At 37.9% G+C, this 280,161-nt stretch overlaps 15 protein-coding genes and 1 long non-coding RNA gene across 20 annotated transcripts; 8 read left to right on the forward strand and 8 right to left on the reverse strand.

The window, feature by feature from the left end:
- Nucleotides 1-1,440: 1,440 nt before the first annotated feature.
- On the reverse strand, nucleotides 1,441-45,175 carry deptor (DEP domain containing MTOR-interacting protein). Of its 2 annotated transcripts, XM_059567545.1 has the most exons (10): nucleotides 44,862-45,175; nucleotides 44,432-44,531; nucleotides 31,037-31,215; nucleotides 30,205-30,328; nucleotides 19,863-20,050; nucleotides 14,896-15,078; nucleotides 12,467-12,604; nucleotides 7,844-7,914; nucleotides 7,188-7,292; nucleotides 1,441-3,676 (listed from the first exon to the last, which is right to left on the reverse strand). In XM_059567545.1, exons 2-10 carry the CDS (start codon nucleotides 44,515-44,517, stop codon nucleotides 3,548-3,550), a joined length of 1,203 nt encoding a protein of 400 aa, XP_059423528.1. In that variant the 5' UTR covers nucleotides 44,518-44,531; nucleotides 44,862-45,175; the 3' UTR covers nucleotides 1,441-3,547. The 2 variants fall into 2 exon arrangements, with proteins under 2 accessions (XP_059423528.1, XP_059423529.1); XM_059567546.1 differs by lacking the exon at nucleotides 44,862-45,175 and having other exon boundaries at nucleotides 44,432-44,607.
- A 1,010-nt stretch (nucleotides 45,176-46,185) lies between these two features.
- dscc1 (DNA replication and sister chromatid cohesion 1) lies at nucleotides 46,186-53,792 on the forward strand. Its single transcript, XM_059567021.1, has 9 exons — nucleotides 46,186-46,468; nucleotides 46,621-46,789; nucleotides 46,892-47,026; nucleotides 47,240-47,330; nucleotides 48,020-48,158; nucleotides 48,250-48,302; nucleotides 52,565-52,722; nucleotides 53,312-53,460; nucleotides 53,593-53,792. The coding sequence occupies exons 1-9, from the start codon at nucleotides 46,299-46,301 to the stop codon at nucleotides 53,702-53,704; spliced, it is 1,176 nt and encodes a 391-aa protein (XP_059423004.1). The 5' UTR covers nucleotides 46,186-46,298; the 3' UTR covers nucleotides 53,705-53,792.
- Nucleotides 53,793-59,457: 5,665 nt separating this feature from the next.
- On the reverse strand, nucleotides 59,458-63,425 carry LOC132158221 (uncharacterized). The gene is made up of 3 exons (XR_009437675.1): nucleotides 62,090-63,425; nucleotides 60,403-60,541; nucleotides 59,458-60,192 (listed from the first exon to the last, which is right to left on the reverse strand). It is a non-coding gene; the product is annotated as an uncharacterized LOC132158221 (long non-coding RNA).
- Nucleotides 63,426-65,456: 2,031 nt separating this feature from the next.
- LOC132158219 (uncharacterized) lies at nucleotides 65,457-66,584 on the forward strand. The gene is made up of 2 exons (XM_059567547.1): nucleotides 65,457-65,662; nucleotides 65,882-66,584. Exons 1-2 carry the CDS (start codon nucleotides 65,657-65,659, stop codon nucleotides 66,470-66,472), a joined length of 597 nt encoding a protein of 198 aa, XP_059423530.1. The 5' UTR covers nucleotides 65,457-65,656; the 3' UTR covers nucleotides 66,473-66,584.
- A 9,392-nt stretch (nucleotides 66,585-75,976) lies between these two features.
- Nucleotides 75,977-81,777, forward strand: crabp2a (cellular retinoic acid binding protein 2, a). Its single transcript, XM_059567548.1, has 4 exons — nucleotides 75,977-76,381; nucleotides 79,406-79,584; nucleotides 79,902-80,018; nucleotides 80,125-81,777. The coding sequence occupies exons 1-4, from the start codon at nucleotides 76,300-76,302 to the stop codon at nucleotides 80,173-80,175; spliced, it is 429 nt and encodes a 142-aa protein (XP_059423531.1). The 5' UTR covers nucleotides 75,977-76,299; the 3' UTR covers nucleotides 80,176-81,777.
- A 6,837-nt stretch (nucleotides 81,778-88,614) lies between these two features.
- On the forward strand, nucleotides 88,615-130,600 carry itga10 (integrin, alpha 10). The gene is made up of 31 exons (XM_059567549.1): nucleotides 88,615-88,994; nucleotides 89,579-89,784; nucleotides 102,560-102,671; nucleotides 102,912-103,021; nucleotides 103,122-103,210; nucleotides 105,786-105,900; nucleotides 105,983-106,110; nucleotides 107,954-108,102; nucleotides 113,295-113,445; nucleotides 119,105-119,270; nucleotides 120,330-120,403; nucleotides 120,578-120,722; nucleotides 120,840-120,988; nucleotides 121,835-121,978; nucleotides 122,166-122,369; nucleotides 123,520-123,650; nucleotides 123,808-123,974; nucleotides 124,064-124,206; nucleotides 124,401-124,511; nucleotides 124,612-124,697; nucleotides 124,952-125,093; nucleotides 126,287-126,379; nucleotides 126,488-126,564; nucleotides 126,690-126,779; nucleotides 126,865-126,949; nucleotides 127,038-127,151; nucleotides 127,243-127,350; nucleotides 128,185-128,298; nucleotides 128,414-128,509; nucleotides 129,758-129,871; nucleotides 129,998-130,600. Exons 2-31 carry the CDS (start codon nucleotides 89,733-89,735, stop codon nucleotides 130,052-130,054), a joined length of 3,516 nt encoding a protein of 1,171 aa, XP_059423532.1. The 5' UTR covers nucleotides 88,615-88,994; nucleotides 89,579-89,732; the 3' UTR covers nucleotides 130,055-130,600.
- Nucleotides 130,601-130,738: 138 nt separating this feature from the next.
- polr3c (polymerase (RNA) III (DNA directed) polypeptide C) lies at nucleotides 130,739-136,592 on the reverse strand. Its single transcript, XM_059567550.1, has 15 exons — nucleotides 136,432-136,592; nucleotides 135,433-135,579; nucleotides 135,036-135,300; nucleotides 133,738-133,941; nucleotides 133,181-133,263; nucleotides 132,986-133,087; nucleotides 132,689-132,781; nucleotides 132,418-132,498; nucleotides 132,254-132,305; nucleotides 131,896-131,956; nucleotides 131,665-131,815; nucleotides 131,463-131,564; nucleotides 131,327-131,376; nucleotides 131,096-131,245; nucleotides 130,739-131,014 (listed from the first exon to the last, which is right to left on the reverse strand). The coding sequence occupies exons 2-15, from the start codon at nucleotides 135,577-135,579 to the stop codon at nucleotides 130,933-130,935; spliced, it is 1,623 nt and encodes a 540-aa protein (XP_059423533.1). The 5' UTR covers nucleotides 136,432-136,592; the 3' UTR covers nucleotides 130,739-130,932.
- A 339-nt stretch (nucleotides 136,593-136,931) lies between these two features.
- On the forward strand, nucleotides 136,932-150,016 carry rnf115a (ring finger protein 115a). Its single transcript, XM_059567552.1, has 9 exons — nucleotides 136,932-137,082; nucleotides 138,097-138,155; nucleotides 140,411-140,465; nucleotides 140,576-140,844; nucleotides 142,506-142,574; nucleotides 146,873-146,945; nucleotides 147,023-147,116; nucleotides 147,371-147,486; nucleotides 149,131-150,016. The coding sequence occupies exons 1-9, from the start codon at nucleotides 137,005-137,007 to the stop codon at nucleotides 149,248-149,250; spliced, it is 933 nt and encodes a 310-aa protein (XP_059423535.1). The 5' UTR covers nucleotides 136,932-137,004; the 3' UTR covers nucleotides 149,251-150,016.
- A 96-nt stretch (nucleotides 150,017-150,112) lies between these two features.
- Nucleotides 150,113-154,448, reverse strand: gba1 (glucosylceramidase beta 1). The gene is made up of 10 exons (XM_059567551.1): nucleotides 154,143-154,448; nucleotides 153,857-154,045; nucleotides 152,885-153,031; nucleotides 152,665-152,798; nucleotides 152,235-152,407; nucleotides 151,876-152,113; nucleotides 151,578-151,802; nucleotides 150,953-151,116; nucleotides 150,646-150,762; nucleotides 150,113-150,566 (listed from the first exon to the last, which is right to left on the reverse strand). Exons 1-10 carry the CDS (start codon nucleotides 154,195-154,197, stop codon nucleotides 150,461-150,463), a joined length of 1,548 nt encoding a protein of 515 aa, XP_059423534.1. The 5' UTR covers nucleotides 154,198-154,448; the 3' UTR covers nucleotides 150,113-150,460.
- Nucleotides 154,449-154,580: 132 nt separating this feature from the next.
- On the reverse strand, nucleotides 154,581-160,086 carry dap3 (death associated protein 3). The gene is made up of 13 exons (XM_059567022.1): nucleotides 159,908-160,086; nucleotides 159,572-159,613; nucleotides 159,351-159,458; nucleotides 158,199-158,300; nucleotides 157,947-158,055; nucleotides 157,767-157,859; nucleotides 157,551-157,681; nucleotides 157,116-157,196; nucleotides 156,663-156,836; nucleotides 156,465-156,524; nucleotides 155,479-155,568; nucleotides 155,124-155,241; nucleotides 154,581-154,749 (listed from the first exon to the last, which is right to left on the reverse strand). Exons 2-13 carry the CDS (start codon nucleotides 159,608-159,610, stop codon nucleotides 154,664-154,666), a joined length of 1,191 nt encoding a protein of 396 aa, XP_059423005.1. The 5' UTR covers nucleotides 159,611-159,613; nucleotides 159,908-160,086; the 3' UTR covers nucleotides 154,581-154,663.
- A 2,290-nt stretch (nucleotides 160,087-162,376) lies between these two features.
- Nucleotides 162,377-183,115, forward strand: LOC132157905 (histone-lysine N-methyltransferase ASH1L-like). Its single transcript, XM_059567166.1, has 9 exons — nucleotides 162,377-162,887; nucleotides 168,099-168,771; nucleotides 169,448-172,969; nucleotides 178,209-178,605; nucleotides 179,830-180,367; nucleotides 180,488-180,582; nucleotides 181,789-181,862; nucleotides 182,321-182,366; nucleotides 182,981-183,115. The coding sequence occupies exons 2-9, from the start codon at nucleotides 168,265-168,267 to the stop codon at nucleotides 183,085-183,087; spliced, it is 5,286 nt and encodes a 1,761-aa protein (XP_059423149.1). The 5' UTR covers nucleotides 162,377-162,887; nucleotides 168,099-168,264; the 3' UTR covers nucleotides 183,088-183,115.
- A 111-nt stretch (nucleotides 183,116-183,226) lies between these two features.
- Nucleotides 183,227-189,691, forward strand: LOC132158227 (histone-lysine N-methyltransferase ASH1L-like). Of its 2 annotated transcripts, none has more exons than XM_059567553.1 (8): nucleotides 183,227-183,330; nucleotides 183,438-183,505; nucleotides 183,645-183,838; nucleotides 185,178-185,306; nucleotides 185,405-185,459; nucleotides 186,734-186,848; nucleotides 187,191-187,440; nucleotides 188,690-189,691. In XM_059567553.1, exons 2-7 carry the CDS (start codon nucleotides 183,480-183,482, stop codon nucleotides 187,296-187,298), a joined length of 627 nt encoding a protein of 208 aa, XP_059423536.1. In that variant the 5' UTR covers nucleotides 183,227-183,330; nucleotides 183,438-183,479; the 3' UTR covers nucleotides 187,299-187,440; nucleotides 188,690-189,691. The 2 variants fall into 2 exon arrangements, with proteins under 2 accessions (XP_059423536.1, XP_059423537.1); XM_059567554.1 differs by having other exon boundaries at nucleotides 183,229-183,330; nucleotides 183,645-183,811.
- A 2,792-nt stretch (nucleotides 189,692-192,483) lies between these two features.
- trim109 (tripartite motif containing 109) lies at nucleotides 192,484-197,876 on the forward strand. The gene is made up of 6 exons (XM_059567555.1): nucleotides 192,484-193,300; nucleotides 194,815-194,910; nucleotides 195,021-195,254; nucleotides 195,575-195,666; nucleotides 195,757-195,872; nucleotides 196,660-197,876. The coding sequence occupies exons 1-6, from the start codon at nucleotides 192,854-192,856 to the stop codon at nucleotides 197,163-197,165; spliced, it is 1,491 nt and encodes a 496-aa protein (XP_059423538.1). The 5' UTR covers nucleotides 192,484-192,853; the 3' UTR covers nucleotides 197,166-197,876.
- Nucleotides 197,877-202,201: 4,325 nt separating this feature from the next.
- Nucleotides 202,202-216,110, reverse strand: rusc1 (RUN and SH3 domain containing 1). Of its 3 annotated transcripts, XM_059567583.1 has the most exons (12): nucleotides 215,962-216,110; nucleotides 211,503-214,667; nucleotides 207,182-208,180; nucleotides 206,346-206,465; nucleotides 206,170-206,246; nucleotides 205,968-205,985; nucleotides 205,554-205,728; nucleotides 205,084-205,189; nucleotides 204,914-204,960; nucleotides 203,612-204,365; nucleotides 203,342-203,506; nucleotides 202,202-203,035 (listed from the first exon to the last, which is right to left on the reverse strand). In XM_059567583.1, the coding sequence occupies exons 2-12, from the start codon at nucleotides 214,573-214,575 to the stop codon at nucleotides 202,870-202,872; spliced, it is 5,700 nt and encodes a 1,899-aa protein (XP_059423566.1). In that variant the 5' UTR covers nucleotides 214,576-214,667; nucleotides 215,962-216,110; the 3' UTR covers nucleotides 202,202-202,869. The 3 variants fall into 3 exon arrangements, with proteins under 3 accessions (XP_059423566.1, XP_059423568.1, XP_059423567.1); XM_059567585.1 differs by lacking the exon at nucleotides 207,182-208,180; XM_059567584.1 differs by lacking the exon at nucleotides 205,968-205,985.
- A 338-nt stretch (nucleotides 216,111-216,448) lies between these two features.
- On the reverse strand, nucleotides 216,449-221,095 carry fdps (farnesyl diphosphate synthase (farnesyl pyrophosphate synthetase, dimethylallyltranstransferase, geranyltranstransferase)). Its single transcript, XM_059567023.1, is given in 9 exon segments — nucleotides 216,449-217,096; nucleotides 217,171-217,305; nucleotides 217,406-217,485; nucleotides 217,488-217,603; nucleotides 219,233-219,258; nucleotides 219,902-219,982; nucleotides 220,679-220,819; nucleotides 220,983-221,044; nucleotides 221,047-221,095. Coding segments are annotated over 9 exon segments (891 nt in total). The 3' UTR covers nucleotides 216,449-216,895.
- An 8,427-nt stretch (nucleotides 221,096-229,522) lies between these two features.
- Nucleotides 229,523-237,943, reverse strand: LOC132157724 (uncharacterized). The gene is made up of 2 exons (XM_059567024.1): nucleotides 237,852-237,943; nucleotides 229,523-231,900 (listed from the first exon to the last, which is right to left on the reverse strand). Exon 2 carries the CDS (start codon nucleotides 231,885-231,887, stop codon nucleotides 229,809-229,811), a length of 2,079 nt encoding a protein of 692 aa, XP_059423007.1. The 5' UTR covers nucleotides 231,888-231,900; nucleotides 237,852-237,943; the 3' UTR covers nucleotides 229,523-229,808.
- Between the last annotated feature and the right edge of the window lie 42,218 nt (nucleotides 237,944-280,161).

The following is a 280,161-nucleotide window of genomic DNA, read 5'->3' on the forward strand; positions in this document are numbered from 1 at the left end:
TGTGTGGCCTATTGAACTAAAAAAGCATCTAGACTCCCTTGCCCTCCCACTTCTGGGAATCAGCAGCAGAGCATAGCTTTAGGACATAAGCCTCTGCATGGTCACGTACATAGAAAACTGCGGCCGTTCTGAAGCACTCGATTCACTTCAGCTAAATTTCTGCAGCTTAATGATGCACTTGTTGCACTTTCGATCTGTCACATACTTTCTAGTCACCCATTAAATTAAGTTGCAATAATCACAGTTTATTTGATCGGTTCTAATCACATCTTGTAAATCTTTCAGCTCTTATCTTGTCAGATTCGATTAAAGTGGGTGAAGAAATTTTGATCCTTGACCATGAGTAGAGAAAAAACGAGCTCAGTATTACTTATTAAACCCAGGTAACAGCCTCAGTTGGGGATGGCTGCCTTAAGACAGAGGTTAAATGTCTGTTTGTCTGCTCTTATCTCATATAGTGTGAAGGGAATTACCAAAGATCCTCTTTTCGTTAAAAGACCAATTGCTATCAACACTCACAACTCTACTCCTACAGCCAGAGCACATTTAAGCTGTGCTTGGAGGGAAAGGGAGGACAAATTAATGTGGTTACATTGTGTTTCATTAAGACAACAGGTAATATGCTAAAACAGAAGAGCACTATAATATAAATTGGAATGACACTGCCTCAGTAGGAAGCATGTAGGCAGGAAATGAAAAACGTGTAACATTTATAACGCGGTGTTAACGAAATGTCATCTAGACATTGTTCCGGCTGCTGACGGTCAATATTTTCACTTTCAGTTTTAAAATAAAAGAATTAAAGTGAAGTGAATGTTGTATCAGACGAGACAAAGAGTAACACTGCCCTCTAGCGATATGACAAAGATCTAGACAATCATTTATGGATCTACTGTTACTCAGAAAAAAATATCCTTGAGGCTAAAACCACTGTGAGCCACACAAAAAAAGGACAATAAAAGAAGAAAAAGAAACGAAAATCTACCCGTAACCAGTGAAAATTTATATTTACCTAAACGTGTGGAGTTTGGAAATCAATAAAATATGCGAAGTCTCGTCAACCAACAGGTGGCACTAGTAAACCTAAATAATTCAGGACGTCAACAGCATTACGTCATCGCTGAACACAAAGTTCATGTGGGAAGATAAGTCTCAGCTTTTATTGTCTCTATGAACTGGTTATGAATATAATTTGATACAAAAATACAGTCAGAAGCCACATTGAAAATCTGGAATCAAAATTTTTATTTAAATGAGGAATATACAGAGTAATTTAAATTTTATCACTAACCTGTGGAATCCTGTGGAGACTAAAATGTCACACATTGCTAATCGTATATTAATATAAATGTAATTTGTTATAAAATTTAAGAGAGAGAGAGAGAGAGAGAGAGAGAGAGAGGGGTTGCCAATGATGTGGTTTTAAGACACAGAAGACCGTTTTTAAATGGAATTAAGAAGTTTAATAAATCATTAATCAAAACACATATTAATCATTTAATTAGAGCTGCACAAATTAATACTATGGTACCATGAGCTTACTCCTTGGGATAGTTTGCCCAAAAATCTAAATTTTGTTCTCAATTTACTCACCCTTAATTTGTTCAAAACCTGTATAAATAACATGAACAGCCATTGAATTACATAGTCACTGGCTTCTATCAACTGTCTGGTTGCCAGCATTCTTCAAAATGTCTTATTTTGTGTGCAACAGAAGAACCCATACAGGTTTGGAACAGTTTGAGGGTGAGTAAATGAGGACATCATTTTTATTTTGGAGTCAATTATCCCTTTAAACAGACACATGTGTACTGAACTCAGCTGCACTGAACTTGAGTTTTAATGAAACTTTCCTTTTTATTCTATTTCAGAACAGAAGACAGAAGAACTATACGATTATAAGATTAGCTTAGACTTCCCGGCAGTGAAGAAGATGTGGCACATATCTGGCCCAGTATTTACCCTGATGTTGATTGTCATGATCACCCCCAAAATATGTTATGTGACCAGCCGTGAGAAATTAGCAGCACAATACAGGTCATTAAGGCAGAAGATTCAGGATTACTTCAATTAAGAAAAAAAATATCATCATGTGACTGTTATTTGTCATTCTCATCAATACAAATGAGTACAATTGTACAATAAGCAACCTGCAACAATTACAAAGAAAAAAAAACTCATCCACAGAGAAGAATGTGTGGAAGATTAGCACATTATAGATATCATGTTGTGTAATGACATGTCTTCATTCTTACACAGATGCCTGCTTTGTACAATACACATGCATATAGGAGTTTTCATTTACAGCACTACTGTATATTTCCAATTTGTCTAATAAATCCTTAGATAGAATTACAAATGTATTAGTTACCTAATTTGTTGAGTGAATCAATAGACTTGTCTTATTGACTGATTTACTCTATAAACACACTACATGACTATGCTAAATTTTTCATGGCAGTAAGTTTTAAAGTTAAAAATGTAAGTCCCTAAAAATTCTCTATGCAAGTATGTGAAAGCAGACTCGTATAGACAAACAAACTCTGTTCCGAAATGTCTCTGACCGTGACTGCAATTTATAATCAGCATTTTTTATGACCACTATTCTCTTTCATATCAACCTCTGTCAAAGTGGATAATTGCTAAGCTAGCTAGCAACATTCCTGAATGAAAAAAACATCCAGAATAATAATAATGCACGTTATTATTCAATCACCTGCGTTTACAAACTTGTGTAAAAGTATGTTTCTGCCGTAACTCTTATAAAGTGATATTTTTAATATCGTCATATAATATTAGCATTTGACAGGTAACTACTTGCCTTTTTGATGGCATTTTGACAAAATACAGATACTTTAAACTACTTTCACAAGACACTTCTAAAACAAGACATGAATTACAGTACAACAGCGTCTTTCAGATGTGCGTAGCGTTGGAAACATTCACTCTCAAGTTTCACCTGAAGTCTGTAAGTGCTGTTGTTGGTTGTCCCCTGCATTCGGATGGAAATAGCAATATGGATTATTAGACTAACTCCCGGCAAGCATGACAGGAATTATAAAATAGCTATTTTAAACTAATCACACTTAGGTCATGAAATGCATGATATAATGTATACCCATATTCTACAAATCTCACAGCCTAAACTCTAAATGATGAAACAGTCGAAAAGGAGCCATGAATTATGCTCTCACCTGAATGGCACACATATATTAGTTTGGCATCGGTTTTGCAAACCTACCAAGAGTGTTTTAAATGCTACAGTTCTGCAAAAAATTATATTTGGCAGCTGCTTTTATTTTCATATAATCTGTCCAGGTACAGCCTTAGCTGACGTGGACCGGTAACAGTCAATGAGGAGCCAATGGGAAGCACGGATTCCAAAGCATGGATTAGTGTCATGCTAATGGTTTGAATCAAAATGAGGAACGGAATCAAGAGCTCACTTCTCTGAACACTCCTTTAAACAGAACGTTGACTCGCTGAAGAAAGTCCTAAGAGAAAAAGAGAAAGAGAGAAGGACAGAAACACTAAAGAGCGGCTGTCTTCAGTAATCAGCTTCCTCCATAACCTCCATGACCACTGTTCTGGGGCCAGTGAGGATGAGGCTGCTGACAGTCCTGTAGTCCAGATTCAGCACATTCATTCCATTGACCGCCACCACAAACTGACACACCTGCAGAGATAAAAAAAAATGAGGCAAAACAACATCCGTTTTATGTTTGGTTACACTTGGTACACCCTTTTTGTACTTTGATAAAGACATAAAAGTGCTGAAACACAACATAATGATTATAGAGCATATAAACCACGTGTATGACACAATAAATGGATCGTAATTTTTGTCAATACAGCAACATGGCATAATTACACCTTTCAGGAGAACAGTAAAGGAGTGCTTTTTAAAATCGGTTATATTAATCCTCAGAGAGGTTCGCAAATTAATAATGTAATGGCCTTTATGTCCTTCCTGGTAGACCCATAATGGCACTACCATCAGAAATGAGTCATACAATTACTTTATCAGCATCAAATGATAAATAAACAACATGTGAAACCATGCCATTTTGCTTAATTATCAGCAAGTGTTCAAAAAATCTGGTTTGGCAGCATTTGTACACTAGGTGGCAACTAAGAGGTACAAATGTTTGGCTCAGTTTACATCAATCTTTCTTAGTTATGACAACTTCTAATAGAACTATGTTCAACTAACAGAAACTTAATCATTTATTGCATAAACACCATTGTTATAGTCAATATAGAGACTATACCTTTATGCAACCTAACCACAAGCTGTATTTTTATTGTTCAGCACAATGGTAACCACAAAAACTTCAGACAAAATGTCAGACATAACAGGAATAAAAACTAACAGTTCTTTCCCTTTTTTAAAATCAGGAAAAAAAACTTATCCAGTTCTGTGCAAAGCATGCTGAGAACTTATCAAGAGGATTTCATTAAGTTACTACAATTTAAAGGTAATCACTATAACGCTGCGAGCAAAACCCGGCAAAATAATGTTTTAAAAGGTTTTTCTACATACACACACACACAAACACACATAGTGCCCTCCATAAGTATTGGGACAGTAATGACAAAGTTGCATTGTTTGCTGTGTAGTTAAGGCATCTGCAAATATGATTAAAAGATGGATATGAGACAAAACTACAGAATGCCACATTTTATTATTAGCATACATGCATACATTATTATTAACATACATGTTTTGCCAAATAAAAAGGACAGCACTTTTAGAGTTCATCCCACTATTTGATGTGAGCATAAGTATTGGAACAGTTGATCTTAAAGGGTTAGTTGACCCAAAAATGAAAATGCAACATTTCTGGACGTTGATCTAGGTAGTACTCTTGCTGTCTATGGAAGGGCCAGAAAGCTCTCGGGATGCATCACAAATATCTTCATTTGTGTTCCGAAGATGAACGGACGTCTTACGGGTTTGGAACGACATGAGGGTGAGTAATTAATGACAGAATTTTCATTTTTGGGTGAACTAACCCTTTAAGGCAGATGTAAAAGATTAAAAGCTATTATTTAGTTGCAGATCCCTTGAATGCCATCACATCAAGTCTGTGACCCATAGACATCAACAGACTCTTGGTCTTTTCTTTTGAAATGCTTTTCCCCAGACTTTAATGCAGCCATTTCCAACTGTTGCTTGTTCTGGGGAGTTTCTGTCTTTAGTCTCCTCTTTAGCTAGTCAAATTCATGTTCAATCAGATTTAAATCTGGAGATTGATTTGGGCAATCTAAGACTTTCCATTTCTATGCCCTGATAAACTCCTTGACTGAACTGGCAGGGTGTTTTGGGTCACTTTCCTGATGCAATATGAAGCACTTTCTGATGATTCTGTCGGCATTTTCTTGAATATTGGTTGTCAAGATGGTTTTGTACCCTTGCAATTTCATTCTGCCACTGTCATCATACATTCAGTCATCATTAACTTTGAGAGGAACTGTTCCAGAGACAGCCATGCACCATGCTTTACCACTGAGGCTGTATGCTTAAGATCATTTGCAATTCCCTTTTTCTATAAACTTTTTCTTTACTCTTTGTCTCATCTGTCCATAAATCTCTGTTCCAAAAATCTACCGGCTCACCTTTGTGCTTTTTTGCAAACTCTAATCTTGCCTTTCTAATTTTGGTGCTGAACAGAGGTTTGCATCTTGCTGTGTAGCTGTTGCTGTTCAATTCTGTGTGAAAGTCGCCTGAGGACAGTAGATTTTCAGAGCATCAACCCAGCTTTCTGGAGGTTGTTGGTGATTTTACAGACATGTATTTTAGAAATCATTTTCACAGCTTTTATGATTTATCTGTCACCAACTACTGTTTTTTTCTCTCCATTTTTTCATTACAACAAAAAGATGTTGCTGGAAGCAGGGCAGGTGCAGCATTACAGCCTCTGCTCAAAAGGTTGTCTTTAAATAGCACAGTGCCTTTACCTCAAAAACAGACTAAGTGTATTCGCTCAGTATGCAAACATGACCTTATGTAATGAGCATTCAGAAGTGACGCTGAGGGAGTAGTGTTTTTTTTAAGTTGCATAACTGTAATGGTTCATTATTGCTGTAAATTAGGGTTACTGTTTAAAAAGGACGAAAGGCATGTATTATTCCATCTGTCATTACAGTAAATTAGACACACACACACACACACATGCAGTTATTAGGTGTTTTAGACTGGATGTGCTTAAAGAAACATCTGGAATACAGACTATATTTTGAGTGCTCTTGAGGAGAATGCACCGAGATCGGCAACCAAAGTACATTATGATTGCTCCGCTCAGTGTACTGTGCTTAAGGTCAAACCTAAATGACTGTGGGTGGGTTAGTGTAGTTCAGTTTCAGTATTTCGTAATCTCTATCATCTCCATCTCTGTATCGCTTAGATCATAATCTAGCAGTACCTTAAAAGGATAGCAATGTAATATAGCAAAACTTAATAATTCACAAGCATTATTTTTGTCAAGAACACTTGCCCTCTGAAGGTGTGGTCACATTAGTGAAATTTTGGTGGAAAACAGTCTATGGTTTACTGTCAATAGTGCAGCAGTCTATGAAACAAAGCTCATACAGAAGAAAACTTCAAAACCAAGCAGCTTTCTGGTGGCCAACATGACGTATTTGCATGACCTTGTTGCAAAATCTGTGTGAAAATCACATGGATTGCTATTAAAATGACTTCTTTTTTTTCCACTTTTTTCACAAAATTTGCCAAAAACATTATTATCTGTAATCCACAGCCTCAAGCATCATATATATTGTCATATGTACAGTACCTCAGTATTGCCAGAAGCTACAGGCGTTCATTTTGTGTTATACCTAAACCTGTTTCCACGACTCTCAAAGAGACGGCACCCATTGAATTGCATATTAGGAATCAACAAGGACCGTGGGTTCACCAAACAAACCATCAATTGTGTTTTACTGAAGAAAGTCACCTACATCTTGAATGGCCTAAGGGTGAATACATTTTAATTTTTGCATGAACTATCCCTTTAAGAGCTATTACAGTGGGTTGTGTCCATTTATTGGTAATTGACCAGAAATTGAAAATAATTATTGGCTCATTGATTTGGTCAAAATTTCAATATTAGTGCATCCCTGTAGAATGAGACATACTGTTTTTTCACTATAACAAATGTCATTTTGCAGTATGACTACTGTACCTTCATTCCCACTGCTGCAGCGGGTCCGCCGGGGTCTACTGCCTGGATGTGGCAGGGTTTACTTCCTCTCACCACGAATCCCCAGCCCACTGCATCTCCCACAATCTGCAAACACATACATACATCCAACTTATTTAGTTCTAGGTCATACATTGAGAAATCCATTTCATTTTACTTTACTTTACTTCTAATGAACGTAATGCATTACACATACTTGCATAATGTCAAATATATTGATTTATTTTAGCAGATTTTTATCTTTTCACCGTGCCATATACTTGTATATTGTGTACAGTATATATATTTGGTCATTTTACAACTTCTATTCAGATGGTGGTATTGCAGTTGTGGAGCAATATGGGTCAAATGTTTGTGTTGTGCAACTGCATTCAGCATGGATTTTAAATGTCATTATTAGTGGATGCAGTTTAGTCAAAATGCATGACAAGAAACATGTAGTACATGACAAAACACAGTAAGGTGCATGGCAGCTGATGACAGAGTATCAAATTTCAGAGACTCCTAAATTGTTCTTTGAGTTAACATAATAAATTTTACAATTTGAGCTTGGAGTCTGAGCACGTTTGGCAAGAGTGTGTGTGTGTGTGTGTGTGTGTGTGTGTGTGTGTGCGCGCATGTGTGTGTTAGTGACTTACCGTGAATGTCTTCTTTATGTAAGCTCCACCAGGAGTCTGAAGTTCCTCTGGACTCACTTGTCTCTTCAGCACTGTAAATAATATACACACAATGTCCCTCAGTCACGAACTCTAGACAGTAAATCATGTGACTATTTAATACATGGTATAAAAGAATCATGTTTATCTGTTCACTGTAACAACACTGAGTTTGATTCACTACTGGTTTATTACTTTATTCCTCACATTATGTACAGTGTACTGCTGTCCATAATCCCTCATTTCAAAAGTCAACACAAAGACATCCTGAAACACAACATGTGCTTCTTCAGAGACACAGAGAGAGAGGGGGAGAAAGAGAGCAATTAAGCTGTAATGGAGCACTGAAGGTTTGTGTTTAATGAAGTAATGAGGTTGATAATGATGGTCTAATTTAGCACAAGAGGTTCAAATCAGCCTGATCTCTTCATCAGTAATGTAATGAGTGAACCAAACCCTTAGTCACAATCCAAGATCCAACTGCACTGCTATTGACTGGATCCTGATTGGCTGATCAGATCCCAATTTATAGTAGTAAGAAATACATGGCAAATAACAAATAAGGTAGTGTCTATAACAAATAGTTCTAAAAAAAAAAATTTTTTTATCATTCCAAACTTGTAAGCTTTTTGAACATTTCCTCCTGTATATGAAGACTCTTTAAACAGATCTAGCCATACGAATATTATCTGGAAAATATTTACTTTGTATTCATACATGTATTTTAGCATTTCTTTTTTTAGCCCCTATTAGATAAATAGTCATAGACGCATAAAACTGAAAAGAAATGTATTACATTTTAAACTTCATTAAAAGAGAAACAAAGTTATTTTCATCAATTGTAATAATATTTTACAGAATTACTGTATTTGTGATTTATCCCCTTTATTTCTAAAATACTGCCTTGCAATCCTCAGTAAACAAGTTAGTATAAATGGCATGGAGAAACCTGCATGTTGATCGCTGATCTTATGTACATGGCCAAATTTAAGTTTTAAGTTTTATAATATATATATATATATATATATATATATATATATATATATATATATATATAAACATACATACAAACATATATCTTTTTTTTGTTAAAAACTAAATGAAATTATCATTATTAATAATATACATTTAGAAAGCAGAATAAATAATGAAACTATAACACTATAAAAAAAAAAAATCAGTTTAAAACACTTAAAGTTAACTTTGATACAGATTAATTATTTGATGTGTATTTGTCAATTTTGAGTCTTGACAGACAAGATCACTATCAACGGCCATTGTATAAAAAGGCTTGTGTTAATATTTGTATTCTTGTGTTTACACTGAAAAAATTTAACACTGAAAAAAAATGCAAACTAGAATGATATTAAGGTGATATAAAGTGTTTGGTTTAGAGTGAACCATCCTTCATTGCTTCATAATATTATCTGTATGTGTGCATATAGGGAACACAAGGCCATGTATTTTCTTAACTATGAACTATGAGAGATAATCAGACCTCACTGTTTCTCTCTTTATTCATTTTTTCATTTTGTTCTCATCCAATTTTGGGAGGAGAGCTCAGTAATCCCAGGATTGGATGAGCAAATTGACCAATCAGAGGCATGCAACAGCCCTGCCAAACCCAGAACATTCTCGTCTCCTTACGTCTCGGTTTTTCATGTAAAACACACAAGAATTAAGCACAACATCTGGAAAAGCAGCCTATTTTCTCATAAATTCAAAATGTACAACATGTTATAACGTTAAATGCTCTGATGACAGATTGCGTTTTGGACCGCGTTGTTGTTGGACAAAAAGCAGGTCTGGTTTTAACGGTGGGCCTCACTGTACCGGAGCGGGGGCTGTGCTGTGGTAAAGTGAAAGCTGAGTCATGTGGTAGGTGTGGAATGCTTCATTGCAGGCATGCTTCAGGCTCGCCTTGAATCGCCACAGAGGCCAATGTTCTAATTTGTTGGTGGAGGAGGAGAACGCTGGGTTTGTGCATGTATAAAATGTTCTTCTGAATCTCTGCCTGCTGGCTGTGCTCCTTGCCTTTCCTGAAGGGGACGATGAGTTCTTGCCATACTCTCTCATACACACACACTACTCATGTACTACTACTTTTCAAGATCTTAGCCTGAGAGTTTTTATGAGTCAGAGAGTTTACTACTCCACACACAAACACTCACTCAGAAGGGAGCTACACCTCGATAAAACAGATCGAGATACAGTATAGTAAAATAAGGGTAAAGAGAAAATGCTTGTTACTATCCGTTCTGATTATTTTTTCTTATTTGTTATTAGACACTTGGTGGTGATGGAAAGCATCATCAAGTAATCAAGATTAATGCATTCACTCGCCCTGAGAGGAGATGAATATAATGAGAGAAAAAGGGACTGCTCCTCCAAAACTGGAAAGTCTGTCATCGTTTACTTGTTCTTAAGTTGTAAGACTTTTTATCTTGATGAGCACAAAAGGAGAAATTTTCCATTACAAATATTATAAATAGAAGCCTACTGAAGCCATACAATCGACACACTCATGTTTCGTGTCAAATGGCATTGTCATACCATAATTGAACCTCATACCACTTTGACAGTACATTTTAAAGCTTTGGTGGAGGGAAACATGATGTAAGGAGTAACTGACCATGGGCTCTTGAATTATTAGAAAATAATGCACAAAAGAGGTGGTAATGTGGCCACAACTAATAATTCAATGGACCAGGGTAAATTATTACGCTTTTAGGCTTCAGCCATTGATAGCAAACTAATGCAGCTATTAACCCTAAAAATGGCAAAACCATAAAATTAGTCCTCTTATTGGGACTCAAATAATAGAATTTCATGATTTTTTTCCCCAAAACTTGACTCTTATTTTTTATTTTAATGTTTGTATCCCCCATGAAATCACCTCTTTGGGGGTATAAATTAGCTGAAAACAGAACACTTGTTTTATCAATGCTTGTAACAACATGGTTGTGATTCCTGAATACTTTGGAATACAGAACTATGGTTGGTCAATTTTTATAAAGAAGACACATAGCAGAAAAAAGAAAGTACAAAAAGTTATAGAATTTTAAGTTTACAGTAAAAATAATGTAGTATAAATTTTTTATTTTATTTTATATTAATTAAATACTTTATAAAATATGTTGCATTCTAACATAGCTACAAAATCAAAGCCATATGTCTAATCAAGTAATGTTCCAAATTTGAAGTTGATATCACAAAATAATTTGGTTCTTGTGAGATTTTGTTTGGGCACTATGCCAAAAATAACCGCCTGGGTTACATACACCCAAACTCTATAAAATTATTTTTATGCAGTTTTCTGTCACAATATCACTTCTATTACAAAACAGTTACCAAATATGAAACCTTGACTGTCTAACATTTCCAACGATATGCGTTTTGTCAAGATTAAAAAAAGATTTGATTTTCTAAAACACAAGACACAAAATCACAGAATCTATATGTATTTATATCTTGATTCATACTCCTAAAAGGGCAACGTATCCCCTGAGATACAAACATTAAAAAAAAAAAATGAAGTAAATGTGTATATGTAAATGTAATGCTTTAATGTGTAAATTTACAGTTAAGGCATGGCCATGTTAGAGAAATTCTTGTAATATTTTGCAGGAAAAATGGTCCATTGCTGAAGAGCAGTAGTGTAGTCAGTAGTCACTTTTTAAAACAAACCAGTTTTCTATTGGTCAAAGTGTCGAATGTGCATGACTAACAAGCCAAATCTGTGTAAGGGAACCTTTTGGCCCTCACATGAAACTCCCGCAGATTTCTATTGAAATGACTGGATTTCACCCACAAAATTTCACAGAGCAATGGTAAATGTGACCACACTGTTATAATACCAATGAAATTCTAAACTCTTTATCTACCATGTGAACTACTACATTAAATATAATCTTGTTAACTCATTCTGCTGGTACAAGTTAACAAGGAGAATCTCTGTCAGAGGGGTGAGAAAGTTCATGGGAACTACACGACCGACGCCTCTTAGAATTACTGTCAACAAGCACAATTACAGTGGAAGAAGGCCAAACGGGACAGAGGGAGAACTGACTGATGTGTCTTTATGGCCCGAAAGCACACAAACACACAACCTTCTGACCCACCCACAGAGCTCTTTAGAAACATAGTAGACGTCTACTGTATCTGCTGCAGATACACAACACGCTCTACACAGCATGTTCTGTTAAAGGAACAGTAACACACCACAAGCAAATTTAGAGAAATTTATAGCAATTCATCCTTAGCAATTCGAAAACCTTAAAACCCACAAAGAGCAGCACATGGTTTACAGAATCTCAGTAAGTCGTCTGCGGCTTGAGAAATGCACAGTGTTTTGGTGCTATATAAAGTCAGGCCATTTTATCTAACCATAAAAAGAGAGCAGAGATGGTTTAAAAATAAGTGCTAAAGCTAACGCTAACTGGTTTGCTAATGTAAACGTGAAGGTTAAGAAATGTTAAGACAACAAGACGTCAAAACTGACCTGATTTGCTTACTTAAAGATGACGTGTGTCATTTTTAATGCTGAAATGATCAAATTAGTTGATGTATGTGGGATGTTTGAGCACAGAAGGGGGCTTTTCTTACCAGACTTTGGGTTGCACAGCACTGGGGGGCTGCTGCTGAGTGTGGGGCTGCTGCTATAATAACCACTGCTGCCACAGCTACTGCTCATACTGCTTCGCCGTACTGCTGACACCACCTTTATCTCTTTAGTGGGGCTCACTATGGGGAAGGATATTGAGAAAGACAGAAATAAGGTTAGATAAAGTCTATACAAGAGGAAGTGAGAGAGAGAATAGAAATCAGTTAAAATACACACGCAACACTTCTGCCAGCTCAAAACATCATTCCAATAGTGCTTGTGCAGTGGTGATAGTGTTGAGGTATGTCAACATCAGTTTTGTGTGCATTTACTAACTGAAATAACAGTTCAGAGGCCTAACATCTGTTAGTGTTCTCCTTTTAGCATAAATGTATTGCACATGCAAACAGCATCACGCACAAACACACATACATGTTTAGCTAGCTATCAAAATAGACATACATTAGACTTCTAGCTATATACACACTCAGAAAAAAAGGTTTAAAAGATGCCGCTGAGATGGTACCTATTCAAAAGATATATCTTTGTACCTGAAGGGTCCATATTGTTTTTTTACAGGGGCATATCAGTACCTAAAGTGTACATATTTATACCTAAAAAGTACAAAAATTTACTTTCTGAAAAGGTATGGCCCCAGTGACAGATTTGTAGCTTTTTTAGTGTATAGAGCAAATTATAGATAAACGCTAACCCTACCACTCTTCACATTTTTAGAATTAAAAATATTGTATTTGATTAACCTGGAATGCTACTAAACAAGACGAAAAAGTAAATGTTAATACAAATAATAATATATGAATAAAATTAAATGTCTATAAAATGTCTATTATATATATATATATATAAGTCCTTTTAAATATTAATTAAACAAATGGCTAATATCTGGTCAACTGAAAATGCATTATTTAAAATGTTATCACGTAATTAAACAGTTTTATTTCAGTATATAATTAATTAAATAAATAAATATAAATTATAAAATAAATAAATAATTCGATCATAATTTTTATTTATCATTATTTTATTTATTTTGAGTAATATCATCACTGTTGTCACTAAATAAATTATTATTAAATCAAAATATTGCCTTCAAAACATGCAACAAAAAAGAAAAAGTGTAGTGTGCTAACCTGATAGGCAGTTATAAAACTTGAATTTACACACTTGCCTATGTTTAAACAAAGGCAGACCATACATATAGTACACACAGCAAGATGAAAAATTACAGTCCATATTTTATTCAGCTCTGAGAAGAGGAACCAGAGAGGCCCAGTCCCAAGACACACTGAGCTAACTTCCTCTACTGACTCATGACGGCGTGATACTGAATCTACAGGCCAACAATGTGAAAAAACACTTGATCTGAAACTGAACCTGAGTTTACATTTACTGTAATCATTATTCAACATGATTAAGGGCTACATAATAGCTTTGTCTAGTATAATAATAGCATGAATCATACTTTTGTAAACCTTAACAAAAGTTAAGAGAACATTAGTAGTGTGAAAAACTTAGGTTACATAAATAAAACTGACTAATGCTGAGTAATATACAGATGCAATAGCTCAAATGTAATATAATTGTCCTTACATGTTTACCTTTAACATACAGCACTTATCACAAAGATATGTCAGATCCAGTGCACTAACTCTCCCAAAGTGCTCTAGAAAAATCTGTGGCAATCAGAAAATACAACCTTCCCTATTTGAACGCATTTAGTACTTTCACACAAACTCTGTGAACTCTCACCTGAAAGCTCCAACAAGCATACACAGGATGTGAGAACATCTAAACATCCAAACTGTCAATCAAAATGCTAGCCAGTAAAGCATTTAGTAATGTATATTCATTGCTGTAACTGCCTGTCACAGTAATGTATAATGTCTATGAATAATCTTCGTTTAAGGTTTTTTTTTTTTTTATTAGGAAATATTGATAAATGCAATTCACTGTAATGTATTTGCTTATATACCACGATAAATCAGTTAAATATTTGAAATAAAAAAATATGCAAATATAATTAATATTTATTATTAAGTATTGATTATTTAAATCAGCTGACAAAAGTAAATCTCATTTTAGCTTATTTTGTACACAAATATGAAACCTCAAACTAAATATGATGTTTTACACTCATTCACAACATGTGTGCTCAAGATTTATCCTTTCAGCAACTTCCTTATTATGCTGAAATGGATTTTGGTTGTCCTATCTCCATTATCTACCCGTGGACTGCATCAGCAGCAAATTAAAATGCATGAGACCACATCCAGAAGTTCACTGTCTACCTGCCACAGTTAATGACCACAACTGTGTCTGCTTAATCTAAAAATCAATATCACATATAATCGGTGTAATGAACACAGTTGTGCATGCATTCTGCAGATTTCCTTTATGATCGTGGACTAACCTGAAAGGAAGCTAGTGTTTCCCCCCTCAGAGCCCTGTTTGCGTAGACAGAAAGGGCTGTCGTGGTTCTCCGGTATGCTGCGACAACGCTCATTCAAAAGCTCCATCAGCCGCCGCCGCCGCCGGAAATTCATCCTGAATTGGTAAAGCAGTCCGCCATCCACAAAATGGTGCTTATTAGAAACTAAGGGGAAAAATGAGAAATGCATAAAGAGAGGAGGTCATATGTCAGTTTACTGTGATTAAAGACGTGACCAGTCAAGCCACAAGGGTCTAAAATCTAGAAGTGAAAGACAAAAACAATACAAAACTCAACACAATATTAATATTTTGGATTTTACCTTCAATGCTTTTTTTTTATTGAAGAAAAACCAAGTTTTACCAAGTCTTAAGTGCAGAATGCGAGATTGAGTGTGTTTGTGTAAGAGGTGCACATGCCATCTTAGAATCCCATATTCCTGTGTAGGAGTAACAGAGCAATCCTAAACGACATTCTTTGCATAATATCCTATGAGTCATCATGTTTCAAACACAATATTTAGTTTTACATGACAGCTTTAACTTTCCATTGTTATTACCATGTTTAGCACTGTGGTATTATTCCGCCATGTCAATATCTCAAAGACATGTGGCAGGAAAAATTGGTCTTTAACCAATATAAAATACTGAATAACTATGCTATCAATACTTAATAAATATTGAGATTTTAAAAAAACTGGAAAAAGGATTTAAAGGAATAGCTCACCCTCATATTGTTCCAAACCTGTAGGAGTTTCATTCTTTTGTTAAAAATACAAGAAAATATTTTGAAGAATGTTGGTAATTCCACAGCTGTTTGACTCCTATTGACTTCCATGGTATTTCTTTCCCTACTATGGAAGTCAATGGGGACTAACAAATGTTTGGTTCTTCAAAACTCTCCTAAATATTTTATTTTGTGTTCAGCATAAGAAAGAATCTTACCATACATGTTTGGAACGACATGAGGGTGAGTAAATGATGACAAAATTCTCATTTTTGGGTCAATTATTCCTTAGAAACAAGCAAAATCAATCATATATGTTGTGGGCAGCGAACCATAGTGGATGCATATGATTTGTTGTGCAGAGGAATGCAGATAAATGTGTGTGGGAGAGAGCGGAGCTAAAAGAGTTAAACACTAACTCATTGTCTGACTATCATTACATGGCTAGTCTAGCAGAACAAGTGTTTTGCCTGTATGCAAAAAGCCTGGTCCATTTTTCTGCTTTCTCATGTAACATGGCCAGTTTGCAATTTTATGGTAAATACAGAGATATAAGTATATAGTACAGTAAACTAAAAATGACATTACATATAAACTGACAAATATCAAAAGGCAAAATAAAAACGACATATACATTACTGTTCAAAAGTTTAGGTTCAGTTTTTCAAAGATTTTTAAAGAAGTCTAGGCTCAAAGCTGCATTGATTTGATTCAAAATACAGTACAAAAAAATAATAATAATAATATTGTGAAATATTATTACAATTTTAAATACAATTTTCAAACAAATTTTTATAGAATTTTTAGAAATTTTAAGGCAGCGGCTATTTGCCGGCTATACTGTAAATAGCCATAGAGACTATTGACACTAAATGCAAATAGCAATAGATGCTATTTACACTATGTTAAAATAACAAGATTTTATGCTATTTATACTACTTATTGCAAATGGTGGCAATTAACTGCATCTCAGTATTTTACATTATAAAACATTAACAATACCTTAAGTATTGAATGGAAATTATAATTTTAATTCAAATTATTAAATGGATGCCACTCTATTGAGACAATAAATCCCTCCCTACGCTTACCTAACCCTACCTGATACTTTATTTTTAACATTTTGATATGAGATTTGAAAAAAAGGGGTGGGGGTGTTCGGCAAAAGATGGATTCGAACTCATGGAACACCATTTCAATACACTTCATCAAATATAATATGTGACCCTGGACCACAAAACCAGTCATAAGGGTCATTTTTTCTGAATAAATAAGATTTCCATTAATGTATGGTATGTTAAGATATTTGGCTGAAATACAACTAGGCTATTTGAAAATCTGGAATCTGCGGGTGCCCAAAAAAATCTAAATATTTAGAAAATCGCCTTTAGAGAGTTGTCCAAATTAAGTCCTTAAGGCTGATTTATACTTCTGCATCAAAACTACGGCATAGGTTGTGCGTAGTACATGCAGGCTATGGTGTAGCCTGACATGCACCTCTCCAAAAAAAGTACCCCTCCCTCCGTATGTATTTGAGTTTTGTGTGTGTTTTGCACTTACAATATATTTTAATGTTACAAAATCAAACTAAGCAAAGAACAAGTGCCTTATAATTTATTATAAAATGTAGCATTACATCACTTTGTTGTCCACGACAAACAGTTGTTCTGCCATGGTACAAGTCCTTGTGGAGACTGAAAGAATGCCATCTATGGCTGTTCTGTTGTCATCTCTTTTTTGTGTTTTTAAATAAATGATCTGTTCTTTGATATTTATTTGCCGCCGTCATGGCTGATGCTTCTCCAACAACCTGCTTCTTCTTCAGCTTTTGCAGTGGTTTGCTGGTTACACAAGCAACATGCCCGTGGACACTAGCGGTTTGCATGTGTACCGCACGACAACACGGACAACAACACAGAAGTATAAATGAAAACCGATGCACATCTAGCACATCTGTAGCATAGAGGCTACAGCGTAGAGGCTATGTTGTTTGTCCAACGCAGAAGTATAAACCAGCCTTTAGTAATGCACATTACTAATCAAAAATTAAGTTCTGATATATTTACAGCAGGAAATTTACAAAATCTCTTCATGGAACATGACCTTTACTTAATATCCTAATGATTTTTGGCATAAAAGAAACATTTATAATTTTGACCCATACAATGTATTGCTGGCTATTGCCACAAATATACCTTTGATTCTTAAGACATATGGATGAGAAAATTATAAAACTTTCAACATTGGGTTAATCTCAAGCAGAACAAGCACTGTTGTAAAATTAAGTGAGCATTAGAAACGTTAGCATTAATGGTATTTTCACTAAACTAAACTCTCCACTCACTGTGTCCTCCTGAACAAAACTCCCACACATACAGCTGAGATCATCCTGTACATCCGAATTCAACCCACAAGCAAAAGCAGGAAAAGCAGAGAACATGATTTCTGGTTGTGGAGATCACTGTCGTCTCCAGACTAACAGAGGGGGAATGATTTAATTTGTGTAATTTTTCATGTTTATTCATCGTACAGCTGTGCAGTGCAACTTTCACTGGCTGTGAAACACTGATAAAAAAGATTTACACATGCTTCTCAACAGTGCAATGTAATTCACAATCAAGCTCAACACTTACAGTTACGCAACTTCATGTCAGGGGGCCTCTCTCTGCCGACAGCAAGAGCCTGAGAGGGGCCAGAAGTGACAAAATAGCAAAAGGCTAAAAGTCTACTTTTCTTTCCTCCTTTCATCTCTACCGTATCCTTTGCCCTACCACCCTGGGCAAAAAAAAAAAAAATAAATAAAAATCATATCTCCAAGTTTTTTTTTACTGATTTGTTGGTTTAAAATGTGTGTCAGCTAAATTCAAGTCAGGGCACAAATATTTGTTCAGTAATGGTGTGGATTTGGTAATATCTGCATGTCTATGAATATAATATAGAGAGAGACACTGATTCAGTTATGAGTTAGTAATGAAACAAGAAAATAGAACTGCTGATTCTAGGCTAGTGTGAGTTTATTTAAGCTGAGAAATAAGCATGTTGTTGAGGAGCTTAGGAATAAGGACTGATAACTAATTTGGCAGGTTTTTGTCTGTGCTTTTCTTGCTAAAACTAATTATATAAATGAGTAAACAGTGACTTATTTAAAAAATATAAATATTTAATAAAAAAAAATAATTTTTAAAATAATAATTGATGTTATGTATTAAATAAATACAATTAAAAATAGTGCATTTATTTCTTGTTGCACATCTAAAAATATGTATCAGTTGGCAAAAAAAATCATAAATAAATATATAAAGGGGTGGGGGTTATATTATACATTATATGTATTGTTGTTGTATTGTTGTTGTTGTGGTTTAAGGCTTGACTTCATTGTGTTGAAAGTTTGTATCAATTTAATTTATTGTAAAACCAAAAAAATGATGTGCTGTGAGAGAGGTCAGAGGAGGTGGCCTGTGATGCCTTTGGCAGATTTCTCAAAGTCAGCAGAAATCAGACAGGAAAGGTGCTGTCAAATAAAGTCATTGTATCAGACTCAACAGGCCTCTGATTGTGCTGCTGTGCATGTGACTCTTGATTGTGTGTGACTAAACTGAAGGGTATAGTTCTGTTGTGTTGTAGCCACTATTTGTGTGTGTGTGCGCACAGGTCTGTATTGAGTGTGTGTATACAGCTGTGTACTATGCATGTAAATCCTTTTGTGTAGATGTCTTCTAGTGTTTCACACTGTGTTTAACTGTTGCCTGGTCAGAGGTATGTCCATCTGTTGTTGACCATCAAAGAGTCTTTCATCTTGTTGAATCATGACTCCACCAGTCACCCCTTGTCATCTTTAATAAAAACAAATGATGCAATTCTGCACATTTTCTTGAATGCATATATATATATACACACACACACACACACATACACACACACACACGAAAGAAAATACATTTAAATAAACATTACCAAATAACAATAAATAGTTGTATATAACCATTTAGAAATGTTAATCATTTAAAAAAAAAAGATAAGATGTAAGATGATAATAAAATGTATCCTGTAACTTTGTTTTTTTTTTTTTTACAAATCATGTTGAACTTGACACACAATCATGAGGGTCTGCAGGGATTCAGACCACATGACTCACATAATTTTGTGTAGGTGGGGGTGGGTGCTTTTTTCAAAGAATAAGGTGTATCCTGCTGGAATCAGTTCTACGGATGTGCTTTGCTCACCATGCTGAATGATGCCATGCTCCAGCAGTCTGCGTCCCAACTGCTCAGTCTCCTCTCTGGTGAGCATTTCACCTTCCTGCAGGAGCCAGTCTATAAACTCTGAGGCCACCAGAGTCCGCTCATACGTCACTCCCTCCTCTTCACGGGTCTGCAGCAGGGTGTTTTCAGTGTTTTCAGTGTTCATCAACCTGCGAGAGAGAGAGACTGCGTATAGCATTAAGAGATCATTCACCACAACAGCGTGATTCCTGAACTGGTTTTCACATTTCATCAAAACAAGGTCAAAGTTCATAATGCTGCTGAATTTCAACAACAAAAAAAGAGCAACAGAACTTTCAAGAAATGCAACATTCTCCGCCATTCAAAGGCAGGTGCTGACGGGTCAAAACCAAACGCTTTCACAAAGGCATGCTGTTTAGCTGTCAGCACATGACCATAGCTAAATAAAGATTGCCTTGAGAGATACAAGTCTTTAGAGAAAACTGAGGAAAATAAAACTTCCGCTGGCTCTTCCACCATTTACAACTGATCATTTATAATAGAAGCATTTGCATAGTAGATATTAGAATTGCAGGCCATGGGTCAATATCTTCAAGAAAGAGAGTGTGATGCAGCTGAAACAGCTTGAGCAAACATCCCAATGGGCCAAACAAGGGCACAAATGACTCCCTATCAGTCAACATGCTGTTCCAGCAATATGAGCCTTCGTATTAAATGTTTGCTATGTACATACAGAGTCTATTCTTGTGCCTTTCAAGGTAAACTGCGATTTCAAACTGCTTGCAGTTGAGCAACCATATATTAATGACTGACTTTTGCGAGAAAAGAAATATGACATTGACCTAGTTTCAAGCCCCTTGTCGTTTTTTGTCATCATTCTTTTATATCTAGCTATTCTGTTAGCAGTTCATCATTTTAACCATATCCTGAATGCTCCACTAACACTGAAACCCACAGATCTGGTTGCAAAGTACACTTAGTATGTAACGCTGCTCTCTCTCTAAATATTGCTAAGTGCCGCAGTCTTGAGAAACAATGTCAGAGCTCAAAAATAAGGGTGGCCTGATGGCCCAGTCCCAGGGTAAGAGAGTTTTTGGCCAGCTGATGGAGCTCTCATTTGACTCATTAGGCAATATAATGTTATGAACTGTTGCTTTTGCAAATTCTGTTGAATACAATAGTAAATAGTACAATAGTACAACACTATCATTCAAAAGTTTGGGTTCTGTAAGATATTTGGTCACACTTTATATTAAGTGGCCTTAACTACTAAGTACTTGCAGTACAAAATAAATACAGTGTATTTATTTAGTATCTTCACACTTAATACAAACTGTTTTCAGCAGTGATAATAGATATTTTCCTTGAGCACCGAATCAGTATATTGAAATAATTTCTGAAGGATCATTTGACAATGAAGACTAGAGTAATTTAGCTGAAAATTCTGTTTTTCCATTACATTAATACATTTTATATATATATAGTACAGACCAAAAGTTTGGACACACCTTCTCATTCAAAGAGTTTTCTTTTATTTTCATGACTATGAAAAGTGTAGGGTCACACTGAAGGCATCAAGGGCTATTTGACCAAGAAGGAGAGTGATGGGGTGCTGCGCCAGATGACCTGGCCTCTACAGTCACCGGACCTGAACCCAATCGAGATGGTTTAGGGGTGAGCTGGACCGCAGACTGAAGGCAAAAGGGCCAACAAGTGCTAAGCATCTCTCGGGGAACTCCTTCAAGACTGTTGGAAGACCATTTCAGGTGACTACCTCTTGAAGCTCATCAAGAGAATGCCAAGAGTATGCAAAGCAGTAATCAAAGCAAAAGGTGGCTACTTTGAAGAACCTAGAATATGACATATTTTCAGTTGTTTCACACTTTTTTGTTATGTATATAATTCCATATATAATTCCACATGTGTTAATTCATAGTTTTGAGGCCTTCAGTGTGAATCTACAATTTTCATAGTCATGAAAATAAAGAAAACTCTTTGAATGAGAAGGTATGTCCAAACTTTTGTTCTGTACTGTATATTATATATAATTTTTCTTACTTTTACAATAATAACCGGATACAGATACAGGAGAATCATGACAAAATATTGTCAAAACATTAACATCTTAATGCTTAGGTTGACACACTCTAAGCAGAAGTACGGACATATCCAGAAAGAAAAATAATGAAGGGATCCCAGATCTCAGAAAATATACCAATGTTGCCCTTTTAACGTAATCCTAATTATTTCCAAATGAATGAAGCTCATGACATCTCTCATCCAGTCATCGAAATAAGGAGAATGCACTGTCTAGCTAATAATGTTAAGAAGGCAAAAGTCTTTGCAGTATTTCCAGGAAACCAGTGACAATCAAAGGGCAAGGCTCAGTCTGTTTCTTTATCACTAAAGAAAAACAATTAAAGATTGATAGCCAAAAATAAGTTACGGATGGACATAACCAAAACATATGTATTTAATCTGCAGGGGCCTGATGGCAACGATCACAGAGAGGACCAATACCAGGCTTGATTTTTGCCAACCACAATTTTGTCCAGTAAATTAGATGAATAAATTTTAATTGGATAAGACTATGACGTGCACAAATAGAGGAGGTATGAACACGGGACAGGATCTGGTTCCAAGTCTTTTCATCAAATGTGAGGCAGAGTTCCGACTCCCATCGTTGTTTAATAAAAGAGAGAGAGGAAGTGGAAATGGAGGAAATCAGCCTGTATAGCGTAGACAACACACCCATTTTATCTAAGGCTACTTCAATAATCTGATCAAGCGAAGATTTTGGCGGAAGATTCAGAAAGTCAGGGAATGAGTTAACAAAAATTTGGAGCTGCAAATATAATTGTGCACTAGAAAGAGAGATTTTGTGTTTCAATTGAGAAAAGCAGGGGAAAAACATTAATCAATGTAAATATCATTGACAACTGAAATCCCTGCTCTCTGCCAAATATTAAATGCCTTGTCATTAATTGACGGGGGGAAATAAGGGTAACGATTTATAGGTGAAACCACTGGTAAGCACTGAAGGCCAAAATGGGTTTGGTATTGGGACCAAAGTCGTTAATAATTTTAAAACACTAATACTTTAATGTTTTTAAAACCATGTCTTGTTGAGCCCAAACGTTTGAATAGAATACTACTGTAAATAAGCAACTTCTTGGTTACGTATGTAACTCTCGTTCCCTGCAGGAGGGAATGGAGATGTCACTTTAGTTACCGATGGATTGGGATCTCACTTCCAGAGACCAATCTACATTGAGTGTAAACAAATCTAGCCAATGCACATTGGCATGCGATGATTGTATCAAGCTGCCACTGATGACAGTGCGACCATAAATAGGCAGCAAGTGCAAAGAATACCATGTTTTCGCTGAGGAGCCGAGCTGGTGATCCAGCTGCCCAACGGTGATACAGCAGCCATGGCGAGGGAACGTGATGTCTCCGTTCCATCCTTCCGGGAACAGGGGTTACATACGTTATCGAGACATTCTCTTTCAGTCAGTCACTCCAAGTCATGACGGTGACCGACAAATTTGAATCCCTACCAAAGTGCCATAGCTTTTGCCCCTACCAGTGTCCAGTGCGGAAGGGGCTCACAACAAGGAGGCCAGCCACTGTTGTCGTAGCACTAGCCACTCAGTGAGATTGGATAACACTGGGAAAATGTACCCGTTCCACCTGGAACAAGAATGTTATGGAAGCCCCATCCTTCACGAAGGAGCTTTTGGAAGCACTTACACATATGGATAAGCGTTTAGGTGCATATGGAAGATTTAGAGGTGATTGCAACACACCTGTAAAATGGCAGAAGTCTGCCAGGGAAACACAGGTTCTAAGGCTATACCATGGACTTTACACATATGGGATCCACTTAGGTCACAACATACCGCCACGTCTGACTGCCGGGGGGATGGAGGAATTTGACAGGGTCTACAGTACGTACACTGGGGAGCAGTTTTAGTAAGCCAACACTAAGGCACGGACGGGAGAGAGCAAAGCTAGGGCTGGTTCTGCCTCCTCCAGGGGCAGCGCTTGCAGGTTCACTACTTGATCCCTGAAGAGGGTAGTAAGAACCTTGGGCACGTAGCCAGGCCGGTGCCTCAGGATTACCTGGGAGTCAGCCGGCCCAAACTCTAGCCAGAATTCATTGACCGGAAATGCGTGCAGGTCTCCTACCTCTTGATGGAGGCCAATGCAATCAGGAGCAGAGTTTTTATTTATAAAAGAAAAATTTAGCTCGACTGACTGCTAGGGCTCAAATGTGTTCTGCTGTAGTGCAAAAGAGACAGGTACCAAGAGGGTATAGAGGGAGGCCGTGGTGGATTTAATTTTTTAACCCCCTAAGTAACCTGGTGACCAGGTCATGCTTCCCTATCGACTTCCGCTCCACACGGAGCATTAGTTCTTGGAACCAGGTCCAAGTGGGCCAATAGTGCCACAAGCAGGACCTGCTCCTCATCCTCCCTAAGTTTGCACAGTATCTGCATGAGAAGGCAATATGGGGAAAACGCTTATAAACAGTAACTTAAATAACACTCGTACTCTTTTGCCACTGTTAAGAGATTGACAAATCCCTCAAGTCAGATTCCCAGTGAAATGCTATCAGACAGCAAATGCAATGAGTTTGCTTCCTTCTTTTCTGAGAAGATAATCAGAAAGGCGATAAGCAAATCCTCAAGTAATGCAGAGGTAAGACAGATTTGGCCACAATATCAAAAAGATACTATGTCTATTTTTGAAACAATTGATAGCAAAATTCTGGAAGACATAGTGCAGCAACTAAAATCGTCAACCTGCTGTCTTGACACACTTCCCACATTTTTTCTAAAAGTGTGCTTAACTGCTTAGAAGCAGATCTTTTAGAAGTGGTGAATGCCTCATTTCTTTCTGGGACATTTCCAAACTCCCTAAAAACTGCAGTTGTTAAGCCCCTCCTGAAAAACAGCAATCTTGATAACACCATTTTGAGCAATGTTGGACCAATATCTAATCTTCCTTTTATAGGCAAAATTATAGAAAAGGTAGTTTTAATCAGCTGAACAAATACTTAAACTCAAATGGATACCTGGACAGTTTTCAATCTGGTTTCCGACCGCATCACAGCACAGAGAAAGCCCTCTTTAGATAATAAATGATATTCGCTTAAATTGTGACTTTGGCAAAATACCAGTGCTGGTATTGCTAGATCTCAGTGCTGTGTTTGACACTGTCGATCATAACATACAACTAGAGAGACTGGAAAACTTGGTAGGGCTTTCTGGGATGGTACTCAAATGGTTCAGGTCATACTTAGAAGGGAAAGGCTACTATGTGAGTCTAGGAGAGCATAAGTCTACGTGGACGTCCATGACATGTGGAGTCCCACAAGGCTCAATTCTTGCACCGCTCTTGTTTAGCCTATATATGCTTCCACTAAGTCAAATAATGAGAAAGAACCAAATTGCCTATCACAGCTATGCTGATGCTACCCAGATTTACCTAGCCTTTTCTCCAAATGACTACAGCCCCATTGACTCCCTCTGCCAATGCATTGATGAAATTAATAGTTGGATGTGCCAGAACTTTCTTCAGTTAAATACGCAAAAAACTGAAGTCATTGCATTTGGAAACAAAGATGAAGTTTTCAAGATGAATGCATACCTTGACTCTAGGGGTGAAACAACTAAAAATCAAGTCAGGAATCTTGGTGTGATTCTGGAGACAGACCTTAGTTTCAGTAGTCATGTCAAAGCAGTAACTAAATCAGCATACTATCATTTAAAAAAACATTGCAAGAATTAGATGTTTTGTTTCCAGTCAAGACTTGGAGAAACTTGTTCATGCCTTTATCACCAGCAGGGTGGACCATTGTAATGGTCTCCTCACTGGCCTTCCCAAAAAGACAATTAGACAGCTGCAGCTTATCCAGAACGCTGCTGCCAGGATTCTGACTAGAACCAGAAAATCTGAGCATATCAAAGGGAGTCCGCCTTTAGTTACTATGCTGCCCGCAGTTGGAATCAGCTTCCAGAAGAGATCAGATGTGCTAAAACACTAGTCACATTTAAATATAGACTCAAAACCCATCTGTTTAGCTGTGCATTTATTGAATGAGCACTGTGCAATGTTCAAACTGATTGCACTATATTTTCACTGTTTTTTTTATGTAAAATCATTTTCTGACTGTTTTTAAATTCATTTTAAGTAAATGTTTTAATCATTTTAAAAGTTTTTAAATTGCTTGTTTTATTTTTTTCTATTATTTTTCTTCATGATTATTTTACTTTCTTTTATGTAAAGCACTTTGAATTACCATTGTGTACTAAATGTGCTATATAAATAAACTTGCCTTGCATACTTGCGCATATTTGCAGTGGTGGGGGGGCTAGCAGGCCGGTTTCTGGCAGTAAAAGGTGCCGTCCATGACCTGGTAAGCTCCTCATGCACCTCCAGCAAGAAAGGCACCGGAGCGGGGTGATGAGAACCAGCGCAAGCCACCCTGGGGCCAAGTAACGACCGAATAGAAAAGCGCACGGGTGTAACAGCCTCTTTAAAAAGATGATCTATCATCTTTATAAAGACACACCCTTGTAGTGCTTTAAAGGAGACATAATATGCCCCTTTTCACAATATGTAATGTAAGTCTCTGGAGTCCCCAGTTTCAGCTTAAAATACCCCACATATCAGTTATTATATAATTTTGAAAATGCCTATTTTGAGTGGAAGTAGAAACACGCTATTCGGTGGCTTTCTCTTCAAATGTACGTGAGATGCTGCTCCCTGGCCCTTTTTCCAGAAAAGAGCTGAAACATTATAGCGCATACATGCTAAAAAAAGATCTGTTTTGGTTCAGATTATCATGTTTATCGTGCTGAAATCATGCATTTTAAACCTTACTAGTTTAAACTTTTTACATACGTTTTTCTGAGTGCACACAACCGAAGCACACATACAGAAAGCGGCTGTCACAGCATATGGGAACTAAACTATGTTCTTACTCACACACAACAGTCAGTTATGTCTGTTAAGGTAAACAACTGGGAAATAAACTGCATGTATATTTTAGATCTGTGTGGCAGCAACATACAGTAAATTAATAAATCCACTGCTCTCTTGTCTCCTCTGAGGCTGGGATTCTAAATAGTTTTGCTCAAACTTTCGCCATGGCATTAGAACTGGTACACCGTTGTCGCTTGCGAAATCAAAATGACGGCGCCTTGGGTGGAAACATACAGATTAAGGGGTGGTAATATTATAATGACATACCTTTGCAATGTCACTAGAGGAGCGAAATCAGACGTGCACTTGCTGAAAAAGACTTACCAAAGCAAAGTGACTGGGTTAATCATTTTCATGTTTCCTTGGTTGGTAGATGCACAGTGGACCTGATTATAGCACTTAGAACCTGGAAAAGTCAGATTTTCATGATATGTCACCTTTAAGGAAAATAAGCTCTTTCAGGAAAATGCTCTTCGAGGTGCTGAGACACACAAGGGAGATAGCCGCTTGCAGCAAAACAGGGGGTAGTGCAGCCTGAAGTGCGCAACCCACTCGACACTGGAAAGACCACTGCTGAAGCGCCCTCCGCCAACACAAAAGCTCCCTTACAGCACGCTGAACTTGTCACACACGAAGCTGATTTTGCCGGAGCAGAACAATGTTGTTGATCGGCTCTGAAGCGAAAAGCTGGTATGCATTGCATCTGCTGCCTATTTATGCTCGCGCTGTCATCAGCAGCAGCTGATGGCATTGATGCATTGGCTCATTTAGTTTACAATCTAAGTAGATTGGTCTCTAAACAAGTTCCCAATTCGTCAGTCACCGATATGACTAAGGAGTGACCAACTGAAAGGGAAAAATATTTATCCAGATGTGAATTTTTATACAGTAACTATAAAATATAAAAAAAATGTCATAACACACTGAATAATCGTATTGTACATTTATCATATATTACATTTACCTGAAAATGTTTTATAAAATATATAAACATAATATAATAAATTATTTTATAATATATAATAACAATTAAAATAAATAATATGCATTTTTTTCATGATAGTAAGTTGTTGAAAGATATGTAAATGTATCATTTTGAAGGTTAGAGTCAGGTAAAAGATTGACACAGAAAGTTAAAATCTGAACTGCTGGTTAAAGTGGAAGTGGAAGTGAAAAAATATCCTTATAGTCTATCAGTGGATGTGCTATACAGGAGTTTCCTCAAGCACTATTAACCCTATAAAAAGAGTAAATACAGACAATCTTTGTTTTTTATTCTTCCAGCGTGCATTTCTATAGTAGGAATTCTAGGTGGACATCTAGGAGTAAAGGGATCCAGATGCTTATAGATATTTTCAACATCTATAACAAGATAAGACCTCCATTAGGACAAAAGGGAACAATCTGAATAAACATCGAATCAGGAAGTTCTTGAAGCTATTTAAAGGACCATATGCCTCTTTTTACATTTGGCTTTAGTAACCCAAGCCCACAGTATAGATATACTAAGAACACTGGCAAACAATCCTTTTAAAACACCAGGAAGGCATAAAAAATACTAAGGTAGTTGACAAAGGCTAATCACGGTTGCTTAGAAACAGATCGCAAAACATTCCTGGCCATTTTCCTATGTGTTTCCTGACCCGTAATTAGTCAGAGTACTCCATATACTCTGAAAAACATTTTATATTTATGCTCCATCAACAGCCTAAGCTCTTCAGCAATAATGAGAAGTGAACCAAACAAGCTTCCCTAAGAGCAAAGTCTGCAAATACTGACCGCAAGCACAAATGTGTCTATGGTGATTATATAAAAGCACACTGGTGGTTTGTGTGGCAGATGTCTCCCGCTGGACTTCATCTTCCTGTTACGCAAGAGCAGGACAGCCTGCAGAGGAACGTCTACAGTGCAGCAGGACAGAGAGACCACATGCTGCTACCTCGACCTCATCCTGGTCATAATCGCAGAGCAAACACAAGCTGCTGTTGCAAGATGGTTAAACCATTCATTGCTCAGATTAACCTTGCTTCAACAGTTCACTACTTTAATATTTCACTACATGATGCAACCAAAAAACACTTGCCTTTTGTTTGATCCATTGTAAAGTGAAATTAAGACCTGAAATGAAATGATAGTATAATCATCTTTCAAAGAAACCTTCAATAGTGGTTAAACAGAAGTTATTTTACATGCCTAAAAAATTTCATTTTAAAACATAATGACTTTTTTAAAATGTCAGGACTCCCACGATCAGTTTTATTAAAATCTAGGTAACATTTCAAAATCCAATCATGACAATGCAGAACCAAAATAATGTTCTATAGGACTGAGATCCTCAACCAGTTTTTTTAAGATCCGACCCAAAAAAAAATCAAAAATAAAACTATGAAATGCAGCTTCTATATTTACAAAATAAATGTTATGAAGTTCCTCCTTATCTTTGAGGAATTACTTATTACTTACATATGTTATTAATGACTAAATTACTAGAAATTAATTTAATTAACAGTTAAACAAATAACTGTTTAACTGTTGAGTCATGTACAGTGGATAACAGTACATCGTAAACAAAATGATGTTGTAAATATAACAAAGATTATTGGAGTATGTGTTACAATTAAATTCTATTTAATTTTTTCCACCTTAAAATGTCATGTTTAATTCAATGTGTTATTATACTTGTTATTTTTTTTTTACTATTTATAAAATTTAAAGCAATTTTTGAATGAAAACTGTTTTATTTTCAATTATTTTGAGTGTACATAACATGCAAATTCTTTTTACAATATATAAAAAATAATAATATTACTTAGCTCAAGACAACACTAGTTCAAGACAAAAACAAGACTGGAAAACTAATCGAATAAAATGAATATTAAATCAACTTAAAAAAAAAAGTTCAGTAAACAATAAACCAAAAGGAAGTATTCTCTCTCTACAGTAAACATAGAGAGTGTGGTTTTGTGCTGAGCTACATCAGCAAAGCAACAACTTGCAGGTTAAGCAGCTACTTCTAAATGTAACCAGCTGGAACACTGCATGCTCGATCTGCTTGAAACCTGTGTTTCTATGGACACTGTTCATTTACCGGACAGACTCCAAATGCTCAAAATCAATCTGTACAGACTTGTGTCACACATGAACAACAACACCAGTCACATCCTAGAGAGGAAGAGTAGAAAGGAAACTTCCTTGCCTGGTCTTTAACAACCTCTACCTCAATAATGAATAAGAAGCAGAGGAAAAACATGATAATGTTAATGTTTAACAAATGGACATCAGAACAAATAGTAAACTATTACTAATTCAATAACCTCTCAGAATTGGAATCACGCATGAAAGCGCTTACTTCTCATATATCCGCTGGCCTCTCATAAAGACTTTGGCTTCACTGTCCAGTGGAAAGGTTCCGTCGTCCTTCCTGAAACGGTAGAACAGCTTCATATCTTTGAACTCCTTGTGCTCATCACAAACTGTGAGGACAAACAGATTCAAAACAGGTTTGTTGTAAGTTCAGTGCGGCTGAAAAGTTAACAATACACACTGCTACAAGCAATGGTTTAAAGATCAAACTGGCTTAATCGACACTGTAACAGAGATGACATACTTTTGCACATAAAATTAACTCAAAAATGCCGTTTCTGTCATTTATCCTTGCTGATCTTTTCCATATAATGAAAGTGAATGGGGACCTGGCCTGTATAGGCTCAGAAATGAGAACAACACATACCCTAAAAATATCCTAAAAACAGTCAATATGACTTTAAACTCTGATACTGATGGAAATTTAAGCTGTTACTCATTGACCTTCCCCCTTTGCCAAAGATCAAAAATGGACTGGTACATTGTAGCCAAATGATGTGAAGAATGACTTAAATTTCAAAATCTGTTCATCAACTTAGCTATTAAACAGCTTCAGAACACTTATAATGCAGTGCACAATTCTAATGGACCACTTTTATGATACTTCTACAGACTTTATTTTTAATTTTTTGGAGCTTAATAGCCTTAGTCCTCATTCACTTTGATTGCATGGAAAACAGCAGCCAGGATAATCTTTATACAGGTATGTATTAACATGAGTAAATAATGATATAATGTTCATTTTCCGGTGAACATTCCCTATAATATAGTGAAATAAATCTAGGAATACAAATACAGTATGTGGTGGACAAACCCACCATGATGAATGATGCTCTGGTCAAGAAGTTTCTGCATGATCTTGATGGACGTATCTCTGTCAGATGCTTCTTTGTGCTCAATTAGCCAATCAACAATCTCCTTGGCCACAAAGCAATTTGGATAGGTGCGGAGATGATGCCTCCTGTCTTTAATCACCTTAGCCTCATGGAGCCGTAGCCTGGAAAACAGGAAATAAATCAGATCAACCACCATCTTCGCACATTTTGGTGTGAAATCTCCAATCAGCAACCAGCATTAAATAACCAGCAACAGAAAACTTCCTGACACCATTTTTAAAACTGACCTCCATACCTACATTTACAGAGCTTTATCTTTCCTGGGTCAATCCATCTAGCCTAAAATAACTTACTGATTTGTCTCAAAAAGTAGAAAAGTTCAGGATAGGAAAACCTACAACTGATATAGAATGAGCCAAATATAAAATGGATATTCATATTTCAGTTCACCTCACCTCAAATGTGTAATGTGTTCAGACTAACCTTGAGTTTGTCTAAATTCAAGATCCAACATGCGGCTTTATTATTGGTTATTATCATAACTGGTTTGGATTTGCCTAATTGTATTTATCTTTATTATGTCATCTAAAATTATGCAATAGTTTTACTGCACCTTTCACTTAATCCTCTGTCTTAGATTAAGGAATTTATGACAACCCAGCCAAACCTTGGCCACTTTGCTTTCTTCTCTTCATAGAACAGCACACCTCCACTTAAAACCTGCAAGAGTTTTTATTTGTTCATTTCGATCAAAAAAAAAGATATATATTTTTCAACCTCATGTCACTTCAAACAAAGACTTACTTTCTTCTGTGAATCACATACAAAATAACAGTTTTTGTCCATACAATGAATGTCAAAGGGCTTTGAAATGTATTCAGCCGTCCTGGCTTTTCATTATACAGACAAAAACAGTTCAAATTATCTTCTTTTTTTGTTCTGAACAAGAAAGAAAGTCATACAGCTTTGGAACAACATGAGGATAAGCAGACAATGGGAGATCGTTCATTTGTGGTGAACTGTCTCTTTAAGAGTTGTAGAAACAATTCGTTCAAAACCACAAGAACAGAAACTACAGTAAACCATAAAAAGTGCTCAAAGTGTGCAGGCAAAGCTTATGCTCCCCATAACTGTGTCCATCATATCTTGTCCTAACACTGATAGCTACATATTCCGGATTATAGTATCAGTTACAAGCAGTCATGCAGCAGTTGACACAACAGCACGGGGCTGACGAGCGACTGAAGACTCACATGACTGTAGCAGTGTGCAGCCAGTAGTTCATACCATTAAAGTGCACTTTGGCACTTTTTGACACCAAACAATAGAGCAATGGGAGACATGTGGTACAACATTACCATATAATTGCCTGAGTGAAATGTCAGCTACGCCTGGTGTATTCCAGTGGCATGTGGGGGACGACTAAAATGAGGAAGCAAATTAATGTTTATGTGGTTTGCAGTCATGTGGAACTAATGGACTAACTGGTTCAAATTAATTATCGTTTCATGTTTTATATGAAGTCATATCCATGTAATTTGATTGGGATACAGCGTTATTATCATGAATGAAAATAAAAATAAAGACTAACATAACTTAGAATTTAAACTAAAATAGATTTTCATGATAAAATAAAACAAAAACAGTCCCAAAATAAATTTTTTGACACATGATATACTATAAAAATGTATCAATTTAAGGCTAGTTCACACCAAGGCCGATAACTATAAGAATAAATATATAGTTTTCAGAATTGTTCTAAATGAAAAAGAATAGCAGAGTCCACACTGACTAACCATGATGACTCAGAGGAACAATATGGTTATAAAAATTGATGGGAGGTAGGTGACAAAACTGCAGCATGCGCTCATAGTAAACCGAAAAATATTGTGTGTTGGCATGGATACTGATATAAATGCTATCCTCATATTTATCGATCTTAATGCGAAGCTGCCTTTACACCTTACCTGCATTAATAATGAAAATGCCATAAAAAAAATTTATTATACCATTACACTTATTTTAAATTAATTAAGAATAAATTTGTAATTAGCCATTTTAAATTAGTATCTTGGTAGCCCTAAAATACTAAAACATAATTAGACTAAACCAAACAGCATTACAGTGAGAAAATAAAATAAAAATAAAACTATCTTAAAAATATAAAACTACAATAATAACTAAGGGAGTGATAAACTTTATATGCTGTTGGACAATCAATGTTTTTTCACTATTCTATCTTATTGTACAATAGATTTCTTTTTTTGTAATGCTTCTGATTATTATGTCACTGCCTCTCCAGATAAAAACCCTCTAATGTATTCTCATTTAAACCTGTTTGCAAACTGAACTCAATTCTGTTTTGACTACGAACAACAAACCTAGATAGGGCAGAGCTAACCTGACGGCTGAATCCAGCACACCTGAGCTGGGAACAGCTGCTGTCACTGCCTGATTACTGATTATACAAACCTGAGTCAGCTTTACATAGCAAGATGGAAGCGATACCAGCAATCGAGAGACAAAACTGGTTCACTGTGACCTACGACAACAGAACCAGTCCTGCGATACTGATATTCCCACACAACTAGGAAATAAAATCTTTCTAAAATCTTTACCTCCAGGAGGTCTGTTAGAGATCCCTTAACATTATTATTATTATTACTATTATTATTACGGTATTATTATTATTATTATACGCACCTGAAACTAAAGCACATTCAGGGCATTGAATGTGAAATCCTGTACAAGACACAATAAAACAGCTCATAAATAAGGCTCAAATATTAAGTGTTAATGTGAAATACTGAAAAAAAAAAAACTACTGCATCTTGTCCTGTACTGGGATTCAGCAATCATTAATCAGATGTATTGACTTTCTGCTTCAATGACACCTTTCTGCTTCATTCACTATCACTGTCACAGTTCACTGCGAACAGAGAAGCTGTCTGGAAAAGGACAGAGGCACAAGCATTTTCACCAATCAGTCACATAATGCATAAAAAGTCACCATGATTGTGATCAACTGCAAACAAAAATAAAAATTTTCAATGGTATATAAGACTCTTCCCAGCAGATTTCTAGAGTTCATTCTCACAACCAATACTTTAACAAATAAAAACATATTGACTATCCCCATCCATATATTTTCCAAACTGTTTGTCCTATGTCACAGAAATACTCTCAGGCTGGATGGCCAGTACTTTTGCTCTGTATTCTTCTTAAAGGTATAGTTGACCCACAAAGCCATCATTTACTTAATCTCATGTAGTTCCAGATCTGTATGAATTTCTTTCTTCTGTTGAAAACAAAATATACATTTTTAAACATTTTTAACATTTTAAAATACAAATTTTGACCTCACACAAGAGTCTAGCCGCAGCATTCTGAACCAGCTGCAAGCGGGATAAAGCTGTCTGGCTAATCCCAAAGTAAAGTGAGTTACAATAGTCCAGCCTTGATGAAATAAAAACGTGAATTACTTTTTCAAAATCTTTAAAAGAAAGAAAAGGCTTAGCTTTAGAAAGCAGACGCAGCTGAAAAAAGAAAGATTTGACAACTTAATTTATTTGTCGGTCAAACTTTAAGCCATCATCAAAAATGAAGCCAAGGTTTTTTACCCATGATTTTAAACACAGAGTCATCCCTCCCAAATCCAATTTTGGGGAATTTGAAAATTCAGATGGACCAAAAAATATAATTTCAGTTTTCTTTTCATTGAAAATAAAAAAATTTAAGGAAAGCCAAGTCTTTACATCTGCCAAACATGTCATAAGAGACTCAAGACCCATAGAGTTTCGTTTGACAGGCAAAAAGAGTTCGTTTGACAGAGTGTCATCCGCATAATAGTGAAATGACAAACCATGTTTTCTAAAAATTGAGCCAAGTGGGAGCATATAGAGGGAAAAAAGCAAAGGAGCCAAAATAGAACCCTGAGGAACCCCACAGGGCAAAAAAACTTTACTCGAGTAATGTTCACCCATCTTGACTGAAAAACTCCTATTTGCAAAATATGATTTAAACCAATCTAGAGTAGGGCTGGGCGATATACAAAAAAAAATTATATCTCGATATTGTCAAATTTTCTACGATATTCAATATATATCTCGATATGTTTGCATTTGCATTTAAATAATGAAAAATAAAACATGATTTTCTTTTGCCCATAAAAAAAAAAAAAACATTTAGATTAAACAGCTAATTTAAGCAGTTAAAAAAATCTAGACCAAGAGATCACTTACTGCTTTTTATTAAATGAATACATGTAGGCCTATATGTAACTGAAGCAGTGCAAATTAAGTAACAGTTACAGAAAGTGCATTCTGTCAACTTTTTAGTGCATGCAATTCACAATTTAAACTATGCAACTGGGATAAGTATTTTATTTTAATTTTTTTAACAAGTTTTTAAGCTAAGAACACAATTCTGTCAACTGTCTGTGGTTTTAAGAGAAGCTCTGTGGCATGAAACTGTTCCTACTGACACTAAAAACCCTCTTAGATGGGGAGCTAGTTGCTGAAGCACATAGCTATTTCTTATATATAAATATATATAAATGAATACCAAAGACTTTTGCACTTTCTCTATCGAAACTGGTAAACATATCAGTGAAATTCCCCAATAGTAATTCCAAATGGCCATAGCCTATGTTTCTCTATTCAAACATCAGCGGTCGAGTAAGTGCATTTATTTTGTGATCACAAATGCAAACAATACAGTTGAGATCTCACGACAGAACACAGACCGGCTGAACGACGCTTTCATTAGATCGCCCAATTCCAGCTTGTTAGTGTTCTCTTACGAGAGCTCTCTCGTACAGCGTCTTAGCTAAGACGCTACGGGAAAAGTCTCTTTTCACGAAATACTGAAGCAAAAAATTATCCTTAATTTTGTATTTTTGTAAAGTGCATTTGCAGCAGTACACAGCCATAGGCGAGACGGCTCGTTCGCTCATTGGCTTGTTCTGCGGCAACTGCACAGCCTATCGAGCGCAGGCTGATGCAACATCAGACGCTTCGCGCCCTTCTTGCCACTTCCCGCCGAAACGGGTGTGGCCCAACCTATAAAAGGAGCTCGAAAAGGCTGACTCACCTGATTTTTCATCTCTTCAGCGAAGCTCACGCATCGCTGGATCACGAGGAAGTAAGCGCCGTCTGGAAGAGCATATCAGCAGGACGAGCCATCCTGAAGCCGCTGGCATCGCCGCCTTCCACTGCCGTTCCTGCTGCGCTATCCGGCGCCCATATCCTTTACATCCTTGTTCTGTTATATCCTGTGTGTGTGTTCGCCCTGCGACGCACATTCACAAAAGAACTGCGTCTTTTTAAAGATGCCCTCATGCGGCTCGTGCAGAGCCCCGCTCAGCGAAGGAGATCGTCACGTCATCTGCGTCTCCTGTCTGGGTGAGGAACATGCAGCGCTCGCACTCGCTGACGGTGGATGCCCTCATTGCGAGTTGATGCCTATGGTGACTCTGAGGACTCGCCTGGCATCCTTCTCGAAGCCTGCATCATCCGCTGCGCCGCAGCGCCGTAAGAAGCGCCGCTCGCAGCGACTACCAGAACCGCCTCCAGCTCGGCCGAGCTCGCCGGTTCCCTCCGCTTCGCCGGTCTCCCCTGCATCGCTTCCCGATGCTCAGCGTCCGCTGCTTGCCGACGCGTCATCTGAGGAAGTGGATCTCAGGCCCGCGTCGGAGGAAGAAGACACGTGCTCTCTGCTTGCTTCGGGCAGTGAGGGTTGGGCGAGCTCCGTGGATCTCGCGCCCGCTGCTCAGAGGCTCAGCAGACGGGGGGATATCGATAAGGAGCTAATGCGTGTACTCTCGTTGGCCGCGGCGAGCCTCGGCCTCGAGTGGTCTGCACCAGCGCCCCCTTCACATTCCCGGCTGGATGGTAGCTATCTTCCGGATGAGCGCTCTTCCTCAAGCTCAAAGCACGCCCCTTTTCTTCCTGAGCTTCACGAAGAAGTGGCGAAGGCTTGGGACGCTCCATTCTCGGCGAGAATCCGCTCATCTGTTTCGCCAGCATTCTCCACACTGGACGGTGCTAAGAACGGAGGCTACCTGTCACTTCCGCCGGTGGAACAGGCTATAGCAGCGCACCTTTGCCCGCCCTCTGCTGGACGGTGGACTAAGGCGGCGTTACCATCCAAAGCCTGCCGCATGACATCATCGCTGCTCGCACGGATATTCTCTGCTGCTGGGCAGGCTGCGTCTGCGTTACACACTATGGCCACGCTACAGATCTTCCAGGGCGATCTTCTCCGCAAGCTGGATGAGATGGGACCTGAAGCGATCTGTCTCGCGGATCTGAGGAGTGCTTCAGATCTCTCCCTCCGCGCTACTAAGTCCGCTGCACAGGCCATGGGACGGGTTATGGCTTCCGCTACGGTGGCTGAGAGGCATTTGTGGCTGACGCTTTCTGACATCAAGGAGTCTGAGCGCGCTGCGTTCCTTGACGCGCCGCTAACTCCTGCCGGCCTCTTCGGATCTTCCGTCAACGAGTTTGTGGAGAGATTCGCCGAGGACCAGAAAGCTTCGCAGGCGTTCAAGCACTTCTTGCCGAAGTGCTCCAGTTCTGCAGCTAGCCGCTCTAGACCGGCCCCACAGAGCTCTCAGTCGCGCCCACCGCCTCCTGCTGAGTTCGCTGAACCCCAGTCAGACGATCCTGTTTCTGGGTATAGTTCTGAACTCATGTTCCATGACGGCGCGGCTGTCACCACAGCGCGCGATGGGCATTCAGAGCGCAGCGAGTTCTTTCCGCTGCGGCGCGACCGTGTCGCTAAAACACTGTCAAAAGATGCTGGGTCTCATGGCCTCAGCATCTCCGGTTCTGCGGCTGGACCTGCTCCGCATGCGCCCCCTGCAGTTCTGGCTGAAGGCTCGGGTGCCGCACAGAGCGTGGGCGTCTGGCCGGCTGCATTTCAAGGTCAATCAGAGCTGTGTTGCGGCTCTAGCACCTTGGACAGCGAACGGCTGGTACCGATCAGGTGTAAGCCTGGGGACTTCCCCGAGTGTGAAAATGGTGTCGACGGACGCCTCCACTTCGGAATGGGGAGCGCTGCTCGAAGGCAGACCGTCCTTTGGCCTATGGTCAGAACGGGAAAAGTTCCATCATATCAACTGCCTGGAAATGCTGGCAGTGGAGAACGCGCTGACACGCTTTTGTCCCCATATCAAGGATCACCACGTCGTAGTCCGTTCGGACAACATGTCCATAGTGTCCTACAAAAATCGCCAGGGCGGTCTCGGGTCCCGAAACCTGTGCAGGCTGACGGAACGCCTCCTGATTTGGGCTCAGCGCAACGTGCGCTCGCTGAGAGCAGTGCATGTGCCTGGACTGCAGAATCTGGGTCCAGACAGGCTGTCCAGAGGCAATGTTCCTACGGGCGAATGGTCTCTACACCCGCAAACAGTCCGGCTGTTGTGGGAGAGATTTAGCATGGCGGAGGTGGACCTCTTTGCGTCCCACGAAAACGCTCACTGCCCCACGTTCTTTTCCAAGAACGAAAGCACGCTGTCACGGAGATGGCCGTGCTGCCCGCTTTATGCGTTCCCTCCCGTCTCCCTCCTTCCGCAGGTGATAGAACCAGTGAGAGAAACGAGATGTTCAATACTGCTTGTAGCACCTCTTTGGAAGAACCAATCATGGTTCCCAGATTTGATGCAGTTAGCAGATGTCGCCCCGTGGCCGGTACCGTTGAGGAGAGACCTCTTCTCGCAGGCCAGGGGCTCGATTTGGCACCCTCAACCGGAGTTGTGGTCCCTCCATGTATGGGCACTCAACGGTTACCTGCTGATCTCGCAGTGGGAGTGCTAAATACCATCACTCAGGCTAGAGCTCCGTCGACACAACGTCTGTATGCCTCGAAGTGGTCGGTGTTCTCCAGCTGGTGCACAGCTCGAGGTTATTCACCCCTTAGTTGTGCGGTGACGGAGGTCCTCTCCTTCCTTCAGGAGCTGTTGGATAAGGGCAGAGCCTCATCCACGCTCAAAGTTTATGTGGCTGCCATCGCGGCGTTTTCTGAAACGGCGTCCGGTCAGTCAATAGGAAGGAATGATTTAGTCATCCGGTTCCTCAGAGGAGCTAGGAGGCTGAATCCTCCCAGACCTCCGTCAGTCCCTATGTGGGACCTCGCGGCGGTTTTGGAGGCCTTGAAGGGTCCCCCTTTCGAGCCTATCCAATAGATTGGCCTTCAGCATCTGTCGTTCAAGACAGTATTCTTGTTGGCTCTCGCTTCTGTGAAGCGTGTGGGTGATTTGCACGCGCTCTCGGTGAGCCAGTCGTGCTTGGAGTTTGGGCCCAATGACTCAAGAGTCATACTCAAACCTAGGCACGGTTATGTGCCGAAATCCCTCAACACTCCGTTTCGGGCTCAGGTTATTGCCCTGTCTGCCCTGCCGGTGTCAGGGGAGGATGGAGACTCGAGTCTTCTTTGCCCTGTCAGGGTTTTAAGAGCTTATGTGTCTCGCTCTGCTGCCTTTCGGCAGACGGAGCAGCTATTTGTCTCGTTCGGTGGACGTTCCAAGGGAATGGCTGTTTCGAGACAGACTCTATCCAGATGGATAGTTGACGCCATAGCGTTAGCTTACGCTTCCAGGGGCCTTCAGTGCCCATTGGGCGTCAGAGCACACTCCACAAGAGGCGTCGCCTCGTCGTGGGCGTGGTCTACTGGGATCTCCTTGCAGGATATATGTATGGCGCCAGGTTGGGCCTCGCCGTCTACATTTATCAGGTTCTATAACCTGGAGGTTCCCGCCTTGCAAGCAAGGCTGCTGTCGGTATAGACGAATCAGGGCCCTGAGGGGAATTCTGAGTTCACGAGCGCTATGCGCTGCCGACTGTTATATGCAGTATTGCGTAAGACCCGCATTGCCACATTGGTCAGGCCTTGCCTCGGCTGTGTGATGTCATATTGCCGCATCTACGGATGCTGCTAGATATGGGACGGAGGGCTTTCCCCCTTTCTGTCCTGGACTCTCTGTGAGTCCCTCAGGTGACTGTGCATTGTAAATCCTGGGCGTTGCTTCAGGTTTGTTGGTGTGTGATCCCTGCGTGCACGGCGTTTTACATTGGGTTCCCGTAGCGTCTTAGCTAAGACGCAGTACGAGAGAGCTCTCGTAAGAGAACGTACTCGGTTACTAAACGTAACCTCGTTTCTCTCTAGAAGAGGGAACGAGTACTGCGTTCTCTGCCGTGCGTACGATTCACTCTGGTTCGCTTCGGCGATGAAATAAATCAGGTGAGTCAGCCTTTTCGAGGACCTTTTATAGGTTGGGCCACACCCGTTTCGGCGGGAAGTGGCAAGAAGGGTGCGAAGCGCCCTTATTGGTCTGATGTTGCATCAGCCTGCGCTCGATAGGCTGTGAAGTTGCCGCAGAACAAGCCAATGAGCGAACGAGCCGTCTCGCCTATGGCTGTGTACTGCTGCAAATGCGCTTTACAAAAATACAAAATTAAGGATAATTTTTTGCTTCAGTATTTCGTGAAAAGAGACTTTTCCCGTAGCGTCTTAGCTAAGACGCAGTACTCGTTCGCTCTTCTAGAGAGAACCGAGGTTACGTTTAGTAACCGAGTACGTTTTCAGATTATCGTCAGGGGCTCTTCCGCAATGAGGAGTGAGCATGTGCGCATGGTTGCCAGATTGCTTAAAATAAGCAAACACCGGGCAGAAAATGTAACAGTGGAGCACTGACTCGGAGATTTAAACTCTTGTTATCTGGCAACCGCTATCATTACAGCTCTCGTAGTAGAGGGGCATATAGCAGTCAGCAGTTACAGGTTCCTTTTTTGGACATTCGGCGCATTCTTTTGGGAAAGTATGCTTGAATTTGAAATATTCGATATTCCTGATATATTCAAATTGTACATCGCCGTCAAAATTATTCCGATATTATCGCTAATATTCGATATATCGCCCAGCCCTAATCTAGAGCAACACCTCTTAAACCAACACAATGTTCTAAACGCTCAATGAGAACAGCATGATTGACTGTATCGAAAGCAGCCGTCAAAAATCCAAGAGCACCAGGACTGCAAAATCACCCGAATCACATGATATCAAAATATCATTAAGAACCCTCAAAAGTGCAGTCTCGGTAGAATGGCATTTACGAAAACCTGACTGAAATCTTTCAAACATTGAATTGTCAGATAAAACATTTTGTAGCTGTGAAAACACAATTTTTTCCAGAATCTTGGAGATAAAAGGCAGATTAGAAATGGGCCTAAAGTTTGTTAAAACTGATGTGTCCAGATTCTGTTTTTTAAACAGTGGGTAAACCACTGCATGCTTTAAACAGTCAGGCATAATGCCAGATTCTAAACTGCGATTAATGATGAACAAAAGATATGGAGCGATATCAATAAAAACTTGCTTAAGTAAAAAAGGAGGAATAATGTCCAAGGACGAGCCCGAGGGCTTTAGATGCTCAACTATTTCCAGCAAATCTGGAAGAGAGATTAGTTTAAACTGACTAAAAAATGTATTGACGATGGAGGAATTAGATGGATTACAAAACGAGGGAGTTATCCCCAGCCGGAGATCCCTAATTTTACCATTGAAAAATAATAAAAATTCTTCACATGAAAGAGAAGAATCCCCAGAAAAACGACAGGCCGGTGGATTAAGAGTAGCATTAATAATGTTAAAAAGAGTCTTTGGTCTAGAACAGTTTTTGTTAATAATATCTGACGAATGTCCACATTTTGCTTTTTTCACTGCTTTCTGATATTTAAAAAGAGAGTCCTTTAAAATCTCAAAGGAAACATGAAGCCTGTCCTTTTTCCACTTTCGTTCTGCTCTTCTACAACTACGTCTGAGAGAACGAAAAGAATCATCAATCCACGGTTCAGAACGGGTTTTAGACTGAAAAGTCCTTAAAGGAGCCACAGCATTTAAAACATTAGAACAGGTGGAGTTAAACCTGGAGAGAAGTTCCTCAACTTCATCACAGGAACTAACATCACAGGAAAAGTAAGCAATAGATGGCATCACTTCATGAAAAATTGATGAAAAAGAGTCTTTAGTAGTATGAGTAATATGCCGAGAAAGGCGGCCAAGAGATGGGACTAGGTGCAGCAGTAGAACATGATACAGTAAACAAAACCCATTTTCACTGACTTCTAAATCAGAAATACTAAGTCCATGCAAAAGCACTAAGTCAAGTGTATGGCCATCCTTATGAGTGGGACCATTAACCCCAATAGAAAAGTCAAAGGCGTTCAGCAAATGGGTAAACCCCTTAGCTAAATGATCATTCATGCAGCAAATATGAACATTAAAATCACCGAGTATAAGAAGCTTGTCGTATTTCGGAGTTACATCGCCCAGGAACTCAGCAAACTCCGTTAGAAAGTTCGTATTAGATTTTGGTGGTCGATAGATAACCACTATGAAAAGCGGCATCACCAAGTTCTAAAACAAACAGTTGAAGTTCAAAGCTGCTGTAGTTACTCGCCACTGAACGACAGGTAAAATGATCTTTATAAATAGATACAAGTCCGCCACCCTGACCAGTTGTGCGTGGAGAATTAAAAAACAAACATTTAGATGGCAAGAGTTCAGAAAAAGGACTCAGATCACCTGGACAGAGCCAGGTTTCAGTAAGAAATAAAAAATCCAAGTTTCGGGTAGAGAACAAGTCATTTCAAATAAAAGTCTTGTTAATCACCGATCTGGTGTTGATCAAAGCCATCCTTAAAAACAGAGGATTTAAGGTAGATACCTTGCATTGAGAAATATTCTAAACTAATGCAATACAGAAAGTATATGCAAAGTCAAGACATGACTATTGGGACTACAAAATGCTCACTGGGACAGCGGGGTCAAAAAACAGGTTGAGAAGAAAAGACACCTGTTAACTGCAAAAATGCCTTAAGTAAGTGACTCTTGAAGGACCAGCACCACATCCTCTTGTACCACTGTTTGAAGAATTGATCTTCCAGAATCTGGCAGTGAGTTTTAGGAGAACATTTTTATTCCATCTCCTATCCTGAAAAATCTGTTTTGCAGGATTGACTAAAAATGAGCTCCTAAATGCAATTTTTTTTGCAGTTAACCTGTCTTTTCTTCTCCACTTGTTTTTTCTGACCTCGCTGACCCAGTAAGCATTTTGCTCTCCAATGGTCACGTCTTTGCAATTTCTGTATTGCATTAGTTTTGCATATTTCTCATGGGGATTTAATAATTTTGTATCTTTTTTTGGCTCGTTTTAACTGTAAAAGAAAATATGCCTAATAATTCTGCACACCTGAATATATGGAGTTTTCCACTTCCAGTCTTCATGGACAATTATATATCACTTACTGTATAAATTATTAAATACAGAATTAATATTAGTTATTAAGATTGTGGTTTGGAACTGGTGAAATATGAAATATTAGGTAATCAAACAGTTGTTGGTAGCTACTGACTTCAATATTTTTTCCATACTAGAATTCAATGGCAACTGTTTGGTTAACAACATTCTTCAAAATATCTTCTTAAATTTTCTTTTTTGATTAAACCATTTAAATGACTGAAGAAGTCCACCACATGCCACCGGGAAGAAGTACAGTGTTTGTTGTAAATTATTTATCCACGCACATTTGAATTTTACAAAATGAATGTCAGAATCCTTAATCAATTTTTTTCATATATTAATAATTCACACTCTATATCTATATCATGCATTTACAAAATAAATAAAATATGAAAAAAATAATAATAATAATAAAATGGAAAAATTGTGTAATGACAAATAAATGTGACCCTGGGGCACAAAACCAGTCATAAGTAGTACGGGTATATTTGTAGCAATAGCCAACAATACATTGTATGGGTCAAAATTATAGATTTTTCTTTTATGCCAAAAACCATTAGGATATTAAGTAAAGATCATGTTCCATGAAGACATTTTGTAAATGTCCTACCGTAAATATATCAAAACAAATTTTTGGTTGGTAATATGCTTTGCTAAGAGCTTAATTTGGACAATTTTAAAGGCGATTTTCTAAATATTTTTATTTATTTATTTATTTATTTATTTCCACCCTCAGATTCCAGATTTTCAAATAGTTGTATCTCAGCCATATTTTGTCATATCCTAACAAACCAAACACCAATGAAAAGCTCACAAAAAGGTCACAAATAGTTGTGCCAAACGCCCGTCTTTAAGTACTAAACCTATATTTCAATCCCAAATGTGTAATAAAGAAGTAAAATGTACACATGTCACTCTATTCTGGATTCGTTGTTTAAATAGCCACAGTGTCACATTTGATGGCGACGCGACAAACTTAGCGACGTCGCGCTTGCAGTTCCATTCATTTAAATAAGAGCCTTCTGGTTTTGACGCGTCGCGTCTGTGAAATTGGGGTGTCAAGAAGCCACACCTACCGTAACTGTTCTCCTGTAACGAGGACTTCGGCCATGCGCTCCAGCTCGGCAGCCTTCTTCTGCATGGTGTTTCCGATCCCGTCCATCTCTGACAGCCGAGCTGAATATCAAATCAAACGTGACAAATCAGCGCTCGGAGGAGAAAAACGCTCTGTTGGTGAAATGAACTGACACGCACAGCGTGCTTGAGTTTGTATTGGGTGTATTGAACACGCCCTCCTCTCATATCGCAGATCGGGATAGGCGTGATGACTGTTATGACAGCATTAATATTTAAGGTAGAAGAACTGCCCAGTTGATTGAAATGAGTGAAAACAATACAATGGCATGTTAAATGGTTACACATGCAAAATGTTATTCAAAAGATTCAAATCAGTCTCCATGATGTAAGAACATCGAAATAAACACACAAGGAGAAAACATTGTTTACCTTATTTGTTTCGATGCAGAAACGTCAGACTGATCCGAAATGATGTTTGGAGAGGAATAGCAGCGATGTCACTTACAGAGCATCACTGTTTAGTTGATCACAGATCAAAACCACTCGAAATAACTTGAGTCTTTGTGTGCCATGAAGTGCCCTCAGTCATCAGTAGCCTACATCCAGGCATGTGTTTAAATGCATGAACCGCAAAGCCTTATAATAATAAATCACACCGAAGCTTCAAACAGCAGATTATTCCTGAAGACAGACTTCGTTTTCTTTACGCTATTGTTTATTCTCCACTGAAAGCACGTTACGTACTGTCCATGTTGCAGGGCGAGTCAACTTGACCATCCTCATAGGGGGAGTACACCATGAGGGGCGGAGCCTGGAGCCCATGACTGTACTCCCAAATATTCACTTTAAACACCCAGCAAACCTGTTTTCATCTAAGATTAAAATGCAACAAAATATGCTGATGTTTCTTCAAAACATGGGTTTACACTTTTTATGTTGTGTTATGTGAAAGACATTAACATATATACATATATTAATAAATAGAAATAGAAATACATTTTATATAGTACATATTTCATACACAGTGGTAATTCAAAATGCTTTGCATATTTTAGCATTTTAAAATAAGGATTTTTTTGCTTTTAAATTAATTGTATAACATTTAACAGATGCATGAGAAATACAATTAACAATAAAAATACAGTAAATGGTTTTATTTTTATATGTAAACCAAATAAAAAATATTTTTAATTGTGTATTAGTATACTTTTTTCAATTCTGAAATCTAAAAATCTACAATTATTTATGTAGAGATAAGAATATAAATTGTTGCATTTCTTTTTAAATATGAAAAGTGAGTGAGATAAGCATAAACCATTTTAATATGCTGCGTGTTTATTGTGTGATAATTTGGTTGTGATTTTATTTATTTAATTGCTTACGTATTTGTTTCTTTAATTGTTTTCTTTTTATTTTATTTTATTACTAAAAATTACAAAACAGTCCACAGCTGTGGTGTCATGTTCACCACAACAACAACAAAAAAATGCACAATTAAAGCTTTTCTAAAGTAAGTGTACGTTTACCAAGGACAACATTCTTGAGATAAAATATGGGACATTATGTTTTAAGAAAACAGAAACGCCTCTTGAGGACATGATACATGTGACGTGAAGAGCACTGCACATTTTTGTGGGCATCAATACAATAACAGAAAAGAACAGGCCAGTAAATTAAATCGTGTCATGAAGCGCCATCTAGTGGACAAGTAACGTTTACACACTATTATAACAGTGTAACGTTCATTGGCTCTTACTACTGTCAATCAACCTTATCTTCCGGCAAAAATACCGCGGGAAAGTTGAGCGCTGACAACAGCAAAAGCTTTTATGTTGAGTCGACTCGGATAAAACTACTTTTGACAGCATGAGGACATTAGAAGAGGCTCAAGCCACACTACAAATCGCTAAAGTAAAGGAAGAAGACCTGCAGCCCGTCACTTACTGTCTTTCTTTCGGAGACAATGTATCGTCTGGCGATTATTGTCTCATGGAGCTGGAAGATACGCTTTGCAAACACATCGAAGCAGGCAAGAGGTAGCTATTATAACTTTCTTTTAAGCTGAAAGAGCAACTTACCATCTCAGTATTAATTTATCCCGAAACGAATTGCATTTTTTTTTTAAATAAAACGTTGTAGTGCATGGTCTTTTGGAATCATTCATCGTCATGTCTGTGTTTCTCATTAGTCTAATAATCAGAGGTGATAAAGACGAGCATGCAGTTCTGTGCAGTGAAGACAAGACCTACGACTTGAAAATTGCAGACACGTCAAATCTGCTGCTGTTTTTACCAGGATGTAAAACTCCAGATCAGCTGCCTGACATCTCAGCCTCTCCTCAACTCGTGCATGCACAGGTCACAGGAGAAGTCATTCCTGAAGATGGAATTTGATCCTGTATTGATGAATAGTTTAATGCTGATTGTGTGCATTTGTCAAATCATATTTTTATTTTCCAGATTTGGGGTCTTTCAAATTGTTACTGGGAGCTGAGAAGGCAGAGGCCAAGGTTAAAGAAGCTGAAGAAACTTCTGATGGAGAATCCATATGATGGTCCAGCGGTGGGCATGCAAGAGGAGGCGCCAGGACCGAAGGTTATATAGCACTGCTGTTTAGAAAGAATTAGTAACGTTAGTTATTAGCCTGCACTCAAAATATGTGTAATTAGTTGTGTTGGGTGTATGTTTATTTTATTTAATTACTAAAATGTTAACAGTGCTTGTACTTTTAAAGCTTTGAAAAAAGTAATTGAGCTTATTCATCTTGTCCAAAAGTCACATCAAATGTTTTTATTTTTCATTTGTTAGTACACTATGGGTGACCTTCTTGAAAGAATACAAGCAAGCAGAGAAGAAATCGAGGCGCATCTTCAAAATGTCCATGCTTGTGAAATTGACGGTGAGCTAATGTTGTTTTTTTACGTATAAATAAAATATTTGGAAGAGTGACCCCTAAAACAATGTATTATTCTCTATATTTTTGAAAATATGTATAGGATGTGAAATTTTTGGGGGAATTTGTCAATTCAGAAATTCATTTAAATTTGATCTTTAGAATTGGGTCCTAGAGAATTGTTGTTGCTGGATGTTATTGTTATTAAAATTATTATTATTATTTAACCTAGTCATTATTTTAAAGTTTTTATATTTTAAAATATTTTATTTCTAGAATTAATATTTAATTATAAAAAAGGTTGCGGTTTATTAATGAATATTACTATTATTTTTATAATCTGATGTACAATTTTCTATTAATAAAAAATATTTGACAAGTTAATAGAATAAATATAATATTACTTAAATTATTTCAGATGTACTTCTGTTGAAATCAGACATTTTTTTACTGAAGAATTAGTAGCGAATGGTTACATAATTTTCAGTTTTGTTTTATAAAAACTAAATAAGCAAATGTTTCAGTTTATTCATTAGAATATATTGGAAGATAAAGTTAATGACCAATTCTCTAAATGTATTTCAAATGATCAATAAATGCATAATATTCTTAAGGAGGGCATCTTCCTCTATTATGAGGATATTTTTTTTCGCTATAGGTGAAGTGAGTTGTTAAACTCAGACCTGTGTTTGTAGGTTTTTGGAGGATCCTGGATTTTGATTATGAGATGAAGCTCCTGGGTCACGTGACCCAGCTGGTGGACTCCGAGTCTTGGTCTTTCAGCAAAGTTCCTCTCAGTGTTTGTCTAGAAGAACTAGGATCCCTTGAGCCAGTGTGAGTTATGATGAAATATTAGAGAATTATTGATAGAAAAAAACAGCAGATCATTGATCAACGCTCTACATTTTACTTGTTCTTTAATCAGTGCCATGATAGAACACTGTCTGAACTGTTACGGAAGACGCTACAGTAATGAAGGTTAGTTTTTTTTATACTGACTGTGCATTATAAATTTGATTGATAATGGACCCTGTTGCCTTCCAGTCATTCACTCTCAACGTCACATTGGATGACCGATGAATTGGGATCCCTTTCAGTTGGTCACTCTTGACATCACTCACCCAAAGTGGGTCGCACACAGCAGGCTGCACTACCCCATGTGTGTGTTGTAGGCAGCCGTCTCCCCTGTGCGCTTCAACACATTAAAAGAGCATTTCTAAAACGGCATTCGCAGGTGGAATGTCTTTTTAAAGATGCGTTTCTGGATGTGGTCGTTATTTGACGCCGGGTGATGGTCACGATCGTTACCTTGTGTCTGGGCATTAAGTACACTGAGGTGGCTTTCGTAGGCGAGTCATTCTCCAATTGTGAGAGTTGCGAACCAGACTCCATTTCCTGCAAAGAGGCAGAGTATGTATAGCACTTTTTATGATACAAATCATTGCAAAGTAACTTTACAGTACATCAGTACTACAATATTTAGTAGTAGCCAGAAATTTTCAGAAAAATCTATTAAAGACGTAGTGAAAGATGATGAACACTATTAACAGCAATTATTATATGATGCAGTCACACTCATAACAAAATTTGGTAGTTCTGTATGTTGTTTCAGGGTTTGCATCATCTGAGGTCCTCTGAGGGGGTGACATCATCTCTTCTCAGGTGTTCTGGATCCAGACTGAAGCTTTTGTAATTCCTAGTTACCATGGGATGTCAGTCCCTGCAGGTGTTGGAGTTCCAATTAAGTAAAATTAATTAGTTTAACCCAAGCTAAGGAATAATATTGCGCATTTGATCAGATATAACTGCAGTCTAAAATTATGAGATGCATTATTTGAATGCTTGGCGAAAGAGATGCGTTTTAATCTAGATTTAAACCAAGCGAGTGTCTCTGAATGCAAAACATTATCAGGAAGGCTATTCCAGAGTTTGGGAGCCAAATGCGAAAAAGCTCTAGGGTTCCCTCTGGCAGCAGCCGGGGGCACACTACTTCTGTCACTGGCCGGACTGGCCTTACGGTGATGTGTGGAATGGAGATGGAGGCATGACCGCCAATGTGACACCCAGGCCGGGTCCCTGTTTTCTTCCTCGCTGCCCCACTGCGGGTACGCTTGTAGTTCTGTTGGTGCCATTTGCACCTCTGTCTGTATATATAGCTCAAATGAGATGTCAATTAAGAGTTTATTTAAAAAATGACCATAGCTTACCTTCGGCTGTTCACCCAATGAAGTGGGCACTTTAGATTTGACTTCCGCCACTCTGCTGCTGTCTCCATCTGCTGTCTTGAGATGCGTGTTGATCAGACTGAATGTGATGGGGTACGTGTTGGATATGGATACTTCAGTATCTGCAGACATGACAGTAACTTTTCACATTTGAGAGCCTCCAGTGCTGGCACCATGTCCTCCATCAGCTGCCAGAAGTCATCTCTCAACTCCAGCGTCCTCGCATCTGTAAGCTTGGTCTCTGAGCAGTCTGATAGTACAGCACACACGGCCCATCGCTGTTCTACAAGTCTGCCAAACACTGCATGTACAGAGTTCCACCTGGTTTTACAGGACTGAATGAGCCGGTGAGCTGGTAGCTGTATTTGTTTTTGTTTTGCTTCTAGCACTTTCGTTGCTGGTGTGCTGTGGTTGAAATGTTTGACCAACCTGCCAGCAGCTGCAATTACTCGGTTGACACCAGCAGCAGCGAATCCGTCATTGACAGCCAGATTTAAAGTATATGCAAAGCAACAAACTGATTTCCAACTGACTCCTGTAGGGTTGTCTGCAAAGACAATGTTCCGAGTGTTGTAAAACACACAGGCTATTACACGCCCAGTGAGTCCCCATGACTCCACAGCCTGGTTGAGTTTGTCAGTTAAATTATATCAGCTGTATGTCTCTCTGAGAGGCTCTCCGTGAGAAGGACTGCTGACTTTACCTGCCAGTCGTTTTCAATGTAGTGGCAAGTGATTGTAATGTAGATTTCTGTAGTCAGTGCCTTCCAACAATTCGTCTTTAGAGCCACATTAACCGCGGCTAACTGTGTTTTTAGCTCAGCCTTCTTGTTTTTGTAGCGTGCTTCCAAGTGGGTAGTTCTGGTCGGTCGAGAAGGGATATTATATCCTTGCTCCATGAAGTGTATTAACTCCCGAAATCCCTCACCATCAGTTTTGCTAACTGGCATCATATCTTTTTCGATCATGCCGCAAATCCTCTGAGTAATGTCCTCCGCTTTCCTGTGGTCACATACTCATGAAGGTAGGTTGTGAAGGCGACAGACTTTCTCCCTGCAACACGGCTGCGTGCAAGTTATGAGGGTGATATCTTAGCGAACTCGTAGAGCTGTTGTACTTAATCGTAGTACAGCAGAGTTAACTTTGGGCACCTTTGTCATCATTGATTAATTTGAAATGCTCCCACACTCCACTCCGTTTTGACCGCCTCATGTTTGGTTTCTTTTTTGCCTCTTTAAGTTAGTGTTGGGTCTCTCGCCCCCCCGCGAGAATCTCGTGTCACGTTTGCAATGTTCAATTAGCCGACAATTAATTTAATTCGAGTAAATTCTTGCAGACAATTAATCGATTAATTCTTTACATCCCTTAGTGGAACCTGTTTTTTGAGTGGTGTTCTTCTCAACAAGAAGACCCCCAAAGATGCCCGATCAGAGCCATGCTGTCCTTTTTGTAGCAAGGGTTTGAGCGAAGGCTGTCTCCCTCCATCCTCAACAGTCTGTGTCGCTTCGGTCGCTGCTAACCATGACCCCCTTAGAAGGGAAGTCACTAGGGGTGCATGACCAGATCAACAGGTTCCTTGGGGGGGGGTTGCGAGAAGGCTAAATCCTCCACGGCCCCCCTCTATACCCTTTTGGGACCTGACTCTAGGTCAACAATTCGTGCCTAGAGTTCGGGCTGGCTGACTCCCAGGTAACCTTGAGGTCCCAACCAAGCTATGTGCCCAAGGTTACTACTACTACCTTCAGGGATCAGGTTGTGAGCCTGCAAGCACTGCCCCTGGAGGAGGCAAACCCAGCCCTAGCTTTGCTCTGTCCTGTCCGAACCCTTGAGATGCTACGTCCCTTCAAACAAGGAAGAAGCATTGAGTGGCCCTGGCTTCGGGTCGGCTTGCTATAACTGCTCCAGAGAGTCCATACAGTAGACCCTGTTGAGCTCCTCCATCCCCTTGGCAGCCAGACGTGGCTGAGTGTCCGGTGCTAGGCCCTCTCTCGGATCCCATATGTGTAAAGTTCTCTGTATGGCCTCAGAGCCTGGCAGACTTCTGTCATTCCAAGGGGGTAAAATTAACCTCCAATCTTCCATATGCACCTGAATAATGTTCATATGTGTTTTGCTTCCGCAACCCCCTTCGGGAACGATGGAGCTTTCTCAACGTCCCTGTGCCAAGGTTTATCCAGTCTTACTGATTGGGTAGTGCCATAGCAGAAGTAGCTGGTCTTCTTGTGGTAAGCTATGGCAGTACCTGTGGCCCTTTGGTAGGGATCCCAATTTGTCGGTCATCCAACGTGATATCGAGAGTGACCGACTGAAAGGAAACATCTCGGTTACATATGGTAACCCTCGTTTCCTGAAGGAGGGAACGGAGATGTCACGTCTCATCACCACAGCTCTTGTACCACCTCTGAGCAGCCTCTGGTCACAGGCTCTGCTCTTTAGTGAAAACCTGAATATGCAGTGCACCTGCTGTCTGCTTATACTCACGCTGTGATCAGCAGCAACTAGATGCAATCTAGGGATGTCAAAAATTTTTAGGTGTGCGTTAAGGAGGCTGCTTTAAGGCCCGGCCCGGGCATACTTCACATTCTGCGTTCCGTTTCATCTTGCACCAACCAGCGTCCGCACAGCTTTCAAAAGGCGGACGAGCTCGACATGCAATACCACTTCTGTCTCATCATTCATCTCGTGCGTGCGCTGTTGTATGCTCAAAGTCCACGCGGTCTCAAAAATTGCCTGTGCGCGGCTGTCCGCGAGCCCTATTGATGATGAAAATTACATAATGCAGAAAGTGCATTATTTGTGTAATATATTTACAAAATTCAAATTTAGCTTTTCAGCCTTTTTGACAGCCCTAATGCAATCATCCGATGTGACGTTGAGAGTGACATACTGAAAGGGATCCCAATTCGTTCAGTCATCTGATGTGACGTCTCTGTTCCCTCCTTCACGGAACAAGGGTTACCATACATAATAGATATTTTTTTCCTTTCACATGTTTGTATGTATCCATTCCTTTTAGATGAACAGGTGATGTATACACTGGATGAGGACAAAGTATGTAGAGCCACAGCTCAGCTACTCTTGCAAAACGCTGTAAAGTTCAATCTGTCAGAGTTCCAGGAGGTTTGGCAGCAGAGCGTTCCTGAGGGAATGAGCGCTAGACTTGATCAACTACGGGTGAGTTTAGTTTAGTAACCCAGTTCATCGTATTCAAGATGTACACAGGCAATTTTGCCCTAATGATTTTTAATTGAATAACCCATTCAGTAAAGACAGTCACATGCTTCATTCCTGAATGGATCAGCCATTTGAAGGAGCTGTTTGAATGAATGACTCCCTCTCTCAACTAACTCATTGAGACAGTAACTTGCCGCCACCTACTGCACTTTTTAGTTTCGTATTTAAAGAAAAAAGAAATGTCATATTTAAAACTTGTTTTGTAAATGTATTAATGCCACTTCTGATGCAGCTTCTGTGTTACCTTGGCCTTATATAGATAAAACTGTCCTTATATAGATCAAAATGGCACTGGAAATAAATGTAAGTTGGTAAATATTGCCCCTTTCCATCACTGCTGTGAACTAATCACCACATAGAATATTAAGAGCTTCAGGGGTCAGCTGACAGGCTTTAACCAGCCAAGGTACCTGCACAAAAACATACTCAGCAAAATATAATTTAATTCAACAAAATCTTTGAAAACATTGATATTTTTGGCACTATTTCACACTCCTAGAATGCAATATTATATTCATGTTATATTCAGGGTTTAGCTCTGTTAGACCGAAGCTCTAAACCAGAGACCATCTCACTGCTGCGGATAGAAGATCTGCCTGAGGATACACTGGAGCGATTCAACAGCCTCTTCAGCCTGAGAGAAAAATGGACACAAGATGACATTGAACCCTACATACAGTAAGTATATTGACAATGGAACTATTTGAATCTGCTTTTTCGTTTTGCTGACATAGACCATATATTAAGTTTTGAGAAAAAGTAAATAAATTTACAGGCATGACCCCCAACTGATTGTTGTTTCCTAAACAGAGATCTCTGTGGAGAGAAGCAGACCACTGGAGCTCTCCTGACCAAACATGCACGTTCATCTGTGCAAAATGGTGTGAAGGTCTACAATTCAAGAAGACCCGTTGCAACTTAACTTTAAAACAAATCACTGTAAGCCCATTGGTTGCTGCCTTGTATGTTGTTCGATTGGAAATATAAAAAACATTAAATATTGTTATACTATTGCTATACTATTTTTTGCAAATTTAAAATTACTTTATTTTCAAATTATATTGCACGCTTTCAAAATATCTCACGACATGACCCCTTTAAGTTTTGGTTTAATTTAAGTACAGAGAAGGAAAATTTAGGAGAAATGTGAAAAACAATGTTTTAGAGTTGAGAAGTAAAAGAACTTTGGGGCAGTGCAAATTAGATGAACTAAGAAGTGTGAAAACGAGAATAAAGTTGATTAACTTTGTAGTTGAAAGGAAACTAAAAGGTTTCAATCAGCTATGCTAATTTTCTGATAGGCATGTATAATCTGCTGTTATGCTGTTCTCTTCTCAACAAGAAAAAAAATCTTTAAAATAGCTTTTTATTTTAGAATTTCCACCACACCACTATAAACATGCTACTAGGATTCCTCAGTGAATTATTTTTTTATTGATCTATCAAACGGTCACTTGTCACTGAAACAAGTTGAGTTGAAATTTGGTTATACTGTTACCCATTATGAAAGAGCAATACAAGTGATGGAACAGCTGTGACTGGTCAGAAAATGATCAACAGCCCCGTAGTATAAGACAATATAAATACAATAAACATCCAACCAAAATAAAACCACAATCTGTGTTCCTTTCATCCCGACAGGAACTCCTGACATTTAAAAGGTTAGTTCACCCAAAAATGAAAATTTTATCATTATACTCACCCTCATGTCATTCCACACCCATAAGACCTTCGCGTCACCCTAGCACCATTTTGGAGAATATCCACTTAATGCAAACCGTGTATGCTGTTCTCTGTCACTTGCGGCAGGTGAATAGGTTATTTTTGTTTGGATCAAAGCGCAGACAACATAGAAAATAAATCTATGTGACACAGTTGACGGAAAAGAATATGCTGTTTGCATTCAGTGAATACTCTCCAAAATGGTTTTAGGGTGGCGCGGAGGAGACGAATCGTTGAATAAAGTTTGTTTTTTGTTTTGTTTTTTTCACGCAAAAAAGTATTCTCGTAAATTTGTAATATTACGGTTGAACCCCTAATGTCCTTGCTTTGTGTCTAGACATTTATCATGGTAGTACCCTTGATTTCTATGGGAGGGTCAGAGAGCTCTCGGAATTCATCAAAAATATCTTAATTTTGTTCAAAAGATGAATGGAGGTCTTAAGGGTTTGGAACAACATAAGAGTAATTAATGACAGAATTTTCATTTTTGGGTGAACTATACCTTTTAACCTTTACTTTTACTAAATTTACTTTTATACTGAAAAAGTCAGAAAAGGCAAACTTCAGGATGTGTTACAGCATTAAACAACCTGCAGATCGATCATTACTGTGACACAAGAAACGAGAAACAACACAACTTGTCTTTGATTAGCCTAAAAGTAAAATAAAATGACATTCAGAGGACTTCAAACTAAAGACCCCTAAACGTCCCGAAAGTCCGCTGCACGTCCTGTGAACGTCCGCTCGACGTCAAGGCCAAGGGGACCGTACACGCGGACGTCCGGGGGAAGTTCGCTGAGGTCATTCAGGGGACGTCCTGGGGACCTTTTTTTGTTAGCTCACTAATCAGTACTCAACCATGTCTTGTTTTAAACTATTGTTTAATCATTAAAGATAATCAGAACACATTAAACCATTATAAGGCGCATTAAATTAGTTTGAATTATCCGTTCTTTATTATCCGTTTAACTACCATGTACCATATAATAACCCAGATTTTATGCTTCTTAAGCACAAAATAACAATGACTTATACAAAATGTTGGGTTTTAAAAATGTGAATTTAACTAGGATAACATTTCATTAATTTCTTACCACTGAAATAACGATTATGTGCTTCTCTCTTTTGGTCAGTCAAAAAAAACAACAAAAAACCTCTCGGTTAACCAGGGCCGAATTAAGACAGTGTGGTGCCCCTGGGCACTATACCTCAAAAGCCCCTCAAAAGTTATGTATGATCTTTCAAGAATTTCAAGTTAATAATAAAACAATTTACGAAAAATATTTTTAAAGCTTGTGTCATGTGGTGCCCCCCTAGTTGTTGTGAATTGTTGGTGCCCCTGGGCACTGGCCCAAGTGCCCTTGTGGATAATCCGGATCTGCGGTTGACGTGTTCTTACATTTTTTTAAATAAGAGCATGCGCGGCTTCATGTGAAAGACAGGAGAAAAGCGCGTGATGGAGAAGAGCGTGCAGATCAGATGCGCACAGTAAAGAAAGATACAAACAAACAGTTCTTATGATAGCCTATGCTTTTCAGACTACGCTTTACCTTGGCTTAATTTCAGCTATAAAGTTAGAATGATATTATTATTATAATGCAATTTGACTACTTCGATGTCTATACTTTTTAAAAGCTTATTTCAGACATCTGCAAAAATTAATTTATGATTTTAAAAAAATGTCAGCATTAGAATAATCAAAAACATCTGCAAAGTTTTAATTCGTTTACATGAGTGATGCGTGGGTCAATGTATAAACAACCCGCACCCGACCGATGTTTTCAACTAACCCACCCGCAACTCGGACCGCCAAAAAAGAAAAAGAAAATATTGTACCCGACCCGCTTCCTGACCCGCATTTTTTATAAGTAGTAAATGCGTCGCCCCTTTATATTAATTTAATTACTTAAATAGGCTATAGCCTACAGGATAATACGCGTTATGACCGCACGCATAAAGCTTGCCACAAAGAACCAAAACACAAGTCCAGGAAGGAACATAACGTTCAGTGGCCCAGGGCCGAACCCACAGGGCAGGAATCCAGAGAGGAGCAAGGTGGAATTGGAGCCATGCGGTCGAGACAGAAGCCCACTAGGGCGGCGCAGAAGACCACCGTATCCGTGCGGTTGAGACAGAAGCCCACCCGGGCGGCGCAGAAGACCACCACATCCGTGCGGTCGAGACAGAAGCCCACCAGGGCGGCGCAGAAGACCACCACTTCCGTGCGGTCGAGACAAAAGCCCACCAGGGCGGCGCAGAAGACCACCACAGCCGTGTGGTCGAGACAGAAGCCCACCCGGGCGGCGCAGAAGACCACCACATCCGTACGGTCGGGACAGAAGCCCACCCGGGCGGTGCCGAAGACCATCACATCTGTGCGGTCGAGGTAGAAGCCCACCAAGGCGGCGCAGAAGACCACCACAAGGGGATCGATGACACAGGAGAGCAAGTCTGGTTAGGCAAGTTCTGAAACAGAGAACATGAACAAGTTACGGGTGGCCTCCGTGGCCACAACAGGATCAGTCGAGTGCTCAAAGAGTTCGGCTGAGATGTGACAAGGCTCTGGAAGTTCTGCAGAGATGAGGAGAGGCTCTGGAAGTTCAGCCGAAACATGGAGAGTCTCTAGTAGTTCAGCAGAGACGTGGAGAGACTCTGGTAGTTCCGCAGAGACGTGAAGACACTCTGGTAGTTCCGTGGTGTTTAGACTGGATTCAGGAAGATCAATGGTGACTTGACTCTGCTCATGAAGAACACTGGTGACTTGACTTTTCCCATGAAGAACACCATTGACTTGACTTTGCCCATGAAGATCACCGGTGACTTGACTTAACTCTGGAGTGTCAACTGTGACTTGCCCTGACTCTGGAGTGTCAGCGGTGACCTGACCTGACTCTGGAGGTTCACTCTGGAGGGTCAACGGGAACCTGACTCGACTCTGGAGGGTCAACGGGAACCTGACTCGACTCTGGAGGGTCAACGGGAACCTGACTCAACTCTGCTGACTCGACTCTGGAGGGTCAATGGGAACCTGACTCAACTCCAGGGGGTCAACAGGAACCTGACTCGACTCTGGAGGGTCAACCGTGGCTGTCATCTTGGGCAGTGGTGCTCGGCCGGCGGCCATCTTGGGCAGTGGCGCTGGGCCGACGGCCATCTTGGGCATTGGCGCTGGGCCGGTGGCCATCTTGGGCAGTGGTGCTGGGCCGGCGGGCCAACTTGGGCAGTGGCGCTGGACTGGCGACCATCTTGCGCCGTGATGCTGGACTGGCGACCACCTTGTGCCATGGCGCTGGGCTGGCGGCCATCTTGCACCGTGGCGTTGGGCTGGCGACCACCTTGTGCTGTGGCGCTGGGCTGGCAGCCATCTTGTGCAGTAGCGCTGGGTCGGCGGCCAACTTGTGCTGTGGTGCTGGGCTGGCAACCACCTTGTGCTGTGGCGCTGGGCTGGCGACCATACTGTGCAGTGGTGCTGGGCTGGCGGTCCTCCTGTTTGCAGACCCCGGTTCAGAATCGTCCATCCCACTGGGACAGACAAGAGTGGCTGGGGCATCCCACGGAAGCCGATGCTGTAAGTAGAACACGAATTCCGAGAAACCAAACGCGTCCAACTGATCCATTTCTATACAAGGTACCGGGTCATCCAGACCGGTGTTGAAAATGTCTTTAAGGGCCACATCATTATATCCCATACCATCCGCCAGGGTCCAGAACACATGTGCCATAGCACCCACCTCATTGCCCTCTTGGCGGAGGGTGGTTAATTTTATATATTTCGCCCGCCGCTCCACCATACTGGCTGGGGAATGGGAATGAAGTCCCACACCGCTGGATCTCGACATTGATGGTGTCCTTCTGTCACGGTCGGAGACCCAGGGAAAAACAGGAGACGAGAGATCCAAATGCAGTAAGGTATTTAATGGGTAATCCAAATCAGAATCCAACAAGCAGGGGTCAAAACCATAAATCCATCCAAAAACAAACAACAGGGATAGGAACAGGAACTCGGAAGACGAGGAAACTCAGAAGGCGAGGAAACTGGGTGACGGAATGAAAGGACTCCATGAAGACAAACAGAAAAAGACCGGTTAATATAGGCAGGGTAATGACTATAGTGTATAGTGTAGACACCTGAGTGCAATTACTGTGATGAAGGGACAAGGCTTTGTGGGAATAGTAGTGCCTACGGTGAGGTGCCTATGGGAAAGTCAGACCACTAGTGGAGACTCAGGGAAACAGAGACCAGACAGCGTGACACTTTTTTCTGTGGTATTTGCAGGCGCCATGTCGCTTCACATTGTATTCTCCACCATGTCCCACAGAAAAACTGCTTTGGGACAAAGGGTTAAATTACTGTACAGTAAAACGTAAAGCAGGACAGGTGGTCACTCTATAATCGCGCCAGTTATTCAGCCAATAAAGTGTAGGCCTATGTATTTCAAAATTGTGTAGTACTATATAAATTACAAAGGTTTAATTGGCCTCTTTATTTCAAACGACCCGACCGACCGCGACCCGAATACCATAAAAAATATTTTTGGATGACTCGTAACCACGGGTGACCGCAGGTACCCGCTCATCACTGGTCTACATGGTTATGACAACTAAAAATAACCTACAGGGAACGTTCCCTTTAGGTTATAAAAATAAAATAAAATTTCTTTGATGTATAAATAAATTATGTTGTGCAATTTTCCACTAAAAACTACTGAATATGTGTGAGAAATATGACCCATACGGGTCAGAAAAGTAATCAAAAATGTTTTTGCAAAGTAAATGAATACCATTTTAAAATGCATTGTATCACTTTTCTTATTGTTCTTTGTTTTCTTGTGGTTTAATTTTAAAACAGACAGTAACCCATATAAGCATTTAAATGAGGTTAAATAAAATATAGTATAATATGTTAGAAAACATGAAGGACACGTGTGTTTATTATGCATTTAAATTTTTATTTAAATGAAATAATGAAACAACAGCATAGAAAGCAATATAGGTGTTTGTGTGTATACATACAGAATGCATTCTATATGTCAGCAGACATTCTTGCATTACTGTAGTTTCAACATTGGTTACAAAGAAATAAAAGAACAAAGCTATAAAGTCACACCAGACACCTGATTTCTGCAGGTCATGCGTCTAGATGTGAAACAGCTCCTCAAAAGTAGTAAAGGTTGAATTTGCCATTTTTCTGCTGCAGTCGGGTTTGTTATTATCTGGTAAATCATCATTTACATTTGCCTCAAAATGAATAGGTAGACATTTATTTTGAATTTGATCACAACCAATAATAACATGTTTTTCCTGAATCTTGACTCTCTTGACTTGCTTCTTATTTGTGATCTCAACAGTGAAGAATGTGAAACGGTTCTTGCTGATGCAGAGGTTCCCTTCATACATTTTTCCTCCTGATGAACACACAGCTATCACCTTTCTTGCTTCTCTGAAAGGAAAGAATGACTGAATCGGCCTGTTCCAGGTGTTGATTTTGGTAATGAACTTCTGCCATTCTCTTAGTTTGCGCGGATCATTTGGTGCGTCCTTATGTAGGTGGTGGTTCAGAAAAGTGTCATACGCATTCTGGTTCTTTGCTTCAGTGCAGGGCTTAGATGGGTACCACATATCCAGCTCACTCAGACTAGTGTGGAGCACCACAGTCAAGATGATCACAAATGACAGCATTTTTAGGATCTGAGGATGTTTGTGTAAATGCAAAAAAAATAATGTTTAATGCCGATTTGACAGATTCTGTCATCATTAAAAAGTTCAAAGTTATTTTAATGACTACTAAATGACAATTCAACAACAATGGAGAGATATTCTACCAATATTTACCAGCAATAATAATAATCATACCATAAAAACAACATACATATAAGACAATTATGAAAAACATATTACCATAATTTGAAACGTCCTTGTGTCCGGTCAGATGTTTGTCAGTGCTTTGACTCAGGTTCTGGTTTATATAGGTAGGTGCGTTGTGGGAAAATAATGTTTTCCGTTTGTCCAGAAGGATGTGGCTAAGCTTCTTTTAACACTTTAAAATGAAGCATTGTGGCTTTTGTTTTTAAAAGAAGTGGTAAAACATGTTAAAACAAATATTTAACCAGTTTGAAATATAAACCCATATAGCACAAAACAAAGCATAAAGATGTTTCTTTTCTAAGCTTTATCACCAGTTATGTCAATTCATGCAGCAGAGCTTGAACTGATGCAGTTGCAGACTGAATTGTAGATTAGACAAGCACAGAAAATCAGTTTGTGACTGACATTTTTAAAGAACTTTAAACACCAAGGATAAAACTGAGCAAAATAAGAAATAATGCATAATAAATATAATATAAATATGAACTAGGAGGAAAGAATTATAATTTAGTTTAAAAAAAAAAAAAAAAAAGAAACTGTGGGGCTGCAAGTTTCTAACCACATCTTGACTGATGACACCAATTGTTCATCTCACATTGCGGTTATCCTGACTGAGCTTAGTATTACTTTGACTCAGTGGAGAAACACCTCATGCATGAGGTTTGAGGGGGTAAAAACTGAGTGTACACCTTCAAGTTTTGACACCTGGTTGTGGTTCTAAAAAGGAAAAAAAAAGTGTCTGGTCAAGTATTTCCATGGGTCACAGTCATGTTACTAGGTACTCGTTTCATTATTTGTATTGTAAAATTGGTCAGCTATAACTTTCCATGATTTATAAAACTCATTGATCACTTCCATTTATTTTGTATAAAAGTCTGCACACGCTTTATATTTGTCAAATATAAATCTCAAGATGACATTTTAAATTAATTAAGAGTGTATAATAAACGAGATGCTTCACAGATGAAAAATAATTGCCCACTTCCTGGTGTCCTTATTACCATTTAACTACATAAACCACAGACAGTTGTAAATCAGCAAAGAAGTCAAAAACCTAAATACATTAGCTGTTATACATGTGTACTACATCAGATATGAAATATGTAATCCCCTATGTCAAATACTATTGTTGTCATGTTATAGCTTTCAATACGTATCAGAATGAATGAAGAACTTTCACTATTGTCAAAATATTAATAGTGAGATCTGAAAGTTCAATGCATCTTAATGCTTCCTCAATGCATTGCATAAGGCTAATGGTTTATTTTTAAAGCAATCTTGAATCACATGAGGTCTCAGGTTACTGTATGTGTAATGTGCATATGGCTATATTACATATCAAATGAATTGAACTGAGAGAGTTAATGAAAGACAGATGCTTAATAAAAAGGAAAGGTGGTTTCCCACTTCCTGTTGATCTGCTCTGTCTCATGCAAGACCACCAGCTATACAAGCGATCATATAATCTAGCAGAAGTAAAGCTCTGTCTGCATCTGCTGGGACTGTACACCTCTCACAATATGGTAATGTGCTGTTTCTTATTATGCATTGAATAGATCTGTAGGCTGTGTGTCATAGGAGAATTTTTATAAGTTAAATGATCAAAGCTGGCTTGGAAGTTAGTGGACATTTGTCATTTCTACAATGCATAACTATTTATTGACTGATTGATTGATTGATTGATTGAGGTTTTTTTGCATTTATACAAGCATCGTCAGACCTTGCTGTCATTCTTGGTCATCTTGACTCTCACACTCCACACCTGTGTGAGTGAACCGGACATACTGCACCCACCTCGACCCTGCACTAAAGCAGAAAACAAGAATAGTTACAACACTTTCCTTAAACGGCATGTACGCAATGACACACCAACCGATCTGAACAAAGAACACTGGAAGAAGTTTATTAACAGAATCAACACCTGGAACAGAACGATTCAGTCATTCTTTCCCTTCAGTGAGAAAGACAATGTGGAAGCGGTGTGTTCATCAGGAGGAAAGATGTTTAAGGACAACCTTTGCATCAGCAAGAAGCCTTTTTCCTTCATCACTGTTAAGATTGTCAGTAAGAAGAAAATAATCAAAAGTGTCGACCTTCAAAAACAGCATGTCATTCTTGCCTGTGATAAATTTGCCAACAAATGTCTCCCTGATCATTTTAAGGCAAATACAAAAAAATGTAAACCAGATAACAACAAACCAGACTGCAGTAAACTGAATCGCAATTTGTTTTATGAGGAAGTGTTTCCCTGGCTGTAATGTAACAGTAGACAAATGACCTGCAGAAATGTTATATATTCTTGTTTTTTTTTTCTTATTCTGTTGGTTGATGAAATTGCTGATGTTGAAAATATGAATAAATATCATATATATTAAACAACTTTCTTGCTATCATGTTTCAGCAGCAAGCTTTCTTATTCAGAACACAATAAAATGTTTCTTTGATTATTTGTTACAACTTCACATTCATAAATGGATATATTCTAATAAGAAACCCAACTTTATGGTTTTGATGACTTTGAGCTGTTAATTCAAATTATTTGTCTGGTTTTTATATACTTATATTTTACTTTTATTTTTGTATTTCTAAATCCTGATCGCACCTTGTAAGTTTCACAGGACATGCAGTATAAAGTGCCACCACTTAGCAGCAACACTAGTGTCAGGAGAGAGAAGCGAGCACATCTTACACAACTAAACTGATGCTCCACAAAGATTTAGGATTTATTTGCAATACTTAGATTTTACAATGAAATAAGTTAGAAAATACGCAGTTATGGATTTAAAGGGGTCATGAACTGAGAAACCAAAATTCCATTGACCTTTTGACATAATAAGAGGTCATTGTAACATAAAAACATCCAGTAAGTTTCAGAACTCAAAACTTTGTTGTTAGTCTTAAAACAGCTTATATTTAAGGCACTCTGCCAAAACTACAGCTTTTGGAATGTTCTACTCTATGATCTAGCAGTGTGGATAACACCGCCTCCGCAGAAGAAGATCAATGCCTACCTTTATATCGCTGTCTGTTTAGCCCTGCCCACAGATCTGCATGCAGTGTTTACGAGAGGGGAACAAGCAGATCAAGCACAAACCAAATGATAAAAATGGCTCTAAAGTGAAGTGCAGTGCCAAGTTGTGGAAAAACAGTGTTTGCATTCAATAAATTAGAATGTCATGGAAAAGTTCTTTTATTTCGATAATTCAATTCAAATTGTGAAATTATTGTATTAAATAAATTCAATGCACACAGACTGAAGTAGTTTAAGTCTATGGTTCTATTAATTGTGATGATTTTGGCTCACATTTAACAAAAACCCACAACTAAAAACTTCAGCAAATTAGAATATGGTGACATGTCAATCAGCTAATCAACTCAAAATACCTGCAAAGGTTTCCTTAGCCTTCAAAATGGTCTCTCAGTTTGGTTCACTAGTCACAGTCACGGGGAAGACCCCTGATCTGACAGTTGTCCAGAAGACAATCATTGACACCCTTCACAAGGAGGCTAAGCCACAAACATTCATTGCCAAATAAGCTGGCTGTTCACAGAGTGCTGTATCCAAGCATGTTAACAGAAAGTTGAGTGGAAGGAAAAAGTGTGGAAAAAAAGATGCTCAATCAACTGAGAGAACAGCAGCCTTATGAGGATTGTCAAGCAAAATTTATTCAAGAATTTGAGTGAACTTCACAAGGAATGGACTGAGGCTGGGGTCAAGGCATCAAGAGCCACGACACACAGAAGTGTCAAGGAATTTGCTGAACTACAGACAACATCAGAGGCGTCTTACCTGGGCTAAGGAGAAGAAGGACTAGACTGTTTTCCAGTGTTCCAAAGTCCTCTTTTCAGATGAGAGAAAGTTTTGTATTTCATTTGGAAACCAAGGTCCTAGAGTCTGGAGGAAGGGTGGAGAAGCTCAAAGCCCAAGTTGCTTGAAGTCCAGTGTTAAGTTTCTACAGTCTGTGATGATTTAGGGTGCAATGTCATCTGCTGGTGTTGGTCCATTGTGTTTTTTAAAACCAAAGTCACTGCACCCGTTTACCAAGAAATTTTTGGAGCACTTCATGCTTCCTTCTGCTTACCATCTTTTTGAAGATGCTGATTTAATTTTCCAGCAGGATTTGGATTTTTCCTGCCCACACTGCCAAAAGCACCAAAAGTTGGTTAAATGATCATGGTGTTGGTGTGCTTGACTGGCCAGCAAACTCACCAGACATGAACCCCCATAGAGAATCTATGGGGTATTGTCAAGAGGAAAATGAGAAACAAGAGACAAAAAAATGCAGATGAGTTGAAGGCCACTGTCAAAGAAACCTCAAACTGATCAACTCCATGCCACGCTGAATTGAGGCAGTAAATAATGCAAAAGGAGCCCCAACCAAGTATTGAGTACATGTACAGTAAATGAACATACTTTCCAGAAGGCCAACAATTCACTAAATTTATTATTATTATTATTATTATTATTGGTCTTATGAAGTATTCAAATTTGTTGAGATTGAATTAGTCGGTTTTTGTTAAATGTGAGAAAAAATCATCACAATTAAAAGAACCAAAGACTTAAACTACCTCAGTTTGTGCACTGAATTTAATACACAAGTTTCACAATTTGAGTTGAATTACTAAAATAAATGAACTTTTACACAACATTCTAATTTATTGAAATGCACGTGTATGCTCTCAAACATACACAACTATTCACAGTGGGTGTTTACGTACAATCTGCCACACCTATTCAAACAGGATTTTGATAAAGGGGGGTTAAAAATAGGACAGAAGATAGCTTATTACTTCTAAATTACAGTAGCTATGTTTTTTCATGTAAAAACTTGATAAAGTGGACCTCAGAGAAATAAAAAAACAAAGACAGTTCATGACCATTTAAATGTGAACTTATGTTACGATTAAATAAAATGACATTTTATTATATAATTGTAAAATTAAACTTTCTATCAAATGGCCCAGTAGATTCAATGTTTTCTCAAGACATCAGTAAAGACAGGATAGGCTAATTGCTCTAAATGTCTTCCAAAAGGACCATATGAGTCATAATCCTCTGGTTGTAATATTGGCTCACCAGCAAAACTGAGGGAGCTAAAAAGGTTGACGTGTCATAACAAGTCTCAGCATTTTGGTCATAGAATTGAAGATTGAAACTCAAAGAGAGAAATACACACCAGAAACAAAGAAAAAACACGACTTCGTTTAGCTAAAGGAAGCGAAAATATACTGTTCAAAAGAAGAACTTCACAAACATAGACACCAGCACGTAGGTCTGCAGCTCAGCATGTCGGTAAGTGTCATCCAATGTCATCTTGCATATTAACATATCTAGAGTGGCATGTCTTCAGAAAGAGAACCACACACATGCCACAGACGCCAGCAGAAATGAGGTTAAGCCCATATAGCATGCTATTTTTAAATGATTTTGAGGGGACCTGAGCTTTGGAACTGCGTTTGCAAAGCAGGATATTTTTGAGGAATTTCTGCCTTTTCTCTTTCTTCACAACAGGTCTTCAAAATGATTGTTTTTTTGCTACTTGTGGCTTTTGTCTTGCCTCAAAGTCTCTCAGTGGATCCAAAATCTACGCCTTGTATGCCAGCGAAGTACAACAACGCTCATAATGTTTTCCTCAAGCGCCATATTCCCGAGGAGGTCCCTAAAACGTGGGACAATAACGCTTGGGAAACTTTCCTGAGGAAAATTCAAACGTGTGGCAGACCGACGCAGTCGTTCTTCCGTGCCAGCGAGAAACAGCGAGTGGAAAATGTGTGTACTAAAGCCGGGGGTAAGACCCTGTCCAGTAACCTGTGTATCAGTAAACAGAAATTCTCCTTCGTAACGGTGCGGATCGATGTCAATGAAGGCTTGTGTGGGATCAAAAACATCCGCAATGAGACCAAACACATCATCCTCGCCTGTGAACAGATAGGAGATGCCTGTCAACCTGTTCATTTCGAAGGAAACCCTGAAAACACAGCACCAAGCAATAACCAGCTGGACTGCGGATCTAAGGGGAGCTCGGGGACTAAAACTAGGCCTACTGTGATAAATGTGTTTGCTTTCCTGTTGACTTCGGTAGTGATGGTTTACATTTTGTAAAAGGCAAAGCTATATTTGTAATGCTACTTCTTAAAAAGCATGTACTTGTTTGTTGTGTTCGTAATTGTTTGTTTTTAACATTTCTTACAATAAAACCATTTTAAACATATAAGGTGTGTTAATAGGTGTGCATAGTGGAAAGATGTTACCACAACAACTGAATTATTTAATGGCATAACAATAAATGCACCTACCTTATTTCATTTTGGCCATGTTTAATTCATGAGCAAAATCCACTTTAAAAAAAAAAAAAATGCTTTCTGTGTTTGGTTTAGATTTGCTCCATGGCTCTAATTTGTCTTCCAAGGTTTCTGTGAAACAGGTGGTTCTGTGTTAGGAAGTTTAGGTTAAAACCATAACCAAGACAACCATTTTAAAATGCAGAAGTGAGGCTATGTTGTGGTACTGTGGGGCACAGAACATTAGTAATTTTATTGGATCATGATCTTTCATAAGATGACATTATTATGAGATTAAGGACTACTGTAACATATCTTTTTGCAGTTGTAACACTAGTTGGGGTAATTTGTAACAGTAAGTTTAATAAGAAAGAAAAAAAACAGTAGGCCTATACAAACTCCATTGTAACATAGACAAGGCTACTAGGGGAGGCCGGGTATGGTTGTAAAACTTTTTATTTCAACATCTGTAACTCGCTGAATTTTTGAGCTGGAGTGCTCAAAATTATACAAGTATCAATATTTGTTTTCTACAAAAGGCACCAATTAAAAGCCCTTATAAGTTGATGTGAAATACATGGAGTGCCTCTGTTACAATCTACCCCACTACCGTTGTAATACATAAAGGGGTAAATTGTAAAAGTCAGACAAAAGAAGTAAAAACAACAGCCACCTCATAAAGTTTGTTTCAAAATCAGGTTTATTGAAACCATCTAAAAGAACAATACAAAACAATCTCGCACTTTCTACGAATGACCACATCTCCAATCCACTTTCTGTTTGATGCAGGTGCATGTGTGTGTGTGTGTGTGTGTGTGCTCTTGTTTTTGTATAATTTATAATGACATGGGATGTCCCCACTTTTCACAAAAACAAACGTGTGTGTGTGTGTGTGTGTGTGTGAATCCGACTACAAGAACAAACCTCCTTAACGGTATTTATGCTTACTGAACACTCAACTCCAATCTACCAAGTAAAGAATATGTAGATCTAACAAAAAACTGGGAAAAAATTGTGTTTGAGATTGTGACTATATGTATGATTTTTTTCTCAGTCAGTCAATGGTGGTGACTTGGTGGATCCAGAAACTGCATACAGCACATTCTACACACACTTCCTTTGGCTTTGAGCTGCAAAAAAAAAAAAAAAGTTCCGTATTGACATCATGAAAGATCTCTGTTAGGGAATGCTAAAATGTGTTACAACTTTCCCCACACCTGTCATCCAATGTTTAATTAGCTGCATTAGCAGTTAAGCAAATTAGCAGTTTAAAAATGCATCACATTTTGCCTGAGAATCAACAATTTATTGTAATGTAAGGTAAATGATTTTATCTGCAACTGTTTAAGTGCTAAGTAAAATAGTGTTTTGGACAAGAAATAAAATTCTAAATCATTTTATTTTTCTTCATAAAATCTGCAAATACATATTTACAGCCTTGACAAACATTCATATAAGATTGGGTGGAAGGGCGTAAATAATTAAATGAGATTATCCCTGATAGGTGGAAATGGTGTTGTCACAACTTTCCCCATGTTACAACCATACAGGGTCTCCCCCTATTTGACATTTGATGATTGTAGACTTTTTGTAGCACACTGTAGTTCTAACAGATTTGCATATCTTTTAAACTGTAAATTCCAGGCTGCAGGTGCAGTGTGAACGTTCGTAAAACCGCAGTGTTATTTTAATGCACATGTTTGCCTCCAGGGGTCTCTTGTTCTCCGCATTTTACTCAATTGTCTGAACAGAATAATCCTGTTTCCTTTAAACCTGAACAAAACTTTAAGACTCGTGTTAATGAAGTCATTTTTTCTTCCCCGGGACAAATACATTATTGAGTACTAGACTATTACCATGTTATAGTATGTTATACTATATTACAAGCTAGTAGCCAATGGCAGGTTTTTTTTGTGAACTCCCTCAATATGGACGGATTTTGTTACCTCACTTTATCCACGAGATGACACTAGTGCTTAAATTTATATCGCACAACACGAGGCAAATTTTGGCAGTCCCTTTTTCTCTCAACAACATTTCCTTAAGCTGATTATTAAGACTTATGGGCATCAGAGTGAGGCTTCTATCTACAAAATGTCTTACTGTGAATTTTAATCTCAATTGAATCAATTCAGAATCTTTTCCTTCTTTTTCCACACTTTTGTATTTTAAAGTGTTATGTGTAATTTCTAGCATAAGCAACCTACTTGCAAATATAATTGCTTGCATTCAAAATATGCTCATTCCCTGTTATAAAGCATGCAAAACACAATTCATCATATGCATAGTGTGTACAAATGCACATTATTTGCAAGCAAACAATTCATACGACCAACCGCTTCTACTAGGTTTTCGACATGATTCTGAACTGTGGACATTTTACTATCGCATAAACACACAGGAGCTGGGGACAAGGTATTATAGACTTCCTTAGGCTAGGGTGGTTAGGCTAGACAAACAAACTGAGCAATGCTTTCATAGCGCCACAAAGCCACAGTGTTAACACTTTTTCTGGGAAATCAAAAAATTACAGCACCTTTAACCTCTCCTTCACCTCTCCACCCATTAAATCACTTGTTCCCTGGGCTCTCCATGTGCAGTTATTGTAATGTGTTACAGGAATCTGGCCTTTCTTTACAAGAATTCCACCACATTTCCACCCTTTTTCTTTCTCTCAATCACTCTTCCCTCTGAATTTCTGTTATTTTTTAAATTTTTCATACTCTTCCTATGGCTTAGGCATGCTAAATGTAACTAAATGTGTTAGTGTTCTACACAGCTTTGAATAATTCTTTTTAAAAATGAATATAAGAATCAGTGAAACTATGCACAATTTTGCTACATTTATATGCTGAGATACATGCAAAATTTCATGCCCTTTCATTTTAAAATGTCACTGAACAACTATGCTGGGCAACAACTGGCAAGCTGGGACTTACTTCAGTCAATAGGTCATGACACAATTATGACATTAGGCAAATCAATGCATGCACACACCAGGCAGAGCCAGTAAATGTAACAATTGGTTTTGAGGAGAATGGAGGAAAGAATGAACTGAAAGAATGAGTGAAGAGTGAAAGGCAGGGGGTGTTTTGAAGGTTGGTGGTAGGGTAGAAAAGGGTGGAGTGTTAGAAACCGGGCCTGCACTCAAATTGAACTTTATGGCCAAAAAAAGGCAAGAAAATAAGAGGTGTGCACACAAATTAAGGTGAGAGGCTGGGAAAAGCCTTTTGCTTTTCTTCCCACATGTCTTTCTTTTTCTCCTCTCCTCAAGTTATAATTTTATTGTCATATTGCATTTGCCTACTTATCACTTTCATTGTTATCAAAAGGCTTAAGGTGAGTGAGGATAACTCTCTGTGAACGGATGCAGAAAAAGATAACTTGTGTTTTCTTTCTTTGTGGCACAGCAATGATGAATTGACATGGTGGTATACTTTCAGTTCAGAAAGGGACTTATGATTCATTGTTGATTCAGAAGCCATTCTGTGAGTAAATTCATGAGAAGGTATCGTCAGATTGATACAGAACTGGAAAGAATTGGAATCCTTTCCTTTTAAGGAAACTATAAAAGAACTGACTCCTAAGACTTGTTTGTTCATAACCCCAGTCAACCTTTACAGTGCTTTAGATGACTAAGCTACTAAAAGAAATGTGGTTGGAAGAGTTCATTTATACAGCATTTTGGATCCAAATCAAGGCACGAGGACTCAATAATACAAAATTACAGTCTCAGAAATCCCCCACTTAGAGAGAGAGAGAGAGAGGAAGAGATCTACCATACATTATAATTCAATTTAACTCTGTTACCTCAGCTACACTTTGTTCTTCTTTCTTTTTAAAATAACTTCGGTCAGCTGGCCGGTTTTTTTTTTTTTTTTTAGGTTTTTTTTTTGGCAATAGTGACAAAAAAATGTTTGATTAATGACTTTATATTTTACCTAGACTTTACCATATACATTTACTGTGGGTTTTAGAACATCACTGGTCAATATTTATGAATTGTTCTTGGTCTTGCAATCTGACTTTCAACCTCCAGACTAAACCCATCAGGGGAAAATAAACAAGAAACAAATGCTTTGGCATGCTTGGTGGTTTAGGAATGAGCCTTTTTATTTAGAGTGCCAGTTTTAACGCACACACTCAACTGCAGCCCCAGATGACTGAGGTTTGTCGAGGTAAAAGAGTTCATTTATGCAGCATTTTGGATCACGGTCAACAAACAAAACTTGAGAACATTCAGTCTGCTATATTGGATTCAGAAATGCCTCTGTTCAGAACAAAGGGAAGAAAGAAAACAGCCTGATTGGTGTCATAGGACACCAAGTCAAAGGTCAGGTCAAGTTTAGTGCTGGAGTGGCTGTGGTTTGCCAGAAGTGTGACCAAGAGAAAAATGAACTACATTTACAAGATAATCAATGTGTGTGTTTCCGTTCAGTGTTTTATTCAGATGGAAACAGGATGGAGGACAGAAGACAGTAGGAAGTGATTTTAGAGATAAGAAGCCAGCCAATAATGGGTAGACAAATGTTGGGCTGCTGCCTCACCAGTCCGAGACTGATTTGACTAAAGGAGGATAAAGACTGAATTAATGATTAGAGAGCGGATATGTGTGTAAGAGAGGGAGAATAAAGGAGGAGGAAAGGGGGAGATGGAAAGTGGAACGGTTTGATAATGAGCAAAGGGTGGACTGAGACAGAATGAACAACACATGGGGAGAAAAAGGAGGAACATGATGTATATAGAAGGAGAAAGAAAGAGGAACAGCTTGATTGAAGAAATCATGTGGTTCATGTTACGTTTCAGTTGGTAATGATGAATATATAGAGGTAATGAGTCAAACAGTCAAGCATGATCTAGATTTACTTCTTCACCCAAATTAATTTAGCTGTTTTATAAATCAGCCTTTCATCAGATGCATGCGTGTTTGTGTGAGCAAGATGGAAAGAAATAAAATCCCATTTTTAGTTGATGATGAATAAAAGTGTGGGGAAGATACATTTTTCAAGATACTGTTAATTATTAATTAATAAATTACATAAGAATAGGTTTTTGTGGAATGGTATGCCGTGTGAACTAGCATTGTTTTGTCATAAAAAGGTCAAACTATCTGAAATATTAAGGGACTTGTTGACACAATCATATTACACACAATCATGAGGGTATGATATAATTTTTTGGCATGTTGGTTGGATGAAATGGCTTTATATTAAAAATATTAAATATTAAAAAGCATAATATCATTTATTTATTAATTTATTATTATATATAATATCAAACTTCTTTAAAAAAAAAAAAAGTGTTCCTCTTCAAGAACTGAATTATATTTCATTCTTGTTTCTCATGATATCCGGACCATTTCATCACCCTGATATTTTTTACTTTATGTCCCTCCAAAAATATCTAAGTTAATTTCATTACACAAATGAAAGAAATCATAGAAGCTGTATTTTATTATTGTATTTTTGAAGAAATGAACATGAACATCATGTCACTGACCTGTTCGTCAGTCAGTGTGTGGGTGGGTGGGTGTGAGCAGTTTTGGCTACACTTGTGAGAGTCAGATGTTCTCACAAACATTTAAGAATCAACTTGTGAGGACTTCTGAAGTGGTCTTCACTACTGTTTAGTTCTCAAACGAATACAGTTGAAAGGATTGTGTGAGGTTTAGGGGTCCATTTTTGAGAAGGATTTGGGAACATCATATAAAATTCATTGTGTCTTCCTAACATAACGCAACCAACATATGAGTGTGTGGCGTCGTGGATGAGAGAAGGTGCGATTGTGAAAAAGTGAAGTGACATTCAGCCAAGTATGGTGACCCATACTCAGAATTTGTGCTCTGCATTTAACCCATCCAAGGTGCACACACACAGAGCAGTGAACACACACACACACACACTGTGACCACACACCCAGAGCAGTGGGCAGCCATTTATGCTGCGGCGCCCGGGGAGCAGTTGGGGGTTCAATGCCTTGCTCAAGGGCACCTAAGTCGTGGTATTGAAGGTGGAGAGAGAACTGTACATGCACTCCCCCCACCCACAATTCCTGCCGGCCCGGGACTCGAACTCACAACCTTTCGATTGGGAGTCTGACTCTCTAACCATTAGGCCACGACTTCCCTTAAAGTGGAGTAACAGACATAAGCATTTACACAAGTGTGCTGGTGGCATGTGTTTGGGGTTTTGTGAGTCCCTGGAGTATCACTTACCCTGCTGAGTTTTTGGCAAGAAGAGTGAGAAGCAGAAAGAGAGGGTGTGGAAAGTGAGAGAAATGTAAAATGATTCCTTTTTCAAAGTGCACTGAAATATTTATGCCCTCGTTGCCAAGCACATCTCCTTACTCCCCTCAACTCTCTCTCTTTCTCTGTGTCTTCTTTGTCTCTCATCCTTTTCTCCATCTTTGTCATTCCCCGTTGGGCTTTGATCTCTTTCTCTCACGTATTCTTTCCTCCTTTCACCAGGCCTGAACAAAGTCATAAAAAATGACCTAAGCATAAAAGAACAAAGGATAAGTGGGTGGGAATGAAAACGGGTAGTGAAGAGGGGGGGAAAGGGGGATGAGAACAGAAAAGAGGAGCGAGAGAGTGTTCGGTGTCACTGGCCACCCAGAACAGGGAAGATATTTAAAATGTTTACCACAAAACATCCATTGAATTGCTTTGCTAATTTCCTATTTCACCTGTCCACACTGCTGGTTTCTCCTCAGGTCAAACGTGTTTTCATATGCAAGAATGCTTTTTAGCTTTGAACATAATTTCTTGATGGTGGGCACAACCCACTAAGTGGGGTATTTAGATTTACCGTTGATAGCTCTTCTCTCATGCTTACAGGCCTGCAGCTAACAGGTTAAAAAAAAGTCAACAAATACCTACAAAGGCAGAGGACACCGTGAGGGAGAGATTAGGACGGCGATAAGAAGACAAATAGTGCCATTGATATGAGAGTGTAATGACTATCTCCTGTTGTTGTTGTATTTAGAGGAACATGTGTGGACACGAAGCTATTGTGTGAACACAATCGGAAAGGTGTGTGATGTGTGATGCATCGCCTCGCGCTATCTCTGTCAAGTGCTTGTAATACAAGCGTCGCGCTTTGTCGACATGCAGTGAGCGCCCGCGACCCCACGGGGCTACATTGCCCTCTCTATAAACGGAAAAAAGAAAGTCCTACAATATGGAACAACTTTGTGTGAGATGTTTGAAACTAATAATCGTAAAACTGAAGTGTGTCGGGAGGCTGTGAGTATTGTGAAGCATGGATGAGTGGTTCGGTGTTGCCAGATCTCGCAAGAAAAACAAACAGTTTGGTATGGTTATGAATAATGGAAAAGGAAATTGCTTAATTTCTTTATCAACAAATAAACAAAGGAAACATAAAAAAATAGACCGCAAAATACAAATGGCATAATCTAGGCGAAAAAAATTGACAAATTATAGAGTTATTTTTCACTAGCCTAATTATTAGACCTATATTATTTTACAAAAGTATATTACATATACAAATGGACACTAAAATGATTAATCATATAAATGTAGGCCTATATATTATATATATAATGTATTTATTATTGTTAAATCATTTCATGGTGACTGATAATGCCAGTGTGGCTGGAATAGCAGGCTAAATGTGGTAATATTTTATTTTCAAATATAGCCTAAATAGATCTTAATAAGGTTAGACGCCATATTGAATTTAGCACGGATGAAACGAGACTTATAAAGGTCCTATAGAACACGTCATTTTCAAAACTCACAACTAATTGTTTTATGAGTTTTTGTCCACTGAAAGGTTGTTTTTTTTATCAGAAAGAAGTTTCACCAACTAAACAGTGGATGCACAATCTTTTGTAGCCTACAGTCTGTTGAATGCACTGTAGGCTACTACTATTTTTCACAGCCTCGTTTTCATTCCTGCCAATTCAATTAAATAATTAAATTAGTAGCTAATTAAATAGGGTGTTATGATGACTACCGTCTATACACAAAACTTATACCATAGCTAACTTATACGGGCCGTTTGTTCATTTTGTAAACCACTTTTCTAAAATAAAAAGTAATATATATATATATATGTGTGTGTGTGTGTGTGTGTGTGTGTGTGTGTGTGTGTGTTTATAATAAGGGGGCATGGCAACACCGGAGTAACTGCTCAGCGCGAGCGTTCCAGGCTGTCACCCGGGTAACACGTGTATTGAAATCTTCAGTTCGCTGTGGCGCGGAAGACCATCCATCAAAAGTAAATGGTTAACGACTTCTTTGTACGACTCACATTCATCATCCAGTCTCCATGGCCCGCGTCTTCATTATACACACAAACTTCGCCTCTCCACCTTTTTACCAAGCCCCTACCCCCCTTATGCCCGGCTCTTTTCTTCCGCTTCAACAGCAGGGGTGAAGGGGAGACTAAAGACCCTCGGGGCGCTCCTGCAACCTCCTGGCCTCTGCTAGGTCACCTTTTGTGCCTGCGTCATTCTCTTCACGCGTGTTCTCTCGCTCCCGTCGGGATCTCCGGAATCTGCTCCACCGCAGAAGACCCACCGTGTCTCCCTCCGTCCCAAACGTGGAAGAGGATAACCACAGCGGAGACAGATCCAGTTACAAGAGTCTTGAGTGTGCTGTGATTTATACAGGAGAGAAGAGGCTGAACTTGACAGAGCTCTGTTTTAGCTATTAGCCTGACAGATTGTCCTGAATGTTTTATGATCATATTTACATTTGTGTGTCCAACAGTTACTGGCACACAGAAACATCTGCAAAATACATCCCATCTTGTTGAATGTCTATTCTGTTCTATTCTATTCTGTTTTAATGTTTTTAATATTGTGTGTAAAAATCATGCCAATAACACATCACCAGAGAAATGATAACATTTTTATATTATAGATTTTTGTATCCTGTATAGGCTATATCATATTTTAATCCCCGTTCTATTTATTTTATATAGCTTATTACATTGTCATTTTTATTTCCCTTTTTTCCCACTGTATATGCTAGGCTTTGGCAATATTGTTAATGCTGATCATGCCAGTAGAGCCTAAGTGTTTATGTATATATAGGAATAAAAAGAAGATTCTAGCAATATTTAGCAATGTACTTAAAGAAACAAAGTCGTCTTCCTTGAAATCTTCCGGGGAATCAACGTGCAAATAAATAAATTCATACATATAATTGAGTTCTTATGGGCGTTTTCAAACGCGCACATGTTTTAAGCGGGGCTTGGTGTGGGCTGGGCAAGACAGTCATCTCGAAGTATCATTGGCTCCTTGATTTGACAGGGCAAATAGCGGGTGGAGTTTGTCGCAGAAGGGGTGTGTGCGCTCACGGATTAAGCTGATAACTGGCCCAAATTTTCGGTTCAGTCTATTCACCACAGGCTATAACGTTTGGAAGAGCTAAATTAAAGTCTGAGACGTAAAGAAACCCACTTGTCATCTTAAGTTTCTCTTGTCAAGGCAGAGAGAGAGCGTTAGAAGGGTGAAAGAAAGAGGAAAGTCAGTTTGGCATTATCAGGGGGAGCGCTGCTTTCAGAATCAAAGTTGCAGGTAGCCTACTTTTAAAGAGTGTCAGGTTCAAGGACTGTCACTCAGCCGCGCACCAGAGAAAATAATAGTGGGACACACTCAAAGGAACGACCAGAACGCACGATGGATCGCAAAATCCCCGATTTTGCTGGTACTTGGAAAATGAAAAGCTCCGAGAACTTCGAAGAGCTTCTCAAAGCACTGGGTAAGTGTTAATCCTGATGCACGCGCCCGCAGAGAGTGCGCAAAAATCAAACCTCAATGCGCGGGCATGGGTTGCGCTATAGACCAACAAATAATTCACCACTTCTCTTGTGTGTGTGCAAAACCGTTTTAATATTCCTTCCATATAAACAGACATGTTCTTATTTTATATATTTATTTTTCTATCAACTATATCCAAATAGTTACAGTAGCTATTCTCGCGTTACCATAGCCTATTTAGCATAGATGCAAAACTATTTATTAGATATTGGTACAATAAACCCATAAGTTAAAAAACAATTGGCATAGCTTTTAGACTGGGCAGGGTTGATATTTCGCTTAATTTCCTTGAGCAATTATCCTGACTGGAGCAAAGATCCATATTCGTCAACGGTAATTTGTGTTTGGATATAAAAACGACTCGCGCATTATGTGTTTTTGTGTTCGTAAATTATATTGGTGTGTTTGGGAAAGTCAATTCACAAGATGTCAATTCGGAAATTCATCTTTAAATATTTGCCACTGTTCAATCCCGGAGTTCCTGTGGGTTAAAAAAAAATGAATAAATAATTACGACTGACGTCCGATTTAACGAGGGCCCTGCTGCCACCCAAACACCCCTCTTCAACAGTCTGTGTCGAACAAAAGAAGCAGATTCCCTGAGAAGGAAGAGTGGGTCCTTCATTTCACCATTCAAAAGAATGATGAAATGAACTAGACAGGTTAAAGAGGGCGAAGAAGGAGCACAATGGAGAGAAAAAGCCCTGCTGTTTCTGACATGGGACATGATGTATTGTATGGAGAAATTGCAAATTGCAGGAGATGAGGTCTGCATCCACACGAACCCCTCTGAAGACAAATATGGTCGTAAAAATGAAGGGGGCGTGGCTATATGTGAGGACTGTGCATGATTGACAGATAGGTTGATTGCGGAATTAACTTTGCCTTGCTTTAATGTTTTGCACAGACACACATGCACATTCATATGTACGCACTCTTAAAGTGTGTAATTCACACACTTTCAGCAATGGGGCATTAAAATTCTTTTTGCCACACAAATATTTCAGTGCACAGATTGGCCCGACCTGTCACCACACCCTATCATCCACCCTCCTCCATCTTGTGTCCTCATCTCTATCCCTCAATTCTGAAATACTTCCTTTGACCTTTAACCTGTGACACTGACCCTGACCGTCTGACTGCTCTGAGATCTTTTCTCAGGGTTTGAAGCAGTGCTTGATCTGTCTGTTTAACTTTATTAGCTTTATAATGTTTTTAACAAGGTTCTGCCAGGATTACACTCTCAGAGTGTAGATATGCCTTGTAAAATAATTTTTTGTACAATAGTGTATAGGTTTATGTTTGCAAATAATTAAATTAAAGTCATTGAAGTAATTGTTAATTTGTTTATACATCTCTGCCTAAACGTGTGTCTAAATTTTTGCCCCCTCTTGTCTGCCTTCATGTGTATATATTTACACTTGGTGACAGGTGGGAATGTGTGTGAGGTGAGTAGTGTGAAATTCTACTCGATGCACAGAGGCTCTCTCTCTTTCACACACGCACACACACACACACACACACACACACACACTGGCCTTTATACCTAGCTGTCTTTTTCCACACTTGAGTACCCTTTTTCAATGTCTCTGCTGCCGTTCTTGCTCCTTTTTCTTCTCTTGTCAGTAATCTCACCCTCCCTCGACTGCGCCATGCTTTTTTTTTGTTGTTGTTGTTGTTGCCTCTGCCCTTCCCTACTGCCAAACTGCGCTCTATTCATTTCCTGTCAGGAAGGTTTAATAGATTACAGCATCCCCTGTGGCAGGGTGAATAACTTCCCCTTTCAGTTTGTTCACCCACCTACACACACAGCATGACTCCATTTGACATGCAGTATTTAATCAGTTTGTATGTACAGTTTTTTTTTTACAATTTTTTTTTTGTGTGTATATAGAACACAAATTATGTATTGAATAAAATAGTGTGTTATCGATAATTGGTTTGCCGTTTTTTATTATTCCTATAAAAATTGGTTATTGTTTATTAAATATTGTACTTATTGATAAATCACCATTTAGTAGGTCTTTAACAAATAGCACCTATAACATCAGTACACCTCAATACATTTTTGCACAATAAATTTTATTGTTTGCATGATTCTTCTTAGTTTTTTGTTTTTACTCATTCTCAATTGAGATATATGCAGCAAAACAAGATAAAAACGGTACTTAAAGTAAAAATAACAATAATTCGGTAACACTTTATTTCAAGGTGTCCTTGATAGACATGTACTTACTATTATAATAACAATTAATTATGCATAATTACATGCAAGTAGCCCTAATCCTAACCCTAACCATATAGTAACTGCCTTCACAACTGCCTTCGCAGTTAATTAATATTACTCAGTATTTAAATGTATAATTACACTGTAATAAGGTCACCTTAAAATAAAGTGTAACCTAATTATATATACTTATATTTACATGTAATAGTATTAATCATTTTTAAATGTAAATAACTATTAAAATTATAAATATTATAAAGGTTAATATTATAATACTAGAAATATTCATAATTATATAGTATCATTAGAATAATAATAATTATTAATATTATATATGTATTGTAGTCTGCCAAAAACAGTAATTTAAATATATTATGAATGATAGCGATTAGCAATTGAATTATTATACTATTATAATACTTAACATATTTGTTGTGATTTCAGAATATTAGTCCATGTCTAGTGTGTGTTGCTTTTTATTTTTCTGGGCGCTCCAGCTTCTCCATTGGGTTTCTCTTTTATTACATCCGGTGATGTCATCAGACAGTGTCAGCAGAGAGCACAGATGTGTGGAGCAAAGCCAGTCTTAATAAAACCACTTTCATTCCCCTGATCTAGTCTTTTTGTCCTCTATAAACTCTATAAATGAACAATTCTCCATAACCTCTATGGATGCCAGAGTACTCACTGTTCTTCAGGAGAGTGTTCTGATGTGCACGTGTGTGTGTTTTTTTTTAGGTGTGAACGTGATGCTGCGTAAGATTGCGGTTGCAGCCGCATCAAAGCCATCCGTGGAGATTACGCAGGATGGAGAAACCCTGTCAATCAAGACCTCCACCTCTGTAAGGACCACCCATGTCACCTTCACAGTTGGACAGGAGTTTAATGAGGCCACTGTGGATGGACGTCCCTGCACGGTACATACACGCCCACAGAAAAACACTTCAGTCATCCTACTGTACATTTGTTTGTCTGTGACATGTGTTCCTTTTCCAAAACATTCAAAAGAGCAAGAAGAACATATGGAATGTGTGTGTTTATCCGATCCTGATCTCTGATGTGGACTCAATCACACCCTTCATCTCAGAGGAGCTATCAAACTGCACACACACCCATTCCTTCAACCTCCATCTCTGGATTTCACATTCTCATGGGCACTGATCTGTTTCTCACTCCTTCCATCTCTAAAGAAAAACACTGCCTTCACATATTTGTCTGTCTCTGTTTCTCTTAGAGCTTTCCTCGCTGGGAAACAGACAGCAAGATTAGTTGCGAACAGACTTTGCAGAAGGGTGAGGGTCCAAAAACCTCATGGACCAGGGAGATAACCAATGACGGCGAACTGATTCTGGTAAGATTTATTCCTGCTATTATGAGTTATCCTTATAATTCTTACACACAAGGGTCTTTGATCATATTTTTTCTTCTAATGGTCTTTTTCCTGCTTTTTTTGGCAGACCATGACTGCAGACGATGTGGTGTGCACAAGAGTTTATGTCAGAGAGTGAAAGTATGAGGAAAAAGGAAGAAAATCTATCCAGATAGCTCTCTTTCTTTGTTAACCACAATGACTGTGATTTTATATCATCTATTTCCTTTCTCCCTCATCAATTTTTTTTTTTTTGACAGTGTATTTGAATAATACATCAGAGAGCCATGCAAATAATTCATGTGAGGTTCCAGATTTTTGTCAAAATTGGGTCCTGATTTGTCATTTAATAAATACATCATTTTGGGCTCAAAAGCACTTTTAAGGGTTGGTCTTCACATAGATGAAGACCTGGAAATCTGAATCTTGGAAACCAGACATTGGTGAGACACTGAATCATCATATAATCACCACTAAAAAATATTAGTAAAGGTGCGGTCACATTTGCTATTGTAAATTTTCATAGGTGAAATATAGTAATATCAATAGTTATCTCCATTAATGTGGATTTAATGTAAGGGTGACAGATTTCTACGTTCAGATTTCACAACAGGTGAAATTATTTCTGTGTAAGCTGTGCTTCATACATTACTACTCTAATGAAAATAGATAGCTGACGTTTTTCGCCTGTAAAATTTCACTTATGTGACCTTAAAGGGATAGTTCCCTTAAAAATGAAAATTCTGTCATTATTTACCCTCATGTCATTCCAAACCTGTAAGACTCTCATTCAAATTTCATATTTTTGATGAAATCCAAGAGCTTTCTGACCCTGCATAGACAGCAACACAGTTACCACATTTAAGGCCCAGAAAGATAGTAAGGACATCATTAAAATAGTCCATGTGACATCAGTGCTTCAACTGTAATGTTATGAAGCTATGAGAATAGTTTTTTACTGAAAGAAATAAAAAATAACAACTTTATTCAACACATGACATTATTCAACCACATTAGGGTGAGTAATTAATGACAGAATTACATTTTTTGGTGAATTATCCCTACTATTAAGAATGTAAGCCTATGTACAATATGCTGCCAGAAAATGTTATGTTTGTAGTTTACTCTGTCCTTTTTTTAATCTTCTCAGTTGACCCTTTGCTAAGTACCGCTATAAATTGTAACTGACCAATCCTATCAGATCACACATTCTACCCGACCTAAAAAGCCTCAACATTAATTTAAATAGTTGTAAGACCAGAGGCATATTAAAATGTGGATATTGTCAATTGCGCTAGTTCCTGTTGCGTGTCCTCAATCTGACAACCAGTGATGCAGGAAAAATAACATTTTGAATTTGGACTGCAGTACCCATTTCAACCACTAGCTAGTCAATATTACAGTACATTGCACCTTTAAATTCAAATGTATATTTATATATTACAGTCAGTTTTACTGTATTCAGTTGATTGTGAGATCGAAATCTCCAATTCATTCCAATGTGAGGCTCTGTATTGTCTAATATAGCAGCAGTTCCAAGGGGGCGGAGCTAAGCAAAGGTTCAGTTGTAATTAGAACCCCATGAAGCTCCAGTCCCAGCCATCTCTTTTCATCTTTATTTTTTTGTATATATTTTAATAAAACCTGAATCTGAAGTTTCTTTTCATTATGTTTTTTATACAAACAATTTCAGCAGTCATTACTTATTTCTTTTCATGGACAATAAAGGTTACTGCCAAGACAGAGTGTGTGCTTTCCTGTCATTCACGGGCATTTATCCACAGAGAAGCTTACTGGCAGTTCTGTGATGTCAATGGAACGAATGTCAGTTGTTTTTATTTCAAAATAAGAAGAAATTAAAGAAACTGCCTTGACCCACGCTCCTTCTCACTATCTTTTCTCACACTGGTAGGTTGATGTCTTATTTTAGTATTTCTGCCAGCTGGCTGTAACTAGAATAACTTGTCTGTCCCTCTCCACCCCTCCGTCTCTCCCTGATTTTTCCATCTCAGTCTTTCTTTCTCATCACTATCACCCTCTGTGTGTCTCTGGTTCCTGTCTTTCAGCTCACAGTTTTACAAAACCCTACACTTTTAAAATGAATGGAATGTAAATGTATTGTAACATAAAAACTTGCTCTTCCATTTAAAACATTAACATTTCTGTTTGCTATGCCGACAGCATTATGTGTAGAACAGTGTTGACCGTGGGTCATTTATTAGACGCTAAACTAGCCAATGGGATAAAGCTGTTAAATTAAATAGATCCAGGCAAACAAGTCAACTGTTCAATCCAGGCAGGAAATGCCAGTCGGATTACAAGGTGAAGATGATTGACAGCAGATGTGCTTAACAAGGAGCAGGGAATGGAAACTCAGGGTCAAAATGGAATAAGGACCAACATACAGTGCACACATATACATATTCATGTACTGTACATATATCTCTCACACAGTAAGCCATCACATCCAGGACATTTAAGAGAGTATATATACATATTAATAGACATAATCAAGTGTATTCACACTTAGAAACAAAAACAAAGGTATAGTGGAAGTGGAGGTGAAGGTGGAATGTGGAGAGGTTTAGGGGTGATGCCTGCAGCTGTACTTGGTTACTGTGTGACCCTAATAAAACCAACCCCTCTCTACCTCCTGCCCCTATAAAAGACCCCAAATAACTGCCTCTCCTTCCTCCTTAATTACCCCCTGGGGCAGTAAAAGGCAGCTGTCTCTCTCCTTTCGAAAACCACCCGCACATTTGCACACATATGAAACCAAACATGCACATTCTTTTGAACCTTCACATGTACCATCAAACAATTTGGCCAGTGTAAGCATAGACCATAAAACCCGCATGAATACACATACTTGCACACACACACACACACACACACACACACACACACACACACACACACACACACACACACACACACACACACACACACACACACACATCCCAGTGCCCACAGCTAATAATGGGCCCTAATGTGGCAGAAACTCTTGCATATTTGACCATTAACTTCAAAGGAACACTAGCAGATAGTCTAACAACTCATAAACACACACACACACATGCTGATTTTGCCCAGCGATGTGCAAGGCAGGTAAATCTGGAATTGCAATCTCTTCCCAGCATCTATTCTGTTTGCTTTGGATTTGACTAGCAGGCAATTTGACAAGCAGATACACACACACATGCACACACAAAGCCACAGTTGCAATTACAAACAAGAAAATGAAATTCACAATTCAGTAGTGAAGTAATTTCCAAAATCATCTATAGCCAGACTTTCAGTCCTACACTATGAAAATGTCATAATAATATGAATTATCACATTTAAAATGATGTTTTTTTATTTAAATATATAATTTATAAGGTATATTTTTTTTTTACATTTTTTAACAATTACAATTGTGGTATTATTTCAACCTGTTTATATATATATATATATATATATATATATATATATATATATATCGATTTAAACAGTTTTCTAATGTAATATATTTAAAAGTTTTACTATTCCAGTGATGGAAAAGCTGAATTGTCCAGTCTTTAGTGTCACATGATCCTTTAGAAATAATTTTATTATGCTGATGTGGAGCTCAAGAAACACTTCTTATTACTATGCTGAAGATAGATTCTGCTCAATATTTTTTGTGGAAACCATGATGCATTTTTATTTCAGGATTCTTTGATAAAAAGTATTTTTGATCAATCAATTCATTTCTTAAAAAAAATAAATAGATCCCAAATGTTATTTCCATTCCACTAACAAATTCCTAAGACCCACTAGTTTCCCTCAACGACACTTATGTTGTCAGTAACAACCCTTTAAAACTGACTCTAATTTCTTATCTCACATGTTTGATGAAAGATTTGTAGCTGTAAAAAATTTTGTGTGAGGCATAGACAAATATCTCATGGGATGAGCTGGCTGTCATACAAAGGCAGATCTTAATCTTCATTATTGAAAGATAACAGATATATCAGATCCATGTTAAATCTGACAGCACGGTGTGATTTGGGATCAGATCTATGCATGTAAATATACGGACAGTGTGCCCTGCAGCAGAGACTGCACAGAATGCTGTGATAGACAGAAAGATTTATTGGACCGTGTGTGTGTGTGTGTGTGTGTGTGTGTGTGTGGGTGTGTGTGTGTAAGCAAAAACCACTTTGTCAAGGACACTGAGTGGCAACAGAAAAGAAAACTGATGCGAAGGGTGTGTGCAGAAACTGTGTAGGCACAGAGTTTTCCAAACATGACATGTACAAGCATGTGTGTGTGTGTGTGTGTGTGTGTGTGTGTGTGTGTGTGTGTGTGTGTGTGTGTGTGTTTGTGTGTGTGTGTGTGTCAAACAGTTAGCCATGAGAAACATCCCACAGACAGCACACTCCTAAAGGACCAGTGGGCTTATTGCAAAGCATTATGGGTCAAACAAACCATTGTCACCTTCCAGCTGACTGATGAATTACAACTGGCCCTGATCCATGCACCTCGAGGGCAGTCTGTGAGATACTTACGCACACGCACAAAAGTAAACAAGGCTAAGATCGACTAATTTGTTTCTCACACCCATCAATCTACACGTTTTGCTTGCAAACTACCAAAGATGCGATTCATACACAACTCCGCACATGCACTCGGGCATCTACTTCCAGCAGAAAAAGACAAACAGTTTAAACATTTCTCACAGTGGTGCTGACTCAAAGTGAGCTGGTGGTGAGGATTCCAAGATTCCAGACGTGCGGAAAGAGTGAGTCCCGCACCGAGGTGTGGAGAGAATCACACGGAAACAGTCGCATCTCATGGCCAGGCTTCTAGGTCAACTGTCAAGTTTAGACGAATATTATGGGTTCAGGACAAGTTTAGTTCAATCGACAGCATTCCTCACTCACTTTCACTGCACTGTAACCTCCTTTTTACATTTTTTTGTGGTAGGACTAATCAACATAATGCCACAAAACCTGGAATAATCCTTTAGGCCTCAGTCTCGCCAAATAATAACTCTCTAATAAAGAGTCTGAGGACATGTGCATCAGTTTGGCAGAGTGTGCTTGTTGGACACGTTTTGATGAGAGCATGTCCCTCCTGAACTTAGAATCATATCCCTTGCAGTATTTGCAGCGAGAATAACGTTCGGGAAAATTACAGATGCCCGAAATGGTAGATGACATCAGCAGACATTAGACTACCCAAAGATCACAGCGTTGACCCCAGTGACTCACTGTGGCTTTTATAGCGTAAGATATCATTACATGGAACTCAATGCATGAAGGGGGAGAGTGTAGACATAATAATAAAGCAACATTTAGGCTATGTTTACACAGTCAGAGTTTGGGATTGACAGCTGTGTTTAGAAACAGCTGTCTCTTAGAAACTGTCCTGCTCTCACAACAGTTTACACACAGTTGCCATTTCGATAGGAGTTGTCACTGTATGAACGAGTATTTGAAGTCAGTCCTCTTTTTGTGCTCATGTGGTAGTCTATCTATAAACAGTAAGAGTGAACATAAAAGATGGTGGCGTCAGTATTGCTGGACAACTGACAGCTGTGTTTATACCATTTGGATTGCATGTAAACTACAAAAACTGATGGCAGCAGCTTCAGTGAAAAAAAAAGACTGGATCTCAAACTTTAAAAGGGATAGTTCAACCAAAAATTTAAATTCTATCATTAATTACTCACCCTCATGATATTTCAAACATGTAAAAGCTTTGTTGATCTTCGGAACACAAATTAAGATCTTTTTGATGAAATCTGAGAGCTTTCTGACCCTGCATAAAAGTAGGGAACTACCACATTCAAGGTCCAGACAGGTAGTAAGGACATGGTTAAAATAGTCCATGTGACATCAGCGGTTCAACCGTAATTTTATGTAGCTATAAAAATACTTTTAGTGCTGTCTATGCAGGGTTTTTGCGTGAACTGTCCCTTTAAGATTACAGTTAGTTAGCAAAACCACACATGAAAACAATACACACCAAGTGGTGTTCAAACTGTTGTGCAAATTCATGTTTATGAATTCCTTAAAATGCAGTTATCACATTCATAAATAACCAAACTTAATGTAAACTTAACCACATTAAGCACTCAAATACAGGACAGACTGCTGCTATGTAAACAATGCTTCTCTCTCTGTGTTTCTCTCTCTTTTTACTTCTCATGCACATCCACCCATTATCACTCACATACTGTACTGAATGGAGTCCCAATTTACAGGTTTCATGCAATGCTGTATTGTACAATATCTGTGGGAAGCCATATTGCTAGTAACAGCAGGCAGCTGCTGGGGTCAGGTGACTGCTGAGATTTGATTAGTTCAGAGAACTGAGGCAGAAGACAAGAAACGGTCAAAACACACAGTTTCCCAACATCTGTCCCTTTGTTACAGTATTTTTTGGCCTCAATTCTCACTCCTTAATGGGAAAAGAGTACTTGGAGATGATGTGAACACCCTGCTTAATTGTTTTTATTTCAGTGTGAGTCAGAAGGAAAATCCTGCTATTCCAGTTAATAACATTTGATTTGAATTTTAGCTTTTGCATGTACATGACTAGTGTTTGTGGGTATTTGTGTCTGCGGTAATATAATTTGCGTTTAAGACCAGATTCCTCTGGTCTTAAACCACTCCTCTGGAACATGTCACATTTAGCACAAACTGTTTGCATAATCATTCTGTATGACAGTGTGTGTGTGTGTGTGTGTGTGTGTGTGTGTGTCTGTGTGTGTGTGTGTGTGTGTGTGTGTGTGAGAGAGAGAGAGAGACGTTAATAACAGAGAATTTTTAATTCGTTTTCACTCCCCCATAACTGTTACCTTTATGAAATTTCTTAACGTTACAAGAGGTGCATAACCCCCACAGAAAAAAATACACAATTTACTGCGTTTACAGATACTTAGAATTACTGTGAACCTTAAAATCCTAGGTAATGCTCAGTGTAAAAGGTCAACAAAAAACAAAGTTGATAATCGAGAAATACGCTCAGAAGAAAAGGCATCACCTGCAACATAGGGCCGATGGGAAACGAATAGGGAAAGTACGCCACCTTGAGGATCCTTGCTGAAATGTCTGAAGAAATTACGTGTTTCAAAATTATTTACTCTGTCGTCCTCTGCTGGATTAATATTACAGGTGCATGACTGAAATTCACCCCATAGGCCTCTACAGTCAACAACCAAAAGCAAAAATTTATATTGTTTGGAAATATTTAATCAGAGTAGTTATTCAATAACTGCACTCAGTATACTTTGTTTACCAAGGCGACAACAACATTATCAATGAAAAGCATGCTCCGAATTAAAATATGCCACATGATTTGTGAAGAAAACTGAAGGTCAGATTTTGTTGTTTGTTGGCAAAAAGTAAAAAATCTTATTTAAAGATCATAATTTAGCTCACTCTCATGATATGTATTAATATTAATCTCATGATTAATGGTCGAAAACACATAGTTTTGGTTGCCTTTGACTTCTGCAGTATATTTCTTTTGTTTATTTTGCCAGTGGGAACAGTAACTGTTTAGTCACAAACAAAATATCGAAATATCTTTTTTGTGTGTTTTGCAAAAAAAAAAAAAAAGGGACGTCATACTGGTTTGAAACAATATAAGGGTGAATAAACACACACACACACACACACAGCTATGTACATACATATATATATATGTGCGTGTGTGTGTGTGTGTGTGTGTGTGTGTGTGTGTGTGTGTGTGTGTGTGTGTGTGTGTGTGTGTGTGTGAATTTCCATCTCCTTCACAAAATGTTATCAGACATAATAAATTATTTGAGATGACAGTGTGAATGAATTTCAGGGATGGAGAACAATGAACAGGCAAATCAATTCATAACTATTTAATAAGTGAAACAGAAATAAGATAAAGGCTTTATGTCGTGTTTTAAACTAAATGAATTTTCTGGGTTGTGGTGAACCCAGACATGAACTAAGGCCCCTACAGTGTTTTGACAAAGTCTTAACAAAACAAAGCTGATAATATCTGTGGCATAACTGTGGCAAGAAAAAAAAAATCAACCAAATCTTGCTTTTTTTAAAGAGAAGGTCAGTCTGCATTTCAAGTTAATCTCTAAGACTGAGGTCTTTATAATAATTTATGATAAATTGATGCATTGGATAAAAGTCAAAAACAAAGTTAACACGATTCTGTCATAAAATAAAAGGATTATTTATAGGGAAAAACAAACTAATATGTATCCATTATCGCTACCAGAATCTGCATGGAGTTGCCAAATCCATAATATATTTGTTATTAGAATCACTCCGGTTGGAAATTGTAATACTGTTTTCTTTTCCCCTCAAATCTTTCCAACAAAACCGCATCTAATGCACTAACTTCGCGTGAGATGAGAGTAAACTAGTGTTTTACACATACACACACACACACACACACACACACACAAACACACGGAGAGAGAGAGAGAGAGAGAGAGAGAGAGAGAGAGAGAGAGAGAGAGAGAGAGAGAGAGAGAGAGAGAGAGAGAGAGAGAGAGTGAGAGAGATTTGTGGGCCAGGCTCAGAAAGAGTGTCCAGTTGACTGAGGGAGACGAAGGTATTGCTGCAGAATCAAGGCGCTCTTTCATTTGCTTGTATATATTATGGAGACTTGGAAACACGTTGCGGTTGAAAGAAAGCTGCTATGAAAGCAATGAAATAAATTTCACCTCAGGACAGTTGTGTAAATTAAAATTTAAGATAGTTCCCATATTTCATATGCAAGGGATACATGTTTCTTCTCTAAAAGCATTGACATATAATCCCGGAAAAATAGTTTGGACAGTGTTTTTTTTTTTTTTTTGCGAATGTAGCCTATTTATTTTTGGCACCTCTCGTCTGGACTAAACTTAAGCGCGCGCTCTTTTGACGACAGCAGGTGTTGGAGCCGCGCAAAACTGGATTTTTAATGAACGTTGTTTATGTGGGAAATAATACGGTAAGTTAACCTTTTTTAATTTGCTGGTTTGTCAAGTTGTGCTTAATAGCTACCGTTAAACTGTTTATTTACCCCAACATTTAAAGGTGACTAAAATTCTTTAATTTCTTCCTCACCCTCATGTTTTACCAAACCTAAAGTCTTATTTTCTTTAGTCAGACACAAAAGGAGATGTGAATGGACTGAAGACAGTTTAAGTCACCATTCACTTTCTTTAGGCTATATGAAAAAGTATTGTCAGTTCCTAATATTTTGCCTAGCGTCTCCATTTCTTTAACACGAAAGAAAAAGATGGATTTGGATAATATAAGGGTGAGTGAATAAGCAAATTATAAATTTTGGGTCAAATGTCATTGTATTATGTCGTTATTTATCATTTGTAATTATTAGCAACTCGACTGAACGTCGTTGTTGTTGTTGTTAATTAAAGAAACATAGTGACCTCTGTGCGTACGCGCGAGTGTAGTGTTACTAATTGGAAACATGGTCAAACTATTTTTTGCACTTTTACTATAACAAAAACGCATAAAAAGTTGCGTCCGGACCAGACCAAAAGGCTATACAGTAATGTCTTTCATGCGCAGGGAATGTGAGAGCGACGCGTGCGCTACAGTCCAGCACCATGAGCGCGTGAGTTATACATCTCCACCCGAGGAATCACGCGCGTGCGCGCGCTTTATTGACAACCACTGGTGAGAAAAAACAAATACAAAAGGCGAAAAAGAAACTCATTCATCAATGGAGATTCAGAAGTACCTGCTGCTGTTGAAGATCACTATTCTTCTCAAAGGTGAGTTTAACTAGTTTGTTTTGTGTTTAACTAAGTTACACATAAAAAAAAATTATATATATATCAGACAATTTAAAGCTGTCATCCGTAAGACCCCTCCACCTACAATCTTGTAACACAAGTTGTTGACTGTGACCCCAAAGACATTATTCAGTTGTTCAACTGAAGTCTTTTTCTACCATAGATTTATGTTATAGGCTACCATGCAATAATTACTGATGCGGCTCAGATACGTTTAAGAATAGACTTGATTGTATTTAATTATAGTGTAAAGCATGAAAATCTTCTTTATCAATCATAACTACATCAATTTCCTTGCAGTAGTCTTTTTACTGTAATTACTTACATTATAGAGTTTCAGTATATCCTATTGTCTGACTTCATCAAGACGTTGAGATTGCGAGGGAGACTATTGTTTAAATTCAACACTGGAAGAAACTAAGATTTTAGATAAAGAAACCTACTTATCATGGTACTATTAGGTATACAACATCACATATCTGGACAAATTAGAGTAAACGCTAGAAATACTGCTTTAATGGACCACAGCAGTTGCAGTTGAAGTATTTCCAGACTGTAGTCAAGATTAATGCCACTAGCATTCTTTACACACCATACTGCCTATGTTTATATGCGCTGTGCCACCTAGACTGCATTACTGTAGGTGTTGGTGTCTGTTTTTGAGCATATATGCTGTGGCTGCTGATGGATTCTGCAGATGCTCTGTGATGAGCAAGCTCTCTCGTGTTTAGGTATGTTCTTCTGTGCTTTAGATGGAGAACACAGGTGTGGACTCTGGGAATTCCACCCCCTTGCCCCCTCCATTGCTCCCTACATTTCTCACTCTAAAATCATCCGCCCCCGCCACTTACAGGAGAGTGGATTGAGACATAACATGAGAAATAAAAACAACATAAAGCAGAAGAGAAAAGTGCTAGACGGGAGCAATCCACTGAAATGGCTTTCAATAGATGCAGTACATTAAATCTGTTAAAAAAAGATTATGATTTAAAGAAAGAAATTAGTGGGAGAATCCTTGGAATTTGCTTTACACCACTTATCACCACTTATCCAAAAATTAAAATTATGTAATTAAAAACTCACCCTCACATCGTTCCAAACCCGTGAGACCTCCGTTTATCTTCGGAACAAAGTTTAAGATATTTTAGATTTACTCCGAGAGCTTTCTGTCCCTCCATTACGGGAATGTTGTGAGTGCGTTCACGACGCTTCTGACGTATGACAATGCTGACGTGTTTTCTGGTGCGCCCAATAACAAAGATAACACATCAGCAGTGTCATACGTCAACAGCACCACTGCAGTGTTTTGAACGCACTCACAACAGACCCGTAAGAGAAGACGATGCTGAATAAAGTCGTAATTTTTTGTTACTTTTGGACCAAAATGTATTTTCGATGCTTCAACAAATTCTAACTGACCCTCTGATGTCACATGGACTACTTTGATGACGTTTTTATTATCTTTCTGGACATGGACAGTATACCATACATACATTTTCAATGGAGGAACAGAAAGCTCTCGGACTACATCTAAAATATCTTAAACAGTGTTCCGAAGATAAATGGAGGTCTTACTGGTTAGGAACGACATGAGGGTAAGTTATTAATGACATAATTTTCATTTTTGAATGAACTAACCCTTTAACCCCTTTGCTTGCAAGGATCGGCGACGGCCCCAGTTTATTATTGTTTCACTTTCACAGCACGTTAAACATCACTCTCTTACTTGATCTGGACAAACTGTGCATCGGTTGAAAGTTTAAAGACTCTAGCTTCGATATTTGACCAATGTTTTGATAAAACTGTTGCAGTGACATCAGGAGTGCAAAATATTATGCCACATTTTGAATAGAAATTCACCACTCATTCATACTCAGTCACGTCTGCAGCGCTTTATTTGTGTTCACATAGACTCACTGAACAGTGTCAATAAGGATTTATAGACCAAAGATGCATATCTGCGGAGATATATGGATATATTTACTGATGTTTACTTCATATTTCTTCAGACAGAATCATCATTTCTATTAATTTTCCACTGATTTACGCGATCTGATGATAAACAGCCTCTCCCAGCGCTGTCTCTGTGTGTTTGCTCCTCAGTGCTCGTGCTTTGTGTCAGACAGACTCGATTGGTCCTACGCCTTGTCAATCTTTAGAGTGTCATAACTGGACACCGCAGCATCGTGTCACATGCTTCCTGTACACTTCCTGGTAGTTATCTGTCCATAACAACACTGATACACCTCTGTACACACGAAATATCCGAATAATAAAACCGTGATTACGATAGTAAAGCTTGGTATGAGATTTTCTTGAGATCTGGGGCGTTTTTATAAAAAATTTTAAAAATGTACATCTGAAATGCTAACTTGTGCAGCGATGTAAAAGGCTATAAATAGCATTTTTTTACAACAGTAAACGACCAAATTCCACTCGTGATCGCAAAAGGAAGTTATTACAAACACTCGATCTGGGTTTAAAGTGAATTTTGAGTAAAAGTGTACTAATAATTTCATAAATTGTCTGATGTAGCTTGATGCTAACGTTAGCTTTAATGCTACTAATAGGGCTTGGGCGTCGTGACGTCATTACTTGGCGTGGCCGCCATGTTGATGGCCTCCTTTACTGCTACTAATTTGACATGAACCAAGAGAAATGAACCAAGAGAAAACATTACCGTCTACAGCCGCGAGAGGGCGCTCTATGCTGCCAGAGATGCTGCTCAGTGCTCCTGTAGTCTACACTGAGCAGCATAGAGCCCCCTCTCACGGCTGTAGACGGTAATGTTTTCTCTTGGTTCTCGGTTCTAAATGAATGCGACTTATATATGTTTTTTGCCTCATCATGACGTATTTTTGGACTGATGCGACTTATACTCAGGTGCGACTTATAGTCCGAAAAATACGGTAATTAAAAGTCTATTTCAACCATGGTAAACCGTTGCTGTATTGTGGGGTGTAATAGTGCAACACATAATCGCCATGGGGAAAATAAAATGAGAATGGATTAACTTTCCACTGCTTTCCTGCTTGGAGGCACGACCATGGAGACAATAACATCTGAATATTCATTTATATAGCTTAAGTAAACATTGAACATTGAAAATAAGGGAAAATTCCAGAGTTACTCATCCAAAATACGGGAACATTTCAACATTCATCTTTCTGTTGCTATCCCTCTGCTGCATTAACTAACGTTAAGCGAGTTGTGAAGCTAGGTCTAACATGACTTTGCTTACAGATTGGCGTGAAATCGTGCTCTCACAACAACCACCCTGTTATCTTAAAAAGCCCAACATCACGCTAAGGTTGCTTTCAAGTAAGCAAAACAATGCTTCGAAAACATCTTTGACATCTTTTTTCTTTCTCCAAACTCTGCTTCTTCTCGTTCAACTTGCTGTATGTTTACATTCGCGAGGCCATCAACATGGCCGCCACATCCCAGAATGCAACGTGGCGCCCAAGCCCTATAGCAGGTGCATTTCTTCTTCATAATGCATTTCTGTCACAATAATTCATGTAAGGTCATAAGAAAATGTTTTGTTGTATTTTTATAGTAAGACTTTTGATAAATAAGGGCTAAATGCATACTGAGACTGAAGTGAGATTGCAGTTTAGTGGATTGTAAAGCTTGAAATAACACAACAAAATTTGTTACAAAGGCTAATAAAGGTGGAATAAAAGCAAAAGAATGATGATAAAATAATAATGCGGATAATGTGTCATACCTGGCGGAGATGTGAAAGACTCATTTGGTGAGAACAATAGAATAGTTTTCAGAGACAAAAACACAGACAAAGCACACAGGAGTGTTTACATGTGAGATCTTACAGAGATGACAAGTGCCATAAATCAATAAGATTAGCCTTCTGTAAAAACACACATGACATGGCCTTAAAAAATATTTCATAAAATTCACAGTTTTACAGATTAGATTATGACATTTTCATATAAAGCTTTGGTAGACTTGTGGCTTTAGCTACACTGTGTTTCTAAACACATATCCTACATCAAATTTTTTTAATACATTTAAAAAATATGTTTTTTATATTTTTATTTTTGTTTTTATGTTTGAGCTTATATATCTCTATTATCATAACAGTCTAAGTAATTCTGATTCCTGAAAAGTAAACTTTGAAGTGTCAGCTTTGTGAACAAATGTTGATTATGTATCTAGTCAAAAAGAATCATGAGCGGAAACCTTTTTATTTTGGCTATGTCATTTCTGTCTCCATGCCAAAAAATGGGGGGTGACTGGTAAAGGGTTAAGGTCCAAAATTGTTAGGAGTACGGATGAGGATTTTTAAGAGGCTTAAGAGTTTATTTAGCAGAGGAGAAAATGGACGAAACATGAAGAGGGAGAAGAAATGTGTTTCAATGCATGACAGTTAGTTAATAAGACACTACACATTAGATGGTGCGGGTATTGTGTTTGTGACCGATCTCATTAGAGACAGGCTAACATCTCTGACACTCTGCAGAAATGCCATAGCACCAGAAATAGAAGTGAATTAATACATTAACCACAGCAACATATTTGGCAACTGGAAAAATACAGCAATGTCATTTCCTGTCATGGTCATTTCCTATCAAATATGTTAAGTACGACAGCATAGTAAATAAAAAATAAATAATATACATACATATATAATGTGTGTGTGTGTGTGTGTGTGTGTGTGTGTGTGTGTGTGTGTGTGTGTGTGTGTGAGAGAGAGAGAGAGAGTATGGTAAAAGCAGGAAAAATTAGGCCTGTAATTTAAAAGTGAAGTCTTATAATAGACCCTACTCTTAAAAGTGCTCTTTTAATTTCCTTCATAGACAACAGTGTTCGAATTGAGGGGGGGCTGGGGGGGTCCGGGACCCCCCATAAGCATCAAGGGACCCCCCATAAGGCCCAAAAAAATGACCTTGGGGGGTCCCCTGGTTTTTCATTAAAACTAAAATAGAAACAATATTTGACATAGCCCTATCTATCTATTTTTTACCAAAGTATTGCGCTGCCGCTCCATAGACTGTAAAAAGTGCCGCTCCCATAAAAAGCTACTTCAAATTAGATGTGCATCTGAAAATACGCTCAAGTGCGCCACACGCTGTTTTCTGAAGGAATTTACAGACTGCGGGCGCGACGTCGCTGTGTGATTGGCTGACAGAGTGATCCTTCGTCATTATTTTACCTCACGATAACGGTAAGATAATATTTCTTTGTTTTATGATTGTTTGGTACACCTAATTTATTGCTACTGAATAAGTGTTTATCTTAGAATCAGAGAATCACTTATAATCTTGGTCTGTCAATAGTTGTTTTTTTTTATCTTATGATGCTAGCTCACTATCGGCTTGTTAGTTGTAATTAGCCATCTAACTTAATTCTGAGAAAAATAGAATCTTGTTTGGAGCTAGCATTGCACCCATTCTGAATTAAACAAATCATTTTAAATCTAGTAACCTTAACTGCTCAAAAACAGTGTTAATTTAATTAAGGACATTATTACTGATGAAAATGTTCATCAGGTGAAGGCTTTTTTTGTGTCAACGATGATACAGCAGGGTTGCTAACTCTCACGAATTGTGCGTGAGACACACATGCATTGATTATTACGCCGAAGACAAACATGCAGATCAACCGTTTTTGTTATGAATTGTATCCTATTTTCCATTATTATGTATAGCCTAATACAATTAGTGTATTATTTAAGGTTAAGTGGAGAAAAGGATTTTAAATTCAATGCAAAGAGGCAAATTAAAGTCATTTTGTGGCCAGAAAAATAATAATTTCCATTTGCAATGCCATTGTTTACCCACTCTAATAAATATACATACTCTAGTTGCTCAAAAGAGTATTGCAGGTCATAACTGCTTACTTATTTTTAGGTTTTGCATTTAAATAAATATTTAGACATGATCAAACACTAGATTATACATTTTAAAAAGATACTCGTATAAGCACACACAAGTGAATATTAATTAATGCAAGAAAATACTGAGTTTAACCCAAGAAAAGTAAGTACAGTAGGCCTATTCATGTGAATTGATAGTGAATCAAGAGATCAAAATTGATTAATGGTCATCAGCATCGTAATCGTATCAAATTATTTCTATTTTTTCCCTCTTGTAGAAACACTATTGTGACAAAACATATATTTAAACATATACTCTCATTCACCACTATAGAAGTTTACCCAACTATGACAACTTCTGCTTGAAAATATGAAAGGGTTATGTAACTACATTCAAGATAAATTAGTTTTTTTAATGAAATAAAATGCCTACATGTGCACTGTTCAAAGTATATCACCATTAATAACCTTAATAAGTAGCATGAATAACATGGAGTGCTTTCTTAAATATATTCACAGTAACGACAACAAATATAATATTACAACTTACATCTTACATTATTTTCTCAGATATGGACAAGGGAAAGAAGAGAAGAGCCATCTTGTTATTTCATAGATTTTTATTTAATTTTACTTAGTAAATGCTCAGCTGCAAAAACATGTTATGAAACACACAAAGTAAATTAAATTCACAAGTAAAGTAAAGTAAATTATATTATTATATGAAATAAATAAATACTAATATGTATATTATTAGTTGTTTTTTTTTTTGGGGGGGGGGGGGGGTTGGGGGGGTTGGGGACCCCCCAAGAGCTTTGACTCAATTCGAACACTGATAGACAACAACCAATCACATTCTTCAAAAGACTGTGTCAAAGCTAGCAACAAGGTCAGCCCTGCCTCCTGAGTTGCTCTCAGATTGGTCCTGAATCCCTTTTAAGCTAAGACTCCTAATTAGAAATGTTTTAAGCTAAATTAGGAGCTCTCTGAGAGGATCCTTAGAATCTTTAAGAATATGGCCCTGATGGGTAAATGTGTCAGTTTTACGCATCGGTGAATTGGTGGCAAATTCATATAGAACTATTCATACATTTCTAAGAAACTGTGTTTTACACCCCTTTTCTATATTGTAGACTTATATTTCAATGACCCAAAAATAGTTGACAGAAATGAGAGAGCTTGTGGAAAAGAGGGTTGGAATAACTAAATTGCACTGTTTTTAACATGGATAAAATAGTTTCCCGTTTGAGTATGTTTCTTAGTAACATGTTCTCTTTCAGTAATGTGTCCCATATGTGTTCACATATTAGTCATGCTGGCATGACTGAACTGTACATTTGCATTTCTAATAATATTCATATTCATTCAAAGTGACTTCCATCCAGTGGAGGGTGAGAATGTCTATGTCTCAGAGTGGTGTAGGAATGCATTTATGTGTGTGTAATAAGTGTATATATGTGTTTTTATGTGTAAGGAGTGAGAAAATCTGGACTGCTTTTCCAGACTGTTCACCACCAAGATATATAAATGTTTACAGTTGTCATGACAGAGCCTTAGAGGCATGGACCAAGAAAACCCACAGAGCTGAAACAGAGGGCTAAAGATACTTTACATCTCATTCACACATAGAAACAAACATTGACGAATAAGAGCAAAACAAGTGTAATTGAGAAGAGGGGAGTATTCGGAGGGTGGCTTTAGATGAAGATAGTTTGGAAATGATAAATGGCACTTTTGGACAAATAAGTCACGCTTAAACATTCCATTGAATGTCAATGTCAATGGATCTGATATTAGAACTCTTCTCCAAACTCACTTCACTTTTCTTAGTTTTCATCTTAGTGTCGTTTTAAATGTATATATGAAGTCTCAAGTTCACACAAGTGTCCTGCAGAGTAACCGCGGGTGTATGGGCATGTTCCACTAATGCAGTGGTTCTCAACCTATATGACTTGAGGGACCCCAGTTGTCCAACATAATATGCAAAGACCCCCCTCACTGGTTAGGATATTTCCTATTCAGTTTTTTTTTCTGTAATTAAGACAATGCTGCCTGTTCTCATTATATTTATTTTAAAAAACAATTAACCATAATTAATTTCCTGATTCCGGATTTGATTCAGTATGCTGTTCAATAAAAACAATGAGGGACAAAATAGGGGAAAAATAGATATTAAGGGGAAAAATTCAGTTTACATCTTGATTTTTTGGTAGTTTCTCATGACTTTAGTATTTTTATTATTTTAATTATTTTATATATATTACATATTATTAATTTGCACTCGGCCAATGGCTACCAATAGCTGCTTGCATAAAATTCAAAGCATTGATGTGTGCCTACAAAACAACCACTGGTTCTACACCCCTTTACCTCAGTTCACTACTTCAGAGACGTATGTGCCACCCAGAAGCTTGCAATCGGCAAGTGAATGGTGCATTATAGTGCCATCACAAAGAGGCACAAAAACACTTTCATAAACTTTTAACATCGAGCAGTTGAGTCTTTAGCCAACTTGTTGGGTAAGTTACTCTAAAAATTTAATTAATCACTAGTTACAAATTACATCTCCAACAGGGTAATTAGATTACCATACAAATTGCTCTCTCCAAAAAGAAATTAATTACTCATTACTGATTAGTTTCTAAATCCTATATCAACCTCAACAAGTTATTGATACAAGGATAGACATGAAACGGTTCTTTTAATTCTTTCAAATAAATAATAGATAACTACATAAAATATTCTGGTCACATTTTAGATTACTATTAATAACTAATTATTAACTATGACTTTTGCCACAATATACTCCTAATTACTGCTTATTAATACTGAGTAAAGTAGTTGTTATGTTTAAGAATTAGATAAGGTTAAGGATTTAGAATAAGACCTTACAGAATAAGACATTAATGTGTGCTTTAAGTAATAATAAACAGCCAATACAACAACAATATTCATGCTAATAACTGAGTTAATCATGAGAATTGAACACTAGAGTGTTATCAATATTCTTATTAACCCACCATAGTATTTAAAGTGAGAAGGGTTCATAAAAATCATGCATTTTAAGGTTAGATTTAAAATTTTGATGCTAAATCCACAATTTTATTTGTATATACTGTAAAAGTTCTAGTCTATACACAGTATTAAGTTCAATTACATAAGAAGTAACTGTAAATAAATAACAGAAAAAATAAGATCCCTTACTTTACTTTTTCAAGGTAAAATAAATCAAATTATAGTAATATTACTTAGTAACTAGTTACATCCAACACTGCTTCCAACTACACTTGACCCTCTAACGCTAGCAATCTCTATTCTAATTCTATTCTAACTGCTTCTTTTCTTTTTATGTATTATAAAAAACGTCTCAGGTTACAAATGGAGGCTTGGAGAGCTGAAGGCTTGGAATCAGGAAAGATTCCTTTAAAGGGATACGGTTAAGAACCTAGCATTTTATTCTAAGTCTTGCCTGTCACACAGGGGCTACCACTAGCTTTTGAATAAGCTTTCTGAAAGAGCTGTCTCAACAGATCTCTAGTAGCAACACCCTGTTTAGATAGGTATCCAAGGATACATAGGTGGAGTGGCGCCCAAGACGAATGGGACATTCGTGGAACGAAGGATCTGAAAGCAGCAGAGTGTCTTCGTCTCCCAGAACCTCTCGATCACGGTCTCAACGGAAATACCGAAAAGTTCAGAAGGCGAAACCTGAGCATCGAGAATAAAACCTTTACTTTCAGACGTCTTTTCCGCTACCACCATGGCCGCCATAGTCCTGCCCATAGCGGAGGCAGCCTGCTTGGTAGCATGGAGAAAGATCTGTGGTGCGGCGCAGCTCGGCTACCTGATCAGGAGAAAGGCCCTTGCCTCTATCCAGGTCTCTTAGCAGATCAGTCTGATATGCTTGAAGCTCCACTGTGACGAGTGGGGCGGGCAGAGAGGCCGGTGGAGTGATTGGAAATGAGCGACACCTGCTCGACCCACCGGTCTCGAGTCCCACGGAGGAGATGGAAGGATATAAAAGAGGAGCAACGACAGTGAAGGACGAGAGAGGACCAGGCCTGGGTTTTAGTGTGTGTTTTGATTTTTTTTGTGTGCGCAAGTCGGCCGTGAGGGGCTGCTGCGCTGTTTTGTGTTTGTAATTAAAGTTTCTGTTTGATTGTCCGCCAGTTCCAGCCTCCTTCTTCCCGTGAATATGAAGTTTTGAATGCGTTACAACCACCATCATGTTTAAAAAAGCCACAGCCTGACCTGCTGCTGCGTATGTCTTGCCATTTAAGCCAGATGTAATTCTTGAAGGGGCATAGATGGCAAGGAGGGAGATTAAGAGAGGATGTCTCCCCTGCAGAAAGAAAGCTCTTTCTACAGGGGGCATCCTCTCATAGCCATTTTCGTGCATAGCCTTGATGTCAGTACCGCTCTTATGCCGAAACTGATGGATGCGAGAAGAAAATGGCCTCTTTCATTTCTTTTCAATCTCTGTATGGAGATCAGGCAGAAATGGAAGGCTCACTTGAGCAGGAGGGCTATGGTCAGAATGATAACGCTCATTGAGGTTTTTTTGTTTTGTTTTTTTGGCCTCAGAGCGTCACCTTGTTAGCGCACTTTCATGGCAAGTCCAACTTTTCCGTGGCACGATCCATAATCTCCAACAGCTCTACATACGCAGGGCAGGAGAAGGCTCAGCCTCAGCTTCTTCACTGTCCTCAAATATCTCCTGCTTTTCCTGGGTAAAAACCCAGCAGAGCACTAACCTCAGTATCAGAAAGTGTTAAAGATATGACATCCTCCCGAGGCTTTCTCTCATCCGTCGCCTTTACGAGCGCAAAAGGGAAAGTCCCTCTTAAACCATTCAGACAGATCCACCTGTATTCTCACGAGCTCATTCTCCTCCATGCCTCAGCAGCGGTGGGTCCTGAGCCACGGGAAGCAAATGGCTGCCTTTTTTCCTTTTTTTTTTTTCTCGGAAAGAGAGACGAATGAGAATGGAGCTTTTTCATTAAAAAAACGCTCACAATGCACGCAGATGGCCTCCTCAAAGACATCGCGCGGTGCTCTTCACCTAAAAAAAAGAGGCAAAGATCGCGTGTGTCATCGGGTGTCAAATAACGCCGACACGGATGCACACATTGTCTAAACGATGGCTAGTAGTCGCCATGATATACAGAGAAAGATCGCTCTTACCGGTTCTTTCAGATGTAAGCATCAAACAGAACAGTCAGTGAAGGCGAAGAAGAGAATGACGTTTTCTCCTGGCGCTGATTTATAGTCGCGCCGGTAGTGACGTCAGAGGCTGTTGCCGGTGTTTTTTCAATCTATGCTTCAGACATGGGTCACGACGAGGTGTTCCCCATAGCGACCCCTAGAGGACGCAGTTCTTGACCTTCTAACACTAGCACCCTCTATTCAATTTCTATTCTGACTTGTTTACTTATATATATATATATATATATATATATATATATATATATATATATATATATATAAACACACACACACACACATAAAAAAACTTGACCTTCTAACACTAGCACTACTAATTTATTTATTATAATAAAAAATGACCCTCTAACACTAGCATTGTCTATTGTTTTTCTATTCTACTTGTTTTATTATTTTTTTATATTGTTTTCTTTTTTATTTATTATCAAAAAAAAACTTGCTATGTGTACTGCTTTAGAATAACTGGGACTTTTCCCTGCACTTACATAATATTGCTCTTTTGTTAGTTTGATTGCTTCTAATTTCCTCATTTGTAAGTCACTCTGGATAAAAGTGTCTGCTAAATGACGTCTGCTAAGTGTAAATGTAAATATAATTACATATTATATGTTATGTATTTTGTCTTTAAAATGATAAATGACAATTTATTGTTTTTTTGTGTGTGTGTGTTACACAATGACATTCATAAGTGTGTAGGTTCAAAAGTTATTGGTTATGGGATTGATTCCCTGGGAATACACAAACCGAACCAATGTATAGTTTGAAAGCATTGCATGTCACTTTGTCACTCTTTTTTGGAGGAAAATAGTGCAAACAGGGAAAAGGAGAAATAGGGGCACAGGAGAATTTTGGGAAGACAAGTTAGGTTTTGTGAACATTTCAGGGGGGGAAGCATGAATTACAGACCATGTGCCATTTGTTCTTTGATCCATATGGATCCCCCTCCATGTTCTCATTCCATTGGAAAGAGAGAGACGATGAGAAACTGAAAGAAAGAAATACAGGCACCCTGTTTGAGGTCTGTGGGGTTTGGTTTTCTGCCTGCCCCCTTTGTGAAAGCCTCCCCCTCTGCTTTCTGAGTAAAAAATCCTAAGAAATCCACTCAGAGTACAACTTCACCCACAGTGAATGAGACCTCAGTGTGGGTCAAAACCGTATCACACAAAACAGAGAAATCTCGTCAGATAGGTTTCAGGGTTGGTATTATGCTGGGAGTGTGATTGACTGGTCATCTTTGTTCCACAAGTCTGTTTTGGCCAGTAAGGTTGTTTCAAGTTACATTTGCCATGAGCTACAAATCCACTGGTAAACTACTGCGTCAGCCTCTCTCTCTCTCTCTCTCTCTCTCTCTCTCTCTCTCTCTCTCTCTCAGTCATATAAAAGCCAGGTCTGTATGTCATAACAAGGAACTACTATGTTCAGTAGTTATTACAACCGACGCCCTTCTCTTTTCCTCTCTTCTCTTCTCTCTTTTGCAAAAAATTTTTCTCTGGCCTTTTCCTGTCTATCTGTCTGCCTGTCTGTCACTTTTAATTTTTATGTGAATTATCCCTTTAAATAAATGCTGTTCATTGGAACTTTCTATTGCTTAAACATTCTTTAAAAAACGTCCTACAAATACATTAAGCAGCACAGGTTTATTTATGGTAACTATAGTATGCATTATTCTACTTTATGTTTCTCTTTTTTTAGGGCTGTGTGAGTGTTTTAATATTGATGTGAAGAGGCCACGGATCTTCAGTGGGCCTGAAGATGCTCTGTTCGGCTTCTCTGTGTTACAGCATGAGAACAATGGAGAGAAATCGTGAGTACTTTTCAATATTTTTGGGTTTTTGCTCACATTTAGAAGTTCTTGAGGATAAATACCATTTAGATATTACATATGGACCCTGACAAGGTTTTAGTATATTAAGAGATCATCAGGTGATCACAAACTATAACAAAACTTAGAATTACAAATATAAATAAATGTTTTGTGGTCCTTGCAAAGTCTCATCTGTAAAGATTTTTTGATATTCTGAGTGACTCATTGTTTTATGAACAGAATTCTGGTTGGTGCTCCATGGGATGGACCACAAAATAACAGGAAGGGGGATATTTACAAGTGCATTGTGGGAGATGAGACAAATTCCAATTGTTCAAAAGTCAACCTAGGTATTGGATCAACTCTCTGGCTATGAACATTTACATTCAATGACTGTGTTGTGCATGGAGTAGTAGTTTACAACATGTTTTTGTGTTATGCCCTGTACAGGTGAAAATGCATTTCAGAACGTGTCTCGAAATCTTAAAAACTCTCATTTGGGGATGACGCTAACCCCTGCTGCTTCAGATGGCTTCCTGGTGAGATTATATTTGAAATTCTGTAGAGTGTATTTAGAATCCAAAAACATCTCATGTTTGAGCACTGACATCACAGCAGTATTTAGATTATTCAGCAATTTTTGTGTGTTTATATATATATATATATATATATATTTATATATATATATATATATATATATATATATATATATATATCTGAGTAGGCATGAGTGTGTACGTATTTGTGGTATGGCGTGCAGAATGAATGGTTATGAAATCCCCTCTGTCTCACCTAACCGCCACCATCTGTTCATGTGACCACCTGCTAAAAAGTGGCTGCGATTAGAATGACACATTATACAGTCAGTGTTTGACTAGATGGGTGTGTTTTCGTTAAAACATACTTATGACTTTCTTTCTTGTGTGTAATTCAAAATTAGAAATGTAATGGAATGTGGTCAGTTGCAAGGTTCCATGCAAATGCTTTGGGACTGGAGCTTTCTAATTTTAAGAGAAGTACAGCATGATCAAATTTGCTGGAAAAGAATTGTTTAGTGCACTGTATAAAATTACTGTGATTTTAACGGTAAAAAACTGTGAAAATCCCAGAACTCTTCTTCTTATTTTTTTCTTATCTGTAATGTTTATTAGGATTGTATGTTACATATAATGTTGTTAAATTAAAGTTTATTGCATATTTCAGTTTAATGAGTCTCACCATGATGGTGTTTAGTGCTTGTGTGAATGACACTGTGCACTGTGCTTCTAAAAGCTGTTTGTGATGGGCTTTGTTTCAACACGTGACTTTCTCATCACCAGCTGCTTTTGGTGGGTACCAGTGTATTACAAAGGTACAAAACAGATTTCAGTACTTCAATAAGTTGGTATATTAACATTATTATTCATAAGGAAGTAAAACATCCTGATTTGCATAGCAAGAAAAGAAAGTCATGTGAGTTTGGAAAAACAGATGATGACAGTTTTCCTTTTTGAGTGAACTATTTCTTTAAGACATATGGAAGTATGGATTGGTAGATGGAGTGGGAGACAAAGACAAAAACAAGCCAAAACCTCACCTGACCCAAAACTCAACCAGAACAGTCAGTCTTCCTCTTAATATTCATGGTTTCAGCCTTGGTATTTCTTGTTCCCCGCACACACACTCTCTCTTCCACATACACAAAGCTGTTTGTTTCGGGCAGAACGCAGTGAACCAGATCAGTCCAGTTTAGGAAGCCGCTCCGCTGTGGCTTTGGTGGAATGGCTGGGTGGCTTTCACCAGTAGTCAGACGTTTTATGAGAGCGAGCGAATGTTTCAGCGGATGGAGTCGGGCTATGTGTGTTCAATCAAAAATATGTTTTTGTGTGTGTGTTTGTGTAGGGTTAAACAGAGAGCAAGTGAGTACAGCTTCTGAGATGGAGTCACACATAGTTCACCATGGCGTATGCCAACTAAAACTAGCGCTCACAGCATGGATGTAATGAGCCCCACATTGCAGATTCAAGTATCACTAACCAAAGCGTTTAATTGAATGTACCTGTTTAGGGATGTGTGAGTCTGTGTTTGTTCCTTTGGTCAGTGCTATAACAGGATAGGAATGTGACTCAAGCCCTTTGTAATGACAGGCCGTGGAAAAGCCATAGCACCTCTCACCCTCATCACCATTTCAGTTCTGTATCACACTTATTCTGTCCTTTTTCCTTTCCCTTTCTCCATCCTCCCATCCTTCTGTTACAGGCCTTTATAATAACAGGGTGGGGAGTCGGAGAACATTTACCCCCCTTCAGTCTAACCACTCCTTCCCGTCTTTCTTTTGTCTCATTCTCCGTCTTTCAACTCTTGGTATGTTTTCTTTCTCTCCATTCTTTGCCTCACCAATCCTCACAATGGTTTTTCAGGCAAATAAATGGCACGCTTTGAAGATGTACTATTTTTATGTGTTTTTTTGCCCTTCTCCCCCCAATTCCCTCCAAGTACGTTTAAATTGCTTTATTGCAGGAGCAGCCGCCAACTCTGTTAAAGCATTTATTACCATATCAACAGCTCTCCATATCGCTCCTTCTCATTTTTTCTTTCTCTTCTCAGTCTTGTTTTTCGATCTCATTTTAGTGATCATTTCCCATAAGAAAAGAAAATCACATATCTTCAAAATCTCCTTCTTTCTCTCTCTATGGAGAAAGAGAACCGAATAATTCCACTTCCAAGTTTCAGAAGAGATCTCAACAATACTTGAACTCTGTTCAGACTAATATGATTTCAATATGAATTTTCTTTATTCAAATTATTCCAAAATTCTTTATTGTTTTCTTTATTCTTTTAAGAGAATCATTTGAGACAAAGTTATGAGAACTCAATGGCACTTCCGTTCAAACGTTTGGGCTTGATATGATTTTTTAAATGTTTTTGATAGAGGTCTTGTATGCTCAACGAGGCTGCATTCATTTTGATCAAAAATACAGTAAATACAGCTTACAAAATCCCTGATTTGTGCAAATATTCTCAATGTTCATAGTAAGTCTGTAAGGTACCAATAGAGATTGTGTAAAGCATAAAAGTGGTGCGACAGATGCTGAACTTCAACTGTAATACAGACTTTCTGTGTGTAATCTTTAGGCCTGCGCTCCACTATGGTCCCAGGAATGTGGTACATCTCTGTTCAGCACAGGAATCTGTGCCTCTGTCACCAATGACATGGAGCCCAAGGACATCATTGCACCCACTGCGCAGAGTGAGATGAACATCCTCTGTCCATCTGACCTGTTGGATTGAATGAAACAATTGCATTTAACTGAACTGTTTGTTTTTCACAGGATGCACCACATACATGGATATAGTGATTGTTTTAGATGGTTCTAATAGTATCTACCCTTGGTTCGAAGTGCAGAACTTTCTTAGCAACATTCTCAGCAAGTTCCACATAAGCCCTGAACAAATGCAGGTATGTTTTAATTTTATAATAAAAATTTTTGTAGTTTTGACAGATTTTTTGTGGTTATATATATATATAAAAAAACACCTGAATATGGTTTTCCAGATTTAGCTCTTTGGCTTGGATCTGAACTTTAGTAAACATTCGTTTTGAATAAGTAACTCATCTTAGCCTGACAGTTGGATGTATTTAGTCCTCAAAAAATTATTACAATAATTTGTAGCCATAAGAAGGGTTCCCATTGTTCCTGAAATATATATATCAGTGCATTCTGTGCCCGAAAAAGTCTTCAAAATTAGTAAAATCTGAAAAGGTTATGGAAAATACTGTCATTATGAACAATTTTTCTATTTATTTACTGTTATGAAATATTGCTTAAGTGAGAAATAACTTTCTCACTTGAGTGCAAAAATGGCTTTAAAAAAATCTCTTTTATTTTCTATCCAGTCATAATAATCAATTGGAAAAGTTATGGAAAAATCATGAAAATTCATTGGTCAGGATGTTATGCATAAACATTAAGCAAAAAGTGTGAGCAAACTCTTTACTCTCCAACTGGGTGCTTTTAGGTAGCAGAGACCTGGCTGAGGTTTTGATAGATATGTAGAACTACCTTTTTACTTTAAATCCAGTCTCTGGCAGCTCCAACACTGATCTTTGATGCACTGGGCCAGTATGAGCGATTGTGACGAACAGAACCACAAGCCAGTCCGCAGAGAGAAATGAGCCCAAACAGAAACAGTGCTGGCAGGCTGGAGAAAATTAATGACTATATTAATGTGAACAGACAGAATTTGTGGTTTCTAGAGGAAAGGGACAAAGGGGACAGAATTAGAAATGTATGAACGTATGCTAGAGAAACCAGAAAATGATAAAGAGAAGATGGACTGATGGATGCGTGGATAGATGGATGGATTAAGAGAGAGATGGATATGTGTGTATCTACGTTCCTGGAATGTGTTTTTTATATGCGAGTTAAGGCGGTAGGCTGGGGGCAACAAGAGGTAAAAGGAAATTCCTCTGGTTTGTGAAGCATTTCTTGCTCCGACAGATTTGGGCCTTCATGTTGGTGGGGCCAAGCACATAGTGGAGATGCCAATCTCATCTACATCTCATTCTAGAGTTATCCATTCTGCAGAAATGACTGCTTTAGTGTTTTACAAGCAAATTACTGTGCTCATAGAGCGCGGGAGAATTAAAGAGACTTATTTTGCCTTTTTATAGGTCTTGAGCAGTAAAATAAACAAACATTAAGAGGTCTTTGTGTCAAAATGCCCGTCTTTGCAAGTATCTTCATAAACACAGTAATTTAAAAGCAAACAGCTGAGAAAGAAAGCACATGTTTAACAGTATATTGGATCCAGGCAGCTCTTAAAGTGACAGCAGTCTTATATTCTTGTTGACTGTCATTCATGTTAGTCAAAAGAAAATCTCTTTCTAAATCACTTTTGTAACTAATAAAAAATATATTTTTCATTTACACAGTGAAGAATAAACAGTGTTTTTATACATTTGATTACTTAATACAATGTTTGTAGAATTTATCATTTATTTACTCTAGTTATTTTGTCCTATTGCTTGAGTTAGTTTATTGTTCTTATTTAATCGCTGACTGTTTACTTGTCTTCAGTGAGCTTAACTTTTTTTATATTTAGGCTAGTAGTAGTTTTTTGTGATATTGACACTTGTGACAAGAATTATGAAATCTCTATAGTATCAAAAAATGAATACCATAAAGTCCTTATGTAAAGTAAAAATAACTATATTGTATTATCATTTACTGAGATGGAAGAAACGTTATCATCACAAATGACATGTATCACCTTGAAATACTGTTTGTGACTATTTGTAGGTAGGTGTCCTGCAGTACGGCGAGATCTCAGTCCATGAGTGGTCTCTCAGGGACTATCAGACAACACAGGATGTGGTTGAAGCCGCCAAAAACATCAGTCGTCAAGAGGGACGGGAGACCCGCACAGCATACGCCATCCAAATGGCCTGGTATGGTGACCCACTTCTCATTCAAAACAAATGTAGCACGGCCTCTCTCTTACTCCTTTATGAAAGGTATCGCGTTATGTACATTCTGACCTTTCCATGATCCCTCACCACATTCAGAGATAATGTAAAGTGTGTAGCATAGTTGAATCTATCTGGTCAATAGTTTCTTTGTTTTTATGTTATTGTTTTTGAAGGTGGCTCCTCAGAACTGTAATTCCATTCCTTCCTCTGAGACTCTCATACATGAGCAAAGATTTGTTTAAAGAGATTCCTATTCATTGCACTCTGAGTCCCATTCACACTCTCTCCATTCCTGTAATGTCTGCTTCTGTCTTTCTTCTTACTGGTATCCCAATACTGAGTCCCTCCAACACACACATATACACACACACACATGTAGAACACTAACCATATCTGGCACTTGATGACCACAAAAGCAAAGGCTCACAGAATGAAACTTGTCTCAGATTTTCAGTGACTGCTGGGAAGCAACTTTTTACTGTCTGAAAATGAGATTTGAACAATCCAGTCTAGTCAAGCTATGCATTTTAAAAGGGCCATATCAAGGACAATTTCACTGGATGTGGGTTGTTTCGTCGGAGACAGGCTTAACCCAGCAGTTGGGTAGAAAAAAAATAACCCAGTGTTAAAAATGACCTAGCAACATAGTTACAGAAAAAACTATCTAGCACCTGGGTAAAAATATTAAAACCAACCCAATAAAATTACCTAAAAGGCTGAACCCAGCATTTTTTAGAGTGCAACGGGAACAAATAATACTCATGAGTCACAGTTTTTTAGCAAATAAAAAAACAAATTGCATGACTAATGTAGTCTGATTCCTGAGCAAATATCTCTCATGAGTCAGTTCTTTTTAGTGAATCAAAAAATCTTTTTAGTCTGATTTCTGAACAAATAATTTTTATGAGTCAATGCACTTTAGCAAATAAAAAACTAATAGCGTGACCAGTGTACATTGATTCCCGAACAAAAAAACTCTTGTGAGTTGGTTCTTTTTTGTGAACTGACAACATATAAATATAGTCTAATCAGTATAGTCTGGTTTCCTCGATTGGTTCTTATGAGCTGATTCTTTTTTAGTAAATCAGAAACATAGAAAACAAACTATGTAGTCTGATTTCTGAATGAATGGCTCTTGTGAGCCTATCTTTTTAATACATAAAACAAATGACTCTTATGAGCTTTTCCCTAAATCAGAAACATAAAGTAAGTGTAGTCTGATTCCAGATTGAATGACTCTTATGAACCAATTATTTTTAGTGAATCAAAAATGTAGAACACAGCCAATGCAGTTTAAAACCAGAACTAATTGTTTTAGTGAATAAAATACACAGCTTAAAATTTAATGACGTGCAATGAGTATTTAACACTGAAACATGGATGTTCAGGAATTCAGTCTAAAATCTCTGTTAGTGCCAAACACACAATCCTTAATTTTGTCTTGCACAGAATAAATGGAATTGTTTTGTTTATACCAGGTTCTTCATCTCTCTTACTGTGTGAGAGTTTGTTTATTTGTTTGTGGTGTGTATCTTTGTGTTTCTACACAATTAAAGACTCATTTAAGACTTTCCACTTTCTGTAAGGCACATATTGGACAGTTACACTCTCTCACGGTAGATGAAGTGATAGCAGTAGTTCTCTGAGGTGAGGAAGGCTGTCACAACATTTAGGTTTGCTGATGGAGAGAGAGAAGGAGAGCTGGCTCAGCAGAGCTGCAGGTGTGGTCACCATCCAGCAGACGCAGCCTTCACGCATGCAGCTGTTCAAACACACATGACCATGTTCATACAGTACATTCACACACACATACATGAACGTGAGAGAATTCCAATATAGTAATTAATTCAAACTCACAGTAAAATGAAAGAGAGTGTGAGTTAAAAACCACATAAGTCCAGATGTAGCACTCAATAAAAGCACGACAGCCTTTAAATAACACCAGCCCCAGCAATTATCAGACCTATTTGCTCAAATCACTTTCTTTCTTTCTTTCTTTCTTTCTTTCTTGCATTCTTGCTTTTTTGCTTGCCTTCAAAAGTAGTACACTCAAAAGTAGCAGCATGCTTTTACTAGAAATATAGTTTAGAAAGATGCTCTTATGAGAAGGATAGTTTAAAGATACTGTATATTCTGAAGTGCGACTTGAATGTAATGTTTTCTGACTCTTAATAACATGTTATTTACAAATTCAAATAAAGTATTGTTTAAATGTATATTAAATGCAGTTAGTTGAAATTAAAACTGCTTTTTTGACACACACACACACACACACACACACACATATATACAGTATATATATATATATGTATACAAGGGCGTAACTTTGGGTCTACCATTGGGGGGGTTAAACTCGCGGCATATTTATTTATTTATTAATTTATTGTATTATTTTCTTGTGTAAAAGGTAACATGCTAATTTGCATAATTTAATTATGCAATCCCCCCCAAAACGGGTGACTGTATTGGAGCAAACAGCAGTTACAATTCAGTGACATTGGTTCTACACAGTCCCTGGCACCCTCTGGCTTTACCTCATAGGACACTGGCAAACGAACATCTAGCCAGCCAACTCCAGTCAACAAAACAAATCATCAGCTAACTCAGTGTTTCTCAAACTTTTCTGCCATTCCCCACTTCAGAGGTAGGAAAGGGTTTCGAGCCCCACCTGTCCCCAATCACCCCAACAAAATGTTAATAAACTAGGCTTTAAGTTTAACTGTTAAAATGTATTTTATTAACATCACATTTTAAAAACTTAACATCAAATAACAGCATTAAAAATTTTCAAATAAAGAAAATGAAAGTGCAATTATATTATCACTTTGCATGAAATAAGACTCAAAATTAGATTAAAAAATAATAATAATTGTGTTTGCATTTAGCCTCTGATAACATCAATACAAGTGTGGACTAACATTAACCTAGTTGTGCTTTGATTCATTTTGACACTTTGCAAAATCCATGCAAAAAGAACAACAAACAAACAAACAAACAAACAAAAATAAAAATAATCTCAAATTGAACCAGAGGTGGTAAATTCCTAATAATGTACGTATTTTTTTAGGTATTTTAATAAGATAGATACCTAAAATACGTTGCGCATACAGCTCAAGTAATGCGATCGTTATAAAGGTGTTTGAACAACAAAACACATCCACTTGCACATATTTGACAATCGGAATATCAGATATATCCTGCTATAGCTAACACATTTGTGAAATTTTGAATAAAAAAGGAAATAAAAGCAGATCATCAGTCATTCAGCAATGTTGTGGCTACGGTGTGACAAGCAATGAATGGCGCGTCTCCATGGGAACCATAAAGCGATACTACGATCAATAACGGTAGCCTTGAAATACTTTTCAACTTACGTGTGAAGAGGTTAAGTAACGTCAAGGCTTACATTTAAATGTGTCTTTGTTTTGAGTGTATGGTCAATAAATAACGGAATTAAAAAGATGGGCACAAAACCTGTTTGTCATGTTTCTATTCCCCACACTTTGAGAAACGCTGAGCTAACTTAACAGCTAACTTAAGGGTACCTCCGTTTGGTCAGGATTTTTTTAAGGGTACCTCCGTTTTTTTCTTTTTTCTTTTTTTTTGGCTGGTGTCGACAAACAATGAAAAATCGTTGTCTGGCTGCCTTTCAGTGTCCTTTTCATCTTTCCGTCAGATTTCTCCAACCATTCATCCCATCGACTGCGCAAAATAGTGAACAAACTTGGTACAGAAAGCGGGTTGGGTAATACCAGAGACTTTGGTAATACCAAATCGGTGCGGTGGGCGGGGGATACATTACAGATTATTTAAAATATGATACTATCTTTCTTGCTGGCAAATGAAATTAATAAAGAAAATGAACAAAAGTATTCATTCTGAATATTTCATATCTATTTTAATCTGAATGATGTGATGATATTGGGGGGGTTATATTAGCTGGATCTGATTTTTGGGGGGGTCATGACCCCCGTAACCCCCGTGCAAATTACGCGCATGTATGTATATATACTGTATATGTGTGTGTGTGTGTGCATTCAATTAAGCACGCTTTGTTTTCACAGTGGTTCTTGGTTGCTTTCTTCCTAAATCCCTTCTAAAAAATCTTCATAATCACTAAAATCCCACTGAAACATCTGCATAACAATTTCTGTATCTTTCTTATATTCACAATTTTTTTCAAGATTTGTTCAAGATCTTCTCCCTCACAACATCCTGTGTATAGATGTGTTCATGGAATAAACATTCTTCTCCAGCATTAAAACCTGCCCTCTATTTTTCACATACCACACCAAAACAGTTCCATGCTCTTTCGTCAGTTCTCCTTTCATCCCTCTGTGTGGATTCCATCTCAAGCACATATTATATTCAAAGATACTCTTTTTTGTGTTTCCACCATTTTTGCTTCATTACTTCAGTACATATACTGTTATACACCTCTCCTATCCTGCTTTCACTGGATGTGATTAGGCATAAGGCTGCTGGCTGTTTTTAAACTCTGCTCTCTTGCGGGCAGCCACATAGTTATATTTAGCTAGAGTCTGGACAACCGCCTGAAAATCACTAAGTTGACTAACACTGGTTGTGGCTATGAAACTTACATCTTGCAAAATGCATATCACCCTCACACAATCAGCACAGAAACCTGCTGCATGTATCGCTGCTTCAAACATATACGTTTTCTGCATTCGTTTGTGTTTATGTGGATTTTAATACGATTATGGACAGTTTTCAGATTGATGTAGGTCTTGAAATTACTGGAATTATACAGGCTCCCAAAATACTTACACACTTAAAATATATGTAATATTTAGCTATTTAATAAAATGTGAAACTATATGGCATTTTATTTTTATTATTGTTTTCTTTTTTTAAGTATTTTTTAAAATGTAATTTATTCCTATGATTTTCAGCAGGCATCACTCCAGTCATCCTTGAGAAAGGATGATTTGGTCAATAAACATTTCTTATTGTTATCAATGTTAAAATTTTAAACTGTAATACCATTTTTACCATTTTACCATTTTTAATCATTTGATAAATAGAAAGTTTATAAAGATGTGTGTTTATTGAAAATCTTTTAGTAACATTATTAATTATACATTTTTTGATCACTTGTGCCTTTAACTATGAAAAAACTTCATTATTTCCTTTTTCTCACTCATGTCTAGCACTGAGGCCTTTAGTCCAGACAGAGGAGCGAGGGAAGGGGCCACAAAAGTGATGATAGTCGTGACAGATGGAGAGTCCCATGATGGTGAAGACCTTCCTGATTCCTTGGCTGAATGTGAGAAACGTAACATCACCAGATACGCCATCGCCGTAAGTACAAATACACATTCCTACCATAATTAAACCTGACCCTTGGAAAATCCTACAACCCCTCCTAAGAAAACCAGCGAGCAGCAGACTGTATGCCTAAATATCAGATCTCCACTTAAACTGACCATAATTGGCACTGCTCTATTTTCAGTGTTTCTGCTCAGCTCCACCCGGTTCTCTCGCTCTCTGTCTGCGTTTGAATGATAAAACTGTCTTCCCTCATTCTTTAAACAATCATAACCACATTATTGCTGTTCAGAAATAGACTTAAATGGGGTTCCTCGCCATCAGAGGAATGAACCACACCCTCAAACCTCTCGACACTGACACCCTGCCCCTCTGGGTGGGTCAAGGGGTGGGCAGCACTTCTTCACTGCCACCCAAAACCACAACAAGCATAGGAAAAAGACAAAGTGAGGCTGGGGTGTCAGTGTAGATAAAATGGCTTTCCGACTAGACTGTCTAGTTGCTTTTATCTTAAATTTTTATATATATATTTTTTTTTTCACTCTGAAATTGCTAGCAAATTTTCCAAATAATTACGAAGAAACAGCAAGAAACATTTTTTAATAGAAAGACTGAAATAGTATTTCTTGTAAAACTTACTTCAATCGTCTCTTTTGTATTTACAACTTTTTTATAGTGTACAAATAAATGTCTTTATTTTAGCATTTCTGTTTGGAGCCGCTAGTGGCGCAGAAGTTACACACTTCACCTTTAAAATATTCTGACAGGGGAACTGAGTATGAACTTCTCATCAGATATAGTTTCCTTTCATCAAGGATATTCATGATTACGGTCATATCTTATAATGTCTGAAGGCAAACAAGAAGGAAAGCTGATAGCTCGTTCTAATTCATGGAGGATTCAGAGAGAGCTCTTTCATATTTTAATTCTGGTACTTATAATAAGACTGTGGTAACCACAGGTAAAACCATCCTTGATCCCTCATTACCATGACTGGATGTGGCTATAGTTTCTATAAAACAAACCATGACATTTGTTATTAAAAACAACAGACGCTGAGAAACTACAGATACCACTACGATGCAAATAAAAATGAATTATGTTCTTTTATTTTATTATTATTCATAAACTATTGTTTGTTTTGTGTTTGTTTTTTTTTAAAGTGTGTGCTCTTGTCATTTTATTGTTTTTAATCATTTTATTTAGCTTTAATTTATTTCTATTTTAGTAGTTTTAGTACTTCAACTTATTTTATTTCAGTGAAATCTGAATGCAACATTTACATTTTCTAAGTTTTCATGTTCATTTTAATATTAGATTTTTTTTCAGTTAACACAAAATGATTAGTTTTAGTTTTAGTTAAGAAGACTGATTGTTTTTATTAACTCGTATTCCCTCAATTCAATTTTAAAATTATTAGGACCGTAATGAAACATTATTTTATTAAGAATATAGCAGTATTTAGTAAGCCTTTTAACATTGACTGTTTGGCAGTGCAGGTAGAGGGTTAGTGCTGGTTTAGTTTTTCCCATAAGCAGCAGAGATTGACAAAGCATAATCAAAAAGAGTGGTGCAACTTCAAATTTTCCCCAGTGCAATCTTTAACAAAATTTAATATAAGCCCATTGGTTATACAGTGCGGCTTAACCACAAGAAAGACTCGAAAGAATTAAAAAGAACCAGAAACCATATGAAAGTCATTTACTTTTCAGATTTTAACTGCCTCTCACTGCTGTTCTTGGTGATTTGACGTTTCTACTGTTCTCCACTTATTGGAACGGAGGACTGTGTGTAAACCTGCTCCTGATGAGCCCATGTTTTGTTCTATTAGACAAACATTGCCAGAATGATGTCCGGATTTGCCGAGTCATCTGGGTAATATGTCTCTCTGTGTCTCCTCTGGGAAACTGTGGAATAAAATTATGACAGCTGGTTTTAATGCCCCGCCAGCCAAAGCATAGCTTTCATGTTTTGATGTGTTTTATGTTCTCCCTCTCTCCTTTCTCGTTCTCTTCCTCCTGCACAGAACTAGGGAACGGATGGAAAAGTAAAACACTCGCGGGAGAGAAGAGAAACAACTTCAGATGAATTTTTGTATTGGTCGTGTGGTGCAGCCAGGATATGTTTTAGACATTACAGGATAGAGATGTTGGGAATGTGAACATGGTGGGTGGGGAAGTGGGTTGGAGTTCACAACAAGATACTAGAGTGAGCAACAGTTACCACTGTAAATTACAGCAGATATGAACTAAAATAGACTGAATATTGTAGATTTGATTGCTTAATTATTGCTTATGAACTCAAATACCCTCCTGTGTGTGACTACCTTGGTACTAGTTGGGAAAATGCTTGAAAAGTTTCCAGTTGCTCTCTGATTGTTTTTGAGAGTAGGAATCTGTCCAGTCTTAGATGAGACCTAGTAAGAAATCCTCAGTTCTCTGTCCAGGGTGCCAAGCCATCATCTCATGATAGCATGAACACACCTTACACTAAAGGAGAACAGGACATGATAGATCAGAAGCAGGATCAGGATTCAGGAAAGGACCTAAAGTCAGGAATTGAACATAGCATTTTCTATGAGGCTGTGGGCTCTGACACATATACAGTAATTGTGGCAGATTATTTTGAGGGCTTTTAAAACAGTAAACTGCAAAAGATAAAGTGACATTGCAAGTTATTTTGTCACATTTTGAGATATAAAGTGATACTAGGACTGTGCGATATGAGGAAAATATCTAATTGCGATTTTTTTGACCAATATTGCGATTTGATTTGCGATTTTAAATTTGTAAAGACAAGCTTCAGCTCAATATTGTCAAATAATGTGCAGCATAGTATGAGTATCATTACCCTGCTGAAAAAAAATTCTTACAGTTTCCATTAAACCATTACAAAATTCCTTTTTTGTTTTTGGCATTATTCCAATAGGAATTACTGTTGTTCTATCCGATACAATTCCCATTATAACCCTGAAATCCTTTCAATTGTGTTTTTGGAGGGTTCTATACATATATATAGATTTATTTATTATTATATTTATTATTATTATTATTATTATTTATTTATTTTCTTTTTTTCAGCAGACAAGATTATAATAGTATAACTAATTTTATAGAATTAACTTGGTTACTGATTTTTCCTTGGAAATATTTATTTTTTTATATAAATAAAGAACTGGAAAGTATTACATGTTACACTGCATTTGGGATTTTAAGAACAAGTGGAAAATGTTAGCAAGCAGTTAGACTGAATTTACATTAGTTTTAAACGCAGAGCCAAGCGCGAGTCGACGCAGGTTGTGAGCGTGCGTCGAGCCTCATTCATACTGGCAGATGCGCTCATGGAGATTTGCGGTGCTGGGCCGTGCGAGAATATAACCGAGCGTTACGAAACCGGCTGCGTGAGTGCGGCAAGTGTGAATGCGGGATTCACTCCACGTGGGGAAGAGAGGGGCGAGTATGAGAAGCATTCAGAGACACAGGCTGTGTGTGCGGTCTTCTGAATCGGGAATTGCCAACATGCAATAAGAGATGCTCTTGATATGCATTGTGACGCAGCTCTTGTAAAATTATCTTTTTTGTTTGTTGTCTGTCTCTTCAAAGCTTAAGTTACATAACGTTTTTCTTTAGTTTAATTTGCTATTTACCTAACCCTGTAGACACCATAATCCCACTCTGTCTCTCTCCTGCTTTACGGTTTTTTATTTATTTTTTATAATGGTGGACGTTTACAAAGTTTGTTAGAGCCGTGCTGATTGAGGAAAACGGAGGTGCCCTCACTCTATTGGTTAGTAAGTTTGTCACTCAAGGCTGACAGTCTGGAATAGAGTAATATCACGTCCACATTGCAGGCTATTGCGATTAGCAAATCGCAACGTCTCAAATCGCGATTTCGATTCGATTTCGATTAATCGCACAGCCCTAAGTGATACTGTAAGGTCTGAGGCCCGATTTACTAATGACTTGTGCCAGTGCAAAGCCGCTTTAGGCATTTAAAAAACTACTGTCAGAAAAGATACAAAGTCAAAACAGCAATAATAAATAGCATTGAAAAGGTGTGGGAAAAGGTGTGCATATGCATTTGTAGGAGTTTACCTTTAAGGCACAACATTTGTCGGAGGAGAATGCTTAAATTAATCATACAAGTTGATTTACTAAGGTGTGTGGAAGTCAGTTTACTGTTTCCATTTCAGTTGACTATTTTTGCCATTTTTTTAGCTCTTGATAGATTGCGTTCATTATTATGGAAATGCAATGGCTTTGTTTGTGTTTATTTGCGCATTTTCAGTAGATCTCCTGGACAACGTTCCATTCCCATTGCTTTGAAGCCCGAGACACAATGCATGATTTTCGGTTGTTTCAGATGAAATACTGGCATTGTGAAACCATTGTGATTTCTGTGATCATGGCTTCTAACGCTGGTCCTGTGTCATACAATAAGAGAGGTTCAAAGATGGCCGTTGTCACGGTCTTGAAATCAAAAATAAAACCTATGATAATTTTCTGACAGTGTCAAAAAATTGAGCATGATCATTGCACAGTGTGTTTGCTGCTGTGACCCACGTTTACTATCCAACCAATAAAAATGCGATATGAAATCAACACTACAGGGCGCTAAAACATATACCGTATTTTCCTTATAATCTTATAATCTTATAGTGCGCCTAATAATCTGGAGTGCCTTATATATGGATCAAGGTGCTCTGACAAAATGTTGACATTCCCTTTAGCACAGTTCCATCTAGTGGATGCATAATGCAAACCCAGTCAAACGTTTGACTGCAGTATCTTCTATTCTATGGGCCTTATAATCCGGTGCGCCCTATATATGAAAACAGTTCTTAAATAGGCCATTCATTGAAGGTGCGCCTTATAATCCGGTGCGCCTTATAGTGTGGAAAATTCTGTAACTGTTTACTTCAAGCTCTTATCTCTTCCTCTTTCGCCCTTCCAATTTTTTCAGCACAAATAAAAACTACAAATGCAAAAGTGTTATTCATCATGCTCTCTTTGTTTACCACTATCATATGGTAATGACGTTTTATCCTTCAACTGAAATGTGCATCGTAGTGTACGAGTTGATAATTGCCATCATCATACAGTCTACCTGCATGTTTCCCCCCACGTTTATTAGATCCATGTCGCACAGTGTGATTTACAATGATCTTATAGGAAAGCTATAATCGTGCAGTCTGTAGAAGGCACTAAGGGATTGTGGATCCAGATCTTTATACATTGAAAACATGAAGACAAATAATTTTGACTGGACAAAAATTTGGACCCATATTTCTCATGTTGATTGGAAGTAGTTTATTCATTCATCATATGCAACCAGCTGAAGTCTGAAATTTTAGGGACACAGGTGCATGTCAGTGGAGAGTGAACTCATGATCTTGTCATTAGTGGTGTGTTGCCAGTGACCATGAGTGATATTCTCTCTGTTTCCTCTGCGTAGGTGTTTCTAGGATGTACTGTATCCCATCATTAATTGATCTATCAGATCATCTGCTTTCACTGTAATGGAATGGAGGAGGTGTTGGCTCTCTTGCTGAGAAAATCTATGTTGTTATTGTTCTTCTTCTATTATCTGACTTGTCTCAAACAAGACTAGTGAACAAAAGCCTGAGTAATCAGCATTTCCGATAAATTTCCGATCAGTGTATACTTGAAACATTTTGCTCTCTCTTTCACAGGTATTAGGTCACTACATCCGCAGACAGCAAGATCCAGAGACCTTCATCAATGAAATTAAGTACATTGCCAGTGACCCCGATGAGAAATACTTCTTCAATGTGACGGATGAGGCTGCTCTAAATGACATTGTAGATGCATTGGGGGATCGCATTTTTAGTCTAGAGGGTAAGAGGAAGAATGACCATTAAAAAAAAGTATGCTTCTTTGACCTAAAAAGAATAGAAAATCAGATATGCCTTTTATTGAGGATGTTGATGATGTTTTTTCAACTTATTTGGACACTTGAACCAAACTTGAAAATGTATGCAGATACACAACATGTCAGACCAAGCAACATTTATTAAATTTATATTTAATATGAATGATGTGCCAATGAAACATTTATTTTAAAAATGAGAATGTTTCAAAACAAGCAACATTTTACTCAAAGATGCATGGACATCATGCAAAAAAAAAAAGAAAACACATGAAAAAATCCTGTAAGAACAGGGTGTGATGCTTGTGCCATCTTGATTTTGAGGAAAGCCAGGCAGGAAGGATAGAAAGTAGGAGATGGATGACCTTAAAATGGGCACAGCTGTGCATTCACAGGATATATAAGTTAGAAGCACAGAAAGAAATATGATTAGCCAATATATAATGATAACTGATCCTGTTTTATACATTTTCTACTTTTCATGAGTATACTTTTTCTTGAACTTTAATGCGCCAGCTCAGCAGATTTCTACACAATTACATGTGGTAGTGTGGGGATGGTAAAATGATTTAGAAAGAAGTCTCTTATACTCACCTAGGCTTTATTTATTTGATGAAAAATGCAGTAATAATGTGAAATATTATTGCAATTAAAAATAACTGGGTTGTAATTGAATGCATTTTAAAATGTAATTAATTCCTGTGATGAAACCGCTGTATTTTCAACAGCCATTATTCCTGTGCTCAGGGACACATATTCCTACAGAAAGCAGTTTTCTCATTCAAGAAACATTTCTTATTATCACAGTTGAAAACTGATAAATAAAAAGTTCGAAAGATCAGCATCTGTTTTAAAAATACTAATATAAATATCTTTTTTTTCCTTGTGTCCTTGCTGAACAAAAGTATTAATTTTAAAATATTGACCCCAAACATTTGAAGGGTAGTGGAAAAATCTTTTTTTCGATATAAACATTACATTTACGTTGTAATTTGATTGCAGTACTTGTATGTGTATTCATTTTGCAGGGACCCTGGGATACAATGAAAGTGCCTTTCTCATGGAGATGTCTCAGATTGGTTTTTCGACACACATTTTAGATGTGAGTTTCAATGTAATACAATATGCAGTGTATTTTATGTTAACATGCAGTTGTGCCTATTGTGCCTATTTAAATATTTGTAATTATAAACTGAGATATAATGTATGTACAAAAGATGGCCTAAAACATGCAATCATTCTGTAATGAGCTATAATATTTTGTACCATACTGTAGGATGGCATCTTGTTTGGCATGGTGGGTGCATATGACTGGGAGGGAGGCGTCCTGAAGGAGAGCAAAGAAGGGCAGCTCAAGCCCTCAAGAGAGGCCTTCGAGAAAGAGTTCCCATTGGAGCTGAAGAATCACGCTGCCTACTTAGGTATCATTTTACTTTGTGGAACAAACCACCAAATAAATTATTCTTCAAGTTTGTATGTTAACATAACATTTACGGCTATTTACTAATGCTTAGATGTGGACGTGTGAACTTCTGCAGGTTACACAGTGTCATCAGTGACTGTAGGTGACTGGAAGAGGCTGTATGTTGCTGGTGCACCTAGATTCAAGCACAAAGGAAAGGTCATCCTGTTTGACCTCACCCCTGAAGCAGATGTCATAATCACACAAGCCCTAAACGGAGAACAGGTGGAGCTTTCTCCTTCATTCTTATATTTATTTATACTTACACCCTCCACTCTCACACACACAAATGAGATCTCCATCAAACCCTTGTGTGAAGTCCAATTCTTTGAGGTTTGCATTATGCTTCTTTTCTCAATGATTTGTTACTGCTTTTCCTCTCTCGGTCGTTGTTTCACACCACATTCCTGCTATCCTACAATTAATGAGTTTATTTTCTTATTAAACAACAGCAAACTGGGTTTCATTTTCTCAGACCACTCCTAAAATCAAAGTGATACTTAGAACAAAATACAGAGGTTTGCGGTTCCCACAGTTATAATAGTTTTTTATAGGCCTGGAAAATTCACAGAAATTAATAAAATCTCAAACAATTCTATAATAAATGTACATTTTTCTAGTCATGACCTGCCCTAAAATATTTAGTCAGCTAGATATGGCTTTTGTTTAGAGCTTTTGTAGAGTAAAACCTGCGTGCATGCTTCGTTTTGTAAAATATTTGTTTGATAAAATTTTGTAATACGTCGGTTCTATTCATTGAATCATTTAAATGCATTCACATATCAGTCTCAAAAAAGGGATTTTTCTTTAATTCTCAACACTGGCAGTGTATTTGTTCTTAATCATATTCATATTTATCAGTATTGATCCATACTGTGTGTGTGTGTGTGTATATATATACTGTATATATATATATAATTGTATGGACATCTATGTGCATGTATACACTTACTGACTGACTGACTTTTGAATGGATTAGTGTATATTTATCAGCATTCCCTAATGGAAACACATTGGTTAAAAAGCGTGGGAACCTTCAGACTGCTCAACATCTTTTTTCTCTCTCTGCAGATTGGCTCTTATTTTGGCAGTGAGGTGTGCGTGGTGGATGTGGATCAGGACGGAATAACAGACATCCTGCTCATAGCTGCTCCCATGTTCCTGGGAGCAGGAAACAAAGAAACAGGCAAAGTCTATGTCTACTGTCTGGATGGGGTGAGAACCACACTGGCAGTACTGTTTGTGTGATGTATATGTGAGAGGCAGAGAGATCCATTATATCACGATAAACAACATATTCTTCTACACTTAAATATATGCCATTTCAGAAAATGTATGTCTAATTGCATGAACATTTTATCTGAAATGTTTCTGACTCTATATCTGTCTGTCTCTCTACCAGGATGGTTTTGCTCCTAATGGTACACTACAGTCTCAGAAGAAAGCACAGGATGCACGCTTTGGTTATGCTATGGCTGTAGCCCCTGACCTTAACCATGACGGATACGCTGACCTGCTTGTGGGAGCTCCGCTGGAGGACGACCACCAGGGAGCTCTTTACATCTACCACGGAGACGAATTCTACATCATACCTCAGTATAAACAAGTAAATATAAAAAAGTGTTAGACCGATGAGACCAGAAAATCTGTAGACATCACAACAACAACAAAAAAAGCTAAATAAATATATATATTTTATATAAATTAAAATATGTTATGATAAAAAAATGAAGAAATATTTATAGTAGTAACTTTAATACATTTTCTTTTGAGCTTTACAAAATTTACAAAAAATGTATTATATTCAAAATTCATTTAATTGTATTCAGTTTTGAGAATATACACTACTGTTCAAAAATGTGGGGTCAGTAAGTTTTTTTTTGGTTTGTTTGACATTTTTATGCTCAACAAGGATGCATTTATTTGATCAAAAATACAGTAAAACACAGTAATATTGATTTCTTTTTAAATATATAGTTTTAAGATGTCATTTATTCCTGATGGCAAAGCTGATTTTTATTTAGCAGCACTTCAGTCTTCAGTGTCACACAATCCTTCCGAAATCATTCTAATATGCAGATTTTGTGCTCAAGAAACATTGTGCTGCTTCAATTTTATATAAACTGTGATATATTTATCAGCGGTTCAAACGTACAGCATTTATTTGAAAGCAAAACTTTCTTTAACAGCATACATGTTTTTAAAAACTTTTGGTCAAATTGCTGAATAAAATAATTAATTTCTTAAAAAAAAAACTAGTGACCACTTTTAAACTGGTTATTAATGCCCTAGTGAAAAATAAATATACTAAAATGTATTTGAAATACATGAATTTCATCTTAAGTATACTACAAATACATTTACATATGTCCATACTTAACAAAAATAGCCTGCAATTGTATTTTTAGTATACTAAACCACTATACTTAAAATCTGCTAAATTGGAACAACTGATTTTGTACTTAATCCACTTTAATTATTTGATAGTTCTGAAGTCCAACTAAAGATATACTGAAGTATATTTGATTGTGCTAAAGTGCAACTTCTGCAAGTACTGTATACTTTAGGCACACCACTTTAAATAATTTGCATTTAAAGACTTAATTCAAATTTTTATATCAGTAAGTATCGAGAAGTAAATACGTTAATAGTTTTGAGACCATACTTTAGTAAACATGGGGTGACCACTTCCCTCAGTCCCCATTATACCTGTAATTTCTATTTCACATACTAAAGCTCTCTTTTTCTCTTTGTAGCGTATCCCAGGCTCCTCTCTCTCTGCAGGGCTGCAGTATTTTGGCCGTAGCCTGAGTGCTCTGCTGGATCTGGATGGGGATGAGTTACTGGATCTTGCTGTGGGAGCACAGGGCACTGCCATCCTACTGAAGTACTCTATGCCTCATTACAGTCTTGTGTTTTTATGCATCATCTAAACACTGCCATCATAGCCACCAATTTGTCACTTTAAATTGTGTCTCAAACAGTAGTAAATTTCTGTTTTCAACAACTTGGCTTGACTTCTAACCTCTCTCTGTACTCTACAGGTCACGCAGTATAGTGCAGATCAACGTCAGCCTGTCCTTCCAGCCACACTCCATAAACGTGATACAGAAGAACTGCCACAGGGCTGGACGAGACTCCGCATGCCTTAACGCCACAGTTTGCTTTCTGGCCCTGTCTCGCTCTCCTGGCTCTTATGGCACAAATTTTGGTAAAGTGTCATGTAACCAAAAAGCTTTTCTTCCATTTCTGTGTTACATACACTTCCTTAACTACCACCACATCTGTTTATTTGTATAGATATGCAGATGGGGGCCATGCTGGATGACAGAAAGATCTTGGCTCGTGCTCTGTTTGACTACAACTCCCAGCGGCAGACCTTAATGGGCGTCACTGTTCGCGTAGGGCAGACCATGTGCAACACGCTACCATTTCATGTCTTTGTAAGTCTAAACTGCTTAAAAATCAATGAAGTAAAGGATAATGTACATTTACCCGGTCGATATCGCAAAAAGAGGTTGTTTTACCCTAATGGCCAACGGACTGTACATTATCCTTCTTATTACATGAGTACTTACTGATTGTTTTCAAGTAAAAGTGTTATTCTCTCTGTTTCGGTCTTCCTTTATATATCTAGGATACAGCTGATTACATCCGACCAATCAGTTTCACTTTGCGCTTCAAAATCAATGACACAGAGAGCGGCCCGGTACTAGATGAGGGCTGGCCGACAACATTCAAGAAGTCTGTGAGTGCTATTCAGTTGACCTAATCCTTTGAAAAATAGCAATATAAATGAATGGGTTTTGCTGGCTAACGCTAAGTTTGATCTCTTTTATTGCCTTTAGATCCCATTCTTCAAAGACTGTGGGGAGGATGATGTGTGTGTAACTGATCTGGTTTTACAAGCCCATATGGACATTTCTGGAACAAGGTAACAGAGGAATTGTCCGCCTGCTGTTTGCATGTATAGAACAAGCACATCTTACAACAAGTCCAAACATGTTGACCATTGGCAGAACTAGTTGCTTTAATCCCTAGTGCTATGTTAACAGTTCAAATAGAAATATTAAGAGTAACATTTGTAAAGATTTAACCAGTTCAGTGACTATTAAACCTGAAACCGTGATTTAAATAGCATGTGTTACTGTAATGTAATGTCAATGTTGCTCTTATCTGTTCTTGCAGGCAGCAACCATATGTTATACGCAGCCCTCGGCGACGACTTGCAGTAGAAGTGCAGCTACAAAACCAGCTAGAAAACGCCTATAACACTAGCCTCACTCTTCATTACTCTAAAAACCTGCACTTCAGCAGTCTGAGTATACGGGTACCAGCACAATCTATCTTTAAAAAAAAAAAAAACATACATGCATATTAGTACAAACACACCAGCCAGTGTTAAATATGGCAGTGTGATTGTTTTAGGCCAAATGAGTAATATAGTAGATACTTTACTAATAAATGTCACAATTATGTAGAAAGAATATATACTACCATTTCATATTTTGAGGTCAGAAAATGCTGTTCTTCTGAATGTTCCAAATGTTAATTAGTACAACTAATTTCAACATTGATAATAATAATAACAAAATTGAAAATGAGCATATTAGAGTAATTTCTGAAGGTTCATGTGACACTGAAGACTGGAGTAATGACTCCTGAATATTCAGCTTTGACATTAAAGGAATAAAATACATTTTAAAATATAAAAAGCTATTTTAAATTGTTTTTCCTGTATTTTTAATCAAATAAATGCAGCCTTTGTGAGCATTAGACTTCTTAAAAAAGAAAAAGAAAAAAACACTTGCCATCCCCCGAGTCTAGTGTATTTAAAGAAAAGTATTTTTAAGTATGCACATACAGTACAGACCAAAAGTTTGGACACACCTTCTCATTCAAAGAGTTTTCTTTATTTTCATGACTATGAAAATTGTAGATTCACACTGAAGGCATCAAAACTATGAATTAACACATGTGGAATTATATATGGAATCATATACATAATAAAAAAGTGTGAAACAACTGAAAATATGTCATATTGTAGGTTCTTCAAAGTAGCCACCTTTTGCTTTGATTACTGCTTTGCACACTCTTGGCATTCTCTTGATGAGCTTCAAGAGGTACAGTAGTCACCTGAAATGGTCTTCCAACAGTCTTGAAGGAGTTCCCCGAGAGATGCTTAGCACTTGTTGGCCCTTTTGCCTTCTGTCTGCGGTCCAGCTCACCCCTAAACCATCTCGATTGGGTTCAGGTCCGGTGACTGTGGAGGCCAGGTCATCTGGCGCAGCACCCCATCACTCTCCTTCTTGGTCAAATAGCCCTTGATGCCTTCAGTGTGAATCTACAATTTTCATAGTCATGAAAATAAAGAAAACTCTTTGAATGAGAAGGTGTGTCCAAACTTTTGGTCTGTACTGTAATTTATACAAAAGTACAGTATATTCCACTGTTTCATGAATCACACTTCATGCTTCTTCATTTCTCTTTCTGCCTCATTTTTCTCTCTTTCTGTCTCTATAGGAAGACGCCCAGTTTAAGATTGAATGTACGGCTCTAAGCTCAAACAGTCACTCCTGTAATGTCAGTTACCCAGTGTTCCGCTCTCATTCCAAGGTAAGCCTCTGAAAGGATGAAGGTTTGTTATCATGATTCATTCAAACAGTCACTGAGTAGTTTTGGTTCATTGACCAGTGATTCTCCCAACTGCCTCATTTTTCTCAGGTGAACTTCATGTTGGAATTTGAGTTCAGTTGTACGTCTCTCATCAGTAAGGTCCAGATGAAGCTTAATGCTTCAAGGTACACACACAAACACACACACAGCAAGATGCATTTAAAGTCATTTTAATCTAACACAACTAAATGTAAATAAACACGTGATATGTTAAAATGTATATTAAACGTGTATGTGTGTGTTGCCACAGTGACAGTGTGGAGAGTGAAGGCACACTTTCGGACAACATTGTACAGTTACAGAGTATTGTACAGTATGAACCAGATCTCTTCATCACAAGGTTAGTTCCCAACATCAAAAATGCATGGATGTTCAGTGTACAGCATGCATATGTGGTTGTCTTATTTCGGTTTAATTCACTGCAGTGACTCCAACCTAAACCGCTATGAGGTACACCCAACCAGAACCGTGTCTGAGGGGACAGGACCCGAGTTCTACACACATTTCAGGGTGGGTCAAAGTAAAGCTGATAGGCACATAGGTTTATGTTTTAAAAAATCAGAAAGCTTGTGAGTACATGTATGTTTTTTGATATCAGGTGCAGAATCTAGGCTGTTATGCTGTCAGTAATATGGAGCTGATTGTCAATTTGCCCGCTGTGGCTTCAGGAGACAGAGTTTTTGCGACTGTGGTTGATGCTTTCTCTTATAATGTAAGTACCATGTGTATCGTTTATACAGTCTGTAATTCACATGCATCTTCGTGTTCATGTAGTTGTTGGTGTTTTTTCTGTTTATTTGTAGTCTTCAGGTGTGAACTGCACTATACTGAGTGATCTTTCCAAGTTAAAGTCCAGCCAGAGAGATGTGCGTCCACTTCACCCAGAAGACATGAAGAAAGCTGAACTATTGGTGAGAATACAGATGTTTTGTTCACTGACAGACTGAAGTGAATCCGTTAAGTTAAACTGAATTTTGATTTTTTGATTTAGTTTGAGTTTATTTGGAACACGCTTGCAATTAACAACTTGCTGTCTCTGCATAGACATTATTCTTTGCCGTCAAATCGCCATCACATTCTAGAGCTGTCAACCTCTTTTTGTCTTGTTGAAAAGTAGGGCAAAATTCCTGTATTTGGGTGGAGGAGAAAATAAAATGAAAACAAACTGGAATGATTCAGAGTTTTGGCTGCATATCTATGAGAATGAAAGCAGCAGAAGAAGCCCAAACTAGAGAGGGATACTGATACTAAAATTTAAACTGCGTCTACTGTATATAGTTTTTTTTGTATAAAGACCCAATTTATGAAAAATAAATATTATAAATATATATTTTAGATTGTATATACATTTTAATTGTATTCATTTACTAAATTATTTACTTATTTATTTGAATCTGATTTAAATTATTTGAAATTTATTTTGAATCTGATTTAAATTATTCTAAATTTATTAACACGTTTTCACTTATTTTAATTATATTTTATTATTTATTTATTTTTATATAAATTGTAATAATTATTCAATTGGAGCTTTACTCCAAACATTTCCACAGACTCCCTAGCACCTCTTTGTAAACACTAGTTTGGAAACCCTGACCCAAATTATCAGGGACCGAAACCACCATCAGTGGCTTCATAAAATGATTCTATATATACATATAAAAAAATAACCAGTAGATCATTAATTTAATCTACTGCTGTAAATGATCTTGTACTATTATATCATTTTTTTTTTTCATATTTAGAACTGCTCTTCCTCGTGGTGTGTGGAGGTTGTGTGTCACATCCAACAGCTACTGAAAGGACAGACAGCCTTGATCCGCATCACCAGGAGGATACATGACAACTTCTTCAGACAGGTGACATCTCTCTCTTTTATTCCACACAGGCAAATGGCTACATGTATTTACTGGGATGTGTGTGTGTGTGTGTGTTTCAGTCTTTAACCTCTGACTAATTGTGTGCGTCTGTCAGGCCAAGTTTAAAGCGGTGACAATAGTGGGCTCTTACCAGCTGTCTGCTCGGGAGTCCAATCTGATTACAATGGGAAATGCTGCCCTCTTGAGGGAGGTGAGAAAAACTGACAGGACACAAACTCATAAACCAGGGATCTAGCTCTTTGAAAGGTCCTAGTTCACAAGTTACTATTCTATGAGAAAGTGAACTCCTGAATTACGGTAATTACAAGATGGAGTGAATGCAACTTTACTGTTAGAGAAAGCGTAAATGTCAACTTGGATCACGTGTGCCTTGATAACCAATCACATTATAGCCTTGATGTCACTGAATTTCAGTCAGAGTTGTGCGACACTCAATCGCCGTTTACAGATACCATAGGAATAAATTAGAAGTGCTGTAAGCTGAATCCCACCTGTCGCAAAAAGTCAACGACTTCTATAAACAGATTTTTTTTTTTTTTTTTTTTTGTGGTAAACTGTACAAATAGTTAAATTAAAAACTATTGTTTGGTGTAAAACATGTTTGAAGATTAGCTGACAGGCATTACATGATGAGCTGTTTCCTCAAAAAAAGCCTTTCCGCCGTTGACATCCATTAAAAAATCGGCCTCTGGTCTTCTTTCCTGCACACAGCATCAGAATTAGCATTAGCAGTTCAACTTTTTAGCTAAAGGTTGCAGGCTTTCAAACTGTTACACAGTGGGGTCCAAAATTGCGAGCCCAATTTTAAAATGTTTCTGATTTGCTTTTTTGTTCATCATAAATTATATTGTCAGCATGACAATTTGAGTGAACATTTCAGTTCACAAAATCTCACATTCATTTACTTAATTAGTGACTGAGAAACTGTTTAATTTGATGAAAAGTTTCCGTTTAACTTTTTTTCAGCTCAAATTACATTGTTAGCATGACAATTTGAGCGAAAAACTTGAATTTACAATTGTAAATTTACTTTACTTTTACTTTACTTGTTTAGTGACTTAATAAATTCTTAATCTAACCATTCAACCAATTATGTATTCATTTATTTAAATTATTTACCTGAGGTTTTAAACTTTTGAATGCAACTGTAATTTGTAATCCTCAGTACAAAAATAAAACAATGCAAACACTATTAAATTGTTAATTGAGAATGAATGAGTAAAAGTCACATGGGAGGAGATAAAACCTCAACCGTTCTATGATTGGCCAATTACGTTCCCATGATAAATCATGGCTGTTGTTCTACACTGGCAAATCTTAATGAATAAATAATGGTGCTAATTGGTACTGTACTAATTAAAAAGCAAGTCTACAGTAGATTTATACAGCAGTTTTGTACTACAGTATAAATGCTCTTTCTGTCTCTGTATATATATAGACGGTTTTGGAAGTGCTGAAGGGGCGTTCCATTCCAATCTCTCTCTGGATTCTGATTGGAAGCATCATTGGAGGACTACTGCTTCTTGCACTCTTGGTATTCATCCTTTGGAAGGTACTGAGCACAACACATAAGCAGGTGTATAGCGGCTACATCTGAAGCTCATTTCTACCCAAAACACTTTATATGTTAAAACTAGCACTCAGCAGTCTCAAGCCATGTGTTGATGTTTCTTCACAGTTGGGGTTTTTCACAAGGAAACAGAGGAAGGATGAGGATGAGAATGATGACAACTGACACTGCGGAGCAGACTGAACAGAGTTTCTTTAACAACTAGGAAAAATGCCTTTTGTAGCCATTACATACCCTTTGAGACATGACACTTCTGCTCCAGGACCACAAACAATCCATTATCAGATCCAGGTGGAATCTACAGACTTATTCTTCATTTTCTTTGCTGATTTTGGGGGGAAAAAATCTGCAGAATGGATTTAAACCTGATAAAATATTTCACATGGAGCTGAAAGTGCTAAAATGTGCCAAAATATTTAATATTTGAACATAAAAAGGGATGCACAATGCATAAAACTTTCCGAACAATGAGTGTATCAATTCTTGCAGGTCAGTCGAGTATGTTATTTAATTACGTTATTCTGTTGTGGCATCAAAAAGCACCAAGAATCCAATTGTCACACAAAACAACGAGAAAGGAGGTTAATATGGGAGACACTCTGGCTTCATAGAGACTGATCCTTTACCATTGCATTGCATTGAAAGAACGAGCAGGAAACCAAGCAAATGCACTATTTGTGAAAAAGAAAATAATGAAATTCGTATTTAAGTTGAAAACATATGGTATAATACCAAGCAGTCTTTAATAACAATGTTTCAGTCTTTGTTCAATGCATAGGTTTGTAAATTGCATTTGCTTTTTTGACATTCAGACAAATTATTAAATAATAAAAAATGTAAACCATTAAATAAAAGAATCACATCTTTATTTATTTCCTGTGGAAAATAAAATTGTTCACGGCTACACAAAATACTCACACTATTAAATATAAATCAGTCACTCCTTGTTGCAAAAGAAATAAACATCTCTTCTTTAGCCACCTATTTCTTTTCAAACAAACATCAACAATTTCCTGAACTAGTCTAAAGTTGTATAAAAACTGTCAGCGAGGAGCCTGTGTAGAGTTAATGTAGGATTCCAGAAGAAATATGGTCTCATCCACCTGGTTTTCACTGGAATCCAATCTGCCACCAAGAGAAGAGATGAGATTAATGATTGGCTGAACGTGAGTCATGTGACTGATTCATGTGGAGAGAGTGCAGTACTTGTTAATGTGGTGTCGTAAAGACTCGAGCTGCTGTCGTTCTGGAGCTGTGATCATCTCCTCCACCTCCGTCAGCTGGTCCGCCTCTGCTCCAGTGGCCTGCAAGGACGCCAGGATGGCTTCAATTCGCTGAGACTTTTCCAAAAGTCGCCTGTCAAAACCAATTAACAGACACAAATGAGGACTAATGCTTAGATTAAATGTTTTCATTGACAAAAAAGAAGGGACTTACTTGTTCTCTTTGGTCTCATACAATCGCCTCTCGATCAGGTTGCCAATTGTCTGTATGGGGTCCACATACAAATATGTCAAGACATTTTAAAAAGCATTAAACACGCATTCCAGGGATGTTCATGTGAGCTGTGTACCTTGTAGCAGCGTTGCAGAAGTAGTCTGGCGGTGGGCAGCTGGTTAACTGTGTACAGGTAGAAGGTGCGAGAAGGGGCATAGTCTGGCGTTTTGGGGATTTCCTGCACATACAGTACAAAGAGTGCTATGGACCAGGGTTTTTACAGTTAACTAAAACTAAGTCTAATCTATTTCTATGAACAGAACCTGTGAGAGTTTTACCTGCAGCTGGACCAGGTTCTCAGACAGGAGTGTGTACAGCATGTCTTTGGCCTCTTTGGCAGGAACCATGGCAAAATCCTCCACCTGCTTCTGTTCCAGGTGCCGCTTTCGCAGTAACAGACGAAAGATTCGAGCTGAGCGGGAACCAAACCTGACATAAAACACAGCCACATGAAACTGAAAACAAAACCAAAAGAGTTCAGGAGGCTAAAGCACTACGACTCTACTAACCTCTCTTGGACCACAGACTCTAGTGTAGCTCTTGCCAGGTTAGCCAGTGCACGATGTAAATCTGACCACAGGGTCAAGGGTCAACCAATTTATTATTAGATTAAAAAAATAGCTGAGCTGTGGCTGGGAAAATTTCAGTGTTCTTATGTTCACCAATGCTGCATTTAATCAAAAATAAAGCAAAACCAGTTATTAAAGTGAATTACTAATAGAAGTAATATTTCTATTTTAATATATTTTAATATTTGTATATTTTTTCCTTGGCAAGCTGAATTTAAGCAACTCCTGTTTTAAAAACGGTTTGCAGTTAGACATGGAAAGCTTCCTTTTTCTTCCAGGTGGTGTTTTAAAGGGATACTGACGACATACATTCCTCCTCCACTGTCACCTGTCTTCCCCACAAATTCCATCTAGTAGAACACAATATTCATTTTTAAGTCATTTCAATCATTATAAAGTCATTTAATTCTTGTATAACCAGCAACTATATAGTAGTGTTTTTCTGTGTATGCATTGCTTTACCGGATCATCCACCAGGAGAGTGAGGTACTGGTCTAAAATTGGTCTGGCGATGTTGTAACTGGATGGAAGAGCTCGGAAAATCTGATGGAAAACAATAAGGCTTTGATCACACTTCAGCCCAGTCTGGATTGGTTTTCTAAGCTGATCTGAAGGACCGGCTGTTCACACAGCCATTGTCATTTTAAACTCCAATGAATTAATTAGACCTGTTTCTTTAAATGTTTTTCAGTAAGGGCCTTATCAAACAAAAATAAGCATGTCTGTCCATTACCTCATTGGCTGAAAGGGCTTGTGTGAAAGCAGCGTGAGCCGACGTGGTAACTTCACTCATCCGCAACATGGTTCGAACAATCTCACCGCTAGTCTACATGGGAGAAACACAGAAATTTAGCCGATAAAGACCTACATTCTACCCACATATTATTTCCCTGGAGGAGAAAGTCTAAATGTGAGAATCCAGAACATTCTGTCTCAGATACAGCAGAGAAAGAATATTCAGTCCACAGCCTAATTATATCTCACAGCAAAACTTGGATTATTTGATATACAGAGTGGTCGTTACTGTCACCTGATCAAGTTTACAGGAAACAGCATTAATGATGGCCTGATCCCTGAAGTGCAGGTGAAAGCGTTGAAAATTCACCTGCCAATAGATCCCTTCATCACCACGCTGGAGAGAGAGGGAGACAACAGATGTGAAATGCATGAAAAACTCAGCTAATGAACTTGTGGATGGGTGATGTCATCATCTGAATGGTAATACCTCACTATTGTCTGTCTTGGCTTTCTTTGCCGCACGCGGCTCAGCTTCACCATCCTCACTTGAGCGTCTGCGTTTTCCTTGACCTGAAGAAATACAATTCAACCACCTCAGTTTTACTGTAGTCATATGGTGAACATTAAGACCTATATTCAAAACTTTAAGCTTTCCATTGATGTATGGTTTATTAGGAACGGACAATATTTGGCCGAGATACAACTATTTGAAAATCTGGAAAAATACTGAGAAAATCCCCTTTAAAGTTGTCCAAATGAAGTTCTTAGTAATGCATATTACTAATCAAAAATGTATTTTTTACAATTTACAATAGTAAATTTACAAAATATTTTCATGGTACATGACCTTTACTTAATATCCTAATGATTTTTGGCATAAAAGAAAAAATTATAATTTTGACCCATACAATGTATTTTTGGCTATTGCTACAAATATACCCCAAGCGACTTAAGACTGGTTTTGTATACCACATATACCATAAGAGCTGACCACTAAGAGTTTAATAGTACTTGACGAGGAATGCTTTGACTGAAGTAACTGACCGGTAAGATTGATATAGGGAAGTTTGTAGCATTCGGGGTGGTCTTCAGGTTCAGTGTGCTGTGTTACAGCTGGAAGGGGAGTGTTGACTGCTCCTGAGCTTGAGGATTCTGCTGAGGCCAAAGGAGGACAACGCTGAAGGAAATGAGTCTCCACCAACCGGGAGAACGCAGAGACAACCTCACTGTAGTCCATACTCTGGCCCTCTGGTGCAAAAAAGAGTTTCATTAGGTACATTTCAAATAAAAATCAAGCCATAAGAAAATGGATGGAACCTATTTCAGATGTAGTTTTAGCTTTCTTTCTTTTTGTACCACATTTGTCTGGTCCTCTTTAAAAAAAAAAACTCAGTTTGCCTTTCGTGTGCTATTTTTTGTGAAACCCAGTTAATTTGAATATTAATATAATATAATATTGAGAATGATAATTATTAGTGGTCCACCGATGTTGTTTTTTTTGACAGCCGTTTCCCGTATCTTAGAGAGCAGGGTGGCTGATAGATAGATAGATAGATAGATAGATAGATAGATAGATAGATAGATAGATAGATAGATAGATTGATGAAAATTTAAGAAATTTTGAATAATTTGAAAATGAATTAAAATATAACTGAGTCAAATAAGCATATTTAAACTTTAGATGACAAATTCTTGAATCTGTAATCCTATTACAGTATTTTTCACAAATAAATAAATATATATTTTTTTAATAAAACAAAGAGATATTTAAAAAAAATGGCAAATGCTAGGATGCAGCATAAATATCAATAAAAAATAATATATATTTTCCAATCAAAATAAAAGTTCAAAACTAGAGGATGATTGTGGTACATACAAAAATCTTAATACATACATAACAAAAACGCACAGAATAGCATCTATGTATATTATTTAACTTACACAAAAACTTCCAAGGTAGTATAAAGACATTTGTCTTTAAAAATTACAGTCATTTTTGAATAAGCTTCTGGCAAGTCTATGAAACAAAATACATGCAACTCATTTCCTCTGTATCCCAACATTCCATTTGAAAGATAAAACAGCTTGCAAAATATGTCTTTGCCATTATGCAATTATTTAATTAGATAATGCATGTTATAAGCAAACCATACCCATACCAAGATGGACTCTGTTAAGTTTGGTTTAAAGGAGCTGAGCTTACTTTAAAGTTTGTTTGGAGCAATCCACCATATACACTGCAAGCCAAAGTTTTTACAAAAAATAAACCCCTGTATTTTGAAATCCTGTTTCGTTTATATGAATTAGCCCTTCAGTCTTCTTGTATTCTTCTAGTTTCTCACCTGGCATATTGTGTGTCAGCCGGTCTGCTACAGTCTTGACAGTGCTGCTCATAGTCATCTGTCCTCTCTGCAGTATCTCCTCAACAATGAGCTCGCCTGTGTCTCCATAAAGACTCTTGGCGGTGTAGATGTAGCGTGGATAACGGAGCATGTGTAGGATGCGCTCACAGATGATGTGATATTCCACAGGTCCCGCTGGCCCTCGACGCCCAGCACCAAACGCACACATCCCATGCTGCATCAGCACACACAGAGACTTCTTGACCTAGCAGGAGAAGAGTGTGTTAAAGAGAATACGATGGATTTACTGGCTCGGCAAAAGGAAGACAGAAAGAATGGAAAGAGAAGAGAAAGGGAAGGATGTAATAACAGAGAAAGCTGAAGTACATGACATTACCAGGTCAAGAGGAAGTTTGGTCTCATGGGCAAGTGCTCGCAGGGTCAGAACTCCACTGCGGATCAGATGAGTGCCCACTTTCTCCACCACATCTCCGAAGTGCTCCTGCAGCAGCAGCCCGCACAAACGCACCTCCTGCGCTGTCATCTGCAGGAAAGAGAGGAACAAACAATCATTTAAAACACCTCATGAAATAACATGATTTTATAAACTCTGAACCCGAATTTTGCTGGATATGACTATGGAGTGGAATCATATTTTTAGTGGTAACACATATAGCTTTCAAGACATGCCATAAGCTCTGAAGCAGTTATGTGGGGGCTGTAGCAGCCCAGAGTCATTTTAGTTTCAATTTATTATTTTTATTTAACTTATTTTTAATTGTTGAGTTCCCAGTGAATAACTACACTACCCATAATCCTGAAGAAAGATTTTGAATTGCTGTGAATAAAGAAACAAAAACTCTCATGAAGTTTATTCCCATGCATCCCTTTACTCTCAAACTACTGGCATGTATTTTATTATTTTACAACAAATTGGTCAAAATAATAATATTTATTAAAACGTGAATAAATATAATTAATGTCAATAAAATATATTTTTTATAAATACGATCGATGTCTGTGAGTCCAAAAGCTATATTACACAGCCACTTAATTTTATTGCATCATTTACGAAGGTTCAAAGGAAGAGAAGCAAATTGTTTAAAGTTTTCTATTCTGATATTCTGACCAGAACAATAACACTTAACAAGCTGTCACATTACATAGTGTTTTAACCAGTACCTAGAAGCAGCATTTTAAAAGCACCAAAAGAGCATCCTGTTCAAAACGTACAGTAAAAATAATTCATATTTAGGTTCTAAATGCCTCATTACACAATCTAACACATGAAAGCAGCATTAGCTGCTGTCTGGCCTTTCTACAAATCAAACATCTAATTTACCCTAACATTGCAGATAAAGACACAATCATGCACATGGACAAAAAGTTAACCTACCTCTAAAAACGATCTAGCTGTACGTGTTTAGAGTTTAAATGTATCGTTTTAATCGCGCATGTGTTGTTCAGGCGGTGTGCAATGATCAGCGCTGACGAATTTCCGTGGTCATGTGAAGTTCCAGTATGATGCCTGATCAGCGAACGATTCGCTGCAATGATCTGATTCTTTTAATGATTCGGAAGAGCTGAATCTGATTCACTTGACTACATTAACTATGTTTTTAAAGTAAAACAGTTTGATGAATGAAACAAGCATAATATTGTACATCAGTGTATTTTGGATTATTTAATTTAATAATGCACTATTATTGTAATTTAATCACTCCCTTTATTTTAACTTTATTTTTTACAGGCTTGTAAAAGCACATTTCACTGCCGCTGTAAGGATGTGTAACAAATAAACTGTAATCAATGTATTACTTCTACCGGTACATTAAACGAACCGTCCGAGTGAATCGACTCGCCACATCGAATCGGACCTCAGAGCTCATGTCAGAGCGCCTCCCTCCGCAGTGGGCGGACCGACGGCCAGCGCTGCTGCTGTTGGGACACAGACAGTCTCACGGAAAACATGGCGGAGGCTGCGGCGGTCACTCCGCATCGCTTCTTCTGTCACTGTTGTAAGGGTGAAGTGAGTCCCAAACTGCCGGTGAGTCCGTGTCGCTTGTAACTCACAGCCGGTTCACTTTAATCGGTTTGTTCACTGCCGCTGTCGCTCTCGCAAGGTTTCGCTGTTGTGCTAAAGTTAGCATGGTAACGTTAGCAGTGTAGAAAGGCCTCTCGTGCTTTGTTGTTTGTGTATACACACTAAAAACAAACGTATTTTTCCAGTGACCTGTATTTTTAAACGTAAGACTGCTAACGTTACTCGTTCACGTAAAAACGGAGAAAAATGACGTATTTTCTCTTTAGCCTAAATGCTACACTCTAGTGTTTTTGGTATGTTTTCGTACTACATTACTGTACAAATAGGAACTTTTTCACATTTTAGGACGTTTGGCTTTAACAGGCGCTCAGTTCAAGCTCTTAGAGTTTAGAGATTTTCAAAAATGTCTTTAAATGGGATCAATCCTGAGCTCTCTTCAAAAGCGAAACCGGAATACCAAATATTTCTGTTTCTGTTTTAATTATTTGTAACATGACATTTGACGTGGATCACAAATCTGTCGATGACTGTTTAATTCAAGCACTTGTTGGTCAGTGTGTCAGTAAGTCAATCCATCATGAACTCTACTGGTGAGGATGAGTTGTGTGTTTACTATCCATTTAACTCAGTAAACGTATGTACACAGAAGATGAATCAGAACTGGTTCATGTTTAGTGTGATAAAGGCTTAATAGTGTCCCGAGTTGTGCTGCATGTCAAGATAAGCAGCCATCGTCCCACTTTTGTTGGAGACCCACAGGATGACCTGTCTTGACCTGTTCGAATCAGAGAAGAAAAATAGGGAAGCAGCCAATTGAATCAGCCAGCAATTGTGGTGACATGCATTACTGGGAGAGTCTCTCTCCTTTTACAGGACTATTTGTTTTAAATTCAAATGAGTGTATTTTAGTGCTATGCAAATGTGTGTGTCCTCACAAAACCACAGCTTTTTTTACATTGATGTCACCAATGTGATTTTCCAAAATTTTATTCTAATTGTAATTTTGCTTTTATTCAGGAGTATATCTGTCCCAGATGTGACTCTGGCTTCATCGAGGAGGTTACAGAAGATTCCAGGTGAGCTTTTCAATGGCTGCACTTCATCATTCATTGCCTCCAGTGGCATGTTGAAGCTCCTGCACCGCACTAGATTACCATGGCGGCTCTTTCAGTACCTTTTGGAGTATGTAAAGAAGTCGATTGTGTCACCTGGATTCGTAAGCACCACCAAATGGGCATGAGAAATAAAAGATGTGAACCCAGAGCTGTGATGTCAATTTTAATATTGATAAATTAAGTAGAGTTAAAGATCATTCATAGTTTATGCCACCATTCTGCCAGAGGAACATGAAGGATTCAATTTAATTGTTTAATTCCAGCTCCGTTTAGTTTGGATCATATTGGAATTTATTGGGGAAAAGGTTTAGATCCAGTGGTTCCCAATCCTGGACTTAGATTTCCAGCGTACTGCACATTGTAGATGTCTTCTCTTTTATTTGTAAGATTAGGTCTTTAGTAGCATCTGAAATCATTATATTCAGTGCATACTGTGAAAGTACTTGAAGAACCCATCGACTGTTGATTGAAGAACTTTTGAATGCTGTGAATACATTAAAGTAGTAAAATGGCACTTTTCCACTGTGTGGTACGACTCGGCTCGACATGGCTCAGTACGGCTCGACTCGGCTCGGTTTGCGTTTCCACTGCGGTTTAGTACAACTTTAGATTGGTTGGGATTATTCACATGTCGTCATAGTTGCGCCGCCTCTACTGCCGTGACTCGTGAAAAACGTTTTCATTGCGCGTCGCCCCATCAAGCTCTCGCCGGATCCGCTCCTCTGGTATCAATGAGAGGAACATCTATATTTCCTCAACAGACAACGAAGTGGTGCGCTCGTTCAAAACAGTTGTGTTTGTTCCTTCGCTGGCTGTGCTGATTTAAATCTAGCAGTTCTATTGTGTTTATGTCGCAAGTGCAGTGACGCAGGTAGTGAAGATTCTCTCCGGCCTATCAGTGATCATCAGAGTTTACACGTCACGTTTTGGTAACAGTACGATTCACTTGGAACCTCAACCGAGGTGGTACTAAAAAAGGTACCAGGTACTGTACCGAGTGGAAAACCCTCAAAAGTGAACCATACCGTGTTGTACCTTACAGTGGAAAAGCGGCATAAATCAAGAAAAATATCACTGCACACTCTCGTAAGCACTGGTTATTTGTTACCAACATTTCGCCAAACAAGTAGCCTTTGTCAAGTTATGTTTTTTTTGTTTTTTTACATATAAACCTATAAATTATAAATAATATGAATAGGTTGGTCAAAAATTATATTTTGCTTATGATGTACCAGCAATAACCTTGAAAATAAGTTACTTGAGTGGTATTGAACAAGTAGGCCTAGTATAAAATAATTTGTTGATGACATTGTGGTTTGTGAAATGCTTTTTGCGGATATGTTCGTTTATTTGAAATACCTAAAAATGAAAGAAAGAAAAAACATAAAACAGGAAATATGATAGACCTTGCAGACCCTAATGACTTTTAAGGTCATGAGGTTGAGGTTGAAAATGTCTCTTAAAATATATGATAATTTAATCGTATCATGATACAGCAAGTTTAGTTCAAGTTGTGGAATGTTGTGCAACCCTCCGAAAAGCTTATGTAATAAGCTAAATACATTATTGGAATTAAACATTAATAAAATTTGCTTAAAATAAAATGGAAGATGTGGGCATTTAAATTTTTTCAAGGTGTAAAGAAAACGTTCTCTTGATGGTTACAACATAAGACATTTTAGAGTCATTACATTTAAACTTTTCTTGAAAATTGTATAAATGTTTTTCAAAACCATTAGTGAATTCACTTCAGCTTTGCACACATTAAAAACTAGATTTTAAAAACTTTATTTTTTTATCTTAGACACTCTTTATTTGTCATTGACCTACTTAGACTAGAAAAAAAGTTGCTCAACTCCCAGCTCTCTCAGCTTTTCAAATCTAATGACTTCTTAGCTGCTTTGCCAATGTAGGATAGCAAAGTGTCCACTGGTTGAATGCAGTCTTAGCTGTAATCTTATATAGGCTACTCCTTTTTGAAAACTATGTAGTAGAGAAGTGTTATTCATTGTATCCCACCATTCTGTTTGTGTAGTTCAGCTGTTGAATATGGTATACATTAAAAAAACTAAATAAATGAGTTCACAAAGGTCACATTTTTTACATTCTTTGAACGCATGTCACCATTCTTAACGAACAATAAACACTGCATGCATTAAATATTAGCCTGTTGTATGTAGCCAGATCTGACATGAATGTGATTGTTTTATCCTTAGTCTTCTGGACAGTAGTTCAAATAGCCTTGATGACACAGCTTCACAGTTTGCTGAGGTATGTTGACCCCTTCCTTCCACAACATCTTTCCTGTCTGAGATGAGGAGTTTTTGAATAAGTTTGAGTGAGGTAGATTGCACTACTCATCTTGCACTATTTCACTGTAGCTATGGCAGCTGTTGTTCGTGGAGAGGCCGTTCAGTCTGGATCTAGACAGTCCTGACTCTGAGCGGGTCCTGGGAGGGGGAACTGGGTCTGGGAGTCTCGGAACAGGGCCGTTCGGCGGTTCTGTCCCAGGTGGGCTTGGTGGGTCCCTGGGCGGCCCTCTAGTTGGAGGAGAGCACTGGGGTCCTGGTCGTCCTCCACGCCTGCACACGCAAAGGAGATACCGGTCCAGAGGAAGCAGTCGACCGGATCGCTCGCCCGCTGTTGAGGGGTAAGTTAAATATCTCAGATTTTCATTCGGTCATGTTCTGTATACAAAGAAAGTAACAAAAACTTGGAAAATATATTTTAATGGGCATAATTAAGTGTGAAAATAACCGAAGGATATACAGTCAAACCAAAAATTATTCGGAGACCAGATATAATTTTTTATATCTTTTTTTAACTATTGGGTGCAGGACACTATGGTTCATTTATATAAGTGATGATAGCAAAATAAAGTAAACTGTGACAAATTATACCCCAAAATTCTTCAAACAGTGAACTATCAGTAAAACTGATACAAATTTGGGTCCAACAATTATTCAAACCAAGTCTGGGGAAAAAACTGAATTTCAGGTTTGCATGAAGCTGGATGACAGCATGCCCAGGAGACTACAGGCAGTCATTAAGGCTAAGTAAGGGTTGCCCGACTAAGTATTGATAGTTGTGGAGCTGTCTGAAAATATTTGGTTGATTGTAATCCATTACATACCTTTCTATCAAAGTCTAATATTATCATGCTGAATTTGACACAGTTTGACTCTGAGTTCTTGTCATATTTTATTACCATCTTCTAAACTATCGAGAATAAACTGTGATAATGTAAGAAAGGTTGAAGATATCTGAATAAATTTTGGTTTGACTGTATCTATTTCATAAAATAAGTTAATCAGCTAACATAATACATACTCTTTTGGTTTCGGGACCCAATATTTAAAAAATGTACAAATGCAAAAAAAATATCCATATCGGTACTCTGTATTGGTAAGTACCAAAAATAAAAGTATCGGTATCAGGCGAGTACAGGAAAAAGTGGTATCGGTGCATCCCTACACCAAATGTGAAACCAGCACAAATATTTGGCATGCTTAATAAAGAGCAAACAGTCTCAGCAAAGTGACAGTTTGCAGATTAATCAAGCTGTTGTGATGAATTTTAAGGAATATAGAATCAATTTGTTTGCAAGGAAAGTACAGGTTTTCATCAGTCGAACTCTGCCTGGTATATATATATATGGCTGTATCAATTACAAATTACATGGCTGTATTTTAATGCAAGGATGTTATAATACTAGGTCCAGTTATGTAATAATTAAATATAAACTAAATCATGACCTTTAGGAAAAAACACTAAGTAAAATAATATCCTATAAATACTGGTAATAGATGTTAAATAATATAAATGATATTAATACAAATAAAGTATTTTCTTTTTCAAAGTTGGTGTGAATAGGATGTATGATATTGTATATTTCTGAATGGCAGGACATCTAGATTTCTTAAAAAGCAGTAAACTTAAACTGAATATAGGTATAATGAATAGCAATAAAGGTTAAAAATGGTAATACATTACCCATAACTTTAGGTTTGCCATAGTATTACAATAGGAAGTAAACTTCTTATGCAGAAAGGTTTATGTCCCAGCTTAGTAACATGAATGAGACTGTTCTTCTCAACTAGTATATGTAAAACAGCTTTGTTCCACAAAAAATGCTGTGAACAAAATCTGTAGGCTTGAAGATTTTGAAGGCAATATTTATATGTACTGCATGTGGATCAGACGACTGATTAAAACAGCTCATGAAAAGTCAATAAAAAAAAGAAGGAAGTTAGCAGAATTTCCCCCCATGCCAATATCAGTTCCTCAATGATGTCTTTTCTCTCCTTCTAGAATAGTACAGCAGTTTCTCGCAGGTCTTTTTGCCAATTCAGGAGTACCAGGCTCTCCTCCACTGTCATGGTAAAGAAAACATTTTACTCCGTATTTTGCAACTGTAATTTGGGGAGTCAGTATATATAGATAGATGTATTTATTTTATGTTTGATTCTTTTTTTTTTCTTTTTTTGTCATTGACAATGACAGATGTCTTCTAGATGACACTTGTAGTGGTCTTTTCATTCAAATATATGAGGTAGCCCAGTTGATACTTCAAAGTTGTTAAGCTTCACTGAATTATGGCATACAAAAACATTCTACTACGTTACTACTTAACATCGGTTTTATATACATATATAAATATATTAGTGCTGTCAAACGATTAATCACATCCAAAATAAATGTTTGTTTACATAATATATGTGTGTATAATGTGTATATTTTAATGTACAAGTATAAATTAAGAAAAAATTAGCTTTTAGATCAAAATATAAGACTATGAAAATATAAATGTATAAACATGTACATTTATTCTAAATATATACTGTATGTGTGTGCCCCATTTTTCATGAGCTTAACTCAAAGATCTTAGACTTTTTCTATGAACACAAAAGACCTATTTCTCTCTTATATTCTGTGTTAGTGAGCACTTCTCCTTTGCCAAGATAATCCATCCACCTCACAGTTGTGGCATATAAAGATGCTGATTGGACGGCATGATTATTGCACAAGTGTGCCTTATGCCACGTTTCCACCAAAATTACCTTGAACTTTTTCCCCCCAGACCTGTTGCTGACTGCGTTTCCACCGCAGTCTAAAGTACCGTGAAGATTAGGCAAATAGTCAAGTGACGTAGGTCTGCGTGCGTTTCTCAATATACAAAGTACGCAAATTTCGGACTTGCATTCTCGGTAGTTCGGACTTTGTGAGTTCGACTCGGAAGTGTGAACTCCAACTTGTAAAGTCCGGTAATTCTGCAAACATATTAACATAACATTTTAACATATTAATTGAATAAAGACCAAATATTACCTCTTAAATTTACCCCAAAACAAATTATATTTTATTTTTAACCACTAAAGAGACATCAGAGCCAAATGTCAGAAGGACTAGCTTATTCGAGACTGCTCTCGAGGGTAAACATGAGCTCCTGCTGATTGCGTCAATCCTCCAGAATGGGCAAAACACATTTTTAAATAGGTGCTGTCTTATATAAATAAACTGCAGATTTGAGTTTTAATCAACTACATTCTTGTCTGAAACACTTTAAAAACTACATTTCATGAAACAATTTCTGTATTATTTTGAATACTATTAGAATAAATTGTGGTTGAAATCACAATGCTGTGTGAACACAACAAATCAACAGGTTTAACATGAGTATGCTGGCCATGCAAAAACTGGGATGCTTTCAGCTACTAAGAAATGTGTTGATATCCTTGCAACATGGGGCCGTGCATTATCATGCTGCAACATGAGGTGATGGTCTTGGATGAATGGCACATCAATAGGCCTCAGGATCTCGTCACGGTATCTCGGTATCATTCAAAATGCTATCAGTAAAATGCACCTGTGTTCAATGTATATAACATACAAAGTGCCAGATGCCAGCGAATGTGAGCATTTGCCCACTCAAGGCGGGTTACGACGACGAACTGCAGTCAGGTCGAGACTCCGATGAGGATGACAAGCATGCAGATGAGCTTCACTGAGACGGTTTCTGACAGTTTATGCAGAAATTCTTTGGTTATGCATTTGGAGATGGCTTATGGTAGAGCAATCAAGAGTCAAGAGACATTTATTTATCATTTGCATAGTTAACACTGGGGAAAACTGGGCATTGAAATGCTTATGCCGAGGCTCAGACATACAGTCACAATAACAGGACATAAACAGACGTATGTGGAGGGCAATGGTACATTCAATTGACGGCCAACAGCTCTGGTGGACATTCCTGCAGTCAGCATGCCAATTGCACACTCCCTAAAATCTTGCAACATCTGTGGCATTTTGCTGTGTGATAAAACTGCACATTTTACGGTGTCATTTTAATGTAGCCAGCCTAAGGCACACCTGGGTTTTTTCAGTTTACGTGATCTAGCTCTTGATTTAATTATTGTTATTTTTTATTATGGTTATTTCTTTGCCGGGAGTCAAATATATTAACAATGTGTGCGGTAATAGCACCTATGGTAATTCACTTTGGACAAAAGACACAAGGAAACGCGTTGTGAAAAAAATATCAACGGTAATCATCACAGAAATTAGCATTCGGGCGGTATTAGTTTTCTCAGAGGATCATTGATTTTGCTGAAAAACAGTAAGTAATTTGCTCTGGAATTATCACAGAGGTTGTGTGAGAAAAACACAGACGTGGCAGATTCGAACGGGATTAAAATCACCAAGTATGTCTGTGAAACACAAATTTCTCTAACGACCCCCTGTAAAACTAGTCCCGTCCGAATAGGGCTATAGAAAAAGTCTTAGAATCTTTGAGTTCAGCTCATGGGCGCAAAAACAAAAGTGTTGCATTTATAATTTTGTTCAGTCATGCATGTATAATGTAAACAAATAAATAATGTAAACTTATTTTGAATGCGATTAATCGTTTGACAGCACTATATGTGGACCAGTTTATGACACTTTTTCTTAGTGTTGTTGGATATGAGATATTAAAATATCCACAATTCGTTACAATTTTAGAAACTTGGTGGTGTGTCTGATTAAAACACTGGAAAAAACACCAGTCCTTTGCTGTATGATAAAAACAGTATGGTTTTAAGGCACTACAAACAATACCAAAGAGAATATCAAACTCATACAATCAATTCATCAATAAACATAAATACTGTACTCAATCCTAATAGGTATTAAATATCTAAACAATCCAACTAATTCAAACTATACAGTTGGCAAACAAACGCATCCTAAGGGAAGGACTCAAAGGACATGGTTGGGTGTCCATTCAAACAGCCACACCTCACCAAGGCAATAGGGACAAAGAAAGGAAGTAAGGTCTATTTATAGACCTTAACCAGGGGAATATGGGTAATTTAGTCCACCATATATGGAAATGTAGTTTACTAGGAATTGTGGGAGATGTAGTACAAAGAAAAAAAAAAGAGAACATTTTAATAGAATGTCCCATTTTAAATGATTCTAGACCATGTTTTTACTGCGAAAATATCTTTCTTAGATTAAATATCTTAAGACATTTTTAAAAAGTCTCTCCTGGAAAAATGTGTGTAGTTTTATCATTGATTAAAAGATTCTATTTGATTCTTATCAATACCACTGTTGTTATTTGTAAGTTCTTTGTATAGTGATTGCTTCTTAAAGGGATCATGAACTGACCCTGTTCACTGATGTCCACCTATTTTTTTTATGTTATTGTTGAGTGTTGAATTCAGTGACTTGAATTGAATTTGAGATTTTTACATCAAAAAACATAATGTAGAAGTAATAGGCTATGTTCTGTCTTATTTTTGACCCCCTCATCAAAACGCTCTGTTTGAATCGCTGTGGCAGATTTTAGACTCGGAAGCAGACACTTGCTGCAATGATTGGCTAACAGTTGTGTATGTTTGACAGCCTACGTCCTTCACAGATGTACACTGCTGTGATTTAGGTTAAAAACGCATAGTACATAAGTACATAAAAAATAATCTATTTAACAGACAAAGCAATAGTGACCACATAATGAAAACAGTTACTCACACTTGTGTGTTGCTGTCAGATCCAGCACATGATCATCTTTTAGTTTTTTAAATCCCACGTTGAATTGTGCCTTGTTTGTAAATGAATCCGTGGTAAAATGAAGTGAACAAAAGACAGAGTTCTTACTGGCACAGTCTGGAACGTCATAAAAAAAAAAAAGAAGTAAATTAACTCTTTCCTAACATTGGAATCAAAAGGAAAGACATGAAAATAGTTTTTTCCACAAATTGGCACTGCACAGCGTCTTCAGAGCCATCTTTATCGTTTGGTTTCTGCATAGACCTGCATGTTCACCTCTCTCGTAAACCCTGCTTGTGTGAATCAGTGGGCGGGGCTAAACAGACAGTGATGTCAATCTTCTGCAGAGGCGGCTCTTATCCAAACTATTACATCAAAGAGTAGAACATTATAAAAGCTGTCGCCTTGACAGACTGCCTTTAATATAAGCTGTTTTTAGACTAACAACATACTTTTCAGTTCTGAAACTTGCAGGATGTTTTTATAATACAGTGACCTCTTATATGTCAAAAAATCATGATTCACAAGATTCATGACCCCTTTAAGAAAAGGTTATATTATTGTAAATGGTGTATTTAAATGACAGCCATTGTTACTGATATGGTATTAAAACATACATACTGGTCATCTTGGTGTGTGTGTGTTAGGACGGGCATGCTGCACTCAAACCCTGGGGACTATGCCTGGGGACAGGGGGGTCTGGATGCAGTCATCACACAGGTGAGCAGGAGTTGTGTGTGTACATTACCTGATCTATGACTCGGTGCAAACAAGCTGATCGTCTTTCTCTCACACAGTTATTGGGTCAGTTTGAGAACACGGGTCCTCCTCCTGCTGAGAAAGAGAAAATTTCCTCCCTCCCCACTGTTATCATCACTCAGGAACACATTGGTTAGTCTGTCCTCTCTCTTCCCTTTTCTTTGAAGCTCTTGTTGTTTTTTTTCTTCTGGTCTGTCAAAGGCACAGTGGGCCATTTCAGTTATGATTTAAGGCTTTCAGACTCAGTGGGGGTCATTGACCTACCAGTACGAGTCTTGTGTGGTGATGAATTATAATTCTTATTTAAGGCAGCGCTCGTCTACTGAAATCTCATTATTCTCACCCCCTGCACGCTGCCTCTCTCGTTCTCTCCTCACTTTTCCTAGACTGCAATATGGAGTGCCCTGTATGTAAGGAAGACTACACGGTGGGTGAGCCGGTCAGGCTGCTGCCCTGTAACCACATCTTCCACAGTGACTGCATCGTGCCCTGGCTTGAACTGGTGAGAGAAACCATGGGGAGGAGGAACCAGACTAAAGGGAGAGAATAGGGAAAAGACATAGGAAAGTCTTAGATATAAGAATATATTGAAGTAAGAAAAAATTATGAATGGTAATGGAAATATATTCTGAAAGCATTTTCTTTTATTTTTGTTTGAACATCTGATAAATGTAATTAAGGGGTTGGAGTTCTAGCTCTAAATTATACTAAAAATATCAAAACTTAATTTTTGATTAGCAATATGCATGGCTAAGAACTTCATTTGAACAACTTTAAAGGTGATTTTCTCAGTATTTCGATTTTTTTGCACCCTCAGATTCCAGATTTTCAAATAGTTGTATCGCTGCCAAATATTGTCCGTTCCTAATAAACCATACATAAATGAAAAGCTTATTTATTCAGTTTTCAGCAGATGTATAAATATCAATTTAAAAAAAAAATTACACTTTAGACTGGTTTTGTGGTCCAATTTGTGTAAAATCATCTGGAATATCTTTTTTTCTTTTTCTCCAAACACACATTTTATTGACTCAGCAATATCCACGTGATTTGCACAGATGGAATTAACTAAATGTGACCAAGAAAGAGAAGAAGAAAAAATGCCAAAAAGGATGATTCACTCTTCTTCCTTATAGGCAGCTGTGTATTTTCCAAATTTATTCAGTGTTGACTACGGTTCAAAAGTTTGGGGTTGGTAAAAGGTTTTAATTATTTATTTTTGTCTTGTATATTTATATATTTGTCTGACCAATGCTTTATTTGTTTGATCAAAAATATACTAAAACAGTCATGTTATGAAAAAATATTACAATTTAAAAACTTGTTAGGTTAAAAATGTTAACCTGAATGCACTGTATGTCGCTTTGGATAAAAGTGTCTGCTAAATGCATAAATTTCATTTAATTTAAATGTAATTTAAATAGTTAAAAATTTCAAAACATTTAAACAATTTATTTTCTTGTGATTGCAAAGCTGAATTTTATGCATGCATTAGTCTTCAGTCACTTTCCTTCAGAAATCATTCTAGTAAGCAGAGTTGCTGCTCTAGTAACCTTTCTTATTATCCACATTGAAAATAGTTGTGCTGCTTAATATTTTTGTGGAAAGTGATTTTTTTTCTGGATTTTTAGATCAACAATGTAAAAAAAAAACGAATTTACTTGAAATAGTAAAGAGAGAATAAAAAGGATTTATTTTTTAAGTACTTACCTCAAACTTTTGAATTGTAGTGTGTGATATTAAAGACAGCATCGTTAAATTCAGTAATTGTCTTATATATTATTCTTCTGAAACCAAGATAAATGAAACATTTACTTTTGTATTAAGTTGACTGATGGTGCGAGTGTGTTCCACATGCAAAGGATGTTATAAGCAGTAAACGGAGAAAATATGCAGCCTTACAAAAAGTTTTAGCCAAAAATTCATCATACGTATTCTTTATGAATTTACTGATAACAACACAGCAGACTGTGTCAGGGGTGAAAAGTAACACTCTTGTTCAGAACTGGAAAGTTTGCATTTTTGTGCTTATTAGATGAAATCATTCTGATTTTAGTCACTTATGAAGTTCAGTGTCAGTTTGAACTCTACCTTCAAGTTCACGAATGGTCACTGACATACCTGTCTCTCTTCTTCCTCCCGGAAGCACGACACATGTCCTGTGTGCAGGAAGAGCCTCAATGGGGAAGAAAGTGGCACTCGGTCCTCATCAGAGCCTTCCCCCCTAAACACTGATCCTCGCACACCGGAGAGATGGTCCTTCTGAAACACACGCACACACGTCTGCCCATCTCATCCGAGCTCTCCGTCTTAACCCAAGCTTATTTGTCTCTCTGCCTTAGTTTTTTTTGTTGTCTATTCTTTGTGTTCATCCCACCATGCTGGTGTGTTTTTACTATGGTTTGTTTACTTCTGTTCTCTAACACCGTCCTTCTCAGTTTCTGTGTCTTTCAGACGTCTTTGATCTCCTCCAAAGTTCTCCACACAGAATTTCACCTAGTTTTCCCTTCCCCAAGTGAACAAACAGTGCAGGATGAGGCTAGGGTCAGGCACATGTTGTTGCTGTAGCAGCACAGCTCCCCAACCCACATTTAGATGGTACAGTGTTTGGTTTCCCAGAGATGAGCTGTACTCCCTGCCCCTTGTCGTTCAATGTGAATTCTCATTGGGTTGGGGTGCCGTGTTTTTGCGGTTTGTGAACATTGCTTTACTTCCCCAGGCCTGTTGTGGTTCTCGCATCTCTTTTGTCCAGGAGATCATGACGTTTTCTCTCTGTCCTTTTTGATTCCAACTCTGGTGTGTATATATCACAAACCCATCAATGTCATTTGATTTGATTTAGTTCTTTTCACTCTCATTTCTATGACAGTTTCTTCTAATGTAAATAATTTTAGTTGGAAAACTCATTTAAGGAAGACAAAAAAAACACCTGGTGAGAATGACGATGAATTGCTAAATATTAAAGTATATAAATATATATTATATGATGTGTATGACCATGATGTATTAATAATAAAATTGAACAAAAACAAGGCAACATGTTGATCTTATGATACAGATGAACAACAAATGCATTCAGATCTTCCTATTTGATTTTTGTTGACATAAATATGCATTCTCAGACGAGATGGCTGTGAGAAGTTGCGTTTATTGTGTCTTTTTAATTCTTAGTGTGTTCAGTGCAAGGAATTTTATACATCAAGTTTTTCCAGGAATGCTAGCATTACTTGTTAAAACATGACTCAGTCACATTATTTTTCTGTATTGCCTTTAAAATTGATAATTGTCCCATAAATCGTCTTTTGATTGCCATGGATGTAAACAGCTTAGCAAGTGAAATGAATAGATTATGAACCACCACTGAATCTAGAGAAATTATTTCTTTGTAATCATGGTTGCTGCGGTCATTTGAAATGGTCTGAGTTACTCATTAAGGTGCAGATGTGGCTTATTGACATGGTGTTTGGTACAGCTGTTCAGCGTCTGCTCCACAGTAGTGTGAGGATGGAATGAGGTGGAGCACTTCCTGGCAGAAAGCCCAGCGTTTGATCCCAAACTTCAAACCGCACCTCCTCTTCAGACCTGCAATTTCATAACATGTTACATACACATGACATGATGCAACAACACCAGCTGAGCGTAAACGATCACATTCTTTTACCTGTTGAGAATGATTAGCACGGCTGAGGCATCAGGTCTGATATAGGAAGAAACTTCCAGGCTGGTGTGCTGACTGAAGGACACGCCCACTCTCTGTGACCCCTCCCATAGGAACTTGCTGTCAGGTACAAAAAGTTTCTCAATGATGTATAAAATAACGTGTCGTTTTACATAACCCAAGTATGATGAAAAAAAATCAGTAAACAATAAACATGTATGCTAGTGAAAACTACATTTAATCTTTAGAAACCATTTTAATCCAAGAGCTGAATCTTGTCACTGTTAAGGGTGTCTTGAAGGAGTTTTACCTGAAGTGGGCCATGCTGTAGAAGGTGGGCTGCTTGTAGAAGACGTCTTTATTTGAGTCCACAATAATAGGGCTGTCCACAAAGTTCTTAACCCAATTTGGCCCTCCATCCTGATTAAGGGCCAGGTTCCAGTCTGTCCAGCCAGTCACAAAGTTATTCAGGTCCTAAATAAAAAGGGATAATTTAATAATTTTTAAATAATTACATTTTCTATACATTGTATTGCAACCACTTTGTATATTAGCAGCAGTGCACAAAAATATAGTGTATATTTATGGCCCCACAAAATTTTGCCCACAAACTTTTCTAAAAATATATTTTATCATTTCTAAAGGATATATATATATATATACACACATTAAATATTATATATATATATATATATACATACACGTGTATATGTATAATTAAATATTAACATATTATTATTAACATTAATTATGAATAAACTCCACATGTACGCCTTTATTGAATAATGATAACACAACTGATTCAAAATCAACTGAAACTGCTTAAATATACCAAGTGTTCTAACAATTTTGGCCACCACTGTATAAAGTAAATAATAGTTTTTACTTTTAATAATAATTGAATAATAATAATTTATTTCAAATACACCGTGTACCTGTATGATGTCATGTGCATAATCTTCTGCTCGGTCCCAGCTGCCCAGACGCACCCCGCGATCCAGCGGGTTCCACCCAGCACACGCCTCGGTTGAAAACAGGAAGTACTCTGGGTAGAGGTGGTGCGTGGTAGTCAGGGTGATGTCAGGTGGTGCAATGTTGTTCAGATACCAGTGAAATCCAATCCCGTGGACATAACGTGCTGCTTGTACATCACTCAGAACCTTCAACGTGGAGAGACAGAGATGAATGGGGTTTTTTAATCATCCCCCCATCCTTCTTTTTGTCCACACTTACCACTTTAGCCCAGTGTGGAAGCAGAAGTCGGTTGTCATCGAGGATCATAAGGCGGGTCTGGGGAAAGGATGAGGAATGGAGCCCTGGACCCAGATCCAGGGCAATCCAGTCACGCTGCGTCTCCGCAGTAAAACCCAAAGCCTGAAAACTGTAATTTGTCATTTCGCCTGCAGTGGGCTCGTTTCCTGATGTCAACCCCCAGAAAGAAAGATTATGTTTCCCATATTCCTCTAGAAATCTGAAAAGGACAGGTGAAAGGCCTTATTAAAAGGTTAAAAGGGCTGGAAATGTATTTCTTTTGTAGTTAGTTATAGATAAGATACTGGTATCTAAATACAGTTTTAGGTTCCTTTACGCACTTAATGTAGTACTGGGCCCAGGTCTTGTGCTCTTTGCCTCCTGGCTTGCCTTTGAGAGAGCCTTTGCCAATCAGCGCCCCATTGGTCTTCAGCCAGGCGGGGGCGCTCCAAGCACTGGCGAACAGATTGAGAGGCTGAGCAGAGAGAGCCTGTGCCCGCTGCAGCAGGGGAATCTGGGAGAGACAGAACACATGAATCAGAGTGTGACATCTGTGGTGTTGTGGGTAGAGCCGTGAAAAATGCATTGTCTACGAAAATATTGAAATTGTTGTTGCAGATAGAGTATGTTCCTTACTTTGCAAAAAAAACTAACACAATCTTGAGAGTCTACACACTGACTGTGGTGCAGCCTATTAGAACACACTTGAAAATAGCTCCAAACACAACTGGAGCAACTATTTTTTGCTGTGGTTTTGTTTGTGTATGATACCTTCATGTGAATATCCTCTTCAGCCAGGGTGAAGTTCTGGAGATCGTAGTCTTCTGGAGTGTCAGCGTACGTGTAGAGGCGAGTTGAGAAATCACAACTGGCCATCGGCACTCTCACGAAACGGTACTCTATACCTGTGACAGGCAGGGATGCGCAACATTCAGAACTCCGACTGCTGAACCTATTTTCTTTTTCTTTTCCAAATCTCTGTCCCACTCACCATCTGTGGAGAAGTACTGTCTGAGCAGCTGGTCCTGAGCTCCAGAGGACAGGGACAGAATATTCATAGCTGCTGCATCTGTCATGGCTCCCCCAAATCCTTTAATGCGCTGATACTTCTGACTGGGATTCAGAGTGATTCGGAGAACTGAGATTGAGGAGACAAAAAAAGGTGTTCAGGAATGGAAGGATGTAGGTAGCAATATTCATTTTTAAATGTAAGATGTAAAATAGCAATGTATTTCTGTATTTAAATTTATATAATGGCAAATGTAAGATAATACTTCTTTTTTTTTGCACTAATCATTGCACACATGTATGGAAAAATAGAAATTTAAATACAGAAATACATTGCCATTTTACATATTGCATTGCCATTTTGCATATTACATTTCAAAATGAATACTGCTACCCATAAGATTCCATAATATGCTAATTATATAATTTAATTGTACATTTTTAAACTCCATTTCCCTTTTGCACTAATCATTGCGCATATGTATGGGAAAATATAAATACAGAAAAATATTTCCATTTTATATATTGATTTTGCATATTACATTAAAAAATTTTTTATATATATATATATATATATATGTGTGTGTGTGTGTGTGTGTGTATATATATATAATACTTCTTTCTCTACTTTTCTTTACCACTTTCTATAAAAGGACTAATGACAAAATATAACATTTTGAAACGATGCCTTAATAATATTTACACATACTGTGCATTAGCGGTCACAAGTTTGAAATAATTAAGCTTTTTTGATGTCTCATGCTCGCTAAGGCTGCATCAAAAAAAGTTAAAACAGTAATATTGTGAAATATTATTGTAATTTAAAATAATGTTTTTTTAATTTAATATATATTTAAATGCAATTTATTCATGTGATGCAAAGCTGAATTTTCATTTTGGGGTGCCAAACTAACCCTTTAAGAGTTTTAGACGTTGATATTAGTAGCAGTCTCACCTGCACCGGTGCTGTTCTTCTGGAACTGGCCTTGAGTCTTTACGAGTCTGCTGCCAGATTTAATGCTGACATATGACAAGAACTGACCGGGATCTGGCAACTCAGTCCTGCCCACAGAATCGCAGTATGTCGCATTGCACGCGCACACAACCGAACCATGACCGAAATTCAGAGCTTGACAGTCGTCAGCTGGACAAATGAAGCGAAGTGACACAAACAAGCAGACAGATACAAATAAAAACAACATGATCAAAATGTGTCGTATATTATTAATCTGATTACACACCTCTCGCTATAGTGATCAGTCCAGTCAGCAGAACGAACAGAAGCGTCTCTCGCATTCTGTCGATCAGATGATGGGGATTTTTGTTGCGTGTAAACAATGCTGTCAAATATTAAACGTGCTCTCACAGCTTATTCCTAGCAGACAAACCCTTATGTATATGAGAACGTATATCCGACGCTTGAAAACGAAAATATTATAATCAATAATGTCCTCTAAATGTTGTTTTAAAGAACCATTTTAATCGTCGGTATAGTTTCTGGACGCACCGTGCGACCGAGTTCCGCGTGGCGTGAGACTGCGATCACGTGACCACCTCACCACGTGACATCCAACAACAATGTTTTTTGGGGGGTTTTTTTTAGATAAACGGTTTTATCAAATAAGATCAAAAATCAAATCATACCTTAAAAAAATAGGCGGTACACATTTTTCGTCTAAATGAATTTATTTTGAAAAAGCTGCATGCTTATACATTTATTGAAATCACATGATATACACAAGCAAGAGTAAGCAAATGTGCATTACAAGAAGGCACACAATCGTTCCAGGGTGGACGGGTTTTTGTTGCTGAGGAAGATAAGCTCTTTCTTTCCTTCTTCAGATAGACCTGTTGGTAAAAAAATAAAATAAAAATGGTATCAAGTAACATATGCCTGAAAGGTTATTCTGCCTTCAAGAACAAACTGTATTCTGTATTTTTTCTGCTGCATCTTTTCTACTCTTTGTATTACTGTACATCAATAGTACAGTTTTAACTCAGTTATTTTGATTTTTTTTTTTACTTGTTCTCTAAAAATTTCCATAGACACCCTAGCAACTTATTTGCCCCTGGCTTCCGTTTTATCCAAAATCACTTGAATGGACATTAAATAATTATGAATGGCAAACTTGTAAACAGAAACTTGCTACATTTTATATGGCCTCATAATTCTCTTTACACAGCACTGCTCAGACTCCAGGCAAATAAATGCACAAACTTACTGTGTGGATGCTGCAGCCAGTTGCGGTCTAAATAGTACAGATAACAGCTCTCAAACTCCTTCTCATTGTAGTTGGACACAGAAACTGGCACAAACGGTTCCATATGATCAAACCCCTCCTGAAAGACACAAGGCATAAGCAAAATGAGAGGAAGAAAGAAAAGTAGTGAAAATATAATGACCCTTTTTAACACATCTATGCAACACACAACGGATCATTTCAGGTGCCTCTTTATTCTGATAAGTCTATTGTCAGTGTAAAAAGGAAAACTAAACTCTGTCAACTTAAGGCATTTACTCTGTAGTTTAAAGAAAGCAGACATAATGGGATTGTTTTGTGTGTGAGGGCTGCTGACCTCTCCTAGGAGCTCACTGGGAAGGAAAGCAGACCGTGGCTTGAACAGAGAGCCGGTCTGAGACAAAGCTGTGAGAACGGCACCTCCACTCTATGACAGAGCAAGAGAGAGTGAACAACTCACTGGGATTTAAATCTGTATAATAATATTAAAGAAGAGTTTACCCCCCAAAAAAATGTACTCATCCTCAGGGCATCCAAGATGTAGACAAGTTTGTTTCTTCATTGCAGATTTGAAGAAATTTAGTATTACATCACTTGCTCACCAGTGGATCCTCTGCAGTGAATGGGTGCCGCCAGAATGAGTCCAAACAGCGGAGAAAAACACTGCAATAATTCACACGACTCCAGTCAATCAATGAATATATTGTGCAGTGAAAAGCTGCATATTTGTAAGAAACAAATCCCTCATAATCTGTCACTTATGGCTAAAATACCAGTCCAAAATCCATATTAATGCTTCCTCCAGTTTTATCCTTCCTCCTGTTATCTTCTAAAAAAATTTTTTTTAACTGTTTTTGACTTTTTTTTTATTGTTTAATGGTACTTTGCTTTTGTAAATTCGGCTTTCATTCAATAGTAAACTGTCCTTCTGCATATTTTTCTCCTGACTCAGACGAGATGACTTTTTCACTAGGGAAAGCAGTATTCTGGATAGAGGACTCAACATTTTAGCTGGAAGGAACAGTTAAGGTAAAAATGTCTTAATTTATTTGTTTATTACAAATGCAGCTTTTTACTTCGTAACATGTAAATGAATGTACTGGAGTTGTGTCGATTACTGGATTATTTTATCAGATGAACTCTTATTCTGGTGGCACCCATTCACTGCAGAGGAACCATTGGTGAGCAAGTGATGTAATGCTAAATATATCCAAATCAATATGAAAAACATTATCTACATCTTGGGTGGCCTGAGGGTGAATACATTTCTAGCAAATTCTCTTTTTTGGGTGAACTATTCCTTCAAGTAAGAGTTTTTTTTACCCAATTGGTTTTCATCATCTTCCTCAGATTATGAATCAAAGTCAGTTCCTCTGGCTCACACTACATAAAAAGGAAATGAAAGCAGGATGTCAAACAAATGCATAAATTATTTGATCAGAATGCTAGAATTATGTGATCATTTTATTTAAATAATTTGCATTCATATTCATTTATTATGACTAATTTACACCAACATACCATAGTTTTGTCCTCCTTTTTAAGAGATGTTTTGCCCCACAGCGCATTGACTCCATCCACAGCCACAGCCAGTTTAAAGGCCCCCTCGCCCTCGGTGGCGCCCCCTGCCTGCAGCCTCAGCTCTCGCAGCACTGCGCCCACCACATCACTGCTGCTCTTCATGCGATTCACACCCTGTTCAGTTGAAGTTAAATGATTAAAAATACAATCAACATTTATTAAAGAAAAAAAATAGAATTTATATATACTGAAAAACAGAATAAAAGAAGAATGTGATCAATAAAACTAAAATTAAGCCGGGCACACACTGTGCAAATTTTAATAATCCTTTACAATTTTTGCTTGTCAGACTGTACGAACATGATGATCATGTCACACTGTGGGATCTCATGTAGTCACGTTGAGGGAGTAGTGTAATGTTTACTATGATAAAAGATAATTAATAAAACTCACCTGATCAACGAGCTCCCCTAAAGGCTGCCCCTTTTCAGTTCTTTCTCTCTTTGTCCACACATACTGTTGTGTTGTCTTTATCTGTCAGTTGATCAGATTAATATCAGAGCAGCTTAATAAATGATCAAATTTACCAAAATAATAAATAAGTGATAAAAAAAAAAAAATTGAATAACATCTCCTCACATACACGAGAATGGAGCTAGTGGAGTATATATTGTGAAATTTAAATTTCTACAGTTTTCCCATTAAAAAAAAAACTTAAGCGAATATATTGTGTAAAAATAAATCGATAAATAAGTCAATTAAAAAATAAATAAATATTCATTTACGTGGGCAAAACAATGTGATGAGTTGATTTAGGCACAGTAAACTATCACTTGCATACTTAAACTCACATAAACCCTACAGTAGAGTAAACACATCAAGTTGTACCTTGGATAAAAAGCGTTCATTGGTGATTTTGAAGTTCTTCAGCCATTGGGATGCCTGGATTGGCTGGTCGAAGCGTGAGGGGCGGGAAGATGATGGTAGCAGCTCTTTACAGTTCTTGACCCACAGATGAGCTACAGGGAAAACATCATAGCATCATCAGACTCCAAACTTCATATAACCTTACTTTTTGATAGAATGAGTGTCAGTGCAGCTCACCATCGGGTATGTGCACGATCAGCCAGCCCTGAGTGTAGCAGTAGTGCAGCGCATGACTCAAAGACATGGTCTTTCCAGTGCCTATATCTCCATCTAAAGCACACGGTCAAGGAATCATTGTGGAAAAACATGCACAAAGTAAAACATCTCACTGGATTGGAATTTTGTGTTTGAGGATACAGAGCATATAACGCAGCGGAGGCTTGCTGTAATCAGCCTTTTTAAGATATGAGATAAGCTCCAGCGCCGGCGGCCTCACCATCACGCAGCCTTCATTAAATGTTTTAATCTGAAACAAGAGCACAAACATGCATTAGTCGTCCAGGCAACTTCAACCACAAATCATGGCAATGGCATTTCTATTTGGACTGTATTAAATCAATGCTAATGTTCTCCACACACACACACATATACTGCAGCACTGTTCCAAACCTGCAACTGGAAGCGTGGAGGAAGTCCATGAGGGAAGAGTTTTTGGATGTGAGCCGCGGGGAGCGTGTAGTACTGCCCAGTATGTCTTTCTGAATGATACGTCTGAGAAAGGAAAGGGCAAGAAGGATTGAATGTAGAAGATTTCCAGAACATATTTTACATGCAGTTTCTAGGTGCAGTTAAACAGGTAAATATTAAATAAAAAAGTAATACATAAATGACCAAGCAAAGCAAAAAGATAAGACGCTCCAATCTAACATTTATAGAAAAACCTGCTTTATTTTCTATTTCCTTTTTATTTATCCCCAAATATAGTTTTAATTTCTGGATTCTGTTTTTAATGGTTTAATTAAATTTTAATGATCAAAAAGGTGTCTAATCAATTTAATTCATAATACTTCAATTTTAACAATAATAGGGCCCAGTGAAATCATTTTTATATTGTCTGTTTTATTATTTATTGCAAATGTATTATCAAAAACAGTGGTAATCAAATGCAAATGCATATAAACCTTTGACAATTTTTTATATATTTTTTTATGTAATCAAATGTAATTGAAACAATTAAAAAAAAAAATTGGCAAACAATGTGCTGCACAACAGAGGTTTATAGTTTAAACAGACAAAATTACAATTAAATGTAAAAATTACAATTAAAAACATTAACAATTAAAACAGAAAGAAAAAAAACTCCTTATATATATATATATATATATATGTGTTTTAATAAACTTATTATTATGCCAATGATTTAATTAATTCATTTATATATTTATTTCAGCGAAAGCCTGCTCAGTCACTTCATTTTGCATCAACCTGTGGACTTTTGACATCACAAGGGCTTTTGTTAAATCTACAGATCAAACTTCTTGTTTTTTGTGTTACCAAAATTCAATTAAAAATGTATTATGTAACACCCAAGTTTATTGGACAAAGGGAACCCCAAAGACCCCATTTTTGTCTCTCTCTCGATTCATGTAACGTTAGCACGGATGTTCTCGTAATCATACTGCATAGAAATACAAGATTTATATTTATAAAAATATACAAAAAATCTTGCCAGTGGTGATTTATCCCTTTAAGGTCAGCTTCATGCATAAGTATATGTGAAAGCTACTGATAAATGTCTATATAAGGCTGTTTTTGACATACAGGATCCTGCTCTGAAGTTCTGAAGACTGACAGCAGATTTGGTTCAGAAACTGCTTCCAGCTGCTGGCCACTGCTTTGGACGTGGAGATGCCTGAACCTCTGTGTTACCTGATCATGACATAATGATTATGAGTAGATGTATCCTGTTAAATGTTCTTAACTTAAATATATGTTGTAAATAATAAATATAAGACCATAAATGACAAGTGAATGCCACTTACTGTAGGGCATAGTCGCGAGGACAGTTTGTGCAGATTCATATTCTGAAACAAAAGCAAAGCAATTTGTACATTTGGCCAAAGAGGTTCTCTTTATGTAGTCAGGCTGACCCTATGCCCATATTAAAACAACAAATAGCTGGTTATGCAAGTGTCTATCTATGTAGAGTGATATATTTCCTAAATTAAAGGAAATTTATTTTTGTATATGTTAATCTCAGCTAGAGTGTCTGGGAGCATTATATCAGTCACCTTGCGAGAGATATGTCTAAAAGCATGTAAGTGCATGAGGCATGATGCGGCTACAACGTGATGCACAAAAAAACGACGATAACTCACCTCTAGAAAGAAAGTCGACAGATGGGAAGAAACCAACTTGTCAATCAAGAGTTGAATGTAACTCGATAACCACGGACTGCTGGCTGATGTGTACGGTCGTACTGTCACGGGGCACGGCCGATGGAGGTCGCCATCATTGTTTCAAAAGACGTCGGAAGTTACGTAATCACGTAAATGACGCAGACGATGACCAAAAGGTCAAGGTTTGGCTGGTAAGCGTCAGAAATGAATCTTGTCAATTAAATTAATACAGTATACGTGATATCTGTAATGACCATGACCTGTTAGCCTCTGCTGTTTGATAACTATACCGTCATGCTTAATTTTTTCCACTGACGACCGTTGGTGTATTCTGACGAAATACATATTTTGCATCTTTTACCCAGCGGTGTTGATTTAAACAAATATATTATTATTTTCTTTTTGTGATATAGTGTGACAAAACCTTTGTGCCTTTGTAAGCTTCAATATTTTTTTCTTTATCGTTGTACCCAAGTTAGACCCATTTTAAATTAAATTAAGTTACATAAAACGTATTACATATTATAAACTACAATAATACATCAACAAAATCCCTTAGTCAACATAAAATCCCTTAGTGAGTTGCTACAGGTACACATCCATACTGAGAGTGCATTGGCTGAAATGTCTGTATGTATTTTATTAATTGTATTTGCTTTTTTCTTATTGTTTGTTTGTTTGTTTGGTTTGTTTTTATCTGTCCTGTCTTGTGTGGCTTATGGACATGAGTCTGGCAAATAAACTGAATTGAATTGAATTGAAACAAATATATAAATAAACCATTTCCAGCTTTGCCCTTTTAAGTTGTTCAAAACGGAAATAGAAAGCCTTTGTTGTCTTGTTATACAACGGATTTTGGAAAGATGCTCCTGTTGGTGTCAAAGATACAAACATATAGCAGTTTACAAAGTAAACAAAAAAACAATTTAAGGATAAAAAGTATAAAGAAAAAAAGTGCAAATGCATTTAAATTTTGCACTATAGGCTTAGTTGACTGACAACAGTGTATAAAATAGGCTAAAGAAAAAAATAGGTAAATATCACTTGTTTTTATATTTTCATTCCGCATAATTTACAATTAAGCTGTGTTTTTGTCCATTTGTGCTTTATTGTTGAAGTTTAGTAAGCCTTTAGTTAGGTAGGTTTATAGGTACCAGTAGGTGGCGTCAATTGACTGTCTTTTTGTGCATTATGACTGAGTCAATGGTTCGTTAATTCAACTGATTCATCCAGATTTATTCAGGAAGGAAACATTGTGTGTTGCTTGGAGACCCGCAAAGTGACTTTAGGAGTATTTTCAGAGTAAAGATGGAAGTCTCCAAATACAGCAGGTAAACAACTTCAACAAAAATGATATCTTCAAGAGTTAATATTTTGTAAAAAAAAATAAATAAATAAAAAACAAACCTCAACTAAAGAAATCCACCTATCTCGACTTTTACTTTACTAGAATGAAGTCTAATAATGTCATATTTATAGAATATAGAAATGTAATATTTATCAGAGCAAGTGTAAGTCAAAAAACATAATTTCCTCTCATTTCCTGTTTTCTCATATATTTTGAATATATAAACTTTTCAAAAAGACACAAATCTTTAATTTTTAATATGTTTGTGATTCCATTTAATTTTATTTTTATGTAGTTACCTTATTTGTGTTTATTTGTTAAATGTCAAAAGAACTTTGTTCTGTATTTTGGAACTCAATCAAATATAGGACTGAGATGAATGGGAATGCTAACATGGCATAATCCGACTCCCAAAGAGAGAAATTATAAATATAATTCACAGCATGGCTGTAATCTATATAGCACCCCCTGCAAATCATCACGAAGTCTTTCCTCTGAAACATGAAAAGCTTTCTTCTTTGGGTTTCAGCTGAGACTCACCCAAACTTAGCTTATAATTAAGAATTTATTGATAGATATAGTTTAAATTGAACCTGCTGTTATTGTATGCGCTTGATTGAAAATCTATTTCAGATTTTCTAGATCAATGCTGTGTATTATGAGTTTAATTCCTACCTCTTAATCTAGCATGTGCATTACATAACTATTGCATATATTTAAGTTTCTTTTACAGCTTGTCAGTATATAGATATGAACTGTAATGATTGCACCACCACCTATAGGTCACTCGTAGTAAAAGCGCAGTTATGTTGCATGCTGTAATACAACGTAATGCAAGTAACCTAAAGAAAAACAAAAAATAGGTGTTGTAGATAGATCGCATCATTAATTTAAGAACCAAACGTCTATGCACGAGATTTCCAGATAGTGATGATTTGCGTGCATAATATTAAATAAAATGTCAATTATTGATAAATGACAAAATATTAACACCTCGATAAATAGACTAATAACGTGTCATCTTTAAACCAAAAACGCAGGCTGGCCCACAATTCTATTACATCATTGCTGATCACTTCAAAGTCGGCCATCTCGGGTTAGATTATTCAACATCATTTTCTAGCACACTCATGCTAGATTGCAATGATTATCACTGCTTTGATCCTCTCTTTGATAGTGTCGATAAAACAGCATCCGCTAGGGTGATAAATGTGCGAGTCTGTTTACATTTCTCTTTTCTTGCGTTATTGGTGGGTAAATTTAGCTCAAGTTGCAGGCATCAACTCAGTAACCGAACATACACAGCATGGTCATTGCTCTCCTCCGTCTCCCCTCATCGGTGAACTTGGGTTGTGGCTATTGGGTACACAATGTACGACCATGCTTTTGATGTAAAACAACTGCGCAAGAGACGGATAGAAACAGGGGGGCGCAGAGAAGAAGAAGGGGGGACGTGAGTATCGTGTGCTGTTGCACAATGTTCATCTTCATGGGTCCTTCGCTTCGCGCAGTGGACACGCAACATCCCTCCATTTATCGTTTCAGCTCTTTGCGCACACTTGTAAATTAGCTGCTCATTTTCTTGAGATACGTCCTATCGTTGCAGCTCGGGTAAGTCATTTTTCATTTCGTGAAACAGTGTGGAAATGCTTTTACAGCTCATTTTCGGAGTGTTGTACTCCCATTGCTTAATAAAAAATGTAATTTGAAACGGGTTAGGCCCTCGCGCAGGAATACGCAGCGACACTTTTTATATCGTAAACATACGCGCGTGCGGTATGTGAGCTATTCAAATAATAATACAAGTATACATCTCAAAATTGGAAACTATAATAGATTGGAAACCTTGCCCGCAGTCTCCCTATTCTATTTTTGCCACTTTCCCGACAACTTTATATCGATTCTGCCTTCGCGCTGTAGATGACAGGACTGTATTGACTTTTCACTGGATTAACTGTTTTTCAAATTCTATTATATCTATAGCGAAGGGAACAGTAACTTATTACATCCTACTTGTTATGTCCCATCAGTCAAGTTGTATTCACTCTGCATTGACATGCTGTGCTTGTCTGCTCGAGCCAACTAAAACATTATGGTCATGGACTCCTAATTATTCTCCCATATCTCTGTCATATTTTCATATAATGCTCTCGTTTTCTGCTATTTTTGGAGCACCCGCCTATATCTAGGTCACAGAGGAGCCTGTAGAATAGAAACCGCTTTATCCATTTTGTATTTTCACATTTGTCCGATGGATTTGCGGGTAAATCACAGTCAGTTCTCTTAGTTTGCCCAGAGAAGCCTTAAATCTTGCCAGGGAGAAAAGCTTTGATGGAGAGCAGTACTCAGTGATGTCATCTTGTTTGCACTTCAGACTACTGTATGCTACTTTCACATTGCACCGATTAACGATATTTGCCTGAATCTGCTTGACAAGTGAAACAGAGGAAGAGCTTAACAGGTCTGCTTATAACTGACAAAAGCTGGTGTTAACCTGCATATGGTTGTCTCGAAGAGGACAGAAGACCCCATTGGGACAAACAGTATAAGATAACCGTTTGTAATGAGATAACATACACAAACTGAAACATAGTGAAACCTAATAACTTCCTGGAGACTCATTGCACTTGACGCTGAAGGGTTGAATTGAGAATACACTGGGTAAAGACCAATAAAACTGACACTGTGAAGAAAATTTGGGGAAAGGAAAATGCTAATTATTTCTAGGTGGTGGAAGCAGTGATCTCCGTTTAATCAATTTTCACTTTTGCAAAGATTTGTTTCAGCAACCCCAAAACAGATTTTTAAGGAAGAGCATATTGCTTTGATTTACAGGGATTATTTAACCGCTTGTGGTGGTCTGCTTTGAAAATGCTTTAGAGATATATTGTAAAAGAGAGAGCTTATATACCGAAAAGAAAAATTATGAACAAAAGTAAATTAAATGGAAAGACAGGGAAAAGGCAGAGAAGGAGGGGATAAAAACCTGCAGGAAAATTGAAGCAGTACAAGAAAATGAATAATTATGGTAAATGCAGAAAAGTAGGCTTATATCCCAGGGAGAGAAAGACCCTCAAACGTCCTTCTCACTTTGCGTCTGAACTGTGCTACTAATAGCCACAGAGCTCCCTCTTCACACACACACACACACACATCATTGTACTTTGCTCTCTCTCCTTTCCTCGGGCCATTTTTCTTTACAAGCGTTCCATTGGGATTGTTTTCTTAGCACCAAATCCTAAAGGAGGAGCTGAGAAGATTGTGCTCAGGAAGTGTAACGCTGCTGGATTTTGTCTTCTTTATGAGAATTAGCAAAGACTGAAACAGCCTGCAGTGGGTGTTACTTTTACTAGCTAGAAAAGGTCACTAAAGCACTTCACGAAATGATTCAAGACGGGAGATCAGGGTGGGAAACTTTACCTTATGGTTAGGCGAGATTGTACAAGTGATAAAGTTTGATATTGGAAGAGAATTGACAGAGTCCAGTCAACAACCCTCAGATGGCTCAGGCTACCGATGGTGGGCTTTATTAGCGTGTTCCCTGCAGCCTGTAGGTCAGCCGCTGGATTTTATAGGTCCCCTGTGCAAGTTAACGCACTGAGGTCATCACGCGAAATCTTCCATAGAATGACCTCACTCTGTGTGGGAAAGCACCTGTCTTTCAGGCAACTCAGAACAGAGTTTCAGCCAGCTTTTCGCAGTTGTTGGGGATTTTTTATGTGGGTATGTCCCGAGGGAAGTGGTCTTTAGGAGATTAAGATGTATCATGCTCTTCATCTAGGTTAAAAAGATTTGTATTGTAGATTAAGAGTTGACTTGAAGGTAGACACTACCTGGCTAACCTACTTCTCTTTACAGTTACTGTAAAGTTTCCTTTAGAGTTTACATTGTAATTGATTCTGTATATTAAAGAACTCAACTTTATTAGATAAAGCTAGGGCTGGACGATTATGGCCTAAAATCAAAACCTTGATTAATTGAACGGTTTACCTCGATTACGATTAATGAACGATTATTTTGTTTCGTTTTTTTTTTTTTTTTTGCCCTCATAGTTCACTGACAAGGTACTGTAAATATGATTGACTATCAGCAGTTATTTTATCTATGTTCGTAACATTTCTTACTAGGGTTGGGTATCGTTTCAATTTTATCGATTCCGATTCTTATCGATTCCTAGTTTCGATTCCAATAAGATAAAAAATACAATATAAAAAAATTAAGTCAAACATTTAGATGTCAAACATTTTTACAAAGCATTCTGTTGCAGCTGAAACATGAGCAAAAATAAGCAGCCTACAAAACACTGCAAGAGGAATTTTGCCTGTGATTAAAAAAAAATACCATAGCAAAAACTTAAAGACAAGTAATAAGATAGGTCAGTAATAAGAAAGGAACAAACAAATCAATAAGCAATATCATAAATAAATACAACTAAACTAAATTTCAGGTACAGAAACTGTAATTAAAAGTTTAAAAACACTGCATAGTTTTCTTTTTATAAATAAAATAAAGATTAATCAAGTAAAGTTATTAAATATATTCAGTCAAGATCAGTGAATGATTTTCTTTTGTTCTTTGATTAACACTAATGACAGGCAGCGCGTTTATTAGGCTGTTGTCTCTTTAAGCAAAAATACTGTAGGCCTACATGTGTGTTTTTTTTCTCATCTGTTTATGTTCAGATGAACGGACACAAACCTGGAACCCGCAGCGCGACCGCTGCTCTCTGTGCACGCGCTTGTGCTTCATGTGCGCTGCACACAAACATGCTATAATAAGTTTTGAGATTCTAAGCTACTTTAGTGATAAATCACAGGACAGCACTGACAACTAGTTTCTGCGTTCCTCTGTGCGCGCGATCTTCATAGCTACTGTTTAGATGAGTGTTCGTGCCACAATGGAGCTGCGCGAACATGGTAGCTCGATATAAGAATACACATCCGTTCATCTAATCGCTTGAATGTCCAAACCATAAAACAAATACAACTGACAAAGTTTAGTGAAGACGCAAGGCTCACCGCTCACACCGCTTTGCTTTTATGCCACTGACTGGAGAGCAGAGTCATGTGGCTACACACGTGCTTTTAAGGGGGAAGTGTTAACAGGATTAAAAAACCGAAATAACCGACATGGGAAAATTACGTTGGTTAGAGGTTATGAATATCGGTTTTGATTATTTTTCGATTAATCGTCCAGGCCTAGCTATCTGGATTTTTTTTAATGAAGTTTTCATCTCACGATGACGCATGAGGAACATGCTGCTCTTACATTACACCAAATTTGGAAATATTCTGAACTGTTCCGACAGGGCAATAAATGGTGAAACCACAATCAAGCTGGAAATTTTTTCGTATCTTCAGGGAGCTGAGAGATTAATGCATTTCCACTGGGTTAAAAGCTGTTAAAAGTTTCCTCTTCAGGTTCCAGTTGAAAAATATTGTCAAAGTTGTAGCGGTAGGATAGTTGATGCATAAAACCTAATTTTTATTTAACAACTTGAACAGTCAGACATTTCCTTTAAGATTGTTACCTTTAAGATTGTTACCATTTTAATGTATTATGTTCATGTAATCTAATGATTTACCATTCATCAGTGGTTCTCAACCTTTTTGACTCCAAGGCCTCTTTATTGTCCACAACAATATTGGAATGCTAGAGACTCCTAGTTTCTGTAAATTAAATGGCAGGATTTAAAAGTTTTAGTAGCCCTGGATATTCTTCAGGGTTTCTACTCTTTTTAACCAATGCATTTGTATGACTTTTCCAGTTCGTATTTTACTGGGTACAGATAAAAGGGTAACCTAATCACAACTTCACCTGATAAAATATTTAAGAGCTTGGAATAATTCAAAAAAATTATATTCATCATAAAAATGCCCCTAGAGTTTTAAGATTTTATTAATTTATATGTCATTTTCAGGTCTAGATGCGTCATGTACCCAGGATTTTCAAGACTGTGGCAACCTTGATTCTTCAAAGAAATTAAATTAGGTTCATTTTAAAATAAGAAAAACATTTTGTAATATTTTAGTTGTTTTATCTGATTTTAATTCTTGTTTTTTCTTATTTTAAATAGTTTTAAGTCATCCTCCGGCCTCCTTAGAAGTTTGCTGAAGGCCCCTAGTGGGCCCCGACCCAAAAGCTGTAGACTAAAGCTGGTAACATCGTAAGATCTCTGACAGTAATGATAATTAAATAAATTTGGTGCCCTTTAGTCTCAGATTGTTTAGTTCAAATTTATTTTATATGATGCATTTTTTATTTGGTTGCAATCAAACATAGCTGAAAGCATTTACACATGTTGAACAGATTAATTCAGAATAATTCCTCTGTTCATAAGTTTTTATTTTATTCTTTTTTATTTTAGTAATCTTGCATCGGGGCAAATTAATTTAGTTTTAAAGACTAATATAACATGTCACACTACAGGACGTCTACTTTCTAAAAGTATTCCATGCCAGCTATTCAATAACAGATTCCATTAGCATCTGAATCTGCATGTTCAGAGCCAGCTGCACATGCTTTAATAATCCATGCCTCTAAATTGAGCACTAAGTATTTGAACTAGTCAGTCACAGCAATAGCTCAGGTAACTGGACAGTTGAGTGTAAAGTTGCAGGCTTTTTGAGCAAGATATGTTTTGATCTGGGTGAATGTTGAAATGTGTGGCATTTTCCGTTGTACTGTCTGCATATCTGATCTTTTCACCATGTGGTGAGTTTCTTCCTATGAAATTGTTTAATGTGTCATATTATGTGATACACATACACGGTGAGTAAACTCTGACTAATGTTTTCTCTTTCCTGTTTTTACTTTTTACAGCCCCTTCCATGGTACCAATAACTTTCTCAAGTCAAGTGAGATGATAGAAGAATATTAAATAAGATTAAATAAATTACCTTTTCTCATAAGCAGAACATTTATTTTTGACAAAACTTTGACTGTCAAAGTACTTCTCCCATTCGCGTGTGCTAATCTAAAAGTTAAAATGGATAAAACAAGTCAAAAGACAACACCTACACTGGAGAAAGAAGAACAAAATGAGAGGACAGAAGACAGGAAGAAGATGAGAAAAACCAAAGGGGCTGAACCAGAAGCTTCCTCAAAGAGTATTACAAGTGACGTTAAGCTGCAGCAGCAGCCTAGTCCGAGGGAGTTAACAGATACAAAGTCTGACCAGTCAGATGGAAATTTGAGAATGAAAATAGGGGTTGGAGCAAAACGGACAAAGAAGCCCCCAAAGAGCCTTGAGAACTTCATATGCAGGCCCACAATCAGAATCTCTCAGAGGCTTGCACATGGAGATGGTCATAGTTCATGTGGAGGGGAAGTCTCCAGTTCTGAGATCAGAGTAGCCAAGCAATCACATTCTGAGATTCAGAAAAAAGATCGGAACGATTGCATCTCTCCAAAAGCATCCACAAGGCTGAGTGTCCCACTTTCCAATACATCCAGAAAAGATGACTCTACACCAGTCATTAGAGCCTCTAAAAAGGTAAGACTTTCTAAGTATGCTTTCATTTTTTGTTTCTTTATTTCTAGATAATGACAAATGATTGATACTATTTCTGTCTGCATCTTGCCATTTTTAGCCACCAGTGGTTTACCATTTGTTATATCTATTTTTAAATCCCTTCATTTTATCACATGCTTTCTCTGTTTTTGTTTTCTTCACTCAGATCATATGTTCTCTTTGTTACTTTAATTCTCACTTATCTTTTTGTACACTTAAAAATATGCAGATGGAAGTCCTTCATCTGCACTCTGTTATAAATTATTGTCAATTCTTATGACCAGCAAACAGTTACTGGAAAGACTAAAGCTATATTTATTCCTCCCATTTGTTTTATTTTTGCTCAAATGTCATGTGCCATGAGATTCTTCTAAAATAAAAAAGTGGTTACACATAAAAAGATTAAAAAATAAAATAAAACAAAAACCTTATTTACCATGACTCTTAGTGACGTGTTATTTTAAAATGTTTGTGAAATTAAGTTTAAGCCTGTCAGAGCCATCATCTAATGAAGCCTTTCAGATTTCCTCAAATTTATAGCTGCTCCAGACTGCCTTTGATTTAATTTTACCGGATATCCTTGAGTGACCTGAATGACTGAATACTTTCAAACATTTCCTGATGATTTCTGGTCAGCACATGTCCTCTCTTCCAACAGGCTCTATCAAAGCACTTGAAGAAGACTGACTCAAAGTCATTATTAACATCAGATGGACCTCCCTATGCAGTTCAACCACAGACAGATAGCAAAGTACCACTTTCAGATAGGACTACCTCCTCTACCTTGCAGAAGCAGACGTATTCACCTCCAGCTGCCCCTTCTCCAACTTCCTTATTACAACAGAACTCCAGTCCACAAGACAGCACCCAAGTTTTAAATGCTCAAAAAGAAAAGGGTGAAGATCTCACAACTGGAGAAGCAATGACCTCCTCCCTCAGTTCACATGGTTTAAATGATATGAATGCTCAGACATCTCAGCAGTCCTCTTCCAATATTGAAAATGACAGTGAAAGTACATCACTTCCATTATCATGTAGTGAAAATTTTGTAAAGCAAACTCCCTGCCCTGCAAAAAAAACTAGAACCAGGGAAAGTAATGTTTACAAGGTTTTAAATGCTAAAGAGAAAGAAGATGGTGATTCTGCATGTTCCAAAAACACTAGTAACACCATAACTAACAGTAGGAGTAAGGAAAATGGTTTATTGCATCAGCAAAGTCCCTCTATCAAGACACCATTGCTCCTTACTGCTTCAGATAAACCTGCCGAATCAGCAACTCCTGAGAACAGCACTTGTATGCTAGAGTTTCTGGACAGCAGAGGAAGAAATAAGAAGTATACTGAAAGTGAAGTTATAGATGACACCAGAAAGATGACTGTGGAACCTACTCAAGCTGTTGCTGTCCAGCCAAAAGATGGCAGCAGGGTGGGACATATCATTGACAAGAATAAGAAGAGATCTAGGCATAGTGCAAACCAGGACGAAGATGTGCAGTGTTCCTCTCAACCCCCTGGGTGTGCAGATTCTCAGTTTAACAGTTCCGATCCAAGTGATGTGCCACCTTCACATCCCAAACAAAACATCATGTCACAGAAGAAACAAAAAGCTGTTCAAATGACTAAGATGGAAAATCTGGGCAAGGAGATGGAATTGTTGAAAACTGCTAATGTTAGTTCCACTGCCTGTAAAAAGATTCCACAAAAATTAAACCTTAAAAAAATTCCTTCCATTAATTCATCAAAGGCATTGTCAACAAAGCAGGGTAAATCAAGACAAGTTGGACAACCTTCTAATTCTATACAACTGCCAAATTCATCACCTATATCAGAAACCTTTTCCTTTGAGCCCCCTCCTAAGAAAAGGGGTCGTCCAAAAATGGCCAGGTTGGAAGAGACTCTTCAGGAAAGTAAGTCTCAAATGTCCCCTACTAAATTTCCTATGCTTAAACATGCAAATATCCCTGATCCAGAGAATAGCCTGAAATTCCCAAAGCCAGCTCCCAAAACACTAGTTCAACCCAAATGTTCCACGTCTGTCAAGAAAAAGAGATCTAAATCACTAGACTCAGCATCAGGGAAGAGGGGTGCTGAAGGAAAACTCAGACCCTCCTTGTCTAAAGCTAGAGATGCTCAGATCAGCCGCAAACGAAACAGGTTGATAATGAAGACAGTAATCACAAATATCAATAGGATGAGAGTGAAGAAGAAGGATAAGGTACTCACACAGTTCCTTTCAGGGCAAAAACAAAGTAACAGATCAGATTTTTCTCAGACAGACAATGAAGGTGATGCCGATTGTTCAGTTTCAGATGGAGCACACTCTTTATCCTCACTTGTTACCTCTTTTGGGGGAAAACTTGGTCCACAAATAAATATCAGCAAACGTGGAACTATCTACATAGGAAAAAGGAGAGGTCGTAAACCTAAAGCTCAAACAGAAACTTCTGGTCAAGACTCTGAACAAGTTTTGGGTCAAAAGTCTCAGCAAGTCTTGACAGAGTCTTCTAATAAGTTAAACTCTTGGTCCACCTCTGGTGAACATAGTCATTCATTTGATAGCCAGTCTCCTTTGTGTAGCTCTCCCTATTCATTTAAGCATCTTGATTCCCCTTCACCCACTCTTAGTTCTTTCCGAAGAAAGTTTCATCTTGGCAACCGTGAATATGATCAACTTTCTGCTCCTAAGGTAACCAGTTCCCAAAAGGTAAAAGCAGTGCACAAAGAGAAATCAAAACCTCCTTCCTCCTCGCAATCTGCACCACGCCCTTCAGCCACATCCCAGTTAGGCTCTGTAAGGATTCAAGACCACAGAACTACACACCTTGGGCGATCAGTATTGATGGAGCAAGAAAGACTCAAATACAAGTGCCATAGAAAAGGTCATAATTGCTTCAGCCATGATAAGATTAGAGGACATACACACAAATGTAAGAAGAAGTATCTTCAACTCAGGGCTAAAAGGCAAGACCCTGCCTTCCAGTCTGAGATTGAGGAGTTAGTGGTCAGACTTAGTGAGATTCGTATTGTGCATCATATTTCATCACGAGGGTGTGGCGATGAAGCAAAATCTGGCAGGAAGAGTGGGAAAGGGAAAGCTCATCCTCACGTTCTTCAGTGTCTACCACAAAACCTCCATCATCCAACCATGTTTCAAATCAACTTCAGTGGTTACTACTCCCCTCAGTCAGAATTTTCTCGTGACTCTCTGCATTATGTCGGAATGGCAGATATTAAGAGGAACAATGGGTGTCCCTCTCAACCAGGTGAACATATTGTCACACATTGCCCGGTAGTGCACAAACTTGGCTTTCCACTGTCAGGAGGCGGTTGTTACCATCCACCATACAAAATGCCACTCTCTACCACTTCACTTGGTTTTGGACTTTATAGGGGATACCCTCCATCTGCAACTATATACCCTTCGTCACCCTTTCTACCCTCTTATGTGCACCCCTACTCCAAAAATCCCATTTTAAGTCCATCAAAGTTCCATAAAAAGAAGCACAAGTTTCTGAGACGTGACTCTCTGCTTTTTGGCGGGAAGCCACAGGGGACATATGCTAATGTAACATCTCATTCCCCTAGTGACTGGTTCAGTAGAAATAGCTGGCAAAGAGAAGACAGCAGAGAGCAGGCTAGAGATAAAAGGTTTGTGGATGATAGGCTTAGAGAAAGAGAAGGAAAAGAGAGTTTACTAGGACAAAGTAATCTCAGAAAAGACCATTTCAGAAGGGGCACGCCCTCAAATCCTCCCTGCTCTTCCTCAACACCCTCGAAACAAGCAGACAAACACAAAACTTCACCACTTTCATATATAGGACCTGCACATCTGAGACCGGTATCAAAACTTAGGTGGGCAGAGCATCAGCAGCCATGGAGGTGGAGAGAGAGCACTCAGGTAGAGCCGGGGAACAGGGTTTTAAACAAAGGAGCTGGGTCAGGGTACCAGGAGGATGATGATGAAGATGATGAAGACCTATCAACACCTCCCCTAGGAGACAGAGCCATCCACCATCATTCTTTCCTAAGAAACCCCAATCTTGTTAGTAGCGCTTACAGTCGAATGACAGCTCAAAGGAGGATTGGTGAAGTTCAGTCTGCTTCAAGGAACTTAATGAGACCTGGAAGCTCATTGATGACCGATTGCTCAGCTGGAGGCATAAGGACATCAGGTGAGATGGCATGAGATTATTATATTTTTTCCATTTAACAAACATATGCCGCTGCTCAGGTGACATTCTACAGAAGATATTATTTTTGAAGGGTACAATCTAAAAGTCATTTTCAGTGTTTGGCATTAAAAGGTTCAGTTGGAACATTCAGTATCCTTTTGATCCTATTAACTAGGTGAGAAAATGTTTGGAATGCTTGTACAAATTACAGACTTTGAACAGTGAAATAAGGTTGTTTTATTACAGGATTGAGAGTCTATGGTCTTATTTATCTCCCACTGTTTTACTAGTTGGGTACCAAAATGGAGCTTGATTTTGCTCTGCGTGTAATTGGCTACACAGATTTTCCTTGGCAGGGAATCTGTTTAGAAGTCCACTGAGAGTTATACGATCTCTCTTATGTGTAAATGTTGTTACGCATTAGCTGTACACATTATGTGGTATTCTGGCATTGATGTTGCTATCATTATGTTCTTGTTTTGTCTTATGCACTCTTAGCTAGTTTTAGATTGAGTGATGTGTAAGGGAACTGCAAAAGCTATGTACGGTATGCATTTAATGTCTCTGTGAATTTTATCTCATACTATCATTTAACTGTGGCTTACAGTAGCACCTGTGGAAAATGTGATTTTTTGCCAAGTTGAATAGAATTTAATATTTGTTTATACAACAGATATTTGTATTTTGGGTCTTTGACATGAAACCAAGTGTGAATCAATGCTTAAGTCTTTTTCTCTGCAAACATACACTTTTAGAATCAAAAGAAATGCATATTTGGCTAATTAGCATTGCTGAAAACATATGGTAAGAAATAAACACCAGCATGTGAAGAACTTCTCTCAGCAGGAAGACAGGGACATTTGGTTGCATTGTGTGTGGTGTCTGCTTGTCTTTGTGCATGCAGCTTTTACAGTTTATTAAATATACCTTCCCATCAGGGGCTCCTTCTCAGAGGAAAAGGCAGACACAATTTTTTTTTAAAGTAGCATTCATTTATCTAAAGCATCATTTTCCAACAGCCTTCAGAGTGCAACAGTCCTTGTTCACATCATTGAGGTATTGTAAATGTGCAAAATACAGGCAAAATGTCCCACGAGGAATCGATGGCTTCATGTCATAGTGATTGACTGATAACCTTGTCAATTGGATGATTCCTGCTTACCATTATCATTATCATGACTATGATTGGCTAATTGCCCTGTTTATGCAATAGTGCACGTTTATCATGTTCACATGCAGTCTGGACTCAATGATTAAAGCTAATTCAAATCGATGAGCTAATTACAAAGTTTAAAAGCTCATTTACTTGGACATCTCCACTTTCGGTCACATCCGAAATGAAGTTAACTTGAAATGATTTCAAGTATTATGTCACTGGTTGCTTGATGATAGTTCCTAAAGGAAATATGAATTGGCATCATGAATTTCCATAGTACTAAAAACCCAAACCCAGAGGGGTTTTCCTTCTCGTTTGAGAAGTCCATGCCACTCTAATGTAGTCTGTAAATTCTCAACAAACAAAAGATTTGTTTTTACTGAGTCCCTTAAGAAAATACCAGTTCTTGCAAGGAAGTAAAAGAATAGTGTTAACATTTCCATAAACATAATCTAAGATTTTAGGTTTAGGGAATGAAATGCCTCATTAGAACCACTTTGCTTTTGTTTAATTTCAATCACTTGTCTAGCACACAAAATCAACAAAGTCAACTTTGTGGATATAAATGCCTAAACAAGTACTACAAGGATTTCCATGTCCATATAACTGAGGAATAGTTCACACTACAGTAGTTCTTTTTCTGTCATGCTGACTCTGTATTTTCAGTTGGCATGGATTCAGATAGGGTATCAAAATTGCTTTTACATTTCAGTGAGATATAAAAGTGCTTATTTATAAGAAAACGCATGCTTTAATCTTAGTAGTTGACATTTGAGTATTTCTGTAAATGGGAACCACCAAGATTTCTGCTATACATTTAGACATTATGAATTATATGCTTATTCTGTCATGTTCCTGCCAAACAATTTCCATTTAAGACTGTCATAGACCTTCTGTCAGCCTGTGGCCAAAACCTTCTGTTTGATTTGGAAAGGGTGAATGAGAAAAAGCAGGCGTTCGGCAGTGGTAAGGAAATGTGGTGATGCTAGTGGAAAGGATGAAATCTGAGCATGGAAATCTACAAGCGAAATGTGAAAAATGATTGACAAAGAAAGGAAGGAATGTTTTTGTAAGCGAAAGCGAATATATGGCAATAACACGTTTTGTAATCAGAGCCAGATGTGCTCTAAAAATGCTACTCTTGTGTATTTACTCTGCCTAAAGATGTTATTAAAACTGAGTATATCTGATATATCAGACGTTAATGTGTCCTCACACTTCCATTTAGTCTTGGTTTGGCTGTCATCCGGAGACCAGAAATAGCTCTTTGTAGATGCTTGAGGATACAGCTACATAGGCCATTTTCTTTCTTTTCTTTCTCCCTTATCTTTTTTGACTTTCTTTCTTTTTTCCTTGCTGTCTCTCAGAGAGTTTTTAGAGGAATAACAGGAATGTGATGTTAATTGTATTACACAGCCTTTATTCTCACTGTCTGTCCTTATATACAGTCAAATGTGAGATTTTATCACTCTAGTAAAGTCTGTTCAAGAACACACCCGATCTCTGTGCTGGGTACTCAGGGTATGTCTCGCTGTGGAATGCATTCCGGTGGAGCTCTGTGAAATTGATTTAGTGTTATGTCTAAACTAGCAGTACTGGTGGAGGAGAGTGGAATTTGCAGTAAAGGAGTGAATACTTGCAGTATAATTCCCACGGTCAGGATTACAGTAGTTGCTTCTCAAAAACATCAACTGTTTCATGAACGTGCTGTCTCCCTGGCTCTCCATGTTTTAGTATTGGTTTAGTTAGAACGATGCTTAATGATGATGAGTTTTGCTGAAAAACAGGAAAGAAACTTACCTTCCTTTCATTCCATCACTGTAATTGTCATTTGTACCAACAGTAATTGCAATCATTGTGGTATAATTGTAATTACAGTTCCTGTGAAGGCTGTGTTAAGACAGTGTCCAAGGTTGTTCAAACTTTCTTGCTTAGTATCACAATGGAAATATCATTGTGCAGTGGGTATGTGGGCAGACCGGACAAAATCAGAACTTGATTGAACACTGGGGGGGTGGATGCACTAAATCAGTGGCTCCCAAACTGTGGCTGTGCCCTATATGCACCTAAACCCAGGGCAGTAACACAATTAAAAAGAAAGATATTCATGTTATTGAAATTGGTCCTAACTACTATGTACTTACATTTAAATTAAGAATTTGATACAATGCACTTATTGTGTACATACATGTTTTACATTGTGCTTATATATATATAAAAAAACTTGCATGTAATTACTTCTTTAATTAATTTCTATAATTACATTAAAAGTGTTTTGTGATAAAGTATAAACACATATATTTTTTTATGTAAGTACATAGTAGTTAAGGCCTTTTATTATAAAGTGGGACCAGTTTATATATATATATATATATATATATATATATATATATATATATATATATATATATTTAATGTCTGATTACTTTAAAATGATATTCATTGTATATATGATATCTGGGAGTCCAAGTAGATTGAACCCTGAAAAATAAAAACAAAAAAAAACCCATTCAAAACAAACACAAGTAATCTGTATGACCCTGTCATGATCGTAGACTTTTTGTTCCTTTTGTGTTTCCCTATTTTGGTCATGTTCCGTTCCTCGTTTTGTTAATTGATTAATCCCCACCTGTTTTCATTTCCCTGATTACTTTCCTGTTTGGTCTGTTTAGTTCCTCCTGGTCTGCTATTAATGTTATATCATATGTTTGATTTGTGTTAGATGTGCCTTATTCTCCCATGAGCATTAAAAGAACTCTTTTGATATATATCTTCTTCATAATGCGCGTTACTCTACACAACAGCACAGATGTGTGACAGAATAGCGGACCTAAAAGTGAGTTTAGTGGCATTTTTCTTTCCTTTTTGTTTGTTTTGTTTTCCTTCCTCCCGGAATGAATATCCCAGCTGTTCAGCACCTATACCTGAAGCAGTTAGACCGTTCGCTGGAGGACCACACCAGGGACTTTATCGATCTGGCGTGCCTTACCAACTTCCCAGACCGCTCGCTCTGTACCTTTTATTACACTGGCCTGAGCAAGCGGTGTAAGGCTCGCCTGCCAGCAAACGGTCCCAGAGAGAATTTCGCCGCTTTCGTGGAGTGGGAGCTGGTGAATAATGGATCCCCGTCCACTGTAGGCAACGCTGAAGAGGATATCTCCAGCCCCACTCCCGAACCAGAGACCAGCCAGCCGTCATCCCCCTGCATGGAGCTACTGCCTGAGCACACCACGACTGAGCCTATCGTCGCCATGGAGCCTGAGCCTCTAGCAGCGTCTGACCAGGTGTGTGAGGCAGCAACACAGTGCGTCATGGGATTGCTGGTAAGCATCAAGGGCGTGGAGGAGAGCCCTGCCCACACTCCTGCAACCGAGGGTGAGCTGCAACTGGTTTCTGAAAATTATGTAGAGGAATTAATGGACATTTTTCAAATGAACCTTATAGACTGGTTCGTTGAGGTATTACCCAAATCTCCTGTTTCTCCGCTGGTCTTGCCCAGCCCTGAATCTCCTGTTTCTCTGCTGGTTCCGTCCAGCCCTGAATCTCCTGTTTCTCCCATGGTTCCATCTAGCCCTGATCCTCCTGTGTCCCCGCTGGTTCCGTCCAGTCCTGAATCTCCTGTGTCCCCGCTGGTTCCGTCCAGTCCTGAATCTCTGCTGGTTCCATTCAGCCCTAGATCTCCTGTGTCTCCGCTGGTTCCGTCCAGCCCTGATCCTCCTGTGTTCCCTCCCAGCCTCCCTCTCCCGCCTCCTCCTAGACCAGTCAGTTCCTCTGCTCCATTTCTGCTGGACTTCCAGTCTCCAGCTCCGCCTTGGCATGAGGATTCCCTGTCTCTGCCTCCAGCCTCTGAGCCCTGGACTCCACCTTGCTCCTTCGACCCAGCAGCTCCGCCTTGGCACCTAGCTCCCTCATCTCCACCGTGGCCGTCATCCCACCAGCTCCACCGGGCTCCTTCGTCCCTCCGGCTCCACCTTGGTCAGTCGTCGACCATCCACCACCTAAGGATTCCACTCCTATGGCTTCGCCTTGTCACTCCATCCCTCCGGCTCTGTCAGGCTCCTCCTTCCCTCCGGCTCCACCTCCATCCTCAGGGGCTCCAACTCCACAGCGGGCTTCCGGAGCCCCGCCTCCACCTCAGTTGCTGGTGCCTTCAGCACTGCCTTGGACCTCCGGACCCTCCGTGTCACCCTCTCCGTCTGCTCGGCTCCAACCTGGGCTCCTCATCCACCGGTGCAGTCTCCGTTAGTCAGCCCCCTGGTGTTGTCGGCTCCTCCTCCACCATGGCTCCTCCCGCCGTCGACTCCACCGAGGGTCATCAGCCTGGCTGGTCTCTGGATGACCATCTGGCTTCTCCTGCTCCGGGCTTCTCCCTGGTTCCTCCCTCCATCCACTCCACCCTGGTTCCATGTTCCCTCATTGCCTGCCCCTTGCATGCCCCACGCCCGCCTCCTGAACCCCCACCCTCCCTCCGCTGGACTGTCTCTTTCGGTGCGAGGACGCACCATTCCGGGAGGGGGCAAACTGTCATGATCATAGACTTTCTGTTCCTTTTGTGTTTCCCTATTTTGGTCATGTTCAGTTCCTCGTTTTGTTAATTGATTAATCCCCACCTGTTTCCATTCCCCTAATTACTTTCCTGGTGTTTAAAAACCCTGTTGGTTTAGTTCCTCCTGGTCCGCTATTAATGTTATATCATATGTTTGATTTGTGTTGGATGTGCCTTATTCTCCCGTGAGCATTAAAAGAACTCTTTTGATATATATCTTCTTCATCGTGCGCATTACTCTACACACCAGCACACACTTGTGACAGACCCCAGTTGTTGAATCAATATCTTCTGAATCTAAACGATAGGTGTGTGTGTGTGTGTGTGTGTGTGTGTGTGTGTGTGTGTGTGTGTGTGTGTGTGTGTGTGAGGCATACTAATATCATTATTTTTGTAATTATAAAACAGTGCTTCCAGCCAACTGTCATGTGAAACTCATGTGGGAAGTGATGATTTACTTCACAATGTGTTGACAAATACTGTGAACTCATAAATGATAAAAAAGAGAGTTGATAGTTTATTGTCTCACATTCCCCGATAGTTTTAACAATCAGTCTAATTCTATGAGAATAGAAAAGTCCATACCATAGCTATAATGTTAATGAGACAGAAGAATGATATTGCTAGAATCACTTTGATGGATAATGAACAATAAAAACATTGACAGCCAGTCAGAATGCACCCAACAGTAAAGAGGACAAGAATTTAAAGTGAATGATGCTTAAGGAATTGAGTGTTAACTTTGATTGGTGTGGATGCAAATAAAGTTATCATCATAGTTATCTTTATAGTGTGCATGGAACTTTAGTACCATCTATAATTCAGTTTGACCAGGCACATATTACTTTTATTTTCCTACACAGGAACTTCTTTCTATTAAATGGCTCTCATTAAATGTTGCGTGCAAAATTCTGCTGGTTTCAAAGAGCCGAATCAGTGATGCTGTACAGTCCCTGTAAAATTTGCCAGATTGTAGTGCACTCAAAACCAAGTCAAAGTCCTAGGGAATTGCATCACTGAAGTTAAGTTCAGAACAGCTTTTTTGGTCATTTGGGTATTACCTGATTTGCATAATTCCTTTGGTGAAACTAGTTCTAAAACAACACAGACATTTGTGTGCAAATTAAAGTCGCCATCAGTGGGTGCAGCTCATCCTTTTCCCCCAGCTGATTGGTCACCTCTTTTCCCTTGCTGTTTCAATTCTAAAAATATAATGGTAACCAAAAGTAAACTGAAACATGTCAGAAAGCCTCTCAAGAAGAAGACTCCCAAAGGTCAAGAGGTCACAGGAAGTGAGGTGAAGAGAAGAGGACGAGGTCGACCAAGAAAAAACCCTGCACCGTGCTTTTCTAAACCTTTCCCTGCTACACCTTTACGTCATGAAGCCACAGAGTCTCCTTGGAAACGTAAAAAAGGTGAAAGAGATGACTACACAGTACTCAATGCGACTGAGTCCATGGCTCAACATGAGAAAAAGAAAAGAAGGAAAGAAAGAGATGAAACGAGGAGCAGTGAAGCACAGGTAGATGAAGACGAAGACACAGGTCCGAGCCAAGAGCCCTCACAGTTGCACATCAACACATCCTCACCTTCCCAGGATCCATCAGTGTCTGTAATCAGCCAGTCAGAGAAGAGGTCTGATGTGGAAGCTGAAAAGAAATATGAGTGGGCGGGGCTTTACTCTGATGTGTATAAAAGCGAGAAGTGAGCTCTTATATATTAATAAACAAGTATTAAGAATATTTGTTTAAATGCAGCCTTTATTTAGAGAGTTCTTGACAAAGAGCTTGACAGATCCTCTGTCTGTTTGTTTATTCTGCACAGCCCCACGAGTCTGTTCTCTCCAGTACACACAGACTGCCTTGACTATGATCCTGAAGAACATGAGCACGGTCTACTTCCTGCACCTATACACGTAGGTGAGTTTGTCTATGTGTGTGTGTGATTACTGGGGTTATTTGGAGGTTACTATAAAAGTTGAACTGCAAGGGGAACAAATCATTGTTGTTAGTCAATAATGAGCTGGAATTAAGTCCAAACTTGATTTATAATGATTAAAAGGAATCTAGTGTGACTCAAGTGGCATTTGAAGTGGGAAGGGCTGCTGGCAAACTCGTCATGATGTCATGGCATGGCAATGACTTTGCTAATGTATAATAAGTAAATAATCAATGAATAATTATCAGTTAATATTAATATTAACTGAGCTGACAATTCTAGATAACTTTACATTCAGCTTGCCTAATTATAAATGAGCTAAGCCTTCATAGTACGATTAATCTAATCAATTTTAAAACAAATTATTATTAAAAAACAAATATGTAAATTATCTAATTTGTCAGTTTTCAACACTGGTAATAAAAAGAAATTTTAGTTTTGTATCAAATCAGTACAACAGAATGATTTCTGAAGGCTTATGTGAAACTAGAGTAATGGCTGCTGAAAATTCGATTTTAATTACATTTTAAAATATTTTAAAAATATAAAACATTTATTTTATACGGAGTGTCTATTAACACTTGTTTAATGAATGAAATCATCAAAAAGTAGAAAATAAAATATGGGGTAGGGTTAGGGTTATGTGTAGTGAGGACTTTATTGTCCCAGTGAGTGGCATCCATTTAATGATTAGAATTAGAATGATAATTTACACTAAATGCCTTTATTATTGTGTAAATTTTTATACTGAGGTGCAGATTATTGCCACTATTTGCAGTTAGTAGTATAAATAGCAGAAAATCCTGTTATTTTAGCATAGTGTAAATAGAACCTATAGCAATTTGTCTATCGCTAAGAAAGTATGCTATTTACACTTACAAATAGCCGCTGCTTATTTTATGTTGTAATAATATTTCAAGGTCTTATTATGTTTACTGTATTTTTGATCAAATTAATACAGCCTTGGTGAGCATTAGAGACATCTTTCAAAAACATGAAAAATGTTACAAATGCCCAACTTTTGAATTTGCAATCTTTTTTTTTTTTTTTGCTAAGTTCAAGTGTGCAGATATGTATGTCGTAATTTATTGTGAACTTTATATTTACACCTCTTGGAAAACAAAGGGAGCAATAAAGTGTGTAGTGACTGAATTTCAATGCATTCATAACCCATGTGTGTGTGACAGGGAAGTATCTGAGGCTGAAACGGATTGACTTTCAGTTGCCCTATGACATATATCGACTCTGTGAAAAGCAAAAGGTATTTTTAGATTACTTTAAAAAGCATAAAGCATGAGTGGTCTGTCCTTTTTTTTGGCCCTCATGTCATTCCAAACCTTCATGTCTTTAATAGGAAAGGTGGAATTTTGTCAAACTTCCCTTTCCTTTAAATACACCAGAATTAGAGAAAATCTAATTATATAAGTTATGATGTGCGATATATTTTTCTAAATCTAAATTATTTGCTGAAAATCCTTGTAGGTATTGAATTCCATTCACTTTCCTGCACATTCAAAAATCATCCGTCGCAATTGGTAATGACGTGAGAACCAATGATCAAGGGTCATGATGGTCAAGGGTCATTGGTTTTAAAAGGGTTTGAATGACATTAGGATTAGTAAATGATGAAAATTAGAATTTTTTAGTGAATTATCCCTTCAAATATTTCCATTCTATGACTGTCATACAATAATTATGACAATCTCTGTTTCAATAAAGCATCCTAAAAAGTCACGAAAGACCCCGCAAAAGATGGCCCCATCCAGTGAGTAGACTTACCTTCTAATTTGTGTAAGCTTGTTTGTGTGTATTTGCATGTGTTTGTTTCTGTATGTAAGGCCTAATCAACTCTGTGGATTAAATAATCAATTTCAGTCAAGCATTTAGTCCGTATGGATGCCCATTTGTGCCACATAAGAAAAAAAAAACATGCTATGGTAAATTGTGATTGGCATAAAAAGGCAAAATCATGACATACTGAACCATAATTATGAGATACACAGGTGAAATTATGAGATAAGAAGTCATTATTATGACATAAAAGTTAACAGAAGTCTCATAATTTTCGCGTAAAATCCCATAAAGTTAACAATAAAAATTCTTATAATTATTCCTTTTTATGTCATCATGATTTTCCAAAGCATGTTTTTTCTCATGTGTCACAAATTGGCTTCCATACGTCTGGAACACTGCAAACACAATTAAGCAATATAAGCTGTAAAACTCTTCATCTGCCATTCGGCCAATCAAATTTGATTACTGGCACTGACTACTGTGTACTATTACATTTAAAATGGCTTGTTCTCTTAAGTAAGTGTGTAGAAGCAGTTAATATTGTGTAAACATATTCTTCTTTGTCTCTTGCTCTGTCTCTTTGAGATGGATCTGTTGATGTAATGTCTCGCACTCAGACCGAAGACAGTTCCAGTAAACATCAGAAGCTCAGTGTGACTCATGACTGCGTTTCTGACCGCCCTAATAGGTAAATCAACACACACATACACTATCACATTCACCATATATCGCTGAATTTAAAGTGGAGATGAATTCTCTCAGGTCCACTTGGTTTCAAATGTATGAACCACTGATTTCATCCTGTCCCATAACCTTTTTTTTCCTAACTTAAAAATGTCAGCCCTAGACCTAATACAGAAGAGATCGGAAAAGAAATTAGTGAAACAGACAATGAAAATAATCGTCCCAATCAACCTGACCCTCCCAAACAGCAAGTAAGAGATAAATCTAGATACAGCTTCACTTCTAATTCTATTACAACATCCCTGCATCATTTAAAGTGCATGGTCAATTTGGTCACTTTGAATGACTTTATTTCCAGGAGAAAGGCAATGATGCTGAAAATATCCCCTCCCCTCTCCTGATGATGCCCTTGTCTTGTGAGGAGAGGCAAGAACACACATAAACACTGACAATAGCATTTCTACCCATTTATGTTTTTGGATCATTTCATGCTCTTCTTTTAATTTTCATTGTCTAATATCTCTTAAGTTTGTACTTCTTTGATTTGCTCTTATTCCCCTGATAGGAGCTTCGTCCTGGAACATGGCATTTTTCTGGTGAGAAACTATGAGAAGATGAGAGACAGACAGTCATTGCTCCTGAGGGAGGAGGTGACAGAGCGAGAGGAAGAAAACAAAGAAGATGGAGGGAACAGCCAGAAAGGGGATCTCGAAGACACCAGCACTAAGTCAGGTCCAGCAGTGTGTATAGCTGTAAAATGTGTGTTTGTGTGTTGTCACATTGTTCTTGGCTCTTAAGGGATAGATTACCTGAAAAAACATTTTCAGTTTACTTTAACTTTTATTAATTGTGCAGAATGCTGTGATGCTGTAATATTATTTTACTACATGTACTTACTATTGTTAGGGTTAGAATTAGGGTTTAGTTAGGGTTACTTGTATGTAATTATGCATAATTTATTGTTATTATAATAGTAAGTACATGTAACATTTGTAACAAAGACAGCTTAAAATAAAGTGTTTCCGTACATTTTCATTCAAGTGAAATTAACACGCAATTAACTGTTAGAACATTGCATTCAGATTGCACTTATTATAAAGTATATTCCTTTAAAGTATATTACTTCTTTAATAAGTACTCTTCAAGTAAAGAAGTGTATTTCTTTTTCACAAGGGTTCCCTTCATCTTTCCGTAACAGGTTCTGTGTGAAACATGCTTTACATCAAGTCAATTTGTGCAGAAATGTCCCTCAAAAACGGTTAAGATCAGACTTCAGAGAACTTCTTAAAGTATTTAGAAGAGAAAATAAGTATCTATCCATATTTTTCCTTAATATGGGCCAGGTTTCTGAATTTCCAAGTAGATCAAACTTGACATCATGTCCATATGTCTATGGTGTTTCCCTGGCCGTGGCCCTAGATGCTTGCCAACATCTTTGGAAAATTGCTGTATAGCCGTTACATATTCAAGTTGCAACAGTACAAAACAACCCATTTTAGCCTAGTTTTTAATTACAGATTTTTTCTAAATCTGAATGTAGCATGATTTAATATTATACATTGTAAGTTTTTGGATGAAGTGTGTTTTTTTGTCAGCAAGGCTCACTTTAACCTACCCGTATGTCCTATACTAGTGCTAGCAAGGTACATTTTCATTAAGTGGGACAGTCTGTTTATAGCACTTTTTGTGACCTGAGGCTGGTTTATTATGAAGAACATGGCATCAGCTATTCCTCCTCCTCTCCTCTCCCTCCTTCACGCTCAGCGGGCTGTAGCTCTGGAGCAGCTCCCAAAACCACCTCACTTCTATTTCCACTCAGCATTAGTCAAAAGGGCAGAAGAGGACATGTGGTTAACGGCTAGCGCAAGCTACCGTGTCCTGTTGAGTTCATGGAAAAAGTGTTTTTAAGTGCATTCCGATTATTGCACTTAAAGATGACAGGCTAAGAGGGACTTCAGATTACAGTTCTTTACTGAATATGCATTGAATAGTCTTTGAATTGACAGCTGCATGTTTTTCAAATGTGGCGTGTATCATGTGCTTTTTAATAAGACTATATTCGGTGTGTGTAAGAGGATGTGTGTTCTGCACATTGCAGACCAGTGCCTGACTCACTCGAGCCCACAGTCTGAAAACAGAGAGGGAGACGAGGAGGGGAGAAGTGTACAGAGTAGAAACCTCACGCAAACACTCCAGGGGATCTATGACGTCATTGTCAGTCACAAGGGTACATCTGTTGATTTTATTAATAAGAGACTTGTCACAAGAGGCTCAGTGTGAAGATCTGCACAGCTGATCACTCTTTCTGTCATTTGTGTTTTTCAGGGTCATCTGGACAAACCCTCGCCGCTCCCCTGCTGAACCTGTGCTCCAGAAAGAGGTTTGTGTGTGTGTGTGTGTGTGTGTGTGTGTGTGTGTGTGTGTGCTTTTCCACTCACTCTGTGTTGTTTGCTCAGTGGCTCTCCTGCTGTTCTTTTCACAGTCTCCAGATGATTAAAGATTCAGGGAACCTGCAAGTTAAAAGCTCTTGTCACTGACAGCTACAGTAGAATGCAGAATGTTCTCAAAGTGATGATGTGGTTATGATTATAATTAAAGATGTCTGTTGTCTGTATTTTCTGTTATTTAAATTGATGAATTAATGTTAATAGCATAAATGTAATCAATGTATTAAAAGAATGAAAATTTTCATTAACACATTTCTGTAAATTTCTTTTTGTAAATACGTGTTTATACTAGAAAATACAGATATACTTCAATGGATCATAAAATATTTTGGACAGTACTTGTTATTTGGAACTTTAAAGGCAACTTATAACACAGCAGGAAATAAAGTTTTTATTCAGTGCCTGCTTCTGATTGGGGTCAATCAGGACTTTAGGTTTTTGTTATTAAAAATAAATAAGCAAACTAGGGATATGTCTGTATCCAATTTTCATGTTGCGATTTATTGCTAATGCTTTCATCACAGTATACGGTATTATCACGGTATTTAAATTTAGTTGAAGTGGTCATAAAACAGTATAACTGGTTTAGTAAAGAATACAAGTCTTAGTTCATGTTAGCTCATTAAATAACACAGTTGCAAAGTTAGATTTTAACAACGTGTTATTAAATATCGGAATACCTAAGATTAATGATTGTTCAGAATAATGTTTCATGGGCAGTTTGTTAACTAATGGATTAACTAATTTAAACTAATGAAGCCCTAATGTAAAGTGTGAACAAACAATAAAGAATCAAAACTCTTTCAAACAATATATCTAGAGAATGTTGTAGTCCAGATTAAAATAAAAAAACGTTTGAAAATAAATAGCCTATTAAGTATAAATATTTGGCTCTGATGAACACCATTGCAAATCCACAAACTTGAATGGCTATTTAAATACATATTAAAAAAGTAGCAGCTGCTTTATTTATGGGGTTTCCAGAGTAAAGGCTACATTTTCTGCAGTGTAGCGCCATCTGCTGTCAGAGAGTGAATGTACTTTCATTCAGCGCATCTTTCAAGTGTTTCCCAATGTGCTTCTTATGTGCTTTTTTACATCAGAGCGCACACACATCTTTTAAGCAGCATACAGTGGTGTTGTGCATTTTGACCAGTTGGTGGGAATAGTATTCTTAAAATTAATTTGTCTGTGTTTTCTCTTCCAGATCAGCCTCGGCTCCTGTGGATCTCAGTACGCTGCAGAAGCAGCTCCTCTCAGGCTACTATGAGAGTCTGGACAGCTTTCATTTAGACATGCTGAAGGTGTTCCACTGCGCCGAGGTCAGTTTCACAGAAGTTTCATGGACTCAAACTGTTTGATGTTGTTCTGCACCTGTCACAAGCTTTTGAGCTGTCTGGGTCACACCTCAGACTGACCATCAAACAATAGTCACGAAAGAAACAGAATAGATTTTTTATTGCTGCACATCCAGAGTATTTCCCTGTAATGTTACCATAGAACAGCACCCTGAATTTATTACAGAGGCTTCTCTCTGGAGCAGCCTGAGGTTCAGTGGTAATGTCCCATGTCTCACTACCTTTCATAATATCTGCCTCAGCAAAATGTTTAGAAATGCACTGTGTTAATATTTTCTGCTCTCATTATGTTTTCAATCTTATCAGAAATACTACGGTTGTGAGTCGTCGGTGGGTCGTGACGTGAGGCAGCTGAGGGAAGTGTACCACAGTGCTCATCAGGAGGCCTTAACTCAGACCGGCAGTTTCCTGTGAGTGACAGAAAACCGCATCAGCGACCTCTATCAGGGTGTTGCTGTGACCAAACCCAGAGGCATGATGGGCCTTCCAGAAGGCAGATAATGCTCTTCAACACCAAAGACCTGCTGTATGTTGCACTCACAGATACACTGCACAGGTAAAAGGTTTGCCATTTATACACAGCTGTGCCTTGAACAAGTGAATACATTCAGAAATATTAATTCAGTTATAATTATTAGTACTAGGGATGCACAGTATGTTGGTACCTTATAGTTGATTACTTTATATTAGAGTTGAAGTAACAGTCATGTCTGATAAATTTAATGTAATATTTAATTGTGAATGCTTATTTTATGTATTTTTACATTTAGATTACATTTGTTGTCATTTACTGTACAATTTATCTAAATTTAATTGTTGGCAAATATCAAAATGAATATACTTTTTTATACTGTACATTATTTGTATTATAACAGTTTGTAGCATTTAAAACGATTGATTTTAATTCTTAATATTTTATTTTACTTAGAAATTATAAAAACAAAACATATTTTATTTAGATTCAAATAGTATAGAATTGTAACGAGAGCCATTCGTCCATTATTATTGTTTATTTTTTATTTTTTTTGTGTTCACTTTAAGTATAAAAATGAAGCATTATCTTTTAATTAATTAGAATTTAGATATTATAGAACTTTAATGTTAGCCATTTATCAGTTATTAGTTATTAGCCATGAATTAATGTTTAATATTGTATTTTAAATTAATTTAGAATTATATAAAAGCGTTATTTTTCATTTATTTAGATTTAAATAGTACTGAATCTTCATGTTAGCAATTTTCGACCATAACATGGAAATAATTATTGGATTATCATATTGACCAGTATTTAATTATCAGCATATGTTTCAATTATATTACATTATATTTAAATCAACTATATACCGTTACTGCAATAAATAATTTTTAATCAATATTTTTAAAGACTTAATTAGACTTAATTAATTAAAAACATCTAAACATTCTTAAAGCTAGACATATTTACAAGTAAATGTTTTCAAAGCATTTTTAATTATTATTAATATTATTATTATTATTATTATGATTGCCTTTGCCATTGACTTTTTTTCTTTCTTTCTTTCTTTCTTTCTTTCTTTCTTTCTTTCCTATTTTAATCATGAACCTCACTAACTCTGTTAGCATCAATAGAATCTTTCCTTTGTTCATTCAAGGCTAACCAAAGCATTTGCTTTGGAAAATGTAACACAAGCCAGTAGTTTCCGAGTGTAAAGCATAAACTGTAAAAGCTCTGAGGCCTTTGCGTGGATCAAAGACTGTGTTCTGTATTATTATGTGCTGGTAAGGTGCTCTCACTTACTATTTCTCCTCTTCTTTGTCCTCTGTAGGTTAAGACAGCACTCCTGGAAATGCCATTTGTGAGCATGGACACGGCTGATGCTTCACAACATGATTAGTTGAAAGCAGCTCAGCCTTTCTCTCTCTCAGGGAAAAGAAAGTCAAGTGAAGGAACGGGAGACATAACACAAATCAACATCTGAGACTCCAGATGATTTCATATACCGGAACAACATGCATTTCTTTCATTTCGAGATGTAACACTGAACATAAACATGTTGAATGGGATGCCATGCGAACAGGACGTGGTTCTGTTTCATCTTAAAGGAATGAACATCCACAGACTGGTTTAAATCATTCAACACACTACATCAGCATACCTGCAAGAAGATGGACTTCACTGCTCTTAAGAGGCTTCGCTGACTGAACAGTTTTGTGTGATGTGAACAGATTTGTGGTCTACAGACTTTTAGTGTTTTGTGTTGAAGGTTATACCTATAAAGTAAGCAATAATGCATGAAAGGTTCAATAACACAGCCTTAATGTGAGCAAATGTGTGTTTATAGTCATTTTAGACCAGTAATTTTTATTTTAAAGGGATTGACGACCACTTTGTCCAGAGCTGTCTTGTGCTAGTGATGTTTTGTAATACATTGATTTGAAGCAGTAATCTTTATAGCTTTGAGACTCAGAAATATTTTATACCTTGTACAGTATATTGTAAATAATGTATATTTAGCTAAGTTATGTTTTTGAATGGTTCAAGAAACTCTGTTTACAGTCCTAAATTGTTGTAGGAATTGCCCTGTTTTCCATTGATTCTTTAATAATATTTTTATTGGTGTCTCGATGCATGTGTAATTTGAAACAGGACATTTAATGTCTGTAAAACATCAGATTTTCATATTCTTCTTTATGCATGGCATACTTTATGTTGCTTAATAATGTAAAATAGCTGTGTATACATATGCAACAAATTATTATGTCTATGCTGAACTAAGAAAATAATCGCTGGAAGCTTATTAAAAAGCAGAATAAATGAATTAACCCAGCTACATTAGTTCACTCATAAAAGTGAGTCGATACTTGGACCATTGTGCTTTCTAGATTTATTAGGTTTTATTCTTTATAGACAATAGTGCTAATAATTTGAATAGACACAAATAAACCCACAGGAAGAGCTGCAGATCTATTTTTATCTTTTAATTTGTCCATAAAATAATTAGTGCTTCATAAGCCAAATGTTCATTACTAGCTTTGTCAATAAGCAATTAAAATGTGTGTCAGTGGACCTACATTAGGTTATTGCATCATATGAATCATTAAATATATCTCCTTGCGGCCTTAACACATTATACTCGAACTGTATTCAAGTCAAAAGCTGGTCACAATGTCAAATTATTTAACGTATAGTCCTGTGTAGATGGAAAATTGTAGATAAGTTTCTTTTAAGGTCTGTTTTTACATGGTGGACCTGATTTCACACTCTTGTTATATAACAAGGTGACAAGAATAGATTCTGATGTGACTGTCATGCATATTCTCCACAGGGTCTTCGCAAACAAAACTGCAAGGGAAATAATTGGGTCCTAAATTCCGAAATGTATAGATTGTGTACCTGCCTATAGCTTTATTAGTTATTATTTCATCTGATAGCTGTGTCAGGATTGTTGTTAGAAGGGAATATGGCACTCTCTAATGGTAATAATAGCCTACAAACACTGAGATACTAATATAGATGCAGATCTGAATGTGCAACAGTATGTTCACTGAACATTTCGACTCCAAATCAAACGTTAAAATAACTTTATTGAATGAAAATAACTGTAAAAATGTTGGATTTTGTTATGATATGACATTTGTTCAGTGGCATCCTGGTTAGCACTTTTGTATTTCTTGTTTTCCTAAACACAAAATGGCTTACAGATTTTCTTTCAGTTATAAGCTTCGAATATCAAGAAGCCAGCTGCAGGCTCAGTGAAGATACTTGAGATGGAAGATCACATATGAAGACAGAAGAAAAATCCAGGTAAATATCACAACGTGTGGAAATATTTGCCATATACAATATTTTCATCATCGTTATAATGTAATCTACTCCGAGACGGCAAAGCTGAATTTTCAGCAGCTATAGACTTAAATCATTTTAATATACCGTTATGATCCTCAATTATACTTAATAATAATGGTTCTTATTTTAAAAATTTTGTTTTATTATTATTATTTTTTTTTTTTTTAGGATTTTTAATTAATAGAACGTTTAAACGTCAGCATTTTATTTGAAATGTAAATATTTCGTAACTTAAATGCCTTCATTGTGACTTTTGATCAATTTAATGCATCCTTGCTAAATAAATACTTTTAAAGTATTTAATTAAAACTCAAAAACAAAAACATGGTATTGCCACAAATGATTAGCCAACAAAAACAGTTTTCAATGTTCATGAAGGATCACGAGATTCGGAAGACTGGAGTAATGGCTGTTTATGGATTCTGGGATTTTCCGTGGGAGTGGAGGTGAATTACACTTGCATAATAGCGCCACCCAGTGGACTCAGGAGATCAGTGAAGAGCATCTGTGCTAAAACATATTCTTCATATTCACCTTGGTGAAACAGTTGCTGCATAGCATACTGTTGTATGGAGGATATATATATATATATATATATATATATATATATATATATATATATATATATATATATATATATATATATATATATATATATATATATATATATATATATATATATATATATATATATATATATATATATATATAATATATATATATATCCTCCATATATATATATATCCTCCATACAACAGTATGCTATGCAGCAACTGTTTCACCAAGGTGAATATGAAGAATATTTTTTATAAATATGTCGTTGCTCAGCAATTAAATTGTTCAGCTATATGTAGTAAACATTCACCATTGTTTCTGATAAAGTTGCTAAAGTTATTTTATATACTTAATACTGTATATATTTTTATCATTATGTACAGCAGTGAAGGGCCTGGATATACAGCAACTGGACCTCTGCTGTAGCACAAATATAGAATTTATATTTTACATGGTTTCCAGATGAACCAGACTGATGATGATTTATGGTCTTTAGCTGATAGCTGATGTAAGCGTTTAGATGAAGGATCAGCTGGACTGCCAGCTGGTAGAGCTGAGCTCAATTTGATGGTGGTCAAGCTTTTTAGAGCTAGAAGTGGCAATTGGACCAGAACAGTAATGCAAATAGCACAAGATATCCTACATTGTGATTTTATTATTTTTTTTTATTTTGCTGCATTTTTGCACTGAGTTCTGGATAACTTCTGACCTTTAACTCTGATTATACTTTATATATTAATCTCAATATCCACTACTGTTCAAACATTTGGTATCCGTAACCGTAATCATCACAGAATCCTGAAAAAAAACTGCTTTCAACATTGATAATAGTAATAAATGTTTCTTGAGCAGCAAATCAGTTTATTAGAATATGACACCGAAGACTGGAGTAATGGCTGATGATAATAAGTTTATTTTAAAACACAGTACAGTAGAAAAGTGTTGTTTTTTTATTGTAATAAAATTTCACAGTATTAGAGTTTTTACTGTATTTTAGATCAAATAAATTTGGCCTAATTATACCAAAATATAAACTCTTTCAGTAAATGGATAAAAGTAGTAAAGTAACTTTACAGTGTTGACCATTACAGTAACTAAGACACAGTAACTAATTATAGTGTTGAAAACAGCCTGCTTATATTATATGCACATGTGATCATCAAACCACCTGTTGATTCCCTCCATATCAGACAGAAGGTCAAATCTGACTTCGGTAACATGAGCTACCATTTGTTTTATTCTAAATGAACAAGTACAGTTAGTAGAAATCAGTTAGACTGTAATTTTAATGTGTTTGAGGGCAGTGATATGATTTCTAGAGGCAAGTTCATCTGTGCAGGGAGTCATATGGCTTCCTTTATATAGCACACTAGGACAAACAAGTGTTAGTCAAGTAAGGGCAGAGGAAGCTCTCCCAAACACACTCCTGCCCCTGCACATGTGCTAGACATGTGTTGTCATTTGTCTCCGCAGCTGCTGGGACAACAGCTCATATCTAAACCCCCCTGCCAGTGAGTGTTTGGGACATTTAGGGGACACAAGCAGCATTTTGTCAGCCGACGTATTTCAAACAAGTAGCCTAGTTGTGATGGATTCTCGGCTGTCGAAACAGATCCAGTGCTCGGTGTGTTTGGGGGACTTCACAGATCCAGTGAGCCTGCTGTGTGACCACACGTTCTGCCGACAGTGTATCAGCAATCATTCCCAAAGCTGCCGTCTGAAACTGTGTCCGGAATGCAGGCGACCCTATACCATGTGGGACCTCCGGTCCAACCGAGTGCTGCGGAATATGGTGTCTGCCGTGAGGGAACACTTGAGCGAGCAGCAGGCCCTCAGGGACGGGAACGTAGCGGCTTGTGGAGCAGGAGCGAGAGTGTTTGAGGATCCAGAGAAGCTGGTGTGTTCGGATCATCAGGAGAGACTCAAGCTGTTTTGTGAGACGGATCAGAAACTGGTGTGCCTGATCTGTAGGGACGGTGAGAGACATCAGGGACACGCGTTCAAACCTGTGGAGGAGGCAGCGGAGCCCAGAAAGGTCTGTAAAGGATTGATGGTTTGAGTTTGACGTTGCTCAAGTTTCAGGTCATATCCAGGTCAGCCATACGAAAGCAGAAGTTCATTTGGTTTCTATTTTGGATGTATCCAATTCCACACTGGATGTGAGAGAGGTTCTGTTTGTGGTCTCAGAGACGCCGGGGTCATTTTACTGCCATTTCTGAAGCATGCTTCTTCGTGACTTTTGACAATTGGCTGGAATACGTAACTTTTGCAGATTTTAGTTTAATTCCAATTTACGGTCTGGATAAGTCGACAATAGTTAAGGAAGTCAGAGCCACTTTACAGATTTGAGATGAATAATTTCACAGAAAATCACATATGATTGATACGTTTAGCTGATTTTAAACACATTTTGTTTTCATTTTCATTTGTTTTCATGATGCCTGTTTCTGAGTTTATATTCAGACTTGAAAGTCTGAAGTTCCACAGTCAATTAGTGTATGATTTTAAGTTTTTAAGATAAATTTTTCAGCTTAAGCCATTTACAAAGTTGGCAAGTTGGCTATGATGTCTAAGGGTTTTGAATCTGTACAAATAAGCGCTCAGTGGAAGTCTGTTCAGTTATGAAGTGTATATTATTAAATTAGAAGAACTTGTCATATTCTAAACTGAACTTGGTAACATTTTCAAACATGCTTAATACATTACTTATGTTTCAGAGATTTTAAAAATGAAGCTTTAATAATGCAATGGATCTTTATATAAGATCCTGCCAGTTGTCTATTTTATTATATTGTATTGTATTGTTGGATATCAGTCATATTTTTCAAATGTACATTGCTGTGGTAAAATAGAGGATAACGCTTCAGTTATGTTTTAACTTGTCAGAATCCAAAACCCTAGAAGTTGTTGAAAGAATGAAAATGGAAAGTAAGAGGTTAATTTTAAAAGTATTCAAAAGTGACATTATTTTTACATTTACAACACTGGGACACTGGGATTTCCAGCATAAGGCTCAAAAGAACCTAAGGAACAAACATAAATGTAGCAGCTTCTGGAGCATTTGTGAAAATGTATTCATCCTCGGGTTGTGCCAAACCTGTATGAGTTTCTTTCCTCTGCTGAACATAAAAGAAGGTGTTTTGAAGAATGTTGGTAACCAAACAGTTGGTGGTCAACTTTGACCTTCATATGAAAAAATCCAATAGGCCTAAAAACTGTTTGGTTGCCAACACACTTCAAAATGTCTATTTGTCTTCAGCAGAAGAAAGAAAGTCATTAGAACAACTCGAGGCTGGGTAATTGATGACAGACGTTTCAGGTGAACAATCCATTTAACCACTATGTATGTTGATATATTATATTGTAGATGAATAATTAAACACATCGAAATGCATAATTGTATATTTACTTCAAGTCAGAAGTGCTCTTTCCTGCTCCTCTGCAGGATTCAGCAGATCACTAGGAGCAGGACTGAGCACCGCTGCCTTAAGGTAATGTCTGAAATATTCATGTCAAACGCCCACAAGTCTGTCCTGTGCGTTGTTGCAGAATTTATTGTTAGAGCCTCTGAGCTTCCTGTCGAAGGAGAATGAAGAGCTGCAGGCTCTTATGAAAAAACAGACGAATGAGATCTCTAAAACAGAGGTGAAAAATACACTTCACACAAAAGAGTAAAACAGATCACAAGCCATCTAAAGACTCCATAGGGAGCGCCGCAGGGTTCATTACTATCTGTGATCTGTTCTGTTGCTCAGGAAAGGTCTCGGCAGCTCTCTGCTCAGATCTCTGCTCAGTTTGAGGAGATGCACCAGTTCCTGAAGAAAAAGGAGGAGGAAGTGAAGAAAACGCTGGAGAAAGAGGAGAAGGATATGATCGAGAAGATGAAAAGAAACAGAGCAGAAATAGAAGAGAAGCTCAATGATGGAAGAGAGAAGGAAGGGATTCTACGCTCAGTCTTTGAGACTGATCAGCCTGACGGCTTTCTGCAGGTTCAAACAAACAATTGCATTCAGCACTGATTGTCCAATTAATGCAATAACCTCAACACAGTAAGAAACAAAAATGTGAAAAAAGTACCTTTAGAGGTACAGCTACTTGCCACTGAAAGTGCCCTTAAAGGGACACCTTTGTACTCTGAATATATGAACTACTAGTATATGAAGATTGAATATTGAGAGTGAAAAGCAAGCTTAAGATTGTGATTTTTGGGAGTTACATTATTGTTACATATATGTAACACTGGGTTATCCATAGCTGCGGTTCTCAAATTGCTAACCATTATCTTTGTCTGGGTCTACTTCTCCTGTAGTGGTGGACTGAGAAAGGGCTGGACTTTGTCGAAGAGATGAAAGACAACGAAAGCTGCTGTGAAAATAATGACATTGTTTCTCAAACAACCAAGTAGGACAATATACTGCAATGCTTCAGATAAACATAACCGGCACTGTACAGTAAATATCCCATCAGTTATATTCATCTCCTGCATCGTAGGTTCAAGTCAGCATTGAGAAGTGTGAATTTGACACCTAATTCTCTGTTCCTTGGCCTTCACGAGACGCACCTGCAGTTTATTGTGTGGAAGGAGATGCTGAGCTTTATTAAACCAGGTGAGGACATCAGATATCTATATACGTGGACCATGTATTAGAATGAATGTAAAAAATATATAAATGTCTATTATGGAAATTAACATTTTGCTAATTTACTTAGAATGAAACAATTTGGAATAATAGTGTTTTTATGTTTTTAAGTATCATATGGTCACCAAGGCTGCATTGTTTGATTGTGAATAAAGTAAAAACAGCCATATTTTAAAAGTATTACACTCTTAAACTGTCATTCGTGTTTTCTGGTTTCTTTGATGAATAGAAAGTTAAACAGCATTTATTTGAAACAGAATTTTTTGTAACATTAGAAATGCCTTTACTGTCACTTTTGATCAATGCATCTTTGCTGAATAAAATTAATTACCGTACAAAAATATTTTATATTTATTACAGGTTCCACATTTTGTATTATGATAATAATAAAATATGAGATAATAATGAGCGGAAAATCAGCATATTACAATGATTTCTGAAGGATCATGTGACACTGAAGACTGGAGTAATGGCTGCTGAAAATGTAGTTTAACCACCACAAGAATAAATAACTAGAAATTAGAAATAAATGAGGAAAACATTTGTATAATAGTTATTAACAGTATGGCAGAAAACAGTTATTTTAAATCGTAACAATATTACACAATTTTACTTTTTTACTATATTTTTAATTTAAAAAAAATGCAACCTAGGAGAGACTTCAAAATTATTTCCAAAATTATTTAATTTACTTTTGACGAGTAGCGTATGAAAAACTACATTGCATTTATCTTTCACGCTTTGTCTTCCTTAGTCCCTGATCGTAATGTCATACATGACTGTCATGACCCATACCTGAGGGTCTCCTCTGATGGCCGCAGTGTCGTCCGCACATCCAAAAAGGGGATTTTATTGCGTCACAAAGACTACAGGCCTCTAGCCAGGACCCACAAGACCTTTCAGTCAGGACAGCACTATTGGGAAGTGGATGTGGGAGCAAAGATAGATTGGAGTGTGGGCTTCGATGGTGGGTCTATAAGCAACTTAAACAAGGACATTGGGCTTCACCGTAAGCATGACCAAGGCTACTGCATCAAAGAGTATGAGACAGTGACAGAGATAGATCTGACGGTGAAGCCACGCAGGATAGGGCTGTACCTGGACTGTGACCGGTGTCAGGTGTGCTTCTATAACACTGATGACATGACTCTACTGCACACTTCCACATACCCTTCATCCATCCCTTACTCCCTCAGCCTCTCTCCAGGAGCTTATCTGGGAGGGAAGAATGCTGATCCGCTCACAGTGACCTGGAACTGATCCGTCTGGGACACTTTAGTAAGATGGCTATAAGAAATGGTCCATTTATGGTTTTTGAGGAGATGTAATCATGCTTGAGAGAGTAGTTATAGGCTGCTGTATTTACTTGCTCAGTTTGTTAGTGGGTGGATTACTTGATTTTATCTTAGAATATTTGTGACAGGCATTAAACCCACTAAATTTTGAGAACATAATTTTTTTTTGTCCTTTTAAAGCCATTTCTGCTACATTAGAAAAAAAATAATTATTCTTTGGTGTATAATATATATATAACTATAAATATATAACTATAATAACTATAACATACCTTCAAAATTTTGTAGAACATACATTCACAAATTACTAAGTCATAATTATAACCTATAAGATATAAAGTCTAAATTATGATTATAATTTTGTCAAAATTATGACATGCTAAGCCATTATAAGAGGGCAGTTTTATACATTTTCAGTGAGAACACAGGGACTGGCTCTAGAAATCATGGTTTGGGATCAAAATATATTAATAATGGAAATTAGATCTGTCTCTATGAACTCGCATAATATGGGTTTGATATTGTATCCCAAAGTGTGTATTAGAAGTGAATGCAGTTAAGTGCAAATATATTGTCTGTACTGCAATGTGGTCTTGAGGCTTGATCTTGACTTTTTTATATTATAAATTGCTTGTTCTGAAGTTGCCGTCACATTAAACACATCACAACAGCCGTATCTGTGCAGGAGTTGTCTCATATTTGTCCTTTCAAGAGCTTTTGTTCATTTTGTGACATCTTAAAGGGATGGTTCACCCAAATAGCAAAATTATGTCATTAATAACTCACCCTCATGTCGTTCCAAACCCGTGAGACCTCCATTTATCTTTGGAACACAGTTTAAGATATTTTAGATTTAGTCCGAGAGCTCTCAGTCCCTCCATTGAAACTGTGTGTACGGTCTACTGTCCATGTCCAGGTAAGAAAAACATCATCAAAGTAGTCCATGTGACATCAGAGGGTCGGTTAGAATTTTTTGAAGCATCGAAAATACATTTTGGTCCAAAACTAGCAAAAACTACGACTTTATTCAGCATTGTCTTCTCTTCCGTGTCTGTTGTGAGAGAGAGTTCAAAACAAAGCAGTCTGGATATCCGGTTCGCGAACGAATCATTCAGTTCACCAAATCGAACTGAATCGTTTTAAATGGTTCGCATCTCTAATACGCATTATTCCACAAATGACCTAAGCTGTTAACCTTTTTTTAATGTGGCTGACACTCTGAGTTCAAACAAACCAATATCCCCGAGTAATGCATGCACTCAAACAGTACACTGACTGAACTGCTGTGAAGAGAGAACTGAAGATGAACACCGAGCCGAGCCAGATAGTGAACAATAGACTGACTCATTCACGAGTGAAGAACCGGTTGCATCGGTTTTCGGATCACAAGGAGTTCTTTCGGACAGTTCGATTCAATAAACTGGTTGAAGAAAACGGTTCACTGGTTCTTTTGCGCTCGACGTATAATGGCGTCATTTGCGATGATTGCCCTTGATTCAAGCCTTCGGTTTACCCGCGCTCATAACACTAGCACAGAATCAGTTCAGAATCAATCACCAAAAGAATCAGTTCGGTTCAGACACTCTGTGTGTCAGTCTGCTTCACGCTGAATCACACATGCGCAGTATCATCAGCTCCTCGGTTCACGAATCGGACGCGTCTGACAGAAACGGTTCTTGACTCGAGAATGAGTCAATGTTTTGTTCGTTATCTGGCTCGGCTCGGTGTTCATCTTCAGTTCTCTCTTCACAGCAGTTCAGTCAGTGTACTGTTTGAGTAAATGAATTACTCCGGGATATTGGTTTGTTTGAACTCAGAGGGAGTGTCAGCCACATTAAAAAAGTTAACAGCTTAAGTCATTTGTGGATTAATGCGTATTGGAGACGCGAACCATTTAAAACGATTCAGTTTGATTTGGTGAACTGAATGATTCGTTCGCGAACCGGATATCCAGACTGCTTTGTTTTGAACTCTCTCTCACAACAGACACGGAAGAGAAGACAATGCTGAATAAAGTCGTCGTTTTTGCTATTTTTGGACCAAAATGTATTTTCGATTCTTCAACAAATTCTAACTGACCCTCTGATGTCACATGGACTACTTTGATGATGTTTTTCTTACCTTTCTGGACATGGACAGTATACCGTACACAGCTTCAATGGAGGGATTGAGAGCTCTCGGACTAAATCTAAAATATCTTAAACTGTGTTCCAAAGATAAACAGAGGTCTTACGGGTTTGGAACGAAATGAGGGTAAGTTATTAATTACATAAATTTGCTATCTGGGTGAACTAACCCTTTAAGTCATTTGTGGATTAATGCGTATTGGAGACGCAAATCGTTTAAAACGATTCTGTTCGGTTTGGTGAACTGGTTCAAAAAGATCCGGTTACATCGAACGATTCATTCGCGAACCGGATATGACAAACTGCTGTGTTTTGAACTCTCTCTCACAACAGACCCGGAAGAGAAGACAATGCTGAATAAAGTCATAATTTTTGCTATTTTTGGACCAAAATGTATTTTCGATGCTTCAAAAAATTCTAACTGACCCTCTGATGTCACATGGACTACTTTGATGATGTTTTTCTTACCTTTCTGGACATGGACAGTAGACCGTACACACAGTTTCAATGGAGGGACTGTGAGCTCTCGGACTAAATCTAAAATATCTTAAACTGTGTTCCGAAGATAAACGGAGGTCTTACGGGTTTGGAACGACATGAGGGTGAGTTATTAATGACATAATTTTGCTATTTGGGTGAACTATCCCTTTAATGTGACCTGTGGTATTGCAGCGGACATAAACACTACATTTGTGACCACCACAACACCATAGTTCCTCAGCATCACACTCTTTGCCAATGTTTCTTTTAATATTTTATTGGGTATATTTACAAACACCAACATGCATAGAGCTGATTCACAGGGAATTACAGAACTCAAGAGTTGGTACAGTACATAATATGTTTTAAGTGTGCTACCAGTGATGGGCATTATCACACAGAGCTACGCAACTCATTACCACACATAGGAGATCAATAGAGAGATAGACAAGAGGAACAGATAAAAAGCAGATCGATAGTATGGTATATTAACCACAAACAATAAGCACTCTATATTTATAATGCAACATAGCCGTTTCTTTCTGCAAAACATATTAATGAAATTCAAATGTCACAATTATAAATGCACAGTTATAATGAAAAGGACTACTACAAGAACTAAAAATAAAAATAAATAATGATAATAATTATAAAAAAATAATCATGCATCATTGCAGTTTGGCCTGTGAGGTAACTATTACACTAAATATGATTTTTTTTTTTTAACCGAACCCCTGCTGCTTGCTTACTTCTCAAACCATATGGTTTTATTATATTTTCTTTGTTTTCAAAACAAGGACATTAAAGCTCAAGCCAATTACAATTCTAACTTCTCAAGGAGCTAAATCTCAGACTTTGTTGTCTCCTAAACTATATCTTAAAAACTGTATCAACTTGTCCCTTGACAAACTCATACATACATAAATCCCATACATTAATTTTACTTATATTTACAGCAATGTGAATTGGTTACTGCTACTGTAGCCCACTGTTCTTTTGCTATTGGTTGGAATAATCCAGAAGGCACATCATTATGTGGTGTGATGCTCCTTGCGGACTGGCACACTAATGTGACCGGGTTATTCTCTCAATTGTCTAGTATATTTATGATTAGCAGTCAAAAGGTGTGACAAAAATTCATACATGTGGGAAACAGAGGGCCATTTATAGAACAACAATAACCAAGCACTATTTAAAATAACCTTTTCCACTACAGCCACTAAAATCCTGGCCTATTCCTTTAGCATTAGTAGTCTGAGTGAAAGTATTTGTGCACACATATAAGTTGTATTGATGAATACCTGACATTTGCTACACACATTCATACACACTCATGCAGGTTTAGTTTGTAAACTGATTCAAAGGATTATACAGATGCAGAATATCCACTGAAAAGAAAATCATGAATGCTATCAATCTTATATGGTTTCTCCAGCAACAAGCCTCATAAACAGTACAGGACAGAAAATGCATAGTCACTATCAAGCTCACGGTGATACAGATCTTACCACAGTAGCCATCACACTGTATGAAATAGAAAAGAATCATCTACACACTACCACTCGAATACTGACTGTTATTATTGAGAGTTAAAATAAAAACGATAAGAGAATAATAATGTCGGTTTTCAAACAGAATATGTTTTTTCTAGGTAAGTGAGATAATAAAAGGGTGTATATAAGGGCATCTTCAGGCAATTCCAAAGGCCCTGTTTTAATGCTCTAAGCGCATGGTCTAAAGCACACAGCGCAGGTGCACTCAGGGCGTGACCGAATCCACTTTTGCTAGTTTAACAATGGTCGGCGCACCCGGGCGGATGGTCTAAACGGGTTGTCCATAATTCTCTTAATGAGTGATGGGTTTACCCTTAATGGGTAATGGGTTTTCTGGCCATAAGGTGCAATAAACCAATCAGAGTCTCATCTCCCTTTCCCTTTAAAAGCCAGTTGCACTTGCGCCATGGTGGGTTTGCTATTTTCATGGCAGAATGTAATTTTTCAGTTAAAAAAAAATTTGTATGTTGCTGCGCATCCCTGTGTGTGTGTAATAAGCAAAGTGTAAGCACGCTGTGCACCCGCCTATAGGCGCATATTAATAATGCACTCTATAAATAACAAAGAAAAAATATTGCCTTGCTTTAGACCAGGTTTGAGTTGGTCTATTGCACAGTCTACTTTCAGTTAGACCAGCACGTCCATAGGCGCACAAATGAATGCAATTGCATTTGCTATTTAAACAACGCGGCGCAGGATGATAAAATGAAAACTGCATTGGGCTGAAACTAACAAAAACATTTGTGCCACAGCTTGCGCCGCATTGTGCCGGGTGTATGATAGGGCCCCGTAAGTCCGTCTATTAATTGTTGGTGTACAAATTAGGACAACAAAGTCAAGCAGTTAGTTTTTACACTGATTAGCCAGTAATTTCTTATAATAAACAGTTCAATAAAAATAAAACATTAATTGTATAATAACTTTAAGAGTTAACTTGAGTAAATCTGTCATTTATCTGTTAACGCAGCCCAAAAATAACCAAAACTCATGCCTTTGCAATAATGAAGAGGTGCTTGCCATGGTCTGATGATATGGTAAGAAATTTAAGGGGTTTTACACACAGTTTCAGATGAAAATAGGTTGCATATGCATATTGGTAGTTTATTAGACTTAAAACTATAATGAAATGCTGTTTTATGAATATACGCAACTTTGCAATGAGCTTTTTAAGTAAGATTCTGTGTGAGCTGATTGTTATGGCAACACCTAATAATAAATACACTATGATGTTTTTTTTTTTACTTGATTGTTATTCATTACCCATTTCTATTGTTTATCTGTCTATCTATCTTTGTAAAATCTAAATATATATTTATGATTTATACAGTTTCCTATATATCACAGAAAATATTCCAGACGTCACAAACCAGGCAACGAGGGTCAGAGATAAACAGATAAACATGTAACACGGCTACTAATAACTACATCTACTGTATATATGGTCTTTTTCCTTATACATTATCCCCTGATATTCTTTCACACAAACATACAGGCAAAAATTAAAGATAAATCACATGATAAGTGAAGCATAACCAATGGGAACAAGGCCTTCCTTGTGACCTTGACGACATCGAATCCAGTCATGGGCCACGCCTCCTAACAGGACAAGCTCCTCCCCCTTCCTGAAGCTCAGCTCTGTTCCAGTGCCTCTGTGGTCACACAGAGCTCGGACCATCCTGATGAATCAGAACACAAGACTCAGCATATTGCTGATAGCAAAAGCTTCAGAGACTTTACAGAGATTGCTTTATGGGTCAACATATTTAACTGTCATCGATGAATCTATGATTTTCATTTTTATTTATTTATTTTTGTATTTCTGAATAAACTAATAGACAAAAAGGAACATTGTGTCATTGATCTAAATAACCAGAAGCCCTTCAAAAGCACTTTATTTTTTACCATAAAAGGTCTAAACTTATCTTATAAAAAGCATAAATGTAAATCTGTTAGGAATATGAATAATCTAACAGAAACATTACCTCAGGGGCTTTGGCTGATCTCTGATTTCATTTATCTCTTCCTTCTCATTTTCCTCCTTATCTTTGCTTCTCTGGGGCTCTCTCTCCTCAGGCGGAGAACCCTGGCCAAGATTCACTATGCGAGTAAGGACGGATGCGCCTGGGGACAGCCACTGAGATGGGCGCCTATAGTATGAAAGAAGATAAAAAGATACATCACATAAATAAACCTGACAAAACATACTAAATAATACACTAAACTGACATTTAAAAAAAAAAAAAACATCAAACCTGCTTGCTGGTGGATTGTTGGGGCTCTTAGAAGCTCCAAAGAGCCGTCCCAGACCCCAGGGAACAGCAGCTCCACTATCTTTCAGGGAAAGATTGTCTCTTGGTTGCTGCCTGTTTTCTTCTGGACTTTTTGGATTCAGTGAGAAGCCAGGTTTGAAGTCTCCTGGTGAGTTTGGACTTTTATCATCCTCTGTGCTTGTGGCCAAACCAAAGTTCTGCCCTAAACGCTCCCCAAAACGCACTACTGCACCCCAGCCTTGCTGAAGAGCCTGGCCTGCCTGCTGGGAAAGGCTTCCGGCATTCAGAGGTATGGAGATCTCACTCGCTTTAAACCATGATAATGGCAGACTGGCTTCCTCCTTGGTGTTGCCTGATGACAGCGAAATTGGATTCCGATAGGCTGACAGATCAAGAATGTGACTCGTGAGACCTGATTGGAGATCTAAACCCAAACTGCCATGGTCTTTCTCTAACACGCTTCCAAGATGATGGCTACTTCCTTGGAAAAGACCCTTGGGTGACAAGTGGAAGCTGAAGTCTTCATTTGGTGGGCTATATATCTCAGATATGTGACTGGCTGGGGTGAGAGTTGGGGAGGAGGGGTCAAGGTGGTGATGCTGAAACAGCAGGTCGAGGTTAAAGGTCAGAAGAGAGAGAGGCTGCAGAAGGAGGAGAAGCTCCTCAAAAAGAGGCTTGCAGGAAGTTAGTGAGAGACGCATGAAGGAAGTGGGGCGGTAATATGTCTCCAACACATCTGTGGGAGTGAGGAAAAAGAAAATACAAAGATAAAAATTCTGATAAAAATGTATATTCATATATAATTTAATTATAAAAGCATCACTGGGGTTAAAACAGATCTACTATTATGATGCTTAATAAATTATATTCATTATGGGTTATCAAATAAATGTATATAATTACATTGTAGTGAGTAAAAGTTGCGTTTGCCTTTTACATGTATTGTATATAAAATATAAAAAAATGATTTTGTTTGTACACTCAGTTTGTTTAACAAGATTGACAGCATACTTAGGAAAGCTGAGCTTGATATTGTTCAGTATGTTGTAAAATCCAGCATGGGCTGATAATTATGTTTTGAAACATGGTAGCTGATCTAACCTTGTCATTAGCGGTTTAAAGCTGGTTGAATCTTGCTTGATCACCTAAAGCTGGTTATATAAGTCAGTAATTGGTTGTTGGCAGTCCAAAATGGTCCACTAGCTGCCATTGTTCCAAAAACCAGCTTGAGATGGATCATCAAGCCAGGATAACTGGAGAACAACAGTAAATATGAACACTTACCACTGCAGGACTGCAGATGTGAAAGCCAGTAATCCAGGAGCTTGACGCTTTATGACAGACACAGACAGAAGAAAAGAATAAATCAATGGAGAATAAAAAGAAGAGGGAGACAATCAATATCTTGTCAATAAAATCACTTTTTAGATGGGCCAAGGAAAGTTGTGGCTTACTTTAGAAGGCCAAACAGGAATGCGTTGAACTTGTGTCTGCTCTGCTTGAGCTGGGGAAGCCCTGCTACTTTAGTCTGAAGGTTGTGCAAAGCCTGTGAGCTCGGGCCTAAAGAACCACAATAAATGATGATTTTTACAAGCAAGTTATCACAAGCAAACCATTGATTATGAAATGCAAGGAAATGCAACAGAAACCATGGAATGTGTACAATGGTGAACAAAGTATTGAAATCCTGCTGAAGCTACAGAAAACATAAGACAATGAATATGAGCAACAAAAAAAAAGAATACTGAGGGAGAAAACCAAGGAATATTTAAAGACTGGAAGTATGACAGAGATGGGTGAGTCAATGCTGCAGGGATTCATGGTGCCAGAAAATAAAAGAACGAAACAAGTGTGAGATTGGAAGACGGAGAGAAAAAAAAAATAAGGGTAATTGTCTAGCATGCCATGTCCAGATGTCTTATACCTGGTTTGGTGGAGGCCTGAACCAATCCCCAGGGTGAATTTGGCCTTCTGCCTGCAATGAGGTCACTCTGGTGGGGCTTGAGTCCATCACAGAACAGGTTACGCAGGGCTGGGCAAAGGCACTGCAGTACCAGACGGCCCAGACAGGGATTTACACTGCTGTCTCCAGAAAGAGTCTGTCAACAGAGGTCAAGAAAGTGCAATGGAAGATAGGCAGATAAGAGGGGGTGAGAGACAGAGAGAACAAATAAAAAATGTGCAAAGCAATGGAGAAAAAAGGATATATGAAGTGTTTAAAATAAATAATAGAGTTAGAGAGAGAGGGATTATGAAAATAAGAGAAAGGTGAAAGGTGCATGAGGTTAGTGTGAAAATAAGTTATTTGCAAAGCTCATGTTTATGAACTTTGAAGTACCTCATCTACTGAGTAAAACTGGAGAAAGAAAAAGGAAGAGATAAGCCAAGTGCATGGAAGTGGCATGGAGAGAGGGGAAAAAACAGGTACGGTTTACTATTCTCTTAATGTTCAATTTTCCTTTTTTGTGGGAATGTTTATATTAAACTAACGTGGAGTTTCAGATGCCAAGTTTGAGAACAAACGTTTGTGCAAAACTGACCTTCTGTACAACAGTCCTGGACGAACTGAACTGAGCCAAAATGGCTTCCACTGCCACACTTACAGAATTGACAAGAACTGTGAGACAAAACGTATAAAATGTCAATAATTATTTACAAATGCAAAATAAAGACAAATACAGACCTAAGGTTTCTGAGATCTACTATACTGTATTACTTTTCTTTTCTTGCAGGCAGGCAGAAGACAGCCCTTCAACACTTAGTGAGGGCCTCACATCTTCTCTTATCCAGGCCGCATTCTTCTGCTCAGAGCCGTCAAATGAGAAGCTGCGAACAGCTATTAGGAGGCAAAGACAGCAGGGTGCGGTTATAAACTCGATTAACAGAAGAAAATGTATTACAGCTGATCTTGAGCCAATCCAGTGCAGTATATGACAGCAGCTCGCGAGGAACGTGTATAGATCTGATACAAATAATGAATAAATTCTGAAAGCTATTTATTCATTTCAGTCATATTTGGACTTGATTTGACATATTTGGGCTTGTCACATGCGAAAGCAAAACATGCTGAGCAACGTAAAAAATAAACACCAATGCCTTTAAAATCAACAAAAATATACGGTAATTGTCAGGGGTAAGAAATTAAATAAAATAAAGCATATCAAATAATTAATTAAATTTTTTTTTAAATGTAATTAAATATTGTACAGTCGTAAACACAAAGAAATGTAAAAAAATTAAATGAGAGCAAATATGATATAAAATAATTAACTTACATCATTTATAATCAAATATTTCAAGCAAACAAAAAATTAACAAACAGTTGACCAGTAAAAAAATAAATAAATAAGCCACATATTATCATTTGTTAGGTTCTGATGCCATCATGCAACAGACAACCACATATTTCACAGTCACAGACACAGACAGTGCTACAATATCCACAGGATATGAATGGAGACACAGCGACAAACAGACATGGTGTTTTACAATCAAAGAAAGTGGAAAGAAGTGAAGGAAAGTGAGAGAACTGAGAATGCACTGATCTCTTACTCAAAGTGAGCGGTGGTGGACTCAGCTGAGAGGGAAGTATGGGGACCGATGGCTCCCGCAGAGGGGCTTGAACAGGGGGTGTGTACAGGTAAGGGTAGTAAAGGGGGGCGGCAAGAGCAGGAAGGGTGTGACTGCGGGGGAACAGGGGTGAATAGAGACGGGCAACATCTGTGCCTGGAACTGGAGGCCCGGACCTGTGAGGAGGCGAGATCGCTCCTACAGGGGAAAGCCGTGGGGGGGCACCTTTATGCAAGGGGCAGTTTTTAGGGTGATAAAGGTAGTAAGCAGGGAAAGGTACAAGCTGCTGTTTGTTCTGTGCTGTGTTTTCATTGCTGTTGTGGTCAAAAAACGGGATGATTGGTGGTTTTGAGTCTTCAATGTTGTCTGAGTTCAAATCAAACAGCGAGTCGACATCTTTATAACTGTTTTTGTTCGCATAGCTCCGATTTTTAAGGTTTCGCATAGCTATGTACGTCTGCATGTCAATGTTTTTGTACGGCGTTATGTCGCCCTCAGTGAGAGTGTTAATGTCAGTTGGTGGTTCAGGGTCAGTGAACAGCTTTAGGCTGCTTCTTGTGTATCTGGCATCACTGTAAAGTAATTCATCATTTCTGATTGAATTGACTCCACTGTTATGTGGACAGAAGCTGTTTTTTGTGCTGTCAAGATCATGGCCACAGATGTATAAGGAGTCTAGGAAGCTGTCAGCAAGATTACAGCGGTGGTACAGAGAATCCATGTTACCATTGAGATCATTTTCTTGTTTACAGAACAATAACTTATTGTTTTCTGGGCCAGCACAGAACAGGGAGTCAGTATAGTCATCTTTGCTGCAGTCAAAAGTGGAATCTATGCATAACGGGTTTGAGATGTTTACAGAACCTTCACAATGGGTCACGGCATGATCCCTGTTTGTGTCAATGTGGTAAAACTGGGACAGGGGAGCAGAGTGCAGGTAATAAGGTGAGGTCAAGGAGAGGGACAGGGGAGGTGAGGACACTTTTACAGTTATTATGGGTGAAGAATTATGAGAGTATAACAATGGAGGAGTTTCAGAATAGAAAGGATGGGAAGAATGGTAAAACAGCAAACAGTGAAGAAAGAGGGAGAAAAAGAGAGAATGGAAAAAAGTTAGTGTCATTTAGAAGAAGAAAGAATGCACTTATGATGAAACAGATGAAAGAGAACTCCTTCAAACATTCAATATGCTGTATGTAAAGAGTGTTTTCTGTGTTACAATAATCATACAAACATTAGAACACAGCACAACATGCCATAGTGCATGGGGAGGAAATATGTACAGTATAACTCATTGTCTAAAGATGCGAAAATTTAGAGATTAATAATACATTTTTTTATCTGGACTGTACATTTTATGCCGCTCAAAGTGTGTCACAGGTCAGAACATTATAAAATAGTTTAGAAAAAAGAGAACGCCTAACTATTTTATATTAAATAAGTAAATAAGACACATGTATATAATTTCTTTGCTTTGTTTTTTTTTTTTTTTTTTACTATAGCAGCCAAACACACATACAAAAACTTACATTTTCAGCATATGGTATGCAAAGCCTAATAGCACTTTATCTGATCCCTAAACATTTGACCGTGTGCAGGAAAGCGGTCTCTGTCTAGGATCTCCCAAGGAGCTGCACTAGGATCACATTTCATCTGCAATGGCAACTTTTCCATGAAATACAAGCTACAAGGCCTAACTGTCTGGAAAATAAGCTTTTTCAGATCTAAAATACCTTATGATTCTTATCAGTAGATAGCATGTTGAATTTCAATTGATTATGCTGATAATTTGTTATAAAATTTAACCATCCAACACTGCAAAAAATGGCTTAACTGACTTAGCAGTTTTGTCTGAAAAGTAGTTAGCAGTTTTGTCTGTTTCTAGTCAAAATATCTTACAATTCTTAAATCAAGATACTTTTACTAGATAAGCCAAATGACTTAAGATATTTAGTCTTGTTTTCAAGGGGACAAAAACTAAATTAAGTGCATTTTGCTTAAAGGGTTAGTTCACCCAAAAATCTAAATTATGTCATTAATGACTCACCCTCATGTCGTTCCAAACCCGTAAGACCTCCGTTTATCTTCGGAACACAGTTTAAGATATTTTAGATTTAGTCCGAGAGCTCTCAGTCCCTCCATTGAAACTGTGTGTACGGTATACTGTCCATGTCCAGAAAGGTAAGAAAAACATCATCAAAGTAGTCCATGTGAACGAGTCAATCTTTTGTTCGTTATCTGGCTCGGCTCAGTGTTCATCTTCAGTTCTCTCTTCACGCCAGTTCAGTCAGTGTACTGTTTGAGTACATGAATTACTCCGGGATATTGGTTTGTTTTAACTCGGAGTGTCAGCCACATTAAAAAAGTTAACAGCTTAAGTCATTTGTGGATTAATGCATATTGGAGACGCGAACCATTTAAAACGATTCAGTTCGATTTGGTGAACTGGTTCAAGAAGATCCGGTTACACCGAATGATTCGTTCGCGAACCGGATATCACTAAACTGCAGTGAACGCGCTCACAACAGACCCGGAAGAGAAGACAATGCTGAATAAAGTTGTAGTTTTTGCTATTTTTGGACCAAACTTTATTTTCAATGCTTCAACAAATTCTAACTGACCCTCAGATGTCACATGGACTACTTTGATGATGTTTTTCTTAGCTTTCTGGACATGGACAGTAGACCGTACACACAGTTTCAATGGAGGGACTGAGAGCTCTCGGACTAAATCTAAAATATCTTAAACTGTGTTCCAAAGATAAACAGAGGTCTTACGGGTTTGGAACGACATGAGGGTGAGTTATTAATGACATAATTTAGATTTTTGGGTGAACTAACCCTTTAAAACAAGTAAAATTATCTGCCAGTGCAGATAATGGCAGATAATTTTTCTTGTTTTAAGCAAAATGCACTTAATTTAGTTTTTATCCCCTTGAAAACAAGACTAAATATCTTAAGTCATTTGGCTTATCTAGTAAAAGTATCTTGATTTAAGAATTGTAAAATATATTGAAAAGACACCAGACAAAAATACTAAGTAAGATAAGAGTAAGATAAGTCATTTTTTGTAGTGAACTGAATTCCCAGTCAGTCAAAAAGTGTACATTTTCATCACACAGTACATATCACTACAGAATTATGATTTACACACATAAAAACATTCTATTTTACCTTAACTTGCCAGATATTTCCCTCTCTCAGATGAAGTCAGTTTTGACTCAGCACTTACTGTTTCCCTGTTGCTGTATTGTGATTGGTGTAAAGGTCTGAGTCACACCTTTTCTAAACTTAAAAGTATGTGGTCATGTTCTTGAGCTGACTGACACAGCCAGAAATATGAGTCATGAAGGGTGTAAAGATTCAATAAAAAGCAATTTCATAGCACAAAATAAAGCAAAAGTACACAAGTTCAAGAGCTAAACACCAAAGCTTAATTCATTAATACTAATATCCATGAATAAGATGAATAGGGCTTATATTGCCAAAGCACGGGTTAGCAGAGTTGTATGATGTGCTAACCTTGTAAACAAAAATGAGGGCTCCATCAATTGTATTTGCTACTCAGTTTACAGGCACATTAGAGACCATTTATATCTGAAGTCAAAAGTGAAGTAACCTGATCCAAGCAAATTAGCCTTTTCCATTTGGCAGATAAACAGTACAGAAAGGAGCAGAGCAAAAGAGAAATGGCAAATTAAAAATAATGTAATGAGAGAATAACAAGCACAAGAGTATCAATTTAATAATAGGAGAAACAAGGCATGTCAGAAAAATGACAAAGCAAGGTTGAGGAGAGAGGAAGAGAAGTGTGTAGTGTGCATTATGGCTTTTGTATGAACATTATATGTGAGTATTATCATTTCAAGTTTTGAAATGTCAGTTGGTTTGAATTTGGCTCACCTAAAATAGAAAACTACTGACTAAAAAATAGGAAGGTTGACAAAGGAAAGTATGATACATAATGTGTGCCAGCCAGGGCGAAAGGCGAAGGAAGAGAGGATGAGAGAAAAAAGGAATTAGCCTGCTGAGGAGGATGAATAATTAATGGCTTCGTGACATCATGAGAAACAACACAGCATTAACCCTGCTGCATTCTGAAATTCCCTCCAGTCTTGCTCTGCTGATTCATCTACCCATCTGCCTGCGTGACTCCCATCTTGGCTCACCACTTTCCATTTCATCAGACTACTGTTCTTTTACTTTATCCTTAATATTCCACTGAATTTGCTAAACTGAGTTTTATTGTGTGGATGAACTCTCCAAGACAAAGCATGAACTATATTAATGAAATGCAACTTTACCTGATGTTCCAGTTTCCAAAGTCCAAGCTCCATCTGCCATTCCCCTAACTTCCACTTTGTCTTCATCATCCATCTTCTTGGTGTGAACAGCTTTATCTCTGTCATCACAAATAGTCCTAAGGCTGCCTTCACTTACTGAACAGCCAATTTGCTGGGACACTTTGGGTTCTGCTGGGCAATCTTCTTGTATATTCAGGCGGCACATTTCCCTAAAGAGAGACAATGAGGCAGGAGTGGGTGGCGGCTGAAGAAATGAGGCTTGTGCTTGGGAAGTATATTCCCAGCCATCCCCATCAATCTTCTCTCTTCTCCATTTGAGGTTGTACAGGAAATCAGGGTCTGGGGTGATAACAGTTGGATCAGGTTCTTGTTGAACAGGAGCTGGCAGGGAGCTCTGTTTGCTTCTGTTGCGTAATTCTTTAAAGGTTGTGACTTTTGAGCCTGAAGTTGAAGCTTGGCCTTTTTGCAACATGCCATCGTTCAACGATTTTCGCATCTTAAGGGGTGGCGACTCTGTATCTGGGGTGAAGGCTATCAGCCAATCAAACCTATCTGGGCGAGATGCATTGGCAGGCAGAGTGCAAGACTTGAGAGGAGGAAGTTCTGGAGGATTGGAGGAAATTGGTGGACAAGGGGGCAATGGTCGTGGAGGTGGTGGAGGAGGGGTATCTGAAATCATTGAAGTACAACCAAAGCTTCCAAAGCTGATATTTGGGATGTTTGTATTGCTAAGATCAGTGCTGTAATATGAGTTGGGAGATAGGCTTACATTGGATCCAAAACCACAGCTGCAGCTATGATTACAGTGTCCACCATTTCTCTTACGACGTCTTGCCATTTCTGTGAAAGATGTTGTCCTGTTTGCTTCCTTCTGTTCATCTTTACAAATTTCCTTTTCACTGAGAGTATGTAATTCATTTGCACCTGTAGACCTGTCTTTCCCAAATCTGGATCCTTCTTTCAATCTGGATTGCAACCCCTTATCTACTCCTTCTTCCTTCTGTATTCTGTTTACACTGATTTCTTCAATCTGAGAGAAATCAGAAATTGGCTGTTGCTCATTCTCCAGGATAATATCTACACAAACACCCAACTCAGGACTAAGTTTAAGCAATTCAGCTTGGGTGAGGCCTGCCAGCGCAAGCAACTTTCGGATTTCCACATCCAGAGCGTGAAAAGATGGAGGCTGCGGGAGTGATGGTGGAGATGGAACAGTTGGAGGCGAGGACATCGCAGGTGGAGGTGGCAATGGAGGAGGTCTGGATATTGGGGGTGGAAGGGACAGAGGAGTATTTTCTCTTTCAAGCTCAGCAAGTCTCTGAGCTTCTAGACGGGCTTTATGACGTCTTCTTGGAGGAGGAATAGGTGGTGTGGGGGAGGTGAGAGCAGGTCTGTCTGTATTTAGGGTGAAGTAGGGCACAGGCTGTGATGGAGGAGGAGGAAGGGCAGGAGGTTTTAAAGCTGGGGGTGATGATGACAATGCAGGAATGGTAGGAACAGGGACACTTGTAGAGAAATTAGTAGTGTTATTAGTGGATGAGACAGAGAAAACATCTCTGTTGATGTTCTCGTAAGAGTGTGATTCTGGGTGGGCACTCACATGCCTCGTTGGAGGTTTTGGGGGCAGAGGAGGAGGCTCCAATGGCGATGGAGCAAGTGAATCCGAGGCAGGGGTTTCATCAAGATCAGAAGGGGCTGTCATATCTACCCCTGCATCAGAAAATTCCTGGGATTCACTTGATTTGTTGCTTTTATACAACTTCCATGGGATGTCAATGTTGCCCATTTCATCCGAAACTCTAGTGATATCCTCATCGCCAAAGTCTAAACCTTCGTCCTGAAGTTTCACAAGATAAGCCAATTTCACCTCTTTGTTAACCCTCTGAAGCTTTTGCTGGTGATCCAACCTATCTCTGACAATCAGCTCACCATCCAGTTCCCAGTGTGCCAGCCTAACAATGCGGTAGAACAGATCCACTTTTCCCAACTCTTCTATGGTGTCTAAAAAATGGAGGAGATCCACTTTAATACATTTTTTTTCTTCTGATCCCTTGCTCTCTATGTAGTCAGAGCATGGAGAGCAAGGAGCTGAGGGATAGCCTTCATCAGGAGAGCAAGGCGATCTTGCAGAAGTGTTGAGATCCAATGGTAAGACACTGGACTGAAAGGCAGGGCAGTTGGTGTCCAGGGAACAAGACGATGGATAGCATTCAGTGGCCTCTTGGTCCTGGGATGACAATGAAAATGTATCAGGACAGTCACACTCCAGATCTGAGCAGCTGCTGATGGATGTGGATGAAGATGAGGTAAAAGATGTAAGGGAGAAGTTCAGCATGGAATCTGGACAATTGCAGCAAGAAGGGACAAGAGTATCATCATCTTCGTCGTCTTCATCTTCATCATCTTCACCATCTTTACCATCACAATTGCCGTTGCCATTCTCGTCAACATTAGCATTCAGATTTACACTACAGTCATCATTTTTGAGCTGACCACCCTCTTTTTCATCCACATTGCAATTGTCCTCCTCTCTCTCCTCCACTGGGTTGACATGGGGTTGCTTTACTTCTGGCTTACTATCATCTTCTTTGATGTCTTTTTTTGGAACTGGCAATTCCTTCTGTGGGGGTGGTGGTATTGGCGGCTTCATTTGTTGCCTGATGTTTACAGTGTTATTGTTGTTATGGTTGTGATTAAAAAGGCTGTTGCTATCCTGAGGTGAATGGCCATCACAACACAGACAAGGTAGGCTGGGCTCATTACAGTTTGGATCCACAGCTGGGACTATGTTTGAAACAGTGTGTCCACTTTTTGGTTTTGAGATTGCTGGTATTGCATGAGCACCATTCTTCTGTGGCCGCACCAGTTTGGATTTAACCACTCGTGCACCTTGACTGGGGCCTTTCAACCTGGAAGACTCAGGTGGTCCCCGAGTGCCACGACGAGGGGATGAAGATGCTGTGTTCGTGTTTTTGTCCTCCCTCTTAGCCCCTTGGCTTGGTTTTACCTCCGTACGCCTACTGACAAACCTGTGGGAACGTGGGGCCACAGAGGGACGAGAGGAGGGGTGCATGGTGGGATTGTTTTTATGTCCTGATTGTTATTCTTTTGTTTTTATAAGGAGTTTGAAAACATATGGGGTCACATCTTGGATCTAGTTAATATCTGAAATATCAACAAAAACAGATGTTGTTTAGAAACACAAAAATGTACCACCTTTCTTGAGCTATGGGACAAAATAATTGTTCACAATTTAGCATCACCCAGTAAATACAAAAAAAGTAGCACTTCTCTGTTGCTTCTGGACTTATATTGAACATAATATTATTTCCAAGCATAAAAATGTATACACTATTCTATCACTGAAACACATACCATACACATCAGCTTTATAGAAACTGCTTGAATGCTAAGCACTAATATTCAATTGATTGTCTAAAAAATTTAAATTTTAATAATAATGACGATTTTAATAATAATTTCAATAAGAATACTTGTGTGTATTATATGTATTAAATATATATATATATATATATATATATATATATATATATGATAGGTAACAAATTGATAGCCTGAATGCACTGTAAGTCACTTTGGATAAAAGCGTCTGCTAAATGCATAAATTCAATTTAATTTAATATCATTTTATTTTATGTTAATAATAATTCTAAATATAAAACAGTATTCATTTAGGCATATTATATCAATATTATTAAAATAACATTATTTTTTTAAAGTAAAGAAAAATGCCTACTAATTACATTAAAAGCTTGGCATCTTTTCAGTCTTTTGTTGCATTCACCCCAAACCATAATGACCTCAAGTAAGAACAAATTTGTATTCATTTGCAGAATTTTTACATTACAAAGGGAATACTCAAAAATATATTATCATGCCCTTTAGAGAGAGAACAAAATGATTATAGCCTGACCCTTAACATATCCGGAAATCTCTTTATTCTACTATTCAAAATCTGTGCCTTTTCTCTGCGTGATGCATGTAGAGCAGAAAATCGTAGCAATGAGCAACTCTGTTTTTGCTCTTCATGAACACCGTGGGCAACGCACTGCTCGCGCCCAATGTCCTTGGATACAGAGGATGTAAATCTAGGCCTAGCGCGCGAAGTAAATAAACTCATGACTGAAATCAATACAATACAACATTTGAACTGCACGTAATATAAGACGGCGTTGTCTATTATTTATTTTTCGGTCGGTAATTTATTAAATATGTATAGAGTATTAAAATTATGTCTAATAAGATGTAATGACACCTCCTCCATTAACATCAACGGTACTCTGTGAATACTGGAGACTAAAATTTCTCAATTATAACGTATCTGTTCATGATATATCTTAAATTCCTTATAAAAAACAACAACAGATTCATCAGATAAATCCGGCAATAAAACCAAACGCACAAAATCCAGCAGACAATTAAATACGAAACAAATTACCTCATTTCCAGAAATATATAAAGTACGCGTTGTTCTTGATCTTGAGGTCTATTCCATCGCTCAAGCCATGACTCTGTAATTATTATACGCCGTTCTTCTATTTCCTCCTGTCTATCGCTCCGTCATCCAGCCCTCCCCCTCCCCTCTTCTCTCATCCCATCCTTGAGACCACGCCCCTCTCCTCTGCCTGGACCCAACCGAGAGCGGCGAGCACACACGACTTTGCTTCCACACACTCATTTAAACACCTCTTCACACAGAAAAGTGCATGATAAAAGAATGATAAAATTTCATCATTAAAAGCACATTGCTCGTCTTTCTACAATCCAAATTTACAGCAATGACGGGGACTGATAAACGATCGGATTTGTGAGACCAGACCACATTCTAGTATAGTGTATAAATGTACAGTACAAATTAAAAACATTTTTTTAATAGAAGGATCCTGAGTTCTGCATGGGCTTAGACCATTAATTGAAATTAACTGTTTTTAAGGAATATATGCATTTATTCAGTAGTTTGATGGTTCTCATTCTCAGAATATACATTTTCTTATGTAAATGTTTATTTTAATCTATACAGCTTTTCTTTTTTTCTTTCTCATTTATCCAAAGACGTTGAAAATACAATCCAAAAATCTTATGAAAATATATGGTTTATACACACACACACATATATACAGTATATCCCCCAAGTGAAACAATGGCAGGTGTTGTTTGTGTGCTATAGACCTCTGAATCAGCCTGTTGTATTTCTTGTATTGTATTATGAAAAAAATAACTAAACTCTTGACAGTATATTTAAAGTGCAGATAAAACCTAATGTTTCCATATTTACTCAACCTCTAAAATTCTTCACTGCATTTTTAGTTGTCCCAAGTCTGCGTGCCTAAAAATACTAATTCTGAAGCCCTTTCATTTCTCTGAACCGCACCTTATTTGTTTCTCTTATATATTTTTTTGGCAAAATTAAGAAACACAGCGTGAGGCAGATTTTTGGCATGAAGCTGGATGAGTTTTTTAAGACGGCGATAGCTCTCCTCCTCGTGTTGATGGTATCGGATAGGCATTTCCAGAGTATCATACAAAGCCTTGACCCGATCAACACTTTCAGCATCACTTTGTCCGTAACATGCCTGAAAGAAAGAGGGAAAACCTGTTAACTTTTCTGGAATAATTTCCTTTTAGAAACTGTCCCACATTTTCTCACCTCTAATTCTGCCCTCTGTTCAGGTTTCATGATGCCCAGTGCGCTCACCACCAGCCAGCTGCATTTGTTGTCCTGGATATCCGTGCCAATCTTTCCAGTCACTGCGGGGTCCCCATAACAATCCAAGTAGTCATCCTGTCAATGACAAACATGTTCTGAATGCTTTGGGATATTACAAACAGAGAAGATCGGATAGCTTTCAGGCTTCTAAAGTGTTGCTTTATTATCCTAATACCTGTATCTGAAAGAACTCTCCCATCTCAAGTAAAATTGTTTTTGCATTGTTGTGTTCGGTCTTGTTTTCAATCCCAGCAAAAGTTGTAGGTGTGTTACCTCAGTAAAAAGCTCAAGAAGATGGACATAGTAGCACTGTCCTACTTGGCAATGTCTGCGAAGAAGACGGTAGATCGCCCCCTCCAGGAGAAAAGCATCATTAACCCTTTCATGCATGAATTATGATAACCTCAGTCAGGATTTTATTGCTCTTAGGGCATGAAAAACAAGAATTGATTTTTATTTGATTTTTTTTACAAATTTTTCAAAGAGATCTTCAGATGTCCACTTGAGTGGACAGCATGCGGTTGGTTTAAACTGAAGATATACTGTATTAAATATAAGACAATAATCAAACCGATAAAGTATGTGAATTTAACAAACTAATCAATGCAATTATATCAAATAATGTGAAAACTATAAAATATATGCAAAAAATATAAATGCAAAATATTGCAATGGCTTCATACAACTTCATACAAGTTGCACTTCGCGTATCTATGATATCAGAACATTAGGACGTGATTCCATCAGAATTTTCTACATCCTGTCAAGGTACAACTGTGGAAACCACTCAGATGCTCCCTCCAGTGCACCAGAGTATGGAGATTTACCCTTATTAGCTGATAATTATGATTATGTTCAAGATGGACATGCACATTTCTATCATAGCCCTCCTCTGAGAAAACCTAGCGATACGTTTTTTCAATCTCAGTGTTGGGGGTAACGCATTACAAGTAACATGCATAACCCATTCAGATTACTTTTTTGATGTTACAAGTAAAGTAATGTGTTACAAGTAACATGCATTACCTAATCAGATTACTTTTTGATCTAACAAGTAATTAACTACAAGTAATGTGCATTACCTAATCAGATTACTTTTTGATGTAACGAGTAAAGAAACGCATTACAAGTAACATGCATTACGTAATCAGATTACTTTTTGATGTTATGAGTAAAAAAACGCATTACAATAACGCATATTACATAATCAGATTACTTTTTGATGTTATGAGAAAGGAAACGCATTACAAGTAACATGCATTATGTAATCAGATTACTTTTTGATGTTATGAGTAAAGAAACGCATTAAAAGTAACATGCATTACGTAATCAGATTACTTTTTGATGTTATTAGTAAAAAAAACGCATTACAATAACATGCATTATAAAATCAGATTACTTTTTGATCTAACAAGTAAAGTAATGCATTACAAGTGTCATACATTATGTAATCACATGACTTTTTTCGATGTCATTGAAAATTACATTCTAATAATACAAATACATTTATTTACAGTAGAAAAAGTCAATGCATATTAAGTTTTTAAGTTTTAAATTTCAAAAACAATATTCACATTATAATTATGAATTGTAGCTGAAATATAGCCATTGCATGCATGACGTCCACCATAGTGGACATGTGATTAATCAGAGTTTTCTCTCAATCTAAAATCAAAACTTGGAAAATTTTACTGTGATATGACTCATTCGATATTGCTTTATGCTGCAATATTTTTTTTTACCTAAAAGAGTCTCCTAGGATAGAAGGAATGGGTGGATATTCTGGAGCAACTTGGCATGTCTGACTGATCCTTGGCCATCTTGGTTTGGAGGGGGAAAAAATCGAAACACAAAGGCTTGCCACTTGGTTGCAATTTATAGGATGATGCACCAGGGTCCAATGAAGAGATTGATGTGCAACTTTGCCATAAAAACCCGTGCAAATTCAAGAAAATGCTTTTTTAATAGCTGTCCACTGTAGTGACCACTATGTGTGAAAGGGTTAATGGCATCCAGACCAATACCTTCCTGACAAATACATAAACAACATACTGTAGATTAGCAAAGATATTAAATAATCCACACAACTGATATACACTGGTATAAAAGAACACACACACATTTATATACGTAAAATATATATTGTTATCAACATATATTTATATATTATTATTATTATAAATATATATGAATATAGTATACTGGCAAATATAATACCTATTCCACTTATAAAAGTCCTGTAAATTAAAATAATTCGGTCAACCCTAGAAAGTGATTATTATGATTGTTCTTAACAGTAAAAGTATTATAATAATAATCAATATTCTTTTGTGTAAATAAAGTATTGAAATAAAAATGTGGAATTGAGTTCTACTATTATTATGATGATGAAGATGATTAATAATAAATTGATTAAGTTTAATATCAAGAGGACAAAATGTTACATAATAGAAAATCACTATATTTTTTTCATCTGTGATCACCACACAGAATATGCACGTTTTTATTTTTTTTAAGATTCCGACTCAAATAATAAAACTAAATTGAATGGAAAATATGACTATAACATAAACAAATGTAATGTATCAATATTCACTGCTTGTAATGCAATTTGACAGTATCATCAGCATATATCTCAAACCAATCATGAATCAATCAATCAATCAGTTACCTTCTTATACCAACAGGGTTGACCCCTTCTTGTCAGGGATGTATCCATAATGTCATCAGACACCAAGAAAAAAGCCTGAAGCTGGGGAGAAAACCAAACGTTTTGCACTGCACAAATTTTTTAGTTTGCATTGCAATTGACCTTATGACAGATAAATGACTGACAGCCCAAACTGCCAATCAGATTGCTGCACTAAGAAGCATTGCTGCCATAGTGTCCATCAAGCTGTAAAGTCTATTAAGGTGTTGTTATAGCAGATGTCAGTCAGATACTAGGTATCCAGAGTGGCTTGTTAATAGTTTTGTTCGTTCCTTTCCTGAGACCAGTCAGTAATCTTGAATAATGCATGAAATGGATCAGACTGGTCTTTCTTTATGACACTGACACCTTCATTTTACACTTGTGAGATTCTGTCATTTTTTTCTCCATTAAATAAAAAAGCTGTACAATTAAAGTGTGTGAGTTTGGTTTTTTATTATTGATACATGTAATTTAAGTGATTACATAACATTTTAAATGGAAGTATGTTTCATTGTCTGAAAAAATTAAGACTGAAAAGTTTGGTTTATTTCCTCTGTCAATCTCTAGCTACGTTTAGTGTAAATGTATACCAAATGCAGATGGAATTCATCCAAGATATTTGTGCAGTGATAAACTTTGATAAACTACATTTGAAATAATTTAGTCTGAAAACATCTTGTACACCAGCGAGCAAGCTGACTTGCATTGTCAGTAACCGTTGTCATAAGGTATATTAAAAGTATAAATTTCACACACCAGTTCAATGCACCATCCAACCAAAAGGGCTCTGTGAACTTCATCAGGGGGCAGTTCAGAAGGAGAGACCAGCTCCCGCAGCGAACCAATCACAGACAAGCCTCGGTTTCTCTTGCCTCCAGGAGCATTGTACCGAAGCACCTAAAGAAAATTTATACTTATTTCAAAAACAAAAAGAAAAGCCAAACAGGTAAATAATAAAATTAATTGAATAGAGTGTTGTTTCAGAATGATTTCAGATCTGTTCTAGAGTTTAAACTTCAGATTTCCTCACTCCAATCAGGCTGGGAGAGGTTTACTCTACCTCTCGGAGTCTGTTGAACGCATCAGACAGAACTGGATCAGTGAAGTCCTGCTCTGTAAGTCAGACACCAACTTCTCAAACTCTAAATCAAAGAGCTGAGCATCTGACAACATCTTGCCTTTCTGCTGGACACCGTTACTACACCTGCTGTCACCCTGAAGTGACAGAGCACACAAATATAGTGGCACTGAGACATAAATCAGAAACAGGCAAACATATGGCATAGGGATTACTTATGACTTGAAAAATATGGAAATAATATGTTGTCCTAAACTGAAAATACACACTGCATGCATAAAAATCTGCAGACATCTTAACGTGGAGCTTTGATCATGCATTGGGTTTCATCTGTAGTAAAAGCCTGATTTAGCATGTTTGCTATTATGTGACAGTGGAAGAAATATTATATCCAGTTTTAGGAAATAACATTCACACACTAGCAATGTAAAAATGATCGCATAAACTTTGCTAGCTTCGTTATGACAGCAGCATTAAACATCATTTACATAGTATTTGAGATTAACTAAAAAGAGGTTTATTTTGACTTACCATCACGAATCTGTCCTTGCACAGACTACTGTCACTCACAATTCTGTTTTTGTTTCACCTGCCGTATGAAAAGTCGAGACGGCCCCTAATATCGAAGGTATACCTCATATTGTAGTTTTTTGTATATTTGTTTCAGTCAGTAGGCTTCGTTTTAAACTACAATTTCCGAAATGCTATGCGCATGATCTGTTGGGGCGTGTACTCAAGAGCTCATATGACATCACGAGCGTCCATTGCTTGAAGTAATAGAAGGAGGATGGGCTCCAGAGGAATCAGCCAGTGAGGAGAGACAGAAAAGACTGGTTTGCACAAAGCCTGTCTGTGTGTACTCAGTATGTTAAATTGTTAGGTATGTTAAAACATGCATACACTTTTCTTCATCGTCTTACATATTATTGTAATATAACGTTCACTTTCCCAGTAAAGCTTTGTTAAAGGCACATGATGTAATTTTTAGAAAATTGGACCAAAAAACTACACAGACTCTCGTAGATTACAGTTTGCAACTAGACGGATGTAGCTACTGTCACTTCCTCTACAGTAAAAAATCTGGGTGTTATATTAGACAGCAGCTTGTCTTTTGAAAACTGTTAAAAAACAGCATTCTTCCATCTTAGAAACATTGCCAAGCTACGAAATATGTTACCTGTTTCTGATGCAGAAAAGCTAGTTCATGCATTCATGACCTCTAGAGTGGACTATTGTAATGCACTTCTAGGTGGTGTTTCTGCATTTTCAATACATTTACAAGCTTCTTGTAAATGAGTCCTTAAATTTCTGTCATATGCACATAAACTGACAGTCACCCCATATAAGCTACTACTAAATAATGTAGAAACTTAATTTTCTGTAAAGTTGCTTTGCAATGGTTTGTATGGAACATAAATGGAAGATTTGAAATGGGTCTGTAATTTGCCAGTTCACTATGATCTAGTTTTGGTTTCTTAATAAGAGGCTTAATAACCTCAACTGAATGGTTTTGGGACGTGACCTAAAGATAATGATGGGTTAATAATATTGAGAAGCGGTTCTTCTGCTACAGGTAACAAAAAGAGAAAATTTTGTGGGTACAGGATCTAATAGACATGTTTTTGCTTTCGATACAGTGATAAGTTTATTTAGCTCTTCCTTGTCCTATAGTTAGTTGTAAAGCACTGCAGTTTATCTTTGGGTGAGATGGATGAAACTGAAGTATTAAACGCTGTAGAATCTACATTTGTTATTGTATTTCTGATGTTATCTATTTTATCAGTGAAGAAATGTATAAAGTCATTAATATTAAACGTTGATGGAATATTTGAATCAGGTGGTGTCTGGTTATTTGTTAATTTAGCCACTCTGCTAAATAAAAACCTTGGATTGTTTTGGTTATTTTCTATGAGTTTGTGGATATGCTCAGCCCTGGGAGTTTTAGAGCCTGTCTATAGCTGGACATACTGTTTTTCAATGCAATTCTAAAAACTTCCAAGTTAGTTTTTCTCCATTTGCGCGCAAGACTACAAGTTTCTTTCTTGAGAGAGTGAGTATTACTTTTATACCATGGCACAGTAAGTTTTTCTCTAACCTTTTTCAATTTGATGGGGGCAACAGCTTCTAATATATTAGAGAAAATAGTGCCCATGTTGCCAGTCATTTCGTCTAGTTCATGTGTATTTATTGGTACACAGAGCAGTTGAGATAGATCAGGCAGGTTATTTGCAAATCTGTCTTTGGTGGCTGGGACAATAGTTCTTCCCAGATGATAACGCGGAACCGTATAGTTAATATAATTAATACGCAGAATGTATGATACAATGAAATGGTCAGTAACATCACTTTGATGTACGATAACTATATCGTTTCCATGCGATATAATTAAGTCTAGTGTATGATTAAAATTATGAGTGGGCCCGGTGACATTTTGCTTGACTCCAAAAGAGTTTATTAGGTCAGTAAACGCTAGTCCTAATGCATCATTTGTATTATCAACGTGAATATTAAAATCTAGTATTGTAGCCCATACTCGGAATTGGCACTCTGCATTTAATGTTATTGTGGCCAGCCTAAGGCACACCTGTGCAATATTCATGCTGTCTAATCAGCATCTTGATATGCCACACCTGTGAGGAGAAGTGCTCACTAACACAGATTTAGACAGATTTGAGAAGAATATTTGAGAGAAATAGGTATTTTGTGCACATAGAAAAAGTATTAGATCTTTGGGCAAAAACTAAATTGTTTCATTTATAATTTTGTTCAGTGTATTAACAGAAATATTAATGCTATTACAGTAGATGTATTCATAATCATTATTATTATACAATGTACTGTATAACATCTTACTACCACTACTAATAAATGTCATCACCACCATAATAAGAGAGAAATAATGACTGAATAATTTGATAATTATCTCAAGTAAATATTCATTTTCATGACAGGCAGTATACATTTTATTTTTATTATAGACATAATTTCTTTCCACAGAACATTACTTTCATTCATTTAATTTCAAAGGTGATCTTTTAACAGGCAGTTACATTTGTGTCAATTACTGTACATTTGCCTTCCTAATGGTACTTTAGAGCAATATATTGTTTCTGTGATAAAGTTCGTATGGCAGAGAAGGAAGGAGACCAGAGTCGGCGTACTGAGGCTCGTGGGAACTTTATTATGCTGAATCAAAGAACGGAAAACAAAGTCGCGCCACATGCGCATAAATCATAACATTGATACTTTCAGGCTCTCGCTTTCTGTCGGTCGCTTCCTCCCACGAGTCCTCAGGTCTCTCGTTTGTCTCTGGTTCCCAGCTGGCTTAAATACTGCTTCCCCACGCCAATCACTGCAATGAGAAGCAGGTGTCACTTGTCTCTCACTTAACTCACTTACCACCACTGATCTCCTCACTCTCTCTCCCGTCGCAGACCTCGCTAAACCACACCTCTCCTGCCACAGTTTCTTTGAAGGTTTTTGACCGAACATTGCTGATTTTAACTTCTTGAATAAAGGGAGCATAACAGTGCAGATCCTTTTTCTATTTTTTTATTCATCCTTTGATCTCGCACCTGGTAAAGACTTTTTTGGATGTGTGTATTTAGATTTTTCTTTATGTCTAACTATTTAATACACACTCCACAAAATATCTTTATTTTTTTACTTAAGATGGCAACCTCAACTAAGACTTTTGAATTCAGTAAAGAAGATTATTCAAGGATTATTCTCAAAGATTCCCTGTTTGATGACAACTCGACAACTTGTGATCCTTGAAGATTTGAAGAAGCAGCTCAAACTTTTTTACAACAAAGAGACCAGATTTCTTCTCCATGCTATCACTCTTAGTGACTACCTTAGAAACAAGATAATTCCTTGTGGTCTTTGAATCCAAAAATCACCAACTACTGGTTTCAGTAACCCTGAATTCTGTGAACGATAGGGTGAAATCACTAACAAGTGTTCCTTTGATTTGATGGTCCTAATAATTCAAGAAACTACTAATCAGCTCAATAAGATTCGTCAACAGATGCAAGAGACACGGACCAGTTTGGAGAATGATTGTGTTGATAAAGAAAAATTGAGAGACTGGTTTTTGGAGAGAGATCAATACAAAGAGAAGTTAGAAATATTAAGAAGAAAATGTTGGAAAGAGATGCAGAGGACTACTGTCTTGGGATGGTGTACCCAAGGAGACATCTAGAGATCTAGAGATAAAATTCAGAAAAGATTCCCTCATCAACATGTGTCCATAAACAGATTCTGAAACTCAATTGAGGACGGCTTCCTCTTCATCTTCTTTTTTTAGACGATATGATACCTCTAAGGAGACTAATATCCAGAGGCAATGTGAGAGGACGAAAAGGAGAAAATGTAGGAGAAGCAAGAAAAAGAGACTTTTCTCCCCGGCAATGTTATACTCCGAGCAGGAAATATCCAATGTGATCAACTTCTAACTATCTCTCCTGCAGGTTTAACCGCCTTGAGTAAAGGACTGTCTTTTGTCCCTACAACCAATTATGATGAATTCAACACCTATGTGGTCCTTCACATTTATTTTTAGAACTTTACGTGTTAGAGAATTCTTTGGTACTAGGTCTTCTGTGGAACCCTTGAATACCCTCTTTCGTGTTGAAGATACTCCTTCTGATCATCCTCCCCCTTCTGAAACAAAAAGAATTTCTAGAAACTTTCGAGGTAAATCATCATTTGTTCCTTTTAAGAACAGAAATGCCTCCTTAGAAACGCTCTGTCGTCTTGTAGAGGAGGATGTACGGGAGGTATTTTCTAACAAGCGTGAGTACAATGTTTTTAATAATTTAACTAGATGAATAAAGTGCTCTATTGGATTTAAGAAAAGATAAGACTATTATAGTCAAACCAGCAGATAAGGGTGGTTCCATTGTAATTATGAATTTTACTAACTTTGAAGTGGAAAGACAATTAAGTGATGATGTCTTTTATAAGAAATTGAGTACTGACCCCACCATTGTTTTAAAGAATGAAATTCAGGAATACCTTCAATATTTGGTGGATGCTGGTGAGATTATAAAACAGGAGTTTAGTTTTATGAAGGTTGATTATCCAGGTACACCAGTCATTTATGTACTTCCTAAAATACATAAAGACCTTATTAATCCTCCAGGAAGACCGATTAAATCTGGAATCGGGTCTCTTACTGAGAAAATATCAACATTTGTGGATTTTTTTCTTAAAGCCAGTTGTATCTACATTGCCTTCTTTTGTAAAAGACTCTATCGATATGATAAAAATCTTAAAAACCATTGATTTATCTGATGAAATATTGTTTGTAACATTCGATGTTGAGTCTTTATACATCAACATTCCACATGAAGGAGGGATAGAGGTAATAGAAGTTTTTCTTAGAGACCCACATAAAAAAAAACCCTAGTGTTGATTATATTAAAACATTAGCTAAAATGGTGTTGACAAAAACATTTTTAGATACAAAGATGATTTCTTTCTTCAGATTAAGGGTACTGCCATGGGCAGCACCATGGTCCCAAATTATGTTAACTTGTATGTGGGCCTCTTTGAACAGAAATTCATATTTAATGGTCTAAAAGTGTTCCTGTAGCTCAGTTGGTAGAGCAAAGGTTGGGGGTTCGATTCCCCGGGAACACATGATAGGTTAAAACTGATAGCCTGAATGCACTGTAAGTCGCTTTGGATAAAAGCGTCTGCTAAATGCATAAATGTAATTTAATTTTAAAAAATCCCTTTTTTTACAAATATTGTAATTTGGCACATGGTATACTGATGATACTTTTATGTTATGGTCAGGTACTGAAAATAAATTGCTACAATTCCACAGTTTTCTTAACAATTATGATGAACACTTGCAATTTACAATGAATTATGATGATTCATGTGTAAGTTTTTTGGACATTCGTATTATTAGGGATGGCAATAAAGTAATAGAAAAGCCACTGACCGTAACACACTTTTGCATGGACAGGGCTACCATCCTACAACTTTGAAACGTAGCTTGCCCATTAGTCAATTTAACCGGATACATCGAATTTGTAGTACTGAACAGTCATATATACACAAAGTACTGATCTGGTTAACAGATTTAGGGAGCGAGGTTACAATGAAGATTGGATAGAGTCTGCAGTTAGGAGATTGGAAATGAAAGTCAAGAGACCTCTTAAATTAAAAACGGTTAAAATCAGAAAATAAATCCATTGTATGTACTGTTCAATATTCTCCTATTTGTTCAGATATAAAAAAGATAATAAATAAACACTGGTAAATCTTAAAATCTGATCCTCCCCTTAGCGATATCTTTGAAAAAACACCAAGGTTCAAAGTATAAACGCTCTCCTACGTGATCATGTTGTAAGAGCTGATGTTAGTTTACCTGAACAACCCACTCATTTTTTTATCTGTCCCTTCAGGCAATTATAGTTGTGGTCGTTGTGCCCAGTGAAACTTCACTAGGGCCTATAAAAACAAATGTCTTCTCTCATCCTCATATTAAAAAGAGAAACTTAATTTTGTTGAGACGGTCTCGTTTTGTACTTAAATGTATTTTAGATAGTTAAGCATTGATCAATTCTAGGACTTGAAATGTAATTAAAAAAAGATGGGGGGGGGGTGTTTTGGTGACATGATGTTTTGAGGTGTTGTTTTAATGTGATATACTTTAGCTGCTCACTTGATTGACTTTGATTGTTAACAGGTGTCATTAATTGAAACTGTTTGGATCTGTGTGTACTTGATGAACAATTACCTATGCCTGTGCGTGTGTTTGCCTGACGAAGGTCTTCGACCGAAACGTTGCTGATTTTAACTTCTTGAAATAAAGGGAGCATAACAGTGTACAGATCATTTTTCTTGAAGTCTGTTTAACCATTTCCTTACCACAGAGTCAGTCTCAACATCAGCATCAGATCCCACAGCTCCACCCACTCATACACCCTCTCCCAAATACTAACCCACTGCATCTGTTTACACTCATTAAAGGTGTTTAACACAATATTCAAATATCTCAGACTGTCAAAAGTCAAAGTGCAAAATTGCAACAAGATTAGCATTGCAATAACAGACTGCTATTTTTATTTAAGGAACTTAAATTAAGCACACAAAAGCATTTTCTCAAAAATACTGTTTGACAGATGGCTGCATTATGGCAAGAAAGTAAACTGAATTCTGAACAACTGCTCACATGTGGCTTTGACATTTTTTCTGGTTAAAATTGCAATTTGTGATTTAAAATGCTATTTTTAAAACAATTTATCAAAAGATTTAGATAAATAAAAGAATTATAAGATATTAACAAAATACAACAAGTATTGTTTTGTTGTTGTTGTTTTGATAAAAATCTTTGACAGCAATTCTTAATTTTTATCAGGAAGTATGTAAATTAAAAAATCAGAGTGCATAATATAAAATAGGCTATGAGTCTTGTATGCATCCGCTGTGGAGGGAAAACAACTCTTTTCATTTCTATACAGGACATTTCCTTAGAGAAGTATTATTTTTTCTATTTATACCCAAAATAGGACTGAATGCATATCACTGTTTCATTCATGCTGAATCTCCACATATGCAGCACAAAAGTAAAAGAAATGACGCTCCATCCCTATTATAGACAGAGGCATCGCTAAACACTTGATTAACTGATTAAACATAAAGAATAAACACACAACTGCTACAATAAATGGTTTATCTGTTTTCTTCAATCCATCTTGGGTATTTTCATTATAATAAATTAAAGTTGTAGTCCATTGCTAATCAACTTTATCACAATATTTTTTGCCTCACTGTGTCATAAGAAGCCACATCAGATCAGAAAATGAAGTTATTTCAAACTTTTGACTGATGTTATGGAGTAAAATTATGTTTTTAAATGTTCTCTTTTGTTGGACTTCAGGTTTATAAACACTTCTCATTAAGTTTGGGAACCCGCATGTTGCTCGGCGCTTGCGGAGATGAGCATCATTTAAAGTTGACAGTTGGGCAGTATGGATGAATCTGATCCATGCTTGTATGAGCCTCATTAAATGCCCACCAACCAGAGTTACACACTTTACATACTTATGTTTTCTGTCATGTAAGTTGAATGTTTTTTAAACATTCTAAGTTGGCATAGAAAAGTAAAAGCAGTAGGAGATACAGTAACAAAGCAACAGCAAATAGTAGAGTAGTAGCAGTATTGTTTTTATTGTCTTTTCATGGACAAATTGCATTAACATTATCTTCATTCAAGGACAAATCATGCACAGCCAACTGGGGAAAAAATTAGACATATTTTTCTTCTTACAAGTTTAAAAGCAAATAAAAAACAGATTTATTAAAAGCGATTATTTCCTGTCACTTTCACTTCCCATAAAGATCATGCATATTCATGCAGAGTGTGTTATTTAAGAATCATTTTCTGGCTGAACATATAATATTATTATGATTGTATTATATGATATTAAAATGTAAACACAGAAACAAAGTACAGTTTAGCTTTATATCTCTGTACACACATAAACTTGAGAGGGTGTTAATGCAGATACTCCTACAAACACTTATCCAAATAAGCAAATGTTTCTTCTTCAGATTATGTTTGTTTCATGTTTGTTTGTTTTTATGTTTATGTTTGCTTAGTTTGTTGATTTAAATGATAATACATTCTATACAGTTATAAAGACTACTTTTGGATATTAACAATATTATAATCTAAACTGAGTTGTCATGTGACTATAACATGCTACTGGACAGCAAAACTTTAATCTTAACTATGGAAGTATTATTTTGTACTTAGCAGGCTTGTAAAATAATTGGTTGATTCTCTCAGTAGTATGATTCTTCTTCCTCATTGAATCCAGCTTGGATAGCTTCATCAATTCTATTGATTTTTTCAGGAGGAGCAGCAGGTAGAATGGCAAGCAACTCTCGATCGATCTTTTCTAGTCTTGCGATGCTCTTCTTGTCATACTCGTCTTTATTCTTCATGACAAGCATTAAGATGCCTTTCTGTGCCTCATCACAGCCGTTCCGTAGCTGTTGTTGCTCATGCACAAATGCTGGATTACTTGTATCCATGGCCATTAGTTTGCCCAGTGAACTGACGCGGTCCATTAGGTACTTGCTGGAAACATCTGTGTATGTTGCAGATATCATATGGACCAGACTAGCAATGTTACTGGCTTGGAAGGCTTGAGTGTACAGCAGATCTTTTGAGAAGAGCTTTGCATTGTAGGTGAGGGCTTGTGTTTTCTCTGATGTTGAGACAAAGTTTGTGAGAGTTTTGCTCAGGCTGGTTTTCACAATGTTGGAAACCATCTGAAAGAAGTGAACCATCTTCTCCCATTGTTCCTTCACTCTCCCCATGGCATCCATTCCTTTGACCAGCATTTGTATGGTAGTATTGAAGTCGATCTCTTTCAGTTCACAATTTCTCATAGTGACCAGGATTTCATTTAGTTCTTTCTGATTCTTCTCAAAGTTCTCCACATACTTTTCATAACTCTCTCTTGTCTTGTTCAGCTGAGCTCGGTTCTGCTCTATGGAGAATCTTGCATTCTCTGTGGCCCTCTGAGAAGGACTCATGTTCTCAGACTTGTTTCCTTCTCTATGCATCATTGGAGGTGTTGGAGCAATGGCTGGAGAATTTGTGATGTCTTTGCTTTTGCAATCAAAAATTTGAGTTGACTCAATCAGATCCAAGACATCTTGTATTATTTTAGCGCTTTTGTCTTTGTCACATTTGCCATCTGGTGCATATTTTTCCAGCTGGCTGCATATTTCCATGCCCTTTTTGCACAACTTCTGAGCTTGTTTCTTTGCTGGGCAGTTGGGTATTTTCTTCAAATTATCAGTGATTCTTTTGAACTGTCTGTTAATAAAATCACTTTCTGTACATTTGTTCTTCTGATCGTATAATTTTTTCCAGTCAATGTCATCATCATCACTTTCCACATTCATCAGCTGCTGGATATTCTGGACACATTTTAAAATTTCAGCAGACTTACTATATGCATTTATTTCAGCAACCACATCTCTTTCACTTTCCGGATCTCTAATGTGGCTCCAAGTATCAGCTATCTTTGTTGTTGCAGAACATGCGTTTCTCACTGGGTGAATAATAGCAGATGTCAGTCCATTAATCAGGCCTGTAATGCTCTGTGTTATCCCACCAACCAAATCCATGCCAATCATGTTCCATCCACCAGGGAGAGAATCCAGAGCTTTCTTGTAGCTCTCATGAGCCTCGTCCAGTTGCTTTTCCATGGCACTTACTGCCTTCTCAGTCCTTTTCTTGGTCTCTTGAGCGGACTGCTCCCTCAGTTTGCTTTCTTCCAGCTTCTTCTTGATTTTTTCCATCTCTTCCCCATAGAAGTGCTTTGCATTCACACAAGCTTCCAGCAGCTCTTGAATGATTTTGATGACATCAGTGAAACGCTTTTCAGTTGCATCAGACAACTTCAGACATTCATCTGCAATGATTCTGATATTGTCCAGCTGATCAGGAAGATGAGTTTTGACAACTTCATCATTGCCTTGGAACAGAATCTTCACAGCAGTTTTCATGTAATCTGGAACTTGGGCAGTATGGAGGCGAATTTGATCCATGCTCGTATGAGCTTCATTAAATGCCCACCAGCCAGAGTTACACACTTGCATGAGGCAAGCACGAAAGGAATCAGGGTATTTGATGAATTTATAGCCATCTTTTGGAGGATTTTTATTGATAGAGAAATCTATTGAGGACGAGATGAATACCAACTCTCCCAGGATTGCTATGGATAGAGGGGCTGGAGTCAGATACTCTTCCCAGTTGGCATAAGGCTGCATCATAATTTTGGTTTGATTCCTCATGTCCTCAGCAGTGGTAAGGCTCTGAGTAGATTTTGAGATTGCAGACGCCATGATTTTCCTGTTCCTGCTCAAAATCAAGACAAAATTAAGAAAAAATTATAAAAAAGTTATATAAAAAATATAACTTTTTCTATTTTGTAAAACTTGAATAATAAAATCTTCAGAAATGTCCACTTTGATCAGTTTGCTCAAGAATGTTGCCAAATAATGTATACTGTAGGCCTACTTTGTCTATGTCACAAATATAAGAATATGTTTTCAGTGGTCTTTGAAAACTTGCTTTGCTTGAGAAAACACAAATATATTTAGTAACAATATTTTTCTGTGATTATAAGTGATCGAGGTCTGACACTAACAGCACATTTTTCGTCCTGGGTGAGCAATTCATGGACAGTGGTCACAGTGGCGTAGCTAGGGGAGGGGCCATGGGGGCACTGGCCCCTCCTGAAAACTGATTGGCCCCCCAGTGTGCCCCCACCCTTCTACTTGTCTGTCACTCACAAATTCAAATCATAATCTTTCAGCTTAGTAAATAACTTATGATTGCGTCGCGATGCTTCTCAACGAGGACCAAGAATAGCGAGCTGCTGTTTTCCAACGAAAAAAAGCACACTAAGTTGATCTATTTTATATAGCTTATGTTTTTCGATTAGCGAGTTGTTACAGTGCAAGAAGTGTTTGGTACTAACGTATTAACGTCTTTCGGTGTTAGACAGACCAGGTTCGATGACGATGTTATCTCAGCAGACCAAGATGCTAATCATTATATTTACTATGCTCCTCTGATGCTGAATGTAAAAGGGGTTTACTGTGTTACGATTTACTTATTTTTCGGCCGAACGCGCCGATATAGGCAACAACGCAATTTAAAGCAATGGTTTAAAAAAAGTATAATTGCAATTCTTATAAAGTCATTATTGAATCATGCAGTCGATTAGCGACTTTTTTCACTTAAGTGAGGTGACGAAACAAATCGTATGATGTTTATCTAACGCTCCACACTTGAGACTTTTTTTTACAGTCTATGGGTGAGACACATGCAAAAACATCGTTTTTTTTACTGGTCAATTTTGAGATTTGGGGCTGTTTGTCTTCAACAACATGTCTTCTTTTAGACTTGTGGTGAAAAAAAGTCCAAAATACACATATAGGTCTTTATTTTACTACACCTTTAGTCTATTTGCGTCTGTAGATTTCTCATAAATTCAGTTGGCGTTCTAAATCACCATGGTGCTCCGCGATTGCTGTCTGCACCCTGGAAAGCTCTCTCTCTAGCTCTCTCTCTCGTACAATGTTCTCGGATCCAAATATGGTCATTTCCTTTTCATCAGCAACCAATTGTGAAAGTACAATGGGGCATTTAACACTAAAAGTGATACACTTATATCCAGTTATACACTTATATTCTGTATTCTGAAGATATCTAGGGATTAGGGATAGATAGGGATTTGTTAATAAATCATTACTGGCCTGATTAATGAGACATTTTAATAAAAATAAAAAAATATGCAGAAAATATATCAATATATAAATATGCTGAAATCCCTCTGAACATCTTTTTTCATCTTGTGTGTAATCAAAATGAAAAAAATAATTTAGCACCTGGCTTTATCATATGTTCATCATATGTCCGCAAATATCATACATAAATATTTAATGCATGATTAAATAGCAAAATAAATAACTAATACTAAAATAACACTGGACTAATTAAGCTATTCTAAACTGTTTCTATAAGATCCACATATTTTACATGTTAAACTAAAGCTACCTTTTTGAACAGTTAGCTATCTAACAAAGTATGGATATATGATATTTTTAAATCAATATGCTCAAGATTAAATAGCCTTGACATAAGTAGATTTTGTTTATTCATCAATGCAAATTTACTGCAACTGCTGCTATTCAAATTGAATGGGATGTGGATAATAAACAAAAACAATTTATTATATTAAATTTATATTAGTTATATTAATTCATTAATTGTGTATTTATTTCTATGAATTATTAATGTTGTTCTGCATTTATATAAATAAGGCTATTATATATATTATATAAGGCTATTGTAAATAAATTCTATTATTATTATTATTTGTGAGTTGTACACTGTTCATACATTGGATTCTTTTATTTATTACAGTTTTTCTTTCACTTTTGTAAAGTGAAAAGTTAATACAAATTTTATTTGATTGTTTTGATTTAGAGCAGTGAATAACTGCTATTAAAATATAATAGGGTATCACTGTTTATTACTGATTTTAAAGGTTACTGAACTCCTGAAATGATTTGGATATACAGTTCAAACAACACAAGATTGGCTCCTCTGTATTAATCGTGGCCCCTCTTGTGCCCCCCAGTTGAAAAAATCCTAGAATCGCCCCTGAGTGGTCAACAAACCAAAGAGAATGTGTAACAATAATGACGATTCACAGAGTGCAGGTTCCATAGTGTCATTGTCTCAAACAGTTTAAGATTTTTTTTTTTTACCTCTTAGCTTGAAGAATTATTCTTCACATTTATTGCATTGACACAATTCTGTTGTCTGCATCAATGTGAAAGCTTTTTGTCAGTGGATGTATATCAGTAATGGTGGTGAATTTGGAAAATTTTATTTTATGTGTGTAAGAGAAACAATAGATACTGTACATTGCCTTGAGGAAAACATAATACTAGCCTACTTAATGTAACAGATTTTGATGTTTATGATTCAAAAGCATAAATGAGTAGAAAGAGTTTTAAAGATGGATACAAATCAATGTGCTCTATGGAGAAGTCTTTATATTCATTGTTTATAAATTAAAAAATGCTTTTATTTAGTTTATTTGAGAGTGAGTCGAGCTGAATGATGATGAATGATGAGTGAGGTGATACAGACAAGATGATGGCGGAGGATATAGTTTTCCAAATGAAATGCAAAAGCACCTGTTTGGAAGTATTTTGGATTTTGATAAGCCTGTTGACTTTTTCCATTTATCTAAGGTGATTTTGGAAGTTTTTTAAACATTCATTTGTTATTTAATTGTTTCCACATTGTTTGCCGATTTGTACTTTATTTAAACTTTGTGTAATTTTTTTTTATTTGACATCAAGGTGTTTGCTGTGCCTCCAAGCTGTCTTATTCATATTGCTAATATAACAATGTTTTCGGGATTTATCAAAGGGCAGGCTTCAAGTATAATTCGTTTGAAGTAATGGTGCTTCATATAACATTATCCAGAGAAACAAATGTTAATGATAAATCCCCTGTGATATTTTTACTGGCTACTGTATAGAGGTCACCAAGGCACCATCCAGACTTTATTAAAGAGTTTGCTGATTTTACATCTGAAGTGCTGGGTGCAGATAAAGTTTTAATAGTTGGTGATTTTAATATCCATGTCAATAATGAAAAAGATGCATGGGGTCAGCATTTATAGACACTCTGAACTCTATTGGGGTTAGACAACAGTCTAACTCGGGACCTACTCATTGTTGAAATCATACTCTAAATTTAATACTATCACATGGAATTAATGTTGATGGTGTTGAAATTATTCAGCCAAGTGATGATATCTCAGATCATTATTTAGTTTTGTGCAAACTTCATATAGCTAAAACTGTAAATTCTACTTCTTGTTACAAGTATTGTAGAACCATCAATTCTACTACAAAAGACTGCTTTGTAAGTAATCTTCCTGATGTATCCGAATTTCTTAGCATATCCAAAACCTCAGAACAACAACCAACAGAACTACAGACTCTCTCTTTTCTAGCATTTTAAATACAGTTGCTCCTTTACGCTTAAGGAAGGTTAAAGAAAACAGTCTGACACCATGGTATAATGAGCATACTCGCACCCTAAAGAGAGCAGCCCGAAGAATGGAGCACAGCTGGAGGAAAACAAGACTAGAGGTACTTCGTATTGCTTGGCGGGAAAGTAACCTATCCTACAGAAAAGTATTAAAAACTGCTAGAGATGATTACTTTTCATCTCTTTTAGAAGAAAACAAACATAACCCCAGGTATTTATTCAATACGGTGGCTAAATTAACGAAAAATAAAGCATCAACAAGTGTTGACATTTCCCAGCATCACAGCAGTAATGACTTGATTTACTTTACTTCTAAAATCGATACTATTAGAGATAAAATTGTAACCATTTAGCCGTCAGCTACAGTATCGCATCAGTGCACTATAGACCCCCTGAGGAACAGTTCCACTCATTCTCAACTATAGGAGAGGAAGAATTGTATAAACTTGTTAAATCATCTAAACCAACAACATGTATGTTAGACCCTATTCCATCTAAGCTTCTAAAAGAGGTGCTTCCAGAAGTCATAGATCCTCTTCTGACTATTATTAAATCCTCATTGTCATTAGGATATTTCCCAAAAAACTGGCTGTTATTAAGCCTAGGGCTGCTCAAGATCGGCCGATCGTTAATGCGCATCTCGTCAGTAAAGCCGGTTCTCTAATCAGCGGTAAATTCCATCAGGTGCGTGATTTCACATAGAGCAGCTGTAACTACACGGAGCCATTGTTAACTGAGAAGATGCGCAAATAAACGTTGAAAATGAAGTGGATTTGCGCATCTTCTCAGTTAACAATGGCTCCGTGTAGTAACAGCTGCGTGTAGTAATCTTGCTTATTATTTATAAAGCCCTGAATGGTTTAGCACCTCAGTATTTGAATGAGCTCTTGTTACATTATAATCCGCTGCGTTCTCAAAACTCAGGCAATTTGATAATACCTAGAATATCAAAATTGGTGCCTTAACTCTGGAATAACCTACCTAACAGTGTTCGGGAGGCAGACACACTCTTGCAATTAAATCTAGATTAAAGACCCATCTCTTTAACCTGGCTTACACATAACACACTAATATATTTCTAATATCCAAATCCGTTAAAGGATTTTTAGGCTGCATTAATTAGGTATATTTTTGTTTTCTTCACTTGCAAAAAGTGTTCCCGTTGCTTCATAACCCAGATTGCACTTCTGATGGCAGATGGAGTATTCTGACAATGACTTTCATACCTTTTATGGACCTTGACACTGTTATTTACATAGCAGTCTATGGGACAGTCTCAATCCTCCAGGTTTTCATCCAAAATATCTTAAATTGTGTTCCGAAGACGAACAAAGCTTTTACAGGTTTGGGATGACATGGGGGTAAGAGATTAATTATAAAATTTTCATTTTGGGGTGGAGTATCCCTTTAAAGGGTTAGTAAAAAAAATGGATACAGTACCTTATATAAAAACATGAAATGCATAATCTGAAAAACCAAGCCTTGTGAATCATAGGGAATATTATTCTGAATATTTTACAGTTGGTTTAACACCTTTAGATCAAATAGTGTTGTCGTTTAATGGATTTATATTATTGGATACATTAAAAGTTAAATTATTATAAAACACATAAAATGGTAATTCCAAAAATGGAGCTTTGTGCAATAACAGGGATGTTTTTCTGAACATTTAATTATTAGTTTTATATTGTCATGTAGTTAAATTGTTTCGTTATTTAAAATGTTAATGTTTTAAACCCCCCCCCCCCCCCCCCCCCTAGAAATTAAGCCTTGTGCAACGTAAAAGGCATATATTTATTACCATCTGAGTTGGTTTGGGCTCAAAACATAACAGCCACAAAGAGTTTAACTGGCAAAAAAATAAAATAAAATAAAATAAACGAATGTGCATTGTGCAATGAATGTCAAACGTCAACTTAACTTTAACGCCGTGAGAAACGGACCGGTGTGCCTTATTACCAGAACTGATTGCATTACATCAAATACACAAAATAATGTTCTTTTTAGCAACGTCATATGACCTGTTTAAGAATGAGGGTTTAAACTTTCCAAAAAGAGAAAATGTGCATTTAATGTGCATTTAAAAAATAGTTTTGAATCGAATTCTTATTATTCTTAAATCACTTCTGTTTAAAGCTGCACTTTACCTTAACTGCTTTCATTATAAATTGAGTTTAATTATAATTCATTATAAAACGGAAAAATAACCATAGCAGTTGCCTTACCTTGTACAAACGCCAGATGCTTTAGTTCAGGTCCGTTGTTGGTCTGATGGAATGGATGAAGCTGCAGATGCTTTTTTATAGGCGCACAAGGAGACTGCAGTCACGCCATCTGCGTTTCAGAGTAGAGCGGTCACGCCATCTGGAGAAATCCCCAAGTTTTCCACAATCTTTGCAGCCGCGCGGTTTTATTTTCGCTTTTTATAACGGGACTGGTGTTATATTTATGAATAGCAGTAATAGCAAAACACATGGTTTACAGTAAAACGCCAAGGTGATCCCTTTGCCCGTTAAAACTATAGGGGATTTCTACATGCTGGTTATCTATAAAAGCAGCTAAGACTCCATCGCACATACAGTATACACTCACTCCATCCTCTTCAAGGACGAAGCATAGTCTATGTTTGACAAGAAACCGCGAGATAAAACCTGTCACTTTTAGGTACGTTTGCTATAGTGAAAATGTCATTGTCATGTCATAACGTATCTTAAATGTTTGTTTTGTTTTTGGTTAATTAGCACCCTTATAATTTGACTAGTTTTATGTAAATAATTATTTGTTTACTAAAGTACTAGAGTTGTTATTATAAACCCGAAAAACTTTTAGACAAGAGGAGAATTTGCATTTTTAGGTAATCTCTTACTTATAAGGTATTAAAAAAGGTATAATTGAAAGCCAGAAGGAATATGCAATATACATGGTTGGATATTTTGGGTTGGCAGTATGCCAAGACACAGCATCATTATCTCTAAGTTTCAGAAAACAGGAATGCAAAAACATGGATTTCGGTTAAAGCACTAGTTAATATTATGAATGCCTTGCAGTGTTGTGCCTGAACGCGTTCATTGAACGATAGTTCATGAACTCGTTCATATTTTGGGCGAACGTGAACTGAACGTGCTGTATTACTGCCTGATGAACGTTACTGTCAACTCGTTCATTCTGGTGTCTGTGAACGGCACGCTCTCGCTCTCTCAGGTTAACTTCGTTCAATAGGGTGCCAGATTTCTACAGTATAGCGAGTGGATAGTGCCACGGATAAGTCTACCCTGAAGAAGGCGAAGGTACGGTGGCCCAGTAATGCACAACACAACGACATTAAAAAAGCAAACATAAGCTCACAACACAACGACATTAAGCCACAACACAAATACATTAAGCCACAACACAAAGACATTAACCCACAACACAACGAAATTCTCACAACACAACGAAATTAAGCCACAACAGAACGAAATTTTCACAACACAGCGAAATTAAGCCACAACACAACGAAATTCTCACAACACAAATACATTAAGCCACAACACAACGGAAATGCTCCCGACCACTAGGGGGCAGTTGGTCTGCAGAAACGGTCAATAGACTACATATTTCCTGTGAAATCTCAGGGCGAATAAGAGAGTGGATTACCAGCTGCAAACTTTTATCCATAAACGATGAATATTACATAATATTTATACATTTTGCTATAATACGACAAATTAAGTATACCACAGCAATATAATTATTTAATGAAGAGTTCCATAGACATCTGTGAGGGTGGTTTACACCGCTATTGCTGTGACCCGTTTTGTGAGGCTCCTCAAAGGTTTTTCACACTTCTCCACTGGATGTAGAAACTCGAAATAAGTGGATTCAAATTAGTAATGTAAGATTTAAGGATTTCAACATCACTTCTGATACTTCAGTCTGCAGGCGCCTCTTCAAGAATGACAACAGCATGCGAATCTACACTAGGTAAGATCTAAACCTTTATTACTATATTAACGAGCACAATGTAGGCCTATTGTGAATTTTTTAATTGTCATTATTTATTTTTTGTCGCTGTGGTTGCCTGTTTGTTTAAAAACCTCTTCCGTGGATCAAGGCAATACCTGTTAGTAGATGATTAACCCAAAAATAAAAAAATAAAGCTGTCATCATATACTCAACATTATGTCGCTGTAAACCCATATGGCTTGCTTTGTTCATTGGCATACAGAAATGTTGTAAATGTTACCGTCAGTCAGCTATCTAGATAGACCCCACAGAATAAATTCAGAACAGTTTAGAATGACACGAGGGAGAATAAGCTAAAACCCCAGCTAAAATCTTTTTACAGACCTACCTTTTTTCCACTTGTATGTCAATACATTATACATTAAGTATCCTTCAGGTTCAGTGTAGGCAAACAAACTTTTTACATTGTTTGGTGTGTATTTTCTGAAAACATGTCTCATCCAATCTAGATTTGAGAAGTAGATCCATTTAATGGTCATTTGGAGAGTTATTGAACCTGCATTCCACATGGTTCGTGAGACCAGAGCAAGGACAGCTAAAGCGAGGAGAGAAGTTGGAATAACAAGCAATGCAATGGTAAATATTGATATTGTATTGTTTGTGACAGAGAAAGAAAATGTTGATGCACACATTACATGCATGTATCATAATTATTTAACATTTATTTTGACAGTGTCAGTCTCTGCAGCCCTTCGATGAGTTCCCCCTCTTCATGGTCCACCTTTCAGTCGATCTTCCACAGAGAGATCTGGCCTTACACAAAAAACTTGGGATGGATTCATTTGGTTTTATTTGTACAGACTACAATATAAAATGTAAATTAAATATTATGTAAGTGCAAATATATGTAATTTTAATATGTTTTCTTGCTCACCAGTGTAGTGTAAACATGTAAATATCCACAATTAAATTTTTTAAACTTTGATACAGTTTTAATAGTTATGTAAAATACAAATACTAATAACTATGACAGTGTAATGGTGTGTTACTATATTTTTATAACACTTCTGCCACTTGGAGGACTGCTAGGTCAGGCAGATCACTGGTGACATCACTGTAAACATTCTCCTGAGATGAAAAACAAAGGTATAGTGTAAATTGACCATTAAGAAAAATAAAAAATTTCCACCATCATTACAAGTTGCATGCATAATGAATAGAGCCATAATCATTATGATTGTGTTTTTGTCTTTTTTCTGTTAGGGCTAATCAAATAGGCATGTTATACATTATGAATAAAAGCAAGATATGAAAAGATGATGTATCAATATTAGACACTTTCCTCCTACCTTAACCACTCAGCGAGTTTCCTCTCTTGAAAACAGGACCACCATCCCACTGACAGGACCTGGCTTAATTCTCTAAGCATACCAATGGGGCGTGTTAATGTTATTAATCAAAGTTTATTAATTATGTCATACATTAAAGAATTTGATAATTCTCTTACTTACCATTGTTCTAGGTTTGTGCCAGCTCTGCTCCCTTCAGTGCAGCTCTGTACAGGAGGAACTGCACTATGGGGTTAGAATTGTTGCATTATTCCAAATAAATAGATTATGATCCACAAATAAATGTAACGAGATTCACAAAAATATATCAAATTCACAAATGAATATAAAGAGTTTCACAAAAAAAATTAAAACTCACAAATAAATAAAATGAGATTTGCAAATAAAAAAAAATATATTTACAAATGTGTTTAATGTCACAAACACAACTCTACCTGGTATTTATTTGTGAACCGCTGTCTGTGCATTTGTAAATCACTGCACGCATTTGTGGATCGGTTCCTGTGCATTTGTGGATTTGAAACACTTCTAGCGTCGACGTGCAGATAAATCCACAAATAAGTGGACTCCACCCACCGTTTACTCAAGCCAATCAAATAACGGCCACATTGAGCTGACCAATCGTAGCACGTTATCGCTTCAACCAATCACGTTTTGGCTTACAGCCAGGGGAACTGCGGGAATAGACACCGAACTTGAGACCAACAACAGACAGTCAGGGCATTTCTCAATACCAAGTTCGCAGAGTCTGGACTTCCGTCCTTCCGAGTTTGGACATGCCAAGTTGGACTCAGAAGAACGAACTCTCGAGGACGGGAGGACGCGAGTCCAGTCATTCTACAAATGGAACGGCAGCGTACTTGATAGCTTCACTCAGCATGCATGTTTTACTTGAATTAACTTCTTTTTTATTTTCAATATATTAAATATATTAGTATTAAAAAACTAATATTTACCTACTCTGATTATTTTCACTTTATATTTATAATGAAATTGAATATAATATTAAACGACTGTCTCTTTTTTATTTTAAAAACTATTAAACATTAATATGTGGTTCAGGTAACATTAATACTGTGATTATATTTACGTCGTTCAAAATAAATAAAATATGTGGAAACAACTGCCTCTTTTCATTAAGAACAATCTAGCAATAAACCCACTCAGCTACAATTTAAATAATACGGTTGAAAAGTGTAAATCAATTGTAAATAAGTGTAAATCAAAATGGAACAGCTTAGGATTGCCATTGCAATTGCTATTTATCAAGATGCTGAAGAGGAGGCTGCCGAACGGAGGAGACGAATCCTTCAAAGAAAAGCCAGGATGCAGCGGAGGATGGCGAAGAGACGTGCCATATTAGCATGTCTCTCTAGCATTGTACGTTTTTCTAATTATTCTTTCTTCATAAACTGCCCATATACTTATGTGGACTTAGTTAGGTATATCCAAATGAAAAGTCATAATAAAAATTTATTATAATGTATCATATAGGCACCCTATCAACAGACTACAAAGTACTATCTCACAAAAAGTTATGTAAACTATTGCAGGGATGTAATGAGACAACATTAGATTTTTCAGTATACCAAATAAACTGACAAGTACAATAGGTTTGACAGTTGATAACATTTAAATTAACTAGCTTACACTTCACACACCTTTTATTTGTCTTTGTGGTGCTCAAATAAGTTTATAGTTTATCATCTTTATATAGCTAGGTGCACATCATATTACTGCATTAACACAAACAGGACAATTTAATATCTATAATAATCATATAGGCTACAACTTTTAGACTCTGGGATGAATGTTGTGCTAGAGCTTATCAATAAATGAATGAAACCGAAATAGAGTATAAAGAAATACTTCACGAAAAGAGCAAATGTTAGAGGGAGATTTAATTATGGCAGATTTTAGTAAATTTTAGACAAAATCCTTAAAACAACTGAGTATATAGCTTATATTAAATCCAAAAATATAATAAATACAATGCAACGACAGTACATATAGTAACAACTTTTTAAAAGCAATACATATAACAAATACATAATACAACAAAAGTAAAAACATTCTTAATATATTATCTATATATTTTAACAGGAACAAAGTCCCACTCGCAGGTATTCACAGATCAATGACCAGGTACCAATCCTGGTCAAGTTTTTTTCTGGAGAGGATTTAAAGCCAGCTTTCAGGCTCTCCAGGAACAGCATCAACATGCTGGTACAGATGCTGCCCCGTCAAAAAGCCCATGGATGGAGCCGTGAAATTGAAGTACTTGTTACGGTTTATTGGCTTGCCTGTTGAGCATCCTACAGGGTCACATCAGATGACTTCAGCATGCCACTTTCAACAGTTTGTAGGACTGTTCACAATGTTGTGGAGGAGATGATGACCATCCTCCACAAAATTATTCATTTTCCAAAAGCAGAGGAAATGGATGAGGTGGGGGGCCTTGCTGGCCATGAGGCATTCCACTGTGCTGCTGGTGCCACATCAGGATTGTTCCTCCTGCAATGCCACAAAAAAGATGCTACATAAATAGAAAGATCTTCCCTTCCATCATTCTACAGGGCACCTGTGATGCTAAAGGCATATTTATAGATGTGTATATTGGCAATCCAGGCTCTGTACAGGATGCCCTTGTGCTGCGCAGATCACCAATGTACCAGCAGGCTTTGTATTCACCAGCTGGATACTATCTTTTGGGAGATGGGGGATACCCTTGCTTGCAGCATCCTATTGCAATCATGACCCCATACCGCCAGCCTGTCGCAAGTAAGAACACTTTTTTATGTCAGACAGACAGACACACACACACGATAAACCAAATTTTTACTGTTATGAATTTGCAATACACTACACATTTTCTACACGATTTTTGATTAACAGGCCAAGTTGAAGCCCGATACAACAGGCATTATGCACAAGCACGGAACATCATCGAGCGCACTTTTGGGATGTTAAAAACTCACTGGCGTGCAATTTTCTTGCGGGCCCTAGAGATCAGGCCACTGTTCGCCCCAAAGGTGATTGGTGCCTGTTGTATCCTCCACAACATCTGTGTGATGGGAGGTGATCTCTTGGAGGAGGAGGAGGAAAGCCAAGGACAAGAAGACAGCGAGGATGGTGAGAATGCAGCAGTGGGTGAGAGGGACCTATCAGGGAACCATCTCCGAGGACGTCTGGCTGCTCAGCTTTCTTCTCCCGTGGAACTGCCTGGGTGTCTAACTGAACAGTACTACATCTAGACAGTAAACCTTTCCAGATGTTGTCATGTTCATTAAAAGAGCAACATAAACAGTTGAAATAGCTATGACATTAATTAGAAAGATAGGTATGAATAAATGTGCAAGTAGATGGGTATAGATACATTTATACGTTTTCTTAATGTTGGTATGTTCTTCTTGAGATTTAACTGCATGATTGTAAATAATTGTATACCACTATAGACATTGGATATTACATTATTTTATATTATTTGTGTTTTTGTTGTAAATATAAAGAATACACTGTTGCTATAACAATGATTTGCCAGGGTTGAAATTGAAACATTCATTTTTATTTTTTTTTATTCAAATAATCTATATAAAATCATTTATCATTAAATACAACATTAATTTAGAATTTATTAAGTTTTTCTAAAAGAGAAATATGTCTCTGCTCTGGCTGTTGCTGCCCTCTCTCTCTCCTCTTCTCTCGCCAATGCTTCTCTCTCCCTCTCCTCTTCCCTCTCTGCCTGTTCTTTTAGAAACTAAAGAAGAGCCTGGCTGTCCCGTCGCCTCTTTCTTGACTGCTGGCTACTCCTGGCTTCCACAGAAGGGGCTGAACCTGGTGTGCTGACTGAGCCACCTGTAGTGGCAGTGGGTTTGATGCAACAACTCGAGTGCTGCCCCTGGAGTGCAGCATCCATTGCAGTGTACCACTGCCAGGTGGCAGCAGTCACACTACCGGCCTCTACCCCTTTTCCTGTGGGTGGGTCCCTAAGCTCCTGAAATAAAGCAAAATGCTGTCATGTTCTCACCTCACGTTGTTCCACACTTTTAGACATTTTTTATTTTTGCTCTACACAGAGGAAGATATTCTTAAGAATTTTTGTAACCTAACAGTTTGAGGCACCAAAAAATTACACATGTCAGTGGTGCCCCAGAACTCTTAGGTTACAAATATTCTTCCTTTGTGTAAAGCAAAAAAAAAAAAAAAAAGAATAAATAAATAGTGTATACAGGTGTGAAACAACTTAAAATTGTAGGTGAATGGCAGAATGTTCATTTTGGGGTGAACTATTCTTTTTACAGTCTCAGAGTAAACAATGTAAACGGAGTAAACTACATTTTACAAAATAAAATGTAAGGGCCAATGCATCTATGTTAGGTTTCAAATATGACCGGAAAGTCTTTACACACATCTTGGTAAGCCTCTTTCAGTAACAGAAAGTAGAGAAACAGGCAGATTACCTTGTATTTATCTTTTAGGTTATTCAATTTTTTCTTTGCCTGTTTGGCAGTTATGGCCAAACCAGAAGTGGAACAAAATGCCTATAGGCAAAACAAACCCATAAAGATTTACATGATTCCACTTCAATAACGTATTCATTCTTATGGATGAAGACTGTCCAAATCTAGCTCCAAACCTTCAGACATGCAGGGAATTATACAAGCACTCAAAATGAATACTCACTCCCATCAACTTTTGGAGGAATTGCGCCTCCCGGTGAAAAGCCTTTCGTTGGCCGCCCGCCACTCTATCAAGGCCCGAGTTTCCTCAGCAGTCCCTTGATAAAAAATAATGCTTAATTTAAGTTGATGAAAAATAATACAATTATAAAAGAATTTGTAAAAAAAATGTAAATAAAGACAAGCAAACTATTTGGTTAAAATGACAAGAGCACTCTAAAATAAGGTTTGCATTTGATATAACTATCGTTAGGCAAACGTTAGTTAGGAAACTTTTCCCTCAGGCAAAACAATTGCCCATTAGATATACCCAAAGCAAAATATATCAAATGTTTATCCACTACAGAATCAACACAGGCAGCCCCATATTTTACAAAATGTTACAGGGCCTAGCTACTTTTTAGGAGGACTTGCCGAGGGTTAGGCTACTTTTCAACTCGTAACGAAATCGTCTGAGCAAATTTTCAAATAGTTCCTTAAAATTCGACGGTAGCTTTGAAGTTTAAACAACATTCTGGCATCAAAACTCTTAGAACTACGTTACATTTTGTGATAAAACAACAATAGTATTTCGAAATGTATAACTTACAGTTGTGAGTTTTCTCCTCCGCCATTGATGCTAACCTGGTTCGAGCTGAATTCTGGGTTATGGCCCGTATCAAGTCCGCACAAGTCACCTCTCCATGCATCCTCGGTAAAAGGAGCGGAGCAAGAACACATCCGGGGATTTGAACTGGACTTGGCTAGATGTGAACTTTGAAAAGGGAAACAGTACTTGGGCAGCGACTGATGACATTTCACAAGTCCACAAGTAACGTTACAGACAAGTACGCACAACATGGCCGATCAGGCAAGACGCCCCCCCGGATTTAAGCCAAAACGTGATTGGTTGAAGCGATAACGTGCTACGATTGGTCAGCTCAATGTGGCCGTTATTTGATTGGCTTGAGTAAACGGTGGGTGGAGTCCACTTATTTGTGGATTTATCTGCACGTCGACGCTAGAAGTGTTTCAAATCCACAAATGCACAGGAACCGATCCACAAATGCGTGCAGTGATTTACAAATGCACAGACAGCGGTTCACAAATAAATACCAGGTAGAGTTGTGTTTGTGACATTAAACACATTTGTAAATATATTTTTTTTTATTTGCAAATCTCATTTTATTTATTGGTGAGTTTTATATTTTTTTGTGAAACTCTGTACATTTATTTGTGAATTTGATATATTTTTGTGAATCTTGTTACATTTATTTGTGGATCATAATCTATTTATTTGGAATAAAGCAACAATTCTAACCCCATACTGCACTGATTCTCAGTTCTGAATAGTGTGCTGTCTGCTACAGTGCTGCAACAGTATGAATGGGAGTCCGTTAAAACAATCTGTGAAGATAATAACATTGGTTTACATATTTAATTGATTTCAGATACATTTGGAATTACTTTCAGTTGCATTTTAAATTATTACATTGTAAATTACTCTATATGTAAAATAAATTGACAAATAATTAATATTTTATATAATGTTACAAACATGCCAATAGACTGTAAAGAGATCAGTAATATTTCAAAGGATGTCCCTATCTCTCTTAACCATTTCTGATCTTTTTTGCTTTTTACTGAATAGCTTTATCATGCTTGTGTTGGGGATCCCTGGAAAACTGCTATATAAATGTGAACAATTAATTCAAGCTTCAGGTTACAGATAATATAATTTGAAAATATAACAATAACTGTCAGACTAAAGCCCCGTTCACACAATGAATGATAACTATTAAGATAACGATAGAGTCCACAGCAGCGAACGATATAATCTGTTTATTCTAAGCGTGCACACGCTTGTCAGCTGCTTTACATTCTCGAGCTCGTTATAGCAGGATTCTGATTGGCTGTCAATGTTTTTAATCGTTCATCAGCTGGAAAAAAATAGTTCTTAATTCCAATGATATTGTTTCTCTTCTTTATCATTATAGCTGTGGTGTGGACTCTTTTTTTAAATAGTGAGAACGATTTTTAAAACTAAATATCTTTATCGTTTTCTTTATAGTTTGGTGTGAACGGTCCTTTAAGATTTATTACGATACATGGCAATCTAAAAATGGCAACAGTATTTAAAATACTTTATATCAAGTGAAGAAGTTTATATCACAGCAAACACCTATCAGAACCACCGATGCAAATCAACGTGGATTACCGGGAGTCCTGCTGTTATTTCTACTATCTCTTACGAGTTATAAAAAGATGAGGTGGACGGAGTTTAAAGCTAAACTCTAACTTAGCCCTGCTATTTTTGAGCTGATCAAGTCAGTGCAGCAGCGTTATCCAGCCTTATTAGCTAGATTTGCTAGAAGACGATAGAACAATACTCACCCAAAAGTTGTTGATGTCACGTTTAATGCCCTTCTCCGCGCGATGAAATTCATTAACAGTCATCAGGGGAAGTTCTTGTAAGATGAAAAATCTTCTCCTCTTGTCAATTTGAAAGCTCTACAGAAAGAGAGAGACAGAAAGAGCAATGGTTTCCCCGCACAGCACCGGATTTACATAAGCCCCCCTGAGGAAAAACATTGTGTACAAGAGCAGAGCTAAACGGTCCAAATATTATCAATTTATTTTTTGCTCGATTCATGAATCGATACATTAAGATTATCAGGATATCAAAACATTAAAAAAAACACGTTTTTCATTTAAAAATCGATTACACATATTAAGTTACACATACGTCTCGATGAAATATCGGTGTTTAACTTTCAACACTGCCCCCTAGTGGTCGGGAGCACTTCCGTTGTGTTGTGGCTTAATTTCGTTGTGTTGTGAGAATTTCGTTGTGTTGTGGCTTAATGTATTTGTGTTGTGGCTTAATTTCGTTGTGTTGTGGCTTAATTTCGTTTTGTTGTGAGAATTTCGTTGTGTTGTGGCTTAATGTATTTGTGTTGTGGCTTAATTTCGTTGTGTTGTGGCTTAATTTCGTTGTGTTGTGAGAATTTCGTTGTGTTGTGGCTTAATGTATTTGTGTTGTGGCTTAATGTCGTTGTGTTGTGAGAATTTCGTTGTGTTGTGGCTTAATGTATTTGTGCTGTGGCTTAATGTATTTGTGTTGTGGCTTAATTTCGTTGTGTTGTGAGAATTTCGTTGTGTTGTGGCTTAATGTATTTGTGTTGTGGCTTAATTTCGTTGTGTTGTGGCTTAATTTCGTTGTGTTGTGAGAATTTCGTTGTGTTGTGGCTTAATGTATTTGTGTTGTGGCTTAATGTCGTTGTGTTGTGAGAATTTCGTTGTGTTGTGGCTTAATGTATTTGTGTTGTGAGAATTTCGTTGTGTTGTGGCTTAATGTATTTGTGTTGTGGCTTAATGTCGTTGTGTTGTGAGCTTATGTTTGCTTTTTTAATGTCGTTGTGTTGTGCACCACTAGGCCACCGTACGAAGGAGCAGTCTACCCTTCCGTCGCCGTCAGCCCGTGTGAATTTTTGAATGGGATTGATAGAGACGTCAGACGACAGACCGGCGGCGACGTCACGGCGATGTCACAGTAGTAACGTATAACATACAGCGACGTGGCGACGGCGTATGTGAGAAATGTATTAAAATCATTACATCTGAACCAGGCACGTCGCCTAATAAGACGCCTGATACACACGTCGTCCCTCTGTACGTCGCCTAATAAGACACCTGATACACACGTCGTCCCCATGTATTTCGCCTTTAAACATTTCAAAGTTTGCATTAGTAGATGTACTTGTTATAGGCTATTGCTTTTAGCCTACAGTAATTAGTAAACTACATTTCTCAAAAAGGGCCTCTGGTGCTTAATAACTAAGTTTATTCAATGCTTGATTCATACAGTCAAAAGTTTTTGAACAGTAATATATTTAAAACAGTAGCCTAATATTGTGAAATAGGCTATTTATACAACTTAAAATAACTGTTTTCTATTTGAATATATTTTAAAATTTAATTTATGCGATCAAAGCTGAATTTTCAGCATCATTACTCTAGTCTTTAATGTCACATGATCCTTCAGGAATCATTCTAATATGATGATTTTATGCTCAAAAAACATTTATTATTATTATCAATGTTAAAAACAATTGTGTACAATTTTGTTTTTACGATTATTTGATTAATAGAAACTTCAAAACAACAGCAACTATCTGAAATTTGCCAGCACAGAAATAAATTGCATTTTAAAATATATTAAAATAGAAAAGTTTAAATTGTATAAATTATAAATTGTGAAACAGTTTAAATTGAATAAATATTTCACAATATTACTGTTTTTGCTGTATTTTGAATCAAATAAATGAAGCCTTGGTGAGCAGAAGAGACTTAAAAAAAACGATGTAGCCTATATATTGGCTGTTACGTTATTGTGTAAACGTTTTTTAACATGTTTTAATTAAGTCCTTATTTCAACATAATATCTCGTCATTTCGAGACGTTCTTATTATGGTTTTCTATGGGAGGAATTCTTAACGTGTAATTAAACATCTGATTTTTTGTACATATAGTAGGCTATAGACTACTTTATTATGATTTTAGTATCATAATGATTTATAAATGCAGGCACAATTATCCGTGAACTTGAGAAATGTTGCAGATGCTTTATGCACAAATAAATGCCTTAGTTTGAGCTTATGTGTGCCAAATTAAGAATTAATTGAATGTGCAGCAATTTGTACAAATACAGAGTCTTTAGACCTCATCCTAACTTAACCGAAACTCAGCGTCTGTATAAAATTATATAAATTATAAATTGTGAAAGTTTAAATTGTAAAAATATTTTACAATATCACTGTTTTTGCTGTATTTTGAATCAAATAAATGAAGCCTTGGTGAGCAGAAGAGACTTATTTTAAAAACATTTAAAATTAACATATTTTGAACATCAAAGGCATTCTTTTTTACTAGCCCTTAGAGCCCATGAACATTTGTTGTTGTTGTTGTTGTTTGCCTTGTTTTAGTGATCTCGCCTTAATTCTCTTTAAGTCATTCAACATTTTCTTAAACATGACGTGGAGAACAAGGTATTCTGAGAAAACATGCTTAGTTTCTTATGTTTTATCAATTTATTGTCAAAATATAGTTTTTTTTTTGTTACAACAAAGGAAAAACATGGTAAATTATGACCAAAAAGAAGGGCAATTATAATAGATAGATGAATTTCTGATGCTCAGTAGTTGTCATCTCTGGTCCTCAAGGTCCACTTTCCTTCAGAGTTTAGCTCCAACCCTGATCAGTTGAGAACCCCTGGTTTAGAATTTATTTGCTTTTCTCCTCCAGAGCATCAGAAATTCATACATCTATTATAATTGAATTATTGGTAATATAACCCCTGCTCAAACCATTAGAAAAGATGAAGGCTGTTATATTAACGTTGCCCACTAGAGGGCACCATAAGGAATCGTTTAAGTCGACTGTTATTAATTTGGTTTCAATCCCTTTGAATGGAAATAAATGCATTGACCTAATTCACTATTGTGACAGTAAAGTTTTATATAATTGATTTATATATAAATGAGTGAAATGTATGAATCGCTTATATTTGATGGTGGAAAAATATTTACATCATATTTCAGCTGCAGGTCGGGAATCAGAGCAGAAATATATATTTTTAACATATCAAATAATGTTAAATGTTAATATTGTATTGACATAATTTATGTATTTTAATTGACTGTTGTTGTTAGCTGCTAAAGCAATGAGATGTGTTAACTTACCTGCATTCGTCTATATTTTTGTATTTTTTTCAAGTTTATTTCTATTTATTTATTAATTTTTATTTCGTTATGTTTTATTTAACAGGCAGTGATTTTAATAAATAGCAATAAGTTGTAGCAAGTAGGCTTGAAAATAACAATAAAGTCAAATCCATCACTACAATGAATTCCTCCCTTCTGTTCCTTCTAAACACACCTGCGTATTAATAGATTTCTGTACACTAATATTTTCTTCCACTATTATGTATGTCCTTCTTGACCTGCCATTTCTTCTTAATTTTTGATTTGTGATAATTTTCTTAATAACTTCTTTACAAAAGGGAATGTTTATAACATCCAGGATAGTCCCCACCAGCACTGCACATTTGTCTTTTTCATAAACACACCTGACTCCACTCATCAGCTCATTAGACTGCAAGACCTGAAGGGTGTGTGTCAGATAAGGAGAGATACAAAATGTGCAGACTGTAAAACATGAAATGGTAACATGGTTGGGAACCCCTGCTCTACTGCAGTGTGTAGAAGTACCCAAAAAGATCATGAGATTTGTATAGGGGTCTCCATCTGTCCTGGACTTAAGTTCCAACACACCTGTAATTTTCAAGCAACCCTTAACACAGAGATTAACTGCTTTAACACCTAATTCAACTATTAATAAAATTTGGAGTCAATTATCTACTTCAGGTTCTGTTTGGCTCACCATTCTAGAATTTCATGTGGTAAAAGTATTCTATAATAATTTACTGTTTTTTATTTATTTATAACAAACATTTTCATTTTCTTTAATGCAACCTCATCATGAGTTAGTAAACGTGTATATATAGGATTGTCAGGTAAATGTGCCAAGGAAGCCAAATATATAGATATTAAAGTAAATTCGTAAGACTAAGATAAAGTTAATAAAACACTGTGAAAAGTAGATGGCAGAAATAATGGGAGGAAGAAAAAAACAGGAAGATGGCTTAGTAACATCAAAAGAAATGCTGGTAAACAATGAGAAATAGAAAGGAAGATTCAATTATTTCTAGACTTAGATTTGAGCATACATTGTAGCTTGGAAAAATGGGGAAACATAAAATGCGAACATTGTAGGCCTGATGAAAGGAGAATATCTTTTTTTAATTTTAAAAGAATTAAGATGAATTTCGACTTGCAAAACATATTACAAAGGAACTATATGATGAAGTTCTGATTTGTTTTTTAATGTTATGACTGATTTAGATAAAATAATATAGGGTGTTTAGGATAAATTAGGAAAATGGTGTTGCGATTCTCGACCACACACTCCTAACCAGCAGGTGGCGGTACTTTGAGGTTGTATACCAACCCCCATAAAAATCATCAAAGGGTAACAAATCCCTAAACCAACTTTTTTTAGTTAATGATCTGTAAGAATGGGGATATATTAGTGCTGTTCATTGATTCGAGTAATTTTTTTTACATTTGGGTATAAAGTGTTTTAATTCTACAATAAATGGTGTAAAAACCTATTTTTTACAGTCTATGGTAAAAACGTCTGAGTGCTGCCCTCTTCAGGTTAATCTTCTAGGCTAACGTTACTAACAAACTATGCTTAACAATACTACACTAACAACTATGCTAATTAACTACCTAGGCTACACGAAATAATCTAAATAACTATATAAATGCAATGCTAAATAAATGCTAAAATACTCTATCCTGATCGTTTTCAATACACACACAATTCCAACTCCTGACTCGCTAAACAAACAAGATGGTTTTTATACTGGCAAGGGTGTGGTAGCTCAAGGGCGTGGTGTGCTTAGGTCACGTGCCACCACAAACATCCAATAGGAAAATTCAACTGCAGTAGCCACATCAGTGGTGAAATGAAGCGAACAAACGCACAATGTTTTACTCACGTCAGCTGGAACTTTATTAAAAATAGTTTAACCACACATTCCAAATACTGGAATCCAAGCTTATGCAGCGTCAATATTTCGTAAACGGCATGTTTATTGCTTGGTAGTTCCCACCACGTAGGCCTATGTTATTTAGCTATTGCAATTCATGCGCAAATCGGTGGGCGGGGCTAGACAGGCAGTGTTGAAGTAGGCGTTGATCTTCTGCTGTGGCGGGGTTTGATACCCTTTGACCTCATAGATCTCCACTTTGAAAAAGATGTCGTTCACTGAGCCTGGTGTCTATAAAAGCTTTTGTTGGACTAACAAGGAAGTTTTCAGTTCCGAAACTTACAGAATATACTTATAGAATGATGCCGTCTTATATGTTAAAAGCTCAAGGAAAATTTGATTTCTTAGTTCATCACCCCTTTAATGTCTTAATAAGATTGGCAAATACATATGAAAATTTAATTGTCACAAGCATCTGTTTTTACAACCATATAGTAAAGTTACTATTCAATGAAGTCAGTTTATGTAATGTTTTTACTAGATTGCAGGACGGCCTGGACACATTAAGAGTGCTACATGCACTTCAACAAGACAGTGCCCTAACATGCCTGTTTGTTGGAGGTCCCCCTGCCCCATTGACTGCACAATCAATGACAGACCTCTTTAAGGTTAATTATTCGGAGAGAGGCAGTTCTCGGCGGTCTCTGGAGGAGCGTGCAGTTGGCCAGTGGAGAGACTGGTTAATTGACATTGAGGGTATGCACAGTTTTTATAAGTATAAATGAAAATGTCAAACATAAACAATGTATTACATAGTAATGTTAAGTTTAGTGGTCCACTTCACAAATTAACACAGTCTGCAAGTACTTGCATCAACATTGTCACATGGTGGGTATACATACTGAACAACAAAACAGTTCTCACAAATTCATTAGAATTTACCACTATTGTGGGCCTTTTCTCACAATTTTCATGATTACTTTGTTGTCTTCCATTTTTTGTTATGAACAACATAAAGAAAAAAATGAATACTTTGGAGGAGTGAATCTTGTATTGGCTGCTGATTCTATTCAATTACGATTCAGAGGCCAATTATTTGATTAAAAAATAACTCTTGATGTATCACAATGCATCTTTTCCTCCCATTCTTATTCAAATTAATTGCTATATTGATAATCACAATAGCCTTTTGTTATTGTTTTTAACAACAACAAACAGTACGATAATTATAAGAAACAAATTAAACAAACAGTGCTTTGTTTTACACTTCATATCAAAATAGAAGCATTTAAGTAACAAAACAGATTGAATACACATTTTGCAGCCAAAAAAATGTCACTTCAAAATCAATAATTGCCTCTTTATGTTATTTGATGAACATTAATTACAGACAGCAGTTTGTTATGACCATATGCACAGATATAATGTAATGTTACATATCAAATGTTTTTCCTCAAATGTTTGCACAATACATAACCAACTATGTTTGCATGAATACTCACTAAGACAGGTATCTTGAAATATTGCAATTCTGTGTGTACTGATCATTCAAGTGCAACCTGAATTTGGGACCGTGAATTGTCTGAGATGTGTTATTTTATATTAAATTATATGTTCAGTTTTATTAAATGTGGAGGACGTTACCTAAAGATGATTGACAGACCAGTTTACGGTGACAATATGGTCGTAACTCAGCGGCATAGCTTCCGTAAAAGAGAATTTAATGACATGACAAAATATCCCAAAGCCATTCTACTGTTTTGCTACACGCAAATAATGCAAGTTTGCACTTTTTCTTCACAAAAAGAGTACATACATGTACGGCTGAGTATAAGTAGGTGAACTGGGACACACCAACCATTTTACTCATATATATATATATATATATATATATATATATATATATATATATATATAGAGAGAGAGAGAGAGAGAGAGAGAGAGAGAGAGAGAGAGAGAGAGAGATAGGGGCCTGCGTAGCTTTATTTAATGCAGACTTTATAGATCTAAATTTCTTAATCCCCCCTCCCTTTTACATTTCAGGCGGAGATGCTGTGCTGTCGGAAGACGTTCAGATCACTTTTGAACAACTTATGATGTTTGCCACTGGGACAGACAGAATTCCTGCCCTGGGGTTTGAACAACAACCGGGCAACTCTGGAGTTTTTGCATAATCCAGTCTATGGTTTGCAAAGACTCTACCCAGAGGTCAACACATGCGGATTAGTACTGAGGCTGCAGTCCAATCCATGCATCTTTTGAAAGCTTCAGCCAATATATGGCTGAAGGAATAGTGCAGTCCCCACATTTTGGACTAGCGTAATAGCCCTTTATGTTGATATATATATATATGTATGTATGATAATCTTCGTCTCTCAGGACCTGAAGGACAAGATGTTCTCCTGTTAGCAATCCCAGAGTTCGGCAGCACACAGACAGCCTGTCTTGTGAACCTGCGCACTTTAGAGTGTGAGCCGGTCTGCTTCTCCTCTTTTTCCACAGAGGATGATGAGGTAACATTATGGCAATTGTCCACTTGTTTCTGTTTTGTTGTTTGTTAATAAAGCTCCCTATATATATATATATATAATTTGTTCATGTTGAAATAATAAATAATGTTTGACGACATTGTCTATTTTGAGTTTTTTTTTTCAAGTGTTCATAGTAAACTTTTGAGCCCACAATAAAATATAGTTTAAATGAGTATAACTAAATACATAACTATTGATTTAAAATTAAACATGATAATAAATTTTTGTGAATGAATAAATGATAAGCATTTTTACAGTATATAAATTAATGTATCATATATACAATTCATTAGGTGCCAATGTGAATAAAAATGCCTGTAAGGAATCACTTGCGCAGGTAAAACCAGACAGTTTATAACATTTCTCTGAAATGAGCCATTGTGTTTATCTGAGGAAATCCCAAAAATCATATTAAGTCTTTTATTTTTTATTTTCCAAAAGAAGAACGAAAAAGAAATACGGTTGTGGGACAACATAGATCCTTATACATTTAACCCATTGGCACTATTCTGTTCAACAGAGTTGAGTTTGTGGCAAAAATGGACATTCCTTGTATTTTTTTATTCTATGCTTCGGTACTTTTCTCACAATAACGTGCATTTGGGAATATGAACGAAACCTGTGCTGTTGAACTTATTTAGCAACTTAAAAAACACACACTAACAACAAAAAAATTAACCAATATTTTTCTAATAATGCAAATAGATGTTTGAGGTTTCAAAATGAAACTGTTGGCTATAGCAAAACATTACAGATTAAGTGCAATCAAACACTAGATAAACAATGGTTTGCTCTTGATGTAAAGTGTAACAATTATCGTCAGGCCTCTTGCGCCCTCTGTTGGCATTTGCTATAATATACATAAGTTCATTGTTTATATATTTCTTCATGTATTTTAAGTGTTTTTAAATAAAACAATATAATTAATTACTTTTAATACTTTATTTGAACCAATTGTATTGCCTCATTTGTAATATGTATTTAAGTCATACTAAGGGCTATTGTTCACTTCAGATCTATCTGACCAAAAATATATAAATAAAATAGTCAACACTGACAGCCCTATTTTGAACATTTGAACATGAACCTACATTGTTTTGCATTTTGTGACTAAAAGACTATCTCCCTGTCTTATATTTTTCATTGTTGATTTCTTGAAAATAATAGGCTATTAAAATACTTTCTTGTCACCTTCTCCTGTAAACAATATCGTGAATAGTTTCATATTGTGTATTCGCCCATTATGGTCAACTGTGTTAATTAAAATTATTACCACCTTCAAAAGTAAAATCTCAGAATGACACATTCCAGAATATTATGTTTATAGATAATGAATTTATCTGTTCAACTTTAAAGTTGTTGTTAATAATTGTCCAAAAAAGTTGTGACTTTGATGGTGTATAATTTGCATAGTACTCATATCCAGTATAGAAAGTGAGTGAATTATTAAAAAAAAAAATACTATGCCCGTAAACCATTCAGAGATGACATTAATGAGATACACAACTTTGTATACAATACAAAATTTGTATCAATGATATTTTCAATGTCATCAGAACACAAGAAAAGAATTATTGATTAGAAAGATAACAAAGGAAAGATAAGAAAAGCTAGGAGGAAAATAGATATTAATTTATTGTGATACGACGTTGGAGTCACACGTTGGTGTCACGCGTCTGTGGTGCGGCGTACCCCTTCTGTCACGTAAAAGTACACGACTGTCGACTTCGGTTAGTTATCCGTGGCACTATCCACTCGCCATACTATAGAGCCTTCCAGGCGAAAACCCGGCTAAAACACAACGTAAACGTAATATGTAGATAAGAATTAGAATTGTATGATGTTTCTGACAAGGTCGGTGAGAATGGGAGACAAAGCATTAAAGCAACAATGGGGAAATGCTGTCCCCTCAATGCTAATGTAAACCCTGGTTGGATAAGGATTCAAAATTGGATATGAAGATGAAATCTGACGCATAGCTTCATTGTTAAAACTGATAAAATAATTGCTGTCTGTGATTCTATATGGGCTGTGGCAATAATTTTGAAAAATAATAGCTCGCAGCAACATATGGAAAAAAAAAGAACTATGAACTAGTTCATTTTTGGAACTGTGAACTTAGTTCAAAATTTTGTAGTTTGAACTATGAACTGAACTAGTTCAATTTAAAATTTGTGAATTGAACTTTGAACTAGTTCATGTAGAAAGTGAACTTTCCCAACACTGATGCCTGGACATCAAAAATAAAAGGTTACACCTTGGAGATTCCTCTGCACATTAAATATACATCTACATCAAAATGTCAGTGTCCTAAGGAAGATCACTTTAGAGGGCAAGGGGTCTGTCTTTTCACTCCAATAATAGAAGCTGTTCCAGACTGACTTTCAGTCTGTGTTTGCTGGCATGTAGAACTTGATGATTTGACTTCTTTTGGAACAATTTTCATTGTAGGATAAGACATATCTAAAATTCCTGGCTATAGTTTGTATCATGAATCATACTGTACTGAATATGTTAGGCTGAGAGTCTCTGTGAGAGGGTATACATCCAAATTGTGTTTATTTATAGCAAAGTAAACAGGACAAGCATGCAATTTAAAGCATCCTTGCTAAATAAAAGTATTAATTTCTATAATCTCTTTAAAAACATAATACATTTTACTGTTCACAAACTGAAATGTGTGTGTGTGTGTGTGTGTGTGTGTGTGTGTGTGTGTGTGTGTGTGTGTGTGTGTGTGTGTGTGTGTGTGTGTGTGTGTGTGTGTGTGTGTTCTTGTTTTTTTATCCTGGTGAGGACTTCGACCTGAATACACACAGACTCATGGGGACTCGTGTCACCGTGGGGACTTTTCAAGACAACAGTTTGTGTGACTGTGTGTCTATGCGACCCTGGTGGTCACACTGAATATTGCAGTCACCACGAGTAACATTGTTCTGGAAAAGTGCGTCCCTTTTTCCACACTCTCTAGCGCCAACTATGGGTCAATAATAAAACAAAAATTTAATTATATATGTATTCAATATATTATTATACTATGTACTTATAATTTTATATTACTTTATAAAATAAACAGAAATTAGTAAATGTACTGTTGATGCACCTGGAGGAAAATTCTGGATACACTGAGCCACAAACAGAAAATTAATTTTTGTTGAAGCAAACTCTTTGTTGTATTACATCATAAGGCATCGAATGATTAGAATATAATTGATCAGATAACAGTGATGCCCTTTATGTAATTTATTTTGTATCTATCTATGTTCAAATAATGATTATTGATGACAATAGGAAAGAAATCAAAAAAAGTTTGGCCAACTCCAGGTCATTCAGTCTCTCTTATGCATGGACTGTTGTTTGGGAAGGGAATCTACATCAATTAATTCTCCATTTAGGTTAAAAATACTTTAATCTGATTTTCTGAATGGTAATATATTATTATTATTACTACTACTACTATTCTATTCTATTATTATTATTTAATTATAATATTATTAAATCATAGTAAAACGTTTTTTTCCCCTCTGGGATACCCTTGAGGCTGAGCCTTACGGCACACATTAAACAGAATTCAAAGAGTTTACTTTCAACCGATCGCTAACAAACTTGAAAAACAATATATATGTTAAAAATAATCAGTCCCTGATAATATACAATCTCTGTACCTGAAATTGGCAGCTGCTGTTATTTAAACTCTTCTGGATTATGTTTTTGATATTTCACTACACACAGTTGGGATTCACCAGATTGTGGTAATCTGTTTTTTTAATTCCTTGTACAAAAAAAAAGTTGTATTAGATAACTACAGACATTCTACAAAGCTCTGTGCTCTCTCAGAGCATTAAAAGTGAACTAACACACTACTTTTAATGTAAATGTTTCAGAACTTTATTATTTTGTAAATGCTAACTGCTAAGCTAACAGAGCTGCACATTATACCCTCAGCCCACATCTCAGAGTTTATCAGTGTCTTCCAATACTCCATGGGCTATTAGTGATGCCACCAGGTAACAGAGAGTGAGTGATACTGCTTTAGCATGACCTAATGGAGAGTGCTGATTGTACATATACACTACATCTCTCTTTATGATGCTAAAAGGATGTGAACAGTACAGAGTGAGAGATAAACAGATAAACATCTGCCGGTCCAGTATCAAGATGTTAGTGCTGCTAGTGAAGTATAGGGCTGATGATTGGTTGCTAATGCCCCGTCATTGCTCATGCAAGCATGTGATAGCGTATGCCCTCCAGTTCACAGTCACAACAGGTGCAGCTAAAGGCCATAGTGGATGACTGGTCATCACAGGAGGGAGGCTTTAACACTAATAGTCCTGTTAGCAGAACAGTTCATAGAGACCGCATCAGTATCTCTCAGCAGATACCAGGGACATGATGGGCTTCTGCTCTGAATCTAGCTGCACAATGATTTCTGTGATTCCAACTGCTGAGTGACCACAGGGGCCAAATCTAGATGAACAATATTTCATAATCAGTGTGGTCTAATAAGTACAGTACATATACAAACGTAAGTGTACAGAAAACTCCTCTGTTTTATTTCTAAGTTAAGCATTATTGTATGTAGTTTCAAATAATTTTGGGAGGATCTCAACCAGTGGCTAAGCCATGGGTTTCCCAGTGTGGAAAAACAGCACCATCATTCGTTGTATTATAGTTTTACCATTTATTAAATCATGTTATAGTATCTGTAAACTGAATTGACAATTATCTGATGTAGTTTGCAAAGATAGTCTATTTTTTTCATTCCCCTCTACCATCCCAACTGCTATTTAGGTGAGAGTATTTTTATTTACATTTATTGATTTAGCAGACTTTTCATCCAGTTCGACTTACAAATGAGGAAAACAAGCGAATCAACTTCAGAGAAGTGCTAGCAATATACGGTTTCAATAATTGTGTAGAACATTACAATCAAGGAGAGGAAGAGATGTGAAAGAGAGAGAGATTTTGCTTTTATTTTAAAAATATTTAGGAAGATGCTGTTAAAGAGTTTCAAAATTACAGTTTCTTACAATCGCTGGGACACATTTCTCAATACTTAAGTCACTTCTTCAAAACTCTTCACACAGTTCTCCTAACCATCTTTCAGCTTGACACAGCAGTTCATTTCACTTTCAGAATGCACTAAAACACACTTTATCACTCATAACACAGCAACCTAAAAACACTAAAAACAGGGAGCATTATACAATGTTTTCTTTTGTAAAATGTCTTTACAAAACAAGAATGATACTCTCTACTGTTTCTGCAGTGTATGTAACATGCTCCACGTTTACTTTACAGTACACAATTATTCCTAAGTTTTCTCCTTCTGAACAGATGGTAATGAAAGTGAAAGACTAACACTTGTGAAGATCTTCAGCATGCAGCTGCTTTGATAGTATTTGATGTTTTACATTCAAAACATTTTTCTACATGATATTAATGTAGAAATGTTGAACATTTCTGTCTTATTCATTTTTGTACTGTGCTAGGTTTTGAATAGTTTTGAAAACATTATGTAAACATGAGCAAATTGGCTTGTATAGTACACAAAGTTTTGGTGGTGTTTGTGTCGAAGTGATGGTCGCCGTGATTTTACCAAGAAAGACCAGCCCGTTCTCTTCCCAAGGCGTCATATACTGACACTCTTGACATTTCGTCAACCGTTAGAAAGACATGTTCCTGGATCAACATCACTGTCCAAAAATACAGACTTAACACAGTCCCCACCCCTAAACTTTACCCTACCCATAATTTATTCCTAAAATCAGAGGGAAATGATAGCTGATTAACAAGGGAGTAGAAGCACCCAACCCTGATTGTAAACCTAAAACTGACAATTCCTGAAAAGTTATTTCTCAATTCTGATTGGTTGAATTGAATGCTGTTCCTGGATCAACAACGATTTTGACCCAGGAACATGTTTTAATTGGTGAAATCACGCTCACCTCGAAGTGATAATGGAATTCATGTAATTTGACAGTTGTGGTCAATGAATGCATTTTGTGCCAAATTATATAAATGATAGCCCACATAGACTTGCTGTGTGAAGAGTTTTGAAAAAGTGACCCAAGTATTGAGAAATGTGTCCTAGTGATTGTAAAAAGTGTAATATAGACAATTTCAAAGGACATAAAGAAAGAAAAACAGCTCTGAACCACTTTATGTTTTACACCCTTAAATTCAGTCCCTTCTAAGAATCTTTTTTATAAGATTTTTTTTTTTTTGATAAGATACTCGTGAAAGTAATTTAACGTTAGCTACAACTCAAGCTGCTTCTAGTGTTGTGTTGAAATGGTTTGAAACAAGCAGGAACAAGCAGGTTCATGGATCTATGACACCTCAGTCTAGAACTGCTCTAAGTCACTTAGTTCAAATGCAAGAAACCATCTGAGAACAAGGCCTCATCCCGTTTTGTCTCACCGAAGGCAAGTTTCACTTGTTTCAACCCTATTTTATTTATTTTATCTTGTCTCAGAGGGTAAAATAATATCAGTTCTGACAAGGGCTAGTAATAGTTACTTTTTTATGAATATCATAAAAAGTGAGTTCTAAATTGGATCCATTCATTCATGTGTTGTTTTTAATGTAAAATTTAATAGGCTATAAATGTATTTTTATATCAACGTTCTGTCGTTTTTTACTTGGAAAAAAAATCTCATTAAATCTCACTTTGAGCAGAAATTGCATTTATTTTGTGAGAGCAAATATGCTAATTTACCGATTTGCAAAGAAAACAGAAATCTCAGAAAAACAAAAAGGAAAGGCGGGTAAAGAATTTATCTCCCGCGCATTATTATTAGCAGTAGTCGTAATGAGCGGCGCGTCGCACAGAAGCGGAGATGTGACGTCCCCACCGCGACTCCACTCTACCGTTCATCACACCTGAAGTGAAGACGAGAAGCGCTGCTCGAGACACGGCGAGGACCAGAAGCATCGCGTATTTTTTTCGGTGCCTATGTTAACAGATGAGAGCGTTCACACCGCACGCAGAGGCTGCGCGGCAGAGCGTAGCAGAAGCAGAGCAGAAGCAGCAGTGCCGCGATCGTTTCAGCGCTGGGTCTATTTTTGCTGCGCTGCTGACGCTCAGTTAAAGTGAAAGTACACCTTTGATGGACAAAATAAATATGATTTCACACAAAAAGTGCTCTAAATGCACAAAATAAGCACATCTAGGGTGTTTTTGGATATGTATAGAAGATATGTATAGAAGATAAAGTGACAATGATCATGGCTAAAATACACATGTACTGAAACGAAAAAGTAATTTTGCCCAAAATTTGCATTAATGATATCTACTGTGTTTTTAGCAAATTATATATATATATATATATATATATATATATATATATATATTTTTTTTTTTTTTTTTTACAAAATCTGTCAAAGTACTACAGTTCTATCCAAAAATAAACTTTTTTTACAAAACCAAGTACAAAAACAACTTTAAATCATTTATATTGCTAGTTTAGCCTTAGAGATGTATTTATTATTATTAGTAGTAGTCGTATTCTTATAAATAGGCCTATATATTGGCAGAAGAACGGATGTCGTGCTGACATCATGCTGACAATCATAAACAACAGCACGTGGTGTCACAGGCGGTGGTCTTCAGAGTGCCCCTGGAAAGACAATGGACTACACTCGTCTCATCGTAGAAGTTGAGAAATATCAAGTTCTTTATGATCCACACAATGTACTTTACAAAGACTTGCAGGAGAAGGAAAAAGCATGGGATGAAGTTGCAGCGGCTCTTATTGCAGATGGTAAGTAATTTTATAGTGTTTTTGACGCTTTCGCTGGCACACGAGCAAACAACTCAATATTTGATTCAAAATTGATTCAACTGGAACCATTTATTTACAATTTCTAAATTACACATAAGCACACAAATAACAAAAGCAGGTGATACATGCATATATAATAAACAAGTAAATGCTGATTTCAAGATAAGCAGGAAGTCAAGGCTGTGAACCATTTACAATACACAGAATTTAAAACCGTGTATTAAATTGGTTTTCAGGGTGTCCTTTGGTAAACTTGCTTGCAAACAAACCCAGTGACAAGGTGGTAATATGCACCATGTTCTCTCCTACGTCGGTTAATGGGATGAACCCAAAGTCTGTGTCTTTTTCATAGTCTCCTTAATAACAAATATAGCGCGATGGCCTTTCTTCTATCAACAACACGTACTGCATGGAAAACAAAGACAGCAAAACAAAGATGCAACAAAAGTTACAATAAAATTATTAATTTAAAAAAGCTTCTTGCCAAGTCTTTTTATTTAAATTTATTTTAAATGGAAATAAAGCAATGGGAACTTTATAGAGTACTCCCATTATAGAGTACTCTGTCCAAAATCCGCTGTTCAGTTGCGCGCTGCCTCCGCTGCCGGTGTGAAAGCAAAATAGTCGCGCACTGCTCCTGCTCTGCCTACCTGCTGCTAACGCGCTGCTTCCACTCTGCTGCAGCTTGCGGTGTGAACCCGGCCTTACCCCCAATTTCCACCAGAAGCGTAACGGCTGCGTAACGGCTCCGCTGCATGACAGCTCCGTGTTCCGTCGTCCGTCAATACCCACCAGGTCCGTATTTGTTGCGGAACGGCTGCGGTCATGACTGACAGCTGACGTCACGATGCCCCATGTAATCTTGCGAATTCTGGTGTGATCGCGCGATATGTAGTTTCTATAAACAGAACTACCAAACCAGGAACAGTTTTCCATCCGAAGGAGTATAGGTTAGAACTCTTTTCTTTTCTCTTTTCATTTCTTCATCCATCGTGTCAACGGGGTTAAAACTTCAACAAGCCTGTCTCTGCCCATTATGACGTTTTCAAGGTGTAGTGTAGGGAAATATGAGCGCGGTGTATTTTATTTTGAAAATTAAATGGATCTTTTATTTTGTTTCTGGCTGTTCTGTTTTGTCACTCGACTTCCTGTCCTGCGTACTCTGCCCCGTAGTGCTGCGGAGCGCTCCGGCATCTGGCAAAAATAGAAGCTCTGCGTATCTGCTCCGGAGGGCTGCGGATCGCCGGAGTCGGAGCGCAGCTGTAACGCATTCAGTGGAAATACAGTCATTGACTTTAATGGAAACCTATTGACTCCATCGCCGTGCCGGAGCCGTAACGCAGCCGTTACGCATCTGGTGGAAATTGGGGGTTAGAATCGCATGGTTAACGTGCGTTTTAGCGTTAATCGACGTATAATCTTCATTTACTTTAAATTGTTGTTGTCTTAATGCTATTTCTGAAGGACATAATTTCACCAAAATTGTGAAAATATTATCTTTAGTAATATGTGTAGTTGATGTCCGGTAAAATTAATGTATATTCAGGCGTGGCAGCTGATTAGCGGCCTGCACGTGCAGAGCCATGTGGGGGGTTTGATCCAGGCGGGATTCATCACTTTTTCCCAAAAAAACATGAATATGATGTTTAAAATATACAAGAGATTTTTCAACTTCTGTTATGCAGTTCTCTTACGAGTTCTCTCGTACTGCGTCTTAGCTAAGACGCTACGGGAAAAGTCTCTTTTCACGAAATACTGAAGCAAAAAATTATCCTTAATTTTGAATTTTTGTAAAGCGCATTTGCAGCAGTACACAGCCATAGGCGAGATGGCTCGCTCGCTCATTGGCTGCTCTGCAGCAAGTGCACAGCCTATCAAGCGCAGGCTGATGCAATATCAGACCAATAAGGACGCTTCGCGCCCATCACGCCACTTCTTGTCACAGGCGTTCAAGCACTTCTTGCCAAAGCGCTCCGGTTCTGCAGCGAGCCGCGCTAGACCGGCCCCACAAAGCTCTCAGTCACGCCCACCGCCTCCAGCTGCGTCATCGCGACAGCGTCAGCAACGCAGCTCGGGACCCCGTTCTCGCTCTTCCAGCCGTCGCCCCGCGCCGCGGGAGCCGCGGCAGAGGATTACGGTGAAGCCGGAAGCCCCGAAGACATCCTAGCACTGCTAGGAAAGCGCCGGTGTACGAGTTCCGCTGCGGCCGAGCTCTCACCCAAGCGCGCCGCTGTTGCAGTTCCAAGAATTGTGACTGTCTCAGCGTCTTCTGCAACGCGCAAGCCTGCACTAGTGCCCGCTTGCCTGCACACAAAAGCCGTTATCTTGGCTACCCAGATATTTCCCGAAAAGAGTGTTATTTCTGGTGTTCCGGCCACGGCCGATGGTGCTATAAATGTAGTGACGATGCCCACTCCTCAGTGCCCATCTCCACATGTAAGCACAGCCCTGCACACAGGGCTCGCGCCTATAAGATCGACTCAGTGCCCACAAACACTATGTCACACACGGCGCGTGGTTTCTGTAAAAACTTAACCCGTGCACGTACGCTCTGCCCAGGCAGACAGCGAGTCAAAAGCAGTAAATGTGCACATTTGCAGCCCACAGTTACTCGCAGACATCACGAGTCCCATGGGACCCGCTCAGCCCTCCCTCAATCGGTTAAGCACCGGGACGGGGTCGAGGAGGAGCGATCTGCCCGCTGTGATCAGCGCGCTCCCCGCCTCAAATGCCACAGGTGTAACGCCCATGTTACAGCACACCGAAGCGCCGCCGTTGCCCAGGCAATAGAGCACGCTTCGCATCCAGCCCTCAGCCATTCATGCAGATGCATGGTCAGCGCTTCCAGGGGTTTCGGATTGGGTGCTAGGCATTATAAAGAGAGGCTACTCGCTACAGTTTTTTCGACACCCTCCGCGCTTTTTAGCGCGCGTCGAAACCACGGTCAGAACAGAAGTAGCACACCTACTTCGGGCTGAAATATCAAAACTGTTGAGCAAAGGGGCTGTAGAGCCTGTGTCTCAAGCTCAAAGCGAGGGGGGGCTGTACAGCAGATACTTTCTGGTGCCCAAGAGAGACGGGGGTCTCAGGCCCATACTGGATCTAAGACAGCTGAACAAGGCATTGGTGAAACGCAGTTTCAGAATGCTTACGACCAGGAAGCTCCTCGCGCATATTTGCAGAGGAGACTGGTTCATGTCAATAGATCTGAAGGACGCGTATTTTCAAATACAGATAGCGTCAAATCACAGGCGATATTTGAGATTCCCCTTCGAGGGCCAGGCATACCAGTTTACAGTCCTGCCGTTCGGCTTGTCCGTAGCTCCTCGTACGTTTACGAGGTGCATGGACGCAGCGCTCGCTCCTCTCAGACTCAGAGTTTTGCTCGACTGTTTTGCTCAGAGAATGTCAGAGGATGCTGGGTCTCATGGCCTCGGCATCTCCGGTTCTGCAGCTGGGCCTGCTCCGCATGCGCCCCCTGCAGTTCTGGCTGAAAGCGCGGGAACCGCGCGGAGCGTGGGTATCTGGTCGACTGTGTTACAGCCCTGAAACCCTGGACAGCAAACGACTGGTACCAATCAGGTGTAAACCTGGGGACTTCCTCGAAAGTGAAGATGGTGTCGACGGACGCCTCCACTTCGGGATGGGGAGCGCTGCTCGAGGGCAGACCGTCCTTTGGCCTGTGGTCAGAATGGGAAAAGCTCCAACATATCAACTGTCTGGAAATGCTGGCAGTGGAGAACACGCTGACGTCTTAGTCCGTTCGGACAACATGTCTGTGGTGTCTTACATAAATCGCCAGGGCGGTCTCGGGTCCCGAAACCTGTACAGGCTGACGGAACGCCTCCTGGTTTGGGCTCAGCGCAACTTGCGCTCGCTGAGGGCAGTTCATGTGCCTGGGCTACAGAATCTGGGTCCAGACAGGATGTCCAGAAACAACATTCCCATGGGCGAATGGTCTCTACACCCGCAAACAGTCCGGCTGTTGTGGGAGAGATTTGGCAGGGCAGAGATGGACCTCTTCGCGTCCCACGAAAACGCTCACTGCCCCGCGTTCTTTTCCAAGAACGAAAGCGCGCTGTCACGGAGATGGCCGTGCTGCCCGCTTTATGCTTTCCCTCCCGTCTCCCTCCTTCCGCAGGTGATGGAACGGGTGAGAGAAACGAGATGTTCGATACTGCTTGTAGCACCTTTTTGGAAGAACCAACCATGGTTCCCAGATTTGATGCGGTTAGCAGACATCGCCCCGTGGCCAGTGCCGTTGAGGAGGGACCTCCTCTCGCAGGCCAGGGGCTCGACTTGGCACCCTCGACTTGGCAACGGTTACCCGCTGATCTCTCAGTGGGAGTGCTAAATACCATCACTCACGCTAGAGCCCCGTCGACGCGACGGCTGTATGCCTCGAAGTGGTCGGTGTTCTCCAGCTGGTGTACAGGTCGGGGATGTTCACCCCTTAGTTGTGAGGTGACGGAGGTTCTCTCCTTCCTGCAAGAGCTGTTGGACAAGGGCAGAGCCCCATCCACGCTCAAAGTTTATGTGGCGGCCATCGCAGCGTTTTCTGAAAAAGCGCTCGGTCAGTCAACAGGAAGGAACGATTTGGTCATCAGCTCCCTTAGAGGAGCTAGGAGGCTGAATCCTTCCAGACCTCCGTCAGTCCCTATATGGGACCTCGCGGCGGTTTTGGAGGGCATGAAGGGTCCCCCTTTTGAGCCTATCCAATCGATTAGCCTCCAGCATCTGTCGTTCAAGATGGTATTCTTGTTGGCTCTCGCTTCAGTGAAGCGTGTGGGTGACCTGCACGTGCTCTTGGTGAGCCAGTCGTGCTTGGAGTTTGGGCCTAATGACTCAAGGGTCATACTCAAACCTAGGCACGGTTATGTGCCAAAGTCCCTCAACACGCCGTTTCGGGCTCAGGTTATTGCCCTGTCTGCCCTGTCGGTGTCGGGAGAGGATGGAGACTCGAGTCTTCTTTGCCCTGTTAGGGTTTTAAGAGCTTATGTGTCTCGCTCTGCTGTCTTTCAACAGACTGAGCAGCTGTTTGTCTCGTTCAGTGGACGTTCCAAGGGAATGGCTGTTTCAAGACAGACTCTATCCAGATGGACAGTTGACGCCATAGCGTTAGCTTAGCTTTCATTTTGTAATTAATTACTGGTCAATTTAAATGGAAGTCTTAAAGGGTTAAATGACCAAACACACTCACTCACACACATTTGTGAATCAGAATATCAGATTGTTCATGACATGGTATGCAAGTTTGTGAATATTTTAAATAAAAAAAGGAAAAACTAAATAAAAGCGATCCATCTGTCATACAGTGTTATTGTAGACGCGGTGTGTCATGTGACAAGCCTGACGCGTCGCCATGGAAACAGTAAGGGGAACGTTCTAAAATAACGGTCATCTTAAACTCACTCTGGGGGGACAGCTGGAATATTTTAAACTCACCACTGAAAAGGTTAAAACGTCCCTCACACAGCTCCAGGGGGTGATAAAGGCCTCCTGTAGCAAATCCATGTGTTTTTGTAAGATAAATATACAGATTTCAAACGTAATAAACACTTTTTTCTCACATCTGTTGATTTTGGGAATGATGAAGACGTATGTGTCGCACCTGCGCTTCTGGGACATATAGCAAAGGAAAACCAGTCTCCTCTTCACTTATATCGAAATCCTCCAACGTTTTTCTTTACAAATCCTTGTTTTGTGCTTCTAATTCATGACCAGGGTTTTGTTTTGTTCTCAATCAATTTTTAATATAAGGACAATTTTTAATATAAGTCAGACTGGATTATTCTGAAAGAGGTAAGTCACACACCTAGAATACTTCAAGGGTGAGTAGAAGATAGACAGATTTTCATTCTCGGGTGAACTAACCCTTTAAGGCCACTACATTATCACAAAGTAGTTAAGGGATGTTTTATGTAATTAGCACAATCTAAGGTTAATTTATGGAAACTTAATTTTTCTTTGTTGTAGTTATAACTTGATTATAAATTTTCTTTGTGGGTTTATTAAAAACTAGGGGTGCTCCAATTGATTGGCTACCCATCACAGTCGGCCGATAATCACTTTGGGATGATTGATTGGCGTTCTCTAAAAAGGTCGATGTCATAAAACCGATCTCAAGCTGATGATGCTGCAGTGAGAGGTTTGGCACGACGTGCAGCGGCATCTGTCTGCTGTGGGTGAAATAATTATAATGTTATATTTTTGCATTAAATAACTTATAAAGTAGTTTGAAAACCTTGTGTGAGAGAAGTAACTTCACAAACAGCGGGAGTGAATCACCGCGCGCTCTCTCTCTTTCTCTCTCAACATACTCAAATGGCTTCAAATCACCACACAAAGACAAATCTTTTTATATGCAAGCTGCAGAGTTTACACAGGAATTGTCACTTGGACAATCGAGACAGTGTCACATCGTCACTAAATAACAGTCATTGTTTTCAGTAAACATTAACGGATTGACACGTAAATGTAGTACCATACATGCATATTATTGAAGTCTTTTTGGCTAGGTTTAAAGAGAAAGAGCACTTTTAAATAAACAAGGCAATAAGATGGCACTCTTAGAGGAAGAAAAACAAAGTTCTTTATGAAAGGCAGGATTGCTTGTAATAAATATTTAAAAAAAGGAAAGGCAATAGAGCTGACTTTTTCTGTTAATGGTAAGTTTGTGATAAAGTAAGAAAAGTAGTTTAAATGTTTTGCCACTTGCTTGAGCAAATTAATATGTAGAAGTAGATGCAAAAGTAAAAGTATCGAATAATGTGTTGCTTATATATTTGTTTAAACATGTCTGATAAAAATTGTATTACTGTAATGTGTAAAAAATAATTATAATTGCAATGCTGAAAAAGTATTTTCAGTGAAAATGTTTGGATTTGAAATCAAAATCAGCAGCAGACTCTTGTGTGAAAGCACAGTCTGTGTTGCTTCCCCTCACACAAGAGTCTCCTAAGAGGGGAATTACCCCATTTCAAAAATTAAATTCAGGCCCCAAATAAATATCTAAAAATCCTGATTGGAGTATCAATATATATAGTTATAAATGATAAAAAGAAGCCTTTAAAAAGATCTGTATCGGTTATCGGTATCCGCAGATACTGCTTTCTGTGTTCGGCGATCGGCCTCAAAAATCCTGTTCGGAGCACCCCTATTAAAAAAGAAAAGAGATCATCTGTAGAAAGTAAGGTTATTATATCTGCTGCCTTTAGTGAAAATTTACATTTTAAAAACCAATTTAATGTATGCTTTTTTGTTAAATATTTGAAATTGTCACGATCGGTGTTACAGAGAACACAGGAGAGAGAACCAAGTGCGGGTATGATATTTATTTAAAGGGTAATCCAAAGGGGTAAACAGTCCAGGCAGGGTCAAAACCAGAATATCCAAATCCAACATAAACAAGACACGAAGACAAGGCAAGGCAAGGCAAGGCAAGATGACGGACATGAAATAACCTCAACATTAAACAAGGACTCCGTAACACAGACTCAGACAGACCGGGTATAAATACACAGAAGGATAATGAGGGAACAGGAGACAGGTGGGGAACAATCAATTACTAAACAGGAGGAAGGTGACCAAATAAGGGAACAGGAAGTGATAAGGAGAAAGACACCGTGAGAAAGGAGGACACCTAGTGGAAACCCAGGGAACACAACCCAGACACTGTGACAGGACCCCACCTCTACGGAGCGGCTCCCAGACGCTCCACGACAAGACACGACACAGACCAGGAGGGAGGCGGACAGGTGGAGGCTCAGGGGGAGGGTTGGAGGGCCAGACTCACTGAGGGGAACAGACAGAAACATAACAGAAACCAAGAAACACAAAACAGAAATCCATAAGGACATCATGTGGCGCCCCTCAGTGCGGAGCAGAAGACCACCACAGCCGTGTGGTCAAGGCGGAAGCCCCCCAGGGCGGAGCAGAAGACCACCACAACCGTGTGGTCAGGACGGAAGCCCCCCAGGGCGGAGCAGAAGACCACCACAACCGTGTGGTCAGGACGGAAGCCCCCCAGGGCGGAGCAGAAGACCACCACATCCTTGTGGACGAAGCCAGAGTCCTCCAGGGCGGAGCGGAAGACCCCCACAGCCGTGTGGTCAGGGCGGAAGGCCCCCAGGGCGGAGCAGAAGACCACCACAGCCATGTGGTCAGGACCAGAGCCCCCCAAGGCGGAGCAGACCTCCGTGCAGCTGGACCAACGGGACGACGAAACTCTGGTAATCCCCTGATGTCCTTACTGGACTCCAGAAGATTGGTGCTGGCCTGACACTGCTCATGAAGATCATTGGTGACTTGTATTTGCTCATGAAGATCAATGGTGACTTGTATTTGCTCATGAAGATCACCGGTGACTTGACTCAGTCCTTGAAGACCGGTGACTAGCCCTGACTCTGAAAGGTCAACGGTGACTAGCCCTGACTCTGGAGGATCAGCGGTGACTAGCCCTGACTCTGGAGGATCAGCGGTGACTAGCCCTGACTCTGGAGGATCAGCGGTGACTAGCCCTGACTCTGGAGGATCAGCGGTGACTAGCCCTGACTCTGGAGGATCAGCGGTGACTAGCCCTGACTCTGGAGGATCAGCTGTGACTAGCCCTGACTCTGGAGAGGTCGCTGGCACCTGACTCGACTCTGGAGAGGTCGCTGGCACCTGACTCGACTCTGGAGAGGTCGCTGGCACCTGACTCGACTCTGGAGTGTTCCCCGGCACCTGACTCGACCCTGGAGAGTTCACTGGCCCCTGACTCGACTCTGGAGAGTTCACTGGCACCTGACTCGACTCTGGAGAGTTCACTGGCACCTGACTCGACTCTGGAGAGTTCACAGGCACCTGACTCGACTCTGGAGGGTCAACTGGCACCTGAATCGACTCCGGAGGGTCAGCTGAGACTCTCATCCTGTGTAGCGGCGCTGGGCAAGCAGCCATCTTGGGCCTTGACTCTGGCCAGGCTGCCATCTTGTACTGTGGTGCTGGGCTGGCGGCCATCTGGGGTTGTGGCGCTGGACTGGTGGCCATCTTGTGCCGTGGCGCTGGACTGACGGCCATCTTGTGCTGTGGCGCTAGGCTGACGGCCATCTTGGGCTGTGGCGCTGAACCGGTGGCCAATTTGAGCATTGGCGCTGGGCTGGCGGCCATCTTGGGCTATGGCGCTGGAATGGTGGCCAATTTGGGCATTGGCGCTGGGTTAGCGGCCCTCTTGTGCTGTGGCGCTGGGCTGGATTGGCGGCCATCTTGGGCCAGGACTCTGGACGAGAGGCCATCTTTGGCTTTGGCGCTGGGTTAGCGGCCATCTTGGGTTGTGGTGCTGGGCTGGCGACCACCTGGTGCTGTGGCGCTGGGCTGGTGGCCATCTTGGGTTGTGGCGCTGGCTCAGCAGCTGCGACATGAACAGTCTTAGGAATCTCTAGGATCTTTGACAGAGTGGAGAAATAATCCAAGAATGAGTCCGCGGCCATCTTGGGCGTTGGCGCTGAGCTGGTGGCCATCTTGCACCGTGGCGCTGGACTGGTGACCACCTTGTGCTGTGGCGCTGTGCTGGCGTCCATCCTGCCTCTTGGCGCTGATCTAGCGGCCATCATGGGCAGTGGCGCCACCATGGCGGGCGTGCGCTTCTTCTCTCCTCTCTGTCTGCCATGGTGAGATGGTGGCTCTGACCCATTCCACACGAGCCCCGGGTCGAAGGGAGGCCATGGTTGAGAGCGATGCCGAGTCTCCTCTCGACCACTCCCTCCTCGGTGACCTCCCCTGGTCCCCCGGAAAACCACCAGGCGAGTTCCCTCAAAACCGTCTCTCTCCTGCTCTGTGGCTGGGGATGAGACATAGGCAGACATACCGCTGGTTCTTAGTGTGACGGAGTCCTTCCGTCACGATCGGTGTTACAGAGAACACAGGAGAGAGAACCAGGTGCGGGTATGATATTTATTTAAAGGGTGATCCAAAGGGGTAAACAGTCCAGGCAGGGTCAAAACCAGAATATCCAAATCCAACATAAACAAGACACGAAGGCAAGGCAAGGCAAGGCAAGATGACGGACATGAAATAACCTCAACATTAAACAAGGACTCCGTAACACAGACTCAGACAGACCGGGTATAAACAGAAGGATAATGAGGGAACAGGAGACAGGTGGGGAACAATCAATTACTAAACAGGAGGAAGGTGACCAAATAAGGGAACAGGAAGTGATAAGGAGAAAGACACCGTGAGAAAGGAGGACACCTAGTGGAAACCCAGGGAACACAACCCAGACACTGTGACAGAAATGCTTTCAAATTACAGAATATTTTGTACGGTAGCATTAAACAGTATAAAAGGACTAGACATATGATTGTCATTGTGACAAATACCTTTCTGAAATATTACATTTTTATTTTTTCATGCATTCATTGTTGGTGAAAATTAACATCTAATGGCTTCTCTAAAGTTCAAAATAAATTTGGACAATTGTCCCTTAACTAAGTACTTTTAACAGTAACTGGACACAGATATTATTACGTAATTAACTGTAAGAATGTGTAAAGTCTATTGGTTAGTCTTTTGGATTTGTTATTCCATACTGAGATTTCTTTTCGGGTTTAAGCCTAGAACTAGTAGGAGGAAACAAAATGGAAAAATATTTTACTAAAGTTTGAACAGCCTCAAGTTGGCATTGTTCTTTGTGAACCTAAACAACATTTCTGTCTTCTGTGAATTCCATTACAGTGGATGATGTGACAGATGGTCCTGAAAAGAAGGCAAAGGTAGGCAGCCACTAGTGATTCACAGGTCTGAACACCTAAACTCTCCCAAGCCTTTACAAAAGCCAGTCTGCACCAGCAAGCATAGACAAGTTTGTGTCAGTCACCCACCTGAACCCTGCCAGTCAAACACAGTTGACATTACTAATTTAACTCTTAACAAGTTGTTTAGTGGAATATAGGGAATCTCCTTTGGCTCACCTCTGTGTCTGCTGTCAACAAAAAGTTCTTATTTAAAGGTTCAGTTCTGAAGGTAGCATAAATGGCAAAAGAAAAGCTTCCAAAAAACTTTCAAATGTAGTTTTTTTGTCTTGTATCACTTGAGTCGCCTCCAGAAACTTAGAGCGCATCACAAAGCTTGTGAAGAACGATACATGAAGGCGTACACAAAAACTTTAAATGATGAAGGGGAAAAGACTTTATATTTATATCACAGCATGAAAACAAAGTTGGTTGTAAGTCTTTTGTATGGCTTCATTTGCTAGGTCAGTCTTATGTTTGTTAAAACGTGAATTTTGAGTTATTTAAGTTACTTTTGAGTTATCATAACATCAAACTTCTTGTTTTCAGTTAGCAGGTCTCTCTAGTCAGTGGTTAGCTTACAGTAAAGGGCCTGTGTTAGATTCAGACATAGTAGGCACTCTAGACGGTGAGCCAAGGGATGCCTAAAATAAAGCTTTAATAGGCTGCCTGATTTGTACTCTTTTACTTGTTCTGATTAAAGGTAGTGGAAATTTGTGAGCAGCAGTATGGCTTCTGTTGTGAAGAAACAGGACCAGAGAGAGCAATTCACGGAGCAGGTACAGTCTTTAATAACAAAACACAGGAGCTTGACAGAGTTCTAGTAGAAACGAAAAAACCTCCCAAAGGGAAAAAACTGGAACCAAAAACTTTCACTAGTTCAAAAATAGAAAAGCAAAAAACCACCAACCGCCCAGGCGGTATCAGTACGGTGGACAGCTCCGCAGCAACACCGTAGAGAGAAACATGCAGATCCGTTGACGAGCAGCGGCAATACTTCTAGACTCTCACTCCTCTCTTGACCACGCCATAGGGTCACGGGCACAGACAGCTCCCGAGGGGAAAGACTGGCGGGAGCGGAGGAAATCATCAATAAGCAAACGGTCCAGAACGTCCCGGGAGGGGATCCAACTTCTCTCCTCGGGGCCATAACCCACCCAGTCCACTAAGTACTGCTGACCCTGACCCTGGCGGCGGATGTCTAATAACCTACGAACCCTATAGACGGGATCCCTCGATCTGCACGGGGGGGGGGGGGTTGGGGTGGGACCTGGATAACCGGCTTGATGCAAGAGACATGAAAGACAGGATGGACGCGGCGGATATTACGAGGGAGTTGGAGGCGGACCGCGACAGGACTGATAATCTTAGAAATTCGAAACACACCAACGCAATGGGGAGCCAACTTGCGCGAGACCTACTTGAGGGGCAGGTTGAGAGTAGAGAGCCAAACCCTCTGACCGCAAATATATCTAGGGCTCTTGACTCGGCGGCGATTAGCGACCCGTAGGGTCCGGTCTCTAGAACGGCAAAGAGCGGACCTGACTCTCATCCAGGTGCACTGTACAAACGCCTGAGCCGACAGAATGTTGGACTCCGAGTCTTTGGATGAGAACAAGGGTGGTTGATATCCGAGAATCGCTTGAAAAGGAGATAGCCCGGTGGCAAAGGACGGGAGCGAATTATGAGCATATTCAGCCCAGGGAAGTTGTTCAGACCATGACGCCAGGGGGCGAAACGCAAGGCTACATAACATGCGGCCGATGGTTTGATTGGCTCGTTCGGCCTGACCATAAGTCTGAGGGTGGAAACCGGACGAGAGACTAGCGGACGCTCCGATCAAAGGGCAGAATTCCTTCCAAAACTGCGACGCAAATTGGAGACCTCTATCAGAGACAACATCAGAGGAAGACCATGTAACTTAAAAACATTTTCAACGACAATCTGGGCGGTCTCCTTGGCGGAGGGGAGTTTGGACAACGGAATAAAATGGGCTGCCTTAGAGAAACGGTCGATGACAGTGAGGATAACGGTGTTACTGGCCGACGGGGGGAGACTAGGAATGAAATCTAGAGCGATATGGGACCAAGGCCCTGAGGAAATGGGAAGGGGTCTGAGGAGGCTGGCCGGAGGGAAGTTCCCAGACTTGGTCTGTGCGCACACCGTGCAGGCGGCTACAAAACGACGAGTATCCCGTTCGCGGGAGGGCCACCAGAACCGTTGGCCTATGGATGCCAGGGTGCCCCTAACGCCGGGATGGGCAGCCAATTTAGACGAGTGGGCACACTGAAGTACTGCTGGCCGGACGGCTGCGGGAACGAAAAGAAGATCAGTGGGACATCGACACGGAGTGACGGAATGAGAGAGAGCTCGTTTGACAAGCCTCTCGATTCCCCAGATAGCCGCACCAATCACGCGCCCCTTAGGGATAATGGGAACGTGTGACTCGGAGCCCTCCGAGGAATCAAAGAGGCGGGACAAAGCATCAGGCTTGACGTTCTTTGAGCCGGGTCGGTAGGAAATTGAAAAGTCGAAACGGGTAAAAAACAACGCCCAACGAGCCTGACGGGCACTCATCCTCCTGGCGGAACGAATATATTCAAGATTCCTGTGATCCGTCCACACTATGAAAGGAACACAGGAACCCTCTAACCACTGACGCCATTCACCCAGCGCCAGGCGAAGGGCGAGTAGTTCACGATTGTCCAAGTCGTAATTATGCTCAGAGGGAGATAACCGATGTGAGAAATAAGCGCAGGGATGGATCTGACTAGTGTTGTCACGGTACCAAAATTTCAGTATTCGGTACCGATACCAGTGAAAATCCACGGTCTTCTGTACCAATTTCGGTACCAAAGCAAAACACAAAAATATGCTAATTAAAAAAAAATAACTTTTTAGCACTAAAAATAAAACCAATGCCATTCTTTATACTTATTTACAATTGTGTTTAAAGTTTTTCTACAAGTTATATAATTATGAAAATCAGTAAACAAGTTTCACCTAAATTTAATTTGTCTTTTAATTTATGAAATTTAAACACATTTAATTTTTGGTAAATAAGGGGATTTGCTATTAAAATTAAAACATGGAAGAAATATTGTGATTTATTTCTTTAAAAAATAAAACTTTATACATTTTTTTCAACAGTAGTAGCAGTATCACATTTTACTTAATAATAGTAATATTTCTAGCAAAATGCCTTTAAGTAACAAAATTAACTTTTAGGCCTAATGAATGCATATTTGTCATTTAAACTGAACTTAAGACTGGTGGTGATGCTTAAGATATTTTTGGTCATTGAGGGTTTCTGTAAAAAAAAATAGTAATAGATCATATTAATTATTATTAAAATATAATACTACTACAAATTCTACTATCATACTAATGTATATACAATGCACTATGGATTGATGAGCTGCTGGGTTCATGAATATTAATCACGTTGTCTGCGTTCGGTCAAACTGATTTGCTGAAATCAAAACAGGGACGGTACTAGATCAGCACCAGCCAATGAAATTGCCATTTGTGCATTAGCTCCGCCCACTACCGGAGAAACCGTTATGTCTTCTGCTTGTTCGAAAATTAATATGAATAATTCTAAATGAACTCCATTATTTTGACAGGAGAAGACAACAAAGAATAGTTTACATATAGCGTGTCGATTCAGCGTGGTAAGACTCTCAACTCTCTCTCTCTTTGCATGTGTGAGAAACAGCGCTATCAGTAAAGCGACGGTGAGTCGTGCGCCTTCACAATGAGTTTACAGAGCATCAAATACAGGTGTGCTGTGCGTTGATTGAGATGAACTGGAAAGTTCAGATCACTTGATGGAGAGAGAACTCTGAAGCTCAGATGCTGAAATTAATGCAAGCTTCATGCGCTTCAGTCTATGTTGTAAACAAACCCACACGTCTCTGCCATTCATTAATTCACACAGAGACGCGCAGAACACGGATTCATATTTCAAACAACTTTTGCGGCTTAACATTTACAGATACTGGTCCATATGGAGATTTGATTTGATTAATTTATGCTAACTTTGACAAATTCCACAACTGTCCATATTAAAATGTAAGTTTCATTTTCATGACTGAATTTTGAGATTCCGTCCTCATTTTCTGCTTCGCGGAAATCACAGCGCTGAACCAGGTTTGAACGGGACCTCGGTACTACCGGTACTTAAAGAAACCTGGTACCGTCACATTTAAAAAATTTTAGTACCGACTTGGTACCGAAGTACCGGGTCTTTTGACAACACTAGATCTGACCATCGGAGGCAGATCGCTGGGAGAGTATGGCCCCAACGCCTACCTCGGACGCATCAACCTCGACGATGAACTGTCTGGAGGGGTCGGGGGTCATAAGGATGGGAGCTGACGTAAAAAGGGTCTTAAGAAGATCGAAAGCCCTCTGGGCGGACTCGGTCCACTCAAAACTGGACTTGACAGAAGTAAGGGCGGTTAGACGCGCGGCGACCTGACTGGAGTTACAAATAAAGTGTCAGAAAAAGTTAGCGAACCCCAAGAAATGCTGCAAGGCGACACGAGAGTCAGGGACTGGCCAATTAATAACTGCCTTAACCTTAGAGGGGTCCATGCTAATGCCCTCCCTTCAAATGACAGAACCCAAAAAAGTGACAGAACGCGCGTGAAAAGAGCATTTTTCATTCTCGAGAAGCCTTTGAAGAACATGGCGAACATGCTGGACGTGCACCTGGAGGGAGGGTGAAAAAATGAGAATATCATCGAGGAAAAAAAATATATTGAGCATGTCTCTAAGGACATCATTGACCAACGCCTGAAAGACGGCGGGGGCGTTTACAAGACTGAACGGAAGAACGCGATACTCAAAGTGCCCAAGGGGCGTGTTAAACGCGGTCTTCCATTCATCACCCTCCCTTATGCGAATCAAATGATAGGCGTTGCGAAGGTCCAACTTCGTGAAGAATTTTGCACCCTGCAAGACCTCAAAGGCTGATGACATGAGGGATAATGGATAACGGTTCTTAATAGTTATGTCATTAAGGCCCCGATAGTTTATGCAGGGACGCAAAGAACCATCCTTCTTCACGAAGAAGAACCCAGCGCCCGCGCAAGAGGATGAAGGAACTATGGTACCTGCGTTCAGGGACTCAGATATTTCTAAAGAGCTTTGCGTTCGGGACTCGACAGGGAATACAGTCTACCACAAGGTGGCGTAGTACCCAGGACAAGGTCGATGCCACAGTCATAGGGACGGTGAGGAGGGAGAGAAGCGGCCCGAGATCGGCTGAACACCATCCGCAGATCGTGATACTCCTCCGGCACCCCAGACAAATCACCTGGCTCCTCCTGAAAAACAGAGACAGAGGATACAGGAGGGATAGCAGAGGTTAAACAGTTAACATGACAAGAAACGTTCCAAGAAAGAATGGTTCCCTTAATCCAGTTTATCTGAGGGTTGTGCTGTACTAGCCAGGGATGCCCTAAAACTACCGGGAAATATAGGGAATTAAAAATTAAAAAGGAAATGGTCTCACGGTGGTTACCGGAAATTGTGAGAGTTAAGGGTGGAGTCTTACAGCTAACCCTCGGGAGAGCGCTTCCGTCTAGAGCAAAGAGGGGAGAGGGTGCGTCTAACTCCTTCAGGGGAATACCTTGTGCGCGAGCCCAAGACTCATCTATGAAATTGCCCTCGGCCCCAGAGTCAATCAGGGCCCTGCAGGAGGTAAAGGAACCAGGCCAGTGAAGATGTATAGTGAAGGTGGTGCAGGAGTTAGGAGGAGAGACCAGAGTGGTTGCGCTCGCCAGTAGCCCTCCCCTTACTGACGAGTTCTGGCTTTTAACGGACATGCGGAGGCAAAGTGCGCAGGTGAAGAGCAATACATGCAGAGACGGTT

This window comes from Carassius carassius, chromosome 15 (genome assembly GCF_963082965.1).
Source record: "Carassius carassius chromosome 15, fCarCar2.1, whole genome shotgun sequence".
Taxonomy (NCBI): domain Eukaryota; kingdom Metazoa; phylum Chordata; class Actinopteri; order Cypriniformes; family Cyprinidae; genus Carassius; species Carassius carassius.

What these genes read in the sequence shown, in the direction of transcription:
- dap3 (XM_059567022.1), bottom strand. Translation starts at nt 159,610, where the DNA reads ATGAATCTGCACAAACTGTCCTCGCGACTATGCCCTACA. An exon ending in GAACTTCAGAGCAGGATCCT is followed by an intron (nt 158,301 to 159,350) that starts GTATGTCAAAAA and finishes TTCCTTTCTCAG; the next exon opens with ACGTATCATTCAGAAAGACA. An exon ending in GATCGTGCACATACCCGATG is followed by an intron (nt 157,682 to 157,766) that starts GTGAGCTGCACT and finishes TTTTCCCTGTAG; the next exon opens with CTCATCTGTGGGTCAAGAAC.
- rnf115a (XM_059567552.1), top strand. Translation starts at nt 137,005, where the DNA reads ATGGCGGAGGCTGCGGCGGTCACTCCGCATCGCTTCTTCTGTCACTGT. An exon ending in AAGTGAGTCCCAAACTGCCG is followed by an intron (nt 137,083 to 138,096) that starts GTGAGTCCGTGT and finishes GCTTTTATTCAG; the next exon opens with GAGTATATCTGTCCCAGATG. An exon ending in TCGTGCCCTGGCTTGAACTG is followed by an intron (nt 147,487 to 149,130) that starts GTGAGAGAAACC and finishes TCCTCCCGGAAG; the next exon opens with CACGACACATGTCCTGTGTG.
- LOC132158227 (XM_059567553.1), top strand. Translation starts at nt 183,480, where the DNA reads ATGATGCCCTTGTCTTGTGAGGAGAG. An exon ending in CCCTTGTCTTGTGAGGAGAG is followed by an intron (nt 183,506 to 183,644) that starts GCAAGAACACAC and finishes TTCCCCTGATAG; the next exon opens with GAGCTTCGTCCTGGAACATG. An exon ending in CGTCATTGTCAGTCACAAGG is followed by an intron (nt 185,307 to 185,404) that starts GTACATCTGTTG and finishes TGTGTTTTTCAG; the next exon opens with GGTCATCTGGACAAACCCTC.
- LOC132157905 (XM_059567166.1), top strand. Translation starts at nt 168,265, where the DNA reads ATGGATAAAACAAGTCAAAAGACAACACCTACACTGGAGAAAGAAGAA. An exon ending in TCCTGCACCTATACACGTAG is followed by an intron (nt 180,583 to 181,788) that starts GTGAGTTTGTCT and finishes TGTGTGTGACAG; the next exon opens with GGAAGTATCTGAGGCTGAAA. An exon ending in GACTCTGTGAAAAGCAAAAG is followed by an intron (nt 181,863 to 182,320) that starts GTATTTTTAGAT and finishes GTTTCAATAAAG; the next exon opens with CATCCTAAAAAGTCACGAAA.
- gba1 (XM_059567551.1), bottom strand. Translation starts at nt 154,197, where the DNA reads ATGCGAGAGACGCTTCTGTTCGTTCTGCTGACTGGACTGATCACTATA. An exon ending in ATGCACATGACATCATACAG is followed by an intron (nt 151,117 to 151,577) that starts GTACACGGTGTA and finishes CTTTTTATTTAG; the next exon opens with GACCTGAATAACTTTGTGAC. An exon ending in GTGCTAATCATTCTCAACAG is followed by an intron (nt 150,567 to 150,645) that starts GTAAAAGAATGT and finishes ATGAAATTGCAG; the next exon opens with GTCTGAAGAGGAGGTGCGGT.
- trim109 (XM_059567555.1), top strand. Translation starts at nt 192,854, where the DNA reads ATGGATTCTCGGCTGTCGAAACAGATCCAGTGCTCGGTGTGTTTGGGG. An exon ending in AGCCTGACGGCTTTCTGCAG is followed by an intron (nt 195,255 to 195,574) that starts GTTCAAACAAAC and finishes CTTCTCCTGTAG; the next exon opens with TGGTGGACTGAGAAAGGGCT. An exon ending in GCTGAGCTTTATTAAACCAG is followed by an intron (nt 195,873 to 196,659) that starts GTGAGGACATCA and finishes TGTCTTCCTTAG; the next exon opens with TCCCTGATCGTAATGTCATA.
- rusc1 (XM_059567583.1), bottom strand. Translation starts at nt 214,575, where the DNA reads ATGCACCCCTCCTCTCGTCCCTCTGTGGCCCCACGTTCCCACAGGTTT. An exon ending in TTTGGAAACTGGAACATCAG is followed by an intron (nt 208,181 to 211,502) that starts GTAAAGTTGCAT and finishes TAACTGTAAAAG; the next exon opens with TGTCCTCACCTCCCCTGTCC. An exon ending in TCAGGCCTCCACCAAACCAG is followed by an intron (nt 205,190 to 205,553) that starts GTATAAGACATC and finishes GTGGTTCTTTAG; the next exon opens with GCCCGAGCTCACAGGCTTTG.
- dscc1 (XM_059567021.1), top strand. Translation starts at nt 46,299, where the DNA reads ATGAGGACATTAGAAGAGGCTCAAGCCACACTACAAATCGCTAAAGTA. An exon ending in CTAGGATCCCTTGAGCCAGT is followed by an intron (nt 48,159 to 48,249) that starts GTGAGTTATGAT and finishes TTCTTTAATCAG; the next exon opens with TGCCATGATAGAACACTGTC. An exon ending in AAGACGCTACAGTAATGAAG is followed by an intron (nt 48,303 to 52,564) that starts GTTAGTTTTTTT and finishes CATTCCTTTTAG; the next exon opens with ATGAACAGGTGATGTATACA.
- itga10 (XM_059567549.1), top strand. Translation starts at nt 89,733, where the DNA reads ATGGAGATTCAGAAGTACCTGCTGCTGTTGAAGATCACTATTCTTCTC. An exon ending in GATCACTATTCTTCTCAAAG is followed by an intron (nt 89,785 to 102,559) that starts GTGAGTTTAACT and finishes CTCTTTTTTTAG; the next exon opens with GGCTGTGTGAGTGTTTTAAT. An exon ending in TCGCATTTTTAGTCTAGAGG is followed by an intron (nt 119,271 to 120,329) that starts GTAAGAGGAAGA and finishes TTCATTTTGCAG; the next exon opens with GGACCCTGGGATACAATGAA.
- LOC132157724 (XM_059567024.1), bottom strand. Translation starts at nt 231,887, where the DNA reads ATGGCGTCTGCAATCTCAAAATCTACTCAGAGCCTTACCACTGCTGAG.
- deptor (XM_059567545.1), bottom strand. Translation starts at nt 44,517, where the DNA reads ATGGACGGGATCGGAAACACCATGCAGAAGAAGGCTGCCGAGCTGGAG. An exon ending in CCAGAGCATCATTCATCATG is followed by an intron (nt 30,329 to 31,036) that starts GTGGGTTTGTCC and finishes TTGTCCTCACAG; the next exon opens with TTTGTGATGAGCACAAGGAG. An exon ending in GGCCAGCGGATATATGAGAA is followed by an intron (nt 20,051 to 30,204) that starts GTAAGCGCTTTC and finishes TCTCTCTCGCAG; the next exon opens with GTTGATGAACACTGAAAACA.
- crabp2a (XM_059567548.1), top strand. Translation starts at nt 76,300, where the DNA reads ATGGATCGCAAAATCCCCGATTTTGCTGGTACTTGGAAAATGAAAAGC. An exon ending in AGAGCTTCTCAAAGCACTGG is followed by an intron (nt 76,382 to 79,405) that starts GTAAGTGTTAAT and finishes GTTTTTTTTTAG; the next exon opens with GTGTGAACGTGATGCTGCGT. An exon ending in ATGACGGCGAACTGATTCTG is followed by an intron (nt 80,019 to 80,124) that starts GTAAGATTTATT and finishes TTTTTTTGGCAG; the next exon opens with ACCATGACTGCAGACGATGT.
- polr3c (XM_059567550.1), bottom strand. Translation starts at nt 135,579, where the DNA reads ATGACAGCGCAGGAGGTGCGTTTGTGCGGGCTGCTGCTGCAGGAGCAC. An exon ending in TCCCTATATCAATCTTACCG is followed by an intron (nt 133,264 to 133,737) that starts GTCAGTTACTTC and finishes GTATTTCTTCAG; the next exon opens with GTCAAGGAAAACGCAGACGC. An exon ending in TTCTGCAACGCTGCTACAAG is followed by an intron (nt 131,377 to 131,462) that starts GTACACAGCTCA and finishes GACCCCATACAG; the next exon opens with ACAATTGGCAACCTGATCGA.